This window comes from Trifolium pratense, linkage group LG4 (genome assembly GCF_020283565.1).
Source record: "Trifolium pratense cultivar HEN17-A07 linkage group LG4, ARS_RC_1.1, whole genome shotgun sequence".
Classification (NCBI taxonomy): Eukaryota; Viridiplantae; Streptophyta; class Magnoliopsida; order Fabales; family Fabaceae; genus Trifolium; species Trifolium pratense.
In genome coordinates, this window is record NC_060062.1 from 18,202,781 (window position 1) to 18,414,188 (window position 211,408).

The following is a 211,408-nucleotide window of genomic DNA, read 5'->3' on the forward strand; positions in this document are numbered from 1 at the left end:
TAATCCTTTTTATTTTGAAACTTGCAAAATTTATTGAAGAAAATTAACAAACACGCCCGAGTACAAGATGTCTTGTTGATTCTACAAACACATGATAAAGAGGTGTATTGTTTTTTATTTTAATTTTTTAAAACTCGTTATTCGGACAATGACTAACTATTTGAGGGAACCAATCCTACTACACACTTGTGGATGCCCTATTTAAAGCCAGATTATTTTTTTTATATTTTATATGGACTAATCTAGCGCAACGCAAAAGCGATTGATTAGATTCAATCGGAGATGCAAGTCCAGTTCCAGTGAGCAGAGGTCACCAATTAAGAATGGTTTAACAACATACATGAAGCTCGGGAAGCAAAGCACTGATGCAGACAAAATCCACTCTAGTAGTCTTCCCATGGTGCATCGAGCTCGAACAAATCCTTTCAGCTACGATCCGTGAAACTTGATTTTCAACAATTTGATGGAAAAACGTGTCGTACTGGATTTTCAGAGCAGAACAATTGCAGATCGATTGGTAATTTCTTCAGTCCATTTGGATCATGATGTGGTTCCATGGTACCAAATGATTCAACGGTCGCAACCTTTTCGTTCTTGGCAAGAATTCATGAGGGTGTTGGAGTTAGATTTTAGCCCATCAACTTATGATTGCCCAAGAGCAGCTCTATTCAAGCTGACTTAAACCAGCTATGCGGAGGAGTACATAAGCTTTTCACTACTTTTTGGCTACCACAAACATATTGTTTCTCTGTATAATAAATATATTTCTTTCTTAAGGTCTCAGGTTCGATTCTCTCTACAAATGCTAGAACAAGGCATGTTCTAATGTTACTTAACCTATTTTCGTCAAAATTAACTAGGAACTAAACATGCATACCAATATAAAAAAAAATAACGTATAAACCCATGTAAATCATAAACGGCAATTAACCAAAATAAATATTTACATAACCATATCCATAACAATTATCCAAAATGAAAAACAAAAAGGAAGAATGTGTCAAGCTAATTATTATAAACCAAATCCTACTGACTAGTAGAACCCGATCTACCCACTCCGAAAATAATGTCAAATTCTTAGTCAACTTCTCGGCAGCCTGGAGTACTTGGTAAATACGAGATTCATATGGAACGTCATCGCTAACCATGAGTCCCTATAGCATGTCTCCAACGCTGGCCAATATAGACAATAGGTTAGATGCCTTGGTGCTCTGACTCGAGGCATCCTCCCGCACAATCATGTAATATGGCATGGTAATCCCTCTAGGAAGAGATTATGTACAAATGTGATAACTTGAAATACAATGTCTTGTAATATGGCGCGGTATCTAATGGATGGAGAGCACGGGTGCCTAGCATATCATCAGTCAAAATACGATCATAGTGTTGGACCCACTGCTGGTCACCAGATTCGCAGAGGCATCTAGGTGACGCGGAATGGTCTGCACGTACCCAAACTGTTGTAGAACCCTCCCAGGAAGATACATGATCGATGACCCTGATCGAACCACATCTGATCCAGTCGAAGTACAAGGCGATCCTCTCAAAATGGTATATATCTCAGTGATCCTCATAACACATCCATGTGACATCATGCGAAAAGCAACCGGTCCATTAACTTCCATATTGCTATTTGATTTGTCTGCCCCTTTTTCGGCTCATATTTACAAGCTTTTGGCATGTGCTCCTTGTATCTCTCAACCTTCACCCCACTGATGTTCTCAAAGTGGTCATATATAGATCCAAGCCTACAAAAACTGCAATACAATACAATATGTGGTATTAGTTCAGACAAGATTTGTTTCGAAATTTTAATGTATCCCAATTCGGTTATGTATACTCCTATTGATATTCTAGACAATCAATAAGAGGTGTTATAATTGGTATTAGAACAGGTCGATCCAGGACCATACCTTGCCACAGGTCAATATAATTCAATAATATGTAGTACGGACCCTTTGGAGTTTGGACTGCTTACTCTGAAATCATCATGTACTAAGCTCAATCAACTCAGTGTCGTGTTTGGTAGGCAGGCTATTACGGTTGATAACTGAAGTGGACCAAGGAGGTCCGAGTAGTAAGAACGTAGTAGAAGCGCAAATGTAGAAGGAGTAAGGAACTTTGGAGATGAATTTTGGAGAGGGGGGTGGAGAAGGTCGTGAGCTGACAGCTGGGATTGCCTACTAAATACGTAGAAAAGGGGCCCGGGCTGTTACAAAAAAAGACGCCTTTTTTTTTTGGAACAGCTAGAGCCCATTTTCTACGTATTTAGTAGGCAATCCCGGCTGTCACCTAACAATCTTTCTGTCAAAAGTGCATACAAATTCTGCAGTACTGATATAGTTGACACTTCCCATCTTCGAGTTAATGGACCATGGAACTTGATTTGGAGAATTTGTGCACCCCCCCAATATAAAGAATTTATTGTGGAGAGTTTGTCGTCACTGTTGTCCTACAAGTGTCCGACTTCGAGACAAGGGGATTGAATGTCCCACGGGCTGTGTCTTATGTGAGGATCATGATGAGGATTCTTTTCATTTGTTTTTTAAGTGCATGAACAGTCTCTACATATGGAGTCAAACCAATTTTGCACAAGCAATAATTCATTCCTCAGAAGAGCAGCCCGACGTTGCTGCTGTCATATTCGCCTTGCTTCAACAAATAGACAAAGCTGGAATCTTTGCTATGATTATACGAAGCATTTGGAATCAACGAAATGACAAAGTTTGGAGCAACAAAGATACACCGCAACAGACTGTTGTTATGCGAGCAATGAATTTTCTTAATGATTGGAAGAATATAAAATATGTTCAAACCTCTACTTCAATAGATATGCAGGTTGAAAAGTCTGTGATTAAGTGTAAAAACCATCTCCGAGGAGATTCAAATGTAATATTGATGCTGCCTTCCCATCTAACAACAATCGCGTTGGTATTGGAATTTGTATACGCGGCGAGACAGGTGCTTTTATACGTGCAAAAATTGAATGGATCGAACCAAGATGTGAAGTTCATGTTGGAGAAGCTCTTGGTTTTCTCTCTGCTTTACGATGGGTGCATGAACTCAATTTGGGTGCTGTTGATTTTGAACTAGACTCCAAATTGGTGGTTGACAGTTTTCGTTATCATAAGAAAGAATTTACGGAGTTTGGCGATATTATTCAAAATTGCAAAGCTACTTTTTCCTCTTTCTATGTAAACTCTAGTGTTGAGTTTGTAAGGAGACAAACAAATGAGGTTGCTCACGCCCTTACTACGGCGACCCCATTTTTAGTTAGTGTCCAAATTATGGATGATATTCCCGATTGTATTGAACATATTTTAATCAATGATATGCTATAATCACTTTATCGTAAAAAAAAAGTCATGATATTTTTGAGTTATTCTATATTAATCACTACATCCGTCCCTAATTATAAGACCATGTTTGACTACTACACGTACGTCAATGCACAATTTTGATCACTAATATCTTTAATTATCTATTAGTAAAAATTATAAATTTTTTAATATTTTGAAAATATTTATCAAAACAAATTGAACAAGATTTTATATGGTAATATTTACATTTATATATTATTAAAAAAATACAGTCAAAACAAGGTAAATGAATAGTACATTTTTGTCGAACAGAGTCTTATAATTAGAGACGGCGCTAGTATTTAATATTTTATATTATGCGTTTTATTCTATCCTCTTTTTTTTCACCAAAAATACGCGATCCACTGGACCGCATAATCTAGTTTGGATGTCATTTCTGACTTTAAGTGGTTTCAATCCCCCTCCCTATCATAGTTGTGGGAGATCGAACTGTGATTCTCTCTATCTAGCCCAACATCAATCACTGGTGGACAAACTAATGATTATTCTGTCATATATTTAGTGTGAGTAATATAGTTAGAAATATCAAGAGACATAAATTTATCTTGGTCCCTGTGAGTTTAGCTTAGTTGGTCCCCGTAAACGCTTTCCAATAGTTACATGATCTCACTTTTTCTTCATTCAGATTGTTATCGAGATCTTCATTTAGATTGTTATCAAGCGAGATTCCACGTTTGTCGAGGTAAGTAACATCACTCACTTCCACTGCTTGTCCAATGTTGTCAATGTATCTAGGTCATAAAGTTGGTCAATAATCACTAGGGGTGCTTGACTCCAAGTATAATATCTTCATATGTAATGTTTCTCGCGTACTCAGATCCTCCTTAATTTAAACAATAAAATATGTCTATTATTATTAGAATATTTTTAATTCATGTCTATTAATATTCTAAGAATAATATACATGTTTTATTGTTTAAATTAGGGAAAATTTGAGTACGCAAGGAATATATATATATATATATATATATATATATATATATATATATATATATATATATATATATGAAGATATTATACTCGTTGGAGTGAAGCACCCTATGATTATTGACTAGTTTTATGACCCTAGATACATTGACAACATCGGACAAGCAATGAAAGTGAGTGATGTTACTTACCTCAACATACGTGGAACCTCACTTGATAAGAATGCAACCGAACTTAATTATGACACCATCATTGGATTGGATGCACCAACATTGTTCTCGATAATGTTAACATAATCCGTGTTGATGGAGAGGAAAAGCACAAACCATATGCACTAAAGCACAAGGAAAGTGTTCTTCATGTTATTAAGATGTCCCTTGTCTTTCTCAAAACAATAGTGTTATACGGTACTAGATTAAAAAGAGAAAAGACAACAATCAAATACGTTCGATCGTTTTCATCTCGTATTACATTACTATACGGTTCTTGTTGTGTTGTAGTAATCTTTGTTACAATTGGCATTCGAATTATTTTTTTCCCACTAGATTGTACTGTTTGCTTTTTTGCTAATTAATAATAATTCAATTTTTTTATATTAAAGTATAATATTTTATTTGAAAATTACTTTACTTCCTTTTAAAGGTTAATTAATGAGAGTTGTGTGCTACGGGGTTATTTTTAATGATGGTCGTTTTGTGAACATTGATAAAGCAACAATGAAGAAATGAAGAATCGAAGGCATAAAGATTTGTTTTACACATTACACCTCCGTATAGTTAACAATTTTCTAATATTAAGAAATTTTGTTTTTAATTATGTTTTTCTTGTGGAAATGAAACAAAATCATGTTAAAAACATTTTTTTAAGTGTTAAAATTAGTTATTTTTGTTCTCAAATTAATTGTCAAACTCGAGTCATGACACTAAAAATTAACGTTTCATGTGTTTTACAAGTTCAAATCACCAATCAAAGTAGTCCATTAATTGTTAATTCGTTACCATAAAAGAATACAACAATTAAACATATTTCAATACAAATGAGTGTGAGGGGAATTGGTTTAACGTGCATACCATTTTCTTAAACTTTATACTATAATTCATGCCTAATGCTTTAATCAATAATCAATTTGCATGCTAAGTTTTCACCGGTCTCTGTTCTTCTTGTGCAGAGACCAGGTTAATAATAAATTCGCTGTTCAAAAAAAAATTGCATGCTAAGCTTAATAATCCCTAAAATCAGTTCTAAGATTATTCTAACTAAGGTTAGAATCTAAAGGAAACTGACCTTGGAAGATTGAGTCCTCTAGACTTGGGTTTTATCAGCAAGGCTCTTTTACTCAATTTCTTTTACTTCAAACTTCAATCCCTTATTCTTGGGATCTTCCTAATGCATCAACAACCTTATCCCATCCAAATTATGTGGAATGTAAGTGAAAAATCACACATGCAACTGCATTTATGGAGTTTTGAGGTGAAATTTTGAGTTTGTTCATGGCTGTAGTGCAAGAGCTAATTTTTCATTTTCATGCAAGAATCAAGTATTCATTGAGTGGAGTGTGGAGAGGAGTGTAGTGTGAGAGAGTGTTTAGGAAAATCAGATTTTTGAATGGAGTGAATGATTACTAGTCAACGTATTAATACGTGTGTTTATATATATATATATATATATATATATATATATATATATATATATATATATATATATATATATAGGTCCAGGATCAAATGACACCAACTAATTTGACATCAAATATTAGACCTCTTAATAACGTTTTAACCGATATAAATTTTATAAAATTCACCGTTGGATTGAAAGTTTATATCATATAGATCATTTGTGTAAAATTTCAGACATATACAAAATCATTTGATATGCTATTGCGACACATAAAGATTAACGGCATATAAAAAAAGAGACAAACCGTTAATTTTGATGTATCTCAATAACTTATCAAATGATTTTGAATTTGTCTGAAATTTTACACAAATGATCTATATGATAAAAACTTTCAATCCAACGGTGGATTTTATAAAATTTATATCGGTTAAAACGTTATTGAGAGGTATAACATTTGATGTCAAACTAATTGGTGTCATTTGATCCTAACTCATATATATATATATATATATATATATATATATATATATATATATATATATATATATATATATATATATATATATATATATATATATATATATATATATATATATATATATATATATTCCAATGATAAACACGCCCTTACTATTCCCTTATCCATAAAACATTGATCTCTTTGTTGTTCCAAAATTCAAATTAATTACCCTATTTGTTATTACTACTCATTGTTAAAGTGGGATGTTGTAATTATTTTTTGTTGGTTAACTTTTTCTATAAAATTACTAACAAAAGAGACATTTGAGAATATGACTAATATAAATGATTCATCACCAACAATGAATTAGTTCAAGTAGTAAGAGTTTTTGGCTCATTAAGCATATAGTCAAGAGTTCGATTTATGACTCATGTGTTTAGAAAGAATTCGATAAGTAGGAGATAGCTCACCTTATGTGTCCAACAGGAATTCAGTTAAGAATAGAGAATCTGCATTATGCGCCTCTATACATAAAACCTAAAATAACATAAACTTATTGAAATATTTGTTTTATTAAAACTTTAAAAGAATTCAAGAGTGTAAGTCTGGTAGAAGTAAATTATTTGTTTTGGTATAAATCATAAATTATTTTTTCATTAGGTTATATTTTTACTATTTTGATAACAGATACTAAGCCAAATTTAGATATATTTATATACATATTTAAAAGAAATAATTTTTCTTTAATAAAAAAAATTACTTTAATTTATTTTACCATTCAATGAATAAGAGATTTTTGTTTAATCCAAGATTCTATTACAAAAATATTTCCTATATAATACTCAAATGTTGCCTATATATTATTATAATCATATCTCCACTTTTCACTTCACAACAATATTGTTCTTGATTAAAAAAAATATTAAACAACTATACGGTTCTCTTCAGCTTTACACATTTTTGTTGAGTATACTAGTGTTTCTTATCTTATATATAATATGAAGGGATTATATATCTTTTTAATATTTGTTATTGCTTCACACTGCTTGTGTGCTAGAATAACTCCTAATGCATATTCTTCCTTTGATGTTCTTACATATGGTGCCATCGGGGATGGAAAAACCGATGATTCAAATGTATAATTTTCCTATTTCATATATATATAATTTTTCATGAGATTATGAGGATTATACTTAGTTATACGTATACTATATTTCTTATATGTGATTACATTTCTCATATCTAACTCTATTTTAAACTTTTTTTTTCCTTATAAAGGCATTTTTGAAAGCATGGGACAATGTGTGTGGACTGAAGGCACCCCAACACTAACTATACCTGAAGGCAAAACATACCTATTACAACCCTTGTTGTTCAACGGTCCTTGCAAACCCGCAAATATTACAATCGAGGTACTGGTAATAAACGACTTATTAAAAATTAAAAATTAGCCCATGACGTGGTCCATCCGGATCCTCGGCTGCAGCTTTGTCTGCTGCTCTCCCTGCTGCTGTACACTAACCGTTGGATTTACTGTTCCTTTACTCAAAGGCTGGATTGCCTTGGCTCTATTATTCAATGTAGCGCACATGATAAATTTTTCATTGAAGCTTGTGAATAGTCATCTGCACACACATTATTTTAATTTCTTTTTGAATTTAATTTATATGCATCATCGGTGTAAAGTTATTTTACACAAGCGTCCAATAATATACTGACACATCATGTATGGTAATTAAAAACACATGATGTGTCACATTCATTAAATGACGTGACAATACATCATTTGATGTATGTGTAAAAAATCTTTACACCGACCGTCCACAACAATTAAACTTTTTATTTTTTTAAAGTATAAATTTCCACTCGGGTTTTTGTTGTGGAACTCAAACAAAATAATGCTTAAAAATATAATTTGTTATATATGTTAAATTTATATACAAAGAAAATAAATATTTAATGATGTGTTTACAACATGACTAAAAATTTGTGACGGAAAATATTTGGAGACCAAAATTTGTTAAAATTTTTTTTAGGAATTAAAAAAAAAATCTATACATTTATAGAGACGAAAAAATTATATAATCCAAAAAAATGTTGTTTACCAAAAATGTTTGTTTCAAGTACCTACAAAAAAATTTAGCAAATTTTAGTAATCCAGAATATTTTAAATTTTTATAGGAGAATTTCCTGTAATATTATAAACAAAATGAATGCAAAAATTCATTCAAAAATATGGAGTAGGCATGAGTTGGCTTAAATACATGGACAAAAAATTGTGACAAAAAATTGTGACAAAAAATATTTGGTAGACCAAAACTTGCGAAACTAAATTTACTAATATTAACATATAAAATAAATATATTTTTAAGTATCATAATTTAGAATTTATAGAGTAGTTTTTTTTTTTTGACAATATAGAACAGTTTTGTTAAAACAATATTAAAATAATATGTACACATGACTATTCACACCTTCAATGAGAAATTATTATGTGCGCAACATTGAATAATAACAGCAAGACAATCCAACGGTTGAGTAAAAGAAGAGTGAATCCAAGGACTAATGCACAGCAGCAGGGAGGGCAGCAGACAAAGCTGCAGCCGATGATCCAAATTGTGACGTGGTAGCAAATTGAAATTAAAAATTAGTCGAGGTACCCGCAACTATTTGCACAATTATTTTTTTCAAAAAAAAAATGAATATTTAAATTAAAAATTTAATATATTACTAAATCCTTAAAAAATAATTTTAACATGAAATTTGTTAAGATTGGTATGTTTGAAATTTTTACCAATTATTCTCCTAACGATTAAATAATTTTAGTTGATATGTACAATGATTAAGGATATTGTTTTTTAATTGACAGCTTAAAGGAAATATTACTGCCCCAAGAGTAGTTGAAGATTGGAAGTTTAGAGAAGATAATACAACATGGATAAAGTTCTCATGTATAAATGGACTTATTATCGTCGGAGGGGGAAAGGTTGATGGTCAAGGTTCTCCATGGTGGATTAAGTATCCTAAAAAGTCTAATGAAAATAATAAGCCAACTGTGAGTTTCATAAACATGATAGATACCATTTGAATTTGGATATATATATATATATATATAGGATTTAATTGATATGCACCGACGGTGTAAAATGATTTTACACTGTCAACCAATACCAACCATGTTTTCCGCCACATCACCCCACTTCACTCCACTTTCTTAATATGACATGGCAAAATAATGGTTGTTTATTGGACGATTGTGCAAAACTATTTTACACCGTCGGTGCATATTAATTAAACTCATATATATATATATATATATATATAAAATTTAAACTACATTGGTATATTTTAGAAGTATATATATAAGGAGAATGTTAACTTGTGCCCTTAAGGACACATGTTAAGAAGATAAATGTGGGAAAAATTTATTGAACTTGGTGTATTCAATTATCTAAATATTAAATTATTTGTATCATTAAATGCTATATTTCTATTTTTAGGTAGCTTAACATATACATATAATATTTACATGCAGGCAATTCGATTCTATAATTGTCACAATCTAACACTTAGCAACCTGTCTCACGTTGATAGTCCAAGAAATCATATAAGCATAAATCATTGCAAAGACGCTTCAATATCCAATCTTACTATAATAGCACCTGCGGATAGTCCTAACACTGATGGGATTGATATCGGATTATCAACCAATGTGCTCATTAATAATTCAACCATCATGACAGGTAATAATTCGGTCTTGTTAACATGTGCCCTTAGGGCACATATTAAGATATACCAAAATAGAAATTCAACATTTAATGATACAAAGAAATTTAATGCTTCAAAAGTCAAAATGCACAAATTAGCATTTAATAATTTCTATTTTTGCTTCCTTAATATGTGCCTTAAGGGCACAAATTAACATTCTCCTTATATTATACTTCTCTGTCCCAAAATATAAGGGAAAATTGGTCAAAGAAACTTGATGTATTTGATTAAGAAATTGGACTAAATACATCAACTTTAGTTGACCAATTTTCCCTTATATTTTAGGACGGAGGGAATAATACATAGCTTCAAGTCTAGAATTATTTATGATCACTATGAATATTTATTACTCATCTATCTCATTTTGATTGTCCTTAACTTTATTTTATTTTTACTATTATTTTATAATTAATACAAATGCATTTTTCAATTATACTCATAACTATTATTAATTTTTTTTTATTTTTTTTTAGCAAAGTTAGATTGATCATAGAGTTATAGTTGTAATTGGATTAGCTTAAAGATTTATTTTTTTTGTAATTTCATCTTGATTTCCTTTAATCATTGTCCGTTAAATTTTTAGGTGACGATTGCATTGCAATTAACAATGGTTCAAGCTTCATCAATATAACTGATGTTTTTTGTGGACCTGGGCATGGCATCAGGTCAATTCAATTTAAATTAATATTTAGAGTTCAATAACTTTTACATTATACATGTTTTAGTTTGATTAACATTGTAACTCTTTGTTATTGGTGACTTTAGTGTCGGTAGCCTCGGAAAAGATAAAACATATGCTACGGTAGAACATGTACATGTAAAAAATTGCACCTTTAATGGTACTACAAATGGAGCTAGAATCAAGACATTTAAGGTAAGAATACATTAAATGAAGTTGATCAAATAGACGATTGTAGTGATTAATATGTAATATATATGATAAAAAGTGTATAAGTGATAGAGTTCTTTATCTTATAAATAAATTTGTAAAATTGAGTTAGACCTGAATTCAAAATATTCTAAGAATAATAAACATGTTTTATTGTTTAAATTATAGGGTGGATCCGGGTACGCGAGGAACATCACATATGAAGATATTATAGTTGTTGGAGTTAAGCACCCTATGATTATTGACCAGTATTATGACCCTAGAGGCAACATTGGACAAGCAGTGGAAGTGAGTTATGTTACTTACCTCAACATACATGGAACCTCACTTGAGAAGACTGCAATCGAACTTAAATGTGACACCATCATTGGCTGCACCAACATTGTTGTCGATAATGTTAACATAACTCGTGTTGATGGAGGGGAAGCACAAACCATATGCACTAAAGCACAAGGAAAATGTTCTTCATGTTATCCAGATGTCCCTTGTCTTTCTCATAACAATAGTGCTATATGGTGGTACTAGATTAAAAAGAGAAAAGGCAACAAATCAAATACGTTCAATCAGTTTCACCTCGTATTACATTAATATACGGTTCTTATTGTGTTGTAGTAGTCTTTGTTACAGTCGGCATTGGAATTTTCTTTTTCCACAACAATTGTACTGTTTGTTGTAACAAATGGCCAAGCTTATTCATTATCACAAGCCAAGAGACTTATATAGTTTGGGTACATTGGGTCTAGAACAAACTAACACAACTTGGGCTTGAGCTTAAGGCCCAATCCAACACTATAGACAACATACTCTCCCCTAATTGAACAATTACACAACAATTAGAGGGCAAAGAAAGCAAAAGAAACAGATTACACAAAGCAAAAAACAGAACACAGTTCAGTGCTCATGCGCGCGCCTCGCAGCCAAATTGCAGGCCTCACCCTACCTTGAACCATACAAGCAATGTTGCACTGCTCCTTGACTTGACTTATGCTCCTATCATTCCCAAACCAGTTTTAAGCTTGAGAAATGATTCCAACTTCAATGGTTTAGTCAGTAGATCAGCTAGTTGATCCTCAGATTTGCATCCTCAAATTTGCAATGAATGAGCTCCATTGTTTCTTCCTTCACAAGGTTTCTCAAGAAGTGAAACCTGGTGTCTATATGTTTACATCTTCATATGCATTGAATGAGCTCCATATGCATTGGCAATGAATGAGCTCCATATGCATTGACAAGCACATGAGGCAGCTGCAACATATTCAGCTTCTGTGGTTGATAGAGTGACAATGGCTTACTTCTTTGAAGACCAAGAAATAGCACCTGAACCCAACATAAACACATAGCCAGATGTAGATTTCCTGTCATTCAAGTCTCCTGCATAGTCAGAGTCTGCCCAACCAACCAGCTCAAGTGATTTTCCTGCTTCACTTTGGTACATGATTCCATCAGTCAGAGTACCTTTTAAGTACCTTAGAATTCTCTTCAGAGATGCAAAATGCAATTCAGTAGGCCTATCCATATACCTAGCAACCAGGCACACGGAGTAAGCCAGATCAGGTCTTGTTGCAAGAAGATACATTGAGCATCCAACCATTTGCTTAAATTTCTTTGCATCATTAACTTTTCCATTTTCATCTTTTATTAACTTGCAACCAGGTACAATGGAGCTACTTACTTTATTGTAGTTTTCCATACCAAACCTACTCAAAATCTCTGAAGCATACTTGTGTTGATTAATGAATATACCCTTCTCAGATTGTGTTACTTCTACTCCAATGAAGTATTTCATTTTTCCTAAGTCTGTCATTGCAAACTTCTTTTGCATTGAATTTTTAAATTCATCCATCATCAAGGTGTTATTGCCAGTATATATGAGATCATCAACATATAAACTAATAATAATTACCTTTCTATTGTCACCATACTTCACAAATAAGGTGTATTCAGAGGAGCATTTTTCAAATTTTTCAAGCTTGAACCAATTTTCAATCTTACTGTACCATGTTCTAGGGGCTTGCTTCAAGCCATAGAGTGTTTTGCTTAACTTGTACACTTTGTTACTTTCTTTCTGATATCCAGGTGGCTGCTCCACATAAATGGCTTGCTTCAAGTAAGAAGGCACTCTTCAAATCTAGTTGGAATACATTCCAATTCTCCTGAGCAGACAAGGCTAGTATAGTTCTGATGGTATCTCATCTAGCAACTGGAGCAAAAACCTCATCATAATCTATACCATACTTCTGATTATAGCCCTTAGCTACTAATCTAGCCTTGTACTTGTCAACTTCCCCTTTTTCATTGTATTTTGTTTTGTAAATCCACTTAACACCAATGATATTTGCATCTTCTGGTAAAGTAGTCAGTTTCCAGGTTTTATTTCTTTCAATGGATTCTATCTCCTGATTCATAGCATCTATCCACACCTGAGACTTTGTTGCTTCATCATATGTCTTAGGATCTTCATTTGAGATGTATGCAACTAAGTTTTGGAGCTCATCATCCAGGTCACTTCCAGTTACAAAGTCATTAAGGCCCTGTGGAGGTCTTCTATTTCTTGGTGGTAACTAATATTGAACTACATCATCCCCATCACTTGAAGTATGCATATCTTCATCTGACTGTTGATTGTTTTCAACTGCATTGTCAATTTCATCTTGTGTATGGGCAGCTCCTGGTACATTGATTTCTTCAGCAATGTAATCATCATCATCAACACTTTGATCTTCTTTCTCTTTACTATTATCCCAGTTCCAGCATTTGTTTTCTTCAAACACCACATCCCTACTAATAATGATCTTCTCTGTTTCAGGATTGTAAAGTTTATAAGCTTTGGATTCTTCACTTAATCCAAGATGAACACATTTGATGCTTCTACAGCTTACTTCTCTGATTATCTGGAACATGAACATAGACAATGCATCCAAACACTCTAAAATGATGCACATAAAGCTTATTTCCACTCCAAGCTTCTTCTGGAGTGGTGTTTTTGACTGAGAGTGTAGGGCTTCTATTCATCACATAAATGACCCATTTCAATGCTTCAGGCCAGAATTCTTTTGGTACCTTCCTTCCCGCCAACATACTCCTAACCATATTCATCAAGGTTCTATTCTTCCTTTCAGAAACACCATTTTTCCGAGGTGTATAAGTTGTTGTTAACTGTCTCTTGATGCCTTGATTACTACAAAATTCATTGAATGCAGTTGAGAGATATTCACCTCCTTTATCAGTTCTCAAACATTGCAAAACACAGCTAGATTATTTTTCAACCATTATCTTAAATTGTTTGAATATTTCAAAACAACTAGATTTTTCTTTCAAAGGATAGATCCAAGGTTTTCTAGTCATATCATCAGTGAAGGTTATGACGTTTTCTTTACAACTTTTTGAACAAGCGCTTTCTTTACAACTCCCGTCCAGGTCACAATATCCATTAGTCTGCATTGGAGAACTTGGACAAAAGACGTATACCTGTTTCAACCATTAGATGCAGGCTTGATATGACCACATATGTCAGAGTGAACCAGCTCTAACTTCATTCTTGCCCTCCATGTTGCTTGCTTAGGAATGACATCCCTGTGTTGCTTGCCAGTCAAGCAATCTGCACAATTTTCATCAAGATCAGGTAGAGTTGGTAAACCCTTTACCATTTCCTTTTTTGCCAGTGTATTCAGCCTTTTGATGCTTAGGTGCCCATATCTGTTTTGCAAGCATCTAGGTGAAATAACAGTTGCAAGCATCTTGTTTTCTAAGCAATTATTAAAGAAACAAAAATGGTAATATAAAGTAGTGCATTTAATCCTTACAAGTTTAAGAAAACAATATTTTGTATTTAATTTTTTGTTTTCATTTCTATTTTTATTTCTTAACTAATTGGTAAATTTTTCAGTACCCATTTTACTTAATATAAATACTAATTATTAATTATGAACCTATTAGAATTTTGCGCGTAGTAGTGATGAATATTCCAAACAAGATACCGGGATTAAATCTTGGTGATCAAGTTTCTGAGTCACTGTAGTGTCACACTCGTTACTCTTTATAACATCACACCCTTCTTCTTTTTCTTCTTCACTCCATCAACAATCATTTCTATCACTTTCTCTCTCTAGTTTCTCTCTCTTGTTCACAAACATGTCTGCAGAAATGGAAGAAACCAGATCAAACATCAAACCTCAAGCCACACAAACACTTCTCCCACCAAGAAGAGGACTAGTCAAGATCAGAGTACTCAAGAGTCTTGTCAAATCCGCTACGGCTTTTGCTTCTTTATCCGGTGATGGTGGTCGGAAAAATAGTAACGGTAGCGGGACTGAAGACGGAGATCATTCCCCTTCTTCTTCGCCACCGATACCGATTGGATATAATTCCGATCAGAATAACTAATGTTCCATGTTTCCTATTATGTCTCTGCAAAGAGTGTTTTTTGTTTCCTATTATGTTGGTGTTTTTGTTTTTTGTTTTTATATGAAAAAATAGAAAGGGGGAAAAAAGAAAAAGGAAATTATATGGTTAAGTTAGTTATTTTATAGGGATAATATTTGCAGAGACACTGATTTGTATAATTGTATATGTATGAGAAAGTATGATTGTTGTATAAAATTTTGAAGTTTAATTTTGCTTTGATCTTCTTTCTTCCCTTTCTGTTTTGAATTTAATTAATCTAATTTTTTATGAGATTTTAGTGGGTAATTAATTGTAATCGATTGTGATGAATGAACTGATGGTGCTACTCATGATATCTTCCTCTTCAGGCTGATTCCCAGTTGTTACTTTTATTGAATTTTTTTTCTTTAATGTTGAAAAAAAATTGTATTAATCATCCTATTACTAGTGGATGGTGCTCATAATCCGGAGTTTAGCGGGTAAGTAAAGTCTGATCAAAGTATCCCATCATCTGATTGGTGACAATTTTTTTTGTCCAAAGTGAGAAATTTGAGTCGAATCCGCACCCTTAACAATGTTTCTGATAACTATCAACCGAACTACTTTGACCGACGATTGCTGCAGCTTTAATTTGGGTGAATCCCAAGTTTATTAAAATTGTCGAACAAGGAAATCTCCCTGTTTTGAGTTTCTGGTGTTTGCTCTGTTTCTTTGACCATTTCTTTTATTCTCCAATTATTATTATTTTTAAAATAGAATTTAGAGATAGTGATAATGTTTTTTTATGTTCCACACTTCCACTGATTCTTATATGTGTTCTCTCTCCAAGTCACATTTTCCTGAATGAGTGAGTAAATATCCTATATGCACTTACCCAAAATAAAACCCTATATGCAAGATTGTTTGGAGTTGAGATCCACTCCATTTTCTTATCCTCCATTTCCTCCAGTTTTTTAACCGATGAATGACACGTGGCAACTAAAAATTTCAATGGTTGAGATTAAAAATCCTATGAACAAACAACAGCAGCATAACAAACAACAACAACAGTCGTGTTTTGTCGACTGTCGCTTCACCATCTCTCTTTGCCTTGATCGTCGCCGCTGTAGCGCCGCCATCCTTCTTCTTGCAATGAAATCTCACCGCCATGTCTGTCAGACAATCTTGCCGCCATGAAATCTCGCCACCATTGCACTTCCTTCTTGAATCGTTCATGTAGTTATTTTGGATATATTTTGTAATCAATTTTTAGGATTCAATTGAGGTTGATAATCAGAAGAAAACAAAAGTAAATTTAGGCTTTTGGCTGTGTAATACTGTGATTCTAAGCTTCATCAACAAAACAATACTCTTTTCTCTTCTTCATCCAGATTTCAACAAACAGTAACAGAGAACTTACGATCGATTCCCACATTCCCTTCTCTTTTTGCCGATTTGCTTCCCTTTATTCCCAGTTTCAGATTGATTGAATATTAAGGGAGATTATTGAAATTGAAGAGATTAAAATTATATAAAGTAAGAAACACTAAAAATGTAAGGTGATGATGACTGTGTTGTTTATAAGTTAGAGGTGATGCAAGAAGATGGAAGCAAGTTGTCGTTGATGGAACAAAGGTTGTTGTTGGTTCGCAAGAGTTTTATGTTTCTGTGTGGGTTGCATAAGTTGAGGGGTTTCAATCTCAGCCATCAAATTTTTTCACTGCCACATGTCATTCATCAAAAGAGAAACTGGAGCAAATGGAGCATAAGAAACTGGAGTGGATCTGGACTCGATTGTTTGAGCTTAATTAAAAGTATTGAATAATTTATTATTTTGTGGATAAAATACTATTTTAGACTTTTCTTAATGAATTATTTTAGATAATTTGTACTTAAACAAAAAGTTATATTAAAAAGTCATTAGGTTTGGTCTAGTGGTTAGGGATTTAGGTAGTACGTTATAGGTCCTGGGTTCGATTATCAGTTCATTATAACAAAAAAAAAAGTTATGTTATAATTTAGTAATGAACAAGAATTTCACATTTCCTTTTCGGTCTTTTGTCCCTAATATGTTCCATCCAACTATATCGTTCTATCTCTTTTTTTCTTTTAGTAGATCAAACGGATCAAAAAATAAAAACATACGCTTAGAGTTAAAGTGATCAACACTTCTATTTATATGTATAACTTATGTATATTATTTTCATTAAAAAAAAAAAAAACTAACGGTAGATTTTTTTTTTATAGTTACTATCTTAACAACTTGTAATAGAGGTTCTGAAGGGTGTTTGGGAGGAACGGTCATATATGGCACCAAAATCTTAGGGGCGCCAATTTATTTATTTTTTGCTTGTGTATGTGCGCGAACACATGTGCGTGGGTGCATACATATGTGATAAAATAAATAAATAACATAAATAAATTTTAAAATAGGCTTAAACTTTGATAATCTTGATAGTGAAAGTGAATTCTGGTATTTGATCAATTATAGAATGTGATAACTCACTCTTGGGGAAGAATGTTGAGTTTCAAGCGAGTGATTAAATTTTACAACGACTATGAATGATAGTAATGTTGAATTTATAAGAGGCGACACATGAATATAATGTTATGGGTGGAGATGTGACGTCTCTCTCTTATAGTCTTAGAGCATTGACCCGTTGCTACTCCCGGTGCACTCCAGACTCCCCAACAAGTAGGTATCAAAGTCATCGTTCGGCTTGATCGGGAGCGAGAGTGGATCTTGATATTTGATCAATTATATGATGTGAGAACTCATTGGAGAATGTTGGGTTTCAAACGAGTGATTAAATCTTATATCGACTATAAATTAGAATAATATTGGATTTATAAGAGATGACATATGAACTTAATGTTTTAGGTAAAAATGTGACTCTCGCTCTCTTATGGTCCCGAGGTATTGATCCGTTGTTACACTTTTCTTCAGACTCCCCAACAAGAAATAAAATTGAGAAGTCTTGAAAATGTCATGTAGGTTAAGTCTTTATCACTAAAAGACTGGCGAAATTCTATAAAATCCACTTTAGAGAACTATCCATCATACTTTAGAGAAGAACTATATCCATCAAGTTTGAAATATTTTTGATACCAAGGTCTTTTTCAAAAGCTATAAAAACATTTTTTTTTTACAACAAGCGATAAAAACATTTAAAAAATTATGATTGTTTTAATTGAGTATAGTGAAACTTGTTTCAATTATAATACTACAAAAAAATTATGATTGTTTTAATTTAATACTACAAAACTTTTTCTTAAACAGAAAAATCTTTTAAATCTAATTTCTTTTTTGGAAATCATAATTCGATATGATACTATGTTTTTGTTGACTCTTGTTTTTTGTTGAATTCCTTATTCCTAGTGAAATTGTGGTGTAGACATTTTTATAATGTGCTTATTGAAACTGTACTCACATAGTCACATGCTACATACAAATCATCACTATGGATTTATTCAATGTGCTCAAATATAACAATCTTTTGGAAAATATCTTCGATTCAAATTAGCATTATATTCTTGATTGAAATTTACACCTGAGAAAGATCAGATTCGTGAATGATTGATTAAAAAAGTGAAGTATACTAGTACAGTTAAAAGCTTTGAATTGAATCAATAATTGAAAAGAATCAATTGTAACTGTTTATAGGATAGAAAATAGGAATGAAAATGACAAGCACTTGCAAATGGATTCTCAACCATTTCCATTTTAGCATTTTAATAATAGTGAACAAATCAAAATATATACTGTAATTAAGTGAAAATAATGGAGTCCTTTGGCCTTTGCCCTCTTTATTCAACAAAAAGAATAAAAAAAATTGGATTCCTTTTATTAACATAGATTCACTTCAAAATTTATTCCTTCGAATTTCTAACTATGTAATTGTGATTGATCTTAAGTAGTTAATAAGTCTTTTACAACGAATTGTTTCAAAGAATTCGAGTTTAATTCTGAGAGGAACAATTGTTGACTATATTTTACTCACCTCGTGACTGAATTCCAAATTATCAAGATTCTTCCTTAAAATATGTAGGATTAATACCAAGAAAAAAAATCATAATTATGTGCATAGAAGTTAATTTTTAAAAAGATATAAGCATTCAGTGTCAAAAAAAAACATTCAAAGTTAATTTTTAAAAATATAATATAACCTAAAAAATGACTTTCAAGAGTAAACTTCTAAATAAAAATAGTTGAAAATTAAACTAGAACTTTAAGTCAACGGAAGATTTGACTGAAGAGATTTACTTTTGTCACCCTCCTGACTAGGCATGGCAATGGGGCGGGGCGGAGACGGGTTTTGCCCTCCCCAAACCCAAACCCATAAAGTTCGGGTTTCCCCAAACTCATCCCAAATTCGAGCGAGGATAAAATTGATAACCCCAAACTCATACCCAACGGGGATCGGGTATTCCCATCGGGTTTCGGGTATCCCCATTACGCATCTTTCCACATGGATTTAGATTATATTTTAGTATTTTTTATTAAAAAAAAGGTTAAATGTCCAAAATTATTTTCTCTCAACAATATTTTTTTAAATAAAGAAAAAAAAATAGAGAAAATGACTTGTTTAATACTCAAATTAAAATAAAAAATAAATATATGAACGTAATTTAAGAGATTGTTTAAACGTTTCTAATTTAAAAGAGGTGAAATCTTGGTTAAAAAAAAAAAGGTGAAATCTAATTTTTGAAATCGGGAAAAACCCAAACCCATCTTTTGAAATCGGGAAAAACCCGAACCCAAACTCAGTCAACTCGGGTTTTCCTCGTCAAAGCGGGTATGGTTTGGGTGGGTACCCGCGGGTATGAGTTTTATTACCATGCCTACTCCTGACTCTAGGGCGCGCCCTACGAAATTACCAATATACCTCCGTCCGCTACTTAAGTAACGGAATATTGTCCGTCACTTAGGTAGCGGATACCCTATGATGTTTTTCCGTCCGCTACTTAAGTAGCGGACAGCTATTTGCCAGAAAGAAATATAATAAAAAACCAGACCATAAATTATATAACAATAATTACGAGCATTACATAAGCAATAGAATTTGACATAATATAAACATGAGAAAGAGTTTACAATAAATTGAGGTCCCGATTGTAACCTAAACAAATATTAATGTAACCTAAAAAAAAAAAATTGAGGTCCCGACCTTTTACCACCAAGTGATTCATATCGATTAGTCGTAGGAACACTTACCAGTTACCACTATGACTAATCAACCACGGAGTATGAACCTTTTAACACCTAAACTAAAAAAAAATTAAGAGAAGATATGAGAATGAAGAAATGAGAATGATGGAAAAAATGAAAGGAAATGTCTCAATTTATAGAATTTTCGCTTCAATTCTATTGGATGAACAAAGTAACAACCTCCTTAATGGCCAATAAATCGTCCTTGACCATTGAATGTTACTAAAGAGTACTAAAGAGCACTAAATTTCTGGCCACCGTCCATCCGCTACTTAAGTAGAGGAACCATTTTTTAACCGTTACAACATTCCGCTACTTAAATAGCGGACATTAACTGTATAGTCCATGACCAAAATAACAAAAATTAAACATACTAACATTACCAAAAAAAGAAAATAAACATAAGAAGGGAAAGCGAAAGGTATGCCTTCAGGATACTGAAGGTGCCTATTTATAGGCATTTTGGCTGCACCAAGGGCCAATTAAAATTGATCACTTGGCGGACCTTTGACCGATGCAGGAGCTTTTGACCATAGAGTAAAATGTTGGATGAACTTAATGACCCTAATCCCTGAATGTGAAAGCTAGTTGTTGACTTAATTGCTACTCAAGCAATTGTCTCTAGAGCAATATAATCCACCCCATTTTTAGATGATGAAAAAAGATTCCGTCACACAATGATTCAGTCTTATAGGATTTTAATACCCTTTTAAATCTTGATTTATAAAATTGAAGGTTCAGTTTATTTTTTAAGCAAATATCGGTACGAAAGAGGGTCTTGGGACAAAACACATTTGCTCAATTATTAAGTTTCTTTTTGTTTTTATCAAGACAAAGATTGGATATTTTTTGAATAATCAAGGATGATAAAATGGGTATCTCAACATGCATGAATGCAAATATGTGTGGAAAGAAAGTTCCAAAACTTACCGTAGCAAACGAAAGAGGGTATCTTTCAGGGTTCTCGGCACATAGCATACTTGTTACATAATAATATTGTCTGAAAGAACTGTCATCACTCACAACAACAAGTTTGTAGGATGCATACCAGAGAGGCTATACCACCTATATGATCGATCGATTCAATGCTGCATAACCGAGAGGCAAGTTATAAGAGTTCACAGGTATTCCATTACTAAATCCAAGACTTGCATTTATAATTATCAACAAAAATCTAGTGCTATCTAATTATTTTACAACCACCTGCAGTTAAAAACATTGACAAAACTACCTCAGTATGGTTTCGTCCGATGATCACAATGCAAGAATATCTTTATATGACATAGGTGGTCTGCATAATGACATACATATACCAGATAAATACTGTGAGAAATAGTTCAGACACCAAAGAGTTAGAAAAATGGGTGGCCTGAATGATCAATAATGAGAAAAATGGGCAAAGTTATATTCAAGGGACAGACAAACAAGTCCATGCCTCCGTGGACCATATTGAAGGGTGATATACTCGTGAAGGAAACAAACGTTTTGGCCTTACACTATATACTGTATATAGTACTATGTTTTTTTACTCTCCACATGCCGTGCCTATATATATGTGGATGTGGATTATTACACATTTAATTTAGGCCTCGGCTTTTTAAAAAAAGTTAAGCCAGAGTTACACATTTAAAATTAAGCCTTAGTTTATTACAGTCTGATCTTACTTGATCGGAATCGACGTGGTCGGTGGTTCAAATAAAATTAAGCCATACAATCTGATATTACATTTAAAATTAAGCCTTATTTTATATAGTATCCGATACGCAATCAACTTTGTATCCAAATAACTCTGAATTAAATATAGACTTGTCCATGGACCATGGACTATCTAATGGTACAAAAGATCATAGTATCTCTTTACCAAATACTCTATCTCTCAACACATATTATATCAGTTCAAAAACGGGTTACTGTACATGGACTATGGACTAATTATCATCCTACAAATGCTTTAGAAGTTTACTAATGAGATCTTGCCTATGAACAAAAGTTAGGTGGAATTTATGCAAAGAAATAAAGGCAGTGAACTGCACATAAAAACTTACCAAAATATTTCCTATTTACTGAAATGAAGCTATGAGTGTCTAAATTGCTCCACTTTTAGAGGTAACAACATCCAGTAGGCATATATATTTGAAGATCATCCAAGTTGGGGGCAGCTTTGGATGCTCAACTCTTTCTCATTAGCCAAATGCAACAGGCATATGAAACACAAATGTGGAGATACGTCAGTAACAGTTGCAGCAGCATTGCATTCACTAGGAAAGTTGGCCAATATATGCCTGAAAGACGCCATTTCTTTCTCACCCTTTAGAATGAAGAGATGTTCATAAAAACGGTTAGAAAATTTTGCTCAACTTCAACGAACAAAAAATAAAAATGATTGGCAACCCATTTAGAACTAGTAGCGAAAATACACCATCACGGTTGAAGAGTCATTGCCGTAGAGAAGAAAGTTGAAATACTATGTGGCACTTGAGGGGATGCTGAATCCTGAGGAACATATATATTCAAAGGTATAGTTTCAAATTGCAGAGAGACTATGCTTTGCACCAAAAGAAAAATGCCAAGGAACAAAGTTAAAGTAACTACCTGATATGATAATCAATATTATAATTGGAATTATCAGCCCCATATAAAACGATCCACCGTGTGATTGAGAATTTTAAAAAGCAGTGGTTTTTAAGTCTTTCTCTGCAACCATAATTAGAAAGGGGAAAAAAAGTGAAGAGAGACGTAGGTGTGCAGAAAGCTTCATACACTGAACAATAAAGGAAACACTAGACAGCTGAAGTCATAAAATGATAATTAATTAATTAACAAAACCATGAACATAGACTTCTCCAATTGAGAGCCCTTCATATCAAAATGATTATGTTCCTCCACCAAATTAAAATATCTGAAGAGAACTGCAGTTCTACATGGCAGATGTGACTTACACCAAATTATTTTAATAAAATAAAAATCTTTCCGAAAAGGATTTAGTAAAATTACTTGGTTTATGACCATTAACCACTCTACTAGTTATTAACAATGTTAAAAACAATGTTAAAAGAGTGATCAATGAGTAATCACTTGAGTAGTTAGGTCTTTCTAAAACCGGCAATATCTTCCCGAATTTTTATTTTTGGGTTTTTTAGTAATCCTCCCTTACTCCATAATGTTACACGTGTAAAAACAGCTAAATATAACTACGCACTGATGTTCATTATGCAATTATAATCATAATGCTATTCCACTAGAATAAAATACACAAAAATGCTAGTATAGAAATTCAAGAAAAATTCTATTTGTAGACAGTGCAATTTGGTCCTTCAATATCACAAGTTCTGTCAAAAGTTCTTCAGAACCCAAAAGTTTTAGATACTCCATTGCTGTGGTCAGCAACCCTTGACTTGCTAAGATTTCAGCATATTTTTCAACAAGCTTGCACAGAGAGGCACTAAAGCGCTTCTGCCCAGTTGCCAAGGCAAGAACAATAGTTTTTTCCATCAAATCCTAACAATATATAATTGTCAGTTGTCAAGCAGTACTATTGGTAAGTGGGAGTTTTATATTATATTTATATATATTTGTTGAGATATTGCCTTGATCTAGTTTCCTTTATTACTATTATGTGATATTTTGTTTACATCTTTACGTTGATAGCACATATTATTATCCCTATAATTTGGGGATCTTGATTGTAAACTATTAGAATTTGAGAGGCCTATACTCAACCATAAAAGCTAGCTTGAGAGTTGAGGTTTGCACTACACTTATAAAGGCTATCTATGCCGCATCTCTAGCCAATGTGAGACTTCTAACACACCCCCTCACGTCCAGGACTACACAAGCTGGAACGTGGAATCAACAACAACGGGTGCCCCAAATATGGGAGGTCTCCACACAACAAACAACAAATGGATCTAGGATAGGTTCTGATACCATCTTAGAATTGAGTTTTGGGTCTAACTCATCCTTACAAAACCGGCTTGTAAGGTGAGGATTGCCTCTAGTATATAAACACTTATTCAGGCCATCACGTAACCGATGTGGGACTTCTTAACAATCTTAGAATTGAGTTTTGGGCCTAACTCATCCTTACAAAACCGGCTTGTAAGGTGAGGATTGCCTCTAGTATATAAACACTTATTCAGACCATCTCGTAACCGATGTGAGACTTCTTAACACATACCCTCACGCCCAGCACTATTGGGCTTGGTGCGTAGATATAAACGACGGGTGGCCCGATAGCGGAAACCTGATAACAGTGTGAAGAAGATTTCCTTCTTGAACTTGGCTGGTTTTGATGATAACAAACTCACATCACAAAAGAAGAAAGTTTATGGAGGCTCAACAAGAGGAAACAAGATGAAGACCAAGTCTTAGGCTTTTTATTAAAATAATTGTAAGTATAGTCCTTATCTTTGATTTATCATTTTCAATAATTATATAATTTAGAATGCTCAGAAATTATTTTAAAATTAATTACAAATAAGTTTCTAAGTTAAATATAAGAGTCCATATGAAGCAAGCTATTAAAATTATAAAAAGCTGATTTTTGAAACATAGCTGTCAGCACCAATTAAATCTGTCCGGTCGTTAACCGTTTTAAAAAGATCTGTTGCTGTTGGTAAAATCAAAGCAACGCAACGTTTGAACTTTGAAAAGAGAACGTTTTAAATCTTCTATCCGTAACAACAAATGTAATATGTCCTAGACAGAATTTGAACCATTGTGTTTTTTAAACATAACTTTTTATTATAAGATTTTTTGAAGAGTTGTCTTGCTTCATGGACATTTTCTAAAGCCTCTATAAATATATTTATGATCATTACAATTGAAAAAAAAAAAAAAAACAACTTTCATATTGACAAAATTTATAAGTTATTAATATCACTTTTCTTATAAACTTTCAAACATATATCTTGTGAAACTTTGCATATATTTTCATATCCATAAAAGTTTCTGAGCACTAAGATATATACATTATTAAAGTGATATTGATTTGATAACAGCCATACATAGTTTTCTTCATTCTTAACTTTGTATTGTTGCTTGTTTTCAAAGTTTGTGGAAACAAGTGTGTTTGAGAGAAAGTGGGGTGCTTTCTCTTTGTGTTGTATGAGAATTTCATTATAGGGTTGGTGAAGATTCTTGTTGTTGAAGATAGTGGGGTGCTATCTTGTGTTGTATGTTAGAAAGATTGTTAGGGGGTCTTGGGGTAAGATTGCTTGTAACAAAAATTCTAACATAGTGAAATCCTTCACGGGGTGTGAAGGTACTGGACGTACCCTTAGGTTAGGAGGGGAACCAGTATAAACCTTTGTGTCCTTCTTCTCTTCCCTACACTCTTTATTTTTCTACATGTTGTTCTTACCTTCATCATAACTTTTAAAGAAAAATAAAGGAATCCACACTATCTCTAAAATAACCAAAAAAGTCTTAAAACCTAATTCGCCCCCCTCTTAGGTGCACTCTCAAACTTACAAACAGGTGGACCAACGGATCGAGGAGAGGCTCTGATACCATATTAGAATTTGAGAGACCTATACTCAACCACAAAAGCTAGCTTGAGAGTTGAGATTTGCACTACAGTTATAAAGGCTATTTATGCCACATCTCTAGCCAATGTGGGACTTCTAACATAAACTTTTGATTATAAATATGGCAGGCTGAAGGCTTAGTCCTTCAAGCAATTCAACCATTTCAATCAAGATGGTATCCAGAGCTAGGTTACTCTAGTTATATTTTATCTGTTTTTTCATTCTTTCTTTTCTTCCCAAGTCTGGTACTGTAGCATCCACGACTCGTTGTCACTGTCGTCACTACAGTAGACACGCGCAGAAGCCTAGTCACCGGAAGGCTCCGATCAAGACGCCTATGGTTCCATTCAACTCGTCGGTTACTGTCTCTGTTTCTAGGGCGCTCTCTATTTGGTGTGCAGCCTCTAACATCTCTAGTTGAGTCCAGTTCTGGTGCCTTCTGTTCAACGCACCTTTGTTAGCCTTATTGGAGTGTTTTCATCAATGGCAAAAATTTGTAATACTTACAGTATATGTCAGCAAATCTCATCGGTTGTTGCACACACAGGAAACTCTACAGTTTGTTACTCTCAGTCATCATATGTTGGATATTGGATTCTGGATTCTGGTGCCTCCGACCACGTAGCTGGTGACCGTTATCTCTTATTGAAATTGTCACCACCTAAAATCTCGCAACATATCACTGTTGCTGATGGTTCTAAAGCTAAGGTCACAGGCATCGGTCAAGCCACACCTCTTCCCGAACTATCATCGTCGTTTGGGTCACCCAAATTTAAATAATTTAAAGAAAATGGTTCCTAGTCTCTCTCGTGTACAATTTTTGGAGTATGAGTCATGTCAGTTAGGAAAACATGTCTGTTCTACCTTTCCAAGTTAAGGTCACAGTCAAGCAAGTTTTCCATGTGGTCTTGTTCATTCTGATGTGTGGGGTCCAAGTCGTGTCAGTTCTACTTTGGGGTCAGATACCTCGTTACTTTCATCAATGATTTTTCAAGATGTACGTGGATTTTCTTGATGAAAGAACTTTCAGAGCTATTTACCATATTTCAGAATTTTTGTAATGAATTCTAAACTCAGTTTGGGCTTTCTATTCGTATCTTGCACAGTGACAATGCAAAGGAGTATTTTTCTCCTCCATTCAATAATTTCATGACATCTTATGGTATGGTTCATCAATCATCATGTCCTCATACCCCTCAACAAAATGGTATTGCAGAAAGAAAACATTGCATTGTCATATTATTGAAACTGCACGTACCTTGTTGATTCATGCCAATGCACCTCTGAAATTTTGGGGCGATGTCGTTCTGAAAGTACCCCACTCTCTCTTATTTCCTGAGGAACCTTTATATAAAGTTTCTCCACGTATCTTTGGTTCTACATGTTTTGTTCATGATCTAACTCCAAGTCTTGATAAGTTGAAGGCTCGTGCAATTAAGTGTATCTTTCTTGGTTATTCTCGAGTACAAAAAGGGTACCGATGTTATTCTCCTTCCACTCATTGTTTCTACATATCTGCAAATGTCACTTTTTTTTAAGATACTCCATTCTTCACTTCAACAATGTCACAAATAACTTGTTCCCCCTATTTCATTTGTTCCCAATTTGTCAGCCTCAGATACACCAAATACTTCAGAGCCTTCCATCCCTCCAACGTCAGAGTCTTCTATCCCTCTATAGTCTACGTCAGAGTCTTCTATCCCTCTAGAGTCTTCCATCCCTCCAGAGTCTTTCATCCCTTCAGCTCCTCCTTTAATTACTTATCAGCGTCGTCCCCGTCCTACACAAGTTGAGGAAATCGTCATTGAAGAGACCAATGCTTCATCTCATGTTCCAATCACTCAACCTGCTTCGGACCGAGTTGAACCGCCTGTAGACCCACCAATAACTCTTCGCAAAGGTACTCGTTCTACTCAAAACCCTCATCCCATTTATAATTTTTTGAGTTATCATCGCATATCTCCTTCCCATTATGCTTTTGTGTCTGCTCTTTACTCCGTGTCCGTTCCAAAAACTGTACAGGAAGCATTTTCTCACCCAGGATGGCGTCAAGCTGTGATTGATGAGATGACAGCTCTAGAATCTAACCAGACTTGGACTCTTGTCAGTGGGTATTCGCCATCAAGGTAGGACCAGATGGTCAAATTAATCGATTGAAAGTTCGTCTTGTAGTTAAAGGCTATACTCAAATTTTTGGTTTGGACTATGGTGACACTTTCTCTCCAGTTGCAAAGATGACTTATGTTCGTCTTTTCTTATCTATGGCAGCTATGCGCAATTGGCCTCTCCATCAGTTGGATATCAAAAATGCTTTTTTACATGGTGATTTAGCTGAATAGGTCTATAGGGAGCAACCACCCGGGTTTGTTGCTCAGGGGGAGTCTCGTGGCTTTGTTTGTAGGTTGCGAAAAGCTTTATATGGTCTGAAGAAGAGTCCTAGAGCATGGCTTGATAGATTAAGTTCAGTTCTTCATAAATTTGACATGGTCCATAGCGAAGCCAACCACTCAGTGTTTTATAGACATTCATCTACTAACCAATTAGGGTCGGGAATAGGTCAGGCGGCCTACAAGCGCCTTCGGACTGGCCTGTTTATTAAAAATGTTAGGCTCAGGCTTTGAAAAAGACTATTTACATAAATAGGCCAGACTAGGACTTTTAAAAAAGCCTACAAAGCCTGATAGGCCGACCTGTTTATATTTAATAATTATTATTTATGTAATATTATTATGTAATATTATTATTTATATAATAATTTTATTATGGCATACTTAACTTTGTCGTAATCGTATTTGTTATTTTATTAGCTTTTAATTCTTGTGCTAATCATTTTATTAGTTTTTTCTTATCGTTGTAGAAATTATAAAAATTTAAATGTGAAATAGGCTTTAAGGCCTGTTTAGCCTATTTAAAAACACTATATAGAGTGATTAAAAAAAACTATATAGAGACATTTATGTAACACATGCTTTTAACGGGCTAAACGGCCAGGCCAAAAAAAATTGCATTTGATAGGTCGTAGGCCATGCTTAGGCCTGAAGAAAAATCGTAGGCCAGGCTCAGTCCTTTCAAAGCTTGGCCTGGCCTATTCCCAACCCTATAACCAATGCATTTATCTTCTTGATTATGTCGACGACATTGTTATCACATGAGATGACCAAAAAGGTATTCACGATCTCTGATAGAAACTTATATGAGGAAATGGATTTAGCATTCGGGCCAAAACCAAGAGTTTGGAGGGTTTACACAAGGCAACATGGTAAGTTGAGTAAAGAATAATGACGTGGCTATGTGAAGGAAGGAAAAGCATGTGACTAGTACTATTTAATAGAAAGAGGTGTCAGGGAATAATCAGATAAGGATATTGTTAGAAGTGGGGTCACCTGTTGATGATTGGGGAGCACATGCTCTTTGGGATTGGTAGTAATCACTATCGATTTGTTATTTCCCCTTTGTCATCCATCGTTTTCAATACAACTTTTCCTCTGTTTTCCTTTACAATTCATTATTCTAATCAGATTCCTTTACAATCATTTATAAATCAGTATAAAAACCCATCAATTGGTCCGACCTACCGGTAATTGTTCATGCCACCTAGATCTAACAAACCAAAAATGGGAGATCGCGTTGAAGCTTTGGAGAAACAAATGAATGGGAGATCGTGTTGAAGCTTTGGAGAAACAAATGGATGGTGTTGAGACCACACTTCAGTCATTGATTGAGCAAATGCAAACACAGAGTCACGCAATCAGTGAGTTGGGAAAGCAGCTAGGGAAGCAGAAGGCTAGCCCGAAGAGTGAGACGACGGTGGAAGCGTCATCAGTCACTGAATCACGTCTCGCCGGGAAGAAGGTGAAGCTGCCAGTTTTTTACGGTGAAGATCCTGTTGCATGGATCACACGCGCAGATATCTACTTCGACGTTCAAAATACACCAGATGAGATGAGAGTCAAACTATCTCAATTGAGCATGGAAGGAGCTATGATCCGTTGGTTCAATCTCTTGCTTGAAACAGAGGATGATCTCTCTTGGCAAAAGTTGAAAAAGGCGTTGATTGCTCGCTATGGAGGAAGGAGATTAGAGAATCCTTTTGAGGAGTTATCAACACTCTGTCAAACTAGATCGGTTGAGGAATATGTGGAGGCTTTTGAGTTCCTATCATCGTAAGTCAGAAGGTTGTCGTAGGAACAGTACTTAGGGTACTTCATGAGTGGTTTGAAACCACCGATACAGAGACGCGTTCGTACTTTGAACCTGTTGACGCGTATGCAAATGATGAGGATGGCTAAGGACATTGACGACGAATTACGCAAAGATGATGATGACGGGGACAGACGTCTTCGAAGAAAGGGTATTGTTGAGCGTTTGGGCCAGAAAGATTGGGCCGGATCGGCCTACAAAAACAGGAGTGGGTCCAATTTGAATACCAAAGAGTCGAATCGGGTTTCTAATTCGGGTTGGTCTAACCCGAGTTATAAAACGGGTTCGAGTGGATCTAACCTAAATTCCTAGTCCTCGCTTTTATCAACTGCGAGAAAAATGGAGGCAGAACGTCGATTCAACAATTCAGATCGATGGAAGGGAGCGAGGGGTATGGAGAGTGACGAGGTTATCGAACGTAGGGCTAAGGGTTTGTGCTTCAAGTGTAGGGGAATATGGCATCCAACAACATATAAGTGCCCTGAAAAAATTTTGAGAGTCCTAATTCTGGGTGGAGGGGAAAGTACTGATGAGGAAGGTGAAATCATAACAATGGAGGCTGTGAAATCAGATGAGGAGGTGGAAGAAGAAGCAGAGTGCAAAGTTATTGGTGTGTTAGGAAGTATGGGTAATTTCACACTATGAAGGTGGAAGGGAAGATTGAGGGTGTTGATGTGGTGGTGTTGGTAGATAGTGGAGTTAGCCACAATTTCATCTCACCAAAGGTTACTGCAGCGCTGGGTTTACCTGTTACTTCTACAGCTGTTAAGAGTATCAGACTAGGGGATGGACATAGAGTTATGTCACAAGGAGTTTGATGATAGTCAATTATATGATGTTTTTAGTAATAGATTAGAGTAGTTTTTATAGTAATTAAAGACTTGCAAGCAAATATCGGGAAAAGTGAAGACACAAGGACCAGAAATAGCTCAAACCCAGCTGTAAAACTATAAATAGAGCCTCATTCCTCCACTATTATTCATTCACAAACATTCCAAAATATTCAATACTTTGAATATTCACTCTAGAGTAGGAGAACTCCAAGGAGGAGGCAAGGAGGCCAAGGAACTCCAAGGCCAATAAGGTTCTTTTCTTTCTGTCTTAGTAATTTATTTTTCCTAGGTTAGGTGGAGTCGAGAAACTCCCTTACGAATGTTTGGTTGTACTATTTATATTAGTTATTTATATAAATTCAGTTATTTCTACTTTAAACTCTTTCAATTGTCTGGTATTAGTTATTTTAATATTGATCACATTAGAATAAAATCTAAGGACCTAGTGGATATCACATAGGAAAAGAAGCTAGTAATCCCGAACGAAGGACAGTGTGCTAAGGCCTGCATGAGAGCATTAAATTCAGTATTTGCCGTCTTAGTATAGGATTGGAAAAGAACGTTAATTTCTACCTTGCAGAGTATGCTTATGGGTAGGTGACTAGTTTTAGGCAAACGTGACAACTTATAATTTAGGGGTCCCCAGGGCGATGAGACCAAAGTTTTAACGAAAAAGTGGAGTTCTGGATCATGGTGTCTAAATAAAGTAAGAGTAACCTTTAACTAGGCTATGTAGAAACTTGTAATAGAAATAGGCACAAATAATAAATACATCGCACCTATTTTCAATAGTCTAAATCCTAGAAGAATAGTTGAGCAACCAAGCAGGAGTAAGGGAGGGATCCGACCACTCTTAACCGCCCCGTGTGGTCACACACACCTTTTATTTTCCGCAATTTACTTTTTCACAATTTATTTCCTGTATTTACTAAAGTACCCGCAAAGATACCTTCTTAAACAAACAAAGCGAAGACAATTATCCATGTTCCTAAGCGAAACTAGTAACCTTGGCACAATCCCTATGGAGAACGATAAACTTATCACTTTATTACTTGGTAGCGATTCTGTGCACTTGCAGAGCCAACCGTCAGAGTTTGTAAGGGAATTCAAATCAATGTTGGATCAATGATAGTGATAGTTGATGCATTTGTTCTAGAATTGGGAGGTTTGGATGTTGTGTTGGGAGTATCGTGGTTATGTACCCTTGGCAAAGTAGTGTTGGATTGGAAAGATCTCACTATGCAGTTTTGGTACAATGGGCAGAAAGTGGTGTTACAGGGAGGTGGTAAGCAAGTGAAGCAAGGATTTTGATAGAATCATGGATCACACAGTGGGCTTGGAAGAGGGTGAGCCCAAGCCAAGAGTTTGGCGTGTTTACAAAAGAAAGAAAGGAAATGAGAATAAGAATGATGACGTGGATAAGTGATAGTGACTTGCTTGGGAGTGAGTGCTATAAAGCATGTGTCAGGGAATGAATAAGGGTATTGGTGAATTTGTTATTTGGGTGGGGCCATCTTGTCTGTGGCTTGGGAAGCATTCAGTGCTTTAGGCTGTTAGTACATCACTAACAGATTATTTTCTTTTCTATTCCTTACTCGTTTGTCATCTTGTACTTTAATTCCTCCATTAATAATATATCTACCATCTTTATATTTACTCTATCACTCTGTTATTATATATAAATCCCATCTAAATCATATACATATATATACATATTCAATCTAAATCATATACATACCCATCAGATTTTTACACAATTTCCTTGAGGGCAGTCTTATGAGAAATGGTTCAGAATGATGTGGCCTTCATCAAGACAAAGAGCCTACTGAAGATGATGCTAATATACAGGAGTTGAACACTATTCTTCACAAGTTTCGTGAAGTTTTTCAAGATTGTATCAAGTTGCCTCCTCAAAGGTCTCAGATGCATCGCATCAAAATTGTTTGAAGAGCACAATCCAGTCAATGTCAGGCCTTATAGGTATCCCCACCACCAGAAGGAAGAAATTGAAAGGCAAGTTACTGAGTTGCTTGAAGCAAAGGTTATACGTCCTCGCATGAGTGCATTCTCAAGTCCTGTGATTTTGGTAAAAAAGAAGGATGCTAGTTGGAGGATGTGTGTGGATTATAGAGCTCTCAACAAAGCCAAAGTTCCAGATAAGTACCCTATCCCTATAGTAGATGAATTACTGGATGAACTGTTTGGATCTACTATTTTCTCTAAGATAGATTTAAAATTTGGTTATCATCAATTAGAGTTACTGAGGAGGATATACACAAAACTGCATTTAGGACTCACAATGGTCATTACGAATATCTAGTAATGCCTTTTGGGTTAATGAATGCTCCTGCTACCTTTCAAGCCACAATGAATGACATTCAGGCCATTTTAAGAAAATTTGTGCTAGTATTCTTTGATGATATTTTAATATATAGCAAGGACCTAGTTGAGCATCAATTGCATTTGGAGCAGGTCTTGACTGTTTTGTTACAACACAGTTATGTGGCTAATCAAAAGAAATGCAAGGTTGGCTGTCCTCAAGTAGATTACTTCGGCCATATCATATCTGGAGCAGGTGTAGCTATTGATCCTGAGAAAATCCAATGTATAGTGGACTGGCCAGAACAAAAAAATGTCAAAGGTGTGTGTGGATTTTTAGGATTAACAGGATATTACAGGAAGTTCATTAAAGATTATGGCAAGCTAGCTAAGCCATTAACTGAAATGACTAAGAAGGATAACTTTAAGTGTGGAATAGAAGCATCTCAAGCTTTTGTTCTATTAAAGAAAGTTATGACAACTTCTCCTGTGCTAGTGCTTCCAAATTTCTCCTTACCATTCGAAGTGGAATGTGATGCAGCTGGTAGGGGAATTGGAGCTGTGTTGATGCAGAAAAGACAGTCCTTTAGTAAGGCTCTGTCTGATGGAAATTTATCTAAATCTGTTTACGAAAAAAATTGATGGCATTGGTGTTAGCTATTCAACATTGGCGCCATTATTTGTTGGGTAAACAGTTCATTGTATATACTGATCATAAGAGTCTTAAGCATTTCCTTCAACAAAGACTCTCTTCTCCTGATCAACAATGCTGGCTTGCAAAGCTTTTGGGTTATCAGTTTGAAGTACAGTATAAACCAGTGTGGGAGAACAAGGCTGCTGATGCCTTGTCCAGATGTAATGATGGTGAGTTCACTACTATGGTATCCTATCCTACCTGGTTAGATGGCAAGAATTTGATACAGGAAGTGACAAATGATTCTGATATTCAACAGATGGTGGCTGAGTTGAATATCAATCCTTTGGGAAAATCTGGTTTTAATGTGAAGCAAGGATTATTATTTTACCATGACAGGTTGGTTTTATATTCCAAATCACCTTCCATTCCTATGTTACTTAAGGAATTTCATAGCACGCCCACTGGAGGCCATTCTGGATATTTGCGAACTTATAAAAGGTTGGTTGAAAACTTGCACTGGATTGGAATGCAAAGAACAGTGAGGGACTTTGTGCGTGCTTGTGATGTCTGCCAACGGAAGAAATATGATTCTACCACACCTGGAGGTCTTCTCCAACCCTTACCAGTACCTCATGTTATTTGGGAGGACCTGTCTTTAGACTTTATCATGGGGCTGCCTAAGTCAAAAGGGTTTGAAGCAATATTGGTTGTTGTGGACAGGTTGTCTAAGTATGGCCATGGCATTTTACTTAAACACCCTTACACGGCCAAATCTATGGCTGAGTTATTCGTGAAGGAGATAGTCAGACTTCATGGTCTTCCAAGCTCAATTATTAGTGACAGAGACCCACTCTTTGTAAGTCACTTTTGGATGGAGTTTTCAAAATACAGGGCACCAAATTAAAGATGAGTTCTGCTTATCATCTGGAGACGGATGGGCAAACTGAAGTGTTAAATAGGTGCCTGGAAACTTATTTGCGTTGTTTCGCTTCCGATCAACCAAAAACTTGGTCCCATTGGATTTCGTGGGCAGAATTTTCATATAATACCACATTTCATATTTCTATCGGTAAAACACCCTTTGAAGTGGTATATATAGACGACATCCTCCAAATTTATTGAGGTTTCTAAGTAATGAAACAAAGGTGGCAGCTGTGGCAGTCGAGTTGAGTGAGCGAGATGAAGCTCTCAATCATCTTAAAGTGCATCTATCAAGGGAACAAGAGTAGATGAAACACCAGGCTGACAAGAAGTGCAGACAAGTGACATTTGAGGTAGGAGAATGGGTTTTTCTCAAGTTACGCCCTCATAGACAAAATTATGTGGTCAAAAGGATTTATCAAAAATTAGCTGCAAGATTTTATGGTCCTTTTCAAGTTATAGAAAAGCTGGGAGAGGTGGCCTATCGTTTGAGATTACCAGATCATTCTAAGATCCATCCCGTGTTCCATGTTTCATTGTTGAAAAAGGCTGTTGGCGAATATCAAGTGCAAGGAGATATACCTAAAGAACTTGAAGTGACTGATGCTGAAGATGTGTATCCTGATCAGGTTTTGGGATCAAGAGTGGATATGCGAGGAGGTGTCTCAATTCCACAAAGCCTCATTAAATGGAAGAATCGTTCTATTGACGATGTTACTTGGGAAGACACTGCTTTTATCAGAGGACAGTTTCCTAATTTCCTTGAGGACAAGGATGTTGAGAAGGAGGGGGGAATTGATAGAAACTTAGATGAGGAAATGGATTTAGCATTTGGGCCAAAACCAGGAGTTTGGAGGGTTTATACTAGGCAACGTGGTAAGATGAGTAAAGAATAATGATGTGGCTATGTGAAGGAAGGAAAAGCATGTGACTAGTACTATTTAATAGAAAGAGGTGTCAGGGAATAATCAGATAAGAATATTATTAGAAGTGGGGTCACCTGTTGGTGATTGGGGAGCACATGCTCTTTGGGATTGGTAGTAATCACTATCGATTTGTTATTTTCTCTTTCTTGTCTTTTCCAGCTAAATTGTACTCATTCATCGTTTCAATACAACTTTTCCGCTGTTTTCCTTTATCATTCATTATTTTACTCAAATTCCTTCGCAATCATTTATAAATCAGTATAAAAACCCATCAATCTCAAGCAACATTTGTTTCAGCACTTCCAAACCAAGGACTTGGGTCGACTAAAATATTTTCTTGGAATTGAAGTAGCCCAGTCAAAATCAGGTATTGCCATCTCTCAGAGGAAGTATGCTCTTGACATTTTGGAGGAGACTGGGATGTTAGATTGCAAGCCCATTGACACACCTATGGATCCAAATACCAAGCTTATGCCAAATCAGGGGGAGTCTTTTTCAGACCCGGGTAGATATCGAAGATTGGTAGGAAAGTTGAAATACCTTACTATGACTAGACCTGACTTATCCTTTGCCGTAAGTGTTGTTAGCCAGTTCCTTAATTCTCCTTGTGATAGTCATTGGGATGCAGTGGTTCGTATCTTGAGATACATAAAGGGGTCTCCAGGAAGAGGAATAGTTTATGAGAATAGAGGTCAGAAAAATGTTGTTGCATATACAGATGCTGGCTGGATGTCCTAGTGATCGACGTTCAACATCTGGTTATTGTGTTCTTATTGGAGGGAATCTTATTTCTTGGAAAAGCAAAGCGTTGTTGCTAGATCCAGTGCAGAGGCCGAATACTGAGCTATGGCTCTCACCACATGTGAGCTTATTTGGTTGAAACAACAACTTGACGAGTTAAAATTTTGCAAGATTGAGTCAATGAGTCTCATTTGTGATAACCAGGCAGCCTTACATATTGCATCTAATCCAGTCTTCCATGAGCAGACAAAGCACGTAGAGATTGATTGTCACTTTATCCGTGAGAAGATTCTTTCTGGGCAGATCGTTACATCTTTTGTGGACTCTAATGATCAATTGGCTGATATTTTCAGAGGTCCGCGAATATCTTATATATGTACCAAGCTTGATGCATATGATATATATGCACCAGCTTGAGGGGGAGTGTTGAGATATTGCCTTGATTTAGTTTCCTTTATTACTATTATGTGATATTTTGATTACATCTTTATGTTGTTAGCACTTATTATTATCCCTATAATTTGGGGATCTTGATTGTAAACTTTTGATTATAAATACATCAGGCTGAAAGCTTAGTCCTTCAAGCAATTCAACCATTTCATTCAAGAATATTTACATGCACAAATAAGAGTATCAATCTTACCTGAAGAAGGTCAACATAAGATTTTCCTTCATGCTCATCTGACAGGCTCCTTGACCAAATTTCAACTGTTTTCTCAATATTTCCAGCACATATTAAAACAAAAGAGTTGCAGCTAATGTATTGCCAGCCCCCATGAATTTTGAAGCAAGTGTGTCACAAAGCATAGTCCATTAATCTCTATGAGCAAACTGTTAACATGTGAAGACAATTATAATAGGCAGCTTACTATAAAAATACCCGATCATCAAAATTTATGTCCCATTGGGGATTTTATAGTTATAGTTTATGCTAAGAAAAAGGTAAACCATCCACATATTGCATCATGATCTTAGATTTCACTACTTCATTATGACAATTGGTAGCAATAGTATGTAGACAACATATGTCAAAAGGTTGAATCAATTAGTTTGTTAATAGTAACAATTAGGGAGTTGGACAGTGTTGAAAATTGACCATGGTGGTGCCAAGGCAGGGAAAGTTGACAGACCACAATACAATGGGAGTGGCCGCAATGAAGTTGGTGGCCATGGTGGATCTTAGAAAGCCATATTTATATGGTGGATTTTAGGCTCACAATCATAATCTTCTATCGACAACATCGAATTTACTTGAGTTAGTTACAACGTACAATAAACAACATAGGCATGTTGCCTATAAATAGGAATAGGATGATACAAACCAGAACCTGTAGCAGTAGAAACAGAGCAGCAAACAGAATAGAAAAACATGGGAATAATATTAATTGGAACTAGATGAAACTGAAATAACAATTTATTTATGATTCAAAACAAGATAATAGAGGATCTCTCAATTATCTCCATAGACGAAGGTCAACAATCAGAAAACAGCATTTGCAAACTCTTAAACGAAGGTCAACAACCAGAAAACAGGCAAAAACGAAGCAATGAAGGCAGAAAACAACCAGAGGTAGAAAGAAGCCTAGGGCAAAATAAATATGAGCAAGTGAGTCTGAACACTACTAAAATTTTCATACGTAACTCTGTATTCCCTTTTAATCAATTTAAGAATTATAGGAAGACTAAAATGATGAGCATACTTTAAAAACTAACCTAAAACACAATTAGATCAGCAGCAAAGACCAATGAGACTTACGCTGCAAAGAAGAGCAAGGGTTTCTTTCCAGAATTTTAGAGGCCTATTGTTCACAAGGCTTAAGAGATCATGGCTCACCATCGCTGAAACAACCTGAAAATAGAAATGAACCACAAATGAAAGAGATTTACAAAAAATAAATATTTGATAGGAATTTGACAATTTTTGTTGGATATGAAATTTAAATAGATTGTAAGATGTAATAATATCAACTACCTTAAAGTATGGTGATCGGTTTTTCTTAAGGTATTGATCCCGTGTACTTTCCCACAAGGAGGTACTACCCATGTGAGCAATAACTAAAGCATCAGCCCATTTATTAGCAGATATGCATTGAGAAACTGCCCCCTTGTAGTCCCCAACAACTAAAGCACGCTGAACACTGTCATCAAATGAAGGATCACTGCTCTCTTCCACTTCCACATCATCATCTTCGATTTTCTTTGAACCATTTGCATTATCTGCAACAACAAAGTTGTTTGCAGCCATAGATGGAGGAGTCTCAGCTTTAGGACTGGGAAGATTGTTAAAGAAATCTTCCCCGTTGTTAGAAGAGAAAATAGTGGTTTCATCAGTAGCCACATGCCCTACGCTATTAACAGATGTGTCCTCAAGTCCGATAGCATTGACTTCCTGAGAAAGATCATCACTAACTGTGTCTTTTGTTTCACTTGGTGCATTAAAACCAAGGTGTGTGAGAAGTTTTGTTCTTGAAGTTCCATCATCTTCAAACATAACCTTCAAAAAGCCCCATGTTTCCCTTTCCTCGTCAGATCTGCCATAACAATAAAAAGCACTCAACATATGCAAGAGCCACAGCCTAATTGTTAGACTGACGATCAAACGCAAACAGCATAAAACGATATTGCACTTCGTCGATAGAACTTACTCTGATTCCTGAGTCTTTTTATCACATAAAACCCTTAATGAAGTTCTTTCCCCATTCTGTATTGCAGCTTCAAATTCAGTTGAAGGACTCACCAGACCGTCTTCAGTGACCATGTTATGCACATAAACCTTGAAAATTATAAATAAGATGAATTCAACTGAAAGGTTACAGAACATGGACAAAGAAATATACTCAAAGTACTAAAATCTTGCACCTGAAACCCCAGCAGGAGAACCTGAAGCACTAGGACGAAATGACACAGGTTTACCTCCAAAGCCAAAAGACACACCAGCAGGACGTTTATACCATTTTGGAGCTCTCAGCGGTACTGCACAGAAAGGACATGCATGTGTCATTTCACCACCAAATGCCACAACAACAAAAAAATTAAAACCAAAACAAGCATACACCACCAAATGCTTAGAAACAAAATCTACATAGACTGAGCATGGTACTTGCAGATGATTTATAAGAAAGTAAATATTATAGTTAGTAACTTATTTGATGGAATTAAATAATTAAAGCATCACCTGCACTAAAATCAGTCTCTCCAGAACCACGGCAACCCTGCAGATAACCACACGTGTTAGAATTAATATAGCCAGTAAAGGGATCAGCAGGAAGGAGTATTGAAAGCAGATTATGTCTAAAATATAAAAGTCGAAATAGGCATAACTTATTCAACTTCCTATACCATCTATGTGTACACTTCTTATTTGTCTACTACAACTAAAAAATTGAATATATGAAGGCCAAAATTTTAAGCCAAATATTTAAATTACAATATAAGCCAAGTCAATACATGAAAACTGATTTATAGGATTTAGGGACTGTTTGTTTTATCTTTTTTTAAAAATGATTTTTAAAGTGTATTGTTATTTTGTTAAAAAAAAAATTAACAAATAATTTTTTTATAAAAGCTTCAAGTGAGAAATTGGTTTAAATAGCTTCTTTTAAAATGTCATTTTAAGTATTTCATCATTTTGTTACAAACTTTTTGGATGATAAATTTTAAATCATCTCTAAAATAAGAAGCTATTTTAAATAGCTTGTCATAAAAATCATTTTTGAGATATCTTTTTAAAAAAAATATGATTTTTATTAAGTTATTGAATGTCAAAATCACTATTAATTTATAAAAACATGAATTGGAAATAACTTTTATTAAAGCTAAAACATGAAGATAAATAACTTTGAAATAACTTTTATTAAGTTATCATCAAAAATCATTTTTTAAAATACAAAGAAAAATCACTTTTATTAAAGCTAAAACAAGGAACTCCGCTCACAACGGCTTCTTTTTCGTCTACTAAAAGATATATTAAGGCCTGAATTCTAAGCAAAATGTTAAAATAAGAACATGAGCTAAGTATATATGTGAAAACTAATAGATAGGATTTAAGGCACACTATTATGCTCACAAAAGTGGAAGTCCAATTTATAGTCAAAAGTCAGTAATTAAAGTGATATTATAGAGGAAAAAACAAGAATTTTATTTACAAGATGGAATTTATAATTATGGAGATCAGTTCCATGTCTATAACTTGAACAAGAACAAATTATCTTACAATTTATAGCATGATTGAAGTGATAAAAGATGAGAAGGAGAATTAGATACGCAGTAATTGGTTATTTTTAAAAAATATTGCAGAGGGAAATATTAATTCATTCTACCCTTTATGAGACAACTTCAGTCTATACCACAATAACAACACAACTATCTATTAAACTTGTGACCAATAATAATCAGGCAAAAAAAAATTCAATATAACTAATCGACTATTTCATTTTCCTCATCACATCATTCCTTGCTAATTAGTCTCAAAATGAATAGTTAAGAGTATACTTCCACATAATTGCAAAAAAAAAAATCCAAATTATATTTATGTACCTTAATATCGTATATGCCTATTTTTCCATCAAAGGAAGATGCTGATATTACTCCAGGTATCTTAGAATACCAATGCACTTATGCACATCAAAGTTCCAGTTAGTTCCGGTTGGCAATTCATAGGCAATCTGTGCCCACCCCCAGCCAAAAAAGAAAAATTGTCACTACTGGAAAAATGTCCTATAAATACGAAATCTAGCCAAATCTGGCAATTTTGAAATTCTTCAAAAAAAAATAATATGTGAAAGCGATAAAAGAAGGCCAAACACCACCTCTCCAGAAATAGTGTCCCAGCATATAGTTCGGCTATCTTTACCACATGTAAGCAAATAAGAGCTATCATTGGGAGTTGGGACACCATGACATTGCAATTACGCCTAATATCAGAGATTTAGACAAAAAATAAAGTCAGATAAACTTAAAACGGTGATGGAGACTGTAGCTTCACAGTAAAAGCTAAAAGAACTATAAAATTAAGATCCACCCAGGAAGCCTATAAATCATTTAAAAGCATGCTACTATCCATCTCCACATTAATTTGACAGGAACAATCAATAATCTTGCAGTACATCATAATTGATCAAAAAGCAAGAGCCGGAAAATACAGCACTAAGGAAGAGAACACCATAGGTAAGAATAATATAATTAAAGTAACTGCTAAAAACCATAAGAGAAATATTATATCACATACTCTTTACCATGCCCAAAGCTGTGTTACGTTCTAAAATATCTAGAATTTGCTAAACCCCCATGTCCATGTAAAATACACATGCTCTATATTGTATTTTTGCTTCCTAGCACTCTCTATCACTTGTCATATACAATTCACACATAATTGGGATCTACAGCCGTCGGACTTTAATTATTTTTACTAATTACTCGTTTGTTTCCCATATGTTTTTTCAATGGATTCGTGGAAAGGGAATAAGGATATAACAAAAAGAAAAGATAGCATTGATGATGACAACTAGAGGCAGACACAGAATACAATACATCATAAATAAACGAATGGCTGACTTTACCTCTAGTGTGCCCCACAAACTCCTTAATCGGTGTCATTATATTCCTCATATCCCAAAGCTGCGCCAACATGCTCATATAGTCAATACACATACACATTACCTTTAAAATAAACAGACAATCTGCAGAGATTATACCCTCATAGAAGGAGATCCGTCTTCTTTGATGCAACAACAAGTTGTGTAGCAACATAAGGATTCCACTGCAAAACTGAGCACCGTCGTCTAACCGAGTCTGCAAAGCTCGTCAAGGTTACAGTGAGTTCTTTTCAAAACCAAAAGGCAAGAGATGATCGAGTTACCTTATCAATGGCTTATGCTTCTTTAGGTCCAAACCACTGGAGAATAAGACCAAAATTTTAAACAATAAACAAAAAAAAATTATCATCCCAACGAACAAAACAACAATAAGAACAAAATATAAAGGTTGAATTTAATCGCTTCCTCACCAGTGGGCCCATTATATGAAGTCGATGCTAATATGTGTTGCACTTTACTATTCCAAGATAAGAATGACACTTCCCCCTAGGAAGCAGAGCCACTATTCCATTGTGAATAAAGAATTCATAGTGCATTTTCCTCAAGGGTCATTGAGGCATCCATCCCTTACAAAACTTATGTAACATTAGGGACAAGGGTAATTAAGTTTGTAATGAAAAATCACTTCTAACTGCAGTGCAAAATTAAACTTAGGGACTCAGGGTCATCAAAGAATAATATATATCCATTCATGCATTATTATTATTATTATGAATAAAAATTCATAACTTTTTCTAATGGAAAAGAGGACACCGATACAGACAATTGCTTGAGTAGCAATTAAGGCAACAACTAGCTTTCACATTCAGGGACTAGAGTCATTAAGTAGTTTATCCAGCATTTTTTGGGCATCAAGAAAGCATTCATAATGAATTTTCCTCAAAGGTCATTGAAGCATTCATCCCTTACAAAACTTATGAAACATTAGGGACAAGGGTCATTAATTTCATAATGCAATATCATTTTTAATTGCAGTTGCAGAATTGAATTTAGGGACTAAGGGTCATTCATGCATTATTATGAATAAAAATTCATAAAAAAAATTTAATAGAAAAGAGGACACCGATAGAGACAATTGCTTGAGTAGCAATTCAGGCAACAACTAGCTTTTTCACATTCAGGGACTAGAGTCGTTAAGTAATTTATCCAGCATTTTTTTGGGCATCAAGAAAGTATTCATAATGCATTTTCCTCAAAGGTCATTGAAGCACTCATCCCTTACAAAACTTATGAAACATTAGGGACAAGGGTCATTAATTTCATAATGCAATATCACTTTTAAATGCAGTTGCAGAATTGAATTTAGGGACTAAGGGTCATTCATGCATTATAATGAATAAAAATTCATAATTTATTTTTAATAGAAAAGAGGACACCTATAGAAACAATTGCTTTAGTAGCAATTAAGGCAACAACTAGCTTTTTCACATTCAGGGACTATGGTCATGGAGGCATCTATGATCCATCCGTTAAAATTTATAAAACAAAGTATATTCCCGATTCCAACGGTCAAATTTGGGGTTACTAGAGCAATATACTCCACCCCATTTTTAGATAATGAAAAAAGATTATGTCACACCATAGTAAACTTATAGGCTGACTAAGTTCTCAAAAACGAAATTAGACTGCATTAAACACCAATCTCCCAAATACATAACATAGTAAAAAAGGTCATCTTCTTAAGCTAATTATAGAGTTGTAATTATATTGCACGACATGTAGGTAATTGACAGCAAGTGTTAATTGCGTTATACCATATGAGAAACATATAAAATGGTTGAATCACTTGCTTTTCCTTCATTCCGAATCGCACTTACAGCTATATCTGATTCTACACCATACATATAGAGGGGAAAGACAGCTCAAATCATAGAATTACCATATTAATAAAATTTGTTCCCACATTTACTTCCGACATAAAATGCCTATTCACAGCACCAGTCACTGAGTAGCAATTAAGGCAACAACTAACTTTTTCACATTCTGGGACTAGAGTCATTAAGTAATTTATCCAGCATTTTTTGGCATCAAGAAAGCATTCATAATGCATTTTCCTCAAAGGTCATTGAAGCATTCATCCCTTACAAAACTTATGAAACATTAGGGACAAGGGTCATTAATTTCATAATGCAATATCACTTTTAATTGCAGTTGCAGAATTGAATTTAGGGACTAAGGGTCATTCATGCATTATTATGAATAAAAATTCATAATTTTTTTTCAATAGAAAAGAGGACACCGATAGAGACAATTGCTTGAGTAGCAATTAAGGCAACAACTAGCTTTTTCACATTCAGGGACTAGAGTCGTTAAGTAATTTAACCAGGATTTTTTGGGCATCAAGAAAGCATTCATAAGCATTTTCCTCAAAGGTCACTGAAGCATTCATTCCTTACAAAACTTATGAAACATTAGGGACAAGGGTCATTAATTTCATAATGCAATATGACTTTTAATTGCAGTTGCAGAATTGAATTTAGGGACTAAGGGTCATTCATGCATTATTATGAATAAAAATTCATAATTTTTTATAATAGAAAAGAGGACACCGATAGAGACAATTGCTTGAGTAGTAGCAATTAAGGCAACAACTAGCTTTTTCACATCCAGGGACTAAGTCGTTAAGTAATTTATCCAGCATTTTTTGGGCATCAAGAAAGCATTCATAATGCATTTTCCTCAAAGGTCATTGAAGCATTCATCCCTTGCAAATCTTATGAAACATTAGGGACAAGGGACATTAAGTTCATAATGCAAAATCACTTTTAATTGCAGTTGCATAATTGAATTTAGGAACCAAGGGTCATTAAAGCAGAATATATATCTATTCATGCATTATTATAAATAAAAATTCATAAATTTTTTAATAGAAAAGAGGACACCGATAGAGACAATTGCTTGAGTAGCAATTAAGGAAACAACTAGCTTTTTCACATTCAGGGACCAGAGTCTTTAAGTAATTTATCCAGCATTTTTTGGGCATCAAGAAAGCATTCATAATGCATTTTCCTCAAAGGTCATTGAAGCAATCATCCGTTACAAAACTTATGAAACATTAGGGACAAGGGTCATTAATTTCATAATGCAATATCACTTTTAATTGCAGTTGCAGAATTGAATATAGGGACTAAGGGTCATTCATGCATTATAATGAATAAAAATTCATAATTTTTTATAATAGAAAAGAGGACACCGATAGAGACAATTGCTTGAGTAGCAATTAAGGCAACAACTAGCTTTTTCACATCCAGGGACTAAGTCGTTAAGTAATTTATCCAGCATTTTTTGGGCATCAAGAAAGCATTCATAATGCATTTTCCTCAAAGGTCATTGAAGCATTCATCCCTTGCAAATCTTAAGAAACATTAGGGACAAGGGTCATTAATTTCATAATGTAATATCACTTTCAATTGCATTTGCAGAATTGAATTTAGGGACTAAGGGTCATTCATGCATTATTATGAATAAAAATTCATAATTTTTTAAAATAGAAAAGAGGACACCGATAGAGACAATTGCTTGAGTAGTAGCAATTAAGGCAACAACTAGCTTTTTCACATCCAGGGACTAAGTCGTTAAGTAATTTATCCAGCATTTTTTGGGCATCAAGAAAGCATTCATAATGCATTTTCCTCAAAGGTCATTGAAGCATTCATCCCTTGCAAATCTTATGAAACATTAGGGACAAGGGACATTAAGTTCATAATGCAAAATCACTTTTAATTGCAGTTGCATAATTGAATTTAGGAACTAAGGGTCATTAAAGCAGAATATATATCCATTCATGCATTATTATAAAAAAAATTCATAAATTTTTTAATAGAAAAGAGGACACCGATAGAGACAATTGCTTGAGTAGCAATTAAGGCAACAACTAGCTTTTTCACATTCAGGGACTAGAGTCTTTAAGTAATTTATCCAGCATTTATTGGGCATCAAGAAAGCATTCATAATGCATTTTCCTCAAAGGTCATTGAAGCAATCATCCCTTACAAAACTTATGAAACATTAGGGACAAGGGTCATTAATTTCATAATGTAATATCACTTTTAATTGCATTTGCAGAATTGAATTTAGGGACTAAGGGTCATTCATGCATTGTTATGAATAAAAATTCATAATTTTTTTTAATAGAAAAGAGGACACCGATAGAGACAATTGCTTGAGTAGCAATTAAGGCAACAACTAGCTTTTTCACATTCAGGGACTAGAGTCTTTAAGTAATTTATCCAGCATTTTTTGGGCATCAAGAAAGCATTCATAATGCATTTTCCTCAAAGGTCATTGAAGCATTCATCCCTTACAAAACTTATGAAACATTAGGGACAAGGGTCATTAATTTCATAATGTAATATCACTTTCAATTGCATTTGCAGAATTGAATTTAGGGACTAAGGGTCATTCATGCATTATTATGAATAAAAATTCATAAATTTTTTAATAGAAAAGAGGACACCGATAGAGACAATTGCTTGAGTAGCAATTAACGCAACAACTAGCTTTTTCACATTCAGGGACTAGAGTCTTTAAGTAATTTATCCAGCATTTTTTGGGCATCAAGAAAGCATTCATAATGCATTTTCCTCAAAGGTCATTGAAGCAATCATCCCTTACAAAACTTATGAAACATTAGGGACAAGGGTCATTAATTTCATAATGTAATATCACTTTTAATTGCATTTGCAGAATTGAATTTAGGGACTAAGGGTCATTCATGCATTGTTATGAATAAAAATTCATAATTTTTTTTAATAGAAAAGAGGACACCGATAGAGACAATTGCTTGAGTAGCAATTAAGGCAACAACTAGCTTTTTCACATTCAGGGACTAGAGTCTTTAAGTAATTTATCCAGCATTTTTTGGGCATCAAGAAAGCATTCATAATACATTTTCCTCAAAGGTCATTGAAGCATTCATCCCTTACAAAACTTATGAAACATTAGGGACAAGGGTCATTAATTTCATAATGTAATATCACTTTTAATTGCATTTGCAGAATTGAATTTAGGGACTAAGGGTCATTCATGCATTGTTATGAATAAAAATTCATAATTTTTTTTAATAGAAAAGAGGACACCGATAGAGACAATTGCTTGAGTAGCAATTAAGGCAACAACTAGCTTTTTCACATTCAGGGACTAGAGTCTTTAAGTAATTAAAAATTCATAAATTTTTTTTCAATAGAAAAGAGGACACCGATAGAGACAATTGCTTGAGTAGCAATTAAGGCAACAACTAGCTTTTTCACATTCAGGGACTAGAGTCTTTAAGTAATTTATCCAGCATTTTTTGGGCATCAAGAAAGCATTCATAATGCATTTTCCTCAAAGGTCATTGAAGCAATCATCCCTTACAAAACTTATGAAACATTAGGGACAAGGGTCATTAATTTCATAATGTAATATCACTTTTAATTGCATTTGCAGAATTGAATTTAGGGACTAAGGGTCATTCATGCATTGTTATGAATAAAAATTCATAATTTTTTTTAATAGAAAAGAGGACACCGATAGAGACAATTGCTTGAGTAGCAATTAAGGCAACAACTAGCTTTTTCACATTCAAGGACTAGAGTCTTTAAGTAATTTATCCAGCATTTTTTGGGCATCAAGAAAGCATTCATAATGCATTTTCCTCAAAGGTCATTGAAGCATTCATCCCTTACAAAACTTATGAAATATTAGGGACAAGGGTCATTAATTTCATAATGTAATATCACTTTTAATTGCAGTTGCAGATTGAATTTTGGGACTAAGGGTCATTCATGCATTATTATGAATAAAAATTCATAATTTTTTTTAATAGAAAAGAGGACACCGATAGAGACAATTGCTTGAGTAGCAATTAAGGCAACAACTAGCTTTTCCACATTCAGGGACTAGAGTCTTTAAGTAATTTATCCAGCATTTTGTGGGCATCAAGAAAGCATTCATAATGCATTTTCCTCAAAGGTCAATGAAGCATTCATCCCGTGCAAAACTTATGAAACATTAGGGACAGGGTCATTAAGTTCATATAATGTAATATCACTTTTAATTGCAGTTGCGGGATTGAATTTAGGGACTAAGGGTGATCAAAGCAGAATATTCATCCATTTATGCATTATTATGAATAAAAAATCATAAAAAAAATTTAATAGAAAAGAAGACACCGATAGAGACAATTGCTTGAGTAGCAATTAAGGCAAGAACTAGCTTTTTCACATTCAGGGACTAGAGTCATTAGGTAATTTATCCAACATTTTTTGGGTATCAAGAAATCCAATCCCTTACAAAATTTGCAGGTTCAGTTTTTTCGAAGATTAAAGGTTTCTGAAAAATCAAGAAGCCTGGTTGTTCCCAACAAGGTTCGATTATAAATCAGATAGAGCAAATATGTAGGAATGAAAATGATAGAGAGGAAATTCTAAGTACTTGTGTTATAGAATGCTTATGGGCGTGACGCTGGTAGTTGAAAGAAGGCAGCTTGGTGCTGATATTCTGTGGCACAAAGCCTTAGACCAGTCTCGGGCAATGTTCCGGGTGATGTAGAGCTTTTGTTTGAGTCCAAGAATGGATTTCCACTCTGCAATTCAAATGCCGCATGAATAAGTTTTTTAATTTTGTTATTGGAAATAAGTTGTTTTCAGCTTCTGAAAGACTGAAACATGCATAACAATGGCAATGGCATCCAATATATAGGTCACTAGGTCTGTGTAAAATTTAGGTTTAATTACTCCGTCAGTCCCTGAACTATTTAGAAATTTCTAACTAGGCTGTTGACTACAAAAGTCTGTAATTATGTCATTGAACTAGTCAATAATTTGTAATTGAATCCCTTAACTTTAAATAATTTGTGATCGGTTAACTAGTTCAAAGACTCGATTTAAATAATTTGTAACTAGGTCTCTAAACTTGTCACTGATTATAAATTATTTAAAAATTCTGGTACCCAATTATAAAAGACTAAGTTGAAGACCCAACTACAAACTATTTTAGTTCAATTACCTATTTAGATATTCTCAAATAGTTCAGAACCGGCAGATAATTAAACCTAAAATTTAATGATCAAGTCCTCACTTAAAAAAATAAAGTTTGAAGTACCCAAAATAAATCAGAGATGAAGATATCTCAAAGCCAGAAACAATTATTCCAAATTCAAAACTAAAGAAAGTAAAGCAGTACCAAAGGCAAACTCTGTTGAACATTAGAATTTGTGGATTCGTCCTTATTGTTGTTGTACTCTGGAGCAGGAATCCTGAACGGCTTTCCATATAATGAATGGGTACTCATGAACTGAAAATCTTCTGTTGTTTACCCGCTAGGAGGTTTTCACAATGACACGCCATTTCTTTATATGGCATGTTACAAGGTGTTGAAACAGAAATCCTTCCTACATGATTTGTTGTCTCCAAAACCTGCAGACGAAATATCATTTTTCAACTCATTATTTTTTTAGAATTAATAATAGAACTGTGTTGAAGAGAATATTTTTCAAACCACAGAATTTATTCTATTATATCAAGAAAAAAAATTCACACTGGATCCAGCATTTGACAAATTGACCGTTTAAATGTGGAGCTCGGTAAAATGAATGCCCGACTAAAAAGTATGTCTATTAACGGGGAAATTGACACGGAGCCATCACAAAGACACAAATACTATGACATTACAAAATTTTGAGTCCCATGGGATGTGAAGCATGGACAGACACCCAAGAACTCAACATATTAGAAATGTAACAGTAGAATTTGGTGATTTAGTTTGACCAAGTGTTCAATACATGGCTCCTTATTTTGGAGATTTAGTGCTTGTGTCATGTGTTAAGAAGTCTCTGATAGTTAACCAACACAAACACAATTCTTTAATTCCTTGTTCTCCTTTGCAGTATAACTTGCTTTAGACTATCGAGTGGGTACTGCTACTGTTTTCATTTCATTCATGGCTATCTAATAGGTTAATAAAAAACAAAACTTGAAAAGCTTTGGGCATTGAGATCCTTCCATCTGCTCTGATTCTTAACAGGAAAGTACCTTTATGTCTTTCTAGTTTAGTTGTGCTGAGGTCGGAAAATATACTTGACTTTTATGCGAAAGCCACTTTCTTGACTCTCCTCAATAGCTTATGTTATCTTGTGTAGGTACAAAATGGTTAATATTTCCATAAGGGAAAACCCAAACATTTTATCCTAAAAACACGACTCCTAAGAAAAAACACGAAAACTAATTTGATCCTTCAAAAATTAAAAGTATCATAGAAGATTTAGGGTGCATTTGGAAGAGCTTATTTGGACTTATTTATAGAATAAGCACTGAATTTCAGAGAGCTTATAAAAATAGCTCGTGACATGTCTATAAACTTTTTTTAGAAATAGCTTATACATAGATGTTTATATGAAAAGCACCAATTCATTAAGCACTTAATTGAGTTTTGTACCCAACACACCCTTAATACCATGTCAATAGCTAAATCAATCCAAAAGACCAAAACTTAACCTGTAGGTGTAGGTCTCAAAATAGTTTATCTCTAACTAGTGCAATTCTAAATGTGTGTTTGGATTAGCTTATCAAAATATCTTATAATCAAAATCTTTTTAGGGGAACTTTAGAGAAAAATCAAAAATCAGATTTTTCATTATTCCCTATAACTTAATTTAAACCGAACTTGTTATTAGTGTGTATATATCAATGAACAGGAAAACTTACTGAACCCAAAATGTCATCAACACTCAGCAGGATTAGATTATCTGAAAACTGTTGTCCACCAGCATTGGCTTGGCCCAAACCAGAATCTGGAATGTCATCATCAATAGTAAATAATGGAATATCAACCTGCATAATTTCATGTAGGTGAACTATACAGGTTAAAATACAATCGAAATATATATATTTTTTAAAAAATTAAACATATGAGCAGAGCTGTGCAAATTACCATATCAGAATGTTTATCGTCCTTTAGTCCAGACTGGTAAGCATTTCCTGTTGCATCATCTGGTGAAAATTTATTAGGCAGCCGTTCTTTTAACATGGATGACTCCTGTTGCACAAAAAATGTACGTTAACACACTGATCCTGATAAAGAAGTGTAACATTAAATGATAAATAATAAATAGTTGTTACATTTACAGGTTTTTCTAGACCCTGCACTATCATAGTAGCAAACGATTCATTTGACTGGCTTTCAGTTAGTTTGATCGATGAAAGTGCATTTAAAGCATACTCATGATCCTCGTTTGATCCGTAAACCTTACTTGGCTGCCTAACTGTATTAACAACAGCTTGTAACTTGCTGTCGTTAACCAGTTGCAGGAAAGGATCAACCTGAAAAGAAGCATAAAAACTATTAGAGATACAAAGGAGCTATTAATCATGTAAAATACCAGTAGGAAGTAGGTAGAATACCATGTAAACTATTAGAGATACAAAGGAGCTATTAATCATGTACAAAACAAAACAAAATGTACATACATTTCATAAAAATGAATAACTCAACATAGTAATAACACCAACAGATATATTTCATAAAAATAAGATCTTAAAGGTCCATAACCTGTTTAATTTCATGCCACATGTCCTTCGCTGAGATACCCTCGTAAGAACCCGATATAACAAAGACAGGGCAATCTGAGACATGAACATATTCTGCAGCAATTGCAAATGTGACGGGAGATTGCTCTTTTACAAATTTAAGGATTGTATTTCTTTTCATCCATTGCCTGAAAAGATATTAATAAGTTAGAGCTGCTTGTGAAATCACGAATGTTCTTGAAATATCAAGAATTAAAAATCGGTATCACATCAGGTATAAATCATAACCATGGTCTTGGCACAGAACACATTTTTGCACGATTATAAAAAGCAGAAGATTGAATGTTCTTGAATGATCAAGAATGAGAAAAATGGGTAGAGTTATTATACCTTTTATCAAGTAGAAGATTGAATGTTCTTGATCTAGGGTTTATACCCTAATTTTCGAAAAAAAGGGGTTTTGATTTTATGAAGGAGAAGATTGAAAAAATTACCGTAGCAAACATAAGAGATTATCGGCGCAGATTGAGCATACCAGTTTCTTGATCATTGAACGACCCACCCAACGCCACAATGTGTGCGTGTTTCTTTGTTTCTTGATTTCTTGAAGAAGAAAGAAAAAGAACGAGTTTTTATTTTCTTTTCACAAACTAGCGTAAGATTGTTAATGTGCCGTTTGTTTTGTTTTGTTTTGTTTTGTTTTGTTTTAGGTATTTCGCCAAGAGAGAAAATCACAACCAGGAAGAGGCAAAGGTATTGGAAACGGAGGAACAAAACGACACCGTAAGGTTCTGAGAGAGAGATAACATTCAATTCAAGGAATATATACACAGCCTCTATAACAAATCACGCATATTGGTAGTGATTGAACGATGATTTGAAAGATCGGGTGGTGATGGTTATTTTCTTCATTAGTTAATATACTAGCCAGTACCCGTGCGTCGCACGGATTTTTGAAAACGTAAAAAAAAAAACTATGCATAGACAAATTAATGCAAGAAACCAAAAAAATTTGTTATGACCAAACACACAAAGAACATAAAAATTAAAACCGGATAATGATATCGTTAATAAATAAGCAATTACATGTACGTATATTATCCACTCTGAACATAAATATAAGAGGAAAAAAATTGTTTTTTCGGTATTTAACAGATTTACCTAAATATAGTTAAATCTAATATATCAATAATTTAAAAAAGGTAAAAGAACAAAACTGAAATAAATATAAAATCTTAAAATAAATATAAATTAAATAAGAATATTAAAAAGATACGTTTAATTAGTTTACAAAAAATAAAATTATGTTTAGGATAATAACCAAATTTTAAAGTATAAATTTAATTATATTTATGAACCAAATATAGCATAAAATTTAATTGAATCGTCTAATGCAATTTCAAAATATGGAATTATTTAAAGATGACTAATTATCATCCATTAATTATCGCATATGGGCCAAGCTTAAAATATATTAGAGATGGGTTAATTAAAATAATCAACCCAAGGGTATAATAGGGCTTGAATTATAGATTTAATTCTTATTAAATTGATTTCTTATAAAAAGAATACATTGAACCGGTAACAAACAAAATATTAATGCCACCAACCCCCCAACGAATAATTGCATGACACGTTGAATAAGTTTTAACCACCAACTAAAAAACATATCAATAATACTCTGCTAAAGAAAACAAAAGATCATTTTCTCGACAGTGTTTGGCACAAGAACAAATCAGTTCAACTTCAGATCTAAATGAAAATACCAAAATTCTTTAAAATTTATCGATATTTATCTTCGCAAACTTGTCAATTTTCTTTTTTTATTCATGATCCATGGAACAAATCGCAGGGAGATACTATCGGATCCGAGATTTTGACTGGAAAAATCGCAGTGAAAAGCAACACAAAGGTTGAATTTGTGGAAGCCAGATCTATCCATGTTAACCAAATTCCAGGTGATATTCATGATCCTTTTACTCAATTTTATGTTATAATAATAATATCTATGGCATTCTTTCCGGTCTATTTGAATCTGGTATAAATCTTAATGATGAAATTAGAGCCTATATAACATATATAAATGTGTATCCCCCTTATTATATCTGCAAAGCATGAAAACTATCATCAACATACATAGTAAATTCTTCAAAGTATCATTATAATCGAAGAACGGACCGATTAATACTTTAAGTCTACATAATTAAACATAGGGAAAAACTGGGAAAAAAAAAGATCCAAAATATAATGTCTTGGTCATATAAATTTCAGAACATCGCAGTATTAAACCATAGAATCACATAATCACTTCATAAGAGAGTAGATATTAAACACTAAACATAACATACTAAAGCAAATATCAGATTAAGTCGATTACGAAACAAACATTTATAAGACTGTAGATTTAGAAAACAACACTAAGTTGACATCATCACACATTTCCGGGAGCACACCGAATGATATTAGCTAGAACAAACTCAGGAGAAATTGGAAGTGTAAAAACGACTTTATCACCATGCTTCAATCGAGCATCCTTTGCAAAGCCATACCAACCTCGACCAATACGTCTGGTACAACGGCCAGGAGGATAACTCGTGGTAACAGCACACAAGTAAAGCTGTTCAGTTTCTTGATTAACCAAAACAACACTATTTTGATCTGGTGGAAAACACTTATCGGCAATATGCTTCGGAATATGCTTCAAAACAAATATAGATTTAATGTTAATACACTTGAAAAAGTACCCAAACAATATATAATTATGGTCTATGAATTAATAGCTAAAAAACTAACCAAAACATTTCTTCCTGCAGCCATAGATTTAGTAATTTTCACCTCCCAATGAAAATATTCTTGGTTAATGTCCACATCAGGGTGTTCAATATTAAGAGGGACATCATCAAGACCGTTATAGCCAAACACAACACCATCTTCCCGTAATAAAAGTTGAGGCAAAACATTGGGCTCAAACGAAGCAGTATCAACAAAAGCAGATTGAAGAACACAATTAGGAACAACGCTTCTAAGACTTTGTTGATCTTCTGGAAACAGTAAACCAAGGTATTTGACCTCCTCACCGAGATCATCAACAACCTTCATTTGAAACTCATTATCAATTATTTGATAACTAAGAATAACTTTCTGGGGTTTTGAAAAACCACAGTACATAGCAATAACACTCCCATCGTACAGACAACCTCCATCACCATCATTACCGATATAAACCTTAAAATAGTTATTATAATCATCTCTTATAAATCCTACACCCTCACTCAACAATCTAGTTTTTTCCACCATCCAGAAATCATTGGGGAGAGGAATTTTCGGCTACAACAAAAATAAACTTTATTAAATTTCCCACCACAACCAAGAAAATATAGTAAATAAGCAGAACTCTTGGAATAAATCATACCTCATATGGCGAGATTATAGTTTCCATTTCAAAATGAGGATTTGTTCCCATTGATTGGTAAACACTGAAGTAAATCAAAATGAAACCAAATATAAAAATGCATAGTAAAAGTATAATCACAAAAGGGTGATATTTGTTTGCAAAAACAGAGTTATATAAGACAGTATAACAAAAATGGATTTAAGAAACACACCTTTTCAAACTCTCAGCATTATCTGGAAAAAGGTAGGAGAAAGGGAAATTCATGGTGAGGATAAATGAAGTGTTGAAAGTGAATCACACAAGTAAAAGATGTAGATAAGACATATATATATATATATACTCATATAAACTAATTAAAAAATTTAAAAGCAGAGAGTCGTGGGTCTCAAGAAGGAAAAAGACTAATTATAATTGAATTTTTTTAAAAAACTATAGCTAAACCACATAAATAAATAGCAGTAATTTTTAATTTTTTTTTGATATTACAACGATTTGACTAAATAAAGATATAAAGGTGAAAAACAGCTCATACAAATTAAAATAATGTAACTTTGTATGAACTCATCTAAGATATATTTCAGACTGAAATTCTGACACAGAAGAGAGAGTGTCACGTCGGAAAGAAAATATTAATCTTACTTAAAGGAACGAAGTAGGAAAATAAAAACTTGGTTAGATAAATCAAAATCTCTGGAACCTGACGACGTTGATATTTTTTCAGCAAAATACGGTGAGACAAAAGCAGATAAATGTGACATTCTTTCACTGACAGGATTTGTAGTTAATCTATTATATAATTCAATTGAAACTATTATCATATGGAATTATATATATATATATATAATAAAATCTTAATATAAATACTTTAAATACTGCTTTTAAAGTTAAATTTATTATTTTATATAATTAAAATTATTTCATATTCTTAAACATATAACACTTACAAAAAGTAAAATAAATAAGGATTTACTAATTATTAAAAAATAAAATAAAACATGAATGGTTGAATGTATTACAGTAAAACTGAATTTCAATCAAATTCCTGTTGTATTAAAAATCAAATAATACAGCTAAATACATAATAGAAATGCTATATTCTTTGAAAAACTTCCGGATAAACAACATTAATCGTAGAGGTACACGATTCACCAATATCATTTAACATTAAAACTTTAAGACCACACCTAGTTTTAACCCGAGATAAAGCTACATACAACTGTCCATGAGAGAAAACCGATCTAGGCAAATAAAGACCAACGGCCGACAAAGTTTGTCCTTGACTTTTGTTAATAGTCATTGCAAAACAAACACAAAGAGGGAATTGAAGTCTCTCGAAAGATATCGATACATTAGCACCAGACGGAATCAAACTCATTCGAGGAATATAAACTTTCTCTGTTATACCAGATTTATCCACAAATTTGGCCCCAATAACATGTATACCCAATTCAACAACTATCAAGCGAGTTCCATTGCATAAACCGGAAGCAACATCAATATTACGAAGCAGCATTACAGGAACCCCAATTTTAAGTTTCAAACTGTGATTCGGTAGCCCAGAACATTTGATATCATTCAAAAATTCAGGAGTGATCCAACGATGATCAATTCCTAATTCTTGATCACATTTAATAACTGTATCACAACTCAAATATTCTTTATAATCACTTGGAATTAATGACATCACATGGTCATTCACCTTTTCTACTATTTCCAATGTAGGACACAATATTGCACGATCTTGAAAGAAGTTGAGATTGGATAATTCTTTCAACAAATTTGGATAAATTATATCAACTATATCAGAAACATGATTAGTAGAATTTTTCACACAAATATCATCAGGTATATCTATCAACGCCTCCCCATCTTCAGATTGACCCAATTTCCCATCACCAACATTAAGAACCCACTTTGCAAAATCCTTAACCAAATTATTCTCGGTAGTATCCAACGAAAATTGCAAACGCATATTTTGCGTCAATCTCAAAACTCTACATCGACGCCATAATAAAGATGAATTAATGCATGCATGAACAACCTCCCCACGACCACCTTTAGGAATAACAGGTAAAATTTGTCTAAAATCTCCCCCAAAAACAATTGTCTTTCCCCCGAAAGGTTTATCAGATGCACCAACAACAGTTTCTTTCATAATATCCCGCAAAGTCCTTTCAAAAGCTTCAATCCCCCAACGATGAATCATCGGGGCTTCATCCCATATAATTAAACTTGCCGCAATTAAAAGTTCAGATTTATCCGTTTTCTTCTCAATACTGCAACAGGATTCTTCGTTTAAAACCAATGGTAATCCAAATTGAGAATGTGCGGTTCGTCCACCCGGGAGTAAAAGAGCAGCAATACCACTTGAAGCAACATTAAGGACAATTTTGCTTTCTGATCTAAATCGAAATGATAGCGTGTTCCAAAGGTAAGTTTTTCCAGTACCTCCGTAACCATCAATAAAGAACATGACGCCAAGATTATTGTTAACTGAATTAACAATTTCTTCGTATGCCGACAATTGTTCAGTATTTAGAGAGGCAAAACAATTCCGATGCAATATCAACATCTCTTCCGAATCATAAGATAACTCATTAGCTAATAAAATATTGTTAAATGGAACATGATCGGGCAAATCCAATTTAGGCATGCACGAAAAATTTCAAGCAGCTTTCCATTTTGACGTAGATTTTTGTCAATCTCATACAAACAAAGTTGTTTTAAATCATCATTAGATATCAACAACTCTGCAACAATATATATTAACTCCATTAGAAATTCAAGTCAAATACACAAAAATGTAACAAAAAAAAAAAAACTAACCTTCATTGTTTAACAGGCGACGCCTACTATGCAAAATGCCATCAGCCAAGATTGATCCCACACATATCTTGGATCACTCAACGATCCACCCAATAGGTATTTAGTAAACAACTCACGGATAGCTCTTCCGGAACCTAAAACAGAAACCTCACGAATAGCATCAATAAACTCACGATCATCAGACAATAAATGCATAGCAGCACAGGCTTCACGATTTGAATCATATGTAACTCCATTAACAGTTCTAATATCCTCATAACTGGTACAACCAACTTGACGACTCAACAATAACCTTAAATAATATAATTCCTGAGAACTATGAGGAACAGAAGTCAACCTTCCAACCGAAACACCTCGTTGACGGGGATGCCAAGAACACTTTGTAGAATCATAAGTAAACATGCTTGGGTATTGAATGTAACTTAATGATCGTCCAAAAGGATATTTTTTATTAGCCTCCATCCAAGCAAGAAACATTGTATTCTTTTGTTGATTCTTGCGCAAAACATTCTTCAATTTCGAATTATCATTAAAAGTTACACGCTGGTCACGAAAAAGGTGGAAAGATAATCTTTGAACTGAAGGCCATCTATTGTGAATATCAAAAGAAAAAATTCTCCAAATTGATTCAGAAGGAGACAAATATCTACAATCATAAAATTGTTGTATCTCATCCACACAATCCTCCCCACCGGACTGTAGCGTTGCAGTAACCCTATCAACACCTTTGGTTATATATTTGAATAAATACTTGATGCAATTAGACTTATTGCATATTTCAATATTTACATGTGCCTGATACTTCATAATTAATTTTGGATTATAAGGAACAACACTTCGATTATCTAACTCAACTTCCTTTTTAAATACTGTAACACCTGTATCTGTTCTTCTATATATAGGATATCCACTTTCATCAAATCTTGTACATGAGATAAACTTTTTTGGATAAAACTTTGAACATCGACGATTTTTAATGCACGGAGAATTTCTATGGCCATTGCCACATGGACCATGTATCATGAAATTGGAAACTGTGGCGAAAAGCTTTGGAAATCTAACTGGGTCAGGTAACTCAGCACAAATGACAGAATCAATGGCTGAAGCAGAGTTGAGTTTGTCCCGATAATCGAGCCAAAGTAATATATGTGCATGTGGCAAACCCCGTTTTTGAAACTCAATGGTATAAACACCTAAAAAAAATTAGATTTTCAATTTACATATACATTTTTAACAACATATAAACCATCCAAAAATAATCAAGTGAAATAACTTTGAAATAAAAAATTGAATAAAGAAAGATAATAAGGATAAGAAAACAAAAAACATGACTCACTTACTTGCAATAACACGTCCGAAGAAATCACCTTTTTTAAAGTCATTCATCATTTCATCAAGCTTAAGTTTAAATACTCGACAACAAATATCAGGTCTAAAACATGCATACGTGCCACTTCTTAACAAATGACGTTGAATTTCAACCCATCTTGGATTACACGTTACTGTTAAGAATAAATCTGGATATCCATACCTCTTGCACAATGCCATTGCATCTTGACAATTATTAAACATATACCGTCTACCTCCAGTAAAAGAAGATGGCAAAACAATTCGTGCACCTATCGAAGATGCATCAATATCACCACGATCAACAGCTTCTTCAATCCCAGATAAAAAACCAGATCGAATAGTACTTTGATTCTCTCTATAAAAAGACAACCTTTGAGCCTCAAGCATTGAATACGAATCTACGACGAATTGCTGAAATAGTCGTCTACCTTTTAAAATAACTGAATCTTCAATTATCCTTTCTTGTAACCTAAACGCCAGAAATTCCCTCAAAGAAACACGAATGCGTTTGTTAACACTTGTGGAAGTTGAAATTTGATTGCGTTCAATATGTTCATTAAATTGATCTTCCCCATAAGGAAATAACAACGGATACTGAAGTGGTAAGTACTTTGGATGAGTTTCATGTATACGCTTAAGATATCCATCTTTCTCATTAACAATGATATCCCTTCCAATTTCAGATGTATCAAAATCACCAACAATTAATGCTGCAATTTCATCAACTTCAGGTACATTATACGTTCGAGAATCAGAAATTCTATTTCTAAACAAACGTAACTTGACTGAAACATTTTGATTTATACATCGATAGTCACGAACCAATCGAAAACACTTGACCAACTTATTATGAGAATCCATCGAATGTAATAATTCTCTTACTAAACTCTCATCAATAGCACTTTCTGGATCATCAGGGCTGGAGAAAAAATGGGAAATTAACACTATACACATAAATCATTATAAAAAAAAACTAAATATTATTATAAATACTTCCAACATAAAAGATACAAAATTAATACCTGAAATGCGCCATTCTATTAGATATCTCATTTTGAGTATCGTATATATAGAGCTGAACAAATTTTGGAGGATGACCTTCTGATGGTAAAAGAGTGCCGATTCGGTGGTAATTTTGTCCAGAAATGACGAATTGGGGAGGACCACCACCTTTATTTCTTTCGTATTCAATTTTACCACCCAACGATGTAAAAGCAAACATGTTATTATACATTCTTAAATTCAAGAGGAAATTACTGCTTCGAGGATCAGTGCCATTAAACAACAATCTAAGAATAGCAGGTGGTTCAATCATATACGGCAACGTAACATCACCTTTCTGACAACACAAAGAAACTACGGGAATACTATTAAATACATTTTTTTCAGCTCTCTCGTTATACCAAATAAGTGCTCCACAATTCTGACAACCAATCGTCATGTCTCCCAAATCCAAATATTCTACAAAAATTAAAATAAAATAAATAAAAATTACATAATAATATATCTAAGATAAAGTTAACACGAATAATGAAAGAGTAATTAATAATATTTTACGTTGATATTCACTTTCACGAAACATTTCGAAATTGTCCACAGGAATCGAGTTCGGTAATTGTCCAGATAGATGATTATAACAAATATCATTGGCAGCTACATTAAAAAACAAAAACTGATTATATTCAATAACATTAACGTTGTTATAGTACAAATTTTTGTTACAAAGAATCAACACAAGATTTTATCAATATGATCTTACTCACGCGAAACACGGCGTAAACATGATGAAGAGCCAACGATAGTTTCAACAAAATTGGTTGACTTACTCTTTGAAACTGGAAAATGAATCCAATAGAAGTCTATTAATAAGAATTACTACACAAAAATAATAAATAAATCAAAGGAAAATACAAAAATAAATGATTTTCTTTAGCATTAATGGTCATTTAAGCCATGAAATATATTTAGTCAAACTTCAAACAAAACACGGAAAAATCCTACGTCCTCTACGAACAACTCGAACATTCGGACACACAGCTGAAAATTTCCGTTTGGATTTCAATTTGTTAACTCTGTCGAGCCTCCTTTGCTTTGATAATAATGCAGGATACAACCCCTCTTCCATATAAAAAAATACTTAAAATATATTAAGTTAAAGATTTTTGTAGTTATAGTCTTATAATATAAATAAGAAAGAACTTCTATTATACTCTTATACAAACCCAACAATATAGTATTATAATATAGTATTACAAAGTGTGCTGACACTCTGTTCCACAAAAATCTAGACGCAGCCTAAAATACAGACACAGTCTGCAGGTGCTGCAAAATTTGAAGATAGAAAAAGCAGACATCATATCCATCAGAATCAGAAATCAGAAAGTCGGGCTAATACCCTACAAAGAAGATATAGGGCACAGTTCACTACAAATAGGCAATAATTAAAACATTAAAAAAATAACAAATAATAACACAACCAAAAACATCTCAACAAATACCGAAAAATACCTCAACAAATTATATATTAATTAAACATTGATTAGATGCCATAAGAGTAATGGAAAAATATGAAAGACACATATAAACCACAATTAATAATTGTTATATAAAAGTTTTTTATTAAAATAATAAGTTTTATTTATAATTAAATTTAAAATTGTAATTAATAGTAGAATAATAGCACGAAAACAAAATAAATAAATATATCAAACACATATCCATAATTTGCCTTGAATTACAAAAACCTAATTGGCTTTCAAAATAAAGAACAATAAGGCACTAACTGGTAAAAAACATATGGATGAAACCTATCTAATATTCCATCCAGAAACAATGGAAAATACAACTTCTCCAACATTAGAATGCTAACAAAAACAACAATGATATAGTTTTTAAATCCTAAAAACAACACATTTATATAGACATAAGTAGATACCCAAACATAATTCTTGTCAAATGCCACGGGATTTCTTTAATGGAACACCTTCAAGAATATGGCACAAATTTCTTTTGGCCACAATTGGTTCCCCAGCAGTTAATCGACAGTCGGATCGAGCAAAACCTTGTAAAACAGGAACAACGGATGGACCTTGGCAGCAACCCAAATTAGATGTACCAATAATATCAAAACCAACTGGAACAATCTCAGAGAATGAAGGCTTGAAAATGCACTACACAAAAAATAAAAGAAAACAAATTTAATAATATATTAATCTGCATGTATATACAAAGGCAAATTGACTTAAATACAAAAGGAAATTTTTCAAAACTCACACAAACCTTGGTTGGAGTGTATGAGCTGCCTTTTGATAAGAAACTTTGAATGATGGTTAGATCCGAAGTCATCTCAACAACTTCAAAGACATCAGGCAATAAAATATTTGGACCATGTGTTTTGCGCACAACATAAAGATAATTCTTCCCCAGAAAATTGCTATAGGAGTTGTAGGAGTCTTTCTTATTCAAACCCTATTATAAAATCAACAGAATTTGAAATTTTAAAAAATATTAATAATAATAATCCTAATTAAAAATATAATATCTGTAAACTAACCATTTTGTTTCCTCTAGTAGAAACACATCCAGTAATTAACTCATCAAAAGCAGTAAAAATAGCCTTTCCAGTAGAATCACCAACAACAAATTCAACTTTCCGCCTATTAGGACAACATAAAATTAAACATAAAACCCCAAAAAAAAAAAATTTATACTCAAACGAAAACCAAAGAAATAAATCATTACTTCGGAGAAACTCGGAATGAGGTACGGTGACATTCAGTGCAGTAGAAAGATGAATTGTATTTAATTAGATTTCTTTGACAATCACATACGGCATAAAACCAATCATCATAGTTTGTAATTTCAACCATTTCGGCAAAGGTAACAAACAATCCATAAACTGGGGATTTAACCAAATCATATAAGGTTTTCACCGGATAACATTGATCAAAAAGACGATAATTTTTCTCAATCATCTTCATTTTAACTGCAATAGAGCGAATATAGCAGCGACTAAACTTCTTCTTAAATCTGTAGAGAATATAAATAAATTCGACGACATTAATAAACAAATAACACAATAATTTGAACATAATATTAAATGAAATACATAAAATCCTCATTACCCCATCTTAAAACTAATAAGTTCAGCAATATGAGGATCAACTAATACTCTTGTAACATCATCCACACTTTCAACAAACACATAACCTAACAACATTTTAAAATATAATAATATATCATCAGTATCACAAAAAATGAGCAAACACCAAATGCAAAATATAATGTTAAACAATAGAGAAAACCTTTATCCATTTTCACTCTAGCAAATTGAAGCATAACAATAGGTAACCCCTCATAGCAGTTGTTGAAAAGATTTTGAAACTGAGTAACAGAGGAACCGCGAAGTTCACAATCAAACCTACCCCTGCGAAATACACTAATTAAAATTTACTATTTTTTGGTTTTTTATAAAATCTGGTAACAGCTAATAAAAAAAATTGTTTGTATATACCTGCGATCACTTAACTGTAATTTCACAACAGTCTTCATATTACCATTGAAATCAAGGAAAACTTCATAGTGCAACGCTGTCAACATTCCAATAACATCTAAAATAAGGGGAAAAAAAAACAAAATAAGAAACAATCAATATAAGGTAGAAAAATCAAAGTATATAAGGTAATAAATAAAAAGAATACTAATTAAGATTGACAAATTAAAAAATACTGTAAATACATACCAACATAATATCTATGTGAAATAGAAGAGGTTAAAACCTCAGACGACGATAAAAGAGATAATCCACTTCTTTTGATCAACAAACAATTAGAGAAGTATATTTCTGTCTTTTCATTGAAAGAAATGTTATATTCACTGAAGACACCAATCCCACAGTCTAAATTTCGAGAAACATTGAAGGAAGAAATAACATAAACATTGTATTCACGTAAAATTGGAGCAAATTTTTGAAGACAATGAGTAGGAACCGAAGCCTGTATCTGTTTACCCTATACAAAAAATTAAGAATGTTTAAAACTATTTATAACCCTCATCAGAAAACGAAAGAAACAAACAAATAATATGACCCAATATAAAAAGTAACATACTTCCTGGTCAAGCAAAATCAGTTCCATTGTATTAACCTTTCCATTAACTAAAACACTACCAACAGTCCAAATCCTAATAACTCTGGCTTCCACTCTCCAATTTACTCTCCCAGGTTTAAGTTCACTGAAATAGCTTAAAGGGATATTCATAGTAGCTATGTAACTTGGGATTGAATCTATAAATGTGAGAGTGAGATGTGACTCTGATATATAGAAAAAGAAAGAAGCGTATATTATGCAACTAATATAATAAGTGAGACCCACACCTTGAAAGCTGTAATAGCTATATAACTATTGAATTAAAATATAAAATTATATGCAAAGACATAATTACTCTTGATATCATGAATTAGCATTTAATGCTCCACTGTATATTTGATGTGGTTATAGAAATTAAATATATAATTTATTATGTGGATAATATGCAACCTCACACAATCCTTTATTACTCCTTAGAATAACCAAAATAAGTAGTAACAATTTTCATGCAACAATGGACAACAACATTTGATCACATGCTATTCTCATGGAAAGACTATATAACCAATTGACTAAACATGTAACAAAATTTTACTCAACAAAACTTCTTGGCATAAAAATAAAAATTCAATCAGACCTTTTTTTTTTCCCTTTTTTCTATCCCTCTCTAAAATAAGATCTTGTAATCCATTCATCTTTAGAAAACAAACAAAATTATAAAAAAAAATTACAGGCGAAACTCTATGCATAATTAACTTATAATTTTATACTTACCAGCGATTAATAAAAAGAAACTCTATAATTTCCAACTTGTAACATCAGCAAAGTATTAAGTTTATAAATCATAGAAATAGCATAAAATAAACATCTATATTTCGTAGCTCGAAATTCAAAATGTATATAATAAAATCAATAATATGAATAAAAAAACGAAATGAATAACAAAAACAAATCATAGTTTAATTTATATTTAAATTGAATTAATAAATCATTATACATAATTCAAAACTCATATATAAAACTTTCAATAAAGATAATTCATTACACATAGTTCATTAATAAATTCATTACATATAAATAAACCTTAGGAATGAGATAACAACACAAAACCACCAACAAAGTGTCCCTAACACAATTCTGACACTTATTTATTAAATAAAACATCATAAGTTTATTATTTCTAAGGCAAGTCACAAGTGAACTTCTGGACTTTGCTGGATTCACCAAGAACTTCAAATGCTGCAGGAAGCTTTCTTTTTGATCCACTAACATCATCTTTCGCAGCAGACACAACTACCTCATTTTGATCACTAACAATTGTAAAATCAATCTGATCAAAGTCATCAAACTCATCATATTCTTTCAGTGGAGAACCTACGGAAATATCCCTTTTTCCAGCAAACACACTCTGAAAAGGATACATAAATCCAATAAACTTGATAATAATTTCAATGAATACAAATAAATAAAAAACAATAAAGACTTACCTCATCACAACAAACTGGGAGATAATTTTCAATGAAAAAATTCACAAGTTGTGAATCAGCACAAACATCCAAAACATCATAACATTCAGTGGAAACTTTTTGAGAAACCCCATATTTTTTCACTTTGAATAAGAAAGGATCACCAAAGAACGAATCAAGTTCATGGGGATACAGAGAAGCTCCTTCTGGCTACATCAATACAAACACAAATAACTTTATTCAATCCTCAATTAGAATAAGAATAAATAGCTAATAAACAAAATTACCATTGAAGACAAAGCACCAAAAGTATCAGGAGCTAATTGCTTAACAATTTGGTCAGTTAACTTGAAAGATGCTTCACCAGTCAAATCACCCACGGTAAGAATTAGACGGAACCTACAAATATACATTAAAGAATAAGTTACCTAAAAATGGTAATCTAAGAATAAAATCAAACAAATTAAACTCTTTAGCAGTATAAGAAACCTCTGTGAATTATCGTCTTTGTACCACATATCAATACCCTCAACAACACCAAAAAAACATGCACAGACAACAGCAATACCGTCTAGCTTCGAATCAGCGAATTTGGAGAAATTTTGAATTTCATGAACTCCAATAAAACTTTCAACCTTAGACAGCAAGTTAGACTGAGTAGGAAAAACATCGCGATAAACCATAATGATTTTTTTTTTTTTAATGACAAAGGAAAAGATATGAAGGAAGAAATGATCCAACCTTCCTTAAATAACATAAGATCTCTGATAATTAAGGTCATGAGGAAAAGGGAAAATATATATAATAATATTTTATTAGAAGAATAATATTCAAAAGAGAAATGTATGGGGGGAAACTGGCCAAATAATTTAATATTCATTAAAGTGGCAAATCATTACCTCTTTTCAAGCATAAAAAAATACAGGTAAAAAAAAATAATAATACTATATAGAGTTATAATAAGGAATCTACATGACAATTATTCAAAATAAATAGGTCTATGAGGAATCTATTAAAAAATGTCAATGAAAACAAAATAAAAATAAATCTTTTATAAAATGAAGTATAAAAGTATTTAATAATATTTATTCAACTTCTATTGTTATACAACTATATGGATAATCTAGATAAATCAATATACATAAATAGAAAAGACTATAAGGTATTGTTTGGTCAAACATGTTTTTGATATTCTTCTCCAAAAATATAGGAGTCGGGCCAAACAATTTTTGTTAATTAATTAATAAAAATAAGTTTCCTAATTTTTATGTGTAAAATACATCAATAATGAGGTTTTTATAAAATTAATATATACATTTTTTTTTTTGTGGAAAATCAACTTTTCGGCAGCTCTCCCTATTCGAATCCTCAAAAACACAAAACCATTATCCTATATTTAACCGATACAATATTTTTTTTTTTGGTACATTAACTGATATGTTCATATACACTATTATTTAATCGCCCTTATGTCATGTCCCCATTATTGTTATTATTATTCTTCAAAAGTGCACTATTATATTTTTTTTTTTTTCTAAAAAACTGAACTCTTATTATTTTTTTTTTTAAAAAAAAGGCATGAATATCAGTATTCAATGTACTGGTAACTAAAAAAAAATCCTGTAGAATTTTTATTCTTCAAAATATGAAATTAATAACAAAAATAATTATACATGTATTTGGATTAAATTACAAAAAAAAAATTAACATTGTTAAAGAAAACTCTATGATCGGGTTTGAACTTTTCATCCTTCACACCGATATTTTTACACCGTGTAATAATATTTTAAAAAATATACAATTTCCAAAATATTATTTACAACGGATTTAAAGTTTATGTCATTTAAATTATTAACATAAATTTTACACAAATATAAATTTATTTGATATGTTATTGAGTCCTACTAAAATATAAAACAACAATTTTAATTTTATGAATTTAAAAAATATATCAAATTGTTTTAGATTTGTGTAAAAACTGTCATAAATGATTTAAATAATATATACTTCTAATCAAGAGTTAGATTTTCTAATAAAGTGGTAGATTTTATAATATATTATTATTAAAAATGTTAAATTTAGAAACACAAAATAAAGATAAAATATTGCAAACAAAAATTTTAATATTTGTTTATTAAATTTTTAAAATATTATATCGTTAAATATAAAATATTTAATATTTCATAAAAACTTATAATTATTGAAACATATAGCTTAATATATTGATTCTGAAATAGAAATAATAATTGCAAGCAACCATTATATTTCAGGTAACCTTGTACAAAACCACCAAGAAAGTGATCGAAATACACAACTGAAATAAAAACATATACTTCAGATAGTACATAAAGTCCTGTGATTATTTACATAGATAAAACAAACAAACAACAACAGTACAAACAGGACATCTTAGTAGACCTGGATCTACTCTTTTTCAATCTTAACAGATTTCAATGTAACTTTAGGATATAGAACATCAGATTCTTCAAAAGCCTTGGACAAATTCCTCTTAGAACTACCACCAACAAACACTTTAGTAGGAGGAGCCAAAGCAGTTTCAGGAGTAACCAAAAGATCAGAGACAAATCCATCTAACTGAGTTTCTTCAACAATCTCTTCTTCAACAACCTCATCGTCAACATCATCAACTAACCCACCAGATTCAGGAGATTTATTATCAATCTACAAATACATATTGAAATCTTAGATAATTTGAATTATTTCAATAAAGAATAAGAAATTAATAATCTATAACAACCTCTTTGGTAGAAACTTGCAGCAGAGAAGGATTGAAAATTTGCATAACGGATGCATCATTGCAAATTCGCTTGACCCTAAATGAACCATCAAATAAAACATGGGTTGAGGAAGATTTCTCAACCTTGAAAAGCAGTTTAGTACCAACCAAATCCTTCAGTTCACTTGGATAGAAACCAGCATTTTCAGCCTGATTATAAAAGTAAAAATCTACGTCAAATCACCGAAACAATAAAATTAGCCTCATTGTACAATAAAACTGGTACTAATATAAAAATACCTTTCCAGCAGAAACCAGATCACTACACTGTTTTCCAATAAGGTTGAACATATCCGAATCGAAAACAACAAAAATAGCATCACCAGTAGCATCGCGAACACGAAACTTGACTTTAAACCTGCAAAAATGATTTAAATTAATAAATTCAATAATAAACATATGAATATATATATTTTAAATATATAATAAACCATGTGAAATAAATAACAGTATTACAAACCTAGGCACCATATGAAAGACATGCTTTACACACCCTTTACAATAATAGGCACCAGAATCAGCACTGACAATTCTATGACAACGACAGGCAGGATACCACCAGTCCTGCCCTTCAACCAAATCACTGATTATACCCAGCACAACATATATACCATCTTCAGATGAACCCAACAGACTTGAGATAGTGCTTTTTGGATTATCACGTATAAAATCTGCTTCAAAAGTAGGTTTGGCCCGAGGACCAAGTACAGGAACAACCCCGGTTTGGTCAAGCCCAGACGAAATATCCCTTATAACAAATATAAATATAGTAAATGATCCCAGTAGTTTGCAAATATGAAATAAATAACAAAAAAAATATATAAGACATAAAATGTAATACCCAATTTTTAATTCGACAGCCTCTGGAATATCAGGATTAATGAAAATCTGAGTAGTATTCATGACATTTTGTAGAGAAACTTTATCTGAGAAGAAATAAACATAATAGATAAAAACAAAGTTAAATAATACCAATTTCACCCAAGTCTTTGCCATTAAAATTTAATTTAATAAAAATAACAAAATATTGATTGGCAACAATGTACCTCTAAAAATCTTCAGCTTCGCAAACTGGACAGCTACAACCGGCAATCCTTCGGAAGTATTCTCCATTTTCTTCTGAAGAATATCAACATAATCTCCAAACAATGCAACTTCACATTTTCCACTGCAAAATAACAAAAAGTTTAATATAAAAAAACATATAGATAGACTGCCAAATCCAATTCAATAATTTGAATAAAAATTAATAAATGAAAACATTGAATTACCTCTTATCAGTCAATTCCATGACTATCATTTTTGTAACCCTTCCATCTTTAATGTATTCTCTCTCAACAGATATACCAGTCATTATACCCAGCACATCTAAATATACAACAACCACCAGAGAACAAAATTGACATAAAAATGAAGAAATAAAAAAAAATTCTGCTAATGAAAAATAAAAGACAAAATAACTCAATTTAAGGAAAACAGTAATAATAATAACTAAATGAAAGTATAGACATACATACCAACCAAGTAATCATAATCAACCGTATGGGATAAAACATCGGAGATATTGCTAAAAGACAACCCAAACTTTGGTATGGAATCACCCTCACAGATTTGGACTTTGGTTTTCATCTGGAAAAAAAACTTGTATGGATGCAGAGTGGTACGATAGCTACCACTGCTGGGTGCAACAACCAAGTATGAAAGTTTATAAGTCTGACCCTCCATAATCTTAACTTAAAAAGATACAGCAGTTGTTTCCTAATAGTCGCATGAATCTTTCCTCCCTACAAAAATAAAATTAAGAAAGTTTATGTTACATATATAGGAAAAAATGAGTTAAAGGAAAATAAAGATATATACCTTTTCATCAATCAAGACCATTTCAATAGAATTAGTCTGGTCATGATTCAAGAAATTAGGAACTTCCCAAACACGAATAACCCGAACCTTAACCCTCCATGATTCTCTTCCAGGAACAACATCACACAACATATCAAAAGATGGATCCATCTGATTAAGGAGTAACTCAAACAAATACTTTATAAAATATGATATCACAAGTATACAAAAGCAAAGACAAAGACATATTTATACCCAAATGGTTCAAATACATAGATGATGCAAGTAATAAATATATGAATCAAATAAAAATGAACTGCCAAAAATGAAAATTATCTGAGCCAGATATCTGCCAGACTGAGTGATATGACAAACCGTTCAGATCTGACAAAATACATCCCTTATGCAAATGCTGACAATGATCACAAACATATAAATGAAAAATAAATTATGAATTTCAAATATAATAAAATAAATCAAGTAACAAAAGATAAATATAAATATAATCTTTCTGCAGACATACAATATAGTATATAAATATTGATAACAAAATAGTATTTTAAAACATCCAATATGTTTTGTCATAGACTTTATTAAATAATCAAGTAATAAAAACTGGACAGGGTTGGTCAAAAGTTTAAAATGAACTGAATGTCAATGCTGAATAAATAGAATATGGGAAAACATAATTAGATAGCAACTGACATTGTATAAAGGTTAATTTACACAAATATAACAGACAAACTGAAATTTTGACAATCAGTTCAATATATAGAAATCAAGTAAAATAGAAATCAAGAAATAATTCATCACATTTTATATAGTCAAAACCTTTTAAAAAAATAAATTAAGAAATTTAAGAAAGATTGATTAATTCTTATAAAACTGGTGGAATAGTTGACTTGAGAAACATGAAACGAAAAAGTAAAAGGAGAGTATTAAAATTCGGCAAAAAAAACAATAAACAATTTGAGACCCAACTGTAAACCCTAAATCATCAACAAAATTAAACAAATCTGAGGGCTACATATTTTTGATAAAACAAATTAAAAAAATCATTAGGGGAGAAAACAAAATAATTAGGGGGATACCTCAATATTCAACCCATGTCGTTAGAGGAATTTTTTTGAAGTCTCAAGAGAAGAAGATGCAAAAGCAACAATTGGTAGAAACGTTTATGAATGGAAAGGTAAAGATATGCTTTCCATTGAAAAATAAAAGTAGAACTTGGGCCATTTGTTGTTAAAATCCCTACCGGAGGCCCACTTAAAGCATGAACCATATAATTTTTGTATTTAGGCACAATTTTGTGTGGAATTATTAACAATAAACCATAAAACGTACTTAAAAAAGGTAATTGTTTATAATTTTAAATCCAACTTAAAATGAAGTATAAGATAATCAATTATGTGGTATGGTTAATTACCATTGAAAATATCATTTCAATTTGTAAACATAAGAGGGATATATGATATTAAAATCAATTTAAATCTATTTTTAAAGTAAGAAAATTGCAAAATTAATCATGTATCCGAGTAAACAAAAGTAATAATTAATTTTAACATAATCCACCATCAATTGATTTAATTTATTAATATAAACTGAACAAAATTTCAATGGCCATTGAAGTACTAAATATTCAGGCCATTGATTATCATTCATAACCTTCAAAAAATGGCTATAAATTATATATAAAAATGCAACAATAGCAACGGCAATGATGACCAAATTGGCTAAAAAATAGGCAAGATAATTATCCCCATAGTAACTAAGAATAAAACAAATCCAAAACCAAAACACAAGCAGTCAAATTGATTCAATCACCAACTAATACCACTTATATATATATATATAAATTTACACAAATCTGGCAACAAATACCAATTATAACACATGATTTATAATAGCAAACAACAACGTCATCTGTCAGACACATTACAAAATCATAATTATTTAGTACTTAACACATTAGACCCTACATCTCAGCATCATTAAAATTACATCAAATAAAAATAAAGTTACAAACAACATTTAACAATCTCTAGATCGCTTGTGATGATCTGCAATTTCCTCAACAATCTCTAGATCGCTTGTGATAATCTGCAATTTCCTCCCCAAGTGTATTATCAAATGAACCAGCCAAACTTTTGTTTGATAAATATTCCCCATGTTGATTGATCTCTTCAATCAAACCCGAGGGATAGACAACCTCGCTCATTACTGGCCTATAAACCTGCTAAATTAAAAACCATACATCAGAAACTATAAAAAAAAGCAAACACTATCTAAATGAAATCACACATCAACAATAGACAACCTTTGCAGGAGTATGGCGTGTTCCCTTAAGAGAAAAAGCATTGAAAATATCTGGATCAAGACAAACCCTAGAAACTTTGAAAGCACCTTTGTATATAGGATTCAAAGAAGACACCATGACAATCTTAAACAACAATTTTAAACCTTCAATTTTCATCAAAGCACTAGGTGGATTAATTCCTTCCAAAACCTGCTAAATTAAAACCATTGAAAAAAACACAAATCAAAAAAATATGGGAATAGAACAACAACAAATGAGATGAATAATAGAGAATAAAGTAACAACCTTGGATGATGAAAGCTGAATGCTACACTTGGTACGGGTCAGGTAACGGACATCATCATCAGAAAGAACAAACATGGCATCATCAATGCCATCGGTAACATGTATTTTGACGCGAAACCTATATGCACGAAAATCCATTATTTTTTGTAGAGAAAAATATAAAATAACAATAAACTACAATAACCACATAGATCAAAACAACTTTACAAAAAAACAATAAAAGGCTACCTAGGGACAAATTCAAACACATGCTTTGAACAACCTCTACAGTAATAATATCCAGCATTAATTATTAAACGTTTTGAACAACGACACGAAGGGTACCACCAATCTTCTCCAATTACCAAACCGTCCACAACACCAGATACAATAAATGGCCCATCATCAGGTGTAGATTTCAACTCAGCAATAGTTTTCTTTGGATATAGACGAAGAAAATCATCCACGACCGAAGGTTTAACGGGAGGACCAATTAACGGAACAGTCATTGCAGGTCCACCTCGCATTTTAGATAACCTATCAATAAAAAATGTGGAATATATCAAATAAACAGGAAACTCAATTTCTAATTAACTAAGTGAAACGAATAATGGAAGGAGAATGCTTATAGAGATATCCAATATACCTTCTTCCTAAAAGTACAGATTCATCAACTGGAGGATTAAACAACATCCTAGTTAGATTTTGAATATTCTGTAAAAGAACACGACCTATACAAAAATACAAAAAACATTACAAATCGTTAGTTGATTTCCAATACTGGGAAAACATCAATATACATTTTCAAATTAAAAAATTTACCACGAAAAAATCTGATCTTGGCAAATTGAATAACAACCACCGGTAGACCTCCGTCGAGAGTGGTCATCATCTGAACCAAGTAATCAACAATTTCGCCAAACAGAACAACATGACAGAAACCTCTTCAAATTGCAAAAATAAATCATCAAAAAATAAAAAATTAACCACAAAGCAATAATCAACAAACAAAGTATGGATTACGATTAAAAAGAATAATATAAAACAACAATAACCTGTGATCAGATATCTCAACAACAATCATTTTGACACGTTGACCATCTTTAAGAAACTCATTCTGGGAAGATATACCAGTCATTACCCCCATAAAATCTATAGGTTAACAACCAAAATTTAATAGAAAATAAATAACGAAATTCAAAAAACATATAAAACTTACCAACTAAATAATTACTATCACATGAATGAGAATTAATTTGGCCAATGTCCACCAACGACAATCCATTCATTTTGATTGCTCGACACACCATTTTCTCCAAAATAGTAGTAGAATGAAAAAACAACCGACAAGGATGCCTAGTTGGCCTGCATAATCCATAAGCATCAACAACAGAAAACGCAGATAAAGTATAAACTTCACCTTCAATAATAACAGCTTTAAACAAAGGAATCAAGTGTCTCCGGACAGTAGCATGTATCTTGCATCCCTGTGAAACAATTTTGTGTAATAAGAAAAACATAAATACAATATATAAAATGAACAAAAATAAATCAAATAAAATATTTAACCTTTTCATCAAGAAGCACAAGCTCAATTGAATTTTCTTGCCCAGAAATTAAATTGGATTTGACCACCCAAAGACGAATCACACGAACCTTCAAACACCATGGAAAATTTCCAACACGAACATCACTTAAATTGCTATAAGCATCAACCATTGCGCCAAATAGCAAACAACCTAAAGCAAAACAAAATAAACCCAGATTTCGTTTTTTCAATAGCTTTTGAGGTCGTTATATACCACAGACATGAGCTTATGTAAAGCTTAACGCTAACAATCAACATGTTAATTTACAGATCTGAAAAGCAACCAGGAATGAAGGGAATTTTGCATACCGACAATCTGGAAAGCAAAGTATCGGTCCAGACTTCTGAGGTTAAGAGCGAATTGCTCGGTGACACGCGAGCAAGAGCAGGCAGCAATTCGGTTCAGCAAGGGGCAGAAACGCGAACCACCAAAAATTGGGTATCAACAGTGAAAGGTGGAGTTATCCCCTTCGTGAAGAGTATAGATTAGTAAAATTACAAGAAAGGAAATAAAACCAAACGCATTGTGCACCGAAGTTAATTTTAATTTTGATATTTGAGAGCAGTTTTTTTTTTTATTATTGATCAATGGAAGTTTTTGAAGGGTAAAATTGGCAATAAAAAAAGTTCAGCCCAAACTCATCTATAATTATTTTATATTAGTTTCTAAAACAATATATATAGGGGATAGGAGAGTTTGGACTGACTTTTTTTTTGTCCATTTTGTCCTTCACTATAATTTGAAATAACATCTATCTATAACAATAACAATATATAAAGGGGTTTGGGCTGGCTTTTTTTGGATTCATTTTGCCCTTCACTGTAATTTGAAATAACACTTAACAATAATACCGACAATACCCTTGATTTTTTTAGTAGCAACAAATTTTTTTTATTAACAAACTCACAATAACATAAGACCTTTTTTTTTACATAAGTTAAACACAGGCAGGCGCGGAACGCGCTTTCCACGCCTGCCTGACCTACTAGTATAATAATAACATTAAAACAAATTAAAAATCAATTGTTTAAATTCTTAAATAAAATTTAAAGCTATATATATATATATATGTATGTATGATTTTGCTGTGCCACGTGGCATAAAATGATTTGGCCACATAGCACTTTGTCAGTTTCTTCCATTTTGTAACGGTCGATCTAATAGTAGAGACTAAAACTAATTTTATTCAAAGTGCAATGACTTAAACCAAACAAAAAAAAAATTGCAGGGTCCAATATCAAAATGAGCTACAACTGCAGGGACTAACAACATATTTAAGCCTTTTTTTTTATGCAGTTGTGCAGTCACTACATTTGTGGTCGTCCAATTAAGATCAGACAGTCTAAAAAATGATATTTCATTTAATAATTTTAAATACACTACTTAAATTAGGATAGTTTGATCTTGATCGGACGATCACGTACTGATGTCTGACTGCACTCAATTTTGACCTTAATAAGGAGTTAAAGGGTTTGTTATCCCTCATTTATAGATTAAACCCCAGTTCTCACATACGGCACCAATAATCCAAAACGAGATTAATGACAAAAAGTGAAATTGATTGAATGTGATGGAAGAAATTGATGCTATTACTCCATAAGAGGTGGTGTACGTGAACAAAAGTAAGTGAGAATTTTAAAAGAGACAAAAGTTTTTTTTTAAAAACAAAAAGAGACAAAAGTTTAACTAGAATATAGAATGTATATTTAACTAAGGGCTGAATTTTTAGCTGTTTTATATTATTATAATAACATGGAAAAATTGAAACAATAAGTATGATCAAAATAATAATAAATAATAATAATAATAATATCTATAACATTATATAAAAAGGATAGGTGATTTTGGGATGAACTTTTCAATATACCTATTTTACCCTTGAGTTAATTTCACAACTTTCATTAACTAATCAATTTAAAAAATTCAAATCATAAAAATGTTAATAAGTGGCAAATGGGTTGCCTATACATGAATGATTACCAACTTAATACTACATCTATACTATATAAAAAGATAATACAAATATTTTTGGTGTCGATTTTTCATAATACCAACAATATTCTTATTTTTTTAGCAATAAAAATCTTTTATTAACAAATTCATCATAACATAAGACTTTTTTTTTAAACATAAGTTAGACACAGGCAGGCGCGGAACGCGCCTGTCTGGCCCGTTAGTTAATAATAAAAGCAAAAGAGTCAATAATAAAAAAGCAAAGGCAGGAAACAAAATTGGTTAGGCATTGAAACATTATCATTAGTTTTTTCTTGTGCACAGTTGAAATGACAAACTATTAATTAATACCATGAATAAACACATCAAAAATGAACAAAATGAAGAAATACGAAGAATGAAGAGGTGAATGTGAATGAGAAGATAAAAAACACAGGTAGAGAATAAAACTAATTCCCTCCAAATGACCCAGACACTTGTTATAACAATGCATAGATATTTTGGTTTGTAAATGAGCATGAGAAAAGTAAAAATATTTACTATAATAATGGAAAAAGTAAGGTAAATATTTCTAAATTGATATAGTATATATACACTTGTCTGTATATGTGTCTTGAGGAATGGATTTGTGGAGATAAAAATCATCACAATATTTCACCGAAAAATGAGGAATGAATTAATATATATGCACCGTATATATAGATAGGACAAAACTTACATGCATTTCCATACATGCATTTCTTACTTTTCCTCTCACAAAGAGGTAGTTTTTTTTATTAAAAAGTAATTTTCTTTTATTTTTTCAAAATGAAAAAACACAAATAATCACCTATTTGTGAGTGGAAAAGTAAGAAATGCATGTATAGAAATGCATGTAAGTTTTGTCCATAGATATACAGATATTGAGTGCATAGGAATAATTTAAAAATGAAACTGATCAATTTAATAAAATATAAAGGATTTTTAATGCATTAATGGAACATGCATGATGTAAATGGATGGATTTTTTTCTGCAACCAATGAAATATATGGTGAGTAAGTAGTAAAGTGTGACTCTTTAGTATAAGTTTCTCATGTTTTAATGTGGACAATATGAAAAGTTATCTAAAGATAAGTGACGTGGCATTGTAAGTGGCTAACTTGGCTAAATAGAAAAAATTCATTGGTTTAAGTTGATTAGGGTTTACATAGATAGTAGGAGAACTATCTAGGAATTATATTATATATATATATATAAGTGAGGTGTTGGGAATGTGAAATTTTAAGATGGTTAGATGATTGCTTGCATTTTGACTTGATTCACAAGTAACCGAATAAATATTGTGACTTGATTTAAACACAGAGATTTATTAAGATATATTAAGTAACCGAATAAATATTGTGACTTGATTTAAACACGGAGATTTATTAAGATATATTAAGTAACCGAATAAATATTGTGACTTGAGTTAAAGTCTCCTCATAATCCAACAAAATTTATAGTGTGACTTGATCCAATCCAGAACTCTAAGCAATACATTTACCTAAAGAAATTGAGAATCACACAAGATAAAAAAAAAAAGACTTTGGAAAATTGTGTTTTTTTTTTGTCAAGTAGCCTAGTGGCTAGACTATCACACATTTAAATGTGAAATCCCGGGTTCGAACCCCGACCACTCCAATAAGATTGCCAGCTGGAATAATACAATCCTTATAATGGAATTTTGAATATTTTGCAAAATGAAGTAATTGTTGGTATTTCAAGTGTGAGTTGAGTCCCACATCGGATGAAACATTGAATGTTGAATGGTTCATAAGTGGAGGACCCATAAACCTAACACCTTAAAGTTTTGGGTTAAAGTGTGGTGTCCAACTCACTTGTAGAGTTGTTCTTAAGCCATATGTGGATGATCCCCCGACTGTCCCCTCTCGATGACTCAACAGTAATTCAATCCCACTACTGGTTCTTCAAGAAATAGTATTTTACCATTTAGAGTAAGATAATACAATAATATTATAGCTCCCCTCTTAAAGGATAAAAAAGATGTACTATGATTATTCTCCAATCATATGTACTGTCAAAGATTCAGAAGATTATTCTTCGATCATAAGTGACGTCTTCTAAATAAATGTGGCAATAATGACTTTCTTCAGCATCTGAGAGTCATTGCCTCTGAAGGTCTCTAGCTTCTGAACTATGATAGCCTCTAAAGGTCTTTAGAACTTTAGATAGTTTGGTTGCTTCTGAGAATTCTTCATATCTTATCTTCAATATGACTTTTCCAATGTTATGAGAGATATTAAAATTTGTTTTGAGATCCTCCACGCTCAGAATAGTTTTTACTATTCCAGTTGTGCATTTAATACTTTGTTATCATCAAAACCTTTAAAATAAGTTAGAGATCTTATTATAACCATTTTTTTCCAGCAACGACAATTGAATTGGCTCAACTGGTGCTTCAGACCAACCAATGTAAAATCAATGTGGATCCTGAAAAGATTCGATTTCTCGTTGTTGTAGTAGATTGTAGCCAGGTGATTGTTTTTTTACTGTAAGAATCCCCATCTTTCTGAGTTGTGAATGAGTAAAAAATGAAACAAAATATCCAATTTTGATCGGCCATCTAAGCGGCCGTTACCTTGCTTCAACAAATCACATGCAACCAGAATTTCTATAAATTTAAAATTTTATTTCCCCTCGTTGCTCTCATTTCTCTTCTCCCATTTATTTTCTTATTTCTCTAAGTTATTTGGTTTAGCTTTTTTCATTTTTGTAATTTTAGGCGTAAACGGCAGCATAGTCCATTGCCAGTTAGTCATAACAATCTCATCCATGTTATTTCATGACAGTGATCGTTATGCTAATCGGCGGGGAAATTTTTGGGGCCTATTCGATCATTATGACTAACTGAGAGGCACTAATCTAGATTTACTTTTACCCCTAGAGGGAGATGTCGATGGCAAATTCGTCCATGACTCCATTTTTTTTATTAACTTTGATGTACTTTTTATGTTTAACGTTGTAATAAACATTGTTCGATAAAAATATTCCTATTGAAATTTAAAGTTGCAATGCAATTCCTATTTTTTTGTCTATAATAGACTCGTTCATTGCTTAGGTAGCCAATGACAAAATTTCAAAAAATTTCCAAGGGTCTCTAGAGGCGTGAAATATTAAAACGTTGGTGAATTTGAATATTTTTAACCAATCCATTATCTATATAGCAGATCCAGTTTGCTGCCTAAATAGTAAATAGAAATATTTTGGTAATTTAACACTTGCAAGAAAATACAAGAGGTACCAAAAGAAACTGTCTTATAGAAATTCTTCCAAATTTTGGGCTGCCCTTTTAGGCACAGACCCGTCAATTATTTCCAGCTTTTTAGCCAATTGTTTATTTTTACTTTTGTTTTTCTATTAAGTATCATAAGAGAATATCCATTTTTCATCTTTCCTTTTTGAAATTCAGTTACTCACTAATAATCGGTAATTGCAACGGTGCTTTGACAAAAAAAAAAATTTCAATAAGTCAACAAACTAATGTCGATATTATTAGGTCGAATATTTTTATCCGAGTTCAAACTCAAAATATCCAAATAAGTTATCTTTTTGGGTTGATTATAATATAGATATAAAATTTTCACCTCCGTTATCGATAACTAATATCCGTTGAAAAAAAAACCTTTGAGACATATAAAACGAGTTCTCCTCTTTCAACCGGATTTTTAAACTCCCTAATTTTGTGCTCAATCGACCCAAAATTCTTACCAGTTATATCAATTGTCGGAATCTCTAAATTATATGTATGAGTTTTAATATTATTTGTGTAAGACCAAACAAATAAATAAATCACATAATAACAAATTTGTCTCCGTAATGTCTGGGTTCGATCCCTAGCTTGGACATGCAACGTTGTTAAAACTTTTAGGAAGAGTTTTGTCATTCATCTGGGTCCCACAAGGCTCGAGAGATTAGTATCTGCAGTTGCATGTAGAGGATATCCGATTTACACCACAAATTTTTTTTAATCTCCGTAATGAACATAATTCAATTTAATTGATAGGGATATTGTATTTTATATGTCGGTATCAAAGTTCGAACCCGGGATGCCATACTATTTGATAAAATAAAAAATAAAAAAATTTGACAAAAAAAATAAAATAAAAATTTGAACCTGAACTGAACATTTGAAAATTGAAATTGAACTTTGCTTAGTGGAGACACCACCTAACACCAAAAAAGTAAGCGTTACTGACCCCATCTCCCAATCTTATAATTCCTCATTTCTAATTTCCCCCTCTTTCTAAAACTTGAAAAAACGAAAACAAAAAAGTTTCTTCATCTACTACCAAAAAAAAAAAAAAAAAAGTTTCTTCATCACTCTCTTTCTTCCCTTGTACCTGTGAGAAAGAGTAACAGTAACAGAATAATAAAAAAGATCGATGGAAAATATCCCTGAATCTGAGAAAACAAAAGCAAAAGAAGGAACTCCGATTCACGATGGTAAATACATTCAATACAACGTCTTAGGCAACATTTTTGAAGTCACTTCCAAATACATTCCTCCTCTTCAACCCGTCGGCCGCGGCGCATACGGCATCGTTTGGTATACTTCTTTCACCTCCAATTTTACTTGTTTTTGTTTTAATTTTAATTTGAAATCAATTTTATTCTGTAATTGTAGCTGTGCGACGAACGCGGACACGAACGAAGGTGTTGCTATAAAGAAGATTGGTGATGCGTTTGATAATAGAATTGATGCTAAGAGAACACTTAGGGAAATTAAACTTCTTTGTCACATGGATCATGATAATGTATGTAGAAAGACTTAATTTAATTGTGTTTGTGTGATTTGTTTATTAATTGATTTGATTTTGAGGTGGATTTTGTTTGTTGGTGGTGTTATATTGTGTAGGTGATTAAGATTAAGGATATAATTAAGCCAGCTGATAAGGAAAAGTTTAATGATGTGTATATTGTGTATGAATTGATGGATACTGATCTGCATCAGATTATACAATCTAATCAGGCTCTTACTGATGAACACTGTCAGGTAATTTGTTGTTGCGAGTTTTTGTTTCATGTCGAGTCTCGAGTCACTTTGTGTCTTGATAAATAGTTTAATTAATCAATTCTTGAGTAAGAACTTATCATTAAGCACTTTTGTATAAGCTAAGGGACTGGTTGGATAAATAGCTTATTTGGATCTTATAGCCCAAAAGCGCTTGTGTATAAGCTTACACTTACATAAGCTATTTTTATAGTAAAAGATAAAAAAAAATAATTATATATGCTACAAGCTGTTTTCATGAGTTATATCGGAGAACTTATGAAAATAAGCTGAATTTTTTTTATGAAAAACGTCATAAGCCGTTTTCATAAATTCCCCTAAACATCTCACAAAACTTATGACAGTAGATAAAGCTCAAATAAATCAATCCAAGCAGGCCCTATTTCTCTAATCAAATAGAAAATGTAGTATTTTTATATATAATTTGTAAGCTGTTTTTATAAACTATTACAGAGAGCTTACTGAAATAGGTTGGAAGAAACTTATAGATGTATAATGTAAGCTATTTCGTAAGCTCTCCCATATACTGTGATAACTGCTTATGCTAGTAGATACTCCCTCCGGTCACTATTATAAGCCAAAATTTACTTTTTAGAGTCATTGAGTAACTGATGTTTTTGGTTTATGTTATTCAATGAATCTCAAAAGTGATTATTTTACTTATAATAGTGACCGGAGGGAGTAGGTGTAAATAAGTTTTTGATTAGCCAACCCAGATGCAGCTGAATGTGAATGGTACTAACTGTTTAACATATTTGCCTTCGATTTTAAATTTGAAAGTGAGTTGTGTACAAGAGAGGGAAGTTTTGGGTGTGAATGATGGTGGATAGGTGTGAATTGTGAACAAAAATAAAATACTAGTGATTGAATGATGAGTGTGCTGTGAGCCTGTGGGAAAATGGATGTACCAAATGACGGTTGGTAGGGGTGAAAATATAATGTTTGATTGTGTGCTTATAAGTGAATAGTGAGAGAGAGAGATACCGAATTAGAACGAGAAGAGTAACGCGTGTGTGCGTGCGCTTGTGAAAGAAAGGAAAGACTAGAGAGGGTGCAGTGTGTAGGATGACATATAATAGTGGCCAGCCAAAAATTCGCCACATAAAAATGGTGTTGCGGCCTATTGCAGAAATGCGGAGGATATAATGTTGTGGCCTATGGCAGCTGGTTCAAAATCTATCATGCTATAATGCTATGGTGCCGCTCCCATGGCGGAAATTTGACAACACTGCTACAGACTGCGGTTAATGAGCAGCTTGAACCGAAGAAAGGTGAAGTAGAGAAAAATGTTTATGTATAGAGGTAGCTTTGCATTTGTTTGGTATGAGAATGAGAAGTAAATGATATGAGAATGCTGTACAGAGAGGTTTTTTTTTGAAAGGGGTAGCAGTAAATCCTCTTTGTTTTGTTTAAAAGCAGGGATAATGATGAGATACTTCGTATTTGTATGACATAGAGCATTAAGAGCTTACAGAGATTTGATAGTGAATTTATTCTCTTGTCATTTGTATATTTGGGCATATGGGCCATACGACGGACAATGGTTAATGTTTTGTGTTGACTTATGCTTGACTTCTTGTGTATGTTACGAGGTATGTAGCATTTTTTCCCAGGTGAGTATTTTATATTCTTATGGGAATAGAAGTTATTGCACTAATGGTACAATAACAACTTTTCATCCTCACCCCATTTCATTCCATCTCATTCTTTCGTAATTTACCAAACATGTTTATAAGTGTACCCAAAAATAGCATTTTCGGTTATGGTTTCCATAGGATTATCATTCCTAAGAATATAACCTTATGACTTCAGACAAACACCACCTATAAGTCCTATGCAGTTCTAATTTTCTCTGTGAACTAGAGTTTGTAAGGTGGGAAATGGGATATACTCCACACCTATGTTATATAAAGCAATACACATGACAGAGAACTTTTGAGTGCCAATTTTTTGGTTGAATGTTTTAACTAAGCAAGCCACTGGTAAGCGGTTCAGGTTGTTGTATAAAGTCTTAGATTTAAACCTCAATCCTGGAATGGAAAAACATACTATTAAGTGATTGTTAGATAACCTTGTTTGATGGAATGGAAGAACATACTATTACAAAATGCTTCTAATTTGTAAATGCAACCTAACTATGATAGTGGTATTAAAAATTTGTTCTTTACAATACTACGATGACAATGAAACTGTTGCTGTTTTGTATCTATTTATAATGCAATATATTGTTTTCTAAGAACCTTAAATAATTTTTCAGTATCAGATACCTTGATATTTTCTCTCGAAGTTAATTGGGAATTATTAGCTTATAATTATAAATTTATCCACGGTATTTAATGGTATGGTTTTGATGTGTAGCTAATGAATTGAAATTGAATAAAGCTTATATATTAAATGTCATTGCAGTATTTTCTATATCAACTCTTGAGAGGATTGAAGTACATACACTCTGCAAATGTTTTGCACCGAGATCTAAAGCCAAGCAATTTACTTCTTAATGCAAACTGTGATCTCAAAATATGTGACTTTGGGCTCGCCAGAACAACCTCTGAGGCAGACTTCATGACAGAATATGTTGTGACTCGTTGGTACAGAGCCCCTGAATTGCTACTGAACTGTTCAGAATACACTGCTGCTATTGATGTATGGTCAGTTGGCTGCATTTTGATGGAGATACTTAGAAGGGAGCCGCTATTTCCTGGTAAAGATTATGTTCAGCAATTGTCACTGATAACTGAGGTATTTGTCCTCTTGCTTCATTAGTTGCTGCTACTGTCAGTGCTTGTCAGATTTACAAAAATATTGTATGCTAAGATCATTTCCTTCTTGAATCTTATCAACAAATTCCTCATAATTATCTTCCAAAACAGTTGTTAGGTTCACCAAATGAAGAAGATCTCGGGTTCCTCCGAAGTGATAATGCAAAGAAATATGTTAAGCAGCTCCCGCATGTAGACAAACAGCCCTTTTCACAAAGGTTTCCTGATATATCCCCACTGGCAATTGATCTTACTGAGAAAATGTTGGTTTTTGATCCCTCCAAACGCATAACTGGTATGTGTCTTTATGTTAAATACCCTTCCCTTCCCTTTCATTTTCTCATTCACTACCTTGTAATTTTGATTTTATTCTATGATTGCATAGTTGAGGAAGCACTAAATCACCCATATATGTCAAGCCTTCATGAGATCAACGAGGAGCCAGTTTGTCCATCCCCTTTCGTCTTTGATTTTGAACAGGCTACTCTGAACGAAGAAGATATAAAGGAGCTCATATGGAAGGAGTCTCTGAACTTCTGCCAGGAGCAGACGCCGGAATAGCCTCGACGCAGCAGTCTTTTTCTTTAATCCAGAGATTCTATGGAATGTTATAATACAGGTTTGGAGTTGGGTTCAAAAATTTACTTCTAGAAAAAATGTTGTAGAAGGTTTATTAGAGATTTGGAGTTGCAAGTATGAGTGATGCATGTGATCGTGTAATCTTTAGTCCGAGTGATCAGGAAGACAGGTTCTCCCAGTTATGTTGTCATGAGAGGGAAATGTTTTCTCTTTTCCGTTGTTTCTTGGTGATTGTTATATACATAAATAGGGGCCTATGCCTCGAAGCCTTTGTCTTTGGCTTGACATTGTATAAATCCAAATATAGTTGTTATCCAAAAAGTTGTTAAGCCACAATATAGTGGTTTTTGTTTCCACGTGCTTAATTGCAGTTTGTTCTCATGGTTTATCTTTATCCGATTCAATTGATGTACTTCTGTTTTAATTTGTTTCTGATAAAATCAGCCCAATACTGCTGTCTTAAAACTTGGAGACAATTTAGTGATATTTTCTAGACTTAATTCTAATCCGAAATGGCTATGGTACTCGGTGACCAAACTCTGGTTCCAGGTTCAGACCATGGTTACTGGCAGTTGGATCAGGAAATGGGCTGCCACTCTGTTTGGATGACCCCTGCCGGTAACTGTTATGTATACAAATGAGAGAAAAATCCGTTGAACCAGTACGAAACTGAGAAATCATGCAAAATTGGTTGTTCGCTGGGTTATGATGATCTGTGAAACGCATGTTAGCTCCTATGTTCTTTGTCACTCCATGAACCTATGGCGATTTCTATCTGTGATGGCTTCTAACATGGAGTTCCATCCACAATGTGTTATTCTTTGACATCAGAGAATCATGCATATTAGGGTATCACTGCTGAATATGGGTAGGAAAGGAAGGTTAATTTTGTTTATCTGTTCAGCTTTTTAGACTGATTTTGCAGTCAACAAGACTCTAGCTTATTTTCCCTCAAGAATAAACTCGAACCCAGGACCTCTAGCATACTATCTAAACCCCTCACCACTAGACCAAACCTAGTGGCTTATTCAATTTTGTATTTTATTTTATTCTTGCCTTCTTTTGTAGAAATACCATAGTGCATATTGAAGTCACCAAGAATCTTAGACAACATAGAAGGTCTTAAATGGTAATATGCAAAAAGAAATCCACCTAATGTTTACTTTTTTTTGGAATAATATCCACCTAATGTTTAAAGCGCAAGAGGTTGCTTAATTATTTTGTCTGCACTAGCTTTATCTGTGGTCATGCACCAGTACAACAAGAATCTCCTTGAGTAAAGTTGCTGCATATATGTGGTTCTGGACTTTAGTTAATATGCTATTCTAGTGAAGCAGAAAGATATGTGATACTCTATAGGTAATCACAAAAAGAAGTTCAGAGACAAAAAGGAATTTCAATCATGGATCACCATTTTAATGATTGAAAATTGAAATTGCATAGATGGTGATGGGGTATACTTTTTTTGGTCCCTATTTTATGTAGCAAAATAGTGGCTAGACTCGTACACCATGAAAAGTGAAGAATTCATAGTTCGAATCCTGATCCATCAAATAATATTTCTAGTAACTATTAACTGAACTATCCTTACCAGACACAATATTGAACATTTTATACCTATAATTAATAATAAAAAAAAGTATTATTTTTGTAAAAAAAAAAGTATTATTTGTCCTTGTGAACATAACTTAATTGATAAAGATATTGCATTTTATATGCAGAGCTGATGTACAAATCTCAAAATCTTCCACTTATTCACCTCGGAGGTTTCTAGTCATTCACTCAAAACTTAATCTCAATTTCTATCAAATGTCCAACTATTCACTCAATCTCAATTTCAAAAAGACACTCAATCTCAACATGGAGTGAACACTTTGGATACACAAGTAATCAAATAAACTTCTACAAAAAAATTTAGCAAACAAAAGGTGCATTTGTTTAAGATTTTTGAAGAAAATATATTTTTCATAAAAATTCACTTTTATAATTTTAATAGTGGTTTGTTAAAAAAATTACTTTTAATCTTATAATGAAAAGCTAATTCTAATAAAAATATTTAAAAGAGAATATCGGCGACACAAATTATTCTTATATGATCATGTGACCAAATATAAGTTTTTAGTCACACTCACAAAATGTTAATTTTTTATTTTATTCCTTTAATTATTTTATATATAATCAAAGTTCAAAAACGTTAATTCTATATTTTAAATATATGTGAGTATTTTAAAATTTGTGATCATGAAAGTCTTGCTTTTACTCCTCTTTGTAAATTGTAGTGCGGTTAAATTTGGAATTTTGCTCTTCTGACCAGCTATACTACTCCCAATCCCCTCGTCATGACCATAATGCCCTTATGAAGCTATACAAAATTTACAATGCGAAATAATATAAATTCAGAATGTAATTTCCAAAACCATGTTAAATTAGCCAAAGCCTGGATTGTTGAACAATTATCCTCTAAGAAACTTGAGTTAAGAACATATATTATGAATTATTACTACTCATTTTTAATTAAAATCACAAGTTTACTTTATAGATTTATTATATAATTAATGTATCAGATCTATTATAAATTAAATTCATCAGTTATTGAATGAATTTAAAAATAAAAAATTGATTTTTATTTATTTATAATTAAAGACGATGAGAGTATTTTTCTAAAAAGTTACAAACCGAAAATGCTTTTGGAAGTTACCAACGTTTTTCATAGGCTTAATTAGTCTTTTGGTCCCTTAAAGATATTTTAAGTTTCACAATGGTCCCTTAAAGAAAAAAAGGTCAGGATTGATCCCTTAAAGACACATCTGTTTCTCGATTGGTCCTTTCCGTCAATTTTTTACAAAAAAACGTTAGTTTTAGTAGACTGAATTATGGATGTCATTAAGTGTAAGTGGTCCACCAAAAACCTTATTAATTTTTAAAATTTTAACAATTTGAATTTTTTGTTATATTTAGAGTTAAAATTTAACGGGAAGTACCAATATGGCAAAAATATATGTTTTTAAGGGACCAATCCGGACCTTTTTTTTCTTTAAAGGACCAATCCAGACCTTTTTTCTTCTTTAAGGAACCATTATAAAACTTAAAATATCTTTAAGGGACCAATAGACTAATTAAGCCTTTTTCATTCTTAGATTTTGACACCTTACATTACATTACATGTGTCAAAACGGGTCGGGCTACAGAAAAGAACCCGCAAAACCAACCAACCAACCACATGGTGGGATCCAGACACATAAAAAATCGCATCAGATTCTAATTACTCCATCATCTAACATCTCAGATTTTGATACTATACATATCCACCTCATCAAAATCAATGCCTCACATTTCGCCACGTCACATCCTACATGGAATTCCAAACCACTCACACCTCCATTTTGTCCACGTCACCTTCTTCCCAATAATATCTTCTCCCAGTCCCACTATCTCTCTCTCTCTCTCTTACCACCAGTCAAAAAAAGTGTTTTTCTTTTCTCTTCAATTTTCTTCATACAACAAAACAACAAAAATAATGTTAGATTCTTATTTACTCAATAATTTCTTTCATTCTAAACAGATAAAATAAATAAATTAAAATCTGTTGTTTTGTTTTCTTATCTTTTTTTGGAAACTAGATTTGAAGCTTTGACTATTATTTTTTCTTTTTTTTTTTAGATTATTTTTTTTCTAAGTTATTGCATGGAGCTTGAGATTGAAGTTGAAGCTCTGAAGATCTGTTTCATCATCTTATGAGTATGGTGTTTTGATTTTTCTTTTATTATAGAAAACATGAACTTAATTTCTGAATTTTTTTTCTCTAAGTTATTCATAGCTTTTTTGTCTAATTTTTGTTTCATTCTCAAATTTCTGCAAAGAGTCTTAATATAAGTATAATTGTTGCATTGGATTATTATAATTGTTGTTAATTTCTGATTAACAATTTTTTTTTTTTTTTTTTAATATTTTCTGTAACTCTTCTGTTTTAACTGTCATTCAATGAATCTTGTGTTATTCAAGGTGGATAAAAGTTACTAAAATAATTTATTTTTTAAAGAAAATTGAAGATGATGATGTTTTAGATTATGTTCATTTATCGCGATATATTGGTATGAAATGGAAAGGATTACCTTCTTGCCTTGTGTTGATACAGAAGCTTTGAGAGTCATTTGATGCTGGAACAGGTTGTCTTTTCATTATATTTATCGTGAATTTTTATTGAGTTTCTAATTGCTATCTTTGTACTGGAATTTGGAGGTATGGATCTATACTTATCTAAACTTTTTCGAGACACAATTATGTTTTTTATTATCAAGATTAGATTTTATTCCATATGTGCGTGTTTGGATTGACTTATTTGAGCTTATCTACTGACATAAACACTAGTGAGACTCTTTTGGAGAACTTATGGAAATAGTTTATGATATGTTTGTGAGACTGTTTGGGAGAACTTATGGAAATAGTTTATGATATGTCCAAAAGTTGTTTTAAGATTATTTCCATAAGCTCTCCAAGATAGTTTATAGAAATAGCTTAAACGTAAGTAATTATATAATAAGTACTTATGTTATAAGTGTGGGGGTTTTGTATATAAATTTGTTTGCATGTTGTGGATGGAGCACGCCCCAAGGATAGGGTCTTTTCGCTTTTAGAATCACGACAATGGAAAAAGTATCGGGTTGACTGATAGATAGCGCCGTGTTTGCAGGAATTGATGGGTGAAGTGCTAATGATATGGATAATCCACAGTTCACTCGACGAGGGGATTGGGTTTGTGCATTCCTGATAAGTACTCACCTTGTTATTTTCTGAGTGTGGTTGATATAGGCTGATGCAATGAACAATAATGTTGGGAAAAAGAGTTTGGTAGAACAAAATCATGTGCTTATTGACAGAAAGAGTTTAAATAATAGAGTAGTTAAGGAAGGGCCAGGCTCTGAATCATCAACTGAAAATGACACAAGATTTAGTAAGGTAACGAAAGATGAAAACAATGGGTTGAAGGGATCAGTTCAAATCCATGAGAGGTTGCAGATTTCACAACAACCACTACCTCGAAATCCAGTTACATACTGGGAAAAATTTCTCCCTGTTACATCAATAAAAGTTCTGCTGGCCGACGATGATGATTCAACACGCAATGTTGTGTGTGCGTTGTTAAGGAATTGTGGTTATGAAGGTATTGGTTTATTTTTTGTTAATCATGCCTTTTAACTTAAGTTATATATACTCTGGTGCCAATTTCGGTGGGCTAGTCCATACCAAGAAAAAAAATCTATGGTTTTAAATGTGACCCCCTGCAAGCGGACGGTGGGATTGGTCCCCTCGGATTAGCCGGTCCTTGGGCAAGATACCGAGTTTTCAAAAAAAAGAAACTCAAGTTATATATAACTACTACCAATATGATTGAGATACAAAAACCATCATTTTTTTTTTTTTAATTTTTTTTTTATATTGCATGCTAATTTGATAAATTTCACCTTTGGTATTTTTAGTCACTGCTGTTTCCAATGGTCTCCAAGCGTGGCAAACTCTAGAAGATCCAGAAAATCGCATTGATCTTGTTCTAACAGAGGTATCTATGCCTTGTGTGTCTGGCATAAGTCTTTTGTGCAAGATCATGAGCCACGTATCTCTGAAGAATATTCCTGTGATTAGTAAGTTCCATTCCAAAGTCATGCTTTGTATCAGATTTCAGTACATATTTTCAATGTTTATTGCTCATTTTGGTGTTTTGTTTTACTGAACAATATTGAAATGCATGCAGTGATGTCTTCTCACGATTCTATGGGTATAGTCTTTAAGTGCTTGTCAAAAGGTGCAGCTGATTTTTTAGTGAAACCTATCCGGAGGAATGAACTTAAAAACATCTGGCAACATGTTTGGAGAAGATGCCATAGTGTGAGTTGCTTTACATTTTTGTCTCAAGCATGTGATAAAAAAAAATGTGAATGTTGTTTCCCAGCTCATTTGGAACAAAGTGAACAAGATTTTAAGTTTATGAATGAGTGTCCAAATATATACTAATTGTTCCTATAGCATCATGTTTACTTTTGGATGAATTATTCGGTACACATCTTATTTGGATATGTACTGGTACACCCGCTGAGGTGGACAATTCTAATAGGTTCACAAATAGTATTTATTAATTTTTCTATATTAAACATTATTTGTGGACCTATTAGAATTATCCAAATCAGCGGTGTACCGATGCATATCCAAATAAGATGTGTACCGAAGTGCTCACCTTTATTTTGTGGGTCTTAGTATCTTTGAACGACTTGAATATTCAATGTCTTAAAGTAGTATTAGTGAATTTTCAAAAGATAATGACTCCATTACTTCCTTTCTAGGAGATTTCAGAGTTTCTTTTTGCAGAGTTCAATGTCTTAAAGTAGTATTAGTGAAATAATATAGCTTATCTGATTTTTGTAGCATGATACTTATCTTATGAATCATTTCATTAACAAACTTAGATATCAAATTAATTCATCAACAATCAATGACATTCCTTAACATGGATTAACACACTTTCTCAGTCTAGTGATAGTGGGAGTGAAAGTGGGACAAACACCCGGAAATTTGCAAAGTCAAGAAGCATTTGTGCATATGACAACAATAGTGGTAGCAATGATGAGAATGATTATGGAAGCAGAGGCTTGAGTACTCGAGATGGAAGTGACAAAGGAAGCGGAACTCAGGTATTGCACAGATCTCACATGCGTAGATTTTTATTAATTAAACCAGTTAGGTATCGTACCCCATCTAAAGCCAATTCTGTAGCAATATCCTGTGTCAATGTCATTGTTTATTCAGGTGTATGAGTTTCAAAATCCAAATGTCATCATTGTTTGTTAGTTTTAAGTGTAGGGTAAACACAAGAAGCCAGTCAGCATGGAAGACTATGACTATTACTCTGCATCAGTATCATTGATCTATCTATCTATCTATCAAAAGTGATGGTCTTATGGTTTTAAGAATTGAAACTCCAGCATGTGTTGAGTTTTAAAAGAATAGTAATTTTATATATGGGACCGAACTGGAGAGATTTGATATAGTAGTTTTAAGCTGGTGGAAAATGGGGTTTTAAATTTCTAGGTGACTCTTATCAGTCTTGAAAGTGAGGGTCAATTTTGTAAGAAAAAAAAAGCGTGTTACTCTTTTTTTATTTACTTATTTTCAATTTTCTTTTTTTTATTTACTTATTTTCAATTTTCTTTGTTGTAATTTGCATATTGTTTTGGGTTGATGTCTTATGACCCTCATGTTGTGCTTTCTCTCTTTCCTTTCCAGTAAATTGTTTTTGCTTTCGAATATGGTTAACCATATGTTGACTTAATAGTCTACTTGTCTGAACAAGTGAACGATAATTTATTCTCTCTAGGAAGTCCTAGGCGGTGATTTCCCCTAAATTATTTATTCATATAAATACCTAAAGCTCCTATTTTGTGTAGAGTTCATGGACTACAAATCTAGCTCAATCTCATGATACTCCTGATAGCACGTGTGCCCAAGTGGTGTACACAAAGCCTGAAAACAGTAGCAGTGTGCAGATCCATGCCACAGAAAAAGAGTGCCATGAACCAATTGATCATCCTGGTATGCCTTGGTAGTGTCCTTTTCTGTTTTTTAGATTTGTCTGTTTTGATTTTGATATTTCACCAATTAGACACCTATTTACTTTTCAGATGAGATTGCAATGGGTAAAGATTTAGCAATGGGAATATCTTTGAACATGCAAGAAGGCCATCCACTTAAGAAACTGTCTAACAATCCAATGCATAAAGGGGTTAATAAGATGTCTGATATCGATGGTATGCAGCTCATTAAAGGACAGAGTAATGTCTGTGACAAAGTACAACCGGAGGATGACAGTGATAAAACCAGGATGCAGGAAAATCAAACTATGAATGTTGGTGTTACTGATAGCAGCAGTCCACAGGCTGAAAGCAGAGGTTTGAACACTTCAAACGGTTTTTCTGGTTTTGCCAAAACAAAAGCAAGTTGTTGCTTCGAACAGCATCCATCGCTTGACCTAACATTAAAAAGGATGGGAGAAGTAAAAGATGCTGAACTTGTCACAGGTGATGAAAGTAATGTTTTAAGACATTCAGATCTGTCAGCATTCTCCAAGTAAGAGGAAATCGGAAATATAACCACCTTCTATTGGAAGCATACATTGTAGCATTACATTGGCTATTAACATTTAAAATATTAATTAAATTGTGTTTTCTTTTCTTGGTTCTGCAGATATAATACAACTTCTGCTTACCAGGTAATGTTCTATGGTCCTTACTCCTTTCTTAGCAGAAGAAATCACAACTTGCTGTATGTATTAGTTATTTTTCAGTGGTTTTAGATATTTGATGTGACGAACAAATGCCAGTACAAATTGCTGGAGAATAGTGTGTAGAACCAAATCTCAATGTTTGGACAAACCTTATGTTATCTGTACTTTTTATCAGGCTCAAACTGGAAATGTAGGAAGCTGTTCCCCGCTAGACAATAGCTCAGTTGCACCTAATACAGAGACAATACAGAACTTCACATCTCATTCAAATGCCACTCCTCCAAATCAACAGTCTAATGGGAGCAACAACATCAGTGACCTGGCTTACACTAATATATATCTTAGCACCAAACATGAAAATTTTGACATGAAACCCGAGTCTGCCAGAGGGATTGGCTCTTTTATTTATTCTGAACACCAAACCGTGCAAAATAACAGTATCTCTGCATCTCAGAAGAAGACTTCTTCCCAGGAAGAATGTGCCGGAATCATTAAAGGACAGGTAGGAGGCTCTGAACCAGGATTCCAAGTTGAGCACACTCACCATCAACTTCAACATTGTAATCGCATCGCTCACAAGGCTGCAGAAGATCTCCAATCAGTTCATGATCTCTTACATAAAAGCACGGCCAAATTTGCTCAGCAATGTATGTCATCAAATGTGTTTGGAGGGCCAGAAGAAGGTAATGCTGCTGCAAACTATGGCTTGGATGGAAGTGCAGCTGAGAGTGATCATGGGAGCAATGGACAGGGTGGAAGCAACACTTTGACTGTCAGAATGACAAATGTGGAAAATGGTGATGCAGGAGCTGGGAGCTTTGGAGTTGGTGGCATTGATAAAATAAACATTGGAAGTGTGTCATATGAAGAACGAATTGCATTGAGAGAGGCTGCCTTGACAAAATTTCGACTAAAGAGAAAAGAAAGATGCTTTGAGAAGAAGGTAATCTATTTTTAATTACTTCGTTAAAAATATGTGTTTTTGAAGATCGTAGCATCATGTGTTCCCAAAATTTCTATAACTAATTTGATGGCTTGTTGAGATCCTACCTATTCTAATAAAAAAAATCTAACTTATTTTCAAGCATCCTATGAAAATTATATGTTGCCGTTTTCTTTGTTCTCTTAATCTATACTCATTTCCTTGTATGAATGTAATGCTCAAGTCAATGACTTAATCTTCATCATTAACAATAGGGGTGGGCAAAAAAAAACCAAAAACTGAACAAGCACAGGATGGTATATAATATATATGCCGTTTATATTTCAGGTTAGATATCACAGCAGGAAAAAATTGGCAGACCAGCGGCCACGTATTAGGGGACAATTTGTCAAACAAATAGTGTATGTTGCGGCATACTCACATAATTGTATTTAACATTTATTTTATACTTTTAAGTTTCCTTGTATAAGTACTGGTTTAACTTGTGTTCAATTTTTTCCCCTCAGGTCTGACACTAAAGAAGAAGAAAATAAAGAAAGCGAGGACCTTGTATCTATGGATAATTCTAGTGATGTTCCACAGCAATACCAATCAAAATCATGATCATTGTTTGACTGATTTCGTTCAAGCAACTGCATCTAGCTTCTTTTCACTTTAGAAGCTCGGAGTTTTGTGTTATAGAAGAATCTACGAGTAGGTTGGCATCTTTGTTACCTGAAAAACAGACGTTTAATTTGAAACTTGACAATGCTCTAGATTCGATTTATGGTTGTGAGCTTAAATTTTCAAATGGACCCATGTTCATGTCTGTAATGTGTCAACCTTGTTCATGTTTGTATTCTGCACATAGCGACTAAAGTATGAGGATAACTACTGATTGTAATATCGTATTAACAGTTAATATGGTGATAAAATACATTCGTGATATTTTCGTCCCACGGAATCTCAAATGGAGCAGTACCCTAGTGGAAATTCAGTTATGTTGCAAATGATCTTATCATAATTGGTTGGACTCAAATAAGCAATATAAATATGCATGAGGGCGTTATAATAATAGGGTCTCGCTAACGAGTGTCCCGGGGTACTTTTTAAGCATTCTATTTAAAGAAACTTTTTATTTAAAAAGTTAAACACTACAATTTTCAATACGTTGACTTTACGCATTCCGATAAAATTTTTATAAAAAGTTTACTATTTATGGGCTTAAAGAGTGCCCTGAGGGCACTATTTAGCATTTGCCATAATAATATAATACTATACTATGTCAAGAAGTTCACATTCAGATGTGACATTATGATTTATGATAATATTTTGTTCGGATATAAAGTATAAACATCAAAATATTGTATATATGATGGAATGAGATATACCTATTAAATAAAGTTGATAATAAAGCAACAACATTCATAATCATCAAAAGGTTTCTTAATTTATCATAAATAAAGTTGACAAACCACTTTTTATTAAACAAGATAAATTTCGGTGAATTTTTTGGTACATATTATGTGGATATGTAATGGTACATTTGTTGAGGTGAATGATTCTGATTGGTTTATAAATAACATTTATTAATTTTTCTATATTAAATACTATTTATGCACCAATCACAATCATCGACCTAAGTCGTGTACCGGTACATATCCACATAATATGTGTACCGGAGTATTCACCTAAACACAATCATAAATCTTTGAGCTAAAAACACGAAAAACTAATTAGTGATCTATTCTTTCAATCGAGAAAAGACTTTCCTTGTAAATTGCAATACGATAGTTATGACTCTTTCCTTTAACACCAAGTTCTTTGGTCTTCTGGGTAATCAAATCAAAATAAACTAATTGACCATCTCTTTTTCTAAAAAATATATCACCATTCTTCCCCACTCCAACAAACCAATCAATGTAGAGTAATGGTCCAATAACGAAAAATTTAGTCCATGATTCCTTCACGCCGAGTTCACTCAAAATTGATACGTGAAAAGTAATTTGGTCAAGTAGAATTGCATAATATGAAATCGAAGCAATGGATCCATTTAACACCACCAAGTGTCTTTGCACATGTTTAAATTTAAAATCGGTAACTATGTTTGAAGGTATGTCTAAGGGTATAGTTGTTGTAGTAAACATGTCATTGTTCAAGTTAAATGACACAAAGAAATGTTCATCATAATTCTCATTTCGAGACCACCAATGACACATTCCATCCATATACAATGTTCGAAACCGCTAATGCACAGGCATATGGACATCAAGTTTCTTCCAAGAGTTAGACCTTAGGCTATAAATCTCCCAAACAGGTTCCTCGTTCCAAGACACATCTTCTGGGAGTTCAAGATGGTCCTCAGAAATTTGAGAAAAAGCTATATACCTAATAAACTTAAAGTCGTCTTTAATATGGTCGTAACCAAACCCATGAATAAAAATTAAAGGCTCAAGATAAGGTGGTACAGATTCAGCGGGACTCTGAGGAATGATCTTGAATTCATGGGTAGCCGGGTTCCACAATACAAACGTGTCTTCATGATTAAGAAGAATGATTCCAGCAATGGCAGCAGAACCATTAAAAGTAAAGTCAGGGTATTTTTCCAGTTGAAAGATATATGGACATTGCAATTTGAGTCGATTCTCATATTTCTCACCGGAAAGTAAATAGTAAGAGCATTGAGGAATAAGATTATCATCACTATAATCATGATATACGAAGAGAGATGTATCATTGTAGTAAGGGTATGTGATTCCTAACCTTTCTTCCACTTGCAGAAGAATTCATCGCCGTAGCCAAAAACGAGAGATTAGGGTTAATATTGCTTTCTTTTGATCCTTGTAAAGTTAGGCAGGATTGATTAGGTATGTTAACCATATATATATATGTGTAAAAATATTGGTCTCCGCTTAATATACGAGTAAAAATATAGGTTTACATAGAAATTATAATAAAATTAGAAACACGTATTAATATATGAGTAGAAATATAATTAAAAAAACAATGAATTAAATTTCATTATAAATTTTTAAAATACAAAATAGACATGCGCATTAATTTATGAGTAGAAATAAATATTATTCATAAGTAGCACGCGCCCGTAGAAATTACTAACTCCGCCCCTAAATATTTATATGCGTGTAATTGGATATTTTAATATTTGATTGAATTAAAATGTTGTACATTGACAAGTATGCCCCTATATTTATTGAAGTGTCAAAAAATGAAAAAACAAAGAAGGGGTAGATAGGTAAAAGTATAAGTAGAAATACAGGTCCTCGTAGAAATTACTAACTCTGTCCCTATATATATATATATATATATATATGTGAGTGTAATTAATTATTTTAATATTTAATTGACATTAACAAGTATATATTTATTGAAGTGTCAAAAAATGAAAAAACAAAAGAAGGGGTAGATAGGTAAAAAAATGAAGTTGTTCCTTTTATTGAACAACTTCTACGTTCTCAAATTAAGCGAGAATAGTTATAATAATAAATGTCTCAATCAAATTTACAAATGCAGTTTGGGAAAACTAGATTTAAGAAAGGCCAATATGGTAGTCTTGGTAGATGGTGGACTTCAAATGTCACTCATATTTCTCGTGGAATTTAAATGTTTCTCATATTTTGTTGTCACCAAAGAATAGATAGATTAAAAAATATATTTCATCATATATTTCATCATAACATTACAAACCTTTGAAACAAACACACCCGAAGAGTTAAAATTATGCCATCGTAACAATTTGAGTTTGTGGTTAGTGGTTACCTCACCGTTAATGCAGAGACAACTATATTTTCAAATAAATAAGACTGACTTTTCTAAAAAGCTCATTAAACTTAAAAAAACAATAACACATTTTTAGATCTTCCACACGAGATATTCAAATACTATTAGTTCGTGACATTGTGAGAGTTTAGTCACTCACTCAACCACCGTTATTAAAAAAGTAATGCTTTAAACAATTTAAAAAAAATCTCCAACCTGTTTTCTTTTTTGACAAAAATAATCTCTCCATCCTAGCAATTTTTTTATTTAAACATTCTTTTCTTACAATGCTATTAAATATTAAGAACATAATAAATTCAAATTCAGTCACTTAATATTTTAATCAACAGACTTCAAATTAGATAGAAATTCAAATACAGTACCAATTCAAGTAACTGTCATCACAAGTTCACAACTAACTGTCACATTTTCTAGTTAATTTCTTTATATTTTGCTCTGTTACTTCTACTTCTTCCTTCTTCTTCTTCTTGGTTCTGTTTTCTTGGTGAAGCTCTTAGTAAAAGAATATGAGTTCCGGTAAGGAAATTGCTGAAAGCAACCCGCTGAATCCTCCCCCGCTGCAAGCCTCTTCCGCCGCAAGTAATTTTTTTATTGATTCTTTCTGATTATTTCTTATACTTTTGAATATTATCATGTATGCATGCATGCATGAAAATAGAATTTTGCATTATCTTTTTCATCATCATATTCATTGTAATTTTGCATTTTCTTTTATGTTCTCTTTTTCTTTTTATTTGAAGTTTTCTTGTGATGCGTTTGAAGTTTCTCTTTTTCAATTCTTTTCTTTCTTCTTGAAATTATACTATTGAATTTCATATCCTATCCAGTTTCTTGTGTCTTTTTTTTTTTGTAGGAACTGTTTTTTATTTTGGCGCCATTTTTTAAAATTTATTTTTTTTTTAAAAAATTTCTTACTTATTTTATATTATTGTTTACAGATAGGGAAACGGTGACTTTAAATATAACAAACAAGGAGATACGTGATTTCAATTATAGAGAGCTTTCCGTTGCTACAAGCAAATTTAAAATTAGTAAATATTTGGGTGCCGGTGGTTTCGGCAATGTTTACCGTGCAAGCTTGGATTCAATAAAACAGGTTTGTGAAATAAAAAAAATTACATACTGAAATTGAGATCTTAATTGTGAATATTTATTCAATGTTTTAACATTTGGTTATATTCATTTTATTGTTTAGGATGTAGCTATAAAGAAACTTGACCTAAAGGGTAATCAAGGAATTGCAGAATTTGTTGCCGAAGTAGAGATATTGAGTAATATAAGGCATGAAAGTATTATCCAATTGATTGGCTACAGTAATGATCGTGATGGCCAACTTATAGTTTACGAGCTCGCGACTTTGGGATGTTTGGAAAGTTTTTTATTTGGTAATCATCTTAACTTAGTTCACATATATCACTTTCAAGTTATTACAAATTACTCGTTTTTAGTTGAGATTAAGCATCTATATAGTTTTGTAATTGTATGAATTGAACAGTGAGTTATACTAGTTTATATATACTTTTTGCGCCATTCTACTAACCTTGTTTTCTCTTTGATTAAATTAGAGAGTCCCTCGGGTAAACTACCTAAAGTTCTTGATTGGAATGTAAGATTGAAGATAGCAACTGAAACTGCAGAAGCTGTGCAGTATTTACATGAACAAGCAAACCCACCTATAATCCATCGTGACTTAAAGTGCTCGAATATATTGTTAGGGGATGGATACAAAGTAAAACTATCAGATTTTGGTTTAGCTATTTTAGGTCCAAATGGGGACAAGACTTTTGTTCAAACAGCCCCTCTTGGAACAGAAGGGTATTGTGAAGACCTGACAATAAGAAATATTTGCCGGAATGGGTATGTTAATATTATTGATTTTACTTTTATAAATTTAATTAGTTATAATTAAATTTAGTGGCAATGAGTTTTAAATTAACAATGGGTATGATGGTAAATATATGTATGTGTTTACTTGTTATAAGTTTTTACAAAAAATGACCAAAATTAATTGTATGTTTTTACATGGAAATTTGCAGGCAAAACCATCATTCAATGATATGAACAAATTCAGAGCTGATTTTGTTGATCCATTACTGGAAGGGAAATATCTAGTGCCAGAATTATAAAAAGTTGTTGTTATTGTTTCAAAGTGCGTGTTTAAAAGAGAGAGAGCAATTTGTATAGAGGATCTGTTTATAATATTTGTATGAGTATTATGGTTCTTATGATGATTTCACGTTTGAAGAAGGTAAATTTTAAATATTGTACTACAAGAAGTTTGGAAGTATGAAATTTATTTTAAAATACTTGCATATTTTTTACTTGATTCTAATTTAAAACTATAATGTTAATTTTTTATCTGCACAACATAAATTACTTTGTTACTGTTTGGGCATATTAATTAAAGTTCAGTCTCTACTAATTAATAATATATTTTGTCTACTAAAAAAACTAGTATCCATACCCGTGTCAAGCACGGGTAAATATACGTTTGTAGATTTATTGACTTATAAATAATATACTTTATTTCAAACTGAAAAATTAATATTTTAATTGTTAATAGAAGATAATTAACGACAACTACATAAATATTTATAATCATATAAAATTTAATAATTAAAATAACACTCTGTGATAAAAAAAAAAAAAACTAATTGTAAAATTTATGCATAGTGTCATAGATCTTCTTAAGGAAGATTCCTATAGTTAGTATTTTTTCTTATCAAATTAAAAATATATCATAATTGTTGTTTATATTATTCTCCACTAAAAGAATCGTAAAGTTGATCAAAAATACATGGAAGAGACTTTGAGGTTTCGTAAAAAGGCTTTTAGGTGAATTTGAATTACAAAAAAAAGTTTGTGTAACAATATATGAGTAGAAATATAGACTACAATATAAATAACAAAAAAAACCGATTCCCGTATTAATATTTAAGCAAAAATATACAGGGTCCCGTTGAAAGTTATAATATATGACTAAAAATATAGAATTTATAAAAATTATAAAATAAAAATTACCGTAAAAAAATTATAAATAAGTAGGTCTTCATATTAATATGAGTAAAAATATAGAAATTATAATTGTCAAAAAAAAAAAGTAGAAATTATAAAATAAAAAAGTCATTTATATTAATGCATACGAAGAAATATACGTTCCCATAGAAATTACAATAAAAAATAAGCTCTCGTATTGATGTATGAATTGAAAATATGAAATATATGTTCCCTAGAAAATGTAAAAAAGGTGACTAACTAACTCATAAAATCATAATATCTGCAAATAAAATGTAAAAAAGGTGACTAACTAACTCATAAAATCATATCGATAGAAATATATGATTAAAATGTATTGTCATACTATAAAAAACATATCAAAAATAAAATAAATAAGAATTTGGAATTGAACATGTGAAAAAATATATGACCATAAGAAAATTGTTTCAACGAAGAAGTAAAAACTAAAAAGATTTTTAGAAGAATTTCATAATGTATTTCCTAATTCCCAATGATTCCTAATGATGTATAAAAATGTGATACTCAAGAGCAATATTTATAGCAAAAAAAAAAGCAATTAATCATATCAATTATTCCCTTAATTCGAGGATGTAATTGAAACCAAAAAAAAATCATATATTTCTTAGGGGTATATTGGATTGGGATTTTAAAAGACTTTTTTTATGACATATTTTTTTTGAGGTATTAAATCAAAACTTCTACAAAAGTTAAATAAATCTTGTGGTATTTAATTAAGACAAACAATTTTTATTTTTTTTTTCAGGGCAACAAAATCCGTTGGTATTCAATTGAGATTTGTTACTACTTTCAAAATGTCTATTGGTATTCAAAAGTCTACCGATTTTGATGGATTTTTTTTTTGGAATGGATTTTGAGAAACTTTTTAGTTGAAAATACACTTGATAGACTTTTTCAACAATCTCACCAAAAGCCTCGAAACTTTTTTGAACTCTCCAAGACTTTTTTCTTTCATCATCACTGTATCAAACTTCTTCTTCTTTATCACTTTCGTAGATCATCACTGTACCCGGTTTTTTCTTCTTTTCTTTGTTCACTTTTTCAACAATCTCACCAAAAGCCGAGAATTTTTCAAACTCTCCAAGACATTTTAATTTCATCATCATTATATCAGTTTTATTGTTCTTCTTTTTTACTTATCATTTTGTTGAAAGTACAAAAGTAAGTATGTTTTTATCGTCTCCACAGGGACTGATGCGATATTGATGCCGTTCAACAATTAATATAATTTCAAGTAAAGGGTTTTCAGAGTTTGTTTATGAGAAAGTACGAAAATATGGTGATGGTGGAGAAATGATGAAAATCACAGAGAGATAAGTTTGCTGGGATTAGATTTCATTAACTCATTCATTTGTATTTCACTAATCAGTTATATAAATTTTAGCCATCTATCAATATTATCACGTATCGCTCGTTGTACGTTTCCGTGTCCAGATAACGCCGAGATATCTATTGTACCTATTAACCTCCGATGTCTCGGATGATCAATCAATACAATAGCATTAAGATCCGATACAAAAAGTGAATATTAAACCTAAATCTATCTCTAGAATTTAGTGTTCAATAGATGTCATCCTAGTTCTTAGATTCAAAAGGTATATGTCTATAACAATTCAAATCCAAGGAAAAACATTGAAATCAAAGATAATATCAACATTAATAGATAATCTAAAATCATACATAACACCATCATCAAGATAAATACATACTAATAGAGTAAATTACATCTAATCCCAACAAAAGAGAGATTAACTATTCATTTTCATGATAGCTTTATAAAAGATAAGAAGAAAAGAGAGATGAACAAACATCAATGATGATTTCCCAACAAAAGTTGTAGATCCACCCTCAAATCCCTTTAAATCTGCCTCCTTGGGTCTCTCTCTGCTTCTGGACGTGTTTTTGAGTGTTTAGAGTGGATTGGATGTGAATGGGCCTTAAAAAATGAAGTCTGATGGCTATTTATAGATTTTCAAAACAGGTGAGTTCGCTAAGCGAAGTGATGTTCGCTGAGCGAACAGGTTGCTTCAAGAAGGGGTTTTCTGACACGTAGCAAACAACCTGACTCATCATTTCTTCGCTGAAGCTCGCTACCTCTCGCCACCAGACCATAACTCTCTGATTTTGTTCGCTGAATCTCGCTAAGCTTCGCTGAGCGAACCTTCTTTGATGTTGTTTGCTGAGGCTCGCTACTTCTCGCCATGGACCCTTGGAGCACTGACTTTGCTCGCCAATGCTCGCCATGTTTCGCTGAGCGAAGGCTTCAGTTCCTGCCCCTTTTTTTCAGCAAATCCTAACAAATTGTTTTGGGATTAAAATTTGATCATGACAATACTTACATCAAATAGTTGGGATTTTTACTTCAAATAACTTATAAAACAAGTCAATAAGTGCTTAAAATATATATGTAAATTTACTACTTTTTAGCACTTATCAACTCTCCCAAACTTAAAACTTTGTTTGTCCTCAAACAAAAGTCAAAAATGAACTCTCAAAATATTGGTTCAAACATCATTTGTGCATAGTTCATTCAAGCTTTGCAATCAATCAAAAACTTTGGTTTTAAATCATTTCAAGTTTGCATGATTCAATTTATTGCAAGTTCAAAATCGATCATTCATAATCATCAAAGAATCAAAGCATGAATTTGAAATAGTCTCAAAACTCAAGTAAGATTTCAAGCTTTCCAAATCAACAAGATAATCAACTAGAATCACAATTCTCACAAGTGTTTCTACTCAAGGGTGTAGTGTTTCTCTCAATCCAAGCAATGTGTTCACAACAAATCAATTCAAACATACATCTCAACATAATCACAAGACATGTTATCAATCATGGATTACTAAGGTCTTTCTTAAGCTTGTAATGGGGCTGGGCTACAAGAAATCATTGTTTTTCTTTGGATTCAAAAAGCCTTAAGGATAAGAGAGCACAAAATCTTCAAAAATTCACCTTATGATTCATTTACTCCCTTTCACTTTCCCCATATTTCCATTTGTGGTGATTCTTTTATTTTGACACTTTTTTACAAAGAATTTCTTTCTTTTCTCATTTCTTTTGAATTTCATTTGTGTCATGCAATTCTTTTATTCATTTTTGTTTTCACAAATTTTTCTTTTCTTTTTCAATCACCACAACACTACTTTTCAAACCATTATTTATCTTTCAACCTACTTCTCCCCAACTTGAATCTTGACATAACCTTCATTGAAATACACTTTCTCTCTTATCCTAAGACAAGGGTAGAGTAGTTGTTTTTCTTTTCTTTTGGTTTCAGGGTTCACAAAACAAATAAATTTTCAAATTTTTTTTGGCTCAAGGGGGTAGCAAAGGATCACACTAACTCACAAGGTAGGTTATATTTTGGCTTAAGTGGTTAACACTCAAAAAAGAAACAAGGCCTTGATCATTTCCATGACTTCAAACACATCAAGTAATAGCAAGATTCAGTTAAAATCAACAGAGTTAAACACAATTGTCGGCTCTCAAATATATAAATAATGGAAGGTTCACACAATCTCACCCGGCTAGGTCTACGTGATTCATAATCAATCAATCATGTTAAGAAGGAATGAATGAAATCAAATTGAATAAAGCTACTTAGTTCAAATTCATCCTAACATTCAAAGATAATCACAAAGATTTGACCTCAAGCAATGCAATTTAAACAAAAAGTCATTCTAACCATGCATTTGAATTTGATCAATCACAAACTTAAACTTTTCAATTCATATGCACATGTAACAATCACAAAAGTTTAAACCATGTATGTTTACAAAAATTTCAGTCAACATTTGCAATAAACATAAAACATGAATTTAATGACTGAAACAATAAAATGTCACTGTATATGGCGTGCTTTAATCCTCTGCTTCTGCTATTCTCCCTCTTCAACAAGTGTGGACTGTCCTCAGGCCATGAAAATGAAGTTATGCCTGCATTTACAACAAGGTAAAACATACAATCCTAGGCTTTTGTCAGAATTTCCAAAAGCTCTGATAAGTTCGCTTAGCGAGAAAGTGTCTCGCTTAGCGACTATAGCAGAAAACAGAATTTCAGATGAAATTCACACCAATTCAAAGACTTTGTTTTCAAAAGTGATTGGACAACATGTTCAAAAACTATTATAACATATAAGAAACTAAAAATGCTTTAAATAAAAGTAAAGGAAAGAAAATTTGGTTGCCTCCCAACAAGCGCTTCTTTTACGTCATTAGCTTGACGCCTTTTTGGTTAGGGTGGCCAAAATGAGACGGAAAGCACATCCTCCGTCTTTTTCCTTCGGTTAGGGAGGAACTCCATGCATTTGAGATATAGATATTGTGGAGTCCATATCCTCCCCAATTGCTTCATATTGAACAAGGCACATATTTCGTCTATGACCCGGTCAATCTCCGCCTTGTTCTCCATCTCCCTCTTTTGCTCAATTGATATTTCCTTGTCAAGTAATCCCTTAATTTCTTCTGCACCCATCATCACTTCTTCATTATCAACAGTGCTAGTCTTCTCAATACATGGCAACTCTTGAGGAAGTTCTACCTCGTGTGGTGTCTCTATTTCTATCACTATTTTCTCTTCACCACATCCATCGCGCATTCTTTCTTCTTCATTGTTTTCAACACCTTTCACACTCTCTCTACTTTCCTCATTTTTCATTGGATTATTATCTTTCTCGTCAGGAGTGGTTTGTGTGTTGGTTTGAAATGTTTCTCCTTGGTTATTGTTATTGGCTAACTGTTTAGCCAACTGAACAAGCTGATTTTCCAAATTTTTGGCCCGTGCAAGACTGTTTTTCAGATATTGTTGGTTCTGGTCTTGCATCTGTTGCATTTGTTGTTGCCACTGTTGGTTTTGTTGTTGCTGCATTTCCATGAATTTAATCATGGTCTCCTCCAATTTAGCCTCTGAAGTTTGCCCATAATTATAAGGAGGAAACTGTTGATATGATTCATACTCATCCGGAGTATAGAAGTTGTAATAACCACGATCAGTCATGGTTTTACTTTTAATAGGGAATCTGAAAAAGGATTCAACAAACAAGAAAAACAATTTTCTTTGTCTAGCAAAGAAGGATTAGCACAAGAGAAACTATACAATATAAACAAATATATACAAATACTTAAAAGAATACAAATTGTTGAAATGCTACAATATCTAAACGTCAGTCCCCGGCAACGGCGCCATTTTGTTGAAATACAAAAGTAAGTATGTTTTTATCGTCTCCACAGGGACTGATGCGATATCGATGCCGTTCAACAATTAATATAATTTCAAGTAAAGGGTTTTCAGAGTTTGTTTATGAGAAAGTACGAAAATATGGTGATGGTGGAGAAATGATGAAAATCACAGAGAGATAAGTTTGCTGGGATTAGATTTCATTAACTCATTCATTTGTATTTCCCTAATCAGTTATATAAATTTTAGCCATCTATCAATATTATCACGTATTGCTCGTCGTACGTTTCTGTGTCCAGATAACGCCGAGATATCTATTGTACCTATTAACCTCCGATGTCTCGGATGATCAATCAATACAATAGCATTAAGATCCGATACAAAAAGTGAATATTAAACCTAAATCTATCTCTAGAATTTAGTGTTCAATAGATGTCATCCTAGTTCTTAGATTCAAAAGGTATATGTCTATAACAATTCAAATCCAAGGATAAAACATTGAAATCAAAGATAATATCAACATTAATAGATAATCTAAAATCATACATAACACCATTATCAAGATAAATACATACTAATAGAGTAAATTACATCTAATCCCAACAAAAGAGAGATTAACTATTCATTTTCATGATAGCTTTATAAAAGATAAGAAGAAAAGAGAGATGAACAAACATCAATGATGATTTCCCAACAAAAGTTGTAGATCCACCCTCAAATCCCTTTAAATCTGCCTCCTTGGGTCTCTCTCTGCTTCTGGACGTGTTTTTGAGTGTTTAGAGTGGATTGGATGTGAATGGTCCTTAAAAAATGAAGTCTTATGGCTATTTATAGATTTTCAAAACAGGTGAGTTCGCTAAGCGAAGTGATGTTCGCTGAGCGAACAGGTTGCTTCAAGAAGGGGTTTTCTGACACGTAGCAAACAACCTGACTCATCATTTCTTCGCTGAAGCTCGCTACCTCTCGCCACCAGACCATAACTCTCTGATTTTATTCGCTGAATCTCGCTAAGCTTCGTTGAGCGACCTTCTTTGATGTTGTTTGCTGAGGCTCGCTACTTCTCGCCATGGACCCTTGGAGCACTGACTTTGCTCGCCAATGCTCGCCATGTTTCGCTGAGCGAAGACTTCAGTTCCTGCCCCTTCTTTTCAGCAAATCCTAACAAATTGTTTTGGGATTAAAATTTGATCATGACAATACTTACATCAAATAGTTGGGATTTTTACTTCAAATAACTTATAAAACAAGTCAATAAGTGCTTAGAATATATATGTAAATTTACTACTTTTTAGCACTTATCACTTATCAAATATGTTTTTTTTGCAAAAAATATTTTAACAAATTTTACATCTTTTTTACAAACTTTTGATTCATTACAACTTTTTACAACAAACAAGTTTTTTCCGTCACATTCATGATTCATCTGCTTTTGTTTCACATCAATGATGGTGGTGATGACTTTTTTATTGGTGATTAGAAACATATACGTAAAAAAAAATAAAAAAGTAAGGTTTTTTTTTAATATTTGGATTTCAAAAAAAATATAATTGTTTTTATTAAAATTTATTGATTCTTTTAAAATTGTCCAAATATACAAAAGTTTCCTAATATATAAAGTATTATGAAATCTTGATTGTAAAAATTCTTTTGAAAAAAATCTCTCAAAATTTTCAAATCATGTGTTAAAAATCTTGATTGTAAGAAAGTTTTGTAAAAAAGTTTTTAAAATCTCACAAAATCAATATAGTTCAACAAAATCTCATAAAATTATCAAGATTTTTTTTGCCAAAATTGTCTCATAAAATCTCAATCCAATATACCCCCTAGTCATTTAAATTGAAAAAAATATCATATCATATTAAATTTTAAAACAAAATTTACGATTATGATGATGTTTGTAGACTTGATCCACACTTTTATTAAGAAAATTTCATATTTTATTCCTTAAGCTATACATATTGCCTTATATATATATATATATATATATATATATATATATATATATATATATGAGGAGGGTTATATTGACTCCAAGAGTAAGTTTTATAACTTACTCCAAATCTTGACCTTTGATTTTAATTCCAATTAATGGCTAAGATGGATTGATAATAATTATTAAGGTGAGACTTATTCCTTTGTTGCACTTGAAAATCAAGATTATCAAAACATACTTTAAATAGAATATATTAACTCTAGCAATTAATTGTAAGTACACAATTATTTTTTTTACGAATAAACCATTTTTTTTTTGGACACTTTAAGTACAACATTTCTTTTTCTTTTTTTTTTTGTTGACAATACACCATTTATTTCATGTGTGCTCTTTTCTTCTCTTTGCCTATACACCTAATTTTATGTTTGTTCAATCCGCGTTTATGATGATGGTTGGACCATAGTGATGATTTTTTTGGATTTTTATATCTTTTGCTTTTGAACTTTTAGCTCTTATTATGCTTATGACAAGAGTTAATGTTGGTTATTTAATTTATTTTTTTGGTACATAATATTGGTTATTTATTTGTGTTATGTGTTTTATTCATGTGTTCCTTTGCCGTTGTTATGTTGAACTATTTTAAATGGAGTTGATTATTTTATTGTATATTTTTTATAAGAAAATGTACCAATTATTGTTATTTTTATGCAATCATTTGTTTACCTTTTTTTTTTGGTTTAAAATTTGTTTTCTTTTTTTGTTGGTACAAATGTTATCATTTGTATTTTTATACTTTTTTTTTGGTAGAGTATTTTTATCCTTTCTACTATGCAATTTATTATGCGTATAAAAAATTAACAAAGGCGAAGAATCATTATTTTGATAATTTTGATTTTTGATAATTAATGGTTTAATTTCTTCTTTTTTTATGGTAGAAGAATTCATTAATTCATTCTATTTGAGGTATGTTTTGATCATCCTTATTTTCCAGTGCAACAAAGAAATAAGTCTCACCTTAATAATTATTATCAATCAATCTTAGCCATTAATTGGAATTAAAATCAAAGGTCAAGATTTGGAGTAAGTTATAAAACTTACTCTTGGAGTCAATATAACCCTCCTCTATATATATATATATATATATATATATATATATATATATATATATATATATATATATATATATATATATATATATATATATATATATATATATATTTGCTTTAATCTTAACAGGGCCGGTTCCGAGATTTTGGAGGCCCTGGGACAAATAATAAAAATGGACGACTAATAAAAATACAATTTTTTAAAAAAGAAATTTGATAGTGTTTTTAATAAAAATTACAACTTAAATTTAGAAATTAATTCTTTATTAATATAATTTTCTTGAAAAAAATAAATAAAGTAGTCAAATTATTTATAAGTTATAGAGTTTTTTTTTTGTCAGAGTTATAGAATGTTTTTATTTATAAAATAAACAATAATAATTGTGTAAATTCATTATAGAAGTCTTAAATAAAAAAAATCAAAACAAAACTATCCCAAAAAGAACTTGAACTCACGACCTTGGAGTCTTAAATACCATTCATGTGAGCACACCAACAGACCAAGGCATCTTTTGTGAAATTTTTTGTCTGAACAAATACATAACATATATTTGAAATGATGGGCTTGAAAAAAAAAAATTAAGGCCCCATCTTTTTTGAGGCCCTGGGCTGGAGGCCTGGTTGCCTTGGCCCAAAACCGGGCCTGAATCTTAAAAGATATTATAGTAGTCAAAAGAAATATGAGAGATGAGATATGCCTTCCAGAAAAGGAAAAAAAAAGATTATGCCTATTTAACGCCAATTTAATTTCAATTGTCTATTTTGATTCCTGACAGGTTATGTGAATTTATTGTTTTTATGTGAATTGCCTATATATATTTTTTTTGACACAATGTGAATTGCCTATTTTAATTCCTTGATTGCAACAAAATAGTGATTCTACGCGGTGGAGGAACTGATGGAAACCGTAGCAAAGGATGGTGAGATTCGTTGTCCTATAGTCTCCTTGTTAATATATTAGTATAAAACACATCCCTTATTAATATATTCGAATAAATATAGTTTCACGTGGTAATCAAGAAAAAAATGGTTATTAATATAAGTAAAAATATAATTTCTTAAAAATTCCTAAAAAAAAAAAGACGGGTTATATATATATATATATATATATATATATATATATATATATATATATATATATATATATATATATAGGGAGTGTATCCGGTGAGAACTGATAATTATTATGAGAAATGAGAACTATTAATAATAACCATTAGATTTAATTGACGTATCAGATTAAAATTCTCACACCACTTAAAACCTCATGTGATCTTATTTTTGAAGATTGAAAAATCCTTCTATATATAATCTTTCCTAATTTATTCATAAATTCTTTCCTAATTTGTTAAGTTATTAACGCAAGGTAATGTATATGATATCATGCTAACACAAATAGAAAAATGCAGGAACCCTCCCTCCCCAATGAAGAATTCAATTTTGACTTTGGAATGATTATTCTTTTTGCTATTAGATGGAATTAGTGATTTACATATCTACTCAACATAGCTATTTTTCATTTTATCTTACATTGGTTTATCTTGTACTATTTAGTGAGATTAAGACCTTATAGCTCATTAAAAGGAGCACTATTGATTGATGGAAAACTCAAAACATTTTTTCTACCATTGACTTTTCTAATATTGCACACATCATTTTTGAGTTTTTGCCTGTGATGTATACGTGTTCTGCATCATAATTTTGAGTTTTCGTCTGTGATATAACTATACGTGCATAACAACAACGATGGTCTGCAAATTACACATTAGTAAGTTATTGACAATTCTCGTTCCTAATAATGCTCTATTTGTGGAGAAATTCTTAGGTGAGTTATTTGCAAGGTTGTCAGAACCGGACCGGTCATCGAACCGGCGAGTTCACCGGTTCAAGGTTCAATTGGTCGGACCGGGTTCAATCGGGGTCGAACCGTTTTTAATTAAATATATATTTTAATTAATATATAAATAAATATATATGAATAATTGCTCAATATTTCATAATTTCACATATTAAAAAGATAAAATATCACAAGTCAAAATAAAATAAAATTTATAATTCAAACCAAATGAAAAATAGATGAAAAACAAAATTCTTTCCTATTCTTACGACGTCATTGTTTTGTTTCAAATTTTTTAAAAAATAAATAAATTAAAACGACGTCGTTTTGCCCTATTTTATTTTTTATTTTAAAAAAAAACTGCAAAACCGCTTGAACCGCTCGGCCGGTTCGCCGGTTCGACCCGGTCCAACCCCGGTTCACGCGTTTTTTTGCCGGTCGGTTTCCTATCCGTTTTTTGCTCAAAACCGAACCGTTTTCATGACCGGTTCACGGTCCGACCGGCCGGTTCGGTCCGGTTTTGATAACCTTGGTTATTTGTGTTAATATGAGATGCAGTACCTGCATTAATAACTTAATAAATTAGGAAAGATTATATATTGGAAGATTTTTCAATCTTCACAAATAAGATCCATGAGGTTTTAAGTGAGTGTGAGAATTTTAATCCAATGCGTCAATTAAATCTGACGGTCATTTGTAATAGTTCTCATTTCTCATAATAATTATCAGTTCTCACCAGATACACTCCCTATATATATATATATATATATATATATATATTAATAGAAATGTAAGTTCTCGTAGAAATTACTAAAAAGAAAAAGAAGAAGTTATTCATATTAATATATGAGTACTAATATATGTACCCATAGACATAGACATTAAAAAAAAAATAGAAACTCCAAAGGCTTGGTCTAGTGTGGTCGAAAGACACCCGTTGGTGTCTTTGGAGGGAGGTAAATGTAATTACCTTTGTAAGCGTTGTTTGAGCCTTAAGGTCTTCATTGCCTTGTATTGGGGTATCATTCCTTCACCCTAAATTTTAAATATAAAAAAAAACATTAAAAAATAGTACTTCCAAAGTCTCTACATCAATCTATCAACCAAATACGCATGCCATTAGATATATCCGACGAATTATATAGAAAAAAATCTAAAATATATAAAATAACACCAAAATTCACATTAATAATTCATCGATAGTTGTTTTTCTCAACTCTGACATATCTCAAAGTGTTTTTGAGATTGAAAACGCGCATGCAAATCTTCTTTCTCTCCGTAATTTTATTTATGTTAACATACCTGAAAAAAAAAAGAAAACGAAATAAGAATAAAATAAAAAAGAAAAAGAAAAAGTTTAAGAAACATAAAGACAAAAGAAATTGTAGAACAACCCAATTAATAGTCACAAATATCTATAAAATAAAATAAAAGGGCACTCAATTAAAAAGAGGAGGAGATGGAGATCAATGCTTATTTATAAGTAGATCATGATTTACGTACGATACATAAAAGAATAGGAGAAAATTATACAGTATGATTGAAGCATACCTTTTAAATGCTTTTCTATGATAGTAGCATAAACTAAAAAAATCAAGATATATGTAAATTAGATCCCGTAAAAAGAACAAAATTCTTTTCAATAGCATGAAGAAAAAAAAAAGCAAGAAACAAAACACGCGGGTATAGATTTGTACCATTTGCAACTTAGATATTTGTACAAATCTAGTAGCATCTTAGCATGACCATTTTAAAATAGAACAAAACATCCTTGTTTAGCTAAGTATAAAATCTGTCTTGTGTATATTATGTATAAAAGCATGCGTTTTGTGCTTGACAATCAGCTAAAAGGTGCAAATACATAGTGTATACTTAATAACAAATTTGAATAGAAAATAGTTAATAATAAGTAAATATAAAAAACCCTAAGCAGGATTTAACATCTTAATGTATTCCCAGTAGAAGCTGTCAAAAGCAATCCAAAAATATAAACTGAAAAACCAACCAAATTTACTAGCAAATATTAATAATAGAGCAAAAACCTTTAATTAACATCTTATTTTATCAATAAAAAAAATTCCTTCGAGAGAACCAGAATTTTAATATTACCAAGGGTAGAAGTGATGTGCAAATCTCTAGAGTAAGTCTGTAAATAAAACCACACCATTATGCTTCAAAAGAAATTCCTAAAAATTAAAATAAAATAACATAAAATAAAAAAGCTAATCAAATAAAATAAAATGGCATTTGAAACAACAAACAATGGGTGAACCCAAGAAAGAAAACTCCCAACTTGAATTGAATTCTCTAATAAAGACATAATAAGATTTCAAATTTCAATCATTTAACTGCAAAAGATAAAAAAGAATTAAGGAGAAATAGAAAACAAACAAATCTGTGTTCCATGGACCCAGAGGCAAAACCTGGGTTACTGATTAAATGGGTTTCGAAGAAGCACGATGCATCTCATCGTTAATGCACATTTCCTAATCGGAAAAAGAGAACATGGATCTGCATTCAACAGAGAAACAAATAATTAGATATTGAATACAAATTATTTGAATTTGATAGATTTGATAGGTAAAAAGATTACCTTAAATTGAAGATTGTTTTGGAAACAAAGAAATGAATGAAACGGACTATGGTGGACATAGGAGAGACAATCAAGACCAGAGGCAATGAGGACGATCGCGCGTGGTCGTGGGCGTTTGGGGTTTGGGAATTGGGAGGCTGCCGACAACAGATTTAGAAGAGGGAGATGATAGTATAGTAAGTAAAAAGAGTGAGAGAAGAGAAAAATTGATGTGCGATGCAAAAATTTGGGTTGAAACGTATTCTCATCTTTGGAATCAATTTTTCAATTAAACAATCAGCATTAAAATTCATAATTGTATTAAATGTGAAATCAACCACAGAGAAAAATGCATGAGAAGCAAGTATTCCAGAGGAGAGAGAAAGACAAATAAGTCTGGCTTTATCATATTTATAGATTAAAATGGAACTAAAATCCTGTATCCATCTAAAGTCGCGGGCACGAACTGATCGTTGTTGTATTTCAACTTCAAGCTTTCATATCTAAAAATGGAGCCAGTAGCCCCATCTGCTCGTTTCTTAACATCATGAGATCCGACAACCTCATACTCCCAGCTCCCGTTTTGGTAGCCTTCACATAGGAATAATTCTATATGCCTTGCATCTAATGTCTGCATTGTTCCTATATAAGGAGGAGCAACATGTTAAATTGAGTAAGTATATTCTAATGCAAAATCTTGTCATACAAAATAGTTATCACTGATGAGTTATTTAAGATGGTTAAGGGATGCGCAGGCATCGCACAAGCTGCAGATCTGAAATATAAACAAATGAAATGTTATTTAATCGAATACTCATCATATGCTAACTTAATTGATTTCAATGATAGTTCTTTAGTCAAAGAAAACTTGGGAGTACCAGCTCTCCAGATTCCAGGTTTAATGTTGTCTAGAAAACAACAACCGTGAGACTGCAACATCTTTTTCAAGATTTCTTCTTTCTTTAACTCCTCAGGAAAATTCAGTCTCTCAGTCTCTCTTAGTATGTATAGACAGGAAAATGAAGCAGTAGCCACTAGGTGATGAGCAACTTGTTGACCAGATTCGGTATATTCACACTTAAAACACATTTCTAGCCAATTATGATTGAAGATATTAATAAGAAATACCTCAACCATGCAACGGGGAAACCTCCACTGTTTATCTAAAGAAAGATACTAGAAGAAATACCTCACGTAGAACATCAGTCATGGCACTCTCAGATGGAGCAACTCGAAGCTTCCGTAAGTGAGACTTGTGAAAGGACTGCAGTTCAAAAGATTTAATGTCAATAAATCATCAGCAATGTCCTTATCTTGATAATAACAGTACAGATATGCAATATTGCAGTGAGCCTTTGATTGGTTTGTGTTTATTCAATTTCAATCTCTTAATATAATAGAATCCGCAATTGCTCAGTCACACTAGCTAGTTCAACATCATAATTACTCTTTCAAGTTTGAGAGTGCTTGGTTGCTGGAAAACACTTACGAAGAGATAGTTGCAAATAGTTGGCGGGAGATGGAGGATATTGAAACCAACCTTGGAAATTTGACACCAATTTCAAGGAATGGAATTATAATACTGTCCAGAGCATGATGAGAAAGAAAAGAGAGCTTACCCATAGATTGAATGGGATTCAGCGCATGATAGAAGGTGGTAGAAGGCACCAGGGTCTCATACCTCTTGAAATAATTGACTGGGAGGTGTATTCATGAGAATATTGTTGTTGCTCAAGAGATGATGCATAGTATGCGGAGGATGACAGGGAAGGTAGGATACTTTGCAATAAAAGTGGACCTCACTAAAGCTTATGATATGATTGATTGGAGCTTTATTCACAACATTCTACGTGAAACTGATTTGCCTGAAGTTATCATTAGTGCGATCATGCATACTGTCACGAGTGTTCAAACCAATGTTAAATGGAATGGTGAAAGAGCGAATTATTTTAGGATGCAGAGGGGAAATCGGCAGGGTGATCCTATATCACCTTATTTGTTTGTTCTTTGCATGGATAAACTCTCACATCTTATTCTTGAGGAGGTAGAGAAGGGGGATTGGAAGACCATGAGAGCAGGGAGACATGGGCCTTTTATCTCGCATCTAATGTTCGCGGATGACCTGCTCCTTTTTGGTCAAGCTACAGACACTCAGATGCAGTGTGTGATGTGAACCTTAAATCTTTTTTGTGATATGTCAGGGCAGAAATTGAGTATGGAGAAAACATCAGTGTTGTTCTCTAAAAATGTGAATAGTAGTGCGAGGCGAAGTTTACTCAGCATCTCTGGCTTTCGTGAAACTAGAGAATTAGGGAAATATTTAGGGGTGCCCATAACAGGTAAAGCACCGATATTTGGTTGATCAAGTTAACGCTAAGCTCACGGCTTGGAAGGCAAAGCAGTTATCTTTCGCCGGAAGAGTCACGCTTGCAAAATCTGTCATTGAGGCAATTCCAGTTTATCCTATGATGAACTCTTTGATTCCTAAGTCATGTATTGAGGATATTCACAAAATTCAAAGAGGATTTATATGGGGTGATAGTTTAGAGAAGAAGGAATTTCATGCAGTTAAATGGGAGAACATAACAAAACCAAAAGAAGTTGGTGGTTTGGGGTTGAGGAACCTTCACATTATGAACGTTGCGTGTCTCATGAAGCTCAGTTGGGAACTTCACACAGGTACTGATACGTTGTGGTGCAAAGTCATGCGAGGAAAGTATGATAAACGGGTCACGGCTGGTGATGCACCTTCTGTGAAAGCCGCCGATTCAGCTCTATGGAAGACATTAGTGAGTTTTTGGCCTCAGATTAACAAGTATCAGTTCTGGTCAATAGGCGATAGCCAAAGTACAGATGCGTGGAGTCATTGCTGGATTAAAGAAGGGTGTGCAAAATTGGCGAGATAATATACCGTCGACTTGGCGAGATAGTAAAGTGAAGGATTTGATTGACATAGATGGACAATGGAACTTCATTGGAGATGGGAAGAGATCAATGTCTTTGGCCTGGAAATTCTAGAGGAGATTATTCAGCTTCTAGTGCTTATTTTATGATGAGCATGGAAGATAACACAGAGATAACACAACAACGAATTTGGTCGCATATTTTGAAGTTGGAGGTAAATGAGAGAGTTAGATGCTTTGTATGGCTCATGAGTTATGGAAGGCTTCTTACCAATCATTACAAGCATAAAATGCACTTGGGTTATCCTTACTGTAGGAGATGTAGTTTGCAGGTTGAAACTATAAGCCATGTGATGAGAGATTGTCCCATTGCAAGAGTGGTTTGGATGCATATAGTGCCTCACAAGCTTAGAAGGAATTTTTTTAATACTGGTAAGGATGTTTGGATTGCACAGAATGTGCTATATAATTGGGAGAATAATGATGGTATCAAATGGAATGCTTTATGGGCCATAGCATGTCATTATTTATGGTTATGGAGAAATAAAGAAACACATGACAGCAATGTATCGAGACCTCCGGAAGCATGGGTGTGGATTCGGAAGATAGCAAAAGATTATAAAATAGCTACAGCAATGGCAGAGGATTTGCAAAAGGGAGTAAGAACTCAAATTCAAGTGAAGTGGCAGCCACCAAGTATAGGGTGGGTTAAAGTGAATACCGATGGTGCGAGTAAGAGTGATGGAAGCGCAAGTTGTGGAGGACTGATAAGAGGTTCAGATTGTGAATGGTTAGGAGGATTCTCAAAGCATATTGGGCGATGTACCTCTGTTGTGGCCGAGCTTTGGGGTGTATCAGAAGGATTAAAGCTTGCGAGAGATAGAGGATTTCAGCGTATTGAGTTGTGCGTGGATTCGGTTTCCGTTATTTCCATTATTCAAAATGGAGGTGGGGGGAATGTAATGGCTCACAGAATTGTTCAAAGCATTCAACAAATGCTATCTTTGAATTGGGAAGTAAAGCTTAAGCATATCTACCGAGAAGAGAATCATTGCGCCGATGGACTAGCCAACTTGGCTTTTATTCTACCTAAAGGGATAGTTTTGTTTGATGTATGCCCTGATGGCATTAGGGAACACTTTGATGCGGATGTAATAGGAGTTTCCACTCCTCGCTTAGTTAGTATCTAGTTCTTTTGTCGGGCTTCAGCCCTCTTGTATTCCAAAAGAATAAATAAATAAATTCCATTTATATAGAATATAGAATTTTGACTTGACCAAAAAAAAAAAAAAAGAATATAGAATTTTGCATAAGTAAACAACAAGGTTTGGTATGTACATATAATTGTGCGACCTATATTTAGGACAGTCAATAATTCCTAACAAATCTAAGATATTTGATACAAGATTGGATAGCTAGGTAGGACAACTCAAAATCTCAATTGTGTAATATTCATCAATGATCAAGAGCATTATTAACTGTGAGGTCACTTACTGCATCTAATTCATTACCATAAATAACTATGTGTAGAATCTATTAAAATTTATTGTAAATCTCACAATATATTATGATATGAATACAGTATGTAAAAAAATAGTGTGATAAATAACCAAAGATCCAACTCACCAATGTGTTTCTCCTGCTGATGGAACTTGTAGGAGTGGCTCCCATCTGAAATTTCAAAATCCATGTTAATCGCGGACGGTGACAATGCCATTCATGAAAATTGATCAAGGCCTAGGTGTTACTTACCAAAGGCTGAAGGGTAGAGCTTGCTCCACTTGAATGCCACAGGTGGTGGTGATGGAACTTGAAGATCACGCAGAAACACAAACTTCCAAATAGCATCACCCATGATAGCACGGCGGAACCATCAGTTTGTAGCTGCCAGCATATGATTTTCCATCCAGAAATTTCGCTATCTCTGTCCAAATATCCTCGTCAAACCTTTGTTAACACAAAATAAGAATAATAACAATTAATCAAACATAGATTGATTAGATTCTATCATTAATGTTTCATGCATATAGAAAAGTACAAATTATTATTATAAAACTAGAAATGCATGTTCATCTATTAATCTTTTCCACATATAAATTCTACAGAAAAGGAATATTTGAATATGTTTTAAACATTCTCTAATTCATAAGACATAACAGAATTGAAAAAGTGATTAATTGTGAAGTTCAAAACTGAAATGACTGATTCAGCATAAACAGTTATTATTACAGAATTCAACATAAAATAAGCTTAACTACTGAACAGAGAAACTCATCCAAACAAATCAAATCAGAATCAAATGTTTGAAATCAAAGCGGATGCAGATTTTTCATTTAATCTTCGGTAAAAAAAATATCGTAAAATGAACACAATTAGCGTCCAATTTAATATTGAACTCAAAATCGAGAATCGTATCCGATTTTCTCAAAAGTTCTTAAGATCGCATTAAAATGCTTCTAGCAGAAAAGTAAATAAACACACACGAAGACGTTTACACATATCTAACACAAGTTTTTGTATGAGTAGCAGAATTAGCAAATAGATTCAACAGATTCGTTCAAGTAAGAAATCAAAACCACAGAGAAATCGATATGTTACATATCTCTTATAAATGCAAGACTTAAAAACTTCTCTCCACTGAAAAAAAATAAAATGCCGGACGCCGAGTTCAGTTGATTATCGGTTCATCTAAAACTTAAAAGAAACTTCTGGATAAATTTGATGATTAAAAAAATATAACTAGTTTTTTATTTATTTATTTATATATAATATAAGTTCAATAAACTAGTTTATAGTTTATTGGACTAGCTTATAAATTTGTTTGATAAAAATAGACATGTTTAATAACTAGGGTGGGAATAGGTTAGAGTTAAACCTTGATAGGCCTGAGCCTGACCTAGGATTTTTCTTCATGCCTGTGTCTGGCCTACGGCCTATCAAATGCTATTTATTTTGGCTTGACCTGAGCTTTTTAAAATCTGACCTGACCTTGTAGCCTATTTAAAAGCTTGTGTTACATAAAAGTCTCTATATAGTCTTTTTAAATAGGTTAAACAGGTCTTAAAAACCTATTTCACATTTAAATTTTTATAATTTCTTCAACAATAAGTAAAAACTAATAAAATAACAAATATGATTGTAATAATAATATATTTTTCTTTGGCAAAAAAAAAAATATAAATAATAATAATTAAATATAAACATGCCGGCCTATCAGACTTTGTAGGCTTTTTTAGAAGCATGAGCCTGACCTATTTATGTAAACAGACTTTTTTCAAAGCTTAAGCCTGACATTTTTAATAAATAGGTCAGACCAGGCCAGACTTACACAGGTCAGGCCGAAGGCGCCTGTAGGCCGTCTGACCTATTCCCAACCCTATTAATAACAAGCCTTTCTAATTAGCTTATAACGTTTTTTGATATGTTTATTTCAAATAGTGTATGAACTTATAACTTATAGTTTTTTATATTTTATTCCATTTTTACGCGTATTATTTTTGTTTTATTTTTTCTTTGTTATTTTTAAATATAATAACTACTAACTAACTATATACTTTTATGTCATTTTGTATTTATCAAACACTTTACGGCTATAAACTATCAGTTATCAATTATTTCTTTAATTTTTCAACTATAAACTAACTTATTGCTTAATTTTATTAAACAAAGTACAATATTTTTATTTTCACAGTAGAAATATTTGTAGACCTTCAAGATAAGTTCTCTTTCATAGAATTTAGGGATAGAATCTCCCACTATGCTTAAATCTCAAAATTTCTTAGAATTGTTGATAAAATATAGGGCTGTTTTGACTTTTTTAAAATAGATTTTATAGTGTTAGATAATTTTGTGCAAAAAAATTTTATAAAGAAACTTTTTGTAAAGTTCAAATAAAAATTTGGTTTGAATAGTTATTTTTAAAATGTTATTTTATGTATTTCATCATTTTATTGAAACTTTTTTTGAATATCAAAATTTAAAAAAAAAAATCACTTAATTTTGAAGCTATTTCAAATAGATTTTCATAATAACCATTTTTGAAATACAACTTTTTGAAAAAATTACGATTTTATTATATGTTTATATTATATGATTTCAAAATTAGTATTTCAATTTAGAAAAAACAAATATAGAAAAACTTATAATATCTTAAAAAATGGATTTACAAAATCTATTTTCAAAAAATTAAAAAATAAAATAAAAATTTCAAAGCTAAAACAAAGAGCATTAAGCACGTGTGTGGCACGCATACACTTCCCGTTCCCGCCAAAATTCTGTTAGATCCTAACGAACGAAACCAAGACACAAATCACGAGCCTCCACCTCCGAACAACTCTACTTCACAAATTTTCCTCTGAATCACACCGTAACTACTTCTTCTTCTTCTTCATCAATCACTCTCTCTGTTCTTCGAAATGATGCAAAGATCTTCAATCTCAAACTCTCGAAGTTCCACCGATGATCACAGATCAGCCATCAACATCGCAACCGAACCGCAGCAAAACGCAAAGCGAAGAAGGAACCCCGACGATGATTCTCTCGACGCACTTCCACTTTATCACCACCGTACCGTCGCCGGAAGGAGAGACGGTTCCCGGTCACGTTCACCGCCGGCGGATAAGATGATTCACGCTATTCCTATGCTTGTGATGCTATGTCTCTTCACTCTCTGGTGGTTCTCTTTTCCAGGTACCGTTTTCACGCGCTTTCGTTCTTCTCATATATCACACGCCTTTTCTTTTTGTTCATATCATAATTTCATTGATTATGCTTCGTAATTAGCGACATTCTTGTGTTCAAAATTTCTCATTAGCGATATTAAGTTCTGATTAGTGAATTCTTGTGTTCAAAATTTCTGATTAGCGATATTAAAGTTCTGATTAGTGAAAGATCCATAGACAATGAAAAAATAATCGCAAAGACTGAAAACGAAAATTGAAGTTTAATAAGCAAGATTAAGTGTCATTAAATCTTAATTTAATTAAACGTTCTTAGGAAATTGAATATAATTAACTTCAATTTGTTGATAAAATGATCTTGATATTAACTTCAATTTTCTGATAAAATGATCTTTTGATTAACTTTAATTTGTTGATAAATGAATCTGTTGATATTTTGAAAACAGTTGATGTGGAGATCAAAGATGGTACGATAACAACTATACGACCGTTTGATGCACCGATTTCAAACGATAATACTCGATTTGATCTTACGATACTCGCTGTTGCTGCATCGTCACCGATTCCTTCAATTTCTCAACAAGATATTTCTGGTGATGAAGAAATCTACTTGCCTCCAGCGAGTTCGCCTAATTGAAGAACCTTTTCCTTTGGTAAAGAAATAACGATTGCAATTTTTTCGAGTCAATTCTCTTTTTGGACATAGTCACATAGAATAGAGATTTCATCTGAATTTTTGCTTTGTTGAAATAAAACTAATCAAACTATGGCAATTTTCATTTCATTTGGGAAGTATAATGCACTTCTCACATAGAATGCATTCCAAATAAAAACTATGCAATTTAGTCTCCTTTGTTGAGTTTACAATTACATAGAGGTGTTAAGAACTGTAGCTTGTGACATTATGAACAATGACAATTGTTCAATTTCCATTTGTATTCTGTAGACTTTTTCTCATGCAAATACAGCTAAGAAATTAGATTAAAAAACTACATAATGGGAATTTAGAAGCTCAACTTCCACTTTTAAGCACCAATTCACTAACCTCTCCCTCTCGACAGTTGCCAACCCATATGTACAAAGTTGATCCCTTACGACGTGGTGGTTGAACTCTACAACAATCCCTCCTAGGTGACTGCAAAAACAAGTTCATAATTTAATCACTAGAATGATTCATATCAAATGCTGATAAAATAGTAATTTAATGACTAAGCAACCAATATGTGTTAGTGGTTGACCTAGATATGTGCAGTTACATTCAATTATTCTATTTTTTTAAAATTTCAAATTCTTATCGACGTGACATTAGTGCGAGTGATATGTCAAGTATCTGTGTATGTGATAGTGCTTCGAAGATGTAGTAATTTGAGTTTCAAAGCATCCTTACCCTTTGCCAGCGAAGAGGATCTGGTCTTTTTGAAACTACAATGGAATCAATATCTTCTGGTGAGTCCATTTTCCACCGGCAATAAGGAGGTTTAGATTTGTAACGCGAATAAGTACTAATAACTTGCTTCTTAACTGGATCATATCGAGTTCTGTTCATATAGAAAAGGAAAGCTTTCTGACAAGGGTGTTTGGTTACAGGCCTTGTGTTGAATGCATATGCAGTGTAATCAGCTCTTCTATACCAATTAAGAAAGGTCCTTGTTGGCATCTCTAATTCCCTGGGAGACAACACTCCCCTCAAAACTTGAACCACAAAGCCCCATGAAACTATGATGGACCAATATCTCTTTTGGTCATAGCAAATTGACTGTTGCATTATGCTACCTGAGTCTTGTTTCACAGATTTCATTAAGTGCCGTAGGGATTGTACTCTGTTCATCTTTGGAAATATAGGTTGCACTACATCTAGGTGGTGCAATGACACTAGTGGGGCAACAGGATGTGCTCCAAGAAGGCCTAATAGGTCTCCATACACATCATACTGCATAATCAAGAAAAATATACATAGGCAAATTTCAATTCCATTCAAAAATAGAGAATCAAAGTCACCCATCATTCCTAGTAAATTATATTACAAGAGATTTTCTCCATTTTTAAAAAAAGAGAAAGAACTTCATTATATAATGAGTTTATATGGTTTTAAAGAGCAATGCTATATCAAAACATGTATTTTGGAAGAACAAATGGAAGTTGGGTAAATGATAATGTAATTAAAATGTAGTAACATGGATTCATGCAAGATTTGTTTAATAATCCTTCTTAAAAGATAGCATTTCTTTTCTTCTAAAAATGTGCACTTTATACATCCTATACTATACTAATAGAGTTCTCAATTTATTTCATGTGAAATAGATAGGATAGTAATTGACTAATTATTTAGAAGTGTTTGATAGAGAGAATAAACTTATTAGAAGTGTTAATTACCTGGTGAAAACCTGCTTCCTTGGTTAATGGAACGCCTAACTCAGCCATGCAAGCTTGCATTCTATCATCACTACCATACAAAGCAGGGTAACGTTGAATACATCGATCTTGCATTTTCGCAAGCTCCTTAGCCAAAGGGTAACTTATAGCAAATCCTCCACCACCATAAGCCATAGCATAAGAGAAATGTATATTCTGAACATGACTCTCAGAGGAGCTTCCAACATAATAAAATTGATTATGGTCATACTTAGAAAGGACTCTAACAACATTATCAACCATAAACACAGTGTCATCATCTCCCATCATGAACCATCTTACATCTTCCAATCCAAGTTTCAATGTCTCTGTCACCACCCTTGAAATTCTTAAAGCAGATCTCTGTCCCTGACGATTCGTATACTTAAATTTCGTAGTGTCCTCCGAAATTCGAATATCAGGTAAATCTTCACCCGGATGTATCTTCACTCTTTGATCTAACCACACTACCCCTCTTGTTTCATTAGGCTTCCACCAAACTTTGATGTATTCTTTTCTTATGTCCCATAAATTCGACGAAGCTGCTATCCCAAAAACAATGTGTTTGATCTCTGTGTCTTGTCTTTGAGATAACTCTTCAATAGAAAACTCTTTTTCATCTTGATCATCTGATTCTTCCTCCTTTCTTTTTTTGTTTACTTTTATTTTTTTCTCATTTGAAACTTCATTTTCAATGATAGATGATGTAGTTGTGGAACTATTACCAGTACCAGTACCAGTACCAATCATCTCAAGTTGTTCATCTGTTGCTGCATCTAAACGCACATTGGTTGTACAATCGCGCTTTTCGCTGGTTAATAAAAGAAGATTGGAAGAGTAAAGGATGTATAGTATTATCATGATTAGGATCAACCAAGTGATGATGCGTTGCCTCATTTGGTTTTTTCTAGTAAGGCTGAGGTAGTTTTTTTTTTTTGGTTTTTTCAGATTCTTCAATTTTGTTTCAGATTGTTGTGTTACTATTTTTGTTTCCAAGTGTTGGAATGGAGAAAGACGGTGGTGAGAAGAACGTTCAATCTCAGAATTGTTCGGATCACACTAAACATTTGTTTTTTTTGTTCTTCTATGTATGAAGTTTGTTATTTTGTCATAAAATATGTGAAATTTGTTATGTGACGAGGCGAAGTTGAATGCGGTTAAAATGGAAGCAAGGTTGAAAATTGTATTTTCAAGTTATTTTGTTGTAGGAAAAAAAGTAAAAAGTTACTAGCTAAAATATTTTTTTAAAAGCTTTTTATTATAAATTATTTTATAAATGAAGGGATATTTTAAAAATAAAATACAAATATGAATACAAAGTAATGCATTGCGTTCCTAGAAATATTTCCAAGATCACAACACTTTTTCTGTGAATCTATCTATGTTCCTTAAAAATTATGCTCTTTTTACATTTTTGCCATTTCGTAGGGCACGTAAGAAATATGGGGTACAAAAAAATTCTCAAAAATTTGAGGCCTTAAGCATTGCTTAGTCCTTGCGTAGGCCTTGACCCAATTTAACCTTGGTTTTATGCTAAAAACGATGAAAATTTCATTTCGTGCCCCCATAAATACTCACATGCCCTGCGAATTTCCCAAAATATCATGGTCGCTACTTATGTTGCGAACTTAGTTTGCACCTTAAGTCACGAACATTTTTTTATTTATTTTATCTCAATCTCAATTTTACACATGTGACACCCCTCTAGATGAAATACCACATTTGTTTGACAAAACAATGGTTCGCTATTTAACGTGCAAGCCTAACCAGTTCACATTTTAAAATGTGAACTACTTGATCATGGCATTTGAAAATGCTAACCACATATAACACGAGCCCCACCATCTTCCCCCTCATTTCAACAGTTTCTAAAAGAAATAAAAAAATTTCACAAAACCTCCACAACTCAAAAACTCATCAAATCCAACATTTTTTTGCTCATTTGTGGTTGAAATCACCTTACAAGTAAAGATTTAAGGCAACAAACAAGAGGTTAATGCACATATGTTCGGATTTACAGTTTCTTCTTCTTCTTCTTCTTAACTAGTTATGTTCGCTAGCTAACTAGCGAACCATACAAATGCTTATGCTGGGATGATTTTTGTTTTCTGATTTTGTTCTTCATATTTTGTTATGCATATTTGTTGACCCTGTGAATTTTTACTTTGTATCCATGGATAAATTAAATAAAATAGTGAACCATTTGAGAGGAAAGAGAGGTGAATTGGCATTCGCCTCTTTTAGGAGAGAACGGGTGGCAAAGGCACGTGTTAAGCGTGAGCCTTAGCCTGTGGAGGTAGAGGAGCCAGAGGAGGACTAGAGGAGGCTAAGCCTATGTCGTAGGAGGAGGTAGCCCAGGGTAGGCGTGAGCCATTCCATAATCCATTTGAGGGTCAACTAGAGCCTAAAACAAATAAGCTCTTGCTGAAAATACAACAGTCTCAATGGGGGAGATGCATGGTAGAACCCGAGGGTGATGAAGATGAAGTAGTGTTGATTTAGTTCTTCCATGATCTTCTTTGAGTTTAATTGATATTTTCATTTATGTTTATATTTTTATCTTAATTTCAATGTACTATGTTGTTTATATTGTTATTGAATTTTTATATTTATATTTATATTTATATATTTTTTATTTTCTGATCTAGGTAGGATTCACAGGTTAACTTGCGAACCATTCTGGGGATTCAAATTTTAACTAGAAAACCCTTGTAGTTGCAGTAACAAAAACAAGAAAGGAGATGGTATGAAAATAGAAAGAAATAGTTTTATTAAAAGATTACATTGAACTTGTAAAAAAAATAAAAATTACATCAAAACATTAGACAGAAACATGTCTTCCAAACTGGCTGACTCATGGTAACTTTTCGGCCGCCCAACAACCTATAATGCTAGTCACTACTCCCATTGGGACTAGTTACATAAAATATTAGATAGAAAAATTACATCAAAATTAATATAACAATGGTGAGAAAAATTATTCCGACATTGACATCTCTTTCTTAGGGATAAAATAGGGACCATTCCTTTTTTTTAGGGCTGGAAATGAGTCGAGTTAAGTCGAACTTACATCAACTCGACTTGACTCGTTAAAAATTTGTTTAGGGCAAAACTCGGCGAGTCCAATACAAACTTACATCTCTTTCTCATTGTAAGTTCACGAACAATTCGGTTCGACTCGTTAAATGAATCACATGATTTTAAAATCAATTTTTTTTGTCAAAATTTCAAAATTGGATCTTTAACCTTTTAAACTATTTTTTTAAAATTTGTCCAAAACAAAAAATATTTTTTTAAAAGAAAATATTAAATTAAAATAAAAGTTGTCCCAGGTGTATAATGGATAAACACTTGCAAAATTCAGACATGCATAAATATGCAGAAAAAAAAAAAATATATATATATATATATATATATATATATATATATATATATATATATATATATATATATATATATATATATATATATATATATATATATATGAGTCAGGATCCGTTGACACCAACTAGTTTGACACCAAATGTTACACCTCTCAATAACGTTTTAACCGATATAAATTTTATAAAATCCACCGTTGGATTGAAAGTTTACATCATATAGATCATTTGTGTAAAATTTCAGACAAATCCAAAATCATTTGATATGCTATTGAGACACATAAAGATTAACGGCATTTAAAAAAATACAAAAACCGTTAATTTTGATGTATCTCAATAACACATCAAATGATTTTGGATTTATTTGAAATTTTACACAAATGATCTATATGATGTAAACTTTCAATCCAACGGTGGATTTTATAAAATTTATATCGGTTAAAACGTTATTGAGAGGTGTAACATTTGGTGTCAAACTAGTTGGTGTCAACGGATCCTGACTCTATATATATATATATATATATATATATATATATATATATATATATATATAACCGAAAACCAAGAAAAATAAAGTCATCCCAAGTTTATAAATGAAAAAACACGCACAAAATTATTTTTTTTGTAAAGGGAGAGTTTAAAAAAAAATTAAAATGCAAGATATAGAATATAGTCCTCTATAGGTTTAAAAATTAAAAGGTCATTTACATGTATAGTTTTAAAAGATTTGGAAAGTTATATATATAACCGAGCTTATTAATAAGGTAAACGAGTCGAACTATATATAGTTTATGTTCAGCTTATTTATTTAACGAGTCAATTATCGAATCAAGCTTCGAACTATTCATGAGTTGACTCGGGTTTTTATCAACCATACTCTTGCCAATGTTAGGCCCTCGAAATGCCCCATTTGAGTAGCAGACATCTCGTTTATTCACAACGTTCCCAATAAGTCACACAAAGTCCCTCGTCGATAAGAATAACAATCTCAATCATCATCATCATCATCATCATAAAAAAAACATAGATAAAAAGATTGTTATATATGACTAACTGATGACGAACCATGTGACTGTTTTCAAACGAAATGATTAAAAAAATTGAGAGAATGAGAGTAGATGAGAATGACGAGTGAAAAAGAAGAAGAAGAAGGGTGTTAATTTATAAACTTCAACGAGGTATATGATTGGTCTATGCTATGTCACAGATGCACAAGTGGGCGGTGACCAATCAAAATTGGCCATCTGTCAAGACAATTTGACCGGAATATGGTCAAATTTTTTATTGCCGACAAATTCGCAATTAAAATGCGAACTCAATTCGCATGATATGTTGCGAAAACATTTTTCCCAAATTTTATATTTTTACACGGTCGCTAGTTAACGTGCAAGTTGGTAAAAATGGAAGTGCAGTTGTACGTGAGAAGGATTGGGGCCGCCGGATTTTTTTTGTAAAAATAATATGGACAAAGTTTGAAAAAAGGATTAATGTGCACCACCTCATTGCTAAAAAACCATCTATTTATTTTTGGCTAAATCGGACAATCGGTCCCTTAACGTATTTATGGATTTCTTATTGGTCCCTTAACCAATTAATGTTACACTTGAATATTTTAAACAACAGGGAAGTGAAAATTATTAATAACGGTAAAAATTTAATTTATATACACCGTTGGAGTAAAATTACACATGTGCCTGATAATATATTCATGACATGTCGTATTTATTATATAATATAACAACAAATTATTGGATCATATGTAAAATAATTTTACATTAATAGTTTATAGGCTTAATTAGTTAAATGGTCCCTTAAAGAAAAAAAGGATCCATTTTGGTCCCTCAAAGATATCTTCGTTTGTCACTTTAGTCCTTTCCGTTAATTTGTTTTAATCTGAACCGTTTGATATTTTTGTTAAAAATGTAACGGTATAATTTGCATGTCTATTGAATCTAATAGTGAACCATCATCAATCAAATATTTCTCTTGTTCTTCATCTTCTTCTCTCTCTTGTTCTTCATCTTCATCACAATTTTCATCAATCTTCATCAAACAAACCCAAAAAAAAATCCAGATCCCCAAATTGGAAATCGAAATCCCCAAATCACAACTAAGGTGTTGATGAGAAGAACAACAATGAGGGTTTTGTCAGATCCAGTTTCAAGAAAAGCAATGGTATTTCTGTTCTTTGCCTGTTCAAGAACATCCAACTGATATTGTCTGGCTTTTTGTTGTTCTTCGACAGAAACAGTAACAACAACAGCAGTATCAGCAACCACATATTATTCCCCAAATTGGAAATCGAAATCCCCAAAAATCTGGGGTTTGTTGTTTGTGTTGATGAAGTTATGAAGAAGAATAAATGTATAAAAATACATCTTAAAAGACAAGTTAAGGCTCTCATAAGTCATCTCCAATTTTACTTACTTTGTTGGAAGTCAATGTGGGGCTATGAATAACAAATTCGTCTGTTTTGGAATCAAATGTTGCAGTTGTTTCTAATCCTTGAACATTAGATCCATAGCCAAGTTCAGTTTGGGCATAGCAACCAATTATTTGCATCTTTTGTGCCAAAGGTAGCCACCTTTGTTGCAGTTCATCAGTTCCTTGTCCTTTGGAATGAAGGAGATGAAGAAAATAAAATAAAACTAGGTGTTGGTAGTACATTATTAGATACAATAGATCTCTTAAGATCCAATTGTTGTTCTTTTGATAAAGAAATCAAATGGTTAATATTAAAAATTTATTGAAGTCTATGGTGGAGCACCTATAATGTTGTTCCACCTTATAATTTAGGGTTAAAATTAACGGAAATGACTAAAGTGGTAAACAGAAATATCTTTAAGGGACCAAAATGAATTTTTTTTCTTTAAGGAACCAATGTGAAACCTAAAATGTCTTTAAGGGACCATTTAACTAATTAAGCATAGTTTATATAAATTAAACTGCAATGGTAATACTGATAATCAGTTTACAAATATTTTTGTGAAATATGAACAATGTATTTTAAAGGTATAAAGTCAAATATTTAGTACACTCATCATCGGAACTATTTGATCTTGATCAGACAATTCATATTTAAATTAGTATTTTAAATTATAAAATAAAAAATAAATTAAATCTGCATATTCTCTGAATCTTCCGATCAAGATCGTATGGTCGATGTCTTCCTGGTTGCATAACTTGGTGATTTTATTTACTACGGATCTATTTTCTTGAGCTGACCACACATCTTGAACATTTTTATCATTTTATTGTGTCACTTCCGTAATATAACTTTTGTTGGCAAATAATTTAGTGTCTAGAATTTCACTTTTTTGTACTAGAATTCGAACTCAAGTCTCTTTATATAATAAGCAATGTATCTACCAACTGAACTATACTCGTGGAGACACTTCCTAAATATTTAACTTTAGTATTTCTATTCTTTTAATTTTTTGTGCTAAATAATATTTTCGTGCTAATTTTAAAAATATTATACTAAAAAATTACTATCTCATGAATTATACAAATTTTTTGTCATTGAAAATTAGTATTACAATATATGTTTTGTATCACTATAAATTTACCAAATTACGAGTCGCCGAATTTTTAAAAAAATCACGTTTTATAACTTTTGCAAAGTCACGTTAGTTCACTATAAATTCGACAAACACACCGTGATATCAAATATACACATAAATTTTTTCGAGATGGATAGGATGATCACATGGTTGTCACAAGTTATAAAATCGTTATTTTGAACAATTAATTCAAATTGACTAAACAATGACCGATTATAACAAAAATTGTGAGGGTCATTAACGAAAATTGATTAGTAGCCAAGAACATAGCATAACACACGTTTTGATACTAGGATTCATTAATTATTAGGACAACATTTGATGTCTATTGTATATTGTTCTTACTATAAATCTAAATGATCTAGCTTGTCGACTTAGATGTCGAAGTGTTTATAGTACATAATGAACGGCTTAAATTTTGCAATTAAATATGTTGTTTATAAATAAAGACATGGATATGTGCCTTAGACACCTTAGCAATTGTGGTCGGATTATGAATTGTTATACTCAGTTTATTAGACCTAGAGGTCTCTAGTGACATGCGTCGAGCTAATAAAGTTGTTGTAGATATCAATAATCTTTTAAATAAATCTCAATTTCTCTAACACAATTATGCTAGATATATACACAAGCTCTATGAGCTTGGTTTACCACAGTGATTACATGATAACACTAAAATATTAAAAGAAATTGATGATTCAGTTGAGTTGGCAGCTAAGAGGATATTTTATGGAGGGATCGAAAACTCCAAATTTCTGACTTCTCTGCACTTGTTGTGAGTTTAGGGAATTGAATTATGTGCGGTCACAGTGTATATAGTCAAGACATTTAAACCGTTTGATCAAAATATCAGATGGATTTTAAAATCAGATTTTAATGGTAGATGCAGCATTTTTTGTCGGTGCAGGTAGGACCGCGATGGGTGCTTGTTTTCGTAATAATTCTGGTGAGTTTATGGCTGGAATTACGCAGTGGCAGCAACTGACTTTATCAACAGAGGAGGGTGAAGCATGGGCATTATTGCAAGCTATGAATGAAGCTAAGAGTAGAGGTTTTGAAAGCGTCCAATTTGAAAGTGACTCTCAAGTGTTGGTTGATGCTATTCGTACCAAACGGCGAGGCAACTCAGAATTTCTTTCAATCGTTAATGAAATTATTCTTGTTATGTTATCATGTGTGAACTTTGAAGTTAAGTTTATTAGGAGACAAGTGAATTCGGTTGCTCACACGTTAGCTAGGGCGGCCAATTCTTGGACTAGTTTCCATAGATTTGAGATGATTCCTTCATGTATTGAACTTTTGATAAGTAATGAAATGCAGTAAGTTTGTTTGGTTCAAAAAAAAAAAAAATATATATAAAATTCTAACTATAAATTTAGACAATTTAATCTTAATCGAACGGTTCGTATATGACCAATATTATAATGCAGTCACCTTTCTTCGACCGCACATAATTCGGATATGTGAGTCTAACCATTACTTGAGTGGCCATGTGCCACTAGATATTCGAATAAACAATAATGCAAAGATGTTGTCGCCACTACAAATTATCAAGAGCAACAAATACAAATAGACGATAGTGAGAGATACATAGATTTTTATAAACATGTTCAATTAAATCTAGCTGCACTAGGGGTGCCCCATGAATAATTATACACAAGATATGTAACATATAAACAAGTACAATTAAATCGGAACAGGGGAGCCCCATGAATTATTATACAATACAATACCCCATTAACTTGATTCAAGTATCGAAGTTATCTGGATAAGGTAATGTTGTCCACAACAAAGCATTTTCAATCACATGGTTATGGGTCTTTATATTATCAGTAATACTAGTAGGGGTCACCCATTCAGTTGTCACGCATGTTTCTATTTTTTATATGCTTTTCATATTTTATTTTCATTAATTTTCTTTTATAATTGGTTTTCTTTTATAATATTCAAGGACTAAAAATTGATTGATGTGTACAAATAAGCCCCTCTGCCATTTTGACCGTTAACCATATTAATGTGTGACATTAAATGGTGACGTGTCATTGTACATCATATTCCACATATACAAGTACGGTCTTGATACAAAAAATAAATTGTAACAATTTTTTTTATAAAAAAATAATCGTAAAAATAAAAATAATTCAAATTCAGAAACTCTTCCTAATGTTCATATCTCTTCATTCTTCTTTTTCTTCTATCAAAATAGTCTTTGCAGGCGTGGACATGTCACCTCCACTTTCCAACATAAGTCTACACTCCTAACAATAAAAGACGATGGATATACTTATTTGATTGACGTCTGTCAAATTGAGAGATGTCTTTGCTATTTCAAAAAATTTGAGAACTAAATTGATTGATGTTATTGTGAAAGAGATCCTAATACCTTCCATTCATTAGACAAGCCCTTATATAGGCCAAAATACAAAAGGTATATTGGGCCTAACATCAATTAACACACAAAGCCCAATATCCACTAAGACTAACTAAACTATACACAACAATTGATCTGTACAAATTTGAGGACGAATTTACTTATTTATTCAATAAATAACTATTATGACCGTTATATATGAGATGAGATTTGAAATTTAACTTTTAGTGTGTTTGTGCTAAACTATCTAGTTCCCGTGGTGCTAATACTTGAGGATTAGTTTTTGTTAGGAAATAATCTCTTTACTTTTACTTGTTTTTCCTTTTTATTCTCTCTTGTAACCAATAATAATAATAATAATAATAATAATAATAATTACTTTTACTCAAGTGGACGTATCCTAGGCACCGTTGGTCCTTCGTATCACATGAAATGGAACAAGTTGAACGAAGAAAGTATAGTCATTTTAGTACTCGTTAAACACCCACATCAAAAGGGTAAACATCAATCACCATTTATCCTTTAAAATAAAAAATAAATCACCATTTATTTATGGCATAAAGTATACAATAATTCAATCTTGTGGTCGGTGTGAAGAGTACACCATCTACCTATTACCAACATAGTCTCGTGTGTACACCTTTCAGTACATAATACTTGAAAATAGAAATTAGAAAATAGTTTAAACTCTACTCATGTAGTTTGGGGTAAAAAGAAGCTCACAATATGTTGATCTAATTAATGTCGATTCAACAAAAATAAGAAAAACAAATATTGTTGTCTCAAATTTAACTTATGCTCATTTTCTTTTATATTGCCAAATCAACGCCAATTAAGTTATTGTCTTTGTTGTAAGGATGTGGGAGACTAAACTTCTGTTGGATTTTAAATGTGAGTGGTTAATTAGTCTCATATCAACTATTAATGGAAAAATATTGAATTTATAATAGAGATGATCTATTAATCTAATGTCTTAAAGTTTTGAGTGGAGATTAACGTTTTTCTCACTTGAGGTCTTGAAGTATTTGACCCGACAACTCTCCTGAACTTCCCCAACAACTTCTACTTAAGGTAATGACGCTGGTTTTGTCAAAAAAAAAAAAAAGGTAATGACGCTGGTCATCAAAGTTTTGCGCTATTTTCAAACATCAGTCTTCTATATAGCACACAACACTTACACTTCTCCACCCTAGTAATTTCGATATTAATATTCAATTTTTCTTTTTTTATAAGAATTAATATTCTATTTTTTTTTTCTAAACCCAATATTGATAAGTAGGTATGTGCAATTTTTGTTGTCTAGTTTTGCTTTTGTCTTCGGCTATAAGTCCACAATATTTCTCATACACACAATTAAAAGCAGTAGTAGCACACGTTCTATGTTCTTGTTACTTTTCTTTATTGACAACCTTTTTCCAGACTGTACAATAATGACACCATAAATCATTCAAAAGGTAATCTTAAAAAAGTTAGCAAAACATAGGATGTCACGGTTTGGTTTCTCAGCACTGTAAATTAATCAATTTTGGTATCTCTTAGGTTTTTGAGTGAAGTTATTTATAGGAATACAATAGTTGCAAGAGCCATGTGAAGTTTAGAAACATAGGTATGGAAACCCAAACCTTTGAGACAATTATTCTTATTTTCCTTTCGTAATATATTTTTCCTTCATTTGTCCTCCTCTACTACAATTATTCATTAACCATTTCTAGAAATAAACTTCTATATAGTTTGTTTATATATATATTGCATGCTTCACTTTGTTGAGGAATAAGCAGAATAAGTTCACAAAAGTTCACAATCATAACCCATATACCAGCTTCCAATTTCTGAAATCTTGATTCAGCACAGAGGTATTTCCTAGTTTTCACATGCATTACACTAGAATAATTTCAATCATCATATTCATATTTATCCAACAATATGACTTCTCAATTTTATACTCCAGATACTCCAAAAATATGAAAAGCCTCGGATCCTCAAATGTATCCGAAGCTTTTTATTTCCTTTTTAAATTATTTTTATTTTATAGATACTATTCTGATATCATCCAATACTTCTTGATACTCTTGGAATATTTAAATAAATTTTGTTAACAGATCCAAAGCATATTGTATCCTAAATTTGTGAGTTTAGCGAAAGGAACTAGACTCGCAATACACAGCAAATCAAAGTTCGAATCTCAAGTGAGAATAATATCCACATTTTAGTACCAGACATGTCTCAAATATGCTTACCTCCAATATAGGAAACTTAGAGTAAAAAAAACTATGGGGTTTAAGTGTTTAACTATTCTTTAAACTCACTTTGAACTTTACATTCCAACAACACCTTATAAATCATACTACTACAATTTAGGAATTTCTTCTTATTGGCCTATTAGAATGATAATGAAAATCATTCTTTAAATTCTTTTCCAAGCTACTACCTTACAAAAGAAACACTATATATCTTGGAAGACAGTGCTTCCATCAATTACTGTCACAAAAACAATTAGATTTTATCAAATTATAATATTTTCCATTAAGTGTCTTTCTCCTCTGGGGATTTATTTGGCCCTCGTGTGGACACTTATGTATTTGTGACAACACAAATAATCAACAAACAACCCAGACATTGTCTTTGTCTTAGAGCTTTCACGACATTAATTTGTGTCCCTCTTAAAAGGCTTTCATTCAAGTTCACCTCCTCCACTCATTTTAGCACATAAACTATATGAATAATATATCTATCCTTAGAACCAATAATGTGACAATTTAGCTAAAATAATGGACTTGTATCTTTCCCCAAAATATAGCAATACAACAATTCTTTTATATTAAGACAGCATACCACTGCATACGGTAGCACTTATTTATACAATTATACAAATTGGGAGGGGCGGGTAGCTCAACCAATTTGAGCTAAAGATCGTGAAAGGAGTTAAGGAGTAAAGATCACGGGTTCAAGTCAATATGTATAAACCCCTGAATTTGGATTCTTTAAGGTTAGAAAGATATGCTCTTTCTAGATAAAGAATGAATAGATGTATATTCTAGGTATCGAAAAAGGGATGTTTTTGTCTTAACAACATACACAACATTTTTCTCTTCAAAATTTTTTGACATGAGAAACTTTAAGGACATGGCTCCATGCAGGAAATCTTCTCCCCGCATTCATACATTTAGAACATCAATGGTCGTTCGATTAAGATTGAAAGGTTCATAATTAAACTCAATATTTTCAACTATACAATTATTAACATTTGCATTATTTTATATCAATCATCAAAATCAAACGACCATCAATGTTTCAAATGCGTGAATATGAAATTTCGACAGCATGGAATCCAAATTCGAAATTTAAGCAACTCAAACTTAGAGAGAGAATCTTGAGCAAGCCCCACCCAAACAAACAACTAATAATTCAATTCACTGTATAATTAAAAGTCCCTATCTCACATATCATGTCATATCACAAAACCCATGCCATTGCAACAACTAACACTATCCAACTCTTATTAATTCATTTGTTCCTTCATCTTATATATTGATAAACTTGATATATATAGTTAAACAAATTAGAAATGCAAAATTTCATTTACTTATTTCTTATTATAGAGTATAATTTGCATCATGAATAGTTAGTTGTTAAATCATTTATATGAATAACAATGAAACAGAGAGTGAAAGTGATGGAAGCATTTACAAGAGATCATCGAGGTTCACTTGAAGTCTTCAATCCATCTTCATCAGACATCAACAACGAGAATCCGAATTCGAATCCGAATCCAATCAATTCATGGAACAATTGGACAAACACACGCGCCAATGAAACTCAACAACAACCAACGCGCGACTCAATTAACTCCGATGAAGTCACCGTCTCAACTTCCTGGATGGCGCTCAAGGAAACAACTCCACCTCCGCCAATTTCCGGCAATTCAGGCTCCGCTGCAGCACAAAGAGCAGCGGAATGGGGATTAGTACTGAAAACTGATTCGGAGACGGGAAAACCACAGGGAGTGGCAGTTAGAAGCTCCGGTGGTGGTTCGAGAAGAGACTCGAATAATTCGATGAGAAGTTCCGGTGAGAGTTCCGATGATGGAAGGGAGTTTAGAGGAATACCGAGAGTTTCGGAGGATTTGAGAGATGCATTATCGGCATTTCAACAGACATTTGTTGTTTCGGATGCTACCAAACCCGATTACCCGATTATGTATGCTAGTGCCGGGTTTTTTAATATGACGGGTTATACTTCTAAAGAAGTCATTGGAAGAAATTGGTAAGCTATATTAGTCACTCTAATTGACATACTACTATTTTAGACTAAACATTTATTCTAATTTTTTGAAAAAATATGAAGTTCATTCACCTCAGGGATATCGTATGTCCAGGAGTCCGAGTTCGAACTCGGACATCCTACTTACTTGAGGTGGATTTTTTAGCTACTAAATTACTTGAAGAAAAAAATTATAAGACAAATGTTATATATCTTGTATTAAATTGAATTAAATATGTCTCGTGAGTTTAACTCAATTGACATGAACACTTCATATATATTTTTTTTTGTACAATCACTTCATATTTTTTTAATACTACCATATCTAGAATTTATATTAATTGTAGTATTTGGTAGAGTTACATGAGTATAAGTATAACTCGTTGATTTTTTTTTTGAAGAAGCTAAATTAACTCATCTAAATTGGCACTAGAGAGAATTGAACCTGAGACCTTGAGGAGGAGGACACTCCCAAGTCTCAAATCAATACCACTAGACCAACCCAAATGAGTTGTATAACTCAGTTGATAGAAATATTGCATGTAATATATAGGACTGAGATTCAAATTGTGATATTTTCATTTATTCAATTTAAAAAAGTGAAATTTTAACTACTAAATTACTTAGATAAAATAAATTTGTAGAAAAAATTTGACATTATATTCTATTTTTATATTAAATATTTTAAAATAAAAATAAAAAAATTGTTACTCAACCAAACTCCAACTAAGAATTTTTACATTTTATTTTTAACTAAAAATACATTAATTTTTTTATATTTAAGAAAGAGGAGTCTATTAAACAAATAAATTTAAAAAATAGAACGGAAGAGTCTATAAAAGAGATTAATGGATCGGATGGGTCGGGTTGGGCTTGGGGAAAAGTCGGTTTATGCAGGGAGCTGATACGGATCCAAATGACGTGGCAAAAATAAGAGAAGCTTTAGCAGCGGGAACGACTTATTGTGGAAGGTTACTAAATTACAAGAAGGATGGGACACCCTTTTGGAACCTTCTCACTATTGCTCCCATCAAGGACGAACATGGCAAAATCCTCAAACTTATTGGGTATGTCAATATTATGTTAGATCATTTAATCTTTAGTAGTATAGTTAAAAAAAAAAGATTTTTAATTTTAACTAAATATGTTTTTGCTATCAAGAAAAGAAGAATGTATGATAGTTTACTCAAAAAAAAATGTATGATTGTTGATTGATTATGTGATGCATGAAATGTTAGAATGCAAGTGGAGGTTAGCAAGCATACAGAGGGGACCAAGGAGAAGATGTTACGTCCCAATGGATTGCCCGAATCCTTGATTCGATATGATGGTATGTATGTCAAAATTTTGGCATTTTCTTTTAATTGAGTAATTTAGTGGTTAAAATTTTACGACGTATGTTAAATGTGATGTCTTTAATTTCAAAATGTTATTGAAACAAAAATTATATTTGTATATCAATCGTTAGTTGGTTAAGTGGTGATTGATGCTGGATTTGCTGGACTTGGTAGGACGAACTACGGTTTGATCCTCCCCAACTGCGATTGTGAGGCGTTGGAATCACTTGATGCCAGAACTAACTTCCGAACTAGATTAGGCAGTACAGTTGGCTGGATACTGATGATGAAAAAAAATATATTTGTGTATCTTATAGTATCCTATAATTTGTACTTTTTTTTTTTTTAGAGAAAAAGACTTTTCTACATATTTTCAATTTTATATGCATCAATTCATATTATTTGAACATAAAAAAATTTATCAAAAAAAAAAAAAGAACATAAAAATTTAATACTAAATTTCAACATGTATAAGATAATCTATTTATAACCAAGTGACGAGGTTCAAGTAGTTAATGAATTCTCTCTAAAACAAATCGTTAGTAAGAACTTGAATTCAACTCGGTTAACATATACTCAGATATAACCTATCAATTTTAGGCACAACCAATACAATTGTGACAGCTCATAAAAGCTGAAGTTTAGATTTTTTTTCATTTATCATTCTCTCTCTTCTTCTTGTCTTTATGCCCAGATGATGATGCCGCATCACCACCACCATCAACAACAACACAGAACCTTATCATTTTCTCCTCTCTCGCCTATTTTTCCATCTTCCATTAGCCTCACTGCTTACTCCCTGTTTCTTTGTTGCAACAAAGCATAGAACTCTAATGGAAATATTAAACTAAAAAAATATGTTTAAATTATTTAGAGAACCCAAAATGCAAATTGTTAACAAAGGAAATTTTTTTAAATGGAAATAATGATCTTTGTTCAGTTTATTGGTTTTCCTTTCTATAATCTTCAAGCTAGTTCATTCTCTTTTTCATATTATTTTTCTACTTTTTTATTTTGAAAAATCCCATATAATTGGTTTAGTTATTGATTATTGAAACCCATATTTGAAGTGAAGAAAGAAACTACATGAAGACAAATTTGTTATATCATGAATTCAAGTTTTTGTGATGAACTCAATTAATCTAGACATACAAATTGGGTACCACATTCTTGAAAAGCTATCAAAACAAATTGGCACAGTTTCAACAAGATGATGTTTTTGTTGTATTAGATTGGGTTTGATTTTTTGGATCTGGGAATTTTAATTTTAATTTGCTTGTTTTTCAAAATAAAACCAAACAATCTAATACAGAAAAACAGAAAGTAATTGGGGATTTGGAATTTCTAGGTTTGGGTTGTGTGGTTTTCAATTGAGGGAAATGGAACATTTTTTTTTTGAAGGCAGAGGGAAATGGAACATGTAATCATGTAGATCTGTATTGCGGGTCAGATTGAGTGTTGGTGTTGATGGTGGTGGTGGACTGGTGGTGATGCAGAATCTGGGCATAGAGACAAGAAGAGAGAGAAATTATAAATAAAAAAAGATTTAAACTTTAGCTTTTATGAGCTGTCACAATTATATTGGTTGTGCCTAAAATTGATGTGTTATATCTGTTCCTAAGGAAGAGTTTCTCTATACAAGTATCTCACTTTTCAAATCATAGAAATTCAACCTCAAATATGTGAAACAAAGCCATACATTTTAAAAACTAAAGAGCAGCATGATATTTAGAAATAGAATAATCAAAATTGTGAATAATATATTATTGACTTTTTACTTGAGCAATCAAGCACTAATTAAGATTAACAACATGCAACTGTGTATTGTGTAGCTCGTCAGAAAGAGAAGGCAAACTCATCAGTAAGTGAGTTGGTGGAAGCAGTGAGCAAAAGACCAAGGTCACTCAGTGAATCAACAAACCATCTTCCCTTCATCAAAACCCCAACAACGGTTCTACACGGTGGTGGCGGTAAAAATGATCATGGAAAAAAACTAAACAAGAAACTATCCAATTCCTCAAGGAGAAAATCTGAGAGTACTTTACCTTCATTTAGACGTAAATCACATTCAGGATCAGGAGGTGACACTTTTAATTCAATGCAATCCATCACGGAGACCCCCGAAAACAAAAACAACTCGCGTCGCCGTTCTTTCATGGGGTATGTTTTTCTTTACTTATTATAACTCCGTCTCTTTTTTACAAAATTAATTAAATGTTCCCTTTTAAAACGTACATGCTTGTAAGATGAGAGTTGTCCATCACTATTTAGGTGAAAATAGCACTATCAACGCACCCTTGATACTAAGGAGGGGACATCTCGAGTATGACCCGAGTAAACTGATAAAAACTCAACATGTAGGTGAAAGGAGGATATATGATAGATTATTATACTCTAGTGTACAATTTTATTTTAGTCTTTAAGAAAAAATGTGACATCCAATGTCTCGAAAAAAGGTCTACAAACGGTCCATCAGAATTACTAACTCATGATACATTAGTCCCATACAAATATTCAAAAATTCAAATTTTAGTCCCTAAGGAGGGGCTAATGTGTCATGATTTGATAATCCTGGTGGACTGTTATGGACTTTTTTAGTCACTGAATTGAGTATTGCATTTTATTTCTTGTAGGACTCTAATGAGGCGTTACTCGCTACTATATTGCATTTTGGGTGTGCTAATTATTGCATATGTAATTTATAGTTGGATGATCATATTATATATCATAAGCTTTTTTATTGTAATATCTATATATGTTTCTGCAGGTTGATTAGGAAAAGTCAATCAAACAATGAAAGCTTCAATGATGATGAACAAGTTATTGATGCCGATAGCTCTGAGGAAGATGAAAGGTCTGATAGTTTTGATGACAAAATCACAAAAAAGAGGGAAAAGAGAAAGGGTCTTGATCTTGCTACCACACTCGAACGTATCGAAAAGAACTTTGTCATTACTGATCCAAGGCTCCCTGATAACCCCATTGTAAGATATATATATAATTCTCCTTTCTGTATATATACCATTATGTGTGTGCGCGCACGCGTATTGCTTTTGCACAAAAGTTGTTTATAGGGTTGATTATATGTGTAATGTTAGAGCTGAAGAGACATTTAAGAATATGAGGATAAAGTTTATATTTATTTGTGTTTTCAGATCTTTGCATCTGATAGTTTCTTAGAGCTTACAGAGTATTCTCGTGAAGAAATATTGGGAAGAAATTGCAGGTACATACATACATATGATTTAAGTTAATAAATTTTACGAGTTAGATATGTTTTTAGTACCGTAAAATAAAATCGTGTATTTATTTGGTGATACAGGTTTCTGCAAGGACCTGAAACAGATCCTGCAACAGTGAAAAAAATTAGACATGCTATTGACAATCAAACAGAAGTTACTGTGCAACTTATTAATTATACAAAGAGTGGTAAGCTAAGCTCTTTAGTATGCAATGTTTAGATCCAATGATGAATTTTTTACAGGAAAGTCAATGTCACACCATGTTATTATCTACAATTATTTTATTCAATAATGAAGCTATTTGAAATTTTATTTATATATTGTAATCCAGGTAAAAAGTTTTGGAACCTATTTCATTTGCAGCCAATGCGTGATCAGAAGGTAGAGTTTATGATAGTCTTATCAAGGTGTTGAATACATTCAAATTTGTTTTCGGTAGTATGTTGTGTGGCACTGACACTTCAGATTGAAGACATTTTCAGTCTGACACTATTAAGACACTGACATTAGCATTGCAGTTACATTCAATTACTTCTATTTTTTCAAATTATTACCAGTATTGATGTGTCGGTGACAATGCCGTGTTTAATGACCTTATCTGCATCGATGCTTCATAGCTAGTATATTGTTTTATTTTGCCACATAAACAAGGTTAAGTTGTTTCCATTTGTGTTCTTAATTTAATAGGGAGAGGTACAATATTTTATTGGAGTTCAACTTGATGGTAGTCAACATGTGGAGCCTCTTCACAACCGCATTGCAGATGATACAGCAAAGGAGGGAGAAAATTTGGTTTGGTTTCTATTCAAATATTTCATTAGTTTTTTTTACTTTGAAAGCTTATAGTTCAATTTGAAAAAGTCTATGAAAGCTTAAAGTTCAATTTAATATCTGTAACTCTAGAAAAATTTGTTCAATTTATTATGTACTATAATATTTTCCAAGTTGTGACAAGTTATTTTGGTATCCTATACTCAGGTGAAAAAAACTGCAGAAAATGTTGATGATGCATTGAGAGAACTACCAGATGCTAATATGGTAAAAATATTTCTTTATTATTTTTATCCTCTGAAAAGTCGTTGAATAGTTTGTTACTTAATCTTTTGATTATCTTCAGAAACCAGAAGATCTATGGATGAATCACTCAAAAGTGGTTCTCCCTAAACCTCATAGGAGGGATGATGTTGCTTGGAGAGCTATTCAAAAGGTATTATTACTTTTCTATATTCGAAATTATGTCACATTTTGCTCCACATGTTTGTCATATTTTGTATTTTCTTTTTAGGAACTTTTGAAATATCTCAAGTTATGTTTTACCAATTGATTATGTGACCATGTTTTTGCAGATTATGGAGAGTGGAGAGCAAATAGGCTTGAAGCATTTTAAGCCAATTAAACCTTTAGGCTCAGGCGACACCGGAAGGTTTTTCTTTTTTCTCTCATGTTTTTCCTTTTTAAATATCCAACAACTCGTCAATGAGGCGTCAACTCAGTAGTAAGAGTCTGCCTTTCAGTGTCCATCTGGTAGAGCTATGTGGAACTAATCAACAGTTTGCCATGAAGGCTATGGAGAAGAGTGTTATGCTCAATCGTAATAAGGTACTTACTGAATGTTAGAGTTTAAGTATAAGTAGTTAGCCTCACATCGACTACGAATGAAAGTTGTTGCGTACTGTTTTGGCTTTGTTTTATTGGTACTTTTGTAATACATTATTAAATTATCCCTTAGTTTTAGTCAATTTTAACCTATTGGATCACTTTTGACAATAACTGCAGGTGCATAGAGCTTGCACAGAGAGAGAAATCCTAGACATGTTGGACCACCCTTTTCTTCCTGCATTATATGCTTCTTTTCAGGTTTGAAAATCCACACACAGTAAGTGTAAAGTTATTTTACACATGCGTCCAATAATATATTGACACATTATGTATTGTGTTTATAAATACTTGACGTGTCACATTCATTAAATGATGTGGCAATACATCATTGGATGTATGTGTAAAATAATTTTACACTGCGTAGAAATTAAATTCTTCATTCAATACAAAAATTATCAAATAGCAGAGCATGATTACAATATTACTTACTATAAATTGAATTTGTTTGTTCCTTAAAACTTGATCAATTTGCAGACCAAAACACATATTTGTTTGATAACTGATTACTGTCCTGGAGGAGAACTATTCTTGCTTCTTGAGCGCCAGCCAGCAAAGGTTCTCAAAGAAGATGCAGTGAGGTATATTATTATTCAACGATAGGTTTAAATATGATTTTAGTCCCTACAAATATAGTGTTTTCAATACTCACTATTAAAACATAATATCCTTCTTCAACAATATCAACTACTTGTATTTTTCTACATTGATGTTACTGACCATTAAGTAATGTTTGTGAGAATAATAGATTTTATACCTCTGAAGTAGTTGTTGCATTGGAGTACCTTCATTGTCAAGGTAAAGCTTTTATTAGTCAATAATACTTATGACTTGATGAAAATAATTGTTTTCAAAAAAATTGAGAGAAAATTATTTTTAATAACATGACATTAATTACCATTTTACTACTGTCTCATGAGAGAAATTTTAACTTAATGAATATATGATATAATTGTTTGGGGAAATTCATAGGTATAATATATCGAGATTTGAAGCCAGAAAATGTGTTACTACAAAGCAGTGGACATGTGGCTCTAACAGATTTTGATCTGTCATGTTTAACATCTTGCAAACCACAGGTATATTTTATAGATTTTCTGATGCAATTACGATGCGGCCGTACACGTAATTTAAAATCACACTGCAAATGCAGTACAATGCGATTCCGGAGACTACAACATCAGCAATACTACGGCCGCAATTACACACATATACATATACACGCGTGCGCACACACACTTTTTAACTCCACTGAAACAATCTTATATGTGTTTGATTTCATTCTTTATAGCTTTTGATTCCAACTACAAATGACAAGAAGAAAGGCCAACAGGCTCCAATATTTATGGCTGAACCAATGAGAGCATCAAATTCTTTTGTTGGCACAGAAGAGTACATAGCACCGGTTTGTTGCTTATATAGCTTATTATTTTTTAACAGTAAATCAAATCCTTATAGAAGCATGCATTACATTTTTTACTAGTCAAACTAGTTTGAATTATTTTTAACCATTTATTGTGTTGTATTTGACATTTTAACGCTTGTGCAGGAAATTATAACTGGGTCTGGCCATACTAGTGCTGTCGATTGGTGGGCTCTCGGTAATTTTTCGATTATTATTATAAATAAATTAAAGTTATGACATAAGATCCCTAGGACGGATCGTTTGGGAAAAGCAGAAGTTTGATTCTTGGTGGGAACAATTCTTGGCCAAACTTTCCTAATCTCGTGGCAGAATTCTGAATTTTCGGGGCCTCCTTCCCCTAGAAACCAGAGGGCTAATGCCAAAATAAAAAAGCGATGACATAAGAAAAATTGATGCATTTTATATTTGTTGGGTGTAGTGTATATTTATATTTTGACTGCAGATTTTCCTATTTTCAGGAATTCTTCTCTATGAAATGATTTATGGATATACACCATTTAGAGGAAAGAATAGGCAAAGAACATTTTCAAATATTCTCCACAAGGATCTTAAATTTCCCAAAAGTAAACAGGTGAGATTGTTCTCCCTTATAATAGATTGAAGATTATGAGTGTTCAAAGTCATTAATTAATTCTAAACCAATGAATGCAGGTAAGTCTGAGTGCAAAACAGTTGATTTATCACTTATTGCAAAGAGATCCAAGTAGCAGATTGGGTTCAAAGGGAGGAGCAAATGATATTAAAAACCATTCATTCTTCAGAGGTGTCAATTGGGCCCTAGTTAGATGCACGGTAACTTAATTATTACTATAAATATGTATGATGTTCATTTTTTCCTTCATTCTTTTATCTTATTTCATGTATTCATTAATTAACTATTTTTTGTGTTACCAGAAACCTCCTGAGCTAGATGCTCCTCTCTTTGATACAAATGGAGAAAAAATGGAAAACGAGGCCAAATATATAGATAATGGTCAAGAGGATATGAGTGTCTTTTGAAAAGCCTCTTTGTCAATCTCCATTGTCCACACTATACCACAAGTGGTTCTCGAGGAATTAATGCAATTTTCAGCACATGCTTTAGTGGTATGGTCAAGGCTTAAGGATAGCCCAATCAAATTTATAAACTAGATTATAATGTAAAATGTTTCATTTGAAATTTATGAACAGTGTGGTGTTTTTGGTTGTGCGTAAATTATTGTCATATTTTCTCCATGTTATATCATCACTGATTTACTAAGATTAGAGATGTCAATTTCATCTGTAAATGAGGATTCTCGTGGAGATTGTTCTGTTTGGGATTCAAAAGATAGAAATTCTTTTCTAGTGGAGATGGGGATGAGATTTTATCCCTGTTCCGCGGAGACTCTATTCCCGAACACTTTATTAAGATAATTTTTGTATGCCTATGTTTAAGTATTTTATATGTTATATTATTTATTTATTTTTGTTTATAATGAGCTGGGAATCGAACCCAGGACCTATAACGTACTATTCAAACCTCTCACCACTAGACTAAACCTAGTGACTTTATATGTTATATTATTTATACTTTTTACACAATAAGTGCATAAACTTATTTTTATCTAATGTTTTTTATTGACACAACTCACAAGACTCACAAATTCAAATCATAATTAAAGCCAAACATACTTGTCTTCAACAATTTTCACTTTCTTTGCCAATACCTCATTAGATAACACTTTTTGGACAAATAGTTTGTTATTTCTTTCTTTTCATCGAGACCAACAACAAGTTAACCATACTACCTCAAGACCAATCATCACCTCTTTAGCAAAAATATAAGTATTACCAAATTGTGAGGAACAACAACATTTGATAGGGCCAAGGATACCTAGCCAATTTAATATTTTAATCTAGATAGAAAAGGACATATCATATCCAACAATCAAAATGATCCATAGTTTCAGCAACTCCACACCCTCCTAGACAAAACGTTGAGTCTTCAAGATGTATCCCACGAAGAATTAGATTGTCTTTCGAATATAATCTATTATTAAGCATTCTCCATGCAAAAAGTGACATCTTTAACAGAACAGCTTTATTCCAAATAACATCCATGTGTGACGCCATAGCGACCAGATGATAAGCACCTCTAATTGAGTAATTGAAGGTAGGATTAGGGAGCCACACCCATTTGTCCAAAACATCAACTTGTAAAAACAAATTTTTCAAAACAGCATAACACTCCAAAATAAGAATTTTTTTTTAATTAATACTTATTAGTTCAATTTAAAAAAGGTTTTATAATTATTGTTCTCTCTTTTCACAAAAAAAAAACATAAACACAAAAACACTAAACACAAACCTAGCCCTCTCTCTACGAATAAACACAAACCCTAAGCGTACTTGCTTCTCCTTTCTTTCTCTGCGACAACGAAGCACAATCTTTGCGGCGAAACCTAAACACGAACGAAACCCTTTCTTTTTGTGCTTTCAGAGTTTCAGATTCTCCACCACTGGTTCAGATTCAGATTTTCCAAGGTTAGTTCAATTTCCATTTCAATTTTGGATTCTCCCTATTCTTCAATGGATTCACATTCTAATTTCCCCCTTCGTTTTGCTTCATTGTTCATTCAGAGTTTTCAAGGGTCCTCTTCGCCACGCTACCACCGTCATCTTCGCATTCAGTCACTGTGGATTTTCTCCTCATCTTCATCTATTGTGCCGAGACTTCTTAACTTATAGGTATCTCTCTTTTTTTCAGTATGTAGCTCCCAACATTTTTTATCCCAATTTTCGATGTTGTGTGATATTGGATTTTCTATACGTCTTAACTTATGATCTAAGGGTGATGATTCTTATCAACTTCAAAACCACCTACATACCTCAATTAACCAAATTTGATGAAATTGGTACCAAAATAACGGGAATTTTGTAACTTTCTAGAACTTCAAGAATCTCTTAAATTGGAGTTACAAGGAGGAAGAAATTACCTTTTGATTGAAACCTTATCCCAAATACGGGTTCCACACCAAATCTTCTGATTCCTATTATAACACCCAAACCAAGATGAGCTTGAATCCTTCACATGCAAGATGGAAATTACAGGTAACTCTCTCTTCCAGTTCACTCATATTTTTAATCTCACTCTCACGCCCACACACCACAAACATCAATTTTTTTCCTCTCTTTCACAACCTACATCACATTAAATTTTCATCTTCTTCCCAATGAACAATTCTAAAAAATTTGTTGCAAAATGACATTTTCTATAGGTGCTTTTGTGCATAATTCCGAACCACTTTTAATTTAAGATTTTTTTCCACACATTTGAATTCCTCTCATTTTTCTAATCAATTTAGGCTTATGAATTTCCAGAATCGAACATGTATGGAAGAAATAACATCAAAAATATATTTGCAAAATAAAAGTTTGGATCAAACAAATTGCAAGTGATGAAGATGAACTCGAAATTTTACTCAAATGTAGCAAGTTATCACCAAACAAAATATTCCCACTCATATTATTATAACACTTATAATCAACTACCAACAGAGGCACTAGTGCAAAAATCACTTTTTAAATCAGAGGCTATGACACAGAGGGAAGGTGTTTAAGTGAATTACAATTAAATCAGGTAACCTAACTTAAAAAGGTTTTATAATTATTGTTCTCTCTCTTTTCACAAAAAACACAAATGCAAAAACACTAAACACAAACCGAGCGCTCTCTCTGCGAAGAAACACAAACCCTAAGTGTACTTGCTTCTCCCTTTCTTTCTCTACGACAACGAAGTACAATCTCTGCGAAAAAACCTAAACACGAAGAATCAGATTGTCTTTCGAATATACTCTATTATTAAGCAGTCTCCATGCAAAAAGTGACATCTTTAACCGAACAACTTTATTCCAAATAACATCCGTGTGTGACGCCATAGCGACAGATGATAAGCACCTCTAATTGAGTAACTGAAGGTAGGATCAGGGAGCCACACCCACACCCATTTGTCCAAAACATCAACCTATAGAAACAAATTTTTCAAAACAGCATAACACTCTAAAATAAGAATTTTTTTAAGGGTAAATGCTTATTTATCCCCTTATTAACTGACGTGGATTTTTAAAAATAAATAAAAATTTAATGCATTTACACTTGTGCATGCCACATCAGCAAAGATGTACAGTCAGATGCCCACTTGTCTATCTAGGGGGCAAAATGAAAAAACTTGACATTGCAGGGAGGTAAACGGAAAAAAAATTCGAGCAGGGGGTAGACGAAAAATCTTTAATTTTGCAGGGGGGTAAATAGGCATTTACTCTTTTTTTAATTAATACTTATTAGTTCAATTTAAAAAGGTTTTATAATTATTGTTCTCTCTTTTAAAAAAAAACATAAACGCAAAAATACTAAACACAAACCTAGCCCTCTCTACAAAGAAACACAAACCCTAAGCGTACTTGCTTCTCCTTTATTTCTCCGCGACAACGAAGCACAATCTCTGCGGCGAAACCTAAACACGAAGGAAACTCTTTCTTTTTGTGCTTTCAGAGTTTCAGATTCTCCACCGTCGTTTCAATTTCAAATTTTCCAAGGTTAGTTCAATTTCCATTTCGATTTTGGATTCTCCTCATTCTTCAATGGATTCTCATTCTAATTTCCCTCGTTCGTTTCACTTCAATGTGCATTCAGAGTTTTCAAGGGTCCTCTTTGTCATTGTCACTGTCATCTTCGCATTCAGTCGCCGTGGATTTTCTCCACATCTTCATCTATCGTGCCGACACTTCTTAACTTATAGGTATTTCTCTTTCTTCGGTATATAGCTCCCAACATTTTTTATCCCAATTTTTAATCTTTGCTTCTTTAAGGAAAATATTAGGAAATAAATCATTGGAATGTTGATTTCCAAACCATTTAAACATCCAAAAACCAATGTTATATCCATTGCCAATACAACAACTCACATTTGCTTTAAACCCGTCAACCTCATCCTCCCTTCCAATACCTATCACATCCTTCCACCAAATCGAATCCTTAGTATCATTCATTATCGTGACCCCACTCAAAATCTCGTAGGGAGATGCCCATAACTAAATCTCAACAGATCAGATCATACCACTTCTTCATCAACTGAAAACCTCCATTTCCATTTGCTTAGCAGAGCCACGTTAAAAAGTTCTAAATTTTTTACCCATAAACCTCCATACTCCTTAGGTAAACAAATTTGATCCCCTTATCGTCTTATCCTCAATATCACCTCCCTATAAAAAAAATTCTTTTGGATCCTCACTAATGTTTTAAAATACAACTAGGAGCTTTAAAGAAAGAAAAGAAATATAAAGCAATACTTGCCAATACTGAGTTAATTAAAGTGATACGGCCCCCAAAGGATAAATGGCGACTATTCCAAGTGTTTAATTTGTTAGACATAGCTTCAACTACTTATTTTAAAGTCCCTCTCTTTCTAGGATTAGCCTCAACCGTTATTCCTAAAAATTTAAAAGGAATAACATTTGAACGACAAGACAAAAAAGATGACTCAGCTTCCAAAAGTGGTAATTTGTTGCCTCAATAATATACCATTTAATGGGTCATACTAAATAGTGTCCCTAAATAAAAAGATAAAATTAATGATAGGAATATGAATTTTTACATCTTTAATATGTTGCATGCACAAGTTCTAGATCAAATTTCTGTATTGGTGTGTTTAACTAGTGTTACGGGGACAACGTTTAGCATTTTCCAAATTTCATTAAGTAATTGAGTTCAAATGTTTAAGAATATTCTTTTAGGAGAATTTATACTTCTTTTTTTGGTACAATTTGAGAAACAATTTTTTGTTGGAGGGTGTTTGGAGTGGAGGTTGTCTTTGAGTTGAAACTTTTTTACTAGGTTCCGATTTTACCATTTTCTCATCCATCAGCCTTTTGTCTCACAAAGCTGTTTTGGATTCTGATGGACCGATCGTTTTTGCTTCGAGATCGGGAGTTAGTGTTTAGTGGCAACTTTTTGGGCTTGATTGTTGTCTTCTCAAGTTGCCTGGAAAATGAGGGGTGCCTTTCTCATTTGTGTGTGGAGTCTAGTGGGCCGATCGATTTTGATTCGAGATCGAGAGTCGGTCTTTGCCCTCAAGTCTGGGTTAGGGCTTGTTTTGGAGTTAGCTTCGGTGGACCGGGGGTAAAGCGGTGGTGGAACCTGAATGTGGTTGGTTAAGACTTTTTCGGAGGTCAATTTAGGCTCAGTAGTGCTAGGGTGTTGATTTTAGGGTTTTATTTTTATGAAATTTGGAGGTAGACCACCTATATATTGTGTCTTTGTTATGCAATTCCTCTTTTATCGATCTTTGTTCGTCTTGCATAAAAACCTGATTAATATTATATTTCCCATTCAAAAATAAAAGAAACATAAAAAAATTATTTTATATATAAAAATGTCATTCTTGGATCTTGATAACAACAATATAGCAAATGCATTTATTAAAGTAAATAATCATTGAAAAATTAAATATATCCAATAAAAAGTTGACTTCTTTCTTTTCTCTTAAATATGATTTATATGGTAAAAGGTTGTAAAAATATTAGATATACATATGTGCAAGCCACTAGGTTTGGTTAAGTGGTGAGAGATTTAGGTAGTATGTTATAGGTTCTGGGGTCGATCCCTAGCTCATTGTAAACAAAAAAAAAAGATATACATATGTGCCCGAATTTAAACTAACAATTCTCTACTACCGTGTATGTAAATTTTGGAGTTAAACTTTTTTTTAAAAAAAAAAAAACTCATAAAAAAACTGTTTTTTTTTTACTAACAATGCCATTATGATTAGTCAAAAAACAATGTTATTATGAGATACTCACTAACACTTTTATTAATTTATACATAGCATAAACTATGCGTAAAATAATGAGTAACTAAACTAAGAAACAAACAAAATCCACCTGTTTTTCAATGTAAGATAGTGAGTGAGATCATTACTTCCATGTGCTGGTGTGCACATACACATGTCATCTACCCTACCTTTCCACAAACACTTACTAATGTTATTTTATTGGTGGACACATATTTTTTTTGGTTAAAACTTAAAAGTGGTGGACAAAATATTACAGCACCGTATTATCGGGTTTCGTCTTGAGGTTAATTAACACTACTAATGTTTTACTTCTTAGGGTTTAAGTACTATCAATACATGTATTTGCAAATGACACTATTTTGATGGGGAAGGTATATGAATACTTTATGGATTAAATTAAGTTTTGTTGAGAAGTTTTGAATTAATGTCAGGTTGAAAATTAATTTTGTGAAGAGTAAGTTATATGAAATTAATGACAAAGCCTCAATATTATAGAAATGATATATTATTATTGACTCTCCGAAAGTGGTAATTAGTTGCCTCAATTTTGAATTTTTTTTTATATTTTTGACAAAGCCTCGATTTTGAATTTAAAGAGAAAAAGTTCTACATTTTTAGATTATGACTAAACTTTCATAGATATACATACGTGCATTCTAAATGTTTAACATTTTCCTTATTTTAAATGTATCTATGAATTTTTTAGACATGACTATTTATCATATAAACTGCTTTTAAAAATTTATTTATTATGAGTTTAATTTGTATAATATATCATTGTAAACTTATTTCATGCAGACATCTCATAATAATTTTACGCTATCTTGAAGAAATTATAATTTATGCTATATATAAATTAATAAAAGTGTTAGTGAGTGTCTCATAATAACATTGTTAGTAAAAAAACATAGCTTTTTATGATTTTTTTTTTTTTAGAAAAAAGAAGAGAAGTTTAACTCCAAAATTTACATACACGGTAGTAGAGAATTGTTTGTTTAAATTCGGGCACATGTGTATATCTAATATTTTTACAACTTTTTACTATATAAATTATATTTACGCTAGTAGAGAATTGTTTTTACAACCGGTTTATCCCGGTCCACCAAAGCTAACTCCAAAGCAAACCTTAACCTAGACTTGAGGGCAAAGACCGACTCTCGATCTCGAATTAAAATCGATTGGTCCACTAGACTCCACACACAAATCAGAAAGGCACCCCTCATTTTTCTGGCAACTTGAGAAGACAACAATCAATCCCAAAAAGTTGCCACTAAACACTAACTCCCGATCTCGAAGCAAAAATGATCGGTCCATCAGAATCTAAAAGAGCTTCGTGAGACAAAAAGCTTATGGCAAAATGGTAAAATCGGAACCTAGTAAAAAAGTCTCAACTCAAAGACAACCTACACTCCAAACACCCTCCAACAAAAAATTATTTCTCAAATTGTACCAAAAATAGAAGTATAAATTCTCCCGAAATAATATTCTTAAACATTTGAACTCAATTACTTAATTAAATTTGGCAAATGTTAAACGGTACTCCCGGGACACTAGTTAATCATACCAATATAAAAATTTTATATAAAACTTGTGCATGCAACATATTAAAAATGTAAACAGTCATATTTCTATCATTAATTTTATCTTTTTATTTTCATTTCTTGTATGTTTAACTAGTGCTCACGGACACTGTTTAGCATGACCCATTAAATTTTACCATTTGTTGACCAACCAGAACCGCTAATATAAATGTTTGAAAGTTTATACTCTTATGCTAAATAATTGAAGTTAAGTGGCTAATAAATTCTTCTTAAATTTATGTACAAAAAAAAAATCTTCTTAAATCGAAAGACTTTAAATTTTAGAGAGAGAAAAACTTAAATCCAATACTTTAAATTTTAAGTTTTTTTTTTTTTTTCTTTATCTTTTTCGATTGAAATTAAGAGAGAAATAGAGAAGAAAAAGAGAGACGTAGAAGGGAGCAAAAGTGAGGATCTAAATAAATAAAAAAAAAAAAACGTTGTCTTTGTCTTGGATTCTCTTAGCTAGCTACTAATCCTACTTTCTCTCTCTAATGTAGCAGACTAATGTACAGTAGTAGTTAGAGAGTGTGACTCAGTTTTTCTTTCTTTCTTCTTCTTCTTCTTCTTCTTCTTCAATTCAATTGCATACAGATTCAATGGGTGGACAAAATTCCTTAAAATCAACACAACAAGTATCAACAATGATAAAACAAGGTTTCATTTCAGACCAAACCTTTTCTTCATTCTCACCTTCTAGAACCTTCTCTTCACCTTCACCACCACCACCAACCACAACAACTCGTCCGAGTCAAACTCAATCACTCTTCGACATGATGTCAGAAGATCATAACCCTAACACAAAACTCTCCGACGATAAACGCCGTAAAATGCAAGATCGGATTAAGAAGCTTCTAGAAGAAGCTCCGTTTAACGGCGGTGATGTGAAATTGACGGTGGTTGGGAAAGAAGGATTGAAGGTTTCGATGGATGTGAAGAAAAGTGTGCTTGCTGATAAGAGTAGATTCTTTGCGGAGAAGCTTCGTGGAAATGGGAATGGAAATGGAATGTCACATTCTGTTGAGATTAGTGATTGTGATGATGTTGATGTTTATGTTGAAGCTGTTGTTTTGATGCATTGTGTGGATCTTAAGAAGAGGTTGAGATTTATGGGTGATGGTGGTGGTGTTTCTAAAGTTTTGAACTTGCTTAAGGTATTTTTATTCTTGTGTGTTGATTTTGTTGTTTTTGTTGATTTGTTACCCTAATTTAGTTGAATTTATATGAAGATTATGATACTTGAGTTTAGTAGCAATGTTGAATGATTTTGACTTGTTTTGTACACTATTTTTGTGGAGAAGTGATTTTGTGTTATAATCTCTACCGAGCGAAAGGCTATGAAGCACACACATAGGATACATGATACATCGACACTGATAATAATTTGCGATAATTACATAATTCAATGTAGTCATATGTGTTGTGTCGGTGTCGGACACCGTGTGACACGCTTAATCCAATTAGGTTTGGTAAAAATAGCGGATAGTTGATAAGCTAGCTTATAGCGGATGAACTTATAGCGAATAAGCTAGCTTATTGAATTTGTAGTGTTTGGTAAATTTAGCGGTTGAACTAGCTTATAAGTATCAAATGACATAAAATAGATATATTTAATTAATATTTAATTTTTTCAAGTTAGATGATAGGGGTAAAATTGGAAGAAAAAATGATAAACTATAAGCTCATAAGCTACTTGAAATAGCTTTTGAAAAATAAGCTATAAGCTAGTAAAATACAGTAAGCTATAAGCTCTTTTTTAAAAGCTGTTACCAAACAGAGCTTTTAGCTTATAAGCTAAAAGCTATAAGCTATAAGCTAGCTTATTGGCCTTCCCAAACAGAGCCTTAGTGTTCGTGCTTCATAGGTGAAATGTATGGAAGTTTTCCACATTCCACCTCTTTAGTGCTTAGTTGCCCTTGAGGTGAAGTTAATCCATAGTTGTTCTATATTGTAACCTAGTGGAGTTAGAATGCTCTCCATTTCCTGAATTACCATAGTTTTGGGAATATGAAGATGTTAATGCATAGTAAGTATCATCTTGTGTTCAGAGTGCTTATTATTAAGGACTTGTTTCCTAAATATCGGACTCTGAATTAAGAAAGTTGATTGTAATACTATAATATTTATTAACAATTGGTATTGTTTTTACAAGTTTACTTTTATGAGTTTAATTTATAGTGCATTACAAAGGGGTAGAATAATTAGTGGTATTTTGATGAGTTTAATTTTTATGCCCTGTTAGTGAACAAAGTTTTACACTATCAATACATCACAACCTATGGTGTGTATGATTTTAGAAGTGCTTATGATAAAAGTCAAATGTTTCTAATGATCTGACGCTTACGATTGATTGACGGCGTAAAACATATTTTTACACTAGTTTTTAGATAAGCTAAGTGCATCTAGGCATCAATGATTAAGTAGATATGCCTACTAAGTTGGCACGCCTAAACACGCCCATCTTATACCTATAGCTCATACTAATATAAATAAAAATAGAAAGAAAAAAAATGTACATGGAGGAAACTAGACCTTCCCCAAAAGTAACCAAAATAAAAGGAATACAAACTTATCATCTCAACAAAGGGAATTAGCAAAGAACTCTAGCTTCCAGTTTGCCAAACCCCCTTCCATTTCATAGGGACATGTGAGCACCCCTAGAACAATGTTTTGTTCTTCTTTGATAAAGAAATTTTATTTTGATAAAGAAATTTGCATGTGAAAATGTGAAGGGCAACCTATTAAAAGGAGCAACAAAAATTCCTGAAGACAGTCCTACATTTAGGGGCAGTGGTAGTATGGTAGTATGTTATAATGAATCAGCTCAACTTTCAATAGGCTATATCCTTGATGTTCATTTCTACTTCTGTTCTTGTTTTTTTCATTTCATTTGGTCTTGCTTTTGTTTTCTAGTCTGAGATTTGTTATTAATTTTAATAAAATTTTTGTCTACCTTCTTTTGCAGGTATCATCAGCTATCATGTTTGATCTCGGGGTTATTTCATGTCTGGAATATTTGGAAGCTATTCCATGGACTGAGGATGAACAGGAAGAAGTCATATCTCAATTAGATAATCTGCAGCTTCATGACTCTGCAACGGAAGTTCTTCTCAGAGTATCATCGAGTCCATCTACAGCTTCAAGTGCCGATGATATCTTCACAAACCTTCTGAGCGGTGTTCTACAAGCTAAAGATGACAAATCTCGTAGGGAAATGAAATCTCTACTATCTAAATTGCTTAAAGATAATGCATTTAGTGATAGCAGCAAACTTGATGTTTCTAAAGACACACTCTATCATCTTTGCCATAGGTGTATTAGTTCTCTTTTCTTGTGTCTGTCTGAAGCAACTGACACGCATGAGAGGCCGGACCGAAGCGTTTTAATGAGCGAAATAGCTCGTGAAGCTGACAATATTCAATGGATTCTGGACATTTTGATTGGCAAAAAGATGGGTGATGAATTCGTGAAAATATGGGCAGAACAGAAAGAACTTGCTGCACTTCATTCTAAAGTTCAAATCATATACCGCTATGAGATCAGTAGAATCACAGCACAACTATGTATTGGTATCGGAAAGGGACACATATTTGTGCCGAAAGAAATTCGATTTTCCTTATTGTCAACATGGCTCGAAGCTCTGTACGAAGATTTTGGATGGATGAGGAGAGCTTGTCGAGGCGTTGATAAGAAATTGGTTGAGGATGGACTGAGCCAAACTATACTAACACTGCCTTTATTCCAACAGCAAATTTTGTTACTAAATTGGTTTGATAGATTTCTTAATAAAGGAGATGACTGTCCTAATATTCAGAAGGCATTTGAGATTTGGTGGAGAAGAGCTTTCATCAGAAAGTATTCATCAGAGCCTGATAATTCCCAATTACAAATAACTGTGTTTGATTATCCAAAATGAAAAGCATGCAAGAGACCTTTAAATAATAGAAGAGTGTAATTAATTCACATTTGTAAATAATAAGTGATAATTTGCATTTCCTTTGTTTTTCAATTTTGGATTTTATTTTTGTGCATTTCTGTATTTTGACATTAACTTGGAGGAAAGTCATGTAACATAAAAGTTAGTGAACTTTTTTTTTTAAATGATATAAATATTTGATCTTTTAATAAAAATAATGTAAGAGTTTATGTACATTTGCTATCAAGCACGATAAATCTTTGTGTGAAAGAAAGAAAACAAGAGTGACATCGCCACTGACATTAAAACAACGAAAAATCAATATGTATTTGATACTGAACTGTAACCATAAAAATTAAATGACCGTTTAAACTGTAAAATACATAAAGATCAAAGTTTTATTTCTTAAAAATATCGTCAAAAATTATAACAATTCCTGATAAATTTTTTACACTATGTGCAGTAGACCACCTATTTAAGTCATCCATATTAGCATTTGATTTCTTAGGTCCAAAGCATTTGATTTCTATTACAATGTATTTGTGGAATGTCATGTATGAAATTGTACTGAAGGTGAAAGAGAATTTTAAAGTTCTTTGTATTTTTGGCGTCAAGCTCCACCATTTTGATGTACAATAGAATTAACGACGAAAATTATTAATAATAATAAATAAATAAACGACGTCAATGGCTAAATATAGGACCTGTTTGTTATATGTAAAAATAAAAGTAATATTCAGTTAAATTAATGATGTTATGGCAATATAATAATACCACTGCAAATGTTAACAAGAGTCTGCACCTTTTTGGACAAATATAATCAGATCGAAGAGTAAACATCACAAACTCAAACTCAAAACATTCCATGCATTCCTTCCTATATGATCCACATTCTTGGCTGCTAATAAACAACTTCATACTTGAGATAGAATAGGAACGGCTCCTCGAGGCAACACCGGAGGATCCAACCTAAGAAAGAGTGGTTAGCTAAAGTCTGATGTAATGACAACATAATAAGCAACGAAAAAGAGGTAAGGATCAGAAAGTGTATATCAGATTGATCAAAATATTAGGAGATAGAGAGATACAATTTTAAGTCACACTTTTGTTTCCCGACCATGTAATTTTTATGTTGTTTTTCGTCTTTACAAATATGCCATTATTTTCTTTTTGTCCTTGTTTTATTTGATCCGTTTACACTTGAGGCGCTAATTTAGTGATAAGAGCTTTAGTATTGCAGCCTCAATGTTACTCTCTTTGAATTTTCTCAGAGACGGTTCTAAAATGATTACTAACGTTACTTTAATTAATAAAGACTTACCTTTCACGATTTTATTCAAAATATTTAGCCCTGAAAATTTTATTATGTTGAAAATGATCCTTGTAATACACAGAAAATGATCCTTACGCTACATAAGAACTAAAATGAATATTTACAAATAATGCAGGGACCAATTTTTTTAATATGCAAACTTTGGCAGGAATAAAAGAAAACAACAATAACTACAAGAAAAAAAAGTGGTATATCTGCAATATAATCTCAAAGCATATTATTGTAATTAATCCTAGAGACACTTAATGGTCATATAAAGGAAGGGTAACAGTAAATTAGATAAATACCAAAATAAAGAAGCTATACGTCGAAAGGTACTTGTCATCATATAATTTAATAAGAGACTGTGGTCTTGAATAACCGATTCTTCTTTTCAGTTTCTAAAATATCACTTCTTGGTTCTGTTTGAGGCTCTTCACTTTTTGCAGCTTTTGGTTTCCTTATGTTCCTTGACTCAGGTTTCCAATTTGCTTTGCTGAGTGATTCACCAAGTAAGATAGCAATGTCTGAAGCCATGGCCTCAGCTTTCTTGGCATATGGAAATTTTTCCTCATCAAAGTGGTTTGATAACCATAAATATGAAGATAATATTTGATGCTTACTCTCAAGGTCTAGAAGTTCTGTATCATTCCGTGCCGAATATTTTGGAATGCCCATAGCTATGTTTACAGGAACCTTCTGACCAAACGCTGTAGCAAATTTGAGCAAGTGGTACATAGCTTTTGGGTCCCTAACATTAATAGGGGCAAAACAGAAGTTAAATCGGTCTTCTAAAGATAACCCTCGAATCCTCTCTAACATATTAGAGATTTTCTTTATGTGATCATGTCGACACAAGAAGTACGATCCGTCCAAACGGCAATTTTCACCGAATTTTTCTAAAAGTTGGCTGAATGTCATATTAGGAAGTTGTCCGGCAAACAATTCGACCTGCTCATAATAAGGAAAAAGGCCAACCCTCGTCACATGATCAAAGGGTTGTTTCAAACACTCGATCAAGTAATCCAAATCATCCAAATGCAAGGTAGTGGCGAGTCCATCAGGGTAAAGGCATCCTCTTCGACCAGCCCTCCCTGCAATTTGCTTAACCTGTGACGCTGGAACAGGAAGAATTTTATCACCATTGTACTTCGAAAGGCTATTAAAAATTACCCTTCGAATGTTAAGGTTCAGGCCCATCCCCACTGCATCACTAGCAACTAGAACGTCATATTCGTTATTTGGATCATTAAACAAATTAGCTTGTTGCCTACGAGTCTCCGGTGGCAAAGCTCCGTATATCACACAACATTTATGATTAGTGTGTTTCTCGATGGCTAATTTAACCTCAAATATCTCTCTCCTTGAGAATGCAACAACACAATCCCCAGACTTAATATTTTCAAGATTTCCAAGCAGGGTTTTTGCTTCAACCACCAACGGTTTGAACCTCTCATAATGCTTCTCATGCAACTCATCTCCTGTGTCTTGACAAACCTTTCGAACAATATCCAAAACACTGGGATCACCGCATACATGTATCTCATCGGCTTTCAACCCAAGGAGCGCTCTAGTCCAAGCATACCCTCTATATGGATCTGCCATCATCTGAATCTCATCAATAATAGCCACATCATACAATTCCTGAGTCGAAGCCATTTCCACAGTACACGCAACATGATTTGAAAACGGGATATAATTCTTCTCTTGACCAGTTAACAAACTACAATAAACACCCTTGGCATTAACCTTATCAAAAACTTCCATAGCCAACAATCTAAGTGGACTGCAATAAATACCCTTCTCCGCCTCCATAAATCTCTGCAAAGCATTATAAGTTTTACCACTATTGGTAGGCCCACAGTGATAAATTATCTTGCGTTTCATGGCCCTCGCAAAAGGAAACCAAGTGTGAGGTTTCCTGAGGTCTGCCGACTTAACCATTTCCCTAAACTTCTTGATCTCATCAATAAAATTCTCCAAACAAAACTCGACAAATACAGGAAACAAAAACCTCACAGCTTCATCACACGGTCCAAGCGAAATCAAGTACCTAGCAACATCTTCAGGACATTTTTGCCTGAAAAAGTTCTGAAACTTGTGTGCAGCAGTTGGATAAAACGACAAACCAATGTAAATAGCAAGTGCCTGATCAGATGCCCAACCTGATTTAGCAAAATAATGGAACACATCTTGCAACACTTCCACCTCAGCTCTAGTCAACCTTGCACCCCTTTCCACACTCTTAAGCTCACCATACAATTCAATAGGATCACGCGACACCACGTGCTTAAAATCAACCTCACTCTTCTTCTCTAATTCTCCATTATCCCTACCATTATCACTACTACTACTACTACTACTATTATTACATTCTACAGAATCAACAATCTCTGAATTGCATTCATCATTGCCATTATCTAAAACAAGCCTATTTTTAGATAAAGCATAAACATCATCACTAACCTCATTACCAAGTTCAAAATCAGCATTTTCACAAACAACCTTTTCGAGTACCGAATCCAAACCAGTTTCTTCACCACCCTCCTCGCCATCTGTTGAAAACGGTCTCATGGAAAGATTTCTACCACCATAAAGATTCAAACTTTGAGATAAATGAGGAACAAAACGAGGGTTCATCAAAAGGGTCGAAAATTGAGAATTTGAAAAAGAAATCAATGAGTGATTGATAAGAAGAGGTTTGAATATTGAAAAATATCTTGTTTTTCGTGTGCATAAGTAGAAAAGTAATGAAATTGGGCCTCTAGCCATTGAAATTTGAAGAAGAGGGGAAAAGCGTTTTTTCAAGTTCTTTCTTTACTCGAAACTTACCATCACTAAAAATGATATCCTAAAATTACATTCAAAAAATCTTTCAATTTCAGTCAAATAAGTTGGAGATACAGCGGCGGCGGAGGCGGAGGCGGCGACTGGGTGAGATACGGCGGCGGCGACGACATGGAAGGAAAATTGAAAGAGAGAAGAAGAACGAGGAATCGTGAAAAGAACAGGAATTTTAATTGTTTAATCTAATTTTGCTTCTTTTTTTTATGTGACCCGTTAATTTCTTTAATGTACACGTGTCACTCATCTGTTAAAAATATCGGAAAATTGGAGCTTGATATGGAGGATCACAGTTCGATCCATCACAATTGCGATCGGGAGGGGGTCAGAAAACTGCGACAATTAAAACTGTGTGTCACGCATCCCTCAAATACCGGAAAACTGTGACCCATCAAATCATCTATCCTCGGAAGTTGATACTTATTCTTAATTGTCACTTTGTTCAACTTGCGGTAATCAATACACAACCTCATACTTTCATCCTTCTTCTTGACTAACAACACTGGTGCTCCCCATGGTGAAACACTTGGTCTAATAAACTTCTTTTCCAACAAATCTTCAAGCTATTTCTTCAACTCTTCAAGCTCTTAAGCTGACATCCGATAAGGTGCCATAGATATTGGACTAGTACCTAGTGCTAAGTTGATAGTGAACTCCACTTCTCTTTCAGGTGGTAAATTTGAAACATCATCAGAAAATACATCCGCAAACTCACAGACAACAGGCAATTCGTTAACTTCATATTTTCCTTCTAACTTCAACGAAGCAAACATAACAAACAACTTTGCATGCTCCTTCAAAAATCTTACTACTTCTTCACTCTTCATAAGATTCGAACTCATATTCTCCTCCAGTCTCAGAAATGTTATCGTTTTCGCACAACAATTAATGTGAACATGATTATGCATCAACCAGTTCATACCAAAAATAACATCTATATTACTTAAGGGAATACAAACAAGATCCATTCCAAAATCTTTACCAAAAGCAGTCACAGGGCAATTAACACAAACTAACTTAGTAATCACAGAATCACTAGCAGGTGTCTCTATGGCCATGCATCCAGACATAATAGTAGTAGCAAGATTAAGACGTTTCACACAATTAAGAGATATAAAGGAATGTGTAGCTCTAGTATCTATAATAGCATTCAAAGGAGTATTGAGAATGAAACATGTACCTCTGATCAAGTTGTCATTCTCTCCCGCATCATCACCACTCAAAGCAAATACTTTACCACTCACCTTCTTTGGCTTCTTGCAAACGGTGCTAATGTGGCCTTCCTCACTGCAATTAAAGCAAACAATCAGATTCTTACACTCCTCGGATTTGTGTCCAAACCTTCCACACCTGTAGCACTTAAAACCTTCAGCCTTACACTCACCAATCTTATGTCCCACTATTCCACACATAAAGCATTTCACTTCTTTCTTACCACCATTTCCCTCGGCCTTCTTTTTCCCTTTATTATCATATGGTTTGCCACGGTCTTGTCATTTTCCTCTTTTATCCTTCATCATCTTATAATGAGCTGACTTAGCTTTTCCATCTTCATCACATATCTTACTTTTGTTCACAAGGGTCGCAAAATCCCTAATCTCAGAAAAACCAATCAGTTGTTTGATATCCGGCCTCAGACCACTCTCAAACTTGACACACTTGTCATATTCCGCCTCTATGGTGTTGTAACGAGGACAAAACCTGCTGAGCTCTTCAAATTTTACAGAATACTCGGCAACTGATAAATTCCCTTCCTTAAGTTCCATGAATTCGATAGCTTTTCGGTTCCTCACATATGCAGGAAAGTACTTCACCAAAAATTCTCTCTTGAAATTCTCCCTAAGTAATCACCACGGTGCCAGCTCCCATCCTCCAATAAGCATTCTTCCACCAATTGCCCGCTTCCTCATGCAGAACATAGGTTCCCAAGACCACCTTTTGTTCCTCATAACATTTCATAGCATTAAAGATTCTCTCAACTCCTTCAATCCAATTTTGAGCTCCTCAGGATCATGGCCTCCCTTGAAAATTGGTGGTTTGTTGTTCATAAACCTATGAAGTCTTAGTTCATCATCTTTCGCCCTCCGATTCTCTTATGCTTCTCTTTCTGCAGTCCGGTTGGCAGTATCCTGCGCAAAGGCATTGGCCATAGTAGCCAAGGCATTCGCCATCTTCCTCTTTGACATCTTCCTCTTTGTTCATGATAGTTTTTTCTCAAAAGCTAGTGTCAAAATTCAATCACAATAGTCATACATTCACTTATTTGATAGCATGTCAATTTTTGGGAGCAAGATTAAGTGCTGCTCTTGGCTTGAGGATTATGATTCATGAGGAATTTGGTATTAAAGTCACCACCATTCTTTGTCTTGTGAGTATGAAGGTGGAAAAACACAAGAAGGGGGGGTTGAATTGTGTTTTAGTATTTTAAAACTTTTTCGAGATAGCAGCGGATAAAACTAAAACATAAGGTAAGAGGATAGAGAGGAAAGAAGAACACACAAGAATTTATACTGGTTCCTCTCACAAATTGAGAGTAGTTTAGTCCTCTTGCACTTCCAAGAGAGTTCCACTAAAATAATCACCAAGATTACAACCACTTGCTCAAGTTAAAACTAACAAGAGACTTCCTACTCAAATGCTCAAGTTATCTAAATAAAAGACTTCTAATAAACACAAAGGTTTACAAATGAAAGTATAGAAATACACCTAAGACTTAAATAAACACAAGTATGATAAGTTACAAGTGTTTTAGCAACTATCAGAGTATAATAGATTCAGAGCTTCAGAGCTTATAAGTCTTTGTGCAAAGTTCTTTCAATTCGATTGTGTGCGCGTAGGTAAGTGTATGCAGAGATGCAATCCATCTTGTATACATACATATATATATATATATATATATATATATATATATATATATATATATATATATATATATATATATATATATATATATATATATATATATATATATATATATATATATATATATATATATATATATGAAAATGAAATATTGACGTTGCATTCGACAGTTGATGAAGATAAGATTGCCAGCTTGATCTGAGCTAAATTGTCTTGACATGAATTTTAATTATCATTCAATTCTGAACAAGAGTCTTGACAACTTTGGCTTGACGCAGAGAAACTTTCCTTTCTCAGCAAAGAAGACCAGACATATCACGTTACTTCCTTAAGACTAGGGATAATGTAAGAAAGCTATCTTGAACCATTTGTATAGTCGCTTTCGTCTTTCATAAACGTGTTGACTCAATGATTCAAACCAAATAACTCAATCTTCAAAAAGATGAGAGATCTTGTATAGAGGTTTGTCATCTTCTGAGCTTTCAACTTCTGAAGCTTACATCTTCTAAACGTTGGTATCCTTTGAGCCTTCAGAACTTCTGAATGGTCATCTTCTGGCATGTCTTCAGAGCTTATCTTCAAAATAATTCTGCATACTTAAAATCAAATTTTAGTATCTCCAATTGTACATTTAATACTTTGTTATCATCAAAACCTTTAATAGTGATTGGGGAATTTATAAATCTCAATTTTGTTCTGTAACGCCCTAAACTATTTACGCGTTATTTATCAAACTAAAATACCAATTTGGTGAAACTCCCAAACAACAACAACAACAACACATCAAGAACATATTTTTTTTCATATAAATTTCATCTCTAATCATGAATAAACACATAAAGAAGCATAATAAACACATTCCCATCAATTTCCACCCAAACCCTTATGAGATGGATGAGAGAAAGGGATGGAGAAAAGGATTTCCTCCTCTCTCAATGATTTCACCTCTAAACAGGGACGGAGCCACATGTATCACTCTGTGGGCATGTGCCTGCACAATTTTTAAAAAAATTTGTATATACTATATGCCAATCCCCACCCACCACAAGAATCATAGTATGTGAATAGTTAATATGTGAAATGTGCAATATGCATACTAGTTAAATTTATTAATACCGTTTATATATCTAATATATAAATTTTTAAATTATTAAAATTTAAAAGGCATACTAACTAGTGTTTTTGGAGCACTAGTTAAGAAACTAAAAAAAAATAAAAAATTATATTGAAAAAATAAATACCTTTTATACTTTTAAGAATTTGACTACACAATTTTTCTTAACTAGTAGAAGCACTAATTAACATTTTTCAAATATAAGCTTTAACTCTTTCGGTCTCATAGTACTATATGCATCATCTATCGAATGAGCTTAGAAAGTAAAAAGTTGCTTAAAATTGGAGGGAGTATTCTTGAAATTAAAAGAAACTTTTACCATTAAGTTGTTCTATTCCAATTTCTTTCTCATATATAACACATTAACAACCACTATATAACCTTCATTTTATCTCAAAAGAGTAGTAACTTTTTATTTTTGTTGAAGTGGCATTTTGAAATTTTATTTTTTTGTTTAACTCTATCGTCCCCATAACCTAAATTTTCTGGCTCCGTCAGTGCCTCTAAATCATGAAAACTAACCCCCATACCTTATCTCAAGTTGAAATTTTTGTTCTTTTTCTTGATTTTGTTCTATGCTTCTTAGACCTTCCCTTCTCTTCTTTCCTCTTCTACGTTCTTCTTGTTTTTGTTTTTGACCAAATGAATTTTTATTTCTATATTTTTTTTATATACTCAAGGTTACTATTTACTTTCTACACCCCCCTCTTTACTTATTTTCACTTAACAATTAAGTAATATAACTCAATAACATATTCTACTTAATAGCTATTTTAATTACTAACTTAGTCTAAGTTCTCAATTAAAATTCGATTATGATTATTAATCCCTCATAATAGAAATAAACACAATCAATTGTACAATTAAAATAATAGCATAATTAAATAATTACTAATACTCTAAAACGGATGTTAGATGTTCCAACAGAGTATTCTACCTCTGGTTTTTGCAAGGGCATGGTACTATTCTGCTTCTTTGATTCAAGCTTATATCCAGTCCAACTCGTATACTATTTTTGCTGCAATAGAGAAGTTATTGTGTACCAATCCTTCAAGCATCCTTGTTACATTGGACTTCATGGTTGCAAGGTTTAGATCTGGGTTACCACGTTCACAACTTAATCTAGTCGGTGGTAATACTACTATTCTTATTGGGCACTCTATGAGGGTAAAATAGATTTTTGAAATCCTTGATATTTGTTAAATAATTTCAAGATGTTATACACTGAAATCATTATTATTGTTAAATGATTTTAAATAATGATTATTACTGAAACCATAAGTATGGTTTAATGATTTTGATAGTATTTTATGTGAAACCACAATAATTGTCTAATGATTTTGTAATAAAACAAAAGACCAAATGTGATAAATATTTAAACCATTATTCACAAACTATAGTACACACTTATAACATAAAAACAATTAACAAAATGTGAATCAATCAATCAGTGACCACTTTTTTTGTAAAGCCTCATCATCTCTTTTGTTTCTTCCGTTGTAAAACGAATTTCTGCCTTTGTCTAGCTTTTTCAAAATCACTTTGAAACCAAAATAATTGTGGTTTAATGGTTTTGATAGTCTTGTATTGTATGTGAAACCAAAATAATTGTGTAATGGTTTCTAATAAAATAAAAGAACAATGAAATTATTATTAAGAATTGATATACTATTAAGAAACCATTTTCAATCACTAATCTCGAACTTGGCGATGAATGATGATTCCCATGATGTTGTGATGTGGCCGGCGATGGTGATGAGCTTTGTGATGGCGATGACTGATGATTTTCGGTGACGGTGATGATGATTTCTGTGATGGTGATGAAGGGTGAGTGGTTATGGTGCATAAGACATGATTATGCATGGTGATTTCGTGTTGTTGTTGGCGTTGGTTTGATTTTGGACAAAAAAGTGAATTAGAAATGATAACCGTTAGTTGCAATTAGTTTGGAGATGGACTTGGGGTATATGACGAAATGAGCTGGGGTGTACGAAGCAATTATGTTGGGGGTGTATTACATAATGAGCTGGGGTGTACGAAACAATTATGTTTGAGGGGTGTATGACGTAATGGGCTGGGGTGTACGAAGCAATTATGTTGGGGGTGTATGACGAAATGGTCTGGGGTGTACGAAGCAATTATGTTGGGATTTATGCATGGTGTAGGAAACAAATGAGTTGCGGTATAGGAAGCAAGCTTATGTACGGTGCATAAGTTTGAGTTATGCACCATTACAGACCCCTCAACTTTCATCAATTAAATCACCGTTTAAACGGTAAAACATATAAAGATATGAGTTTTATTTCTTAAAAATATCGTAAAACATTATTACAATTTCTGACAAGTTTTTGACACTATCTGCAATAAACTACCTATTTAAGTTATCCAGAAAAACACTTACTTGAACATAAACCCAAGAGAAAAATATTAGACATACATACATAAGCCAAATAAATTAAAAAGAAAATATTAAGTGATGTGACAATATTAATTTTACTTTAACTTTTTGTCTTTTATGAATATGTCTCTAAGTATTTTTCTTTTGGGTTTGTGCCCAAGTAAGTAAGTATTCCTCCAATATTAGCATTTGTCTTCTATTACAAAGTATTTCTGAAGTGACATGTATGAAACTGTACCGAAGGTGGAAGAGAATTTTACAGTATTTTTGGCATCAAGATCAGGCATTTGATGCACAATAGAATTAGAGATGAGAATAGGCAAGGGCATATGGCCTAGCCTACATAGATTCAGGTCAGACCCAAATTATTTCTTTAAATAGAACAGATCAAAACTTTTTTTTATAAGCCTATTTAGTTAAAAGATAATTTCTCTTCAGACCCTCGGTGTTTCTTTTTCACCCCTTGGATTTCTTTTTTGCCCTTCAATGAAAATTTCGATTTCTGTTTACCAAATTTTTTTTCCTTGAAAAAAAATTCTATTTCTGTTTATCTAATTTTTCCTGAATTTGAACTAGAAAAAACTCCAATTTCTGCAAACTGAATTTTTTTCAAGGGCAAAATTGAATTTTCGAGGGTAAAAAAGAATCATGGGACCTAAAGAGAAATTATCTAAATAAAAAGGTCAGACCACATGCCATTAAAAAAGACTTTAACACCTACTAGGCCGCATGCCATTAAGTTAATATGAATAATATTTTTACTATGAATATTATTTATATATTAAAATTTGTACTTTGATTAAATTATTAATCTATTAACTTTTTAAGTAGTTTAAATTTATTAATCTACATTAGTTTTTAACATATATAAATGTATTATTATAAACTAGAATTAAAATATGATGACATGTATAGTCAAATTCTCTAAAATATCAAGTTAAATATCTAAATGAATATTGGTTTATTAGTTCATAAGTATATTTAAAAATAAATATAATTATTAATTTAAATATGTTCATGTTAACTAAGTTTTTAAACAGACTAACAGACTACATCGAACTTTCAAAAAGTCATGCTCAGGACTAAAAATTAAGCTTATAGACCTTCGATTTTTTGACAGGTCAGGCTCAGGCTTGATAAAGCCTAGTTCGGCCAAGTCTATTGCCACCTCTAAATAGAATTAACGATGAAAATTTAAAAAAAAAAAAAAATACGACGTTTGATGGCTAAATATAGGACCTCAAAATAAAAGCAATCTTTATATAAATAACTTGAAAATTATTCTTCAGATCTGCAAGCAATATTCGGTTAATAATACCACTGCTAATGTTAACAAGAGTCTGCACCTTTTTGGACAAATATAATCAGATCGAAGAGTAAACGTCACAACCTCAAACTCAAAACATTCAATGCATTCCTTCCAATATGATCCACATTCTTGGCTGCTAATAAACAACTTCAAACTTGAGATAGAATAGGAACAGCTCCTCGAGGCAACACCGGAGGATCCAACCTAAGAAAGAGAGGTTAGCTAAAGTCTGAAGTAAAATGATCCTTGTAATACACATAAAGTTTTATTTTAATCCCTTGCGCTACTACATAAGAACAAAAATGAATAATATTACATAATGCAGGGACTAATTTTAATATGCAAACTTTGGCAGGAATAAAAGAAAACAACAATAACTACCAAGAAAAAATGAACAAGAATTAACAGAACTAAAAAAGAAAAATAGTATATTTACAACATTAAAAATATAAATATAAACAGATGAAATCATTGCATGATGAACATGTGCATTTATGGTAAAAATAAAAAGAGGTAATGTTTTCCTCTAAATTCAATTATAATTAGTAGTAATAGTAGAATTAATTTGTACGTTGTGTAAAATCATATGCATGTTATGTTAAACTAGGACTAGCATGAAAATGCAATACTATAACCAGATAATGATACACTGTATTTTAGTCTTACCTTTGTTTGATCTCGATCATTCCGGTGCCTATCTGAATTGGTTTACCCATTATTATGCAATCACTCACTCCTTCAATTGGGTCACTCATCCCACGCAAGGATGCATCAAAAAGATAGTCTGTTGAACTCTCAAATGATGCAAGCATCAATGTACTTCTGCCCATCTTCACTATTCCATGTCTTGTCATTCCAAGGATTTGGCCCTAGTTTGATAAATCAAATAAATCAGTAGAAAATCTCTACATATTTATCATAAACATGGGATGTTTTGCTTAAACTTTTTTGGTTAGTCATAATTTTCAAATAACTCACCCTGACAGTCATCATATCTGCTAGAAGCATAATATGGCGTACGTCTATAGTCATTCCATGTTCTTTCATTGTATACTGAATCTGTCCAATGATACAATCTCTGGCAGCTTCAATTCCCAGAACGTTATTCATTTCAGTGACATGATTACTGACAGTTTTATGTCCATCAACCCCTTCAATTCCTATAACCTCTTTAAGGCCCTTGCTGATGGGAGAAAATGAATACATGCAGATTAGAAAATTATGTTGACAATTAACTAGCAGCAATATACAATGGAATGCTGTGAAAGCAAAATATTACTTCAGAACGACAATAGTTTACTTTATCTTTTCATTGCTATTCCATAAAAGCATAAACACACAACAACATAAAATTAGAAGACGTGTCGTGGTTTTCACCAACCCGAGTCCACCTTATTCTTGCAACACCCGACTGTCCCCTGTCATGCATTTCTTTCGGTCCAGCAGGATAATCTCTTCTATGATCATATTCCGGATTTTCACGCTAACCTGAATATGTGGCAATTTTCTTACTCCTATGACCATCCATCACTTAATGGGCCCTTTTGTTATAGCTTTTTTTTTTAAATGATTTTATATTGTTTCATTTGTTTGTTATAATTTTTTTAAAAGCGAATGTTTTTTTTTTAAAAAAAAAAAAAACTTCAAATGAGACATCAATTTAAATAGCCTCATGAAATCTCTAACATGAATATCTACGTCACTGAATGTCACAATTACTCTTATAATATATAACAAATGACTTTGAAATAACTTTTACTATTTTTGATTAAGTACACTTCGGCATTCCTTAGGTGCGACGCTAATTCCTTCAATCAAGACATTGTCCAGTAAGGGTGTATACAGTATTGGAGGAAATATGCCGTAGTGAAAATAAAAAAAAATATTAAAAGTACATAACAAAATACAGAGGATGAACTAACCCTTCCACCAGTAAGTTGAACTTCTTAACTTTTTCATCTTTATTACCTACTTCGAGGACAACTCGTTCGGCAGTTTTAACACCCTGCAAAGAAGAAGAAAAAAAAATGTTTTCTCGTCTGAATATAAAATACAAAGCCAGACAAAACAAACATTGTATCAATCATCAAGAAAGTAAAATATATACATCCATGCATATCTATACCTTTACTACAACTGATGGAAGCAAATTTTTGAGATTATTAAGTTGAAAAATGACTTCACTTTGGTTAGCAGCTTTGGGATCCACTTTGGCATCCACTTGAAGCTTTTTACGATCCAAAATCTTAATTTCCTGCATGGCAAAAACTTTGAATATTAGAGGCATAAATGGAATAGAAAATCATAGTTACAAGATGTACTCTTCACCTTTTCCTTCAACTTCAGTTTTCCAGTTTGCAAAATTGATTCTTTTACAGTATTAGAATCTATATTCAGATATGCCTCTTCGATTATCTTCTCGTCCAGTGAGATAAAAAGTGCCGCTGATCTTGAAGTGGCAACAACCTTGATACTCTTTGCAACCTGTATAGAATGGAATGAAGTGATAGTCTTTGAGATTAGATATTTCAAGAATACACTAGAAGATGGGTGGTCCGGTACTAGGGCTTAGCAAAAGGGTTATTTTTTAATCAAAGTTGGTATGTCAAAGCATCACTATATATATAGGAAAAATAATGATTGATAACTGAAGATACAATTTAGTTAACAAATTGATTACAATGCTCAAGAAAATTTACCTGATAAGAAAATCCAATCAAAGAAATGCAAACGCAATTATAAAGAAACACTAAATAACCAAATTTGTTAATTTATTTAACGCAATCAAGGCAACTCAAACAAACAAGTCAAACAACAATGTTCTCAAAAAGAAACAAATGGAATAAGAATGAAGTTGGAAAATGTCTGTAAGTACCATAAGTTTAAGTGAAATTTTTGGCTACCAATGTTGCCTTGTTATTTAGAGTATATTTACAAACTACTCCTAAATTATTATTTAAATATTTAATTATCAACAAGAACTACAATGAAGGTGGCTAGGGTTTTTATGCGGAAGTGATACCATGTGAAAACTGAATAATGTTTTTCAAGTATGAATAATTTACAAGCACCGATCTCTTTATATAGGCAATTCTAACCTAATGGACCGAATATAAATTACTAATAACAATTATAGAGAATAAATTATTTACAACACCTTCCAATATTCATTATATTACCGTTGTTGATGGTTCTCATAATCATGTTGGTTGAGAATATTGACTTTCAACATTAATATAAATTGAAAATTGTGCTTCATGTTCCCAAACTTCAAATTCATAAACTTACTCGAGACAATAGCTATGCAGTAAAAAAATTTCCCTTATAATTGTGTAAAGTTCTTGACTAAACTCTACCTAGTGGGCCTAAATAAAGCTCTGAATACATTAATCAAATTATATGGCTAATAAACTACATATACAAAAACATTACACAACATTACCAAAATAAGAACAATATAAACAACAAATTTTGAAAGAAAAACTAGTGAAATCTGAAAATTTGAACTGAATAATTGGGTAGAATTTTAAAGCATATAAATAAACATATAAGACAATAATATGGGTATAAGCTTAGTTAGATTCTTTTGCTACAACTGCATACCTGGCCTAAAGTTGTTTTTTCTATGCGACCTTTCACCATCCTTGCAATATTTATATTATCATCAGTCTCAAGTATCGCAGTGATGATCGGTGTCTTAATATTTGATGCTCCATTTATAATTTCCATGATGCGAGGAACTCCAAGAGTAACATCTAATGACAGATTAAGGAACAACATTCAAAACCACTCAACGTACAACAAAGTTCCAAAATTCAAGCAAAGCATTTGACAGAACATTAGTGGACAGAATAGCCAAATAAAGGATACTCATGCTTGCAACCCCAGCAAAGTGAAAAGTTTTCAAAGTCATCTGAGTCCCAGGTTCTCCAATACTATGAGCTCCAATTGCACCAATTGGAGTTCCAGCCTCAATTTTTTTGAAACGGTAACGTGATAGACAAATATCCAGAAAAACCTGAATAGAAAAAACATACATGAGGAAATTATAATCAGACCAATAAAAACAAACACATGAAACTTTAAGAAAATATGGAGGCAAAACCTTAAATTCAAAGAGGTTGTAGAACTCAAAGAGTTCCTTTTTATCTAGAGAAAAAAAGAATTTATTTATTATGAATTAACTACTAAATCAATGCACAAGAATTCTCAATGACACCAACAGCTTACAACACAAAAGAATAAAAGTGCCACCCCTTTAGCTTCTCCAAACCATTTGCTAATTAGAAAATGACAACTGCCCCACCTACAAGACCACAATTAACAAAACACATGTTTTTCCATGGAGAAGTAAGTTCTACTAAGGCTAAATTGCACTTTTGGCCCCCTAACTTTCACAAACTTGCAATTTTGGCCCCCTAACTTTTAAAATAGCACTTTTGGCCCCCTAACATTAGCCCCTTTTGCAAAATGTTGATATTGACCAAGCCAACGCACACACGGACACTAACTTAAATGACTCACCTGCCACATATGCTTGTCATGCCACATAGGCAATTATTTAAAAAAATCTAAAATAAGGCATGTGCTCCTAGGAATATATGTCTGAATTGTGTTCAAGCCCAATGCCTTGCTTTTAACAGTCTACGTATTCTCCATTTCCTATGAGAGAGATCAAATGTGTGCACAGAACTTCATTGCCAATTATTTTTTAAGTCTAATATCTAGTTCTATCCTCAAAAAGAACATGAAAAGAAGCAAGCGTCTCATTAAAAGGCCAACACAGCAGAACATAGTTTGGGCGAAAGATCTATGATGCCTTATTTTAATAATTGCATATGTGGCATGACAAGCATATGTTGCATGTGAGTCACTTAAGTTAGCGTCCACGTGTGCGTTGACTTGGTCAAAATAAACATTTTGCAAAAGGGGCTAAAGTTAGGGGCCAAAAGTGCTATTTTGAAAGTTAGAGGACCAAATCGCAAGTTTGTGAAAGCTAGGGGGCCAAAAGTGCAATTTAACCTTCTACTAATTAAGCTCTTAACTTCCTAACCCTTTGTTCACCGTGTTTTCATGAATTTTTCTATCAAAATTTAAAAGTTATTAGGCTTAAATATGACTTTGGTCCCTGCAAATATGTCTCGTTTTGATTTTGGTCCCCGTGAATTTTTTTTATTACTATTATTAGTTATACTAACCTTGGCTACATTATAATAATAGTTTCAGTTGAAATATTTTACTTTCTTTATAATTGCCAAGTTCATGTTAGCTGTCCATCATTGAAAAACAAACAAATTAGCACTCTTTAAACTGTTTAGATATTCCTTTCACTTCTTTCTTAAAAACACTTCCACAACATAAAGAATATGGTATCAAAAGGAAAATAACAAATATGTTTAGCATAAGCAAATTAGATTGCTATGACTTGCTAATGAAACAACAAGATAAGATTGACCAAACGGAAGAAAAAAAGAATAACCGAAGAGAAACATTAAGCCAAGACCACATATACCTCTAGTTGTCTGCGACTGATCCCGGATATCCTTGGAATAAAGTTATTCAGGTTCTTCAGATGTTTAGGATCGTCCTCGGTAATAGTTTCTGTTAGTTTTGTATTTTCTTCGACAAATGATTGTAGCGATTTTATAAAATCAGCAGAGAATCCCGCCTCTAACATTATATCATTTCCTGAAGTATCCTTCTCCTCTAACTTGGACACACCAACTTCTGAAAGCTTCTCGTGAAGTATTTTCCGCATATCTGAAGAAGATAAGATTACATCATCTCCATCACTAGGACATATGGCCTACAATTTATAGGCAAAGTAGAGGTTAGAGAGAAATAGAAGAACTTATCAGCTAGAACCAACATTTCCAGGAAATTGCAAGACGTGCAAGAGTCAAGAAAATCATAATGAAACTCAATAAAAACAACATAAGAAGCTTTTAAACCTTGCTTCTGAGAAATAACCGATCAAAATTTAATGGTTTTCCATTTTTTCCTTCCATGCCTGCTGGATCCATGCCATCATCTCCATAACAAAACTGAACTATACCACCATTGGTATCTCTTACAGTGTAATCATAATGTAAAAACAAGTCCTCTAGAGCTTTCATTAATCTACGGGACATATATCCAGTGTCTGCAGTTTTGACCTGCAAACAAGCAGAAAAGAAACTATCAAATGGACTTCGATGTTTTTCATCCCAGTAACTGATAAAAAGTTAACTAAACTGCCCAACTTCCCAAAGTGAATGCACCATGTTTTTTACCACTATTAGTTGCTTTTGCATCCAAAATAATTGACTTTACCATTTTCTTTGTTTATAAAAATATTTTAGGGTTTATTTGAAGACCTTATTGATCCTGTTTTTCTTACAACCCTGGGAAATGGTAATGACAAGGAGAGGCACCAATTTTACTATGCTTCACCAACACCAAATATAAGTAAAACAAAATCCAATTCTACAGCAATAAAGTAACAATAAATATGTAAACTGGTCAAGTAACAACTCACAAGAACCCTTTGTTCCCAATTGAGAAATTCAATATTTAAAATTATGACTTATGTTAAAATCAGAGTCAAATATGTCTATTTATTATTAGGATTAGAATTATGTTATTATTAATTAAAGTGCCCTAATGACTATTTTACAACCGTCTCCGATTAGATTTGAACTTTGTCCCTCGGAATTACGGGGCCCTTATATGGTGCATAAATTGCATAGGTCTTGCATCGTGCAAGACCTTTTTTAACTATCAGATCAAAAAACTCGACTAAAATTAGTGGTACACCCCCTGCACCATATCTTTTCTCTCTTCCTTTGGCTCCATTTCAATTAGGTCTCGCACCGTACAACACCTTTTTTAACTATCAGATTAAAACACTACACTAAAATTAGCGGTACACCCTCTGCACCGTATCTTTTCTCTCTCCCTTTGGCCCCGTTTCAACTTTTCTCTGCAAATTGCATCCATATTCTCACTCTTTGCCTCCGCCCTTGCATCTACATTCTTGGGTTATTCCTTAGTTTTTATTTTATTTTCTATCCAACATGAATCATAAGATAATTGATTTCAATGAACTATAACCTTTTATTTGCATGTCATTGTCTTGAACAGTTTGCTGCACAATCATAACAAATTGTTCAAGCTAAAATCATACACCAAAATAGAGATGCTTGTATGATCTGAAGGTGAAAATTATATCAATCTCAATCTTGTTCGATTTGCAACTTGCAAGTGAAGAAATGATATGAGTAAGTGGGAGGTGATGGTTATACTGGCGGAGTTGTTGCTCATGTACTACACAGCCACTGTCAGCCACCCATAAAAAAGTTTCCCAACAAGTTTTCATATTGTTCCAGTATTTCTGCATATCTTTTTTGTGAGCCTCCTAACTAGTTTGTCTTTATTATGTTTCTGATGACCAATTTCCGACAACTCATTTTCCCAGTGACACATCTCTTCTGTGGTGGACCCTTCTCCCATGCACATCATCAGTCGCAACTGACACAACTTGATCGTATTAAGGTTAAAAGGCCACCCACCTAATGGAACCACCATCAGAGCAGCCATGTTCCGCCACTTACAATTAGAATCTGGCCACAACTTACTATTTATGTTGATTTTCTTTTCATTGTTGCTCCTATGTTGTCAGCAGCCACCACTGTTGGATATTTCAGCTTGTGAGCCCATTTTTAGGCCCGAGACACATCTTCATGTATTACAACCGAGTTTTTGGCTCATTTTGTCAACGTTCAGTGCCATTTTCTCTATTCTTTGACCCATCACGCCTTCCTTAGGTATTAAAGATCCTGGAAAGTTGCTCCGAGTAATCATCAGTTCAACGGATCTACCCCTACTGTTGTACAAAATAGTAACTCATTTGCTTACATATCTCTTTCCCTTGGTCCTAGGTTCATGTGTGTTTGATCGTATCTCTAGTAATACGGCTCTTTCTCATCTATTTCTATATCGTATTTCTATGTGCATGTGTGTGTGTGAGGGCCACTACACATTTTAGTACAGTATTCTCATGCCTCCTCTCTTTCTACAGACAACCTGCTATCTTATAAATTATATGCCCTCCCCTGTACTTGATAACAAAATACTCTTTAACGTTACCTTTTTCGAGAATGCACCTTACTTTGAGTCAACCGACATCTCTCCTAAGCCTAATTCTACAGTCAGCTTTAATCCTCTTGTTATTGTCCTTCTTGAGTTTTCCCCACCAGATACCCCACATGTGGACACCAGACCTCATGACCCCTTCATCCTTATCATTGTCACCAACCACCTTATATAGTGTTTCTCAAAAAAAAAAAAACCTTATATAGTGCATGTCCCTGCCCTACCAATATTCCTGCTACTGCAGTCATGCCAGACTCTTCATCGGTGCCACTTTCTACTTTGTAACTCCTCTTCCCATTATATTATTATGATGGTCTTTCTGTTCTTCTTAGTCGGTTGACATTTCCATCCACCTGGGTGCATTTACTGTGAGTCAACCCATGCTTCTCTTCTCCACAACACCTTCTCCACTGAGACGCATTCTTGACAACCAAATTCAGAATCCACTGACGAGCCCTAGTGTTTTTTCTAAAGCCACCTCACGCCGCGCCACGTCTTTTTGGCTGCAAGCATAGTGTTACTGTTTCTATTTCCTATGCAGCACATTCACCCGTTTTAACAAGCTTGAAGCTCAGTAAGCTTTAGCTTGACGGTATGTTAGAAACATAAATTAAGATTTGAATTAGCAATTCATATCAATTAGCACTTTGTATTTATTGCACATATTATTATAAATAGAGGCGAGTGTCGCCTGAAATTAGACCCAAAAATCACAAATTCTATAACTTCGATAGTTTCATAACCTCATCAAAAACATGCACCCCAAATCCATGCTCCATTAAATCGTTAATTATAGTAAATGAAAGTTAGTTGGTTTTAGTAAAAATGCATATCTCTCACCCAGACATGCCCATCTGAGTTCATGATAAAGTCTCTCCTTAAAAGTTACCATAACACTTATCCCCGTACCTACAACTTTTAACGGCTCATATAATCAAAACATATTATTGATTAAAAATATCTTATGCATAATATATTCAAAATATGAACGCTACCGCGGTATCAACGAGCCCTTCTCTCCCTCCCATTGTATGGAAGAAAAACTCAGTAGCTGACAATCCATCGAAAAAGGAATCCCTAACAAAACCTTTATCCTGCATCAAGAGTAATATAACAGTTTAAAATGCAGGAAACAGCAGCAAACTGTAATGCATAATGAAGGAAACAACCAAAAACAACTGTTTACAATTATGTAGAGACAGACAATAGAAGTAACAGTTATAGCCACAATATGCAATACAGATTCAATGATCAAGTGAATATACAAAAGTTAATTCATTTTGCTGTCAGTTATGCACAAATAAATGTATAATGTGGAATAAAGGCAATATCCAGCAAAGATAATCTTCTGATCCATGTTATGATCTTTACACCCCACCTCCTCCACTTGATCTTAGGTAGGGTTACCTGTTTGGCAACATCGACGACATTTGGCCAAACCATTTTTCATATGACTTAATCACAACTTTCACCCAAAGAAATTTTTAAAAAAAAAATGTAAAGTAACTAAGAAGCCATTCTAGATAGATATGATGTCTAAGAAATACTTGCTGCATGTTAGCCACCTACTATTCGCCAAGTTACTGATGATATTATCAATATAAATGCAATATGGAAAAAGTATAAAAATTAAAGAAGAAAATAAGCAATAAAGGGTGAGTAGGGATTGGGTTTTACATAACACTAAATAATAGAGTTGCCAATCACAAGAACTAAACATACATCAGGGGTTTGCGCTTTTTTACGGAAATGAGGAAGACTCCGATCTATGAACCCATTAGCAGCACGACAACCTCCAACTGACTGTTGACCAACACAGGCAACCATTTGACAGATATTGATAGGAGATCCTTTGGAACCACATTGTGACATGATCAATGGACTATTTCTCCAGTGTAATGTTTGCATGCAAACCTGGGAATATAACAAATTATCAACAAGGAGAATCAAAATTATTTTGTTTTTCTTCTCACAGGGAAAAGGGGGTCCTCAAATAAAAACAAATATTTCCATGACATAAAAACCTTAAGCAAACAAAACATTGTGAATACTCCCTCTGTCCCTATTAATAAGAGCCTATGACACATTTACGCATATTAAGAAAAGTTGGTAGGTGTCTCTTATGTGTGCAACTATTACTAGATTACTCATTATTTATAGTTTGTTTAATTTGACTTATCATCTTCCAAGAAAAATCGGTAGTATTAGAGTTACATTTGGAAAAATAGTAATAAATATATTAGAAATTTGTAGAGGGTCTTATATTTAGGGACAAGCAAAATCTCCAAAAGGGTCTTATAATTAGGGACGAAAGGAGTATATGTCAATACAAAGACAGCATAATTTATGAAAATAATAGTTACCTCCGCTATCTTATCACGCAAGCCATTCAACTTACTAAATATCATAGACTCTAATGTTTGAGCAGCATCACAACCAGGTGCAGGTTGTAGCTTTCTTTCATTGAAAGCTTCTATAAAACCATCACACTCATTGTAACCACCATTAATTATTTTGACCTTATTATTGATCAGTGTCTGTTTAGGTTGGACGTCATCAATGCCTATCGAGAACCCATGATTACCTATCCACCTAGCACTGCATCAGAGCAAAAATGATCATATACTTCATGAAACTTGTAAATCAAGCCATCTAATGGATTCAAAATGCAACATCAAAATGATCATATACTTTAATAGCATTCTGCTTTGCTCATCATAAGATTTCTAGACCTCTTTGGATTAGACTAATTCTCCCTTGAGAACTGATGCTACCTCTGCTCACAAGTGCCTTCATGCAAAATCAAACCCTGACTTTGCAAAAAGCATTTCAAGTCCTTAACAGCTAAGTCAAGCTTGCTTCTCGGTTGAGCCACCCATCTAGGGTTTTTTTAAAAGCATTTTTTAAAAGTTCTGGCATTTCTTTTTATGTAAACAATTATTTTGCAATTAAATCAAACATAATTACCTTAATTTAGCAAGACGATTCATGCAAGAAGCAGCAGCATCTGATTTATAGTCTCTTAGTAACACAGAGAAAAGTCCATCCTTATTGCCATTTCCTGAACCCATGCAAAAGAAAGAAGGTAACCAACTTATATGCAAAAGCATGAATCCATCACTGGTGAAAGGAATTTGGACAATTAAAACTACAATAACTTATTATCACAAACTAAGCTTGCTAAAGTGTTAAACTTAACTAGACCACTGATTCAGACTCATTTACAATACGAATTGTAGTAAAATTGATGGCTAGTCCACATAAATTATAAGAACTCAGAAAAAATTGATAAATGGGAGTATGATAATGAAACTGAAGAATTTAGCCAAAAACTTTCCACTCTCAACTCTACATTGTAGATGCTAATACTTTCCGGTGCAACCTATTATACAGCATGCATAAGTTAAAGTATGATGCACAGTGCACAACAAATCAACGCCATTGGAGGCTCACTTTTATAAATAAAATGCTCAAAAGATTGAATGACTGGCAAGAGGGAAAAATTGTCCGATATTGAAAGAGAGCCCCCACCCCCTCCCCTCGCCACCACAGTTCTATGTTGTTAATAGCGCGCTATAGCGGTGTAGCATCCCTCTACTGCTACACCAATGGCGGCGCTATCCCGGTATCGTAGCGGTTTGAAGTTTGATGGCCGCTATTGCAATTTTGGGGGGAAATTTTACGAAAACCTAATTTTTGAAATTCTTTTTAATTTGTTAAGGGTATATTGGTACTTTCGCATCCGTTGAGGACTTAATATTGTAACTCACGAGTTCGATTGTGGCCCATCATTGTTCACCCTTCTCTGTTTTTAGTTCCTTAATTTTGTACGTTTTTTTTTTTTCGGTTTTTGAGTATTGCATGTTGGTCGAATTTATGTTTCCTTTGTACATGGTTTTTTAGTCTTCACAATATCGGTCATCCCGCTATCCGCTATAGATTTTTGGGGTTCGGTGCTACGCGCCGTTATCTGAGATTGACAACATAGTCACAGATCCACAAGGAACCAGAATGACTTCGAACACCACGCCTCCCATTTTGGAGAGAATTCTTTTTTTGAATTGCATTCTGGCATCTTAGAACACAATCCATAATGGGTGTTACCTGTTGAGGAGAGATGCAAAATTATAGTACTTGGCATTGGCAAGCCAAAGGTACACTTGGTTTAAAAGTTTACGTCTTTTGTCCAAATTGATGCAGTGAGATTGATTGCTAAAAGATGGAAGCTCGCAGTGAACGCTGCTGGTTGGAAGCCAGGGCGATTTCCTGTAATTTCTAAAACCATGAAATCAAAAGCACCAGCTCTTGTGCTAGGGGTTAACTGTTAAGGGACCACAACATTAAATGTGACCTCCCTACTGCATCTGATTCCTTGGTAGCTATGGACCTGCGACTTGTCTCATTTCCAGACTTGCCAATACTTTGGAGGTGCTGGGAAGAGGATAGCACGGTCAAGGTGGTTTGGTTTAGTGGGGGAGAGAACTTTTCAACCTTGGTGTATCAGTGGACTACACTCTAATAGTCCACCCTATAAGTAGTCATGTGGCCATTCAATGGATAAATAACACAATAAAAAATGCTCCAATATTTATTACTTAACCTAATTGTTGAAATTTTCACCAAACCACTCAGTTGCTTACCAAAATTCACACAATTTAGGGAAAGCTTAAGAATGTTTTAGTAGACTGTTTCTTGACAAATATATGCATGTAATGTATATTTGAGTTCATTAATATTTATTCAGTCTTCTTGAGGATACAAATATGAAATGAAATGAGCAAAGGTTAAAAGTAAAATATTCCAAAAAAAAAAGGTTAGAAGTAAATTTGGAATGACTAACCTAAAGTCGCCTTTCCAAGTTGTCCAGAGATTAGCTCACTGTTGCGAAAATAAACAAATCCATCATAAGGGCACAATGTTTTCACCACTCTATTCCTGTCATCCTTCTTTGTCTTGTGTGTTTTCTCCTTTACAGTGAGGTTCACATAGACCCTCACATTTGCATGTGGGCGCAATAAAATGCTAAATAACTGTTTGCCACTCCAGAGTTCAACTGGCTGCAAAAACATGATTGAATCATCAGACAAGTTTTGGTTAATTCAGCACATAAAATCAAGGATGAAAAACTCAACAAAGCTACCAATCTATTCGTGGCATGAAAAGACAACGCTGATATAAAAGAATATAAATCTCTAGTTATTGTTAGTTTATTCTTCATAACACAATCATTGCAGGAAATTTAAAAAAAAAAAAAAAAAAAAAACAGTTAAATTATATAAAAGGAACAAAATAAAGCAAAGGGGATATTATATTCTCCTTATGGACATTTCCCCTAACTTCGCATTGGATAATGGATACTGCTGTTCTTGTTCTCATTACTACTATAGGTCTCGGCCCATGATTGTTCCAAGGATTGACATATCTGATTTGCTAACAGATTGTGGTTCCAACCATCAGTATCTTACGATACCAAGGTTGTTAAAATCGCGAATTAAAACGTAAAAACCATAGATTTTACGTTTTTAGGTCAGCAATTCGAGTTAAATCGCTGGTATAATCGTTTTTTTGGAGCGACTTTTGGTTCTTTATGTTTTCCCCCTTTGTAATTGGCGGACCCCTCCCAATTTGCTCAAAAATTTAGGCTGAGCTGGCATCATTTAATGATGTGGCACCCAACTTTCAAAGCCAATGTGACAATTCTTTAAATTTAAAATGGAAAACACAAAAAAATCAACTCGTAGACCGTAAGAACGAATGAAATCACTAATCGGGGGCTTCAAACTTTTTGGTGTTTTTAATTTTTATCAGTTTAAATGCACTTTTGGTACCCCTATTTTTAAAATTAACTTTTTGCCCCTCATTTATAAAACCGTGTTTTTGGTCCTCTATTTTCTAACATTTGGAATATTTTTGGTACCCTCCATTTTTTATGATGTGGCACAACCGAGTTGGATAAAAAGAAATCCATGTCATTAATCAATATCTATCAATATCTATATTATTATTTTTGTAATTAAAAAAATCAGTTGGTAGGGACATTGCATGTTGTATGCAAGGACTGGGGTACGAACCCTGGTACACACTTATTCACCTTAAAAGGTGAAATTCTAGCCATCAGGCTCCTTGACCCAAAAAGAAACTAAGTTTAAATAATACAAAAATAAATTTAAACTTGTTTATTTAAAAAAATTTAATCAAAATTATTTAAAACTAACCAATTCATTCAAAATTTTATTTATTTATTTCAGTATTATTTAAACTATTTTTTAAGTAATTTAATTATCAAAATAATGACATGGATATTAATTAATGGCATGGATTTATTTTTATCCAATTCAACTATGCCACATCATCAAAAATGGAGGGAGACCAACAAAATCCAAAGGTTGTAAAATAGATGGACCATAAATCCGGTTTTAGAAATGAGGGGACTAAGTTAATTTATAACGAAATAGAGGGACTAAAAGTGCATTCAAGTCTTCTTATTTTAATAAAAAGTAATGCTGGCTTGGAGAGTTGGGTGTGACGTCAAAAAATGATGTCACCCTAACATAAATTGGGAGGGGAATACCAAATAAAAGGGCAAAACATAAGGGCCAAAATCGCACAATCGTGATACTTAGCGGGACAAAAGTGCAATTTTGTGTAGTTTGCTATATTTTTAGTATTTAAAAATCCTTCTGGAATTTATTTTTAGTTTGTATGACTACCATTTAAGGAACGGTTCCCCATATACTTGGATGCTTATCAGCATGGTTGTCAAACTCACAAGTAGCCACATATACTTGTACAGGTTTATGAACTCTCACTCTCATCAACGACGAAGAACTCTCATCCTTCATTGACAATGTTTTCTTCTCCCTTCATAAACGGCGTTTTCTATTTCTTCTCCCTTCATCAACAACATTTTCTCTTTTGATGATGGACAAGATTTCATGGGAGCTTCATACATGATTTATTGCTTTATGTAGTAACCATTTAAGAAGGAACTAGGACTTTATCTACATAATTTGCTACTTAGTTTGTTTTATTATGGGAGCTGTGTGTGTGCTGTGTGTGTGTGTGTGTGTGAGAGAGAGAGAAAGAGAGAGAGAGAGAGAGAGAGAGAGAGAGAGAGAGAGATGTTACTTAAAGGGTTTTTTTACAGTCATTTTTAATTTCTCATAGATTCAGACGGGTCGAGTTTGCAGACCCTTTATCAGTCTGTGTAGACTCGCAAGTCTGACAACCTTGCTTATCAGTCAGCAGTCTCCACACATTATTCAACATTTGCTATTTGTCAAATTTGCATGTGACAAAAGTTATTAAAAAAGCGTCATATTTATAATCTAAGATTCTCACCTTAATAATTGCAGGAGTTGGCAAATCAATAGGATCCATGCCGTCCCCCATGTATGAGCAAATAAGTGAAAATGTTGAACGGTCATAAAAAGTATCTTTCCTAGTTATGAGAAAGGAAGAGGTTAAGAAGTCTTGTGTAGAGGCAACTAGAATTTCCCCGTTTTTTGGTGTGCACAAATTGTTTTGCACCTGAAATAAGCAAAATGTCAGTAACATCTACTTGCAATTTACAACCGAATGTGACAACTTAAGTCAAAAAATACAATTACTGACAATTAAAATCTTTATTGAACAAATCACAGAGTATATGAAAATGTAATTAAACAAAATTTAGCAAAATTCTTCTAACCATAGTACATCTGGGGATTTGCTAATTTTATTTAAAGAAACTTTCAATCAAAAAAGTTGGAAAGGAAGCATTTAGCTGAAAAGGTTATTTTGTACAAGCAAAATCAAATGTAATTGTAGTTGGATCTATAAGCATATGCATAATGAAATTGTAGTTTAATAAAAGAATTGTGTAGTAAAAATTGGACCTATAAGCATTAAAAATAGTCAACTTGCAATCCAAAATATAACACGGCATCCATTGATTTTACCGTCATCAACAAAAGAGCCTCTGTTCGTGCCTCCTCAGTCTGTGGAACATGTAGGTTCATCTCATCACCATCAAAATCAGCATTATATGGATTACATACAGATTCATTAAATCTCAAAGTTCTCCAAGGCATAACCCTTGCCTGCATGTGCAAAAAGAGATTAACACGATGCTATCCAAATTAGATGTTATTCTACATTTATTTTTTGATAAATTACCCTATGACACATCATAGACATCCGATGCAAGCTTGGTTGCCTGTTGAAAAGAACAATGTCTCCGTCTTCTAAATGGCGTTCGACAATATCACCAAATTTCAGTTCATCAGCATGCTTCGTACGATTAACTTTTAAAGTCCTGCAAAAAACAATCGGCTCTAAATAAAAGATAATTGGCACAAAAGATAAATTTGGCTTGACTTAAGTTCATATAGGGAAAATTGGAACAACACAAACCATGATTCACCTCCAGCATTTTTAACCACCTTTGCACCAGGATACTTATCAGGACCATTTTTCACACATTGTCTCAACTTCTCTATGTTGTGATGTGTAACACGCTCAGGATAAGTCAAAATGCGAGCCATATGAATCGGTATTGCAACCTAAATAGAATAAGTTAAGAAGCATAAACTTGAACCTTGAAAAAGAGAACGAAGTTTCTTGTATCCTTGTTTTTATTGTGATAAATACTTATATTTTATTAGTTATAGGCTTGTCACTTGTGCTACATGTAAAGGACAGAAATTACATGTGGAAAAATTTAAATGTCTAACCTCAGTAATCTTTAGATTAGGATCGGGTGAAATAACTGTCCTGCCAGTATATTCAGCACGTTTTCCAGACAGATTGCTACGGAAACGACCTTGCTTCCCTTTAATGCGCTGAATAAAACCGGTTAAAGGCTTGCTCGGTTGTAGATTGTATGTTTTAACTTCACTATTTATGTATTGAGCAGCCTCAAATTGAAGCATAACATAATTACCCTAAATCAAAATCATCAACACAAAAGAAACAAATCAAATTACATCCTAGAAAACCCAACAAGAAAGCAGATAAATGCAAAACTCCAAGCAAACTGCAAAACCAATGTCTAGACTGTCTACATTTCAATTCAATATTACAACAGGAATAAATTTTATAGTTCAGTATTATGATTTTTAACAACAGTAACTATCAATTAGTAAAAAAAAAAAACAACAGTAACAATCAAAGCGTTTACTATTTCTAGTTCTATCGTTGCATATGTACCAAAGCTTGAATCCTGACGTGCCTATCTCTAACATGTTTTCCTACCTTTAGTTTATTGAAGGCGCATAAAACTCATCCTCATCCTAATCATAGACCTAATCAGAAATTGATTTGCTCTCATTAAATGTAATTATTTAGTGTAATTACCTGTATAGCGTTGTAACCTCTATATATACAAGAAATAACAATGAGAAAGGCATCAAGCCAAGAATTCTTGACAAGCTCAAGATGAGCACTGCATATCATCCTGAGTTTGATGGGCAGACAGAAGTTGTGAATAGGTGTCAGGAAACCTATTTGACAAGAGACATGTTGACAGGAGCTTTGTAAGTGAAGAATGGATATTTGTCAAGCTCAGAACTAGGAGTGTTCAAAATAACTGTCGAACTGAACCGAATAAAAATTAACTGAACCAATTTAGAAGTTCACGAACCGAACCAATATTTTAAACACAGTTCATTAACTAGAACGGAACTGCAAATAACTGAACCGAACCATTAAGAACTGAACTGGATACAATAGTAACTAAGTTCAGTCTCTTTCCCCCAAATAAAAATCTCCTTCTCTGTCCTCACTAACTTCATCTTTGCAAAATTTCTTTAACGCAACAGGACTATTGACCAAACAAATATTGAAAACGCTAGAAAAAAAACAAGCAGAATAAAAATAAATATGAAATCAATTGATTTAAGTTAGAAAAGTTCAAATTCTTCAAAAAAAAAAGTTAGAAAAGTTCAAAATCAATTGAATTTAAGTTTTGATTATGAATTTGTTCTCTGTTCTCACCTCAAAATGGATTTGATTTTGAATAAATAAATATGAAATCAAATGATTTTGAAGAAATTAGAGAAATTCAATCATAAAAAGAAAGAAAAAACAAATAAAAATGGATTTTTATAAATTAGGCACACCTCAAAACTTTTCAATGTGATTTCATATCGGGATTTTAGAAACTTTCAGAGAGAAAAAGAAGAACATTAAAGAAGATAACAAAGGTGGAGGTGACGGTGTATTGGTGTCGTGAAAAGCAGTGCATATAAAAAACACAGTTTAGAGAAAACCATTCATAAACAAAATATTTGGTTCGGAAAAAAATTGTGTTAACAGTTTGGTTCTAAATCAATAATCGGTTCACTGAACCATTAATACGGTTCAGTTCGACGGAAGATTATAAAGGTTCGGTTCAGTTCTATTGAACTGTTGTTATCATTTAGTTCGGTTCAGTTTTCTCTCTGAACTGAACCATGAACAGTCCTACAGAGTGCATAGACAGAAGTCTGTGTTGACCAGTAATGCCACGTTAGGAGCAGTTGCTTATAGACTAAGGTTACCCAAAGGGTCCAAAGTTCATCCAGTATTCCATGTTTCCTTGTTGAAGAAACTTGTTGGAAGGTATCATGAGGAGGAAGAGCTACCAGATCTTTTAGAAGAACAAGCTGACATGTATGAACCTGGGGCAGTACTAGCTACTAGAAAGGTGAAGCAACAGGGAGAAGAAATCACGCAGATCCTAGTTCATTGGAAGGGTAAGACTGTGGAAGAAGCAACATGGGAAGATGAGATAATGATGAGAAGTCAGTTTCCAAAGTTTGGCCTTGCGGACAAGGCCAGAGCAGAAGGAGGGGGTATTGATAGGACCCAGCTAGTTGCACTGTTGCAGTAATGCCACAAGAGCAACTTATTCACCATGAGTCAACTGGACCCAAGACTTGGAAGGTTTACTCTAGAAGAGGCAGAAAGGGAATTAGTGGCTAGTTAGTTACAAATGACTGACGTGTCTAAGGGTGAGGGGAGCATCATCGTATTCCATGATATAAGGAGTTAGGAGAGAATGTAGATCTATCTTGGATTATTGTAAGATTCTAGAATGTATAGGGAGCTCTAGCTTCCTATTAGGAGTCTGGCTCTGTGTCAGATCTAGCCATCTAGGGATTGTTATTCCCCTTTCTGCAATTTTCTCCATTTGATCATAATTAATAAAGCTCTCTATTCCTCATTTTACTGTTTTCTGCTGTTATCTATTTATTCCTATTTCTGGTATGCATCAGTCATGACGTCCGGCCTAACAATTTCGGCATTTTTTTGCCAGTTGAGCTAAGACTTGTGACTGAAATAGAACTAGGTCAACAGTCAGTTTAGAGATGAGATGTAACAGAAACAAGCTGAGAGCAAAGAGACGCATGTTCTCCTGAGACCCCATACAAATAACTCACTCATTCTAACAAAATACAAGTGTATAATACAACCAAATATCTATCATTTTATATGTAAAACGAGAGAAACCATAATATCAACAAACAAAGAATCAAAACTATTTAACTCCATTGAACCTTTAAAAAATTATCACTTAAAGTTTCCTACTATACCTCATATTTGCCTGGCTCAACTGATACATCTTGTATGAGAGCATTTGTCTGGATTATTTTCTTTAGCTTCTCTGTTATGTCATTTTCATTACTGCCACAAATAAAGAGTAAAATCATAAGCAACAATAATAGTATTGTTTTTTTTTAAAAGTCAAGCAGAGTAAACAGAACAGATAATCAGAGTTGGAATCCTCAGAGCCATCAAATCATTTCCTCAGAGCCATAAAACAGGGTTTTTCGGTGATGAAATAGCTCAACTTGGAAGCAGGACATCGGCATAATGGTGGGAATCTTATGGTTATGGCCACAGAGTTGCAAATTTTTGTCATTCGTGGACTTGTAGTTCTTCTGGTTGTGAGTGGAACTTAAGTGCATTTGATTACGGAGAAATTAGTATTAGATGGGTTGGGTAGCACAACGGGTTTGAGCTAAGGGTTAAAGAAGTTGAAAAAGTTAAACGACTGGGATTCAAACAGCTAATATACTAACATTTGTTTGTCCAAAAAAATTATGGAAATTATTTAGTAGTCAATTGTCCATAGCCGTTATGTGTTGAGTAATTTTAATTAAATTTTGCAATGTTTAGGTCCACGCCAAGAAAAGACACTGATTGAAGCAAAAGATTGTGAATGATCTTGTGTATGTGATGGTAAATGCAAGATTGGGCAAAAAGAATGTCGAAAGGAGACCATCAGTTCCAAACATTGAAGAACTCAAATTTATGATGATTGGTATGGGGATGAAGGAAATGAAGGTGGGAGCCATGTGGCTACGGTTGACCCAAATGATTATTAGATTCGTATGGAAGAAGCTGGTAGTAGTATTACATTAATTGTACATGAAGATGGATTGGATGTTCCTAATATTGAAGAAAGTGATGATGAAGCAGGAGGTAATGATGGAAGATATTCGTGAAGGTAACTACGTTAATGTTACGGAGGATAGTATGGTTTATTGGCGCATTAGTGATTTTATCTAGCTTTAGGTATTTTGTTGTGAACTTAGTGTACACACACGCGCAAAGGTAAATTCCTACGATCCTGGTTACAGTTTCATGTTTTATAATCTTGCTACCCCATCCCAATCTTTGGTAAATATATTAGTAGAGTCTTACGATCCTTGTTACAATCTTGCTACCCCCTCCCGATCTTAAGCAAGATCTCAATCTTGACAACATTGCTCTAAGCAATACCATTATAGTAAAAGATTGCCAAAGATGGCTCAAAACCAACAGTTCATTAGCAAATGGATTTTTTAACTCTAATACTCTATCTGACAGTTATCAATGTTTATTGGTAGATTGATATATTTGATAGTGTGTACACTAGGAAGCATGGGAGTGAAGGTGTAGGGGATCATTCCCTGAAGGTTGTAACTAACTAAGTGGGTATTGTGGGACTGGGACAGGTGGAAGTGAGAGAAAGAGCATCTAAGTATTATATATGATAAGCTAATGATTGGTAGGGCCACTGGGTATGCATGAATTCATTTATGACTGTAAAGGGAGAATCTAAGCTTCTCGAATTGCTTAGCTATCATTTTACTGTTATTACATTTCCAGTTTTCCATCCATTGTATATTCATCTAGATTCATACTGATCACTACATATAAATAAAATTCATCTTTTCACTATAGTTCCTATATTCATACCTGTTAGCTTGCTACAATACTAAGGGCTCGTTTGGCCCAACTTTTTTTAGAGCTTATGCAAACACCTTATGCAATATAAATTAGGTTTTATGCTATTTTATAAGTTCACACTAGTGAAAATTGTAATTTTATAAGCTATTCTATCATAAACTACCTTGACAAACTTATAATAATATATAAAAATTGCATAAGCTTTAAAAAAAGCTGGGCCAAATGAGCCCTAAATTAAATCCTATCACTTATCAAATATGATCCTATCTAATGGAGCGCTGTTGGATCAAATGACAAAGACATTGTTGAGAAAAAGATGCTTTTTCGCATACGAGATGCTTTGCAACCAATTGTCTCCAAAATTCGGTTATTTGTCTCTTCTCTGCTATTTTCCTAGCCTAGTTCCCCATGGCCAAATACTCTAGCCTGCTTGCTCCACATCTTTTCTTCTATTATACGTATAAAAGGCCCACTGCAAATCAAATCACGATAAAGGGCGGGAAAGACATAAATACATTAAAACTGGCATTTTACCTCTGTGCTCCATCCACCATGACTGAAGGTCGAATAGCTATAGGTGGCACAGCAATGTTTTTCATGATGAGATTCTCTGGGTTTTCGGCAAGATAAAGTAATACACAGTCCTACAACAAAGAGTAACAAATTTGTTCAGCTTGACCGAAAAGCAAACCTCTGCTTAGCATTCGTAATGTCTTAAAACACAACAATCCTTACTCAAAATGAAAAAAGAAGGAAAAGCAACCCAAAACATCTAAATTAGTATACATGTCTACCTCACGGTGCATCTTTTTAAACAAGTCAAGAACCATGTGAGGGTTAAGAGTTCGTTTATAAACTTCCTTGCATGACCTATAATTGTTTATATGAGAAACAGATGATTCGAGCTCTGCGACATCTTCATTCTTAGCAACTGAGAGGTCATGAACAATGCTCAGGTTTGGCTTATTGTACTTCACTTTACCTGTATCACAATATTCATTACCAAATTATATTTAATCCTCACTCATATAATGGCTATCAAATTGGGCCCATTTGTACAAGTTCTATATATAAAGACTTTATATCACAATTTTTAGAAAACATGTGTGGGGGTGTGTGTGTGTTTGTGTCTATATATATAATCTTGACAAAAAAAAGACCAAAGAAACAGACCAGAGTGCAAATATTCGGCCCCTGTAAGCTACTTAACTTATAGCATCATGTAAACTGTTATTCTTGGCTAACAGCAATTAAGTTTTTTCAAATATCTGATCCCAACATTGTTGAGGCAAGCATGATCATAACTTTTACATTCCAGTTGATATCTTATGTCATAATAGTTTCATTGAATTGAATGAACAAAAATAGGGGAGAGGTATCTCCTCCAAGGATTCTCCACTGATTAACCCCTTCACAAACTACTGCAAAATGTACAGTATGAGTTCTCTAAACTGATATTCCCTTATTTAGGATTTCGCTTGAAATGCCACAAGGATCTGGCACGTCAATTTCTAGAATCCTGAAGAGAAGAAAGAACACTTTTAATGAACAAAAACAGGAGTGATCTCTCTTTCAGCGGTTTCCTCTTCGACAAAGGATCTGGCACGTTCGCAAACTATTGTAAACTAGAATGAGTTCGGCTAAACTGATTTCCCCTTCTTTGTAACCAGAACTAGTTCAACCCCATCTAACTAACTACCTAACTCACTAATGGAGTAAGATAGAGCAGTTGTCCGTGTTCTATCATAATGATACATCCTGACATAAGAAAGTGATAAACATAATTGTAATCTCATACATACTATTGTTTCTCATTTCCACCTTCTTCAGTTTTCCTAAAATTATTAATATTTCTTGAAATGTTGTGGAAGGTCCAGATTAACTAGGTATCTAGAATCACTGCTTTTCGAGTAAATTCAGAGCACGACTTAAACCAAAAAACATGGATGCAAATTGGCAAACTCCCTCTCCATATAATCTCCATATAAATTTTTTTATTCCTTTGCCTTATTCATCTGGAGAAAAAAAAGACCCAAACCAATAGATAGACAATCGTACTATGAGCATTAAACATAGTACTATGCTTAGGCTTTGGTGTTTATGGTGATGATAATTTAAAAATTCCAGTGTTAGAAAACCTCCAACACTGAGGGTGTATGTGAGGAAGAATTATGCGAGATCAAATCCCCGAAATGGGAGGGAAATATAGTTAAATTTATGTGATCACATAAAAAATAGGAGAATATAGGGTTAACTAACTGCCAAAAAAAACACGGGGGAAAAGGAGGGAAATACTGACGGCATCTTGGAAGGCATAGCCACATACCATTGCATCATGAACATTGGGAAGCCATATCCTTCGCATAATAAAGGAACAAGAAAGCAACCCAAAAAAGGGCACTCTAAAATATTTAAATCACTATTGATAAATAAAAAAATGCTTATCGCAAGTTGTTTCACATTATGCCTTATCCTACTTGCCAACTATTTACTCAAGGTAAGGGGCTTCTCACACACAGTCGATATTGTATGAGGCGATGAGCATTATTGATAAATAAGCAAAAGGAAAATAATTATTTACCAAAGATATATTCATGATTTCCTTTAAGATGGAATCAGCTCCAAAAAAGTGGAAGCAAGTATGTTTCTACTGAATAAGGAAATTCAGTAGCCAAAATACTACCTTTTGTAAACAAATTACAATGTTGAATTCATTAGAATTAAGCATAAAACATACCATTCATATATCCACATCTTGGGCACTGTATAGCATTGGGATTTTTAAAATTTTTCGTTGCAGCTTCAAGCGCATGCAACTTCTGCTGCCCATCCAATTTAGGGTTTCTCATTTTCGCCAAATGCATTTTACGTTCATTTTCATCAAGGAGAACACGAGCACATCGCTGGAAAAAACACCAAACACTGACATATAGTTCAAGCAGGGTATTGAGAAATGCAAAATTAAGACAACTACATGCTAAAACCTGAAAAGCACATGTACAAAATTTCATATTGCACAAAAGTAGCATTGAAAAGAAAGAACACATGGGCAAAATATAGTTTCCACTGGTAATGAGTGTGAAATAGTAATTGGATTTTTACGCATTACAACAAATTCTGAATGAATCTTAATCTCTTTTTTTTCTCTTTATTTTCCTTTTGTCTAAGTACTACATATGCCTATAAACACTAACTTTTTTAGAGAAAATAACAATCGTATTTGGTAACTCAGCTTTTTTTATAAGTTGATGAAAGCAACAGACCACAATAGCATGAACTAAACGAAGCTCAAATTGGAATCCAGATAGCAATATCAACATTCTTATAAATTTGAGCTTTTTCTTGGTGCAAAAGGAGACTCAGATCTTAAACCTCGAACAAGAAAAAATTTCCCCTTATCACCAAGCAAGTGACCACCAAACCGAAGGTCTAATGGTGCTTTGAGTTAGTATTCTTCCAGCAAAGAAACTTAACAGTTCTTCAAACGACTGATTCCTAAGACTAAACATACACAAATAGTGGCATCCATATTTGCATGTTATGTGAGTGGGTATTGTCATGAATATCGAGGCCTAACTCATCCTTACAAAACCGGCTTGTAAGGTGAGGATTGCCTCCTCTTTATAAACTCTTCTCAAGAATCCTATCTATCCGATGTGGGACTAAATCCCACCGAGTGTTGGCCGCTAACAGGTATAAGTAAATTTAATAGAAATGAGATAAAACAAGAGAATCATTATGTTGATGAAAATAAACGAAAAAATAAATTCTAGAGAGAGTGAGAGTAGATAAAGAACATCTGAAGATATGGATACCTTGCAAATGCACTTCAGTATTTTCACAATTGTATTTAAGTATCCGACATTGAAAACAGGTTGATCAAGTTGGAAGCATCCAAAGTGCCCTTGACAGTCAGAAAAGTTCCCGTGGCATGTTGCACAAGGAATATTAGTACCCTTATTAGCAGGGCCCTGGTGTGCATGAAAACAATGCTTATTATTATAGCATTCTAGGAAAAGAATTGTGCATTATGAAAGGAAAATACATGATCAAACAGATGGAAAGTCAAAACAACATATTTCATCAACCTAACTTCTTCAATAAATGGAAAAATAATACAAGTCCATGCAAATTACAAATGAATAATGAGTATGTTTTTAATCATTTTGTAGGCGAAACAGTCCAAAAATCTAAAGATCGTCAAATATGTAATGTAATATACTTGGGATCCATCAACACTAACGGGTCTGCTTGTTACATATTAAAAACATAGTGATTTGATATTCAATAATTTAGAGATTAATTTTGAGATTTTATAGAAAAGTAGAATTTAATGTGTTTGTTTATTGGAATAAAAATACTTTTTTAATAAAATAATTTTTAGTTTGTTTGGATACAACATTTAAAAGTGATTTTTTAAATTACAAAATAACATCCACCTCTTACACTTGTTTTCTCTCTCCTTCAAAAAAAATCTATTATTTGAGAAGCTACTCTTAGCAACTTCTTCTTATTTGAAGTTGTTTTCTGATTATTTTTAGATTCTATTTTTTAAAAAAAAATATGTAAAATTTTATCAAAAAATAATAATTTTTTTCTAAAAAAACAAACAGCCTCACTTTTGGAAAAAGCCAATCTAACCTTACGTAAGGCCTTTTTTTATCGGCTTATTTGAGTTTATCTACTACACAAGTACTTGTGAGACTGTTATAGGAAAGTTTGTGGAAAAATCTTATGACACGTCTATAAGCTGTTTTCAGCTTATTTTCAAAAGCTTTTCATTATAGCTTACGTAGGTTATACGAATACTGTTTAACTTCTTTTTTTATGTCCTATAAGAGCCTAGCAGCAAAACTCACACACTAATTGTGGAGAAGTGGGAAATTGCAACTTCGAACCCCGACCCATACACATCAAATGTCTTTGCAGCCTTTTACCATCTAAATTGTACTTATGTGAAAACAATTTAACTTCATTTCATCTTTTGTTGTACAAATGGCTCGTTTGGATTGACTTTCTTAATAATTATTGAAAAAAAATTATGCAAATAAATAAGTATAAGTTTTTATGTTAATTCATAAGTTCTCGCTAACAGAAATTGTATCTTCATAAGCTATTTTTTCATAAACTACCTTGACAAGCTTATAAATTATAATAATACATTTTTTTTAAGCGGCTTATAATAATACATAAAACTTATTTATTAAGGTCAAAAATAAGTCAATCCAAACGGACCTAAATTACTTATACATAAGCACTTATATGATAATCATTAATGCTTATCCAAACCAGCCCTAAAAGTACACAATTTTAGATGATTCAACAAGGTCCCTAAAAATGTGAATATAAGCAAACAAACTGTACCATGTGAGGATCCAACAAGCCACCAGGATCAGCCTTTCGAAATGAATCATAGTAACTGGTTTTCGACACTTGAACTTCACCCATTTTGCTGATTTCTGCTTCAGATAGCGTGGAAAACGAAATACCAGCTCTGCAACAAACAAAAAACGAAATTAACAAAACTTTAATCGTTAGAAACAAACAAAAAAATAAATAAATAAATAAAAACGTGTGATTGATGATGAATAAATTGCTCACATTTTGCTTGGTCCTGTATCCTCGATGAAAGGCTCCTTCGTGAAGATCACAGCATCGTTTCTCGGTTTATTCATCGCTTCTGATTGATTTTTGTTCTGAGAATAATGAAGAGAGGGTTTAAGGTTTATTCGGCACGAAATTGAACGGTGTTAGGGTTAGGCGACGGTGAGTTGCGGTGGTTACGGTGGAGAGAGGGTAAGGGAATTGGGGGTAACCGCAGAGATCAATGACGGCACAGTGAAGAGTGGCGGTTTCTGTGATTGCCGTTGGAGAATGTCTCAGGGTTTATGCAGTTGTGTGTGGCGGTTAAAGTATAAAAAATGAAAAATCGAAAAATATCTGATAACTGTCACAGGCCCAACTGGTGAGTTGCGATGTAGGGAAGGAAAATAACTGACGGGTCTAGGGTTCGATTCCCGTCATATTTTCCTTTTTCACTTTTCTTTGTTATTTTTTTTTTATATTTTGATTTTTTTTTTGTTAACTTATTTATAAAAATAAAATAAAACAAGAATTGGAGTTATTGTGTCAAAAAATAAAAGTTACTATAAAATTATTATAAAAAAAATTATTAGGTTCTGTTTGGATTGATGGAATGGGACGAAATGAAGTATAATAATGTTCCATTGTTTGGATTCGTAAAATAATAATTGAATGGAATGGAATTAGGGATGGCAACGGGCGCTCATTGATGCCGGTTTGACACTTACCAAACTCACACTCGAAATCATCACTCAAACCCAAATTCAAACTCAAAGGTTGTTCGGGTGGCAAAATAACACTCACGCCCACATCCATTGGGTTCGGGTTTTTTCACCCAAACCCGCAACACATTTGAAAATAATTTGCAAATTTAAGAAATTAAATTCCAACATAGATTTTGAATTAAATTACAATTAAAATTAAGATCTTCCAAGGAAATTCAAACATAGACTTTCAAGAAATTACAACATAGACTTTCAAGAAATTAAATTACAACTAAAATTAAGGTCTTCCAAGGAAATTGAGGGAGACTATGGGGGTAATTAGGTAATTATAAAATATTTCGGGTGGGTGTATGGGTTTCGGGTGTGGGTTTGACTGATATCAAACCCACACCCATATTATCGGGTGTCACCCGAACTCAAACTCAGTCAAATCGGGTTTCGTCCGTTGACTTGGGTTTGAGTTCGGGTGGGTCTCTCAGGTTTTGATTTTTTTGTCATCCCTATATGGAATAGGATGGAATGGATTTCATCCAATACCACCACTTACCTTCAATTTTGTTCATCTCCTTTTTAAATTATCCAAACAATGGAACGGAAGATTTATTCTGTTCTGCTCCATCCCATTCCACCCCACTCTATTCCGCTCCGATCCATTCCATTATATTTCATCAATCCAAACAGAGCCTAAAAGTTATATAATTATGTTTGCGAGTATATCATAAATTTATTTATTTAATATATATGTTTTTAAGGTTTAATATTTGATTATAAAATAAAGGGTTAGACTTTTTTTTTTTTGATGAATGGTAAGACTTAGACCTTTCAAATCTATAATTTCTCACCATTAATAATTTGACATGAGATTTTATTTCAAATCTATAATTTTTTATTTGTTTAAAGAACAAAGAGTTTGAACAAAATATACAAAAAAGAGTTTGAATAAAAATATTTTGATTATATTATTTGGACCGGGCGATTCCGAGAATTTAGAATGGGTCTGATCGACTATAATTATAATGGGTCCAAATATTTAGTGACCCCTCAGTGAGGCATACGTGGTCGGTCTTATCTGATGAGGCAAGAACTCAAGAACAACTTAGGCGTGCATAATTGAGAAGGACATGAAGAGCACGTGGGACACTTGACGAGTCTAAGTCGGAGTTAAAGCCCACTACTCCTACTTTCTCTCCAACAATCTTGCCCACTATTCCATACTATCTCACCTCCACTATTTCTTCAACCATCTTCTCCGCTCTTCCACTACTCCACTAACACTACGTAGTAACCTCCCCCGGGAACATCTATAAATAAGATGAAATATCAAGAAGGGATTGACTTTTCTTGCTAAATACACCTATATTATCTAAGGTCATAGCTCGGTATACTACCGGCCTAACATCGAGTAAAATAACTTACCCAAGAACATTATTGTTTTCATTATAATGGCAACATTGGCAAGATGCATCTTTGGACATCTAGGCCATATGAAATTATATGTATCATTGAAACTCATATACAACTTCTAAATGCCGAACTCATAATAATTTTAGCATTATCCGTTGAATTAGGACTTATAGACAATTTATATGACGAACGCTCTATCCTACATTCATCTTGCCTAAATTATTATGGAAATCGACATTGACATAACATAAAAAAAAGTCAAATTTACTATAATAATGACTAGTCATTCCCAAAAAATGTGATCAAAAATCAATGCAAGTCATTGATGCTGCGATGGTTGTGAATTGCAAGACATGAATTGAGCCGTTATTAATCACCGTGATAGCACTACTAATTAGCAGCACATTAGAAGTTATATGCAGCAATCTGTTATAGTGTGCTTGTGAAATGAAATATGTATAAATTGAAGCATTCCATGTCACCCTTTGCACTTTTTGACTCAACATTCCACAATGTTACTGTCTCATATAAATAAGTGGTTAATTAAAGCCTAACTTATTATTGAGAAGATTGAGTTGACCCCTGCTCACACAATAAACTTCAATACAATAATAATTCAATTATAGATTTTCATTAACCAAAAAGCCTATTCTTTCGGAGGGGTTTAGCTAGGTTTGTCTGGATGAACTAATATAGGGTATTGTTAACATTTACCCTTAGGGTATAAGTTAAGATATATTTCCTCCGGACACAAATATAAGAAAAAAAAACACTTTAAATTTTGGACACAAATATAAGTAAAAGTCAACTACTTTTAAACTAATTAATATTATTATTCTTAATATACTCTTATTTATTCATTTCACTTTTCAAAAGTTTATGTGATTTCCAAGCATAAATCACTTTTCAAAGGGTAATATAGTAAACTTAACTCATATTTTGCATTAAATCAAGAAAATTAACTACACTTAACTAAATTTTTTAAACACCGCGTAAACGGATATTTTTTCTTATATTTGTGTCCAGAGGGAGTACCAAAATAGAAAATTAACATTTAATAATACAAAAAATTTAATATTTCAAATTCAAAAGTTAAAATACAGCATAATAATTTCTAACATGTGACTTAATTCTCCATTAATATATGCACTTACATATGCTTGTCAATCATGTAGTAATCCAATTTGCGCACACAACTTTGCTTCATTTCATGTAATCATTTGTCAACCGTCCACCAAATTTTGTAAAAGCATATGAGATGTGGTTGCCCACTTGCACTTTTTTTTCAACCTAAAATGACCATATAACATGACACATATATGTAGTTTGATCCCGCCATGAATTGAAGGTTTGAATTTTGAACGATCATTATTCGAAAGTATGAGTTCTAATTGTTCTTAAAATTAATATAATTTAAATTTAGCTAAATTACATTTTTAAACCCCAACTTTCAAGGACGGACATAAGGGGGGCAAGTAAGGGTTGAGCCCCCCACCCCTCTCTTTTGTCCTATTTTTTATTCATATATTTGTTCTTGATACATAATACATAAATTGATATTTGAGATGTGTTAAAAGATTAATAATGACGGTTTTGTGCACACCCACAACATAGTAATTGTAACAATTTATTTTAAAATATTTTGATAATATATATTATACACTATTAAAGTCAAATTTTAATTAAGTTAGTTCTGATTGTTTGCTATAAGTGAAAGATTTTTTTCTTGCTATGAAGATTGTGAAAAATAGGTTGAAAAATAAGATAGAAAATGAATTTCAAACTAATTAATACGATTTAGTTGTTGATGAATTTTATGATATAGAGCAATGTCCTGTACAATATAGATAAACAATGTAATGTATTTTTTTTTATTAAGCATATTTAAGTACTATTATAATTATTATAATTTATTTAATATTTATTATTTAATTATTCTGACCCTCGTTTTATAGATTCCTGGATCTGCCCTGCCAACTTTCATAAACTTTTATTTTGACCCTTAACTTTTATGATAGTACCGATAACCTCTAACTTTCACAAATTTGCAATTTTTGCCCCTAACTTTAAACCATTTTGCAAAAGGATGATCCTTTATTGATTTTGATCAAGTCAATGCACATATAACAAGTGACATATGCCATGTCAGCATGAATTGCCACATTTGCTGACATGGCATGTGAGTCATTGTCCACATGGCAAGACATGCTGATGTAACATGTGTATCACTTGCCACATGTGTGTTGACCTGGTCATGAAGTCAAAATTGCAAGTTTGTCAAAGTTATGAGGTCAAAAGTGTTATTATGAAAGTTAACGGGCCAAAATCGTAAGTTTGTGAAAGTTATGAGTAAAAGTGCAATTTAATCTCTATTTTTTTAACATTTGTCTATCAATATGGATTTTTTTTTTCTTTCAAATTGTGAAAAATGTTAATAAGTATGAATATTGAGACACTTTTATGACTTGCCAAATCTTATGTTTGCTACAGATGAGGATTATTCTGAAAATTTTTATTTTCTGTAAGTTGAAGTATTATCTGCACACAACTGTAAAAATTAATCTCTCGAAGTACTAAAATCCATTTAATAAGTTGATATTTTTTAACAAATATTATTCTATACACACATGTCAATTCTGATTAAACTAGAACTTCGATCCGTGCGGTGCACGGGTCTAATTAGCCTATATTCTCTTAATTCATTTGTTTATGCTAGAATTCATGCAATTTCCTCTTTTATTCAATTATCTATTTATATCACTTTATCTATGTCACTTTGCTGCTCTTTCTCCATCTTTTTTTTATCTTGATAAGTAGATAAGTAGAATAGACTTTGAAACGAACTTCTTAATAGAGACAGAGGTATCTATCTATATTCCATTGCATGATAACGCATCAAGAAACTATTTGATTCAAGAAAAAACTGTCCACCTATAATAACGACTTGACATAGAGAGTCCAATTTTATTTGTTCATATATCGTTGTCTAAGAATTAGCCTATCTGATGATGTTGCTCTTTGATGTGTTAGTAATAGTATATATATGAGTATCTAATTGATGTTAGTGTTTCTCGTTCAATTACAACGTGTTCATATACTATTACAAAGTGTGATACATGAATTTAATTGAGATTTGTTTGATTAAAAGTGTTTTTCTTTTTGAATCATTAACTAAAATTGTTTAACTTTGTTATCGTATTTTTATATTTTTAGTTTTTTAATAGAAATTTATATGGTTTTATTTATTTAAATACTGAAATTATTTTGTTCTTGGTTGTTTTGCAATCAAATTAGGTATTTATAATGCTCTTGAAGTTGAGCTAGTGGGTGTCATGTTTTCTTCTATTGAAACTGCTTTTAGTATGGGTTAGAATCATCTTTGGTTGGAAACTGATTTGATGTTGGTAACCTTAGCGTTTAAGTCTCAACGTATTGTCTTTTGGAAGCTTAAGAACAGACGACTCAATGCAATGTTATGTAATACTACTCCGTCCCAAAATATAAGCAAAAGTGAGTCAAATAAACTTGATGTATTTGGTTAAAGATTTGGACCAAATACATCCATTTTTGTTGACCAACTTTTGCTTATATTTTGGGACGGAGGGAGTATATGTTTTTTATGATTTCTCGTATTTATCATGATGAAAGAAATCACTATGTCGGTAAACTTATTAAATTGGGTTATCCACCACTTATCTGTTTGGTGGGATGTGTTCCCTATTGAGATTATGATTTTGTTAAGAATAGATTAGGGGCTCATTTCTATAGGGTCTCTTAATTTTTATGAGGGTTTTAGTTTTGGTCCATATCCTATTTGTTATAAACTTCTTTTTATATATTTTATTGGGTGTTGCCTCGATCCCTTTTTGGTTTATAAAAAAAATTACGTGAAAAGAAAGACAATGTTTGGTGCACAAAATATGATAGTGACATGATAAGATATAAAACATGATAATGATAATGATATGATATGATATAATAGAATTAGGAAAACCGTTATCCATCATGTGTTTGGTGCACATAAAATAATAAACATGATAACTATCGTATCATATTTTAGCGTGTGTGTTAGAAGACATATTAATATAAAAGATATTGGACAGCATAGATTGATCACACTGGATGTCCTCTCGGAAATCCTCACGAGAGAGGATCCACGCCCCTGGTCGTATAGTATTTGTTTCCAACTGTTTTCATTATTATTTTTAATCGCAAGCAATCTTATATTTCTCTATATAAATTTGTTACTTCATTTTGAGTGTTAGACTGTTAGTCTTGTTTTGGGGTGGACAACAGGCCGGGTAGGGTCGGTTTGGGCTCAAAACCCCGATCCGCCCCAAACTATGGTTGGTATTACTAGGCCCATTTCAATCCCTTTTTAGCTTTGGTTTTTCGGGTCTCGGGTTTGTCGGATAACGGTTTTTCCCGGTTGGTTTCATGCGGTTAAGAACTCAAACAATAAAACATTTTCATAACCAACATGAATGAAGAAAATTGAAGAAATGTTAAGTTTTTTTTTTTTGACAATGAAGAAATGTTAAGATTTACGTATATCACTAGATATCAAAATGAAAAAAAAAAAAAAACACATCATCATAAACCTCCATTTATGTCAAAAAGACATAAAAATGAAAACTTGTAAAAAAATTGTAACAACATGAAAAATACTAGGATTTGAGAAGAAGAACAACAAGATGGTGATGACAACGAGATCAGGTGGAGAGATTTAGACATAATGGAACAATAGAGATACAAATGATAAACTTGTAGCAGAGTTAAATTAGATCTTCATGATATGAAGTATTGTTAGCTTCAAAGATGAAGAATGGAGAGAGAGAGGTAATGTAATAAAAACAAGTAAAAGTAGTAAAATAATGTAATGAAGGAGAGAGAGAGAGAGAGATTTTGCTGCTAGCTTCAAAGTAAAAATAATGTAGGGTAAATAGTGTTATACCCCCCTGCAAAATAGGCGAGTTTTGCGTTACCCCCCTGCAAAATATTTTTTTGAGATTACCCCCCTGCAATGTCAAGATTCTTTGCGTTACCCCCCTGGCTCAACAAGTGGGCATATGACATGGAAGAATCTTGACGTGGCATGACACATGGAAATTAATTTATTTTTTATTTATTTTTAATTGTCAACTCATTAATTAATGTGGGTTTTTAATTAAAAAAATGAAAAAAAAACTTAAAAGTTGTTATATTTTTATGAACTTACTTAAAAGAAAGTTTTTTTTTTTTTTTACTAAAAGTTGTTATTATATATATATATATATAAATTCTTATATATATATAATAACTAATAATAGAGTAACCAAAAAAAAAACGAAGATGAAAAAAAACTAATAATAATAATAGTAACAAAAAAACTAATAATAATAATAATAATAATAATAATAATAATAATAATAATAATAATAATAATAATAATAATAATAACTAATAATAATAGAGTAACCAAAAAAAAAAACTGCAATCACATAGTAACGCAAGAACAATCGCTTTGCCCTAACCCCCAAATTGAAATTGAAAACGAAGAACAATCGCTGCATATGAACGGAACGAAAAAAAAAAGTTTCTTTAAATAAAAAAATTTCTTTAAAAAAAAAAGTTTCTTTAAAAAAAAGTTTTTTTTTAAAAAAAAAGTTTCTTTAAAAAAAAAAGATTTCTTTAAAAAAAAAGATTTCTTTAAAAAAAAAAAGTTTTTTTCATTTTTTTTTAATTAAAAAATAAATAATTACTGAGTTGGCAATTAAAAATAAATAAAAAATAAATTAATTTCCACGTGTCACGCCACGTCAAGATTCGTCCATGTCATATGCCCACTTGTTGAGCCAGGGGGGTAACGCAAGGAATCTTGACATTGCAGGGGGGTAATCTCAAAAAAATATTTTGCAGGGGGGTAACGCAAAACTCGCCTATTTTGCAGGGGGTATGACACTATTTACCCAATAATGTAATATAGCTGTACTGCACACGTTTATTATCCCAAAAAATAGATAGGTTCATTTATTATCCAACTAAAGTGGCAGTCTGATAGTCTTCCATGTGAGTAATAATAAAGACACGGGTTAGTTCGGACACCCATGGATCAGGATTTATAAACCGGACCCGCCTGCCCCTATCCACCTAAAACCGCTATTTATAGTCTGGCAGCCCACGAATCAGTTTTAAACCGATCCAATTCGGTTTTTGACGGTGGTTTTTTGCGGTTTAGGCTGGGTTTTTGGTTTTTGTCCGCCCGTAGTCTTGTTGATATTGCACACCTAGCATTAGGACAAAAAAAAAATGATGGAAGTGGAGAAACTGTTTGTTTATGCTGTTGACAAGAGACCACAAACTTGTGTATAAGGATCTTGGTGTGTTAGGCCATAACCAGTCTCGTCTTCTCCATATTGACAACGATTAAACTATCCACATAAGCACTTCATTCTTCATAGACAAAAGTTCAACTTTACAAGTAAGCACAATAAAAAATTAATAATTTAAAAAAGTAATAATTTTTTCAGAGGAATCTTCTATTAAATATTTAGTAAAATGGTAAATTTTTCATATTGGAAATGGTTTATCGGTACAAATTCTCATGTTCCTTCATGAATAAGGTATGCATCCTATTTTGTTCTGGAACCGTTAAAGATTGTTGGGGTGTAAAGATGGATCTTGGTGGATTTAGGTGGCTAGAAGTCTTCCTTGTGTTTGTCTTGCCTTAGTGCTAGATAGTGGCTGAGCTAAAAAATTTATTGAGTTTGAGCAAAATTTTAGTTTAGCAAAAAATTCTTATTTTGTTCTAAATTAACCACTAAAAATTTCAGTTTATCTTAGTGTTGATAAAAAAAAACCGATTTCGCCCTAAACTAATCCCTAAAAATCTTAATTTTGCCCTAAACTAACCCTTAAAAATACAAAAAAAATTGGCGAGAGCTTGGGCAATTGCCCGAGCTTGTCCATGTGTAGAATCGCTCATGGTGCAGGATCATTTTCTTCTCTTCAAGGGAGTGTCGAGTCTTCTTGTGTGGTTGAGTTGTCGGATTACTGATTTTGCTTTTCTCGTTGGTGTAGTTTTTGTGTGTTTTGTTTTTATTATTGTATGTGGTTTGTTTTTCTTAGGTGATGGATATTTAGCTGTGCGTTCTTGGCACTGTACATCACGATCTTCGCTACTCTCTTTACTAGTAGAGTTTTTACATTTCGTGGAAATCGAATCATGTACCATGGAGATAAAGTATATGTTTGATTCATTCTCACTACCGATTGAGCTACTAGTATACCCTTTTATATTTAAACTTCTTGTGCCCTTTTATATCCTTTTTATTAGGAAATCGTTTTGACTTTATTATTATTTTAAAGTACACATTAAAAAATATATAATTTATAAAGAAATTGTTTAGTAATAATTTTATGGAAAATGTTAACAAGTTCCCGGGACACTCTCTAAACATTTTAAATAGTAAATATCTGTAAAAAATTTATGCAAAATGTGTGAAGTCAACATTGAGAATTGAAATATTTCATTTTTAATTTTTTTTTTAAAAAATGAAATGTTTAAAGAGTCCCCATACTCATTAACAATACCTTTAATTTTAATTATAGTGGTTGAAAATTATGGTTGTTGGAGGTAGCGGCAAACATTTGTTGTAGTGGGGGGGAGTGGCCACAATGAAGGTGGTGGTTGGCGGCGGTGGTTAGCATTATGGTGGTCAACAATTGTTATTGGTGGTGGCGTGTTAGATGGTGGTTAGAAAGAAATAATAAGGGTGCATAATCGCATGGATAAGCTCACACTATCTCGTCAGTTTTATATCCAATTGTGGATTTTCTTTGGGAATTAATAAATTTAACTTCATTTTATCCAAATATGTTTTGTTTTCAAATTTAACTTTCTAAACAAAAAATTTAACTCTCTCTGTCTCTTCTTTTTTTTTCATAATCAATAACCAATAAAAATTATTTTTACATCTTCTTGCAACTTATTTAAAAGAAAATAAAAAAACTTCAAATTATTATATTATATTTTTATTAATAAATAATTTTTTTTACTTATAATTTGGGACGGAAGGGAAGAAATACATTATGATATTATAATAAACTTGATAAAAACAATGCGTTGTGGTTCACAAGTCCTAGCTCAACTTACAAAAAAATGTCGAAATTATTAGACTGGACGTCATGACCGAGGTTCGAACCCTAGCTCCCTCACTTGTGTGTGTGAGTTTATAATGACTTTGTCATTTTGTCTATGTACAATAAAAAAAATGCATGGTGTTTAAATTATTGATTTTTTTCTCAAGGTTATTGTATTAATTAATAGAAAAAGTGTAAGAACTTATTGTACCAAAAAAAATTAAGGGTGCATTTGATCCGTTAACAAATAAGAGATTAAATATGAGAATTTTAATTATGTTGTGTTTGATTTTAAAATTATTTTTGAGAGTGACATATTGGGAGTCGAGAGACACCATAAAAAGTAAAAACTAAACATTTGTCCCCCACTAAACTACGGGATAACTTTTTATACTTCTTACAAATTGTCTAAAATACAAAAATAATATTTTGTCTATCAAGATCTTAAAAATCAAAATTTATTCAAAATCTTAAATTTTATCTTGTGATATTTTATCTTATTTTATTTTGTTCAATGCTTATATTTTGTGTATCAAACGGATTATAATGACTAACATGGTCCTTCTAACAAAAAAAAATAAAATAGAATAACATGCCTTTCTTAATTTGGCAATAACATGAATACTATGTTGCATATCTTCAAACGATCGCCATAATGAGAAAAATGACCTCGATGTTAAATCCAATATACTCCATTTAGTATAAAAAAGCTTAAATAGGAAAATTTTGTATTTATGCAATGATGATTATTAAGAAACTCTAGCTAAATTAGCAAATTACAAGTGTACTCTCACATGGTGGGGACTGGGGACAGGCATTGAATAGATTTGATGACATTTGGGAGGCAAAACTTTCATATTCATATTGCACAAAGTTGAGACCACGTAGGAAATTAGTTCTACAATTTTGTTCCTCCTTTGACTAATGTTATAGATAACCTAGCAAGCTCCGAAAATTATTAAAAATGAATTCATGGTGTGATAATTGTATTTGTGTCTAGTTATGCTATGCTATGCTATGCTATGCTATCAAGTCCCTAACTTGTAGCCAATATTCTTTTCCAGTTGAGGTCTATTTCCAAATACTGCTGCTTCTATTTTGGATTCACTTATTTTTTTAAAAAAATAAATCATGCAAATAAATAAATTTATATGTTAATTTATAAATTTTTATTAACAAAAATTTTAAAAATTATTTTTTTATTAATTATTTGCATAAACAATTTTTCGTAATCTTAAAAAATAAGTCAATTCAAACGGACACAAAAACTTATTTATTTACATAAAAAGTAAATTTATATAATTAATCTTAATTAGTCCAACTAAATAATAATTCAAATAGAAGACAAACTAATATAAATTCTAAAACTAACTGAAATTCTTATATTATTTATTTAATATTATTAACCCAATTGGGTTCGCCTAGTGATGTTTGGCTTGAGTCCTTGGAGTATGCTCCTCTCAATGTCTCGGGTTCGATTTTCTTTTGTGCCAATTTTGGGGGGTTAGTCCATATATAAAGAGCAAAAAACTATGGTTTTAAATGGGATCCCTGCAAATAGACGGTAGGATTGGTCCCCTCAAAGTAGACGATCCTAGGATCGGATACCGAATTTTTTTAAAAAAATTATTTAATATTATTGCATCCTTTATCAATCTTTCTCTTCTCTCCCACAACGCCTCTTTGTCATCATCATCTTTGTCAAAACTGTGCCACCGGCAAGGCTAGGTTCACATTTACATTTTCTCGAATTTTTTCTCTATGCATTTTTTAATGAATCTATTTTAGTTTATTTTTTCATTTTGCTAGATAATACGAAGACTTTCATGATTTTATTCAAATAACCCAAAAAAAAAATTATTCAAATCTTTCCTATTTGAAATTCTCAAAATTTATAAATATTTCATTATTTGAGAAAGCCTTTTGTTCATCTTTGTTTTTCGTAATTGAAACATTATTGTTGGTCCATTAACATTAGAGTTGTCAAATGGGTTGATCCATTGGGTCAGACCAATTAAATGGGCCAATCTGACCTGATCCATTAATTAGTGGGCTACATCTTAATATAACCCGACCCGATCAATATGGGCCATGTGGGTTGATCGGATAACCTGCACCGTTTTTATTTTAATTTTTTTTATTTATTCACTCTTTTTTTTTTATCACTTTGATGTATTATAGTTACAAGAATCAATATATTTAATATATATTTTTTAATCATTTTAAAAAAAGCACATAATTTTTTTATAGCGGGCTAGCTTGACCCCTGATATCGGCATGAGTTAGGGCCAAATAGGTCTAATTGCATTTGGGCTGCCTTTTCTGAAGTCTGCCCAATCAACCAACCCAATTTTGACAGTTCTAATTAACATGCTACACAAAACATGAACTCAAGAGGAAGATTCCAACAAATTTGGAAAGTATAAAATGTAAATATGAACTTAGAAGAAGCGTTTAACATGATCGTAGAAAGAAGAATCTGAAAAGAAAAGAAAAAGTCATAAGTTTCATAGCCAATCGAAAGAAAATGAGAACAAAATGAAGCTTCAAAATATTTTTTAAAAAATAAATTTAATTCGTTCAAATTAGAAGTTCTGCCATGATAAACATCAATAAATTATATTAGAAAGAAAATCAATTATTTCATTTTTTTTCTCCTTTCTCTTTGGTGGACTGTTTCTCAAAGGAGAACAATGCTTCCTCACGTGTTCTTCACTTCTTCTCCACCACTTTTTCTTTATACACTATTATTGTCTTCTTTCTTGTCCCGGGGCATTCTTTCTACAACCGACACAACCATTTTCCTTGAGAACGGATTGTCTCCAATTAAACTTATCTCCGATACATTTGAAATCATACATCAAAGAGAGAGTATAAATATATTATAAAATACAAACAAAACGAGGATGATAACTTTTAAGTGGTAAAAAGAACCACACACTCTCCAATCAAAATTCACATTGGAGGGGATCCTTCCTCCCCTTCTTTAAATCTAGGTGTGGATGGAAAGAGATCATGGTGGTGAAATGGAGAGAAAGATTAATAAGAGCATAATTAAAATCTATAAGCTACATGAAATCTATGATTATTTATTATAATCTAACGAATAATACTACTTGTTTATTATGAGAGACTCAACTCACTTACCCACATTAACTTTCGCATTTGTTACTTACCCCGTTACACTTTTTCTACCGGATATATAAGTAGTTTTTAATAGGTAAAATGCATTCATGTGTTTTTTAAGTTTTACGTTTGTATCAGATAAATTCTTTAAGTTTTTTAAGTATAAAATATGTTATTTAAGTTTTATGTTTGTATGAGATAGGTCATTTAAATTTTTTAAGTATTAAATAAGTCCTTTAAGTTTTACGTTTGTATCATATAGGTCCTTTAAGTTTTTTAAGTATCAAACAGGTCGTTTAAGTTTATAATTTGTAACATCTCGGTCCTATTTTTTAAGGAGCTATCTATTACAAACGTAAAACTTAAATTACTTGTTTGTAACGAATATAAAACTTAAAGGAAATATTTGATATTTAAAAAACTTAAAGGACATATTTGTAACTTAAAAAACTTAAAGACCTATTTGTAACTTAAAAAACTTAATTGATCTATATATATAATACAAACGTAAATCTTAAATGATCTATAAATGCATTTTGTATAATTTCTATATTTTCTTCCTTAACATGTGTCCTTAAGGGCACCAGTTAACATTCTTCTTTTAATAATATATCATGGTTTAGCTGTTTCAGAAAATAAAATTAAAATAGAGATGTGACAAAAAAAAAAATTTGAGTAGAATTTATCAAACTTTTTTATAAAATTAAAATTTAAAATATTTAGAGATGAAAAACTTATCTTTATATATAGAAAAGTTGTAAAGCCTCCAGCTAAACCCAATTTAACCTTAATCCTAACCCTAATAATTCATATTAAAATGTTAAAAAAATACTCATCAGGATTCGAACTCATGACCTTTTAGTTATATTTCTTTATAAACTTACCAACAAGTAATCAACATCATTTAAATGCATACATTTTAAACTTCATACGTTTTATTTTTCTTTCTAAAAACAAAAACCACTTTTTTTTCCATCTACAAAATCAAATATGTTACTGCGTTTTTTTAACCTTTTTTTATACAAAACCCAATTTTTTTCCCCGTTTTATACATATTCATTTTTTTTATTAAATAAAAATCATTAATTAAAAACACATCAATATATAGATGAAGTTTCACGTGTTTTTTGTTTTCATTGCCAATATGGATAATTAAAATAGAGAAATTCAACTTGCGCTACGTTGTTTAATTTTTTTTTATTGCTTTCATCTCTCTTTTATATATTCTAACTAATCATTCTCGCCATGTTTTATATTTATTGATGATATTTTTGTTGTTGTTATTAAATATATAGCACCATTGGATCCAAATCCAATAACTGACTTGGGGAAGTACGTTAATTATTGTCGGATCAAGTATCAAACATATTATGTTGAATTTCATCTTGATGAAGTGAGTATACCTATTATATTATATGATTGTATGTGTGGCACCGGTCCTCCCTATTTATCTCGCTGTCGTCCATGAATATCTTGCTGTTTTTGCTCATCGGTTTCTTTGCTTTTGGGATGTATGTTACTTTATCTTTTTGACATTTTTTTTATTTGTTACTAATTTCAATGTCTAAAAGGATTCTAATTTATTTGATTTATAGGGTACAAATTGTTTTCTTAATTTGTTTAGGCTTCAATTAGATTAATGTTGTCCATACTATTGGAGATTTAAGTTTGGATATAGTCGTCATTATTCAACCATTGTTGACTCCCTCAAAGTTTTGCATTTGTAGGAAACATTGGATAGCTGATATTCTTTTTGCATCCAAACCAATGTAAGTTTTTGGAATTTGAATTTTCCACTTTTTTTTTTAATTTTTAATTGATATATATATATATATATATATAATATAGTTCAATTGGCGTTTAATAAATTCGTGGATTTAGTGTTGGATTACTCACACCATAATTCCAACATTGCATTGGGAAAACTTCTCAAGTCTTAGATCGGATTTGTATTCTATTTAGTGGTTAATTTGTAATTTTGAGTTATTTCTTCTTTTTGATAAATATGTGGTTTTCGATGTATTTG

The 211,408-nt window shown here is 32.7% G+C and overlaps 12 protein-coding genes, 2 long non-coding RNA genes and 5 pseudogenes across 27 annotated transcripts; 7 read left to right on the forward strand and 12 right to left on the reverse strand.

The window, feature by feature from the left end:
• Window positions 1-7,382: 7,382 nt before the first annotated feature.
• On the forward strand, window positions 7,383-11,566 carry LOC123881533 (annotated as a pseudogene).
• Window positions 11,567-23,411: 11,845 nt separating this feature from the next.
• Window positions 23,412-44,155, reverse strand: LOC123922208 (annotated as a pseudogene).
• Window positions 44,156-48,055: 3,900 nt separating this feature from the next.
• On the reverse strand, window positions 48,056-52,651 carry LOC123921300. The gene is made up of 7 exons (XM_045973793.1): window positions 52,312-52,651; window positions 51,840-52,005; window positions 51,410-51,610; window positions 51,222-51,326; window positions 50,996-51,121; window positions 49,476-49,708; window positions 48,056-48,876 (listed from the first exon to the last, which is right to left on the reverse strand). Exons 1-6 carry the CDS (start codon window positions 52,365-52,367, stop codon window positions 49,580-49,582), a joined length of 783 nt encoding a protein of 260 aa, XP_045829749.1. The 5' UTR covers window positions 52,368-52,651; the 3' UTR covers window positions 48,056-48,876; window positions 49,476-49,579.
• A 1,448-nt stretch (window positions 52,652-54,099) lies between these two features.
• LOC123923622 lies at window positions 54,100-55,498 on the reverse strand. The gene is made up of 4 exons (XM_045976316.1): window positions 55,423-55,498; window positions 55,230-55,293; window positions 54,611-55,144; window positions 54,100-54,515 (listed from the first exon to the last, which is right to left on the reverse strand). The coding sequence occupies exons 1-4, from the start codon at window positions 55,473-55,475 to the stop codon at window positions 54,249-54,251; spliced, it is 918 nt and encodes a 305-aa protein (XP_045832272.1). The 5' UTR covers window positions 55,476-55,498; the 3' UTR covers window positions 54,100-54,248.
• Window positions 55,499-56,245: 747 nt separating this feature from the next.
• Window positions 56,246-61,512, reverse strand: LOC123922209 (annotated as a pseudogene).
• Window positions 61,513-68,144: 6,632 nt separating this feature from the next.
• LOC123923623 lies at window positions 68,145-70,730 on the reverse strand (annotated as a pseudogene).
• Window positions 70,731-72,464: 1,734 nt separating this feature from the next.
• LOC123923620 lies at window positions 72,465-75,185 on the reverse strand. Its single transcript, XM_045976315.1, has 10 exons — window positions 75,055-75,185; window positions 74,727-74,896; window positions 74,377-74,644; window positions 74,213-74,309; window positions 73,980-74,101; window positions 73,804-73,888; window positions 73,407-73,694; window positions 73,179-73,296; window positions 72,894-73,085; window positions 72,465-72,812 (listed from the first exon to the last, which is right to left on the reverse strand). The coding sequence occupies exons 2-10, from the start codon at window positions 74,874-74,876 to the stop codon at window positions 72,648-72,650; spliced, it is 1,485 nt and encodes a 494-aa protein (XP_045832271.1). The 5' UTR covers window positions 74,877-74,896; window positions 75,055-75,185; the 3' UTR covers window positions 72,465-72,647.
• A 5,719-nt stretch (window positions 75,186-80,904) lies between these two features.
• LOC123921898 (mitogen-activated protein kinase homolog NTF6-like) lies at window positions 80,905-85,444 on the forward strand. The gene is made up of 6 exons (XM_045974611.1): window positions 80,905-81,285; window positions 81,364-81,493; window positions 81,595-81,732; window positions 84,157-84,489; window positions 84,621-84,804; window positions 84,895-85,444. The coding sequence occupies exons 1-6, from the start codon at window positions 81,122-81,124 to the stop codon at window positions 85,068-85,070; spliced, it is 1,125 nt and encodes a 374-aa protein (XP_045830567.1). The 5' UTR covers window positions 80,905-81,121; the 3' UTR covers window positions 85,071-85,444.
• Window positions 85,445-88,422: 2,978 nt separating this feature from the next.
• LOC123921895 (two-component response regulator-like APRR3) lies at window positions 88,423-95,241 on the forward strand. 11 transcript variants are annotated; one of them, XM_045974603.1, is made up of 13 exons: window positions 88,502-88,607; window positions 88,749-88,826; window positions 89,224-89,327; window positions 89,779-90,249; window positions 90,566-90,727; window positions 90,838-90,971; window positions 91,610-91,771; window positions 92,525-92,669; window positions 92,759-93,203; window positions 93,321-93,345; window positions 93,536-94,303; window positions 94,631-94,704; window positions 94,810-95,241. In XM_045974603.1, exons 4-13 carry the CDS (start codon window positions 89,907-89,909, stop codon window positions 94,904-94,906), a joined length of 2,355 nt encoding a protein of 784 aa, XP_045830559.1. In that variant the 5' UTR covers window positions 88,502-88,607; window positions 88,749-88,826; window positions 89,224-89,327; window positions 89,779-89,906; the 3' UTR covers window positions 94,907-95,241. The 11 variants fall into 11 exon arrangements, with proteins under 11 accessions (XP_045830563.1, XP_045830557.1, XP_045830559.1 ...); XM_045974605.1 differs by having other exon boundaries at window positions 88,538-88,607; window positions 89,224-89,254; XM_045974601.1 differs by lacking the exon at window positions 89,224-89,327 and having other exon boundaries at window positions 88,485-88,607.
• Window positions 95,242-96,018: 777 nt separating this feature from the next.
• On the reverse strand, window positions 96,019-97,333 carry LOC123922211 (annotated as a pseudogene).
• A 1,253-nt stretch (window positions 97,334-98,586) lies between these two features.
• Window positions 98,587-100,141, forward strand: LOC123922212 (probable serine/threonine-protein kinase PBL5). The gene is made up of 5 exons (XM_045974953.1): window positions 98,587-98,659; window positions 99,019-99,176; window positions 99,276-99,465; window positions 99,646-99,937; window positions 100,117-100,141. The coding sequence occupies exons 1-5, from the start codon at window positions 98,587-98,589 to the stop codon at window positions 100,139-100,141; spliced, it is 738 nt and encodes a 245-aa protein (XP_045830909.1).
• Window positions 100,142-113,287: 13,146 nt separating this feature from the next.
• On the reverse strand, window positions 113,288-114,406 carry LOC123919504. The gene is made up of 3 exons (XR_006813232.1): window positions 113,761-114,406; window positions 113,591-113,678; window positions 113,288-113,353 (listed from the first exon to the last, which is right to left on the reverse strand). It is a non-coding gene; the product is annotated as an uncharacterized LOC123919504 (long non-coding RNA).
• Window positions 114,407-122,144: 7,738 nt separating this feature from the next.
• LOC123924784 lies at window positions 122,145-124,833 on the reverse strand. The gene is made up of 3 exons (XM_045977754.1): window positions 123,695-124,833; window positions 122,709-123,251; window positions 122,145-122,456 (listed from the first exon to the last, which is right to left on the reverse strand). Exons 1-3 carry the CDS (start codon window positions 124,607-124,609, stop codon window positions 122,334-122,336), a joined length of 1,581 nt encoding a protein of 526 aa, XP_045833710.1. The 5' UTR covers window positions 124,610-124,833; the 3' UTR covers window positions 122,145-122,333.
• Window positions 124,834-134,369: 9,536 nt separating this feature from the next.
• Window positions 134,370-146,142, forward strand: LOC123924188 (phototropin-1-like). Of its 3 annotated transcripts, XM_045976995.1 has the most exons (24): window positions 134,370-134,480; window positions 134,566-134,632; window positions 136,688-137,289; window positions 138,171-138,353; window positions 138,525-138,616; window positions 140,456-140,783; window positions 141,391-141,607; window positions 141,779-141,849; window positions 141,946-142,052; window positions 142,197-142,246; window positions 142,553-142,657; window positions 142,844-142,903; window positions 142,983-143,072; window positions 143,212-143,288; window positions 143,380-143,464; window positions 143,642-143,722; window positions 143,999-144,102; window positions 144,270-144,319; window positions 144,494-144,600; window positions 144,813-144,926; window positions 145,071-145,122; window positions 145,406-145,518; window positions 145,599-145,739; window positions 145,842-146,142. In XM_045976995.1, the coding sequence occupies exons 3-24, from the start codon at window positions 136,700-136,702 to the stop codon at window positions 145,944-145,946; spliced, it is 2,922 nt and encodes a 973-aa protein (XP_045832951.1). In that variant the 5' UTR covers window positions 134,370-134,480; window positions 134,566-134,632; window positions 136,688-136,699; the 3' UTR covers window positions 145,947-146,142. The 3 variants fall into 3 exon arrangements, with proteins under 3 accessions (XP_045832951.1, XP_045832950.1, XP_045832949.1); XM_045976994.1 differs by having other exon boundaries at window positions 134,382-134,879; XM_045976993.1 differs by lacking the exons at window positions 134,370-134,480; window positions 134,566-134,632 and having other exon boundaries at window positions 136,353-137,289.
• Window positions 146,143-147,255: 1,113 nt separating this feature from the next.
• LOC123924189 lies at window positions 147,256-147,770 on the forward strand. The gene is made up of 3 exons (XR_006814642.1): window positions 147,256-147,452; window positions 147,549-147,656; window positions 147,759-147,770. It is a non-coding gene; the product is annotated as an uncharacterized LOC123924189 (long non-coding RNA).
• A 6,019-nt stretch (window positions 147,771-153,789) lies between these two features.
• On the forward strand, window positions 153,790-157,278 carry LOC123924190 (BTB/POZ domain-containing protein At5g60050). Its single transcript, XM_045976996.1, has 2 exons — window positions 153,790-154,492; window positions 156,304-157,278. Exons 1-2 carry the CDS (start codon window positions 153,938-153,940, stop codon window positions 157,252-157,254), a joined length of 1,506 nt encoding a protein of 501 aa, XP_045832952.1. The 5' UTR covers window positions 153,790-153,937; the 3' UTR covers window positions 157,255-157,278.
• Window positions 157,279-157,965: 687 nt separating this feature from the next.
• LOC123924191 (DExH-box ATP-dependent RNA helicase DExH18, mitochondrial-like) lies at window positions 157,966-163,242 on the reverse strand. Its single transcript, XM_045976997.1, has 2 exons — window positions 158,875-163,242; window positions 157,966-158,223 (listed from the first exon to the last, which is right to left on the reverse strand). Exon 1 carries the CDS (start codon window positions 161,336-161,338, stop codon window positions 158,921-158,923), a length of 2,418 nt encoding a protein of 805 aa, XP_045832953.1. The 5' UTR covers window positions 161,339-163,242; the 3' UTR covers window positions 157,966-158,223; window positions 158,875-158,920.
• LOC123922213 lies at window positions 161,998-162,822 on the reverse strand. Its single transcript, XM_045974954.1, has one exon. The coding sequence runs from the start codon at window positions 162,820-162,822 to the stop codon at window positions 161,998-162,000; it is 825 nt and encodes a 274-aa protein (XP_045830910.1).
• Window positions 163,243-169,017: 5,775 nt separating the features above from the next.
• Window positions 169,018-196,428, reverse strand: LOC123924192 (DNA-directed RNA polymerase III subunit 1). 2 transcript variants are annotated; one of them, XM_045976999.1, is made up of 28 exons: window positions 196,025-196,349; window positions 195,788-195,917; window positions 194,239-194,394; window positions 193,161-193,326; window positions 191,218-191,405; window positions 190,958-191,067; window positions 188,782-188,872; window positions 185,941-186,150; window positions 185,621-185,769; window positions 185,384-185,522; window positions 185,167-185,307; window positions 184,568-184,756; window positions 182,067-182,283; window positions 180,194-180,287; window positions 179,590-179,824; window positions 178,949-179,140; window positions 178,222-178,320; window positions 175,045-175,248; window positions 174,606-174,899; window positions 172,964-173,111; window positions 172,697-172,848; window positions 171,422-171,577; window positions 171,219-171,347; window positions 171,016-171,098; window positions 170,072-170,276; window positions 169,760-169,962; window positions 169,206-169,297; window positions 169,018-169,169 (listed from the first exon to the last, which is right to left on the reverse strand). In XM_045976999.1, the coding sequence occupies exons 1-27, from the start codon at window positions 196,096-196,098 to the stop codon at window positions 169,243-169,245; spliced, it is 4,209 nt and encodes a 1,402-aa protein (XP_045832955.1). In that variant the 5' UTR covers window positions 196,099-196,349; the 3' UTR covers window positions 169,018-169,169; window positions 169,206-169,242. The 2 variants fall into 2 exon arrangements, with proteins under 2 accessions (XP_045832955.1, XP_045832954.1); XM_045976998.1 differs by having other exon boundaries at window positions 169,018-169,297; window positions 196,025-196,428.
• Window positions 196,429-211,408: the final 14,980 nt, after the last annotated feature.

Coding starts and splice junctions, on each gene's coding strand:
- LOC123923622 (XM_045976316.1), bottom strand. CDS start 55,475: ATGAATTTCCCTTTCTCCTACCTTTTTCCAGATAATGCTGAGAGTTTG. Junction 55,294..55,422: donor AATGCTGAGAGTTTGAAAAG/GTGTGTTTCTTA, acceptor GATTTACTTCAG/TGTTTACCAATCAATGGGAA. Junction 54,516..54,610: donor CTGCAGGAAGAAATGTTTTG/GTTAGTTTTTTA, acceptor TTTGTTTTGAAG/CATATTCCGAAGCATATTGC.
- LOC123924784 (XM_045977754.1), bottom strand. CDS start 124,609: ATGAGGCAACGCATCATCACTTGGTTGATCCTAATCATGATAATACTA. Junction 123,252..123,694: donor AGGAAGCAGGTTTTCACCAG/GTAATTAACACT, acceptor TTGATTATGCAG/TATGATGTGTATGGAGACCT. Junction 122,457..122,708: donor ATCCTCTTCGCTGGCAAAGG/GTAAGGATGCTT, acceptor TTGTTTTTGCAG/TCACCTAGGAGGGATTGTTG.
- LOC123922212 (XM_045974953.1), top strand. CDS start 98,587: ATGAGTTCCGGTAAGGAAATTGCTGAAAGCAACCCGCTGAATCCTCCC. Junction 99,177..99,275: donor GCTTGGATTCAATAAAACAG/GTTTGTGAAATA, acceptor TTTATTGTTTAG/GATGTAGCTATAAAGAAACT. Junction 99,938..100,116: donor AGAAATATTTGCCGGAATGG/GTATGTTAATAT, acceptor GGAAATTTGCAG/GCAAAACCATCATTCAATGA.
- LOC123921898 (XM_045974611.1), top strand. CDS start 81,122: ATGGAAAATATCCCTGAATCTGAGAAAACAAAAGCAAAAGAAGGAACT. Junction 81,286..81,363: donor GGCGCATACGGCATCGTTTG/GTATACTTCTTT, acceptor CTGTAATTGTAG/CTGTGCGACGAACGCGGACA. Junction 81,733..84,156: donor TTACTGATGAACACTGTCAG/GTAATTTGTTGT, acceptor ATGTCATTGCAG/TATTTTCTATATCAACTCTT.
- LOC123921895 (XM_045974601.1), top strand. CDS start 89,907: ATGAACAATAATGTTGGGAAAAAGAGTTTGGTAGAACAAAATCATGTG. Junction 90,972..91,609: donor TTTGGAGAAGATGCCATAGT/GTGAGTTGCTTT, acceptor ACACTTTCTCAG/TCTAGTGATAGTGGGAGTGA. Junction 93,204..93,320: donor GATCTGTCAGCATTCTCCAA/GTAAGAGGAAAT, acceptor TTGGTTCTGCAG/ATATAATACAACTTCTGCTT.
- LOC123922213 (XM_045974954.1), bottom strand. CDS start 162,822: ATGTGTGGAATAGTGGGACATAAGATTGGTGAGTGTAAGGCTGAAGGT.
- LOC123921300 (XM_045973793.1), bottom strand. CDS start 52,367: ATGATCAAGAAACTGGTATGCTCAATCTGCGCCGATAATCTCTTATGT. Junction 52,006..52,311: donor AATCTCTTATGTTTGCTACG/GTAATTTTTTCA, acceptor ATATCTTTTCAG/GCAATGGATGAAAAGAAATA. Junction 51,122..51,221: donor ACGATAAACATTCTGATATG/GTAATTTGCACA, acceptor GAAATTATGCAG/GTTGATATTCCATTATTTAC.
- LOC123924190 (XM_045976996.1), top strand. CDS start 153,938: ATGGGTGGACAAAATTCCTTAAAATCAACACAACAAGTATCAACAATG. Junction 154,493..156,303: donor AAGTTTTGAACTTGCTTAAG/GTATTTTTATTC, acceptor CTTCTTTTGCAG/GTATCATCAGCTATCATGTT.
- LOC123924191 (XM_045976997.1), bottom strand. CDS start 161,338: ATGGCTAGAGGCCCAATTTCATTACTTTTCTACTTATGCACACGAAAA.
- LOC123924192 (XM_045976998.1), bottom strand. CDS start 196,098: ATGAATAAACCGAGAAACGATGCTGTGATCTTCACGAAGGAGCCTTTC. Junction 188,873..190,957: donor ATGGTGGATGGAGCACAGAG/GTAAAATGCCAG, acceptor TATTTGTGGCAG/TAATGAAAATGACATAACAG. Junction 185,523..185,620: donor AATGCTGGAGGTGAATCATG/GTTTGTGTTGTT, acceptor TGTTTTTTGCAG/GACTTTAAAAGTTAATCGTA.
- LOC123923620 (XM_045976315.1), bottom strand. CDS start 74,876: ATGGTTGATGCTTATAGCAATTTAAGTGATGTTCGTGTTGGAAATTTT. Junction 73,889..73,979: donor CAAGATCAGATTTTTTCGTG/GTAAATTTTTTA, acceptor ATTTTTGTATAG/GTCGTGTTCTTTTACAGAAT. Junction 73,297..73,406: donor GTGTTTGAATTTGTCCCTAG/GTAGCCTTTTAT, acceptor TCGTGCATATAG/GTTTCGCGTCAAAATACATG.
- LOC123924188 (XM_045976993.1), top strand. CDS start 136,679: ATGAAACAGAGAGTGAAAGTGATGGAAGCATTTACAAGAGATCATCGA. Junction 143,073..143,211: donor CTTGGAGAGCTATTCAAAAG/GTATTATTACTT, acceptor ATGTTTTTGCAG/ATTATGGAGAGTGGAGAGCA. Junction 145,740..145,841: donor GGGCCCTAGTTAGATGCACG/GTAACTTAATTA, acceptor TTGTGTTACCAG/AAACCTCCTGAGCTAGATGC.